Here is a 243,793-nt window from a genome sequence, read left to right as displayed (position 1 = left end):
CGATCCCATAACGCCGGGATCACACCCTGAGCCGAAGGCAGACGCTTAACCGCTGTGCCACCCAGGCGCCCCCACATACACATTTTTAAGTTAGCATATGAAGTATTTCATTGACAAGTTTAAATAGTTGCAAGCATGTAATTTCCAGTGTATTGTGAATATTGATACTTTATAAATTGCTTCATTTATATTGATTCACTTAGATCCAAGTACCATAGTGATTTGAGAGCCAACATCATTCATTTTTTTTTAAAGTAGGATCCATGCCCAATGTGGGCCTTGAACTCATAACCCTAAGATCAAGAGTCACATGTCTACCAACTGAGACAGCCAAACACCCCTAACATCATTCATTTTCTTTTTTTAAACTTATTTCATTTAAATTCAATCAGTTAACATATAGTGTATCATTAGTTTCAGATGTAGAGTTCAGTTATTCATCTGTTGCATATAATACCCAGTGCTCATTAGATCACGTGCCCTCCTTAATGCCCATCATCCAGTTACCCCATCCCCCCACCCACCTCCCCTCCAGCAATCCTGTTTGTTTCCTATAGTTAAGAGTCTTTTATGGTTTGTCTCCCTCTCTGATTTCATCTTATTTTATTTTTCGCTCCCTTCCCCTATGATCTGCTTTCTTTCTTAAATTCCATGTGTGAGTGAAACCATTTGATAATTGTTTTTCTCTGGTTGACTTATTTCGCTTACCGTAATACACTCCAGTTATATCCACGTTGTTGTAAATGGTAAGATTTCATCCTTTTTGATGGCTGAGTAATATTACATTGTGTATGTATACATATATATACGCACATACACAATGTAATATATATATATATACCACATTACAAGAATAGGGGTGCCTGGGTGGCTCAGTTGGTTAGTGGCTGCCTTCGGCTCAGGTCAGGGTCTCAGGGTCCTGGGATTCAGCCCCATGTTGGGCTCCCTGCGCAGCAGGTAATCTGTTTCTCCCTCTCCTTCTCCCTCCGCCCCTCCCCCTGCTCATGCTCTCTCTCTCTCTCTCAAATAAATAAAATCTTTAAAAAAATAAAAAATAAAAACACGAGAATAAGCTCTTCTATAACATTATTCCTTTTTCTCTTCTCGTAATTCCATTCTATTCCCACCACAGTTTATGCTACATGCAGTTTATTCCCAGATTTAAGGTCTATTATTGATAATCTGATCATAACTGTTGGCAACAAATATATATATATGTGTGTGTGTATATATGCATATATTTTTTAAATTAAATTTTTGTAACCTTACCAAGGCTTTAAGGATTACACTTATTAGTACAGAGTTGTTCAAAACAACAGAGATATGTTTCAAATTTTTGTAAATTATTATTTTTTTTAAGATTTATTTAAGTAATCTCTACACCCAACCTGGGGCTTGAACACAATGACTCCAACATCAAGAGATGGTTGCTCTACCAACTGAGCCAGCCAGGAGCCCCAAATGTATTTCAAATTTTTACAGAAATTAAAATTTTATTGGAAATGCATGTATAAAGGAGGGTATTTTCCTCTTATTAGCTCATGTGTGTGGATGAGTATCACTTTTTATTAGAACGAGACAAGGTTCAGCAGCCCTTTTATACCTATTTTTCTTTCCTTTTTAAAAAACTTAAGCAGAGAAAACATGTTCAAATAAGTAAGCAGATGGCACACGAAGGGGTTTGATATATACAGCAGTCACTTAATTCTTCCTGAGTTGTTCAACAATCCACGATACTTAAAACGGTATTTAATGATATCATCTAGCAGTTCCATTTAATTGTGTTGAAAGCAAAGCATAGGAAACCATTTAAATTATAAAGAGATGGTACCTAGATTCAGACCCTTCTCCATTTCAAACTGAGGACACAGATGTTTAGGGCTTGATTAGCTGTTTCCTTGGGCTCCGCTGCGGGGAAAGGGATGGAAAGGGATGGAATGAACGGGAACCGACAAAAATTTAGGGCCAAGCAAGTAGTGTCGCCGACTTAACTGAAAACCAACCTTGAAATTCCGAGCATTTCTAGAATGTCCAGGAAAGCGCGGGAAGGCCTGACTAAAGGTGGGTCGATCTGCAAAGGCGTGTTCTCCGCCTGCCGTTGGGGGGACTGGGAGAGCAGCTCCCCGGTATACAGGGGTGCGGGCCCCAGGAGGAAATGAAGGTGATTCCCGTTTGGCCAGGGCCAGGCTGCCAGGCCGCTGGCCCTTGGGTAAGGCAGCATGTAAATTTATACTGCACAGCGGGGAGAAGCCGCTCAGAATGGCAGCTGCAGAGAGGAAGTCAGAGCAGGTCACACAGAGGGTTCACTCTCAGAGACTTGGCCTAGAACTTGGAGGCCTGCCGCCGCAGCTAGCTAACTAGCCTCTAGGCCACCCACGCTCCCATTCACCCGCACTGCGCCGTTATCTCTCTGACTGACATCTTTGTCAGCCAATCACCTGTGAGGCTGAGAAAGTGCCTGCCCCCTGAAATTGGGCCGGGCAAGTCATTGGAATGACAAACATTTAAGCCAATAGCGAAGGGCTTCAGAAGCTACGGTTGCACTAGCCAATAAGGAGAAGGAACCTTTCGAAAGGACATGTCAGGCAGCCAACGGCCGGCGCCGCTACGGGGGTCGCGTGACTTCCGTTTCGAAAGGGCGGGGCGGGGCTTCAAACGGAAGGTGGCTGTTGTCCAAGCCGAAGCAGGTTTGAAACTGGGGGTCGGGCCCGGCAGTCGTTGTCTGTCGCCGCGGCCCCGCTTCCGGGCTAGGCCGTCCCAGCCCGCCCCCGCCCCCGCCCCGCCTCCCTTCGGACCCCTCAGTCTCAGGCCCGGCTCCCCGCCTGACTCGCGCCCGGCCCGCAGCAGCTCGCTGTCGTCCGGGCCCGCACTGCGGCCCCGCTGCCGCCACCATGTCCCTGCACGGCAAGCGGAAGGAGATCTACAAGTATGAAGCGCCTTGGACCGTCTACGCCATGAACTGGAGCGTGCGGCCCGACAAGCGCTTTCGCCTGGCGCTGGGCAGCTTCGTGGAGGAGTACAACAACAAGGTGGGCCGGGCAGGGGCTCGGAACCCAGCTGGCGGGGAGCGGGCCCCGGGAGCACCCTTTCCGGGCCGGAGCCCAGACCCCAGGACCCTGCTGCGGACTTGCCTTAGTGCCCCGAGAGCGGTTCCTCTGTGTCTGGCCGTGTGCAGGAGCTTTCGCACTCGTTGTCTCATTTAATCCTGCCATCATTCTTATGTAGTCAGGACCGTAATTACCCCCCATTTTACTCGTGGGGAAACTGAGGCACCGTGTTGTGACTTGCCCGAGTCAGACAGCTATTTCGGGGGGGGGGATGGCACTCAAATTCGACTTTACACCCCAAAGCTACGCCATTTATCGCGCCAGTCCTCTCCCTGCCGCATTGCTTCAACTGGGGGGCGGACAGGGGAAGAGAGAGGGATGGCTGTGAAGAAAGATGCTGGTGCCTCAGCTGGTGGTCATACACTCTTGGCTACACTAGATTTGTTAGGGCTTAGGGCTGTTTACTGTGCAGGCTTCGCCGCCTCCTGTTCCCACCCTCCGGGTACCATTCATAGACCCCCCCAGCCCGTCTGTCAGGAGTGTCACTGCTGTTGCTGCTTTATATCTGTCCTCTTCAAAGCGGTCTCTTTTTGGAAATTTTGGTCTGTGACCGTGATCCTCCCACTGTTTTCTGAATAGAGAAGGATGACACTTTCCTTATCTTTTCTTGGCTTCTTTGATGGTGATACAGAAGTGTAACCTTGAGTAGTTAAGTCTTTCTGGACATTGACAATTTGAGGATCTTTCGTAGAAGCACAGGCAGTAGGAGAAAGCTTTTAAGCTGACATTGCAGCATGAATTTATTTTTGAAGGTTGTTGAGTATGTCAGTGGGAAGAATTTTCTTTCCTTTATCCCTTAATCTCTCCCACTTAACTGTATTGAACACTGTGAGAGTGATCAGAGCAACGGAGAGTTTGGCTAGTGGTGTTTAAACCCTTATACTCCTGCTGGACACCACGAACACCATGACTTAAGAAGAATGAAACTGTGCGGACTTGTGATAGTGTGGTGCAGGGGGAAAAGCCAGGTGGAGTTTGGTTCTGTCTCGTCTGCTGACTAGCTGTGCGGTGTTGCACAGGTTAATCTTCCTATTTCTGACCCACAGTGTGTTGTAGGAAAAGAATTCTTTTTTACACATAAAAGTCCTGTCAGAAAACACTTGTACATTGTAAGTTTGTTTACAGTTTTCCAGAAGCATTTCTCTAGGCTTCAACTTTTCTGGACACCCCGCCCCCCCCCCCCCCCGCCTTTTTAAAAGATTTTATTTATTTATTTATTTATTTATTTGAGAGAGAGAGAGAGAGAGCGAGCTTCAGCACATGAGCTGGGGTGGAGGAGGGAGAGGAACAGGCAGACTCCCCACTGAGCAGGGAGCCAGACACGGGGCTCCATCCCAGGACCCAGGAATCATGACCTGAGTGGAAGGCAGACATGTAACCATCTGAGCTACCCAGGCACCCCTGTGGAATTCCCTTTGAGAAATTGATGAAAATGACAGACTCTTATTGCCCAGACATAACACACAACAATTTACACACGAATTCCATTGACTACACACTGACATTGAAGTCCACCCACTGTCCACAGAAAGCAGAGTCCTGAGCGAGACATAGTTTTATTTTGTATAATGGCTTGCTCTTCCTCATGCCCCATAGTCAACAGCAGAACGGAATGGAATTCAGGGTCCTGATGTGGAAACTGTGTGTTAGTAAAATTGAGACTACTAGAACTATTATTTAAGAATATATGCTTAAAAAAAAAGTAAAATATACCTTTCAAAGGGTTTGAGATTTTTTATGCAAATCGATGGCCCCTTTTTTCTTGCAAGGTCCTCCAGAGTCAATTTGGGTAAGCAGTAGCAGCCCCATTTCTAAGAAAGGTGTAACTGAGCCACAGTTAGACTGCTGGTGGAATCAGTGAAGTAATTCAGGTCAAACCTCACTTAAAGAAACTCTACTCCAATGTTTGCCCTTTTATTTAGTAACCTAATGGAACTCCTTTGTGCCAGGCACACAGGAAGTATGGGTCTTTGTAGTGAAACGTAAACTAATAATCCCAGTAATCTACCGTAAGCAGTTACCTCTATCTTAACTTGCATGATGTAGGCGACACGGTATCTTAAAACTATTTTTGTGCACCAACCTATCTAGGTCAGGGTTCTTAACATGTGTGTGTGTGTGTGTGTGTGTGTGTGTGTGTGTACATGCATGCCATGGACACTTTCTGCAATCTGAAGCCAATAGACCTCTTTTCATAATTATGTTTTCAAATGCATAAAATACATAGGATTAAGAAGGAAATTGGTTATATTGAATTACAGTTTCAAAAACATTTTTTAAAAAGTGGAGCTATAGTAATATGTATTTTTTGGGGGGGGAGGGGGCAGAGGGGGAGTGAGAGTCTCAAGCAGACTCCCTGATGAGTGCAGAGCCCATCATGGGGCTGGATCTCAAGATCCTGAGATCATGACCTGAGCCAAAACCAAGAGTCAGACACTTAACTGACTGAACCACCCAGGCACCCCTGTACTTTTAAATTAATGCATTAGGGGCTCCTGGGTGGCACAGCGGTTAAGCGTCTGCCTTCGGCTCAGGGCGTGATCGCGGCGTTATGGGATCGAGCCCCACATCGGGCTCTTCCGCTGTGAGCCTGCTTCTTCCTCTCCCACTCCCCTTGCTTGTGTTTCCTCTCTCGCTGGCTGTCTCTATCTCTGTCGAATAAATAAATAAAATCTTTAAAAAAAATAAAAATTAATTAATTAATTAATTAATGCATTAAGTTACACCATCCAGTGTAATTATTACTATAATTTTAAAGTAGTGATGAGGGTAAATAGCATTTCAAGATGTTTAATTATAGGGGTGCCTGGGTGGCTCAGTCATTAAGCGTCTGCCTTCGGCTCAGTTCATGATCCCAGCCAGGGTCCTGGGATCAGCCCCGCATTGGGCTCCCTGCTCAGCGGGAAGCCTGCTTCTCCCTCTCCCACTCCCCCTGCTTGTGTTCCCTCTCTCGCTCTCTCTCTCTGTCAAATAAATAAATAAAATCTTTTTTTAAAAAGATGTTTGATTACAGTAATGTGAATTTAAAAGTTACTGATTGGAATTTCCAGATCTTTCTTTCCTGCTTGCTGTCGATAATGATTGCCAGCAGAGGGCAAAATAAATGGACGCAGCTTTTAACATTGGTGAAAAAGTCCAGAAATGTTCATCTTTTTTACTCTGGAGACACTGCTGTAAGAATACATGATTATGAGTTCTCAAGTTTTTGTGGTAATGTAACCATGTTTTTCCTATAGTAAAATTATTTGTATTTGTAGTTAAGCAGAATTAAATTTATTTGCATTTCAAGAACAACTTGACTTTCAAGTGTTCCATCATCTGAATAAATTGGGGAATTGTTTCAGAGTAAAGAACTGAATTCTATCAACTACACCTGGAATAAGAAGTCCCATGATCAGCAATTGTGTTTCATCTTCTCTTCTCGTGGTCTCTGCTGGGGGTACAGCAGCACTGGTGTTGAAGTGGTGGTTCTCTAAATCTTAGTGTGTGTCTGAGACTCCCCTGAGGGATTTGCACATTCCTGGGCTCCACCCCTGAAGTTAACAGACACTTAGCTGATTCAGAAACAGGTAGTACAGATGGCACTCTAAGAACATTACCCTGGGATTACCTTGGCACCTGCTGACCAGAGGCAGAAATCCTATCTTTTTTGCATCTACGTGCACCTGAACATTGATTCTTCTCTTCCATCTCATGCAAAAAGCTCTATTACCAGATAGCCCCTTTGGGGTACTTTGTGTTGAGATCTCAGTCCTGCCTCTTCTCAGTGTTGTGTGGCCTTGGGTAAGTTAACGTCTGTGCCTCAGTTTCCTTATTCGTAGAATGAGGGAATAAGTATTTGTGGCAGCCCTTTAGGAATCTCTTGATTTAATTCAACAAATATGTATTGGACACATACTTATGTGTTTTGGGCACTATGATGATACTAAGTAACCTTCTGTAGCCTTTGTTAGCAGATGTGAAATTGGCAACAAGACAGTTGTTTTAGTACACCTAAGGGTTTGTGATAGATACTGAGAATTTTGCAGTGCTCCATCAATCCCTGGCAAGACTGGCAGCAGGGGGATTTAAACTATAAAACTCTTCTGGTTTTAACATCCTCCTTTCTTTTTTCTGGACAGTGAGAGGACTAATTCCTCCATGGGACCACTGGATAAAAGTGCTGGTGCTTTATTACTTTTTGTCCTAACCTGGTTCATACAGACTTACTGGAGATGCTATGATTTGAACAACGAATGAATCTGTGTTCTGTAGGTAGTCTGGCTTGCCTGAGGCCAGGATGCCAGAGCTGATTGGTTAGCCTCTGAGCCAGGAGCTGAAGGGGTACTATGCCAGAATTCATCTCAAAGTTTGACAAGGCAGGACTTCTCTGCAGACATTGATCAACAATAATCAGTCAGGAACAGGCTTGAAGGGAGGACAAATGGAAAAGATTAAGAAAAGCTCGTTTATTCTCTCAAGATTTTGCTTTGCTAATTTTGGTTATATTAACAATCATAGAAAATTTTCCGCTGACTGGAGTGGTATATTGATTTGCACAACTTGGGGACTTATAAAAAAATTACATATATACAGGGGTGCCTGGGTGGCTCAATTGGTTGAGCATCTGACTCTTGATACCAGCTCAGGTCTTGATCTGAGGGTTTTGCAATCTAGCCCCGCATTGGGCTCTATGCTGGGTGTGGAGTCTGCTTAAAAGAAAAGAAAAGAAAAGAAAAACATATATACATACACATTCACCTTCATGTTCTGGTACTAGCACTGTGTGTAATAAAGTGGAATACACAGGTTCCTCCCTCAAGGACTGTCTAATAACAAGATAGACATGGTACCTTTTAAATTTTTTTAAAATGTAAGGTGTGTGCAATGTGAATAATAACTTATATTGTTACTCATAAAAGCATTTGAAAGTGAAGATGTGGTCATGTCTTCATAAATATTTTATATTGGATATTTGCTTGTTTAAAGATTTATTTATTTATTTGAAAGAGAGAGACTGCATGCGGTGGGGGCAGGGGCATAGGGAGAGAGAATCTCAGACTCCGCACCGAGTGTGGAACCTGACTTGGGGCCCTATCCCATGACCCTGAGACCACAGCCTGAGCCGAAACCAAAGTAGGATGCTCAACTGACTGTGCCACCCAGGCGCCCTGCATATATGCATGTTAGGAGACATCTGACACAGTAACATCCACAGTTTTAAAATAAGTAAAAAATGATCTTTACAGCCTTTTCTTTTTAGGGGCATTTTTTTCCTCACATGTTGGGGTAAAAGCATTGTAAAGCAATGGTTGCAGAAAGGCAGTGGAAATGGAAGATAAAAGTTTGATAGGGCAGGGAGATATGGAGAAAAAGGGACAAGGGTAACCTAAATGTTGACACTAAGATGTTTGAAATCAGATAATTTTTCCTTATGCTCCCAATAGTAAGTGAGGAAGGACAGAAGGATAATGAAGATCCCATGGGTATAGGAAGATGCTAAGAAAGGAGATCTTTGGCCTCAGATTTCAAGCTCATACAGTTCTCCAGAATAGGATTTCGACAGGCAAAATCAACAGTCCTTTGTTTGGGACAGTGAGAAGAGAGTGCACAGGCTGGCGGCAGGTGCTTCTCCATTTGACACCTTGGATAAGAAGGGAGCTGAGCTGTACAAGGAGACACATAGATGTGCCATCTTCTCTAGAAGCAGTAGATAAGGCAGGGTGGAAGAGAGGTTGAATTGTGAGCAGCTTGACAGTTTCTCATCCCTGTTGGCTGGGGAAATGCAAAAGCTTGGTGTGTTTCTGTTAACTTGGAACATGGCCCTGGCTTCTCCCATAAGGGCCTCCTTCAGAGGACATAGGAAGAACTTGCCTCAGTCAAAAGGAACCAGCACAACAGCTGTAGAAAGATACTATAGGAGAGAGGAAAATATGGGAAACAAGTGGCAGGTAAAGTACCCACACTAGAAAAATGCTTTTTACCTCAGATGAAAATTAATGGCCAGTCCTGCCACTATTAATTCAAAGAACTTAAGAAAATAAAGAACTCCAAGCAGAGATACAGAAGATCAGGTAAAGTAAGGCACAGTGACAGGAGAAAAATGGAGTATCAGCAGGTAGAGCCCAGGAAAATAGTGGAAGAGAAAACAAAAGTTATCACAGGATTAAAAGCCACATGCACAAACTGCTGAAAACTCAGTGAAGGGTAAGAAAGACAGGTTGAGAGAATGAAATGGAAATAAGCAGTTGAATGTGTTAGATACAGAAAATGAAGAAGATATAATTTAGGTATAATTGGTGTCCCTGAAGAAGAAGAAGACCAAAGGAATGAAACAAAAAAGCTCAAATATGTAATTAAAGACTTTACGGAAATACAGGTTTGAAGTAATGCGTTTAAACCATCTTGCAAGAAAAATGGACACAAAACAATTGACACTGGTTTCTCAGTTTTAAGGGTGAAGAAAGAATCTTGGGCAGCCAGGCAAAACAGTTGAGTCCTCTTGAAGAGGAGAAATTAGGCGTACCACATTTGATGACAGAAGGTAATGGAGCAATGTCTACAAATGTGCAATTATTATAGATTGTGCCAGTATAAGTACCTGAGAGTATGCTTAGGAATATATAAGATTTATGTTGTAAAAATAATGCACTTTTTAAAAAGATAACTCAATTTACTAAAATGGACCACGTATTAAGAAAACAAATTTTTTAAGTTAAGGGAAGTCAGTTGATTAGGAGAAATTGCTACATATCATAATTTAAGGGTGGGTGAGAAAACTGAGGCCCAGATATGATAAATGACTGGCCCAAAGTGATATAGATGGTAAAGGCAGGGCCGGGATTGGAATACTGTTTGTCGCCAGAGCCTAAAAATAAATATATACAAATGTAACAAAAAATTATGAGGAGAAAGAATGTGTCAAGAAACAGAGGGGAACAATTGCCCTACCAGAATAGAATAAATATACTGGAATTGGTATAGTTCTAGCCAGAGAGATTGGTGGAACCACATAGAATGTTCCAAAGCAGATCTAAGTGTATTTTTTTCACTAGGAAAAAAAATTGTATGACATAATTGGCTGTCCATCTGGCAGAAAAATTTAGAGCCTGCTAATTCACTTAGTATATGAAAATCAATTCTAGATAAAATATTTAAATGTCAAGAAAAGTCTCACAAGCAATAATAGAAGAAAATTGACTAGGAAATTTGTACTCAGGCAGTGGGGGTGAGCAGAGGAGAAGGTAGTCTTAAAACCAATCGTTAAATCCAGAGTCAAGTAAGGAAAAGATTGACAGATTATATTACATACAAATAAAACATTCTCTGTGAAAAGATAATGCTATGGACAAAGTCAAAAGACAAATGATAGGCCAAGGGAAATATTTTCAAAACATGACAGGTTAATTTACTTAGTGTGATAGAAAAATGGATAAAGTGGGGCACCTGGGTGGCTCAGTTGGTTAAGTGTCTGCCTTCGGCTCAGGTCATGATCCCAGGGTCCTGGGATCAAGCCCCAGGTTGGGCTCTCTACTAAGCAGGGAGCCTCCTTCTCCCTCTGCCTGCCTCTGCCTATTTGTGCTTGCTTTCTCTCTCTCTCTGTCAAATAAATAAATAAAATCTTTAAAAAAGAGAAAGAAAGATGGACAAAGTATAAATAGCCAGTTCATAGTAGCGAATGAGAGTGCTCTATAAATAGGAAAAGATGCTCAACCTCATAGGTAGTTCAGGGAATGAGAATTGACCTTGTGATTTGTTTTTTTCCTTTCAAATTTATAAAAATTAAGTTAACTGCTTCTAGTGTTGTTGATGATATGAGGAAATGAACACTTAACTGCTGGTAGGAGTGTGAATTGCTACAGCCTATTTGGAAAGTAAATCAGCATCCCTTAAAATTAATGCACATACCTTGGGGTGCCTGGCTGGCTCAGTTGGTAGAGAATGTGACTCTTGATCTCAGGGTCATGAGTTCAAGTTCCACATTGGGCTTGGGCATGGAGCCTACTTAAAAATAAATAATTAATTAAAGCAAGTGTTGCTGCATTAAAATAAAATGTGCATACCTTCTAATACAGCAGTGTCATTCTTGGGATTGGCCTCCAGAAATAAAGGTGGCCGTACATAAGTGCGTATGTACAAGGCATGTAAGTAGTGGCAAAAAAGGGAAACAGTGTACATCATTAGGGGAGTTGTTGAGCCCCATAATACGGTACATTTATTCTATGAAATATGCATCAATTAAAGAATGAGTTGGATCTGTGTATTGACCTGAGGGATGTCCTTATTTTGTTAAATTAGTGAAAAGATTCATAGCATTGGCTATAGTATTCCATTTTTCTAAAAGTTGAGGGAAAACCCTACACTTGTGTATATATATATTTGAGCATAAAGAAGCAACATACACTAAATAATTGTGATATACTGGGGATGGGGTGGGGGAGAAGTTATTCACTTTTTTTTGTATACCTATACTTCGGTTTTATACAATGGTCATACATTTCATAATTCTTTTACAATCTATTAAAGTTCATTTAAAGAATAAAATAAACCCAATTGAAAGATCATTAAAAATAAATAAAAAAGAAAGATCATTTAGTTAGAACCTGTAAGTCTGAACAAGAAAATAATAGAAGATATAATGGTAAGGGTTTTAGGGTAGAATTTTGGTGTCTAAATTCTATCAGTCACCCCTTTTCACCTTGAGAGCTTCTTATCAAGGAAGTTACGTACCAATAATAATAATAGCCAAAGGAGAAATCTAGCCCCATTCTACTAATGACTGGACAAGCACCTCCAGTGTGATGCTACTCCCTGGTAAATTAAGTTGGAGAAGTACAGATTACCCTTAAAGCCTAAGTGAGACTTTCTACTTTTCCACGTCTAATTTATGGGCAGATCCAACCTGACCTCGCCTATTCAGCTGAAGGTGGAGAGAAGCTGGAGCAAAGGATGGTCAGACCCATCATGAGTAGTCTGGTTTGCCTCTCCATGTAGGGGCAGGGTGGGAAGAAGCGAGAGTGCCGTTGTGCCTGCCTACCAGAGCAGTCAGACCCCCTGTGAGACATGTTCGCGGGCCGGCTCAGGCTTTGGCCAGTTCAGCAGCTGGAGCGAGTTAAGGGTGGGGATGCGAGAGCAGAACTCCTCACCCTCGGTATTTCTTTCCATGGAGGGGCAGGGACAGAAACTCTTCCCTTTTTTTTTTTTTTTAAGATTATTTATTTATTTGAGAGAGGGAGAGCAAGAGAGAGAGAGAGCACAAGCAGGGGGAGCGGCAGAGGGAAAGGGAGAAGCAGGCTCCCCACCGAGCAGGGAGCCCGATGTAGGGCTGGATCCCAGGACCCCGGGATCATGACCTGAGGGAAAGGCAGACGCTTCATCAGCTGAGCCCTCCAGGAGTTCTAGAAACTCCCTCTCCTACCAGCATAGGTGGACATATGGAGTAGGAGGTGAGGTATAAAGATCGAGAGTGCTACTAACAGTTTTTAAGACTATGGTCAAAAGCCTAGATAAAGCATAGTTTTAAGGCAAAACAAAGTACCATATTTCAGTAGAAAATCTGAATAATTAAATTCCTAAGGAGTTTTTGAAGAACTAAAAAATCTAGTTAAAGATTTACTCCCAAAAAGGCACCACCTCAGAGTTTTATGGGCAAATTTATCAAAGGCACGGTAACCATCTATAAGAGTTCCTATATCAATAAGAAAAAGATAGACACAACTCAGTAAAGTAAACCGGACAAATGTTTTAAGTTGGTGTTTTTTAGCATGGTGGTGAAGATCTTGGGCTGTGGGATAGGATTACCTGTATTTAAAAGGCAGCTTCAGGGGGCACCTGGGTGGCTCAGTAGGTTGGGTGGCCTACTCTTGATTTTGGTCAGGTCATGGTCTCAAGGTCCTGAGATTGATCCCCAAGTGGGGGCTCTGCACTCAGCTTGGAATCTGCCTGAGATTCTCTCTCTGCCCCTCCCTCAGCACACACACATACTCTCTCTTTCTCTGTCTCTCAAATTAAATGAATAAATAAATAAAATCTTTAAAAAGGCAGCTTCATGATTGTTGGCAGGATACTGTCTTTTTTATTCATTATCTTAGAAAAGGGGGAAGAAGAACAGTATCTGGGCGGTGAAGGTGTTGAGAGGTCAGAGGTAGTGCCTGGGTGAGAGGTAGTGCCTGTGCGGCAGGAAGCCCGGGGCTGGTGCTCGACCCATCGTGAGCACACACGTAATTAACTTGCTACTGTTCATCACAAGTAGAAATAGTAAACAGGTGTGCTCAGCTTCGAGAGTAAAATGATGAAATACCATTTTTATCCATCAGATTAGCAAAAATGTAAAAGATTATTTTCAGTGTTTTAAGTTATGGAGAAATTGGCACTCATAGACTGTTCAAGAAAATGTAAATGGAAGCAACCTTTTGAAGGCTGTTGGATCTATTAACTTTTTTTTAAGCTTAAAGCAACACACGTTATCTCATAGTTTCTGTCGTACTAACATTTAAAATGTGAGGCAACGATTACACATCTAGCAATCTAGCCAGTAAAGCATTTGCACATGTGTACAAAGTATTGTTTATAAAAACAAAACGATGGGTTATAACCACAATAACTGTGAATGGTTAATAAATTATAGTGTGCTTAACATGGCCTGCTGCAGAAGAATGAGGTAAACCTGAGAAGACCTCCCAAGATAACTTGTTAAGAGCCAGTTGCAGAATACATTTTGTGGTCCAAGCCTCTTTATGTGTTGTAAAACACCCCGCCACATACATATGCATACAATGCACAGAGGAAGGACCATTTGGAAAGATACACATCCAACTGGTTTGAGAATAAGTTGAATTGGGGTTGGAGTTAATGGGAGATTTTACCCTTTGCTCTGTATCATATGAATTTTCACAGAGAACTTCCATTCTCTTTTGTCATCACATTTTAAATGTGTGAGTATCTGAACAAAAAATTGAATAGCAGTGAGAGCCAGTTGTTATTCCTCTCAGTTCTTGGTTGGCAACTTAGAGCAGAAGAGCTAAAGTCAGGTTAAGGATAAAACAGAGGTCTGTGCAAATATGTGAAGTCTTTGGGAAGATCAGGAAAAATGAAATCCCAGCCATTACCTGCTTCTTCCCTGGCTTAGGTACTGTTGTGCAGAGGTTGTGTAGACCTTGCTGAATTAATCACCCTGGGATGTTCTTAAGAATATAGATTCCTGGACACTTGTTGAGTCAGAATCTTGGGCTAGAGTTGGGGGCCCCAGGAATGTGTAGAGCACTCCAGGTAAATTTGATGGAGACCACTGCTGTCTGTAGTACAAGCCGAAGTAAGACAGGTCCTGTTTTTAAGACATTTACTAAGTGAAATAGCAGAAGACAATAATGTAAGTACTTTCATTTGGTAGAATGGGGTTGGTCACCAAATGGGTGGTACAGGTCACTACGGAAAGATCACTGTACTAGGAAGACTACAGATGGTTTATGAAGGGGGTGAGACATAGTAGTAATATTAAAAGCTCATACTCTGAGTATACACTAGCCTAAGCAATTTACATACAAAGGGTGTTTATATACAAAGAGTGTTGCAGAGAACTCTGAGATAGGTACTGTGAATGTCTTCACTTTACAGATTGGAAAGCCAGTTTAGCAAAGTTAAGTAACGTGTCCAGGGTCCTACAGCTAGTAAGTGGTAAGTAAGGGGCCCTGGATTCCTGATGCCACTGTGCTGTATTAAAATTGGGTGGGATTTAGGTTGATGGAAAGGAGGTAGGCGGGTTTTACAAGCATAGAGGGCAGTGTAAGGAAAGGAACCTGAAAAAGATGAGAAGCAGTGACTAGATAAATAAGAGCGGAATTAAGATAGGCTAGGGCCGGTGGTGAAGAGCCCTGAATGTCTGGTTAAGAGGATCCTAAGTGGCAAATGTTCACAGGATCTGATATTTCAAGGTTGTGGGGAAATCTCTGATGACTTGAAAGGTAGCTTTTAGAAGGGAGTCTAATGTTTTCTCTAGTTTAACCTCATGGTGTTATCTGCATGGTTAGGGAGATTTTGTTTCCTGCACTTGGTGCCATATCCCCAGCACTTAGAACAGTGCCTGGCACATAGTAGCCACTCATTACAATTCATTCAGTAAGTACATGAATGAAATATCTGGCTCAAAATCTGTATGAGAGGCTTATTCTTTATTCTGCCCAATGAGCCCAAAAATTTAACCTCTTTTCTGTTTTCTCCTCCCTCCCCCACCATGGTTGATGCAAATTTTCCCTGTTCCATCTAGAATCTTCCTTCTTTATGTATTATTTCTGCAAAGGTCCGAATTTTAAATTCTCAAAGAACTGTTCATTCAGTCAAAATCCCTTTTGTGGCCATCTCTGGTTGTCCCTTGCCATTCTCACTACCTGTCACCATAGGCCCTTAACCTTTTCCAGTTTTCCTGTGGGTCTCTGGGCTGAGCCCCCTGCCCAGCAGACAGTTCTGCCCAGCATTACCAGGCCTCTTACTCTTACTTCCAAGGCCTCATAGTCCTCCTGCCACCTTCTCAGACACCTTCACAGAGGAAAGCCCAACTAGGTCCTCAGTTTGCTTTCAGGGCTCTGCAGCCTGCCCCAGGCATACCTTCCCAGCCATCTGCACTGCTCTCTCAGGTATTCCCTCTCAAACAGGTTTTCTTGCTGCCACCAGCTGGGTCATTTAGTTTGCTACCTTAGTACATTGATTTGTTTCTTCTCTCCCATCTGCCTGGGGTGTGTTGCCTTTCTTCTTTGCCTACCCGGAACCTTTCCACACTTTGGAAGACTGTTCAAATTGTATCTCTGCTTTTCTTCACTTGCACCCTTTGAATTATTGCTCTTTCTTCTTCTTCTTTTTTTTTTTTTTTAAAGATTTTATTTATTTAACAGAGAGAGACAGCAAGCGAGAGAGGGAACACAAGCAGCGGGAGTGGGAGAGGAAGAAGCAGGCTCCCAGCAGAGGAGCCTGATGTGGGGCTCGATCTCATAACGCCGGGATCACGCCCTGAGCCGAAGGCAGACGCTTAACGACTGAGCCATCCGGGCGCCCCTATTGCTCTTTCTTCTAAACTGTTACCAGTTATCTGTGTTATAAATAAGCAGCTTATCATGTATTACCTGTGATATCACTTTTATTGCTGTTTTAGGGCAGTGTTACTGTGTTTTAGGATAGTAGATTTTTTCTCCTTTTACATCTTCATATATCATCTCCCCTAACACATTACATTTTTTGATTTTTGAAAGCCTGTAGGTGTTCCATAAAAATGAATATTTAGATTTAGTCATCATCAGTTTTTTAAAAGTCAGACATGGATGGCAAGATCTATAAATATACATAGAAAAATCCTTAGGAATCTACCCAAAAAGCTACTAAAACTAATAACTAATTTACCAAAGATAAGGATTCAAGATTAATGTGCAGAAGTCAGTTCTATATAGTGGCAATAAACAATTGGAAGTGGAATTTTTAAGATGCTTAGGAATAAAGTTAATGAAAAAAATGCAAGACGGGTACATTAAAAACTTCAAAACACTGCTGAGAGAAATTAAAGCCTAAATAAATGGAGAAATACGGTGTTTATGGGCTAGACAACACATTATTGTTGTTAAGAGAGCAGCTTTTCCAAACTGATTTATGGATGCAACACAATCCCAAGCCAAATCTTTTCTTTTTTTTTTTAAAGATTTTATTTATGTATTTGACAGAGAGAGACAGCCAGCGAGAGAGGGAACATAAGCAGGGGGAGTGGGAGAGGAAGAAGCAGGCTCATAGCGGAGGAGCGTGATGTGGGACTCGATCCCAGAACGCCGGGATCACGCCCTGAGCCGAAGGCAGACGCTTAATGACTGCGCCACCCAGGTGCCCCCCAAGCCAAATCTTAGCAGGCTTTTTGTAGAATTTAGCAAGCTGCTTCTAAAATTTACACAGAAGAGCAAATATATGGGATAGCTAAATCATTCTGAAAAAGAACAACGAAGGTGAAGAACTCACACCATCTGATTTCAGGACGTCACGGGAAAGCTGCCATAATCAAGACAGCATGGTTCTGGTAAATGGATAGGCATAGAGATTAATAGGACAGAATAGAGAGTCCAGAAATAGATGCGCAAATACATGGTCAATTGATTTTCAACAACGTGGCCAAAGTAATTCAAAGGAGAAAGGATTGTTTTTTTGTTTTTTAAAGATTTTATTTATTTATTCGACAGAGATAGAGACAGCCAGTGAGAGGGGAGACACAAGCAGGGGGAGCGGGAGAGGAAGAAGCAGGCTCATAGCGGAAGAGCCTGATGTGGGGCTCGATCCCATAACGCCAGGATCACGCCCTGAGCTGAAGGCAGACGCTTAATCTCTGTGCCACCCAGGCGCCCCGAGAAAGGATAGTTTTTATCAAATGATGCTGGGACAGTCAGACATTCATATATAAAAAAAGTGAACCTTGATTCATACTTCACATCGTATAAAGCAATTAACTTGAAATGGATCATAGACCTAAATGTAAAGCCTAAAACTATAAAAGTTTTAAAAGAAAACATAAGAAAAAATTTGTGGCCTGCGGTGGGGCAAAGATTTCCTAGCAAGAACACAAACCATGAGTTAAAAAAAAAAAAAAAAAAAAAAAGATAAAGTGACATCATCAAAATTTACAGTTTCTGTTCTTTGGGTCACCTGGCTGGCTCAGTCTGCAGAGCATGCATGAGTCTTAATCTCGGGGTTGTGAATTTGAGCCGTACGTTGGGTGTAGAGATTACTTAAATAAAACTTTTAAAAATAAATAAAATAAAATTTCTGTTCTTTAAAAACCACTGAAAGAAAATGATGCAACAGCTGTAGACTGTGAAAAGATAGTTGCAAAACACATAACCGGGGGCTTGTGTGCAGAATATGCAAAGAACTCTCAAAACTCAACAAATAAGAAAATAACCTGTTCAAGACTGAAGTGAAACTATTCTGTATGATTCTGTAATGGTGGATACACGTCATAATCTATAGATCGTACAACACAAAGGACGAACTCTAACATAAACTGTAGACTTTGGGTGATGATGTGTCAATGTCGGTTCATGAGTTGAACAAATGTACCACTTTGGTGAGGTGCTTTGATGGTGGCGGTGGTGAATATGTGTGGGGGCAGGAGGTATATGGGGACACTACTTTCTGCCCAATTTTTCTGAGTCTAAAAAGCAAGTCTTTTTTTTTTTTTAAAGGACAAAATATCCGAACAAGCTTCAATGGAGAATAAATAGGGATGGCAAATAGGCACATGAAAAGCTACACAGTACCATTAGTTAGTAGGGAAATGCAAATTAAAATATTGCTATACACTTGTTAGAATGATTTTTTTTTTTTTTTTGGAAGCTGGCAATACCAGTGCTAACAGGGATGTGGAGCGTGTGGACCTCTCCTGTGTTGCTAATGGGAATGCAGAAGGACACAGCCACTTTTGAAAACAGTTGGCCGTTTCTTTTTTAATCACGTTAAACCTGAATTTACAACATGACCCAGGAGTTCTACTCTTAGTTGTCTACCCAAGAGAAATGAAAGCTTGTCCAAGAAAAACTTAAGCATAAATATTCATAGCAATATTTATAATGGTCCCAAACTAGAAATAACCTAAAAGTTCATCAGCTGGTAAATGGATACATAAATTATAGTGTTTCCACATAACGTAATGTGTTCAGTGATGAAAGAGAAGACACTACTGATACACCCAGTAATGTGAATGAATCTCAGGAGCATTGTGCTAAAAGGAGGCAGTCACAAGACTCATGACCATATGATTCCATTTGTATGGTATTACAGAAAGGCCAAAACTACAGATCAGTGGCTGCCTGGGGCTAGGGGTAAGGGATTAACTGCACAGGAGCCCAAGAGAACTTTTTGGGGTAATAAAAATGTTTTATATCTTAATTATCATGAGTTTCCCAACTATATACCTTTGTGAATGTATATATTCTGAATCACTGAACTATACACTTAAAGTGAGTTTTACTGCATGCAACTGTACCTAAATTGTTTAAAAAAAAAAAGCAGGAAGATAATGGTATTTGAGACTGAAGTTAGGCAACAGTAGAAGGAATTCTGTTTTTTCTGCTGTGCGGTTGGTGCTCATCCACTTATGATGGATCTTTACTAATAATTGCCTGTTCCATCTTCCAGTTGGTGGAAGTTCATAACCAGCTGTACACTGAGTGGCATTTCTCATTGAGCCAGACTGAGTTTGACAGAAAAGAATGGAAGTTAATATTGGTCCAAATCAACTCTAAGAAAAAGTGGTTGAAAACCACGGAACTTTGCCATCAATGGCAACCACTTTTTTGCCAGTTACAGTGGGTTTGGGTTCTTTTCTGAGGGCAGAGGGGAGGGAGGGGCAGAAGGAGAGGGATAGAGAATCTTAAGCAGGCTCCAGGTCCGGCGCAGAGCCTAATGCAGGGCTAGATCTTACAACCCTGACTGAGATCGTGACCTGAGCCATCCAGAGTTGGACACTTAACCAGCTGAGCCACCCAGGTGCCCGGGTGGTTTGGTTTCTTTTTTTTTTTTTTTTTTAAAGATTTTATTTATTTATTCGACAGAGATAGAGACAGCCAGCGAGAGAGGGAACACAAGCAGGGGGAGTGGGAGAGGAAGAAGCAGGCTCATAGCGGAAGAGCCTGATGTGGGGCTCGATCCCGGATCGCCGGGATCACGCCCTGAGCCGAAGGCAGACGCTTAACTGCTGTGCCACCCAGGCGCTCCTAGGGTGGTTTGGTTTCTTGAAGGCTCGTTTGACCCATGCGTACGTGTAAGCATGTTACTAGCCAGTGCGTTGGGAGTTAGGGGGAGGAGCTGATGTAGTTGCTACTGCTCCAGAAAGACAAATGTTAACGTGGCTCAATTTGGTTGTGTTACAGGTTCAGCTTGTTGGTTTAGATGAAGAGAGTTCGGAGTTTATTTGCCGAAACACCTTTGACCATCCGTACCCCACTACAAAGCTCATGTGGATCCCCGACACAAAAGGCGTCTATCCAGACCTACTGGCGACAAGTGGCGACTATCTCCGTGTGTGGAGGGTAAGCAGGTGCTCAGTTAGTAGCCAGACCAACAGACTTTCTCTGTGGTAGTGTTACTAAGCAGTGTGGAGTCGCAGAACTGACTGGGATTGGAGGCAGTGTCCTTGGAGCCCAGGAGAAGCAAATGCTAGTGGATCTGGAATGACCTCGTTGGGCTGGGCAGATTGCCTGGTAAATCTAGCCAAGATTCCTTGAAGTCCTGCTGCGGTCAGGCTACAGTCAGCCCTGGAAACTTGAGAGGCTCAGTTAACCTGATGAAATGAAGAGCACCTTCTGGGGGGCGGGGGATAATGGGGCATGCTTGAGGCATCTTACTCTGTCTATATCCAAGATATTTTTGAGTAAATTAAAAACAAAATACCAGGCCACTGATTCTAGTAAAGTATGTGAATGGATTGTGGAGCCTCACCTCCTCTCTTAGCTGAGCCCAGCAGCAGCGGCATCTCCTCTAGCCTGGAGGAGTAGTGCCCAGCCAGGCAGGGTACAGAGGTTCTGGTCGGGCAAGGTGAGAAGAACACTCCTCTAGGAAAATTGGGGGTGAAAATGTGGAAAAACAAAGCTGGGCAGAGGAGAAAGCTTGGAAAGAAGTAGCATTCAGGGAGTTCCTCTGGATTTTATTGCTCTATGATAAAAACGTTTTTCTCCTATGTCTACTATTTAGTAATATATTGTCTGAACAGAGCTTTTAAAGGTTTTCTGTGAAGATAAGACTGGCTGATTTTTAAAAATTATTGTTCCTTCAGGTTGGTGAAACAGAAACTCGGCTGGAATGTTTGCTAAACAATAACAAGAACTCAGATTTCTGTGCTCCTCTAACCTCCTTTGACTGGAATGAGGTGGATCCTTATCTGTTAGGTAAGGGAGCGAGGGGGTGCGTATTCCAGTTTGAAGAAGCAAAGATACACTTCCTCAGCTAGAACACTGAGCCTCAGGTCCATGCATCAGCCTAAAATGGGCCAGAGGGAAAGAGGCTAAATATGGAGCTGAGCTTCCCATATGTGTATATCTTGTCTCTGGAGTCAGCAGAGTCTAAGGTCCTGGGGTAGGGATTGAATACTTGACTCTTGTTGGCTAACAAGTATCTGTGACAAGTCGCTTCCTGGGCTACACAGAGCAGTAGACACAAGGAGGGAAGCTTCACTCCTGTCGGCCACTGACGTGCACTGGTTGTTTCCAGGTACCTCCAGCATTGATACGACTTGTACCATCTGGGGGCTGGAGACAGGGCAGGTGTTGGGGCGAGTGAATCTTGTGTCTGGTCATGTGAAGACCCAACTGATCGCGCATGACAAGGAGGTAATGATGCTGTTCCTCTTTCTGCTTTCCTCAGCTGCTTTCTGTGCCTTCAGTTCGAGGTCAGACCACCTTCTCACTGTTGTGCAAAGTATGTGGAATATCATAATGCCGATGTCTTGTTGAAATTGAAAATAGTCATGCGTCAAAATAGCAAAAAACAACACTGTTGTAAACAAACATGTTTTTTTTGGCTGATGTAAACAACTTAATCCAAATGTATAGTTTTTGTGCCAGAGATTGCTGTTTTGTAATAATGAACTCTCTTATTGGACCTGATGGGATTAAAAAATAACACTTATCTTGAAATATATTTACTTTTATGGAGGGGAGGGAAAGGGGGGAAACCAGGAAGAGGGAAAATGTCTTGGAAGACAAACCTAAATCATCATTTTTTCTCTCAACTTGTTTTATGAAATTCTAGTATGTTCCTTAATACTTTTAATACAATCTGGAATGGAATATGGTTTATTTTCATGATGATGTTTCTCCTGTGTTTATTGGAAAAGCCGAGGGGAGCTATTTGTGATTGTGTTTTGATCAAAGCATTCTGAGGAGAGCTTTTGGAAACTGGTCATAAATTTTTTTCTCCCAGAGCCGCGGCATGCTCCTTGTACTCTTGATTTCCTGTGGGTTGTGTTTCCTTTTCTTTTCTCCCTTACCCTGCTCAGCGAGGAGTATTAGTACAGATAAAAAGAATGCCTTGACCTCAGGTCAGACACTTGAGGTTGTCCTCAGAATGGGAAGATGGTCACCGGGTTATCACTGTTAGTAAGGGGTTGGGTTGGTCTTTGGCTTTCTGTGCTCCTCAGGGTAAGCTCTGTTACAAGACTGTCGGCTTGGCTGCTGCTAAGCCAAGGGGCAAAGGAAGAGTTTGTCCTACAGAAAGGACCAGTAAGGAACTTCTGGAAACCTTCTTGACATCAAGTGGAACAGGTTGCTAACGTTTTAGTTCTGTGACAACCTAGTCTGCTCTTCTTTGTCAGGGTCCAACCCAGAAGACTAGAACTACTCTGAATATTTAAACTCGGGATTTAACCTAGGGCATTGCTCACACAGACAGTGGTGAAGCTGGGAAGCCACACTGGCAACAGTGAGATAATGTGGAGAATAGGAGCAGCAGGAAGCGGCTATTGCCTGTAGGCCAGAGAGGCAAAGGGAGGAGACAGGGTTCTGGAGCCTGGGGCTAGGTCTGCCTGGCAAAAGCTAAAACACGGAGGGGACACAGCCATTGCCAGAGACACTTGAGGGAACAGAGAGAGGGGATGAGAAATACCTTAGCTTCTTCCTAGGGCAAGGGCCAGGGATGGATTTTAACCAGCACCCCGGCCTTGAAGAAACAGACCTGGGAGGGTAGCTCTCAGAGAAAGAGTGATGATGCCTCCTCGACCTTTGCTTTTCCTCTGTCCGCCTCTCCGTCAAAGCGGAGACTTGTCTGGAGGCTCTTTCTTGTTGCTGCCTGCCGCAGGGCTTCGTGTGGAGGAGGGGAGTGTATATCCAGGAATTGTCACCTTCCCTTGGTTTAGGAGGAAATGTCCAGGTAGAGCAAGAGGAAGGAGCTGAGTTTGACATACTCGGCCACGTTGCCTGTGGCATCTGAGTGCTTAGCGGTGCAGCCATGGTGTCCCTGTCCCTGGGAGTTCCTGAGAGCCAGCCCATGGGGAACATATCTTGTAAACGTACCCTTGCCCTGACGTGGCTGGACAGTGCTGGTCAGAGCCGTGATCTCTTCGGCTTCCTTGTGATGACTGGCCTGGTTCTCTTTTAACCACTCTTAATTCCTACCATAGAAAGAGAAGTGTAATTTCACAGTCAGCCAGAGAAAAAGGAATTTATGAGGTCAAATAGTAGTAGATGCTCCTTTGGCAATGTCCCTTAGTAGGCAAAACGTAAAGAAGGCTAGTGAGAGATGCCACTCATGTCTCCCCAGAAGTCAGCTGTTAACCATCCTTGACCCCAGGAGATCCTTGGCATTGGTTTTTTCAGTTTTTCTCTCTCTCTGCTCTGGCTCTGGCTTTGTCTCTCTCTCTTCATCCCTTTCTTTCTCTGAAGCTCTCTGTTGCTCTCTGCCTCTGTTTTCTCATAGATATTAGGGGTGTGCAATGTTTTCAGCAAGTAATACATGCAGAAAACAATGATTCAAAACCTAAATTGATTCACTTACGAATGCAAACCAACTAGGAGAAGAAATAGAGCATGTCTTAGGATAAGAGAGTGATCCTGAGCCTCTTTGTGAAGACGAGAACACCTGAGTGTCCCATGATTCAAAACTACTCTTACTTCTTTCTTGAAAATGAGTCTCAGGGCCGGGTCCCACACCAGAACCCACTTGCCTGCTATTAAGTGGCCACAGGAGAGCTGCCTCCACCTCTCAAATCAGTGGCCTTAATGTGGTCATGGATCGGTCTCTGATCACAAACAAACGAAAGCCATCAAGGCCCAGGAAATAAATATCTCAATTCTGTAGTGTAGCCGAGGACAGCCACTGGCTGACAGCATACGGAACACTTGCTCTGCCTTGTGCTTTGCTGCTCAGCAGGGTTTGTGCTCTTTGTCTTATCACAAGGGTTGGAGGAAACAGACTCAGAAAGCAGGAATGCAGGAAGAAGCCAGCCAATTTGTGTAGCAGAAAGTCACCGAGGTTAGAGGTCTCAGGCGCCAGAACTCACAGATACCATTTGGCTTTATGGACCTCGTTCTGTGCCATGAGTGGGGGTTAGGTGAACTAGGGGTAGTAGAGTTCCCTGCTACAGGAAAAGAAGGCCACGGATCTGAGTCTGACTGAAGCTTCTTATTCACCAACAGGTCTATGATATTGCATTTAGTCGGGCTGGGGGTGGCAGGGACATGTTTGCCTCTGTGGGAGCTGATGGCTCGGTGCGGATGTTTGACCTCCGTCATCTAGAACACAGCACCATCATTTATGAAGACCCACAGCATCACCCACTGCTTCGCCTCTGCTGGAACAAGCAGGACCCTAACTACCTGGCCACCATGGCCATGGATGGAATGGAGGTGAGTACCCTGCTTTGGGCTACCGTAGGTCTGGCCAGATAGCTAGAAGAGTGGTTCTTGGCTGGTGGCAGTTTTCTCTCCAGTGGAGTTTTGGAAATATCTGGGAATATTTTGGATTGCCCCAACTTGGGGGCAGGTGGCGGTGCTACGGGTATCTCGTGGGCAGATGCTAGGGGAACTGCTAAACATCCTGCAGTGTAGACAAGAGTGCCCCCCCCCCCAAGAATGATGAGACCCAAAATGTCAATAGCGCTAAGACTGAGAAAGCTTGATCTAAAACAAGGACTGTGTGTTAAGAACTTTTAATGCTTGGAGTATTGGAGTTGGATCCAAGAAAAGCAGTGTCTTAAAAGCAAACCAAATCGTATGTGCTTATGATGCTGAGTAAAGTAACAGGCAGTTTTCCTCTTCTGTGGTCTGGACAGATTCTTCAGACATGGAAATGACAACTCTTTGTAGCCTGTTACTTAATCAAAGCAGTAAAGTGTGGGTGGAAATGATGCAGTGATTAACTTTTGGGGAAGCCGGTACCTCAAACTTCTTACATTTCAAATTCTGCTTTGGGGGTTGTAGGGAGAGGCCTCTCGTTCTGTCCAGCTGAGCATGCGCAGAATTCTTAGTGCACGCACCGAGTAGGACTTGGTGGATTATCCAAACTCCTGTTACCTACTCGTCCTCCCCTTCCTTATCAGTCTGAAGGCCCCTTGTTGCTTAAGAAACAGACTATAAACTGCCTATATCTTTGTTTTCTTTTTCCTCAGTCCTACAGCTGCTTTTGGGACCAAGACCCTCTGCCTCTAATGGTCTTTAAATCCACAAATGAACACATTATGCTTTAGAATTATTTTGTCTTGTGTAATGTCTTGTTTGTTTTCCTGTTACACCCTGAAGTTCCTGAGCCGTTCACTTGTTATTTCTGCAGGTAGTGATTCTGGATGTCCGAGTTCCCTGCACACCTGTCGCCAGGTTGAACAACCACCGAGCGTGTGTCAATGGCATTGCTTGGGCCCCACACTCATCCTGCCACATCTGTACTGCAGGTAATCATGCAGGTGGGGTGTGGGGAGGCGCCACGGGGAGGGCGAGGGGAGGAGATCTTCCTCTTGTCTCCTTAGAACTGTAATCCTTACTATTTCCTAAGGGCGGTTGGAGAGATTTAACAAAGTAACTCAATTGAGAGCCTCCCTCCACTTGTGAAGTTGAAGTAGCCCAAATTTCCAGATGATCTTGTATCCTCAGTGACAGCAGAGCTGTCTGTTTATGTATCAGTTATAGGCTGTGCCTCCCTGAAATCTAGGTTGGCCCAGAGGACTCAGATCCAGGACTGTGGAAAAGCGGGGTAATCTCTCTTAGATGGAACAGAATTTTTGGGAATGGCCAAGGTTGACACTCCCTGGGAAGACAGAATGACCTTGTAGGAGTCTCTGGATGTGTCGAAGGCCCTGCGTGGCTCGATCACTGGTGTGTTCCCACCTCACCATTTGCCAGACCAAAAAGAGTACCCCTTAAAAATATGCTGGCTGTCAGTGTGTTTTTATTCTAGGAATTATATAAGTCTGTTATTAAAAATTAAAATAATACTGAGGTATATAAAATAGGAAGGTGAAAGTCACCTTTCTCCGTCCTGTGTCTGCCTCCGTCCCCCTCTCCGTAGGTGACCTCTGACAACAGTCAGTGTGTCTCCTTCGAGACCTTTTTATGTGGGTACATGCCTACACATACCCCCCAGTACGAATGTCTACACATACCCCCCAATACAAATGTCTGCCCCTTTATTTTACACAGATGAGATTCCACTCTCACCCCATCATGTTCTGTTTCTTATCTTTTTCATTTTCGGTGCTTTAGGTTTCTTTCTAACATACTTTTTCCTCTCCTCGCTAATCAGTAGCATCCTCATTTCCTTGTTCATTATGAAGCCAAAGGAGCAGAGTAGTTTGGTGGTTTTGTACTATTTTAGTATTTATTTGAAAGGCATGAAACTTTTCCTGTTTTTGGTCCTCTGCTCATGCCTGTATGTCACTGAAGAGCAGTTAGGGGCCTTCTGCCTGTCTTTGCACCTCAGGTTGTGGTCTGACTCCTTCACGATTGCCTTCTTTTTTCCCCCAGGGGTGTAGACAGGGAAGGGGGAGAAGGGAGAAAGAATGGTGTGGTCCCTTGTTCATGGAGAACGGTACCAGCGCCTCCCAGTAGAAGCCCATCCTCGGCTCCTGACAGCTGCCTTTGCCCAGCTCGCTGCTGTGTGTGTTGTACCTGTCTCGAGTCCCTGCAGTTGAAGGAGCTGGGGTTGAATAATGTTCTTGGTTGAGAGTGGCACTGAGGAGAAGGAACTTAGTGCTCTAGACGTGCTGAGTGTTGCAGACAGCTCCCCAGAGCCCCTGACAGAGCTTGTCCCTGTCAAGCAAGATGCACCTCGCCTGAGTTATATGGCCGTGGCGGGAGGCTAGTGTTGCCCACATGAGCCTGGCCTGTTAGGCTCCTCAGATCTCTTATGTATCAGAGACAGGTTTTCACATTAGGTTGGGCTGGTAGGATCAGGGGACACTGTGGTATTGAAGGTCATTGCCTTTTTATTTTTTCCCCCTAAATCAAGAACTTATTGTTTTGATTATAAAAGTAAATGACCACATTACAGATCACTTACCAACTAGAAACAAGTAAACATAACTCACAACTTAGCCATCCTCATAGTACCACTGTTCTCGTTTTGATATATTTTCTTCCAGTCCTTTTTCGTGTGCTTATGTATTTTTTTAAGGTGATTACTTCTTTCTGATATTTCCCAGGGCAAATAAGGTAGCTTTTCTAGGGAAAATTGTTTTTAATAGCACATGTCCACTCAGCACTTCGTCTCATCTGTGTAACACCTCATCAAAGTATAAAGGTTCATAATCCCATTAAGCTGAATCATCAGAGAGGGATCTTTAATCACTCAAGTACTTTAACTGGCTGCAAATGACATGTTTGGGGATCATTTTTATATCCCATTGTCCTTTCCTGATGCCTGCCCCAGGTAAGAGGTGCCCGTCTAGGTCCCATTGTGCCGTCCTAGCTCTGCCACAGTGCCTGGGGCCCTGGGACACATAGTGGCCTCACTCTGAGTGCTCTGCCATTCACTGGCTGCATAGCTCTGTGGCTTGGGGCAAGTGCCTGAACATTTTCTGAGTCTCAGTTTCTTCATCTATAAAATGGGGGCTTGAAATAAAACCTCCCTCGCTGGGATCTTGGTGAGCAAATGCTTTGTAAACTGTGATCCCTGCACCCGCCCCAAATGCGGGAACCATTTTCCTCCTCACCTGAGTTGTGACCTTGCTGCTGGCTTTCTCTGTCACTAGCGGATGATCACCAGGCTCTCATCTGGGACATCCAGCAAATGCCCCGGGCCATCGAGGACCCTATCCTGGCCTACACAGCTGAAGGGGAGATCAACAACGTGCAGTGGGCGTCGACTCAGCCCGACTGGATTGCCATCTGCTACAACAACTGCCTGGAGATCCTCAGAGTGTAGCGTTGGCAGCGCCTTGCCCACGAGGCGGGGGCTTGTGTGTTTCCTGCCTCTGCCCCATCCCCAAAGTAAGAAGAAACGTGTTTCTGGTGGCCAGTATGTCTCTCATTGCTTTGCACCACTGTTACCAGAAGCTGCTCTAGGAGTTCTGGCCAGTCGTCCCATCGCTGCCTGTGCCAGACTCAGTGCTGTGTGGCGCCTCCTCAGCCCAGGGCTGAGTTTTAAGATTTTCTCTCCTTTTCTCTTCTCCTTTGGTTCCTCCATTAAAATTTTCTGTATATTTGTTTGTCAGCTGTTGTGTTAATGAGCATTGCAGGCACTGGCTATGTTTGTATTCATCTGCCCCAGATGTCTCTTATCTGTCTGCTGCCCAAGGCGGCGATCTGTGTCTGTGTCATGTTAGCACTTATGAGGGAACAAATACCAATTTGGAGTTGTCTTTCCTCCTATTATCAATGTCTTTAACAAATTTCAACTTTGTATATTTTTTACCTATCAGGCTAATTTTTTTACGAAAAGAATTTTACTCTTCCTGGTTTCTTCCTTTGTTTCATAGTCCACCCCATTAGCACTTCCTCTCTTCCCTCAGTGCCTGGATCTAGCACTCGGCCCTTGACCCCATGAGCAGTTTGCCTTCTTGAATCACTGCCTGAGTGCAACGTACCTGACCAGGAGTCCCAAACCGCCTCGGTGCTCTGAAGTCGGCCAGTTCTCTCACCTTTTCTCAGCCCGGCTCTTTTTGAGGGCCTTCTGGGCTCCAAACAGACATGTGAAGCCTTCTGTTACTTCCCAAAGTACCTCTGTCCAACCCCGCTGGGACCTACTGGCAATGTGTTAGAGCTGAGAGAGACAGCGTGTCTGACGTGAAGGGAATGGTTTCAGAAAAGCTGAGCTTAGAGTGAATTTCCAGTACGTAGTTTCCGAGTCAGTGTTTCCCTCCAGATGTAAGTCCCAGGCCATTTTCTTTCACGTCCTGAATGATAGGCAAGCACAATCTGTAATCTGAACTTTAGTATCTCGATTCGGTTGGTTTACTGTTGGTTGGCCACTCTGAGTGAGAGAGTCCTGCTTGAGAGGCACATAGTCTGTGTCTCTAATCCTGAACAAGAGCTCCTTTAGAGTGTGGGGGACTGTCAGCTCCTGGAAGGAGTGGACTAATAGGCTGTGATAATCCCAGGCCATCAAGTAAATATAAACAGCCTCAGGGCCAGCCAGTTAATGCGCACCTGTCAACCCTCCAAGCCACCCCCCAACCCCGCCGCCATTAGGTGCTGAGCAGTATTGGACTTGCAGGCTGCAATGTCTGTTTCCGTTACGTGATTGAGTTTCACGGAGGGGCTTGTGTGTGAATCCAGTGGTAGATGAGTCTTCGGACAGGCAGCGTTGGGGACATGCTCAGAGTCTCGGGGGACTTTGGTCTAGCGTGTTCTGTCATAGGTTTTTGAGCCCCTCTGAGTTGCGCAGCTGTTGAGTAGGAGAGTAGCAGACCTTAAGGCTGGTGGTTTTGTCCACTTGGGTTCTCACCTGCTCTTGAGAAACAAAATAGTTATGTTCTCCTGGGTCCTTAAACTCTGTGGTTGAGTCTCGTTTTCCAAAGCAGATGTGTGTTTATCTCCAAAGTCACAGCTCTTTGCTTTACTACACAGGTCCAAAGAAAAAGGCTCTTTTCTTAGCGTATTACCCCTTCTGCTTTTTTACTTTCTTATTCTGATTTTGAGGCTCTTTAGCTGGCCATCCACTTGAGGTTGACTTTCTTGCATTTACTACCAGATTTGCACTGTCATTCCGTGGTGTGAAGTGAGCAGTTCTTGGTCGGAGCCCTCCTCTGCTTGTAATTGTGTTTGCTGGTTCCAGGGTCCTTAAGGGTAGCAAGTCTAAGTTGATGGTTGCTTGCTCTAGGAGGCCATCAGGTCCTTCCCCTGGAAAACGGTCTGAGTTGGAGGTCAGAGTGGTAGGAGGGGCTGGTCCTCCTGGGGCAGGGTTTAACTGCACTGAGTTCTAAGTTAAGATTCCTTTCCTGATCTGCACTTAAATGTGGTCTGCATGGTGAGAAGATTTGTCAACTGGAAGTGGAAAACAATCAGGGGAAAAAATTAGTCTGTAGTAATTAGAATATATTTGCATAAAGTTGCTATTACTCTGTAAACCAACAACTTTTGGTGGGTTTTATTCCTTGCCCTGCGGGCTCCCAGACCTTTCACCCCTCCTTAGGTCCTGCAGTGCAGTCCTTCTCCTCCTGGCATCCACCTGGGGCCCAGATGAGACTCCCCAGTCTCCCTGAGCAAACACACACAGAGTTGCTGAGATGCCGGTATTTTGAAGTCCCAGCTCCCTTACCCTCCATTTACACCACAGGCCAGGTGGCCTCATGGCTCAGGAGTGGATTTGTGTGGTCTCAAGACTGAGAAAGCCTCTTAGCCAGGCATTCTCCGGGAAGCAGAGATCTGTTGTATTTTCAAAAGCAAGTGTCTGTTTAATTTGTTTAGGTTTTCAAATTGCCACCAGAGAAAACAGGCGGGAGGCTCTGGATCTGTTCTCCTTGTGAGTGAGAAGAGCGGTGGCCAGGACTTCCCTGGAAAGGCCACAGGGCAGCATGTCTGGGCTCTGGCTCTCCTGGCGGTGGCCCTTCTGTGTGCTCCTGCCCCGGGACTGAAGCTGACTTTGTTTTCCTTGTCTGCTCTGAGGGGACGGAGAGGTGCTGAATAAATTCGGCTTCAGGTTCCACATCAGATAGTTGGTGAATGAGTACAAGTCCTTCAGGGGCTTGAGTGTTTACCCCAAGAAGAGTGGGAACCCTCTCCTTCTAGGGAGGAATGAAGCTCAAGTCGAGGACTTGAAGAGGGAAGATATTTGATCACTGGGTGAGAATTTCTTATCAGAACCAGGATCAGCTCTCAAGAACCATTTAAGATTTTGGGGAAAAAAAAAACAAAAACAAAAAATTGAGACTCCTACAGGGTTTTGATGATAGTTTTGGCTGAAATTTTAAGAGGAGATTTGAGATGCAGGAGGAAGTCTATGGTAAGTGTTTCTTTAGATCAAGGGAGAAAAAATATTAGAGGGCATGAAAGGTCTGGGGTGGCCATGGAATGAGGCTGTGCCCGCAGCTTGTGTCAGCCTTTTTGGACCATCCGTCAGGTGTCTGTGACACTGGCTAACTGTGGGGACAGGATGCCAGCTTGGGCAGAGGAGCCCCTTCCTGCAGCACTGCAGCCGTAGGTGGTGTTTGGTGGCAATGGTCCGCAGGTGCTGGGAGTCCGTAGCCATTCCTGATCATGGCTCTTGGTTGCAGGTTTGTACGGAGCAGAGGAAGCAGAGGTTGTAAACAGCCCTGCTGATTTTCCTCCCCTCCCTTTTCTTTTCTCTTCCTCTGGCCTTGCCCCCATAGAACTTTCTCCCTGCTGCAGCCTGGGCCTCAAGTCTGAGGTGGTAAGGACAGGTGGGAGCTGTAGGGTTTACCACACATGGGAGGACCATCCCCAGTATGAGAATGTGGCAGCTTCTTTGCTTGCCTGGCTTGGAGTAAGGGAGACCATTCAAGTAGACGCCTCTCTCAAAGCAGACGCTTCCCTTTACTCTCTGCACTCCAAATGAGGAAGGAAGGTCATGCCTGGCACTTAAGTTGGGATTTCCCAGGGAGGAGAGCTGGGCTGAGCATCACTGTGAGCCCTGGGTGAGGCTCTCCGTACTGGCTGGGCCAGCTGCCCAGTGTCTCCTGTTGCAGAGCCTTGCCTGCTTCTCCCACCTGCACCCTCTTCTCCCACGATTGTCTTGCTGCTGGCTCTCAGAGTCAAAGGTGTGGCCTCACAGTGCGGGCCCGGTCCTCTCAGGCTGCTTTGTGGGTAATACTTTTTAAGTATGGAAACATGCAGGTGCCTTCCCAAAGAGGCTTGGACTGGTGTATCAAACCAGAAACAAATAAGCTAGTGAAAGTATGAACTCAAGAAGGACGATGTTGGCAGTCTGTGTAACAGCTAGAAAACTTACAAGGCCCCACCTATAGGACAACCCAGTGGCTATGGACTTGGGATGTCTGCCGTTAGAGAGCAGTGCTCTCACCTGGGATTGGTTGTGGTAAGCCAGTGTGCAGCGAGACTTGTTGAGCTAAAGCTTTGACTTGCTTGAGTTGAGTATGAATCACTTGCTTTGGTTCCTGTGTATTTTATGACCCTGTCAGTGACCCCCGCCCCCGAGTGTGAACTTGTAGCATGATTGTACAAACCTCTGTGTAGAAAACGGAGATTCCTTGTTTTCAGAGATGTTAAGCTCTAGCCAATCAATTTCTGTCCCCTCTAGCCTAGTACGTCTGAACTTCATTTCTTGTTATATACTTAAACTTTTCCTCTATACTCTAGGTTTTGTGACCTCCCATGGTCAGGTGGAGAGGAAGCTGCCCCCTTGCAGAACTGTACTATCACCCATTTTTCTTTTTAAAATATTATTATCACAGGACTGATTGTACACAGGGCTTGTAATAAAATGTTAACACTGTGCTGTGAAACCGCAATGGTAAATCTCCATTGAAGGCGACTTCAAAGGCACCTGAAAGTGGAGTGTTACATCTATGACTTTATTTCTTGCTTCCTGAGTATATTAAACCTAATTTTCACCCTTTCATTCTGTTTCAGCCTCCTGTATAAGAAGTACCGTATTTTCTGCCCATCATACTTTGTAATAAAACTTGAACATGTATAGATTGACTGAATTTCTTCTTGTGATGAATTCAGTTCTTCCCATTCTGCCACTGTGGTCATGTTCCAGAGACACCGGCTGGGGGATGAGAGTCCACCCCAGTGCATCACACTATCCTACAGCCTGAGTCATCCCTTTTAATAAAACACAGAGCACATACTCTGTGCCAGGGGCTGTGACCCTCAGGTTGCTTGCAGTCTCCCAGATAAACACTTCCTGTCAGTGTTGTACAATACGGGTGTGTTGAGGCTTACTGGTTGCCCTGAGGATGAGTTGATCCCCTGCACCTGGGTAGGAGCCTGAGGAAGTCAGGGAAAACTTCACAAGACAAGGGATGTTTGAACTGAGTTTTGAAGGCTGAGTAGGAGTTCTCTGGGAATAGGGAAAGATATTTAAAGCAGAGGGAACATTCGTGTACAACACTATAGAGGCAAGAGAAATATGGCCATATTCAGAGAATTGTAAGTGGATGTGGGGTTTTGAATGGGGAATGTGGCTAGAGAGGTAAGCAGAAGCCGGATCAGGCAGAGTCTTCTGTGCGTTGCAGAACGTTTAGACCTTAACGCCTGTATGAGACTTTGGAAAACTCGCGTAGAGGGAAGTCCTGCTCAGAACTGCACCTTAGGGGGCAGTGAAGAAAATGCCTGAGTAGGGGGTGAAACAGGGAGTCAGTTCACCGACTGTAACAGTCAGGATGAGAAAAAGTAAAAGCCTGAACTAAAGCAGGGGCAGCAGGGAAGGAGGGCACAGGGCATAACTGAAGAGATTTAAAAGACAGGGTAATCAGGATGCATTGAAGTACTGGCTCTGAAGGATGACAAGTGATAACTCCCAGACCCTGTGGGTTTGGACACCAGGTTCCGATGGCTGGCTGGGGTTTCCAAGTCCAAGCCAGTTTCCTCAGCCTACGCCCGAACATGGTAAGATGGAGGAGTGGCTGTCCCCACTGCTGTGTAAATGCTCCAAGTCCTGGTTGAATACTCCCTCCATTTATTTTTATTTTCATTCTGGGCTCACATTTAATCATTTCAAGGGAAGAGAAGAAGGGCAAATGGTGATTGATTCCATGAGCCAGTATTTGGCAAGGAACTGGCATCGTGTCAGAGGCATTGAGGTGGGGGCAGCAGTGGGTCTGGAGAATGGGGGGCGCCTGGCTGGCTCAGTCAGTAGAGCACGTGACCCTTAATCTCAGGGCTGTGAGTTCAAGCCCCATGGTGTGGAGGCTACTTAAAAAACAAACAAAAAACTACTAAGAGTTTAGACTATGTGGCAAAATGAGCACCTGCTGGCTCTGTTAGAACTGTGCTGTACAGTCTGACAACATGTATTGTATGGGAGATTCCTGCTCTTTGGTTTTTAAGGGGAGCTCCAGGAGAGTCATACCGGCAATTTTCATCTCACTAGCCTGGGCTAAGCTGCAGTAACAAACCCCCACATCGCAGAGACTGAACACAACAAAATTTTACTATTTGCTTATGTGAAGTCCTTTGGAGGTCGGTCAGCTACCTCATCCAGAACTTGTGGACTCCAAGGTTGCTTAGAAGGGGAAAATATGTTAGGAATAGTCCTGCCTGTATCTGCCAAATTCAGTCACATGATTCCAGCCTAACTGCAAGGATGTTTAAGAAAGATAGTCTGCCTGTACACCTAGGAAGAGGAAATAAAGTGGCGGATAAATAGTTCTATCTCTGCCACACCATCATATTAGCAACCAATGTTAATGATTTCTGTGATCCTGAAAACCAGGCTTTAGAGATGGCTCAGTCATCCGTGAATTTATCTTGAGTATTAGCTCAGACCGAGAAGGTAATTCTGTCCTGCCGTTCATCACAGATAAATAGATACATAAAACCAGCTGCAAAGTTAACAGGAAACAATATTTCTCCCAAGCACACCTGCAACTTAAAAGTGTCATAGTTCCCTTCTCTGAGTGACTTCTTTTTAAAAATTCACTTAGGAACTTTGTTCTGTAAAATCAGGGACTGTCAGAAAGTTTGCTGTTTGAAATTCTATCAGTGAGAATGAAGACTTACAGTCTTGCTTGGAGAATCTAAATCACTCCGACAGAGAAGCAGCCTTGATTTCCAACCCACGTATAGAATTTCAGAGCAGGTGTTTCTGAACACGGCATTCCCCATTTAGCTTTGTAGTTTCCACGGAAACTGAACTCGGACTGCCTAGCAGTGCAGAGCTGATGTTGACCCACTTCTCATACAGCTCTGTGTTCCGTTGAGCCTATCAAACTCTATTTCACTGAAGTTTCACCTAACTTCCACCTTTCCTCACAATCGTATAATAATTATCTTTTCCTCTGCTTGGTGAGACACCCCACCATCCCTCTGCTGTGGAGTTTTCCCTGTTGCACTGAGTCCGTAGCCTGACTTTGTTGAACTACAGGTTTGCCCTTGGTAGACTTAGGCTGGGCTAGGGCAATCTCAGACTTTACTTTGGCCTTCATGCTTATTTGTGATTATAAATTCCCTTAATTTGCTTTTTGCTATTCAAAGTGACATATTAAACTATATTTTTAAATGACAAAAAAGTAATACCATATATGAATGCTAGTAAGTATATGAAAAGATCTTTGACATCATTAGTCATGAGGGAAATACAAATCAAAAGCACAATAAGATATCACTTTATACCCACTAGGGTGGCAACAGCTATAGTAAAAAAGAGATGATAAATGTTGACAAGGATGTGGAGAAAAGTGGAAACCTCATACATTGCTGGTGGGAACGTAAAATAATGCAACTGTGTTGCAAAACAGTCTGGCAGTTCCTTAAAAGATTAAACCGAGTTACTACACAACCCATCAATTCCACTCCTAGGTATATACCCAAAAGAAACAAACAAATGTCTATACGAAAACTTGTATACAAATGTTCATGACAATATTATAATAGAAGATGGCAACAACCCAAATGTTCATCAACTGATGAATGGATAAATAAAATGTTGTATATTCATACAATGGAATATGATTTGGCAATAAAAAAGGAATGAAGTACTGATACGTGCTACATCAATGAACCCTGAAAACATCATGCTAAGTGAAAGAAGCCAGTCACAAAGGACCACATATGATTCTATTCATGTGAAATGTCCAGAATAGGCAAACCCATAGAGGAAGAAGTAAATTGGTGATATCCCAGGACTGAAAAAATTGGGGGAAAATGGGGAATGACTGCTAATGGATACATGGTTTCTTTCTGGGGTGACTAAAATGTAAAATTTATTATGGTGATGGTAACACAAATCTGTGAATACATATACTAAAAACCATTATACACTTTAAATTGGTGATGTATGACGTGAATTGTTTCAATAAAGCTGTTATTTAAAAAAACAAAAAACAAGAACTATGCTGGACACAGTGGTCCTGTCCTGCTCTCAAAGAATTTCATATTGTGGCGGAGACAAACATTTTTAGGTAAGTGCTAAGGTACAGGGGAATATGAAGTGTCATGTGAGCCCAAAGGAGGGCAACTGGAGAATTAGGGGATGTTTTCCTTTGGTGGAAAATTATGTCCGAACTGAATCTTGAAGGAAAAACAAAATTTAGCCAGGTGAAGTGAAGTGGAACAAGGATCAGCAAAGACCCAGGTTTGTGCTGAAGACAGGAAATGGGGAAAGTACTAGGAGCAATCTGATGTTGCTAATATGGCAAAGTACAAGGAGGACAGTGCCGAGCCCATCACAGAGTAGCTTGGATAATAAGCAACAACAATAATACATTCCTAAGTGAACTATTAGTTTAAGCTAAAAATTTCAGTTGGACTCTAAAAGTCGCCCCCATCTCGACCCCGGCTCTGCACAGGTGCGAGAAAGGAGCAAGTACCGTGCGACGGAACGGAGTTTTCGGGCGGTGGGGGCGGGTTTCTGGAACGGACCGGGGGAAAGGAAGTGTGCTACATTATCTAAGGCACCGCTCCCGGCTTCCGCGGGGATGTTATCGGGTCTTTTGTGTCGCGGCTGCGCCGGACTGGCCTGAGCAGTTGGGTTTCTGGTGACGGGTGGCGGCGGCCGCAGGCTCGGGACCTGCTCGTTTCCTCCTCGGACGCCACGGGCTGACCTTGGCCGCCGCTCATCGGCTGTTCTTGCTGACCTAGGTCCAAGGTCGAAGCTGATGGCAGCTTGGGCCGCTGTCAACCTGAGCAGGGTCGCTGCTCGGGGCTTGCGGGGGGCGCGAGGCCCCGGGGTCCGGGCGGCTCTTCCGCCCACCCTCGCGGCCTCCCAGCCTGAGCCCATGGGCTGTACTCCGGCTCCGGGCAGGACGCTGCACCTCACCGCGGCGGTTCCTGCTGGGCACAACAAGTGGTCCAAAGTCCGGCATATCAAGGGTCCCAAGGACGCCGAGAGGAGTCGCATCTTTTCCAAGCTCAGTTTGAGTATCCGCCTGGCAGTTAAAGGTAAGTCACCCGCTGCTGCGCTCTCTACGCCCACAGCTAAAGCAGGGCCCACCCCGACCCTTGGTCCTTCATATTCTTTTCTTTTCCTAATTCCCACCGTTGCCCACTTCATAAAAGCTCAGGTCACCTACCTACGTTGTATGTCTCCACTCACCTTTCCAGATGCTGAGCGTCTGCCTGCTTGGCAGGGAGTTGCTGTTAGGACAATAATGGTAAAAGTGACTTCATTCTAGTGTGTAGCTGGGTACTTCATGGAAACAGACCCTAAGAGTAAGGTCACGTGTATCTTGCCTGAAGAGACAAATCAAGCCCTCTATTCCCCTCTGGTAACACATAGGTTGTGGCAGGGGCATTGAATAAATCCATTACTTGCCCAGTCTCAGTTTGCTTCATTACAGTTTCCTAAGACATATTTTCTTGGAAGGTAAGTTTGCAACCATGTCTTTTTCAATTGTGTAGCCATGGCAAGACGGCTTTTTTGTTTTTGCATTTAGTGTAAGATACCTGTAAGAGTGGAGAAAAAAGTCCTTTAAATTCATGGACTTTGGGGTCAAGAAGACTTGGTTTCTGTCACTTACTAAATGTATGACCTTGAGTAAATGGCTTAACCTTGCTGAGTTTCAGTTTCCTTCTGTAAAACAGGGATAGTACCCACCTTCTGGTCGTTTCTGGCACATAATAGGCACTCAGTAAATACTAATTTACCCCTAGAATTCGTGCCTGATATTTCTCTTGGCTTCCTTCTAAATTCTTGATATTGAGTGAGATCAACACTCTTGAGTGTTTGTTATGTGCACTGGTGATACAGAATAATGAGGTAGAGCCCTTACCCTGAGAGACAGCATGATTACATGCTGTCATATGAGCGTTTCAATAATTATACACAAAGTAGTAGAGTCAGAGCAAGAGGAAATGTTGGTACCATTTTCATCCTTACCTCTTTGTTGCAAAGTGGTGTTTGCTGAAACCTAGCAGAAAGATATCCATCCTTAAATAGTGAATTAGAAACTTCTTTTCCAAAATGCTTCTCCATATTTCATTTAAATAGTGAATAAATGTTCTAAATTAACTGAGAGCCAAGGGGTGACTTGCTGCTCTTTTGGCTGGGGGTGGGTAGAGTGGCAGAAATCCCTTCTTTCTCCCCGGCTGTAATGAGATGTGTTCACTCACTCTTTTCTCTCTATCTCAGAAGGAGGCCCCAACCCTGAGCACAACAGCAACCTGGCCAACATCTTAGAGGTGTGTCGCAGCAAGCACATGCCCAAGTCAACGATTGAGGCATCGCTGAAAATGGGGGTGTGTCTTCAGTTTGACTTCTTGTTATTGATCACAGTCCCTCCAGGGCCCATGTCTGGAAGGCTACCAGACACTCCTTAGATTATCAGAGAGATGGGTAGCATTGTGGTTGAAACCCTCAATACAGAGCCTTCTGGTGGCTCTCTGACCTTGGACAGTAGTTATGGGAGCACAATCAGGAATAGGATAAATAGAAAATGTACAGAACCAGACGGCCTAGGACTACTCAGCCAAAGTGTGAGGAAGTGCGGTAGAAAGAAGGGGGCACAATGTAGGGAATATTAGATTGAGGAAGGGTACGTTTTTCAGATATGTATGCCCTAAAGGAGAAGAGCCAGTAGAAAGGGAGACGGGGCATTAGTGATGGTGGGAGGCGCAAGGTGTAGAGTGCAGTTATGGGGATTGTCTTTGAGCCTAGGTGAGAGGACACCTCTTCCTCTGGGACAGTAGGAAGGATTTGAGAAAGTGATAAGCATCTTAATAGCTAATAATTATTTAGTGCTTACTCTAGGCCAAGCACTTTGATAAGAACTTTGTATGCATTACCTCACTGAATCCTCAAAACAACCTTAAGTGGAAACTGAGACGCAGAAAGATTAGGTGACCAAGTCACACAGAAAACGACAGACTTGAAACCAGACAGACTGTAGAACCTGTTCTCTAACCATTATACACATGCTGTCATGTGGGCTGTGGTGCAGATAAAGTGGAAGTAGAGGATTTCCCCCCACCTGGTGGCCCTTTATTTCCTTTGTGAAAGAAGAAGGAAGAAATTGTCATTTGAGAGTTCCCGGAAAGGCAGCAAGGCAGGGTACTGGGAGAGAGTGGTGAAGGTCAGATGTGTGGGCAAGCGATGAGTGGAGGCAGCATGGGAGGTCCAATGAGATTGGTCACTAGACCTTCAATGAATTGTTTGAATTTTTTGGCCATGCTGTTTTCAGTGGTTCCTATGATAGGGCCCAGGTGTGCTATTTCCTAAAGCGACACTCAGCACCCCAGGGGTAGGAGACTTTACAGGTGGGTTTCATGCCAGATGGGTGTAGGAAGATGAGTCTTGGTGGGAGCGTGGGGTGGTGTGTGTGTTAGATGTGGGATTCAGCTGGGACAGGGAGGAAATGAAACTGGGAGATAGCTCATTGATTGTTCAGGGACCAGAGAAACACTTCCTTCCCAGTAAGGGGTTGTACTTGCAATTACCTCAGAAGTTGGTCCCAAAGGGCCACCTCTCAGAGGTGGGGGATAACAATAAAGACTTGAGACCCTAAGCTGTACCCCAGAGTGCCCATCCCATGGAGTTAGTGTCCGTGTTCTGGCTGGGATGCAAGAGGTAATTGGGAAACAGGAAAATGTGCTCATGTTGTTTATTGCAGAAAACCAAGGATGTTTATTTGCTGTATGAGGGCCGAGGCCCTGGTGGCTCTTCTCTGCTCATTGAAGCATTATCTAACAGTGGCTCCAAGTGCTATTCAGACATCAGACATATCCTGAACAAGAATGGGTAGGTGTAGGTCTGGGGAGAGTGGAAGGGTATGAAGCCTTGAGGTTCCAGTTCTTTGCAAGGAAAGTACAGTTGTTCCTGGTGGCATTTCAGGTTTTAAGCATACTTCATCCTTAGCAGAATCCAAATGGGATCATTTATTCTCCCTTAATTTGTTCTGTACTAGACAGGATACGGAAGACTTGTTCATCAGGCGGAGAAGGGGCCCTTTGTCCCATTTTTCCCATCTGTAGCCATATGATGTCCAGGTCTTAAAATGTACCACCAAGACTGGAATCTTAAATGATGAGCAATGTCTTTGCATCCACTAAACTGCAATCAGGGCAGAAAGAAGGGGATGGAGATATGTTTGGATTTTTCTCTTGCCCGGTGGTAGCTGCATATTCTCCTTCAGAATATGTATGTCTATACTCCAAAGGCTGGGTGGGAAACAGTAATTAGAATGCAGTGCTATGTGGGGGCTGAGTGTCTACAGACATTCAGTCTGGCGTGTTTCCTTTCCTTTGAGGGGAATGATGGCTGATGGAGCTCGCCACTCTTTTGATAAGAAGGGGGTGGTCGTGGTTGGAGTGGAGGACAGAGAGAAGAAAGCTGTGAACCTAGAGCGTGCCCTGGAGCTGGCAATTGAAGCAGGAGCTGAAGATGTCAAGGAAACTGAAGATGAAGAGGAAAAGAACATTTTTAAAGTGAGTATGAAGCCTTGGTGTTTGGTGGACTTTCTAGAGGGTCCTAATAGATGTGTTAAGGCGTGCTTCTCTGTTTCTTCTTTCTTGCACCCTGGGGTACAAATGACATAAAGAGTTCCCATATTGCACAAATATTTATTAAGCGAATACTAGATAGGTCTCACTTTACTGAGGACTACGAGAAGGATTCAGAACTCTGAAAACCGTATCTCCGCTAGTAGGAACTTAAACGCAGTGATTCATTATAGTAGTTCCATTCAGGTTTTGCAAAGTTCTGATTGGCTTTATCCTGTTATCTCCTGGCTCCTCACCTTTTGACTTTCTTTTGTCCCTAGTTTATCTGTGATGCTTCTTCACTGCATCAAGTGAGGAAGAAGCTGGACTCCCTGGGCTTGTGTTCGGTGTCCTGTTCACTAGAATTCATCCCCAACACAAAGGTGCAGCTGGCAGACCCCGACCTGGAGCAGGCCGCCCTTCTCATCCAGGCTCTTGGCAACCATGAGGACGTGATCCAGGTCTATGACAACATTGAGTAACCAGGCTCTGTGTGCCCCCGGGGGCCTTCCTAGGCAACTGGCAGCTCATTCTGGAGCACAGGCTTCTGCAGCGACCCTGAGACTGAAGCAGATTGGAGGCCTAGCAGGTTAGGAGGCATAAAACCAAGATCTGCAGCTTTGTGGCCAAGGGAATCACTACATCTCTGTGGGGCCTCTTTGTCAGCTCTGCTGGTGTCGCAGAGCCCTCCTGGATGCAGGGTGCAGCCAGCCAGCTAATCAGACTCTGATCTTAGGAAGTTGGCCCTTGTGGGAATGGCAGGTGCCCTGAGGGCCCTTGTACTAGAAACTGCTCTTAAATAATGTTAAGTGATCTGGATTGCTACACTCCTGTTGTGTGGCTCTTGTGTTTTCCTGGGTTTTTGTCCAGCTGGGTTTTTGCTCGACTTCCTCTGAAGTCTATAGGTTTAGTTCCACTACTCCAGTCCCAGGCCCTTTTTTTTTTTGACCCAAGAAATGTAGCTCCCTTAAGGCACCACGCTGTGCTCTAATGCTGATCTGGTGACCTAAACCTGTCATCAATCATGCAAATAGTATTTGTCAAACACCTGTGTACCAGGAACTGTACTTAACCAGGAGCAAGATCCTGCTCTAAGACGTAGGACCTCAGAGGTCAGACACAGGACTGCTGTCTGCTGGAACTGCCTGGGGCAGTGTGAGCTGCTGTGCATGCATCCTTGTTCTCTTCTTGTGGCCTCTGTGCCCTCCTTCTGCTAGAGAGCTTAAGGCTCTAACCCAGTAGGAAATCAAGTGCCAATGATAAGGGACTCCCAGGCTGTGCTTCACCCAGGCCCCCATGTGTTCTGAGATTGGTCAGAGCAGACCTGTCAGCAGATTGGACTGCTGTCAGGAAAGGCTATGCCAAGCTGGCTTTGAAAGCTGCTTGGTCCCCAGAATGTCCACCCTAGCTCTTTTTCCTCTCTGCTGCCAAATGATGGGGCACTGGGAACTGAAGAGGAAATGAGAATAGAAGGAAGGGTAAAGGACTGAGTCAGAGCCTGGCCAGCTGGGAAATACAACCCTTCGTACCTTTGGCTCCTAAGGGTCACTTTTGGGTTTAGAGAGACCAGGAGTGCCAGTCACCTGTGCAGGAGCCCATCAGACAAGTCAGGCCTGGAGTGGCTTTTTGATCCCTCTTATCACCTACTCATAAGTTGTTTAAGCCAGTTCTGAGATCAGAGTAATTTTCCTGAAGGAGATTCAGGTAAATGAGGAAAATAACAAAAACCAAATTGGCTGGCTATAAATAATAACTTCAGCTTCTAGGAAAAGCAGATTACTAATTCCATGATGACTCTAACAGTTGGAGAGCAAGGCTAAGGAAAGGAAAACCAATGAACTAACCCACGAGAGTGCCAAAGCATGTGCTCTTACACCTCATTTCACAATCATGATACCACCACCTGGACTCTTTAGTTTTTTGTTTGTTTGTTTGTTTGTTTTTAAAGATTTATTTATTTGTGACAGAGAGAGCAGGGGGAGGGGCAGAGGGAGACAGAATCCCAAGCAGGCTCCACACTCAGCACAGAGCCCAACACAGGGCTTGATCTCATGACCCTGAGATCATGACCTGAGCTAAAATCAAGAGTCGGATGCTTAACCAACTGAGCCACCCAGACGCCCTTGCATTCTTTAGTTTTTAAAGGTGATAACTTATCCAAATATCTGACGAGCACATCCTTAAAATAGTGCAATTTAAAGTGCTGCTTTGTAATTTATAAGATACTTTCAGATGTTATTTATTTGATTTTCACAGCAAACCTACAAAATAATCAGGCCAAGTATCTTATGCACAGATGGTCTCATAGCAAGCAGGTGAGACTAGGTCTGATACTACACTTACGTTGATAGACCTTGGTTTATAAAAATAGCTCTGTTTTGTAAATGTTGAATATAATTATAATTTGGAAGAATCTGGTAATTTCTGTCTGAGAAACCTGCATCAGGAGAGCCTGCTCTGGAAGGGAACTTGGCTACTCATGTGAATAGTCCTCATCTAATAGATAGGATTTGTTAATAAGGATTTTTGTGTAGCTAGTTTTCTTACAGCAAGGGTTTGAATGGCTCTGCACTGACCCCTGGTGGTGCCCTGCAGTCTTTACTGCGGCTGATATGGGAAAGGCAGAAATGCAGCCTTATTTGGACCTGTTCTGCCTCTAAGTCCGCTAAAGAGACCCTTAGCTATAGGTTAAATAGTTAAATAACTATTTAACTGAATAGTTAAGTAGAGAGGATATGAGTTATTTTGCCACTAAAAATTATTTTTTGAAGAATATTTTATGTCAGAAAATGTTTACAATTAAGTGGAAAACAAAGATGTAAAGCTATATGTATAGTATGGTCCAGATTTTAAAATATAGTCATACTTCATGAACTTTTTAAAAAAAAGACTAGAAGGAAGTATATCTAAATCTCAAAACTGGTTATCTCTGGGTGGTGATGTTATCACTGAGTTTTATTTTCTATAATCATATATTTTATCAGGGGAAACATTTTTTTAAAAAAGAAAACTAGTCACATTATTGTCCAGCTAGGGCGACAGCATGTGAGAGGGCAGGAATCAGGCATACCTTAAACTCCAGAGAATGAGATCTGGTCTTGGCTTGCCTTTGCCTTATCTTTGGTCATTGTCTTAGCAGACAAAATCATTCAGTGCCTTGCAGCTGGCTTCGGCTCACTTTCAAGTGACCTTTCTGTGGGATGGGAGTATTTGTGACAGGTTCCGTCCATAGCCTTGACTCTCACAAGAACCGCTCACGTGGTACGTAGCCACCTTCCCTCTGCCAGAGGCCTGGCTGAATCGAACAGGAACCATGTTGGCTCCAGCCAACAATGGAAATTCAGCCATGGCCTGAGTTACTCTTTTGGGTTTTTTTGGTTTTACTCTCTGAAACTTACAGCACAACAGTCAATAAAACTTCACACACGAAGAAACCCCAACTTGTAGACTTTTATTTGAATCCCTGGGGACTCCTCTGGGGCCATTCTGAAGAGGAAATAAATGAGCCAGTAGGTCTCGCAAGAGCGAGTGTAATGATAGAGACCACACGAGTCTTGACCAAAACCGCTTTCTCTCCTTATGCCCTCCCCAGACACTGAACAGGATAGTAGTTTTTGCTTTTCCTTTTTTTTGGTCTTTCTTTTGTCCATGTGAAAGAGGTAACATCTGTGGTTTTTGAATGAATAAGTGACCAAATGGGGGGATTCCCTACCCCTTCCTCCTAAGATATAACCACCATTAACAGTCTACTCTGTATTTTTCTACTCCTTGGAACCAATCTGCTGGGGAACAGATTTCAACTCTGCCAATGGCTAGCAACCTTGGACAAGAACTTAACCTCTTTGCACCTATTTCTTCGTCTATAAAATGAGGACAGCAGTACCTATCTCATAGGGCTATTTTGAGAATTAAGTAAGTTAATGTATGTTAAGCACTTAAAACAGCTCCTGGCAATAGTAAGGGCTCAATAAATGTTGGCCTTTCCCCCCCCAGTAAGTATGAATGAACATTTTTTAAAACTGAAATGTGATCACCCTCTACATTTCTGCTTTATAAGTGCTTTTTAAGTTGTTATAAGTTTTTATTCACTTCACAATGTATCCTGGATGTTGCAATGAACATTACTTACCTTTGCTCCTTACCTTTGCTTGCTTACCTTTGTTCCTTAGGATAAATTTATAGAAGTGGAATTTCTAAATGAAAAGCAATTTTTCCCTATTAGTTAATGTCAGTAATATATAAAATATCACAGTTGTAAAAATCTTCTCTGAGGTAGACATCATTCCTTAACAATGCAGATAAAATAACTGGTTGAACTAGTGATCTGAATATATTCTTTACCTCTGAATTAAAAGGATTTTCATTAGGGGCACCTGGATGGCTCAGTTGGTTGAGCGTCTGCCTTCAGTTCAGGTCATGATCTCAGGGTCCTGGGATCAAGCCCTGCATTGGACTCCCTGCCCTCTGCCCCCACCGCCCGCTCATGCTTACTTGCTCTCTTTCTTCTCTCAAATAAATAAAGTCTTTTTCAAAAAGAATTTTCATCAGATCAGGTGGTAGCTTTGTTGGTTTTTGTTTTTTGTTTTTTTTTAGAGAGCATGCATATAAGCAGGGGTGGGGGGCAGAAGGAGAGAGAGAGAGAAAGAATCTTAAGCAGGCTCCATACCCAGCTTGGAGCCTGACACAGGGCTCAATCTTGACCCTGAGATCATGACCTGAGCCAAAATCAAGAGTCTGACCCTTAACCGACTGAGCCACCCAAGCACCCCTTGCATGTGTGTGTTTCTTAAAGATTTTATTTATTTATTTTTTGAGAGAGAGCACAAGCAGACTCCCTGCTGGGCAGAGAGCCCGATGCAGGCCTTGAGCCCAGGACCCTGAGCCGAAGGCAGACACTTAACCAACTGAGCCACCCAGTTGCCCCCTTTTTTTTCTTTTTTAATACCAAATTCATTGAGCTATCCCTGAAAAGAATTCGTTTTTGTTTATTATTCCCTATCTTGTGTCCAAGTGTCTCTATGCTCTTGAAAGAAAAAAAAAGAAAGTGTTCAGCTGATATATCAGGCTGCCTGAGGCCCTGAGCGTTAGGGGCAGGTTGTGATCCTTGGGATCAGGTATGGTTCAGGTACTTACTTAACCAGGAGCATCTACTCAGTGTGAAACCAGGGGAACTGGCTTGAGAAGGCATGGCCCAAATGGGAGGCTTCATATGGGAAAATGAAGAGTAAGGAGCAAAACAATATATATAGAGAATATATAACTAAAAGGGCACACTTGTAGAGATTACAAAAAAAAATGTTTTTTGAATGTACTGTGAAAGATGCAAGGCATACCAATTTGAACGACAGCTTCTGTCTCTATGCTTACTTCCTTAAAGGCAGTTACAACAGAGTGGGGCAGGTGCTTTGATGAAGAAAGTACTAGGTGCTCTGATACGCAGAATTGTATTTGTCTGGAAGGGCTTCCTGGAAGGAATGATGTTCAGGCTTAGTTATTTCCTGAAAGAATGAGGGTGGGGGGGAAAGTGGAGGAGGAGTGTTCAAAAACAAAATAGCAGATGCAGGGGTATAGAGGCAAGATGAACTCCAGTGGTTCTGTGTGGCCAGAACATAGAATTTGAATGATGGGGTTGGCAGAGGTGGTAAATGGAAAAACTTGTGGCTGGAGAGGCATAGCCTGAGTTCTGAAGGGCTTTCTTAACTACATTCTAAGGGCTATAGGAAACTACAAAGTTTTTAAACAGAGCATGACTGGATCAGGTGTCCGTTTTAGAAAGATCACCCTGTGATGTAAGCAGACACTGTTATACTGGGTTTGAACTAGGATGGTGGAGCTGAGGATGAGAGCGAAATGGACAGATTGGTGACATAGTCAAGGTTAGCTGTGGGAGGAGGGAAATGGGGAGGAAGAGATCTCCAAGGTAGAGAATTCACAGGGCCAACCTGGGAAACTGAAGGTAGCAGAGGAAATATGGAGCTATGGAGGAAAATGATGAATTCAGTTTGGACTTGTAGAATTTGAGGTGCCTATGGGAGGCTACAGGATGATGCCGAGGGAGCTCAGAAGAAAGTCTAGTATGGTAACTTCAGCATGGGAATGTTTGAGATGGCTGTTAAGGGACAAACAATGGAAAGGAAGCCCTCAAAGAAAGCAGTTGCTATAAGGAAGGAAAGTCACAAGGCTCTTTTCAGCTAAAGACTTACGTGGTTGTACTGTGGTTCTCTCCAATGTGCGAGGCTCTATTCTAAGTGCTGGCGATAGGCTAAGGCATGAAAAGGACAGAATCCCTGCTGCCACATAGCTTATGTTCACTGTAGCTAGAGGAAAGACAAGTAAACATACAATTATAGTCACTGTGAAGAAAAATAAGGCAGAATAAAGAATGATGGAGAGGAGAGACGCTCTTTGGATGGGGTGCTTAGAAACTCAAAAGAGTTGACATTTGAGCAAAGACCTGAATGAAATGCAGGAATTAGCCACAGGAACACTTTGGGGAAGGGCATTCCAGGTGGAACAAATGGCAGGTGCAAAGGTCCTGAGCTGGGTAGGCTCAAAATGTGGTAAGAAGGCAGTGTGGCTGGAAGAGTGATCGTGGGAGAGAGGTAGAGATGAGGTAGGAGAGGATGGCAGGGCCAGCTCCTGTTGAGCCTGAAAGGCCATGACAAAGAGTTTGGGTTTTATTCTGAAGTGCAATGGGAAGCCACTGGAGGCTTAACAGCAGGGCGATGGCATGATCTGAATCACATTGTACAAAGATTGCTCTGGCTGCTGTGTAGAGAATCATTTTTCAGGTGGCCACAGAGGAAACAGGGTGATGGGTTAGGAGGCTAGGTCACTCATCCAAGAGAGGGTGCCAGCTTGGACCAGGGTGGTAGTGGTTGGATTCAGATATATTTTGAAACCAGAGGCAAGAAGACTTGGTGAAGGATTAGATATAGGGGTGTTAGGCAAAGAGCAAAACCAAGGAAGACTCCTAGGTTTGTATTTTAACAATTGCGAAAATAGAGGAGCAGGGTATTTTGGGGGGACGGGGGATAAAGAGTTCAGTGTCAAACTTGTGAAACTGGAGATGTGTTTTAGATATTCCAAGAGAAGCTGCTGAATAAACCTTCCAATACAGGCAATGGAGTGAGTACTAGATTTCCACTTGCATAGTTGTGTCTTTTTTTAATACTTAATCTCACAGGTCAATAAAATTAAGGGTCAGATATGAGCCTCAGATTGGTAGACTGGGACTTCCAGCACTGGCTTATTACACACATTCTCACCAGGATGATACCCCAGTGGAGTGAAAAATGATTCTTAAGGGGTGAAAAAAAAAAAACTTAGACAATACAATGGTATGTGGCGTTCAAAGCTCAACCCTACTTGACGAAATCTTATTCCTTAGTATTTAATTTCTCTCATTAGAATTTATATTTAATTAAGTAATTCAAAATTTTCTCCTGGGTGGGAGGAGGTGATAATGAAAAAGCAGTTGAGAAACACTGGCCTGGTAAAAGAACATGACTTTTGGGTGGCAGACAGACCTGGTATGGATCTTCGCTCTACCACTTGGACATGGTCCTTAACTTCTCTGAGCTTCAATTTCATCCTTTAAATGCCAATAGTATTACTTACCTCAGAGTTATTGGAAAGATTAAGTGAGATGATGTGCCTGGCATATAGTAAATGACTAATTATTAATTTTCTTTCCCCTTTACTCTTTCTCCCCTTCCCAGAAAGGAGATTATTATAGTGAGGGACTACAATAAACTGGGTAGGGATCTAACCAAGTGGGAGAATGACAGATTTAAAAGCTCGTTGCAGAGGGGGAAAAAAAAAACCCAAAAAACTAACAGGACAAGGGGCCTGATTAAATATTGGGGGGAGGAGGGAGTGTAAAGAAAGAGGGGAGTCCAAGGTAATTCTTGAGAGATTTGATACCCAAGGCAAAGCCACCACTAAAGATTCTTAGTTGATGGTTGAAAATGGCATTAAAGGAAGATTATTCCAGCGTCTGATTTGTATTACAGCAGAACAGGGACTAGAGGAAGGGAGCCCATATTAATTGTGATGGACTTGGCATCTGAAGACCTGGGTGTATAAAATGTTCAACAACGAGGGTTGGGGAAATTAATTATGGCCATTCTCTATTTTGAAATATCATGAAGCCAGTACAATTGTTTTGGAACAGTAGTTCAGTGGCACGGGAAAACACTTATAATAAAACGTAAGCATACTACAAAACAATATGAAGCCATTTTTGTCAAACGTTGTGTATCTTGGTAAGAAAGATAAAATGATCCCTGGGGTGGATTTTTTTTTTTTTTCAGTTTTAATTCGAAGAGCTTGTATGGCTTTCATAACCAAAGAAAAAAAGCTTTTATCCGAAAGTACCTCTCTGACTTAGCCACTTACTGGTTTCGGCCCTGGCCAGCAGCGGAACTCCCAGACTTCCGAGGACCCACATTCCAGTACTACCCCAGCCCCTCGGAGGGTGTGGCCCCGGAGGTAGGAGACCCAGGAAAAGGCGGGCAGTGGTGAGGCCGCCCCTGCCTCCCGGCAAGCGCAGCGTCCGGACGGGAGGACTTGTCGGGATCGGGCGGCAGGGGTGGCCACACGCCGGGAAGCACTCAGAGCCAGAACCCTCCCCGCTTATTGCGCGCCGGGTGCGGGCACAGGGAGGGGCGGGAGGCCGGCGGCCGCTCCAGCCGCTTTCCCAAAGGCCAGCCCCAAAGTAGCCGGAGGGGAATAGTGCCAGCCCGCGCGCCCGCCGAGCTTTCAGTGACCGACGGGAGGTGGGAATGTGGGCGGAGCCTTGCGCGCGAGCTGTGATTGGAGCAACCAACACCTCCCGGGGAGACAGGGCGGGCGAGACGGCGAGGGATGCGCAGAGGCGGGTGCTCAGAGCCGTCTGCGTGATTGGCTAGCAGAGAGTGAACCGTGTGCTGTTTCGATGATTGGCGGGCAGTAGACAGCCCTCGGAAACGGCCTTGGCTTCGCCCATTGGCATCCTGCGAGAGTAGGCGGGATTGGTTCATCGTGTGGTGCTGATGATTAGCTGGCGACTGAGAGTTAGGGTGTTGGGGAGAGAGCGGGGTTGGGGGGCGACTGGGGCAGCGACTTCCTCCCTGTTATTGGCTGGTGAAGTGAGTGGGGGTGGTACGAAGGTCCAGCGACTGCCTGGGATTGGCGGGCGCTGCGGTGAGTGACAGACAAGGGGGCGAGCTGCGCGACCAGCGGTTTGTTTTTCGGAGCGTTCCTGAGGTGGAGAACGGTGGCCGGACGGAGCGACTGCGGGACTGAGAGACTGGAGGGCGGGCGGGCCGAGCGGCGCCGCCGAGGCCGGGCTGGGCCGAGCCGAGGAGCGCCGGGGATGTAGCGGGCCACCCTGCCCATGCCACAGCGCCCGGCCGCGGGCGGAGCCGGAGCCGGAGCCTGGGGAGGCGGCGGGGGCCCAGAGCGCAGCCCGCGCCCCCCGCGCGGAGCCAGGCCCGCTGCCGTCCCCGCCGCCCGGGCCCCCGGCATGCAGCTCCGGCTGCGGAGGTGACACTCGGGCCCGAGCCGCCGCCGCCGCCATCGCCACCATGGGTGAGTGTCGCCACCGCCCCGGCCTGTGCCCGCGCTGCTTCGCGTCGCCCCGCCCCGGGCTGAAGGGAGGAGGACCCTGGGCCGCCGCCTGACAGGCATGGACAGCCCGCCCGGCCCGGGCTGCGGACCGCCGGCGACCCGCCCGCCCCGCTCGTGGCTCGGCGGCTCGGGCGGGGGTTCGGTTTTCCCGGCCCGCCAGGGCGGTCCCGACCGGCGTAGACCACTGGGCAGCCTTCTTCCGGGCCGCGCGGCGGGCGCATCCCGAGGAGGCGGCGGCAGGATCGAGGGCCCGTGCTCGGCGGGGCAGCCCGCTCCGGCCCGGGCGAGCCGGACCGCGAGCCCGAGGGCGGGGGAGCGGGAGCTCAGTGTGGGGCCCGGGCTGGAGGCTGGTGCAGGCCCAGCTGCTGTTGTGTCTTTTCCTTGATTTGCTTTTTTTTCCTGCCTGTGTCATTTCCTTCCCTTTGCTCACACAGGCCGGCCAGCGAGAGTTCCCGGGGCTTGCTCTCGAGCCCTGTGCGCGCCCCAGCGCAGGGGGGAGGGCGTGCGGGGAGATAGGCTGGGAGGTGATTAAAACAGCAATCACTGTTATCAACAGCGCAGTTGAGAAATGCGAGCCCCACGCAGATTGCTGGAGGTTAGGATTTGGTCGGGGACTGCCAGTTATAATTCGCATCCTACTTTTTGAAAAATCCATTATTTTTATTTAGCGGTATCCCTGAAAGTATGTAACTTATTTTAAAAGAAGCATTCTCTGCACAAAAGAATCTATGAAATCATTTCCTTTTTATCAATACTTGCAATTTCAGTTGTGAAGATGTAATCTAAGAAAGGCTTTTAATGTGTTCCACACGCGGCATTTGAACTGAATTATATTTCGTTGTCCTTTTTGGTAATTTAGCAAATGATTATTGGACTAGGTTAAGTAGCAGATAACATTTTAGATGTACTTTGCTTCTCTTGTTGGATCGGTTATTGTGATACTGTTGTCCACAATCACAAGTTTTGCAAAGCATTTGGTATTGTCCTAAATGAACACTTCAGTGAAACTTCAATGAAAGGATCCTTTGCAAAGGCATTCATTGTATCTGTGAAGTGCCATGCATGTGAAGAGAGAACGTTAATATTTGCTTTGCGCTATAGCAAGGTCAGGTCATTTTCATAGAAGGTTAAGTGTATGCTGTGTCACATTGAGCAGATATTGTTTTGCTGCCTGTCTCTACACTGTGCCTTTGAATGGATTGCCTTGTTCTGTTCTGCACTGCCCTTGTACAGTAAAGGATGGGCTTGTTCATTTGCTGGGTTTACTGTTTCCTTCCCATGCTTTGCTTCAAGCTTGCTCTTCTAGGGTAAGTCTCCTGTGACAGTAAGCAGAAAAGGAACCCAGTAAGGCTTGGTATTTAAATACATAATTCAACAAATACTTACCAAACATTTACTATAAATGGGGCACATGATTCTTCTTGTCCTCCCCAGGCTTCAAACATTTATCTTGTGTTTTGGAATTTGGTGATCGAACTCAATCCTTGAATTGGTTTGTGGAACCTATGTTTGTGATAGTCTTTACTCTTTGTCTTGTGAGGGCAATCTTAAGTCCCAAGAGACAGTATGTGATACTTGAGGATGGGCAGACTCCCACTCCCCACTTTCTTGACTACTGAATTAGTAAGAGTGCCCAGATTATATTTGCATGTCCAACATGAAAATAGATGTCAGCCTGTTTTCACATTCCAAGACATTTTTAAAAACTATTTTAAGTGTATGAGTTTATGGAGAGACAGTGATGGGGAGGAAAGGAGCTATATAGGTGGGGGCCAGAACCCTAAAGAAGAAAGGATCAGGAACTCTGCTTTTCATTTGTTCCCATGTCTGTTTTACATAAAGCAACTGAGGCAGTGAGAGGGGAACTAACTTACCTGGTGGCTGCCATATATTAGGCAAGCTGGTTTAAGAGCCACTGCCTCGCTTTCTTCAGCAGGTTCTCTTCATACCATTCTCTCTTTTATAGATGACCTTGATATGCAATTAGATCTAATACTGAATTCTTCCAGAGCCTGGATCTTTAATTTACTTTATAAAAGGTTCAGCAAGGATATGTGTACACACACACACACACACACACACACACACACACACAGAGTCTCTCTCTTAAATACTGTTTTCCATTTTGGTGATGTGTATGATATGATGAAAATTCATATTCCCAGGTTAGTTTGCTTTAGTTGCTGTGGTTCTAAATAAACTATGATACAGCAAGAGGTTGGTAAGAGAGACATACAGACTTACTAATATTTTCATTATACTTGTTAAATTCAGCCCAGTGAGGAAAGGACCAAAACTAATTGGAGTCCCTGCCCTGCAGGTTCTTTGGTTAACAGTCATATTTTCCTGAGCTGTTCAAAGCCCCAGACTCAAGCTTGTTTGACAACTTGGGTTGGTAATAAAAACAGGTTAGATTTTATATTGGCTGTTAGCTCTAGTAGATTTCTAATGGGAACTACACTTACCCTGTAGTACACTTATCCTGGTAAATAATAGGATATATGGAGATATGCTTCTTTTTTTGGGCTTTGATACTGTGTGGTTATTAAAAAAAATGGGATTGACTTGTCATTTTTCTTGGTCACACTAGAATTCTCTCCCAGTTTTAGTAAGTATAGTGGCAAATGCTGTTAATAACACTTGAGACTAATTCACTAGTGCATATTTGGACTTTTTATAAATGCAGTCTGAAACTTAGTGGGAAGTGTTACTGAAAAAACATGTAACAACTTGGAAATGTTACAGGAAACTATAGTGAACTGAATACAGGATTAAGGATGGGTTGGTTCTGCTTGGATAGCTTGGTTGAAAGTCAGAATCATTGTGATTTACAGAAACCTTGGATCTCTAAGGATCTGGGGCTGTTGTGAGCTCCCAGTTAGACCAGTGTCAACGCAGCTTGTCTAGAATCTGACAACCTGACAATCTAGACTCTGGTCAACATGTGTTTTAATTGAAATTGGGGTCACAATTTACTGAGTCAGCCTGGCCATATGTCAGCTAGATTTCTGATTTTTTTTAAATGACAGTTTTATTTTATTTTATTTTATTTTATTTTATTTTATTTTATTTTATTTTATTTTATTTTATTTTATTAAAGAATTTATTTATTTACTTGAGAGAGAGTAAGCAGTACTAGGGGTGGAGTGAGGGAAGGGGCAGAGGGAGAGGGAGAAGCAGACTTCCCACTGAACAGTGAGCCCCGCAGGGCTCAGTCCCAGGACCCTGGAATCATGACCTGAACCAAATGCAGATGCTTAACCTACTGAGACACCCATGCGCCCCTGACAGTTGGATTTTAAAACTGAATTTAGGCATTCATAAAAAGTAAATATCCAACTGAATATTACTTAGGGGAATACACAAAGGATAAGAAGCAGTTTTCTTGGTTCTGTCTGTATAAGCTATTCCTTTAGTCTTTGCTCATTTATTTATTGAGTGTCTCTTATGTGTCAGGAGCAGTATTAGGCCCTATATCTGCATTATCCTGCCTTAAGAAGTTACCTTAAGGGGCGCCTGGTTGGCTCAGTCGTTAAGCGTCTGCCTTTGGCTCAGGGCGTGATCCTGGCGTTCTGGAATCAAGCCCCACATCAGGCTTCTCGCTGGGAGTCTGCTTCTTCCTCTCCCACTCCCCCTGCTTGTGTTCCCTCTCTTGCTGGCTGTCTCTCTCTCTCTCTGTCAAATAAATAAATAAAATCTTAAAAAAAAAAAAAAAAGAAGTTACCTTAAGAAGGTAAGGTGAACCAGAAACATGTAAACAAGTGAGTGCAAGGAGGTGTTGTAGGTACTTTGTCAAAATGGTGTATAGGTGCATAGGAGCGAGAAATCAGTTCTGTAGTTTTGGGATTGACATACATAATCCTATAGTCTCCAGACCTTTAGGTTAATTTCATTAAACATTAAAATAAAATATAGTGATGATATGTTGATTCTTCTGAGGAAGCAACAGCTTCCTTTGTAATATGTATTTTTAAATTTTAGGGGCGCCTGGGTGGCTCAGTCAGTTAAGTGTCTGCCTTTGGCTCAGGTTATGAGCTTGGGGTCCTGGGATTGAGTCCTGAGTCAGGCTCCCTGCTCAGTGGCGAGTCTGCTTCTCCCTCTCCCTCTGCCTCTCTCCCAGCTTGTGCTCAGTCTCTCTCTCACTCTTACTCACTCTCTCTCTCAAATAAATAAATAAAATCTTTAAAAAATAAATTTTGAACCATCAGTTACTTTGGAAGCGCTCTTATATCCCAGAAACAGAAAAATAAACACCAGAATTTGACTATGAGATCTAGCAAAGGTTCAACCATGTCCATGAAGAAAAAAACGTTTCTTGTGAATTGAGGCTCAGGCCTTTTTGTTTGTACTTACTATAAAATGATGTTTGCCCAGGTATTGACAAGGTGGAGGCAGTGGGAGTATGTGAAGTGTCATGAAGATTAAGATAGTAAAATCGGGGGGTACCTGGGTGGTTCAGTTGGTTAAAGCATCTGCACTCAGCTTTGGTCATGATCCCAGGGTCCTGGGATCAAGTCCTGCATCGGGCTCCCTGTGGAGAGTCTGCTTCTCCCTCTGCCTGCTGCTCCCCCTGCTTGTGCTCACTCACACACACTCTCTCTCTCTGTCAAATAAATAAAACCTTTAAAGAAAGAAAAAAAAAAGATAGTAAAATCTGACTCAGGGACACTGGAAACAGCAGTGAGCAGTGTCATCAGACGATCCGGCAGTGGTGGGTAGAGTGCTGGCCATGTGAAGAAATAACATTAGTTAAATGAAAACAATAATTAAAACATTACTTTGGGGATTTGTATATATGGAAAAGGGAGAGTGTCTGATATAGTACACAGATGTCATACAGGACAGCAATGTTTATTAAAGGACATGGTGCTACTAGAAACTTTTCTGGGTTTTTAGCCGAGGGAATTCATAAATGGGATGCCTTAAGATCCTGCTTTTAGATAGAAGCAGTAGTTCAGTCTGCAAGATTGTCTTCATGCTGGAGCTAAGGAGAGAGGAGTGTGTTGCCTGGCAGCCTCCAGACCATAGGTCAGGGTATCTGGAGAAGAAAAAGTCTGTGCTGCTGAATAATTACGGATAGCCATCTGCTTGAGACTGCTTAAGAGCCTGAACTCTAATCCTTATTTCATAGATCCCTTCTTTTCTATTTTCTAATGAATACTCCTTCCCTTTATAGTCATAACCTCTTAATCTCTAGAATGAACTTCTTCCTCTGTGCTTCTTTCTGGTAGCTTTTAAGTGTGTCAAACCACCTCCATCCTCAGGAAATCTTTTCAAGGTTATAGCACACTAACTATTACCCCAGCCTCAAGTTGTTCATGTGTAAAGTTCACAAATGAATTGTTGATTTCTACTACTTCCAATTTCCTTTGAATCTCCAGCTTCTTGATTCCCTTTAAAATTTTGTTTCTGCCTCTACCAGTCTATTGGACCTGCCTGGCCTATGCCTGCCACTGTCCTTCTTTGGTCCTGATTGCTGTGATGTCACTCACTCTTGTTTTTGTTTTTGTTTTTTTTCCTAGTCCTCTTAAAGGTTTCTTTGCCAGCATACCTTCTTCCTAGTCTACCCAATAAGGATTACTACTGATTGAGGATCAGTTCCTGACCCACTTTTCTTCCCCTTGGTCCCCTCACTTGCTTTTAGGTCCTTTCTCATCTTCAGTTCATTTTTTAAGCTCTCCTGCATAGCTGGAACAGCTTGCTTTTCTGAAAGAATCCAGTTTATTCTGTTAATAATTTTGTGAAGTCATCTATAAAACCTCTTGCTACTCACTGTAAAAAATTTTTTTACACGTGCATGTTTATGTGCTTTGGTTTGTATATTGTCTAAGTCAGTTGCTTTATTTGTGTAACCTTGTATTTGGGTGTCATTCATTCTTTTACCCCTAGAGTTTAAACAGCTTGAAGTATCTTTCAGAACTATCTAATGTATAATACATATTGGTACTCAGTAAATGGTTTTTGTTAATGACTAATAAAAATCCAGGAATAAAATTAAGCATTAGGGTAGATTAAGTAGTGTCCAGTCTTTTCCCACCGACCTTTTCCATTGACAATGATAGCCAGCATTTTTTCTTTTTTTTAGCATTACTAAGTGTTAGTTAGGTACCATGAGGAATACTTTGTAAGTTTTTTCCTTTAGCCCTCACAGCAGCTCTGTGAGAGGATACTTTTATTATCTGCATTTTGCAGATGAGGAAACTGAGGCTTAGGGGGAATAAGTGATTTGTTCAAAGCCTCCTTAAATCCAGGTCTTTCTGACGTCACAGGGCATATAAATGACTGCTGCACTCTAAGAAAGCTGCTATTTGTTTTTAAAAGTTTTGTTTGTTTGTTTTTGTTTTTGAGGAATACCATACTGGAGTGCTGATAATTCAGTTAAAATCTCAATCCAGGAAGAAATGCCTAAAAGAGCCGCGTGATTTACTTCCTGTCTTTATCCACATCCTCAGCTTGAAGTATCAGTTTAAGAACCTGTCTGCCTCTAGCAGTGTTTTCGACTTTGACAAAAATCAGATTCTACCCTGTGTCCCTTGTGTCAGTTATCCTGAGTTTTAGGATATAGTGCCAAACCATGCCTCTAGTGTATTCTCAGTGCTGGAACTACCAAACAAGTTTATCCATGAAGTAATGCCAGGAATTGGTTAGCTTCCTGGAAACCGAATTTGTCAACCTGATAAACCAGCTCTTATAATAGCATCATCTTATACAGAATTAGAAATGATTCTGTTGTTCTACTTGTGGCTTTGACTTGAAAAGCATGTGTGTTGTGCGTCTCTGTGTGTGTATTCACATCCATCTAGGTTCAACATCTGAGTTGAGGCAACAACAGAAATTACCAATTCGCAGGATGGTTACCTTGATACTGAAAATTCCATGTATTTTCCTGTTAGGAATATCACTAGATGTGCCTCAGAAAACACCTGCCTAGTCATAATCCTCTTTATAGTGATCCTAATTTACTGCTACAGTTGGCCCCAAAATTGTATACACATATATTAAATAGTATATAAGCCAACTGAATATATAAGCCTATAGATATTATATATATAAGCAAGTCTTCCTAGCTTAGATGTTATGCTCTAATTTTTGAATCTTGGTTGGGAGGTTAAAAAACAAAACAAAACAAAACAAAATATCATCCAAGTTCCCTTTCTTTAAGGAGCCTATAGGGAAATTGCTAGAAAATATAAAATAATTTATGGGATGTATGTGTTTGTGTTTTTTTCACTGTGACAGTTTGTTTATTTTATCTTGGGTTGTATGTGTTTTCATTTTGACATGTCTTTCTGTAGATACCCACTTCCTTTACATTCACTATCCCATTTATTTATCCTTTTGGTTCTACATCAACTCTCACACACACTTTGGTATATATTTTGAAATGGAATTAGATGCGAAGCTACTGTACTGGTGTTTTTCTTGCACATTTTAAGTCTCACTTTACTTTTATGAGCAGGCAAAAACCTCCACATGGGCACCCTTCTCTTTCCTTTACTACACCTCCTCAGAGGGCATGTAGGGCCCCTGAGCACATTTGATGTAGAAAGAGGGAAGAGACAAATAACACAGATTTACTTCCTATATGTCATGCTGTTCTTTCCACAAGGTGTTAGAACATTTCCAAGGACCAATGACAAAAGACAAAAGATAGGTGCTTGTTTGGGTGGAGTCTCTTGTACTTGCTTCTTTTAAGGTGTGCTTCAGGTCTCCAAGTGACTCAGTTGTCACCAAAACATGTGTAACAATTTATCTTTCATATTCCTTTCTAGATCAACAGATTTATTTTCAACTCCCAAATGCTGTTTGAGTAGACAGGGATCTCCTGAAGGACCTATGAGAATTTTGCAAAACATGGAATTGGGCTGGTTTGGGCTCTGGGTTTTGTCCATTTGTCTTCAGTGCATGAGGATTCTAGTACTCCGTGCTATTTCAAGAAAAGGGGATTAAAAGTAATGCCAGTAAGGCGGAGACAATGCATTGCTTGGTCAGTTAGGGAAGAAAAACAATAGAACTGCCTTTTGGCTTCCCTGTGGGAAGCAGAAGGCCTATAAACTTGTAAGGAGTTGGGAGGGGGGGGCGTTCAAAGAGTAGGCTTGTAAAACAACTTCTGTTCAAAGCACCTACCTGAGGTCCTTGTTTGGTACCTTTTAAAATGTGCTCTTCTACATGGGATGCTTCAAGAATAAGTCCGTGTGTGACTCTGACCCATAATCAGCTCTCCGTGAACGCATCTTTTCACCCAGTACCCTACTACACTGTGCTGTGGTGTTGTTCACTCCAACTTTTTATCTGTTTTTCCTGGGTGAGTTTCTCTGGCACTGGAAGAATTGCCCTGTTTGAGCACCTCCCTTGCCACCAGTGAATTGGTAAATATTGCTGCCAGAAATCTTATTGGAGATTTGTTAAGAATCCATTAAAATTTAAGTGACTATAGTCTGACCTCACCTACTCTTCAGACGTCAGATGCACGTGATTATAGTTACAGGGTCTGTCATTTTACCTGGGCAGAACTCCCTGAGTATTAGTCATATAATTTGTGATAGTAATTTGCTGGTCTGTATTTTTTTTAAGTTTTTATTTAAATTCCAGTTAGTTAACATACAGTGTAATATTAGTTTCAGTTGTACAATTTAGTGATTCAACACTTACCTGTGGTCCATATTAAAGTATCTTAGCCCGTGTCCTCTCTTTCATTGCAGACGAACAGGAGGCATTGAACTCAATCATGAAGGATCTGGTGGCCCTCCAGATGAGCCGACGTCCCCGGGTGCCTGGATATGAGACCATGAAGAACAAAGACACGGGTCACCCAAATAGGCAGGTGTGTGTGGCCATGGCAGACCCAACTAAATTGCTGGGGAGGGGTTTTCAAATGGGAAATATTTGAGAAGCCAAGGATACTCTAATACCAGGCTTGAATGTTACTGGCCCCTTTCTTTCACAGTCTGTTAAATGGTAAGTGATACATGCCAGTCAGGTGTGGGTCATGATCTGGAGGCCCAAAGCCTTGTGCATCCGACCTTGTGCCTAGTGTTTCATCTGTAGAGAATAAGAATAATTCCTTCACTTGTAGAGACAGTATTCATATAACTGTTCCTTTACTGATTATTTGGCAAATGTTTAATCCAGATTCATAATCTCTAACTCAGAAGGTTTTTAACTACCTTACAGTATATGCTTAGGAAAAGTTAATTATTTTTAGTATTAGCTTATGTAAAATATAATTAGGAAGGGAAATTTATTTAATAAAATGTCATATAATATATTCTAAAGGTAACAATAAAATCTACTGTTTTTTACAGTTGTTTCCCCCTTATATTAACTCAGGTGGTTGAGAGTGCCTATTTTATTGAGAGTTGTGTGCTTCTTTAGGAAAACAATTCCTATTTTTGTTAACATTTAAACTTGTGCACTGTTGAGAACCTTCTTCCTACCTCCAGTGTCATTTACAAACTCCCTGATTCCTGGGTACTTTGGCCTGCAGAAAGGAGTGAATGATGGAGAGCTTTCCTTCCTAGTGGGTATCTAGTGCTATATCATATGGCTGTGTTTGTGGTGTGTTTGGTGAAAATTTGTCTGTGCCGTTTTCCCTTGTGGTTCTCTTCGTTATCAGCTAACCTCTTTCCTCATTTGCACCTTGTTTACCAATTCTTCAGAAGAATCCTTGGTTCCTAGAGAAAGAGTAAGGCCCTAGAACTTTTACTGTCTAAGGTCTGCTAGGTATAGCCTCTCAGAGTATTTCCTGCCTTTAGGAAATCTAGGGACCCTGAGTCCTTTTGTTTCATGATATAACCGAAGGATTAGCTTAGAAAGCTGCTTTTATTTTTATGGCTACCTTACAAAACTGGGGGAACAACAGAATAGGGCCCATTCTTGTACTATTTTCATATATTATTCTGTCTAATTGTGTGGGTTTTGCCTTGCAGTAACTCTTTTCTATTCAAAGCTGCTTTTGGAAGGAGCATTTTACCAGAAGTGAGTCCCCTCCCCCAGGCTTGAGCCTAATGACCTCACTTTCCTTCCTGTCTTCCTATGTGGAGTGTGCTGCTCCAGTCAGCTGATCTTTCTCCAAATGGGGCTATTAGCATGGATATCAGTTAGGTGAAAAGGGGAAGCTTTCTTGAGTTGGAAGACCCAAAGGGACCAGGCTGGGAAGAGGAGGGTGGCGTGGTGGTCCCTGATCATTCCTTGAAGGAAGATTACCTTTTAGAGATCCTTCTGCTTAGAACCTAAAAGCGTTTGTAAGAAACGTCCTGATCTTGTACTGTGCCTGCTGCTGTGTTATTAAAGTAAAGTCAGTGGTGTTGAAAGGAGAAGGCTGTAAAAAAAAGGATTGCCTGTTGGTTAGGAGGTAATCTTAACAAGAGGTAGTGGTTTTGAGTACCCACAATTTACTTGAATATCATCAATTTTTTCTGTTGCGTGGAGGTACAAATTATTAACCTCAGTCTTTTTGTTTTTAAAGAAAAAACACAACAGCAGCAGCTCAACCCTTCTGAACAGCCCCACAGTAACAACAAGCTCATGTGCAGGGGCCAGTGAGAAAAAGAAATTTTTGGTAAGGAACCAAATTACCCGTAAAGCTAAAATGTGCTTTCAGATTTGATCCAAGTGCTGGAAGAGTGTGGAGTTCATTTCCTAGACAAGTCATTTTAGTGGATTTAGCACTGGTTACTCATTACCTATGTTCTATGCTTTTAGTCACCATTTCACAGAACAGTATTATTCATAAGCAGCCTCTGTCAGTGCTGTCCAGTATACTTTGTGTGATGATAGACGTGTTCTATATCTGTGCTGTCCAGTGCAGTAGCCACTAGCCACACGTAGCTATTGAGCCACTGAGGAAGTGAATTTTATATTTTATTTAATTTTAATTAGTTTTAATTTAAATAGCCATATGTGGCTAGTGGCTACTGTCTTGGACAGCACACCTTTATATATTCTATAAGGGACTGTTGGCTTGCTGGGCAAGAAATTAAGTGCGTGCTTGGAGGTGTTTAGCGATTCATTGGGATATTCATTCCTCCACACAGATCACGTGTTTCTACACATTGTGATAAGCTCATCAGTGGGAATCCTATCTGCAATTCTATTTCAGGAGGCATGGGGATGTGGGGGACATGTGAAGCTGTGGAACTAACATGGCTGTTTAGAAATGGAAGCTCAAAGTTTTACCCTAGTATTGGGTAAAAGGCAGTGAAAATGTTAAGATCACCCTTTTCCCTTAATAAAGTCAAGATTGTAGAATGGTCTTTCTTGGGAATTGTAGCAGATGATCAGCTTCTGACCAGGAAGGGTATTCTTCAGCAAAATCCAAAAGCAGAAATGGGGAGAAAGTCTCAGTGAATACATTTCTAGGAAGGATGGGGTGAGATCGCGGTAGGGGAGACCTTGGAGGGAGATGTGTTTACAGCTTAGTGTAATGAAAATGAACATGGCCTAAGAGTCTGGCGATGTTAATAATCTGTTAACATAGGACTTTACAATTTACAGAGTGAATCCATATTTATTAATATTATTGTTTTTGTTTGCTTGGGCTTAGGATAGAATTAAACCATTTTCTCCATTACCAATTCTGCCAGAAGGTCCATACTTGGGAGAGAGGAATGAAAGATTAAAACCTAATTTAAATGGCTAAGAGATGCCAAATTAGCTAGGAAATGTCAAATAGGGCTAAAGATTCAAATTGCAGAGTTCCAGCTGAAAGTAACCAAGTATTTTGGCCAGCAGGAAAGGTTGCATATTCAGGGAGGGGATGGTGCCAATAGAGGCAAAGAGTGCTTACTTCAGCGTGAGAAGGGCAGTATTGGCTACAGGGCAGAGCTGAGATTGGCATCACCTCATGGGGCTCAGGCTGGACACAGCAAAGGAAAGCCAGAAGAGCTCTGGGTTCATCGACAGAAATGTTGGGGGGGCTGAGGCCTGGAAGAACTGGAAAAACCTAACTTAATATCTCTGCTTGGTAGGACTTCAGACATCCTCTTCCCTAAGTGAACAAGCTACAAAACTAATTGAAAAAGAGAATGCATTTGGCAACAACTAAGCATTCTGAGCAGCTATGGAAGTGCATGGGCAATGAGGTGCTTAGCTATGAACTGTTTGCTAGGAGGTAGGATCTGTGCTCTCTTCTTCCTTCTGTGCATTAGATCCCTGAAAGCCTATAGCCTCATTAGAGCTGGTTGAACATTCTTAGATGCATGGCCCATCCCAGGTGTGGCTGGGGCATGTGGGCAGTTTTGCAGGCCGCGGTGAGCAGCATCCCTTTACTGGTCATCAACTCACAGTGCTTTATCAGCAGGTGCAATTTCTCTGTGAGGGTGACAGCTTAGTATAGTGAATAGAGCACTGGCCTGGAAATTATTGTCACTAATCCATTAACCTAGGATTTTACAGTGTACTTTGAACAACAACAGTTAACAATAATAACAACAGCCGTAGGTACATGTATAATACTTTAAAGTTTGCAAAGTGCTTATGCAAATGTATTGAGTAGAGCCGGGAAGCAAACCCAGATCTTCTGACTCCTGGTCACAGTAATTTTACTGTGTATAAGTCTAATAATCTTTCTAAACCTCAGTTTTTCCATCTGAAATATAGACATAATAATACCCACCATGTCTACTTCTTAAAGGTGTTGTAAGATCATAGAATGTAAAGCATTTTGTACATTGTGAAACAAATGTACGGATGTAAAGTCTTAGTGATTACATCACTTCTGTTCTGGCATTGCGGAATGAGCACTAACGGAAGCTTCTAATCAGAACTCTGCATACTGTCACGGAACTGAAAGGGTTAAGGTTTTCTACCTTTATTGGATTGTTATTCCTTTCTATCAGATAGTCCTTTGCAAACTTCTGAAGCTAGCCTAATCTTTAAAAATCCCAGTGGGGGAAGACATAGAATCTTTATTTTTTTAAAAGATTTTATTTATTTATTTGAGAGAGAGGGAGAGCATGAGCAGGGGGGAGGCACAGAGGCGCAGAGGGAGAGGCAGACACCCTGCTGAGCAGGGAGCCTGACCCGGGACTCATCCCAGGACCCTGGAATCATGGCCTGAGCTGAAGGCAGATGTTGTCTGAATCACCGACATGCCCAAAATAGAATCTTTAATTCCAGTTTCTCTCAAATCTTACCAAACTGGTAAGGCTTGAACAGAACCCAGGGTCTCCTGGGTCACACCTTGCAGATGTTCACTAGTGGGTGCTTCGGAATGGAAGAGTTGCTTTCCTCATTGCAGGCACTAGCAGGACAGAGCTCTTGGCTATCATTTCTGAAGAAGGAGAATTCTAGGGGCTGTTCCTCAAGTAAGGGCAGTGATTGAGCAGACTGTCTTGCTTTTACTGTGATAGACCTGGCTCTTAGGACTTCCTTTCTCTTTCAAGGGTTGTTGATAAGGTAGTCTGGCTAGTTTGAAAATAAAACGTAAAGCAATATAGAAGCCTGATATTTTATTTTGTAAGAAGATTGCTTTACTTATATTTTATATACATATATATATTTACATTTATTTATGTGTTTGTGTACAGTGGTGGTTTATTAGGCAGCCATAGATAAATAATATACCATTTAATCATTGATTCATTCAGACACTCACTGAGTGCAATGCAGGGACTGAGGACGTAGAAAGAACTAGGGCAGAAAATGTTGCTTTATAATCATGTCTTCTGTTGATCTCTTTGGAGTTTCCAGAGTCACACAAAATTATTTTCGTTGTCCTTTTTTTCCCTTCTCATTTATTTAATATCTTTGACAAAATAAGGACTCCAGTGCCAAAGATGGGGGAGCCATCAAAGATACCTAGCAAATACAGGGAAAGGAGGTCTACAGAATCAGAACAATGGCTAGCTGAGGGCTTGTCAAGTCAAATTAGTTCACAAACCTTTGTTTAATAAACTCTGATTTTTGCAGGGATTCTTGGGAGCTCTCTTGGGTTACATGTGCAGTTGTTGAGTTTAGACTTCAAGAAGGTTATTTCTACTTAAGTTTGGTATCATTGGGACGCCTGGGTGGCTTAGTCGGTTGGGCGCCTGCCTTTGGCTCAGGTCATGATCCCGAGGTCCTGGGATCGAGTCCCGCATTGGGCTCCTTGCTCGGCAGGGAGCCTGCTTCTCCCTCTGCCTGCCGCTCCCCCTGCTTGTGTGCTCTCTCTCTCTCTGACAAATAAATAAATAAAATCTTAAAAAAAAAAAACCAAAAAACTTTGGTATCATTGTTAATTACTCCTGTCACCCTGCTAAGATCCCAAATCTGTAGTTCAACTTGCACTATTCCCCTGGCCATGGCCCTCACTGTTACTGGATGGGGCTCTGGTGGGCAGGAGACTTGAACTTGCCTCGACCTGAATTTTTGTACTGGAACTTTTCTTCTTAGCAGGGATGGCACCTCTCCCTGTTCAATGTGTGCCTATAGTCCAGCCTCTTAGATGTACAGAGAAATAATGTTCCCTGTACCCTGAGAATCATACAGTCTTATTGGGAAGTGAGGAATACATGAAAAAGAGAAACTGAGGTGGGGTGCCTGGATGGTGTAGTCGGTTAAGCATCCAACTCTTCGTTTCAGCTGGGCTTGTGGTCTCAGGGTTATGAGATCAAGCCCAGCGTCAGTCTCTGTGCTCAATGGGGAGTCTGCTTGGGATTCTTTCTCTCCCTCAGCTCCCCCACCCTGTGCTTTCTCTCTCTCTCTCTAAAATAAATTAAAAAAAAAAAAAAAGAAACTGAGGTAGGATGCAACTATGCCTAAAGATATGGTACAGATAGTGAGTGCTATAGGAGACTAGGAAAGTGAAGGGTGAACTTGAGCCGAAGGAGTTACAGAGTCATTTCTCAGGAGGTAGCACTTGCACTGTGTGAACATTTAGTTAGGTGGCAAGAAGGAAGGGTGGCACTCCAAGTCAGGAAACTGAACGGTTAAAGGCCTAGGGGAAAGAATGAACATGGCCTATTTCAGGATGATTGGGCTGGAGAGAGCATTCCTGCTGAGAACAGTGTGAGATGGCTAGGTAAATTGAGTGAGCGTAAATTCCAGAGGGCTTTGAGCGATAGCTGAGAATTTACACTTTATTCTATAGGTCAGGGGTGTGTGTCACTGATTACTTTTTGAACAAGGAAGAGACATGGTGAAAGCCGTGGTTAAGATGATTGAAACTATAGAGGAATGTAGAATGTGTTGGAAGAGAGAGCTGAGAAGTACAGAGAGGGACGAGGGGAAAGGGGCTCAGTCAGAGAAAGGACAGAGAAAATGAGAAGTGGAGTGCTATACCAGAGGCCTTTGAAAGGAGAATTAGAGGGGAGAGGAAGGAAAGAATCAAACAGAACACAGAGGTTTGAGTCTGCAGCCAAGGGAATAGTGGTACCAATGTGAGAAATGGCAGTGCTGAGAAGGAAGACCAGTTTAGAAGGGTGGTTGGTGCAGACATACATGGAGCCAGGTTGAGTTTGAGATCATAGTGAAAAAAACTCAGATTTTGTGTGTGTGTGATTTTTGCAGGTCTAGAATCCCTTATCTGTGATTCTGAAATCCAAAGAGTACTGGAAACTGAAAGGCTTTTTTTTTTTTTTTGTAAATTTGTGGCAAACTCATTTGGCAGCAAAACCTGGCTTGAGTGGTTACAGACCTATTTGTAGTCTTTATTTATTCCACTTATTGTGAGCATTCATACTTTTCACTACAAAAACTAATTTGTACTGTGTTAACAGAAAAACTCTAAATCTTAGGTGACTTAACACAATATGCCCAGTATGGGAAAGGGGAAGACAGTGTTCCCCATAGTCAGGGCCCTGGTTGAGGGCGGTCACACTGACCTGGGACATGTGGCTGCCAGGGAAGAGAGTATAGAACTCAGTGATGTTCCCAGCTCTTGGTCAGAACTAGTCATAAAGCCCCAAACTAACTTCAAGAGAGGCTAAGCAATGCAGAGGTGTGTGGGGAATACCTGTTCGTATACTGCCTCTGCCTTGGAAGTGCTGCCCCAGACCCCCTCCCCTGGTATTACATCGTAGATGGAACATGTAAACTGCCTCTCTAAGTAAATAGTACACTCTGACGCACTTTCGGCCCCACAGGTTTAGGCTAAAGGCTAATGGACCTGTGTTAGCATTTCTTGAGCACTTATCACGTGCCAGGCACTGTTCTCATATCTTTACCTAATTATTTCATTTAGTTTTTTTGATAACTCTATGAGGTAAATACTGTTACTATTTGCACTTTACAGATGAGTAAACTGAGTCATAGATAGGTTAGTCAAATTCAATATCCTATAGTTAGGAGGTTGTAGAGCCAGGATTTGAAGCCAGACGGTTTGACTCTAGTGGCTACATTCTTAACAACTTATCTGCCTTAGCTACATGGCAGACAGAGGAAGTTTTGCTTGAGAGATTGGGGCTGGTCAGAGATTTGGGGATTTTCTATTTATAAGTTGCCTATTTTTTATTCCTACTGAAGAGAAGATGTGAGGAAAGAGGGAGAAATCCAGAGGCCGAAAGTCCAAACATCAAGGAACAGTCACGTGTTGGAGGAGGGGTGGGAGAAGGCGTGAGGAAGAGGAACCAGCAAAGAAGCAGAAGTGGTTAGAGTGGTGGCAGGTTGTCTGGGCTGGGATAGAGTCACAGAAGGCAAAGGAGGAGAGAACCTCATGAAAGAGGACTTGGCCGGCCACCAGAGTGAAATGTCTCAGAGAGACAAGGAGAATGGTTGGCTTAAGAAATTGAACAAAGTTATCTTTATCTGAATTTTCCTTATCCATGGCCTATTCTGGTCGGCCTGATAGGGGGAACTCAGATTTAGGAACTTGGCAGATGTGGGCACACCATGTGGTACATGCAGGCACCCTGCTCTGAAAAGGCTGTCACCACATCAGAGAAGGGATGCAGGGTGCTTGGCATCTTTGTTTACACTGCTTACTAATCACAGGCTTGGTTAGTCTTAAGTAGGAGTGATTTATGGTTTAAGGCAAAAGTTTAATTCCCTTTCTAACTGAATACACATAGAATAGTGCTTGAATTATGGCCATCATGAAATAAATTTAGTGCCATCAGTCCCACAAAGGGACAGAGGGGATTACAGTATAAGTGCATCAAAGTGTAATGTCCCAGTTTAAGAGCTATTGCTATATGTTTTTTATTGCTATAAAAAGTTAGATAAAGATCAACAGAAGAATACAAATTTTTAATTTATTTTTTAAAATTTATTTATTTATTTTGAAGGGGAGAGAGAGAGGAGGGAGAGAATGTATGAGCAGGGGGAGGGGCAGAGTCAGAGGGAGAGAGAGAATCTCAAGCAGTGCGCTGAGCACAGAGCCCGACCTGGGACTCAATTTCATGATCCTGAGATCATGACCTGAGCCGAAATCGAGAGTTGAAAGCTCAGCTGACTGAGCCACCCAGACACCCCCTACAAATTTTTTTTTAAATTAACAGAGAGAAATAAACTCTAAGAGAATCTGAATGAACTATGGACTTTAGTTACTGTATCAGTATTGGTTAATTAATTCTAACAAAAACGAATGTGCCATACTAATGCATGATGTTAATAATAGAGGAAACTGGTGGGAAGAAGGGTCTGTGGGCTCTATCTGCTCAATTTTTCTCACGTAACTCCAGAGCTGGCTGTGGGACTAGAGCGTGTAGGGAGCTAGAAGCGGCATGTCGGTGTGCAGCAGCCTGTCGTAGGCACTGTGCTGTGGGGGGCCCTTGCCGTGCTAACTTCTCAGCATTTCAGGGAAGGAGAAAAATGTCACTTGCATAAACCTTAAATCCACACAATAACTTTCTCTGCAACGCTGGCCCACCTTTCTGCTTGTGCATGCACGCTGCACAAATACACCCACACACACGCACACGATAGCATGCGCGTGTAAGTGCAGACTGATGGGGCACCCTGCCTTCCCATTCTACCTCCTCCACCCCTGTCTACTCACAGCCTCAGCCAAGGCTCCACCACTGGTTGTCCAGGCCCTATAGCTTGCTACATGACTGGTACCTCGGTCTCCTGGTTCTGACTCCGTTATTCCACCATCTCTCTTGCATGGGTTCCAAAAAGTAAGATCGCAAAACGTCTTTCCTTTGATAGTTTCTCCCATTGAAGCCCTGCATCTGTGAGTAAAATAAACCTCCTTAAAGATTTTTTTTTAACTTATTTGACAGAGAGAGAAAGAGAGAAAGAGCACAAGCAGGGGGAGTGGCAGGCAGAAGGAGAGGAAGAAGCAGGGTCCCCGCAGAGCAGGGGGGAGCCTGATGTGGGACTTGATCCCAGGACCCCGGGATCATGACCTGAGCTGAAAGTAGTCACTTAACCAACTGAGCCACTCAGGCACCCTGCCTGTGAAACACTTAAGTTATAGCATAGCATAGCATGGTGGTTAAGAGCTGGGCTTTCCAGGGTTTGAATCCTGGCCCACTCTTTAAAGCATGGTGACCTTGAGGGAACTTATTTAACTTCATTGTAACTCAATTTCTCTTCTAAAATAGGAACAATAATAGAATCTGTTGTGAGGATTTGTTTAATTGATACATGTAACATGCTTAGAACAAGACTTAGTACATAATACGTGTTCAATAAATGCTAGCTATTTTCATATACTATTAATGGATAAAGTGGTCCATATATTAATATTAAAGGATGAGAGGGCAAGATCAGGGCTGTGTTTTGAAGAGGTTAGTTATCACATTGCAGGTCAGGGGAACTCTGCTGTCCACTATTTAGTATGTGAACTTTTCAGGGACGTGAAGCTCTTTGAGCCCCAACTCCACCTTGTCTTTAAAATAATGGGATAGAGGAGTGCATTCTTATATTTTGATTCAGTGATTCTCAAGCTACGGTCTAGGGATCCCTAGGAAGTTTCCAATAACTTTTCGGGGGGTCCATAAGGTCAAAACTATTTTCATATTAATACTAAAATGTTACTTGCCCTTTTCACCCTCATTCTCTTAAGAACGTACAGTAGAGTTTTCCAGAGGCTACATGATATGTGTTATCACAACAGATTAAAACCAGAAGCTGACATGAGAACCCAGCTGTCTCCTATTAAGCCATGCATTAAAGAGATTTGTACTGTCTCACAAAACTCTAAAAACTGTATAGTTACTTTTATAACAATGTGTTTATGTTAATGTGTAATATTTTTTTTGTTTTAAAGCGAATACAATAAATTTAAATTTTCTGTTTCAATTTCTAATAATAGCAAATATCAGTAGATATAATCTATATAAACAAAAGCTCTTTGAGGTCCTCAGTCATTTTTAGAGTGTAAATGAGAACCACCATCCAGTTCAGTGGACTGGAAGAGAATTCTAGCCTTCTAATCTCTTGGGAAAAGGAAGTCCTTTATGTACCCACCCTACCTTTGACATTCTGTCCTGTTTCTGTCCTCTTCTCTCTCTGCTCTTTGTTTCTCATCTAAAGATACTCTGGAACTTTCTTTCTTCCAAGCCACAGTCTATTAATTTCTCTTTCTCGGTATACTTTTCATTCACTGACTATGTATTCTTTCTCTCCTCCATCTCTATTATTTGTTGGTTTCCTGACAGTCTTACTTTTCTTTTTTCTCTCTACCTGTTCTTTTCTTCTATAATATCTCTTCCCTTTTCCTGCCATTTTAAACTCCTTTGAGTCATTTGTTTGCCCTTTACAATCTCTTCCTCCTTGATTTGTTTCTTAACATTCTGATGCTTCTACTTCCTCCTATTTCTGATATTTACACTCTTCACACAATTCTGTTCTTTATCCAGTTCTTAATCCGTTTGGATAAATAGTAAGCACAGATATTATATACCATTCCCCTTGCTTGTCACTGGTGATACAGAAACAAGATAGACGCGGTTCATGTCCTCCTGCAGCTTATAGGTTACCATGATGGTCATTTAGGACAAATCTGGGAACAATTCTAAAGTAACTTGTCCAGGGTCCCACTTCACCCCACTGGGAATGCGGTCTTGTAAGGGACATGGAAATCTGTAGTAGCAGCAGCAGCAACCATTTATCACATGTCCGCTCTGTATCAGGTATTTTACTTACATTATGTTGTTTAGTTCTCATAGCAGCTCTGCAAATTAGGTATGTTTAGCCCCATTGTACACATGGAAAAACAAGATTCGTAGAGGAGAAGTAACTTGCTTGTGGACGCATAGCTAGGAAGTATCCACCCCAAGATTTCTCTTTCTATTCAGTCACATCAGCCAAGAAGGAAAGGTATCCTGGCCAGGAGATGATATGGTGAGAGAAACTCCAGAGCCAGTTATGGAAATAGAGTGTAGAACTTAGAAATGACCTGTCAGAGCCTACCAGCTGAGCTGGGGCAGCCACTTGGGGATCTTGTCCCAAGAGCTTTGTTGCTCCTGAGGTTAGAACTGGAAGGCTCCCAACTCATTGGAAAGGAATGCGTATGAGGTAGAGAAGCTGGAACAGGAGCCATCAGGGATGTTTGCCTAACATTGCTAAAGGACTACCTGGAGCTTACCTGGGAATGGCAGGATAACACATGCCAGAGAACCCGCTAACCTGTCTGTCATTCCTTTGGCAGAGTGACGTCAGAATCAAGTTTGAGCACAACGGGGAGAGGCGGTAAGTCTGCCTTCTGATCAGTGGTTATGTTCATGTGTGCTGCAGTTCTCAGAAAGCGTTGAGCTTATGAAAGCTCTTTCCCTGGAGTGATCGCTGGGGGGTCACTGGCTGTGTGATGGGGTTGGTTGGGCACAAAAGGGTAATTTTCATCTTTGGTTTGGCTTACCAATTGAATTTTATTTCTGGTCTTAGAATTAGAAGCCATTTCAACTGCTGATGTTTTACTCTTGTGCTCTTACTCCTGTGGGGTCCACCATTTTGTTGGGGAGGAAGTCAGGACTCCAGCTCTATTCAGAGTTATGGTTTCCAAACACACTGACACTGTGCCATCTATGAGCATCAGAAGGAGATTGGGATTCTCCTGTGATTTACTGTTATTCCTAGCCTGGTAGAGTGGCCCTGGCTTTGTCCACATCAGGGCGGGGTTAGTGAATTGGAAGTTTCTTTATAATGTGTCTGGGTTGGGAAGCTGCATCAAGTCTGTCAGTTGTGAAAGATTTCAGATCATTTGAGGATATAGAAAGAGGGAGTTTTTCAGTCTATATTCAGTATCTTACCTTGTTAAGGAAGTGAAAGTAATGTTACGAAACCCTTCTGTCCTTTTCTCCATTGTTAGTATTTTGGTTTTTTTGTAGGAAGTCAAGGTAGAAGTTCTCAGTGGAGAAAAATAGGACTCCACCTAATTTCTCAAATTATTTAAGGAAAAACTTTTTTTTTTTAGATTTTATTTATTGTTTGACAGAGAGAGCGAGAGAGCATAAACAGGGGGAGCAGCAGAGGGAGAAAGAGAAGCAGGCTCCCCACTGAGCAGGGAACCTGATGTGGGGCTTGATCCCAGGACCCTGGGATCATGACCTGAGCCAAAGGCAGACACTTAACCATCTGAGCCACCCAGGTGCCCCGGAAAAACTTATTTTTTAGAAGATTTTACTTTTAAGTAATCTTGCTCAAACTCACAACCCGGAAATTGAGTTGCATGCTCTCCTGACTGAGCCAGCCAGGCACCCCTTGAGGAAAACTCTTTTTTTCCCCCCTAAGATTTTATTTATTTGTTTGTTTGTTTGTTTGTTTATTTATTTATTTATTTATTTATTTATTTATTTTAGAGAGTGAGAGAGAGACAGCACAAGCGGGAGGGGCAGAGGGAGAGAGAGAATCCCAAGCAGACTTCACGCCAAGTACAGAGCCTGATGCGGCGGGGCTTGATCCCAGGACCCTGAGATCGTGACCTAAGCCAAAACCAAGAGTCAGATTTTCAGCCAACTGTGCCACCCAGGCGTCCCAAGGAAAAACTTTTAAAAAAGCGTACAGAACTCCAGTCATGGGAGAATTAGAACCCTGTGTGTGCATGCATGTGGCATATATGTGCCTAAGTGCGCTTTTCAGTATCTGCTTTCTGCTATGCTGTTCTCTCCCATTGATACCCTCCTTTTTCCTTTGCTTTGAGCGTTTGGAAATGTGAAGAGCATATCCACGAGAATAAGCTTCTCCTATGTAAGTCCCACCAGAGGACCTTAGTGCCTCCAAACATCGTTCACATGGGTCCAGATATATGGCTGCTGTTCTCCCTTAAAAAGATACATTCACAAGCGTGCAAGGTTGTCAGAGGTTGCTGGGTAGAAACACTGTGACCTGCAGAGCCTTAGTCCTGCTGCCGCCATGTGGATTCTAGAGCTGTTCCAGGCCTAAACGGAGGGAAGTCTTCTGAGCTCTGTCCCCCGCTGCTCATCCTGTGTCCTCCCTGTAGCAAGGAAGTTAAATTGTCACTTCATTGTTGCTGCTTTTCACACTTCTGGTATGACTGGGTTTTGGAGAGTTTGCCAAACTCAGAGTAGCAGAGAGTTTTCAGAAGTAGATACAAAATCAAAAGCTCAGTTGTGTTGGAGCCTAATTATGCAGTTACGCTCTCCTGAATTCCTGTTCCCAAAGTGGTAGGCAGTTACAGTGAGCGGACTTACACTGAGAAAGTGTATGTGTTTAGTTTCAGAGAAGCTGCCAGATCGAAACCACAAATATTTAAGGTGGTCAGGCAGGAATGGCTGTTCAAAGCCCTGAGCAGCAGAGTGTTGGTATCAAGATTTTGAAAACTGTGCATTCTCTTTTTATAGAGCTGTTTTCAGGAGCCATGGCATTTCACTGTTTGTGTACTATGTGTGGAATTGAGGACTTTATAAAGTTGGTGCAGGGAAGCCAAGTGCAAGCTGCTCTGTGCCAGTCAGCTCTGCTTTCATGTGTCTCAAGTCTTAGGATTTTGTAGAGAATATTATTGTGAGCTTTCTCTACTTTTTGTGGGAAATATGGATAGTATCTATCTAAATGTTATGGGCCTTATAGATTTAGAGTGTACAGAAAAGAGGAAAGAAATAGTGACTTTTTCCATTCATCTATGCCAGGTATCCATTCTATTTCTCTTTACTTTGGAAGGGTACGGACCAGGTTCCTAATGCTTTTTCCTTTTAGCCCCGGGGGGCAGAAGAGGGGGACTATAGATTTGAACTCCTTCCCTTTGAAAATCTTCCTGTCAGACAATGGTTGGGGTGGTTGTCACAGGTGTTAGGTCCCTCTTTGAAGCACTAACTAAAAATGCCTATTACTCAGTGTGATGGCAGCAGCTTAGATCTTACCAAAACTGAAAGTCCTGGTTTCTGATCTTGACTTTGGGGCTGCTTTTGGAGGTTTTGAATGCCTCATCGCCAGACCAAATGCAGGAGAATTTATCTGAGCCTGATCCTTTTCTAGCAGTGTGCTAGGGACATCCAAAAGGTCTTCTTTTCTTTATTCAGAAAGACTGTTGCTGGGGTCCTGATGGAGGGGGTATGATTTGCTATCAGGAACTAATGGGAAGCCATTCTCTTAAAGACTCCAGAAAATACCTGTATCTATATAACCTATATCTAGATAGAATCTAACAGTGTCATTCCTTGGAAATGTGAGGGGGAAAAAAAATAAGGATTATAATATGGATGGATTTCCAGGTGGGATATAAACTAATATATTCAGCAATATAATTTCCAAAAATGAAAGGTGGTGATGAATGAAGGAAAAGTTATGGAGAAATTATCTTCCTGAGATGTTAGGCTTTGTGTGAAGGATAGGATAGACTATGGTTGATAGAAGTATGCTATCAATGTGTCCAAAAGAACTTTCTGCTATAATGTAAATGTTATATACCTGTGTTGTCCAGTATGGTAGCCACTGGTCAGATGTGGCTAGTGAGCATTTGCAGTGTGCTGAGTTAGACTGAGGAACCAATTTAAAATGTAATTTTAATTAATTTGAATTGAACTAGCCACACATGGCTAGTGGCTGCCATATTGAAGAGCACAGTTCTAGATGATGGAATCTTTTTTGCTGCCCACTTATTTGTGCCAGCCTGGCACAGAAGAGCATTATAAAAATGATCTGGTCAGGTTCCATTAAAATCCAGTGGCTTAGATCCTCTCTCCTGTGGCTTATTGCTTCTTCCTCTGGTTATACTACTTCCCACTCTGGGGGAGCAGAGAAGATGTGAAAGAACCACACACTGCTTAGCATCAAGGAGGGCAAGAGCTGTAGAGTCTCCAGGGCTGAGTGCTGCTATTCTACCAAGCACTAGTCAGATTTCATCCAGTCTAGGCTGCCAAGAGATGAAGGTAGTTTTGGTATGCATTTTCCCCCATCACATTAAACATAACTTCATGTGCTTATTAGCCATTCATAATTCTTTGAATTGTGTCATCATATCCTTTGCCTATGTTTCTGTTGGGTTGTTTGTCTTTTTCTTATTGATTTTGCAATGGTTTTTTTCCGAGTTTGATATTTGTTTTTCAACTTTGTTGGTGGCTCATTTTGCTATCAGAAGTTGAAACTTTTGTTCTCAGGGGCCACTTGGGTGGCTCAGTCAGTTGAGTGTCCCACTCTTGATTTTGGCTCAGGTCATGATCTCAGGCTCCTGGGGTGGAGCCCTCTGTGTTGGGCTTTGTGCTCAGCGGGGAGTCTGCCTCAGGATTCTCTCCCTCTCCCTCTGCCCGTCCCCCTGCTCAAAATTGCATGCTCTCTCTTTCTCTCCCTCTCTAAAATAAATAAGTAAATCTATGAATTTTTGTTGTCAAATCTGTCTTCTTCTTGTCTTCTGTATTTTATGTAATGTTTAGGAAGAACTTCCCCACTCCAATGTTTTTTAATCCTGTACTTTCTTCTGTATACGTATGGAATATATATATGAGTTTCTTTCTGATACTCACTTGTTTCTTCTATCTCTTTGCTTATTTTTGTCTTAAGGATTTAAGTTTTCGAGTATTGGGTTGGACCCATATGAAATTGCCGCTGTTGTATATCAAAAATTGTTGACTACCAGCAATATCTTATAGTTCAACCTAATATATTCATTAAAAATTTTTATTACGAAAATTTCAAATACACACAAAAGTAGAGAGAATATCATACTGAACCCTTCTGAACTTTTAATGCAGCTTCAACATTATCAACATTTTGCCAATTTTTTGTATATTTCATTCTTCTGTGTTTCATTCATTTTGTATATTTCATCTAGCCCCACTTTTAAATTTTGCTCTGATGTCTAATTGACAAATCATTTTAACATCTCTTTGAACAGGTTCTTACTCTACTCTCTATTTATAGAAATTGTTCTTTGAACTGATCTAATGAGTCTGTCTAGAAAATTGTCAATATCACACTACTTATATGGTCACACGTGTCACTAGTTAAGAAAACTTGGGCATATAACCAACTCAAGGGGAATTCCTTTGACTCTGAAGTAGGAAATCTCAATTCTGAGGATAATTAGCATTGAGATTCCTCTGGCATCAGCAATGGAAAAGACCTTTCAAGTCCTGGAGGTGAGTTATTTAGGAGTTAAGACCATCTTTTCAGGAGTGCTGCTCCAGTTTCCAGGTTTTCTTCCTAACAGGAGTGTTTGGAACCTAGTTTTTAAATCCAGGTGTCCTGCTTCGATACTGCACTGTCATTGACAAATCTGAGCTGAAGTGATAGAACAGTGGTTGGGATTGAGCAATGCTTATGATGCTCAGAAGAAGGGTGAAAAAAATAAGGTAGATAGGAGAAGAAAAGAAACAGAGAGAAAGGCAAGCTGTGCGAAAGAGAAAAAGAGAATCCTATGTTTAAAAGAACAGGAAGATGTCACTCAGAAGTCCTAGCTTTCCAAATCCAACTTTTAAAATACACAATTAACCACACTTCCTATTCCTTTTCAGAATTATAGCGTTCAGCCGGCCTGTGAGATATGAAGATGTGGAACACAAGGTGACAACAGTGTTTGGGCAGCCTCTTGATTTACATTACATGAACAATGAGGTAAGAAACTAGATGGATGGTGTGGGGACAAGGAGGGGTGACAGCTGACTACCTTTTTCTTCCTGCTTCACTGAGGATTTTTGAGTTTGTTCCTCTAATACCATCTGCAGGTTTTCATTTTCTGGAGCCTCTTTTCTTTTCTTTTTTTTTTTTTTTTTTTTAAGATTTTATTTATTTATTTGACAGAGAGAGACAGCCAGTGAGAGAGGGAACACAAGCAGGGGGAGTGGGAGAGGAAGAAGCAGGCTCCCAGCGGAGGAGCCTGATGTGGGGCTCGATCCCACAAAGCCGGGATCACGCCCTGAGCCGAAGGCAGGCGCTTAACCGCTGTGCCACCCAGGCGCCCCTGGAGCCTCTTTTCTTAATTCCAATCATTCTGGGATTTGTAGTTTTTACTACATGGGAGATTACGTAGCCATTTACATTCCCCTGCTCATTCTGTGCTGGTAGCTCTAATACTCTATGGTGGAATCAGCTATGGTACCACGGGCAGGGCTTATATCATCTCCTTTACGTTTTGTGGCTTATCTTTTTCTTTCCAGCACAGCCTTAACAAGAAGCAGAGGTTTAGGAGGGGCTGGAGGGGTGTGGAAAACTGGTGGGTAGTTCCTTTATTGACAGTCATAACTGATGGATTCTTCTCTCAGAGTTTAACTACCAACTGTAGCTTGTTTCTAAAGTTAGCACCTACCTAAGTGATTTCTTTAACTCTTCCTTCTCCTGTCCCCACCCCTCTAGTTCTTATTTTTTCATACTTTGAATATCACCCAGGAAGGGATTCTTTTGAATGTCAGTTACTTGGCTGCTTTCCCAGCTCAAAGAAGCGTTCGAGAGGCTACAATCTGCTTGGGCTGGTGCTTTGCATTAGTGTGAGAGGCAGTGTGTTGGTGCCTAGTAAAGAGCGTACATTTGAGGGAACTGAGTTGGAGGGCAAGACAGGAAAGCCAGGCAATATCCTGGCTCTTTGAGAAACTGGTTCTTACTGTGTAGTTTTGTTTTATTGGTTGAAGAGTTAAGAATCTCCTCCATAAAGCAACCCAAATGTCCATCAGTAGATGAATGGATAAATAAGATGTGGTATACACACACACACACACACACACACACACACACACACACACACACACACTGGAATATTACTCAGCCATAAAAAAGATTTGCTATTTGCAACAACATAGATAGACCTAGAGGGTATTATGCTAAGTGAAATAACTCTGGCAGAGAAAGACAAATGCCATATGATTTCAATTATATGTAGAATTTAAAACACAAACAAAAGAATAAATAAACAAAAAGCAGAAACAGACCCATAAATACAGAGAACAAACTGATGGCTAACAGAGGGGTGGGGTGGGGGGTCAGGGGACAGGGATAGGCAAAATGGGTGAAGTGGGGAGGGAGAGACAGGCTTCCAGTTATGGAGTGAGTAAGTCATGGGGATAAAAGGTACAGCATAGGGGGGCACCTGGGTGGCGCAGTTGTTGAGTGTCTGCCTTCAGCTCAGGGCGTGATCCCGGCGTTCTGGGATCGAGCCCCACGTTGGGCTCCTCTGCTGGGAGCCTGCTTCTTCCTCTCCCACTCCCCCTGCTTGTGTTCCCTCTCTCACTGGCTGTCTCTCTCTCGGTCAAATAAATAAATAAAATCTTTAAAAAAAAGAAAAAGGTACAGCATAGGGAATATCATCAGTGGTACTGTATGGCAACAGATGGTGGCTACACTTGTGGTCAGCCCAGCATAACTTATGGACTTGTTGAGTCACTGTGTTGTACACCTGATATTAATGTAACATTATGTGTCAGCTGTATTTAACAAAATAAGCAAAACCCTTCATCTCAAGGGGGATTTAAAAAGGCACTTCTTCCATAGTTTTGGGGGCTGAAATCTATAGAAGCTGAGATTTGTTGGCTAAAAACTCCCTGGTCCCCTTTACACAAAATGTACAACTACAATTGGATATATTGCTAAATAGCTAACAAAAATAAGACCATCTGGTCTTTTGTGTTTTGGACAAATTTTAGAAATACAGCAAATTTGGAAAATAAGCCACTAACTCTATAGTTAATAAGTAATGCTGATATAAGTATTTTAAAGTATGTAAACTAGAACATTTGAAATATGGGATATGAGGGGCACCTGGTGGCTCAATGGGTTAAGTGTTCGACTCTTGATTTTGGCTCAGGTCATGATCTCAGGGTTGTGAGATTGAGCCCTGCGTCAGTCTCCATGCTGGGAGTGGAGCCTGCTTAAAATTCTCGCTCTTTCTCCCCCACCTCACATGTGCGTGCTCGCTCTCTCTCAAAAAAAAAAAAAATACAGGATGTGAGAACCCAAAAGATATAAATGTCAAATGTATAGAACTTTAAAAAATTGCGGCTCAAGCTTCAGTCACTGAATAAGAAAGCGAGGCTAGAGTAAGCAGCTAATCAGCATTAAAGAAGGTGTTGCTCAGTTAGTAAAGACTTTTCTGAATGACTTAGTACTCATTTCTGTTTCCATTAAGAATTCCACATGTCCCAAAATCCATCTTCAAACTCTTTTGCCAATAAAGTGACTGCCCAGAATGTTAGTCATTCATTTTTTCAAATATTTATGCAGATATTAATTCTAAAGCCAAGCATAAATAATTGTCATTAATTATTTTAGATTACAGATGTCTTTCCATACTCTGCTAACGTCAGTGACCAAGAGTTGACTATTTACATTTTATTAATTTAAAATCCCTCAACCTCTTTTTCTTTCCTTTGCCCCCGAACCTTGCCATGTCAGGGTTTGGGAGCCACAAATGAGAAATCTGTTGAGATTTTACCTTATGTTTATCTTTTTGTAATAGCTTTACTGAGGTATAATTCACCTACCATAAGATTTACCCTTTTAAGTGGACAATTCAAAGGTTTTTAGTATATTTACAGAGTTGTATGACCAACACTACTATCTAATTCCAGTTACCCCAAAGAAAAGGCCTACATGTACCCATTAGCAGTAACTTCCTATCCTTTTCTCTTCCCAGCCCCTGGCAGGCAAACACAAATTTACTTTCCGTCTCTCTGGATTTGCCTATTCTGAACATTTCATATACATGGAGTCATGCAGTACATGGCCTTTTGTGTTTGGCTTCTTTCACTTAGCATTATGTTTTCAAGATAATAATATTCTATTATTTGGCTAAACCACATTTTGTGCATCCATCTGTCTGTTGGTAGATACTTGAATTCGCCTTTTGGCTATTATGAATAATGCTGCTATAAACATTTGTGGACAGATTTTCATATGCACTAAGTCATATGCTATAAACATTTGTGGACATATTTTCATTGCACATGTGTTTTCAGTTCTCCGGAGTAGATACCTAGGAGCGGAACTGTTGTCTTATGGTAACTCTATGTATATTTTACATTCCTACCAGCGATGTAGGAAAGTTGTAATTTTTCTACGTCCTCACCAACACTTGTTATTTTCTGGGTTTTTGTTTGTTTTTTAAATTATAGCCATCCTAGTAGGTGTGAAGTGGTATCTCATTGTGGTTTTGATTTGCATTTCCCTAATGCCTATGACATGGAGCATCTTCTCAGGGCTTATTAGCCGTTTGTCTATCTTTTTTGGATAATGTCTGTTCAAATCCTTTTCCCGTTAAAAGAACGGGATTATTTGTCTTCTTACTGTTGAGTTGTAAGAGTTCTTTATATATTCTGAATATCTAGACTCATACCATACATTTACAAAATTGTAGTTTAAGTTAAAGCCTACTTCTTTTATTTTAAAGAAATAGATTCCTTAAAAGATAATTAAGAAAAATAAGTAAAGATTTTATGTATTTATTTGAGACAGAGAGGGAGAGAGAGACAGAGAGCATGAGCAGTGGGGAGGGGGAAAGGGAGAGGGAGAAGCAAACTCCCTGTTGAGCAGGGAGCCCAATGCGGGACTCGATCCCAGGACTCTGAGATCATGACCTGAGCCAAAGGCAGACACTTAACCTACTGAGCCACCTCGGTGCCCCCAAAAGAGGCAAATCTATAGAGACAGAAAATACATTAGTGATTGCCTGGGGCTACAGAGGGGAAGAGGGAATGACTACAAATGGGCACAAGATCTTTTTGGAAAAATGGAAATGTTTTAAAATTGAATTATGGTGATAGTTGCACTTAAGGAAAAGAAAAAGAAAATATCTATGTGGTTTCAATTAGTTTTAAGACCCCATAGTATCCAATGAGATTGTTTTCCTTCAGTCTTTTATTTTTGTTGTGTATTTTGCTTATTTTTTAGAAACTAATGACTTTTCTTTTATATGATTCTCTTTTTCTGTGTCCTGTGTCACAGCTCTCCATCCTGCTGAAGAACCAAGATGATCTTGATAAAGCAATTGACATATTAGACAGAAGCTCCAGCATGAAAAGCCTTAGGATATTGCTGCTGTCCCAGGACAGAAACCATGTAAGTAGCACCTGTGATGACCTGGCAGCTGAAGACAAAACTTGCTGTCTTTCAGGAGTTTACCTGGCTTACTTGACTGAATTTTGTGCTGCTATTAAAGCAAGCACGTAAGGGGGCGCCTGGGTGGCTCAGTCAGTTGGACGTCTGACTCTTGATTTCAGTTCAGGTCATGATCTCGGGGCCCTGGGGCAACGGACTCCCTGCTTAGCAGGGAGTCTGCTTGGGATTCTGTCTCTCCCTCTGCCCCCCATTTCTCTCTTTCTAAAAATAAATAAATAAAATTTTAAAAAATGAAGCAAGCACATAAGTGCAGCCCAGCCCATTATGTCATTGGCCAGGTAGCATTTTGCATGTGATTTCGCTGCGAAGTCAAATCATCCATGTTAAAGTTGCAGCTAAAGGTTACTTGGTTTGTGGCATGGAAGGAAGGAAAACATATATGATAAAAGAGAAAGTTTTTTTTCTCTATATTTATGTTATTTCAATTTGATTTGGACCCCAACAAGAGAGATTTGATTAGGGTGGAGATGCTGATTAGCAAAGGCTGCCAAGGTTTTGAGACTATCATGTAAACCTCTCACAACTCCTCAGCAACCAGGCCTGTGTCTTGTGACACATGTAGGAAACAAACTTTTCCTTCTGTTCAATGGAAAAGAGGCCATGGAATGGAGGACCTCTTGTAATTTACCAGCTGCTGCCTTACCAAATTGTGGGCAATCGACAGGAGCCATCAGAAGTGAGGAATTATCCCTTATGTAGCTGCTTCTCCTAAAAGGTCTCTGAAGATCTACATTTCACAAGAATGATTGCAATCTGGATCTGTCTTCTTCTTCTTTTTTTTTTTTTTTAAGATTTTACTTATTTGAGAGAGAGAGCATGAGTGAGGGGCAGAGGCAGAGAGAGAGGGAGAAGCAGACTCCCCACTGAGCAGGGAGCCCAGTGTAGGGCTCAATCCTAGGACCCCGAGATCATGACCTGAGCTGAAAGCAGATGCTTAACCGACTGAGCCACCCAGGCACCCCCGGGGTCTATGTTCTAATCACCAGTTCCTGCACCAGTTTTCTTGAGATTCATGTTCTTAAAGGTTCCTTGGCACTCTTTCCTGTCCTTATGCTTGAATACAGCCAGCTGTGGAGAGCTGACATTGCTGCATGAGGACAGTGAACGCACCATACCAGGACAGAGTTTAGATGGAATGGTGCTCATATTGACCATTTATTTATTTAACTATTTAAAGATATTTTTTGTTATTATTTGAGAGAGAGAAGAGAGAGCACGAGTGGGGGAGAAGCAGATAGAGAGGGAGAAGCAGACTCCCCACTGAGCAGGGAGCCCGATGCAGGGCTCGATCCCAGGACCCTAAGACCATGACCTGAGACAAAAGCAATGCTTAACCGACTGAGCCACCCAGGCACCTCCTGACCATTTATTTTTAAAGAGACGTATTGGGATCAGGCTGTCCTACTGATTAGATGGAGGCACGGGCGAATGCAGTTAGGAGGCCTTATAATAAAGAAGACATTTTCTAATATTACAGAAATGTCCTTTGATTGAGGACTGGTCTTCTCTGTCCCAGATGTGTCTTTTTTCTGAATATGTTTTGGGAAGTATTCTGAAATACAATACATATTTTATTATTTTATTTCTCTGTTCAAGTTACTCACCTGCTCCTTATAGTCGTTCTTTATTTCCTATTGTAGAGGATCTAAATGTAGCCTAGCATTCAGGGTTTATCACCAACTGCCCTTCTTTCCAACTCCCCAGTCTCATCTTTCCACATACTCCCCCCATTCTGCAGTTCTTCCCTATTGCTCTTTGCCATGGCTATCACCTTGTTTTTAGGATCTAGCTTGATTTACCTGCTACAGTGTCATCAGTGTCTTTACTGAGGCCATCTTGATTATTCCCTGTTCCTTTAGTCATTGGATATAATGTGCACGCTAGTTGATAGGTTGCTTAGTAATGGCCCACTAGTTGTTGCATTTGGAAGTTTTACCCCACTTCAGGCTTCTTAATAAGCTACAAGTATCGTGATCCAGACTTACTGTGTGCTCAGGAATCCCACCCCCAGAATAGTGCTTCTCTAACCCTCTGTGATGAAATATCAGTTTTATTCTTCCAATTTCTAGTCTGCTATGGACCAATTCTTTTTAAAACACAAAAACTGAAAAATGAAATGGAAAAATAAATGAGGGATGTACAAAATATAAGACTACAGTTCTTATTGTTAGAGTTGGTAGACAGAAAGTCACTCTACCAAATTGCTGTAAAAGTCTGTAAAGAGTTATTTTCCGTTGCTGTATTATCTTGTTGAGGATTATGACGCCATTGGTTGTTGCTGGGTACCCGCCACACATAGCATACTTGAGTGCACTGCTCCAGGATACCGTAGCGCCCTGCTTCATCTCCAGCTGGTAACTGGCAGCCCCTTAGTTTCTCTACTGAGTTTCTTCCATTTTTTGCTAAAAAAATGTTGCCTCATCCACCTTTTGTTACTACTCACACCTTCACTTCCTTTCTTATTCCTGTTTTTAAATGTGCGATCTTTTTCTTCTCTCTGAATTCCTTTTCTCCTGATCCTTCTATGACAGCTTCTAATCTTTCCTGTGTCTTTACCCCTCACCAAGGGTTATGTCATACTGCTCCTACCTCTCCTGGCCAACGCCATGTCTTAGGCTTCAATATTGTTCTTACCTGAGAACTCCTGGAGTTTGGTCATCACAGAGCCCTTTAATCTGAAGACCCTCTTTCTAGCCTTGCTTACTCCTGCCATTTTATTTTATTTTATTTATTTTATTTTTTTTTATTTTTATTTTTTTAAAGATTTTATTTATTTATTCGACAGGAAAGAGCCAGTGAGAGAGGGAACACAAGCAGGGGGAGTGGGAGAGGACGAAGCAGGCTCATAGTGGAGGAGCCTGATGTGGGGCTCGATCCCATAACGCCGGGATCACGCCCTGAGCCGAAGGCAGACGCTTAACCGCTGCGCCACCCAGGCGCCCCTGCTCCTGCCATTTTAAAGATGCTTCATCATCTTCTTCAGTAGTTCTTACTGCCTTAGGCTGTGCATTGGGCCGTGAACTTTTAGTTTATTCCTATTACAGACTTCTCCAAGCATGTGTGCATTTAACTCTTAGTTTATCTTTCTGCTCTTGACCTTCTTATAACTTTCTAGACCCAGATTTTCCACTATCTTAAAATAATCTCAAGCTTACATTCTTTTGTCACTTATATCTGAATATGATAAAAACTGAATACCCAGCCACCTTAAATTGAATATGACATTTTGTTTTGTTACCTCAGTTTCTCCCTTACAAAAGTAAACTTCTAATCTTCTCATCTAAATGTTGCCCACTTCCTAAATATCCCATTAAAGCAGTTTGATGCTGTCTTGTCTATTATTTAAGTTCAAAACATCAAGGATAATTTAAAGAATAATTAATTCTTTTTGGTCTTACTCAAATAATGGGACAAGTGCAGGAAGGTAGGACCAAAATCATTGAATACAATAGCTTCAGTCTGGCCCCTGTTTAAACATAACACCTTACGTGTATAAGTGCTTTTGTCTCTCATGTGTTTCTTGCAACTTTGAGAGGTCCAGGGCAGGCATCTGTTCTCGCCAGTCTATACCTGAGGAAACCGAGACTTAGGGTCACTTGCCCGCGGCGAAGTGGTCAGTGGTGACAGAGCTGGTCTAGAATCCAGATGTTCTGACTTGTAGTTCAGTACCTATGAGTTACCCTCCCAGAAAGGGGTCTTAGAATTATTGTAGTCCTTGGAAGACCTCTCCCGGGTTCCTCCACAGTTTATCAGAAGCAGAACAGAAAGTATAACGTTGCCTGCCCATGGGGAGAAGTTGTGAGATGTTGTGTCATTCTCTTTCCCACAGTTCAAAGGGTAACTGAGCTAGAAAACGTCCAAGGGAAGATGACATTTTCAAGGGGTTGGGGTCACTTTTATATGTGAATAGCCAAAAAAGCCTGGAATTCTTTCGTCCAGAAAGGCACTCTGAGCTGTATATATGCAATCAAAGTCTAGGAGGCACTGAAGAGTACAGATAATGAAAATACAGATTTAGTTGCCTTATCTCAATCTGGATGAACTCTTTAAATATTGGGGGTTATCTTAAAAGAAGAAAACACAACTGTCATAACTATTGTAGTCTTCTGTGCAAAGTCTCTTGGTGTCATCCTTGAAGCAGAGGACTGGTGAGATCCAGGGGACCGTTTCTCACCTTACATTCCCGTGAACCAAACTGAAGCAAACACACACACACACACACACACACACACACACACACACCCCTCTACCCCCTGCAGAGTTGAATCCACTTGTTCATTTCGTCTCATACCAGCAAATCTTTCATCAAGATAATTTGTGAGTCCACTCTTGTGACCGCTTTTTCTGCTGATCTCCTAGCTTCCAGTCACTTCGATCTTTATGGACGTGGTTCCCTGGTAATTTTTCATGTTGTTTGTGTCAGCCACACACACTGCTACCTGTGGAGTCCTTCAGTGAGGTTTACATTGAGTAGTCAAATGCCACCTTCTGTTTGCTATCTTTAGAACAGTTGGCCACACTTTATACTTGCGGGCTCTCTTTACTCCACTACAGTCCCCTTTTGTTTTTCCTAGCCCCACCTTCCTCCTTCCTCTCTTTCCCACGTCTTTTTTTTTTTTTTTAAAGATTCTATTTATTTATTTGCCAGAGAGAGCGAGAGAGGGAGTACAAGCAGGGGGAGCGGCAGGCAGAGGGAGAAGCAGGCTCCCTGCTGAGTAAAGAGCGATCCCAGGATCCTGGGATCATGACCTGAGCTGAAGGCAGATGCTTAATCAGCTGAGCCATCTAGGTGTCCCCTCTCTTTCCCACTTCTAAGTCGTGTTCAAAGTTCCCTGAATCCTTGGGTGAACCTCATTTTTGTTTACCGTGCCATTCTCTTTTATCCCCTTGAATCAAGGTTTTCAGACTTGACTGAATATTACAAACACTTGGGGAGATTTAAAAAATACCAGTCCTTGGGCCCCGTCCCCAGAGATTCTGTTATAGGTGGTGTGAGGTGTCTGAAGCCCCATAGGCAGCTCTAATGGGGTTGAGAACCGTGACCTTAAATTGAAGAATGACTCTCCTGCTAAGACCTTGCCGCTCAAAGTGTGGTCCATGGACCAGCAGCATCAGCACACCTGGAAGCTTGTTAGAAATACAGATTCTCAGGGCGCCTGGCTGACTTGCTCAGTCGGTAGAGCATGCAACTCTTGGTCTTGGGGTTGTAGGTTCAAGCCCCATATTGGGTGTAGAGATTACCTTAAAAATAAAATCTTAGGGCTGCCTGGGTGGCTCAGTTGGTTAAGTGTCTGCCTTCGGCTTAGGCCATGATCCTGGGGTCCTGGGATCGAGCCCTGTATCAGGCTTCCTGCTCAGTGGGTAGTCTGCTTCTCCCTCTCCCTCTGCTGCTCCCGTTGTTGGTGCTTTCCCTCACTCTCTCTCCCGCTCTCTGTCAAGTAAATAAATAAAATCTTAAGAAAAGAAATGCAGATTCTCAACCCCATCCCAGACCTACTGAGTCAGAATCTGTGTTTTAACAAGGCCCCAGGTAATTTTTGCACATTAAGGTATAAGAAGCCCTGCTTTGAAACCTCCACTGATTCCCTTCTTCTGTTTTCCAACCTGTTGCCATAACTAAAGCCTTTTCTTCTACAAACCAATGCCTGTGCGGGCTGTGGAACCTACTTTCTTGTCTCAGGTCTTAGAGTTTAAAATTGAGTTTATAGCGTATGTTCTTTGGTACATTTCAAATTCACATTGCCAAGACTTATGGAATTCTCACTATGTGAAAAAAGAATTGTGCAAGCAGGTGTCCTCAGGGGGCTCATCATGTGGCTCTTCTCTTTCCGACTGCAGGGCTATGGCCTTTCTGTGCCCTTCACTGGCCTGCTTCCCCAGAATGTGGCTTTGACTGTTTTTTCCTTTCTGACTCTCAGCAGAGAGCTATTGCACATCGGAGGCTTCAGCAAGAACATTCCACTTCCCCTTGGTTCTGACTTCCCGTTAGAGCAAGACAGTTTGTAAAGACAGCCCTGCATGTGATAAAGTCTGGCGTGGAGAGGCCAGAGGAGGCTGCTTGGCAGCTGAGTTCAACCCTGAGAGTGGGAAGCCTTTTTCCTGGAGGACAGGATATAGTTTGTTTAGGTCGGACTTTTTTTCTTATATGAGGTAGAAGAGCTAGAGAAGCAAGTTGAAACTTGGCCCCAAGTTATTTAGCACTCCTGACCTCCCATTCCCACTCTCTGTAGTGCTCCACGTGCTTATGATCGCATCCCGACATCACTTGCTCACCGCTCACCTTCGGTCTTCAGCTTTCTCAGTGCAAGTGCCCCCTTTGTTGCTTTGATTTTTTTCTAGGCTCACTTGGTGGTTTGACTAGAACAGTGCAAAAGTGAGGGTACATGTGGTAAAGTTGCTGACCTCATTCTGAGGTCCTTAACCTCTGGCAGAATGGTACCTATGGTAGCCTTTCCCAGATCAATACAACCTTGAGGTGATTTTGCATGTAAACCCTGGTGATACTAAGCAACTGAGATTTTGCCTTAATCTGGGGGGAGTGATTGTGGTTGGGGTAGAAGCAGCACATCAAGCTGCTTTTAGAAATACATGTTTATCAACCAGAGTTCTGCTGGTCAGGGAGGTTGCTGTCATTCTCTATTCTGACCCCCCACTCGGCAGGTGATCTCGCTGCCGAAATAATTTCCTGCTATTTTCCCCAAGCTCTCTGGAGAATTTTATGAGAGGGTATTTACAACTCACTTCTCTGTTTGGCATATTATTATAGGAAAACCTGTTATTCCTCCATGCCTGGGTCAGCACCTGTTAAACTGGGGCAGTGGGTCTCAGTGCTCAGGTATCACTGAAGCTGTAAAACTACCATGAGGAAATAGTGGTTTGCCAAGACAGATGGAGGAGTGAGATTGGGAGGAAGGCTGGGTACCTCGAGTACTGAAAGTGTGAAGGCATGGGCGCCTAGGTGGCTTCAGTTGGCTAAGCCTTTGCCTTCAGTTCAGCTCATGATCCCAGGGAGCTGGGATCAAGCCCCGCGTTGGGCTCCCTGCTCAGCAGCGGGTCTGCTTCTCCCCCTTCATCTGCCCCTCCTCCCTGCTTGTGTTCTCTCTCTCTCAAATAAATAAATAAATAAATACATCTAAAAAAAGAAAAGTGTCAAGGCAGCTAAGAGCACAAAGAATCTTAGGGAAGGGCAAGCGGCCTTTCTTGACCTGCCTGCCTAAAGTTAGCTCAGCCTTTTTCCTCTTCTCTTACAGACCAGTCCCTCTCCCCATTCCGGGGTGTCCAGGCAGGTGCGGATCAAAGCTTCCCAGTCTGCAGGAGATATCAATACCATCTACCAGCCCCCTGAGCCCAGAAGCAGGCATCTCTCTGTCAGTGAGTATTTCACCCCTTTTTTCCCCTCTCATCTAATTTATCTGCCCACGTTTTTTAAAAATCAAGTATTTATTAATTAAAAAGTCATCATCAAACATTTAGAAACTATTACTCTGTGCAAAATAATCCTCTATGCCTTTATTTGGGGGGGAAGGGGTAGATAAATGACTGGGATGGTGTCCTGACTCTTAGGGAGCTTACAGTATAACAACGTGATGGCGTGACCAAGTTCCTTTTTAAACTTGTCTGAAAAAGTGATCTCCTCAAACATCTGCTTGAAGACGTCCAGCAGCAAACAGTCCACTCTCATTTTTGACCATTGTTTCGCCAAAGAACTGGGGACTTATGAGGTTAGGAGTAAGGTCGAGGTTTGAGTTTTGACCTCAGACCTCTTGCTTATGATTCCTGAGGAGTCCTTATGCTTTGAGGAAGATGTTGACCAATGAAAATCTTGGAGACTCAAACTTAAGTTGTCTGGGAAGGACAGGAGACTGTTGCCATAGTATATATGATTGGTTAACTAGGAAGAAAACTACGTAGCTGCCCCCAGGCCTCCCCAGGAAAGAAATCGAAGTCAGGTCTGTGCGTTATACCAGATAACCCAGAATTGGTCTGGATCCCATTTCCCAGAGTCTGAGGGGAAGCCCACGTCCTTAATTGTGGAATTTGTATCAAGCAGGAAACCTGGCTTTATCAAACATTTGTGTTGAACCTACTGCCCTAACGTTGCTGAGACTCCTGCTGCTGCTAGGAAGAGAAGTTCTATCCACACAGGTAGAGTTGCATCAAACTGAACTGCTCTCTGAACATCTTGAGCTGAGCATGGGGAGTTCTGAATGTCAGTCCTGCCGCTGAGCCTGTCTGTGAGTGACAAGCCTTCTGAGAAGGTAGCAGGAAGAATGTGTTACTGAGGCACTGACTTTGCCTTACTGAGTAATTTTTGGAACTTGAGCAAACACTGGTAGTAAGTGTTGCCAAGCTGAAGATCTGTATTTGAGTTTCATATTTCTCTAACATTGTGGATAATTGGTGGCTGTGTTTTCAATAAGCTGGTAGAGGAGAGAGAGCCAACACCCCAGCAAGGAGGCCCTATCCGGAACATCTCTGGCCCTGGAATCCAGGTGCCCTGAAGCCTAGGAAGCTCTGCCAGCTCGGCCTCTGTTCCAGAGCCCTCAGAGAGATTGAGGGGCTGGAGGAGGGCAGCATTGTTCATTTGTACAGTAAGCAATGAGGATTGACATGGGGCCGTGACTGGGCCTGCTCCTAAGCAAGAGCCTGTGATTTGTGTGTAGAGGCGGGGGCCAAATGCTGGGCCATTGTTGGGAGGAGCCATAGATGGAATTTCCTTGTCTGAGAATGCTGAGGAATAGGATTTCTGTGAAGTAGATCCTGTGTATCTAGAGAATGGCCAGCGCAGCCTCCTAGCACACGTAGATCCTGGGTTCCTTTGTTCAGCAAGCAGTATGTACCAGCCATTGAGCTGGGATGGGGGCAACAGTAGAGGGCAGGGTGGGGTGGGAGGAGGCAATAACTAACTCGGCCCAGGACTTTGGAGAAGTGCTTCCACAGAAGAGGAAACATCAGAGCTACCACAGGAAGGAAAGATTTACCGAGCATAGAGATATTCCAGGCACAGGAAGGGGCACCTGCCAGACACCATCACAAAAGGTGGTGGGTTCGGAGAACCCCGAGTGGTGTGGAGTGTGGTGGACATGACGGAAGAGGTGGGCGGAGCCTGCCAGCCTTTCCATAGAGCTGAGAAATGGCAGAGGTTATTTCTAACTGGAATGACTTGGGACATACATTCCGTGGAGGAGCTATTTGAACTAGATCTTTAGAGATTGTAGGGGATTTCCATAGGTAAGGATGACGGGAGAGGACTTTTTGACTGTTTACCTGTGGAGATCTCCCTTGTCCTTCAGACTGGCTGATACATTTGGAGGAGAATAAAGAAAGCTGAGAAAGGATGCCTGGGCCATCCCTAAAGAGCCTGGACTGCCCTTGGGCTTGTTTGGTGGGCAGTGGGAAGCCACTGAAAATGTTGGTCCCTAATGCCCATCTCTGTTACAATGCTTATCACATTATCTTATTGTCTTTTTTCTCTCCCTATCAAACTGCATTTTTGTTCATTCATTTATTCACTTAAGATTTAATTGGCCACGTATCAGCTGTGTGCCAGAAACATGGAAAGCAAAAAAGACCTTGCTCCTGCCCCTGTGGCTCTTACAGCTGCATGGGAAGACAAACACTTGTCCTGATGAGATTAATGTATAATTTATAGGCTGTGACTGAAGGGTGTATGGTGCTGTGAGCATGTGTAATGGAGGGATGCATCCTAGTTTCGGGGCCAGGAGAGCCTTAGCCTATGATCCAGAGCGTGAATGATGCAAAGGGGAAGCAGGGAAGAGAGTGCTGGGTAGAGAGAGCTACATGTGTGAAGGCCTGATGGCTGAGGGGAGTATGGTGTGATTGAGACAGAAAGAAGCCCTGAGGCTGGAGAGACGGGAGCAGTGGGCCCGAGGCCAGGGAGGGAGGCGGAGCCTTGTGGTCCGTGATGAAGGTTTTGATCCTTAATGTTGAAAGCAGTGAAAATCCACTTTCTGGCTTTTAAGGTGAATAGGAATAGGTGGTATGACATACTCAGATTTGTGTTTTGAAAAGATTGCTGTAGCTACAGTGTGGAGAACAGATTGCTGGGGAGCAAGAACGGACCAAAGGGGGAACCATGTTAGGCTAATGTAGTTTGGTCCAGGTGAAGAACACAGAAGTTTGGATTAGGCTAGTGGAGTAGTGGAGAGAGGAAAGCACAGGTGGATTTGAGACATTTAGAAGGTAAAACCAACAAAACACGGTGTTGCTTAGTTCTCAAAGTGTAGTCTGGGGACTTGAGGCGGGGGTGGGGAGGTCCCTGAGATCCCTTCAGGAGGTCTATGATTTGCCTTTTTACTCTATTCTCTCATGAGTCTGAGTGGAGTTTGCCAGAGGTTACCTGACTGAGGTGATGTCATTGCTCTGATGGCTAATGGAATGTGTGCTTGTGTATTATTGTGTTTTCAAAATTTTTGAGCTTTAATTTCTAATACAGTGAATATCAATTGATATAACCCGCTTAATAAAAACTCTTCAGTGTTCTTGATTTTTAAAGTGTAAAAGGGTTCTAAGAAGTTTAAGAACTACTGTGGTATTCGATTCACTTTGTGAGTGTTGGAAGGGCAGGGGATAAGTTACTGGTTTATGGATCTGGATAAATGGCATTGCCTTTCACTAAAACAGGAATGAGAGATGAGAGCCTGGTTTCCCGTGCTGAGAAGAGGCAGACCTGATGTTTTTAGACAGGTTGAATTGGAGGTGCCTTTGAGACAGCTAAGAGGACCTATCAAATGGACAGGTAGATAGATATACAGGTCTTCAGCTCAAAGGGGAGGAAATCAGGACTAGAAAAAAAATTAGAAATTGTCCAGTTGAAGCCTCAGGTCCAGATGAGAGGCCCTAGGCAGAGACTGCAGAGTAAGAAGAGGCCGAGGGCTGAGCCTTGGGAACCCAGACATTTCGTGGCCAATTAGAGGAGGATGAACCTGCAGAGGACACAGGAAAGGAGTGACTAGAAAAACAGGAGAGGGTGGGAGGGGGCCTTACATGGTACCAGCCAGGTTGGAAAGGGTAAGAGACACAACTTGTCGTTTTCATCCACAAATGTCTTGAGTGGCTGCTGTGACGGTACAGTGTAAGGCCTTCTGGAAGTAGAAGAAAGCAGGAAGAAGGGAGAGTCAGGGTTTAAGTATCAGGCACGAGGAGAAGTCCTTGCAGTAGAATCGGGGTCAAAAGAGAGGCCTTAGTGATTCAACTCCCAAGCAGCAGGAGCAAGGGTCGGGGGTTGCCCTCCTCCCCCACCAACATGAAGGAACCGGTGAGTATTTAGTGAGAGATGGCAACATGCGGGTCATTCAGCCCCCCATGGCACTATTTTCAGTGATGGGGAAGTGCAAGGTAGCTCAATCCATGCTGTTTCTTTGAACTTCTTCCTTATATTGAATTGAAAATCTGCCTTCCCTCACTTTACCCAGTGAGTCTGGTACTGCTGTCTTGACCAACACAGATACATAGATAACATCTTTCATATGATAGGTTTCCAACTGTTTGAAACCACCTGTCCTGTTTGCTTTTTGTTTTCCCCATCATAATATACATACCTTGAATTTTAATTTTTTTCAAGCCAATTAGTCTGTTAAACTAGTTCATGCTAAAAAAGAAAACAAGCAACAAGCAAAAACAACAACTAGGTAATAAGTTAACCCAAAAGAAAGACCCCATGGGGAGATCTTCAGACAAGGCAGATGGAATTTCCCTACGTGACGATGCCCTTCCTTATATCTTTGCCTGTAGAAATTCTGTCCACCTTTGAAGCCGAGCTCAAGCACCATTTTTCCCATAATATGTAGGGTGGTGCCCTTAAGCCACCCAGCCAAGCCTCAAATGCAGGACTTGTCCCTGCCACATTCTGACTCCTGTTGGGTCTAATGCATCTCATTAAGTGCCTTTGCCTCTGTTCCTACTCCATCTCGCTCCTTGTCTTGCCACTGCAGTCCCACAGTGAGGCAAGCCAGATTACAGCCCCTAAGGAATAGGTGGTGGGGGAGCTGAGGCAGTCAGTTCTTTCAAGGAGTTTGGCTGTGAAAGAAAAACAGAGGTCGGTTAGTGGCTTACAGGAAAGGCAAAAAGTAAGGTCAAGACTGTAAGCTAGAGATCTGAGCATGCTCATGAAGAAGGGAGGTGCAAAGTCAGCTGAAAAGGGGATTGAAGGAGGTGCCAAGGGGATGTGGGGAAGCCAACTCCTGTTGCAGATGACATGGGTAGTGCAGATAGAGGGTGCCTAATGCCTTGGCAAGGGGAGGGGAGCCCTATTCCTCGGAGAGGAGAGGGGTTCGAGAGAGTGTTGAAAGGACGAGGTGACTTGCAGGGAGTCCCTGGCAGCAGCTGGTGAGAGAGCTGTGTGCAGTGCAGACCTCCCCTCCTGGTGCAGTAGAAGGGCAGAGCCCGCCATCACATAGGTCAGTTTCCTTCACTTCCACGGGGTTTTTCTTTTGTGATGCTGGATGAGACCAGAAACTATTTAGTAGTGATGGCAACTTCAAAATCAAATGGGAATTTTGGAAATTGAAACATCTAGGATGTTCTCAGGGTCTTGTGGGATGAAATGTTAAGAAGCACTGTTCTGCACAGCCTGGTCCAGTGTGAGCACTGAAAAATACTGATTAAGATTTCCCATTGAGGAAGGAAAAAAAGAGTCGATTCCTCCCCCAATCTCATCTGCCCAGCAAGAGACAGCAGGGTTTAGAGAAAATAGTTGATGGCCAAAAGAGCTATCTCTTTGTACTTGGAATGACCTGCACATTAACACTGACCCCAAACCCTAGAACTCCCTGCGGAGGGAACTTCCTGACTGCATCAGCTTCCTGACCGGAGTCTCCTATGAGAAGGGCTAGAATCTGAGAGCCAGTCTTTCAGCTTTGGGTGAGAGTTTTGCTCAGACTTTGCACTATGGGTTAAGGAGCTGGCAGAGAGCTGGCATGCCCTGGGAGGAGCACAGCCAGTCAGCAGCTAAAGCCCTGGCTTTCTCCTCCTGTGTAGAACACCTTCGCGCAGAGCTGTGGGCCGCTCTGAACACAGGACGACTACTCTGCTTTGTTGCTTCAGCTGCTGCTGACGGGGCCCTTTGGCGCAAACGGCCCCATAAGAATAGAGCAAAATCTGGCTGGAATGCCAGGGAAGGGCATCCCAGAGAGCTTGCCATCCCTACCATGCCTGCCTTCTAAGGCTCAGAATGAGTTGTCTTGCATAGTACTGTGGTTTGTGCTGTCTGGCTCACTGCTGTCTCTGTTGGTAAATAGTGGGCACAGCAGTGAGTCTTGCAGTCCAGTATCCTGTCCTGTTAAGGTCCCTGTCTCATTTGTTCTCGATTGCTGGTGTGTGTCTCACTAGCCCCCAATTTCTGAATTGAAGATAAAAACAAAACTGAAAATGCTCTGGAGCAGTTCTGCCAACTCCTGGTTTTTCCATTTGCTTCCTCTGATAGCCATTGGTTTGGGGAGACTTCCCTTTCCTGCCCCAAGCTGTGGGCCTGTGCACAATAGCCCCTGGCCCACTGCCCATCAGATAACAGGGCTGGCTCTCTGCAGGCAGCAATGTGTATTGGAAAAAGTGAAAGTCTCTGGCTGGAAATAAAAGCTCAGAAAACCTTTGCTATTTTCCCCCAGCCCCTCCTGGGTCTGTAGTGCTGGCCTCATGTGAGCAAGTCCCATGCTACCTGTAAAACCAGGGGAGAGTTCAGTAGCTGGTAAAGGAGAGAATGGGTGTCTAGGGCCTTGGATATTTTATCCCAGGGAGACTTCACCTAGATACTCCATGTAACAGACTGGGGGCAGTTCATCCTGTCTGGAGATAGTTTGGACCACTGTCTGGGACTTCATCAATAAATAAGTTTTTCTTTCTCTCTAATCAGTCCCTTACAAGAGACATTTTTGGTTCATTCTAGGTCAAGTGTGTAATACCTTTTCATTCCAAAGTATATTGGTCACGGTTCAGGTGCACAGAGTAGAATCCACTCTAACTAGTTTTGGGGAGAAGAGATTTAGTGCACATCCGGGCATATAAAGTGATTGGAGAGAAAGAAATAGATTCTAGGTTAAGACACCACAGAGCTCCTACCCTTTCTGTAACCAGGAAATTACCAGATTCAGAAGCACATTCCCCCAGTGCTCTGGTCCACACCATGTGCATAGGGAGGACTGCATCTGCGTCTTGACTTCAGGAAAACTGGAGGCCAGGTGTGGGACCTCTGCTCATGCTGCATCAGAAAAACCAGGGCTTCCATGACTATGCCCAGGAGCAGTAGGAGCAGCAGGAAGCCATCTAAATCTCACACAAGTGCATCTGATTGGCCGGACCTTAGAGGGTCTTAGGAATAATAGCTTTTAGCTGATTAACTTCTGAAGTATAGGAAGGCATACTAGAAGGGTAGAATGGATCTTGAGTCTAACCCATTGTATCTGCCTCATAGAGTGAAGGAAACGAATGGAATTCTGCTGAGTTCCTACCTGGTACCCTATATGCTGCTCTCAGCCACACATTCTGGGCTCTGTTGTAAAAGGTCTTGTTTCTGTGCTCTAGGCTCCCAGAACCCTGGCCGAAGCTCACCTCCCCCTGGCTACGTGCCTGAGCGGCAGCAACGCATTGCCCGTCAGGGGTCCTACACCAGCATCAACAGCGAGGGGGAGTTCATCCCAGAGACCAGCGAGCAGTGTGTGAGTACAGGGCTTGGGATGTGCCTTGGAGTGTGTAAGACCAAGGTTATAATGGGGCTTCTCAGTGGGCATGGTGCAGAGCTGAGGGATTTGAACCCCATCCAGTAGCTCCTTTGTAAACCAAGCCTGCCCAAATACGGATTATTCCTTTTTAGGGGCCAAGTATTAATTCCTGCCATGGACAGTGTGTAAACTACCCAGCTTCCTTGGTGTTGGATAAGCATTTGACAAATTTGACAAGCTATGCTCCTCTCACTGGTCTCCCCGCAGAACATCACTATGCTATTTGAATACTTCCTTACAACCACCTGTGATATCAGCAGAGTTTAACATATGACCAATCCTAAACTGACAGATTTTGTTTTTTATCAGCCATATTTTAGTTTTGCTATTTCTTGATGAAAGGTAGGGGGGTGCCATATCCAAATTGCACTGTAGAAATGGTTATTTTGGGTGAGCTTTTATGGTGGTAGACAGCTATATTAGTTTATCTGTTGCTACACAACAAATTACCACAAACTTAGCAGTTTAAAAACAGCATACATTTATTATTTTACAGTTTCCCTGGGTAAGGAACCTAGGCATGATTTAATGGGATCCTCCATTCAGGGTTACACAAGACTACAGTCAAGTGTCAGCCAGGCTGCATTCTTTTCTGGAACTTGGGGTTCCCCTCTGAGCTTACATGTTTGTTGGCAGTTGTTATTAGCACTGTGGTCCCCGTTTTCTTGCTGTCTGTTGGCCAGGGGCCACTCTGAGCTCCTAGAAGCCACTTTCAGTTCCTTGCAACATGGCTCTCTCACAACATGGCAGCTTCTTCAAGGCAGAAGGAGAATCTCTTGCTTCAGTCTGTAAAGATGGAGTCGTAAAATGTAACATAACCATGGAAATGAATATGCCACCCTCTTTGCCATAGTCTGTTGACTAGAAACAAGTTACAAGTTCTACCCATACTTTAGGGGAGGTGTTTATACAAGACTGTGACTCATTGTGGGGCCACCTTAGATAGGTATGCCCACCACAATGGCTAACCCATTTTAATGGCTAACTTTTTAACTAGTGGCTTACTTGATGAAAATGGCATTTTGGCTCAGTGAACTCAGCAAGAGTGAGATCTCTGGCTTCATCCTGGTCTTTTCAATGAGCTTACTTTGATTTCATAAGAGAAAGATCCACTCTTATAAATTTTTAAGATTTGGTCTGGGAAGGGGAAATTTCTTAAGAGCAATAGCATCACAGAAGGACCAGCACCACCACATAAGGGATTTTACAGGAAACTGATCTTTGTCACTTTTCTTTCCCCTAAAACTGATTCTTAAAACTTTTCTTTCCTGGTGATAGCTAATCTCTATAAAGCATTATCCAAACTACATAGACTGAGAAGGAAGCCGTTTACACTGCTGCTTTTCTTTTCTGTAACTCCTGCTTCCAGATAAATTTATGTTTAGAACAGTGACCTGGAGTGCTTTTAGTTAAGGATTCCCTCCTTGGGTATTTTACTGACCATCCTTTCTGTTTTCTCTAACTAGAGCACTTCTGGCCATCAGCTCTGTCAGAGGTGACGTGGGTATAAAATCTCAGAGATGCAAATGAGTTCATTGCCTTTGGTCTCTATCCTTCCCCATGGCCCTATATCCTGGTCCTTTTACATCTTTGCTTTACCTGCCTATCCCTGGAAGGTGTGGGAGTATCGGACTCCTAGCGAGGACAGTTTTTTAGAAAGAGGCCAAAGAAGGAATGCCTAGGTCCTTCCCCTTAGCTAAAGTGAATTGTTCCTGGGGCGCCTGGGTGGCACAGCGGTTAAGCGCCTGCCTTCGGCTCAGGGCGTGATCCCAGCGTTATGGGATCGAGCCCCACATCAGGCTCCTCTGCTATGAGCCTGCTTCTTCCTCTCCCACTCCCCCTGCTTGTGTTCCCTCTCTCGCTGGCTGTCTCTCTCTGTCAAATAAATAAATAAAATCTTTAAAAAAAAAAAAAAAGTGAATTGTTCCTGGTAACCAGCCATTCAAGATAAATCCACTTAAAAGAGACCAAAACAGTGTAGTATATAGTGAAAGAATATTCAACTGGGACTTTCTTGAAAAGTGAAACTAAGATAGGTTTTTTTTTTTTTTTTTCCCATCAGATAATGGTAATAGTTGCATCTCTTTGCTAAGTTTTAGAATGAACAAAAGCATGATTCATGTTAATTTTTTTGGCTTAATTTTTCTAACAAAACTTTTGCTGACACAACATAACCTCCTTTACTTCCCCTTTGCTGCGATAATTTGGGATAATTTGAGGAAGGGATAATTTGAGTTGGAAACTAATTTTATGAAAGTTGTTAGTGAATTTTCATAATTTTGATTTCTGCTTCCCTACGTAATGTTTAACTTTGGATCTCAGACAATGAATACTCTGATAGAGAATACCCCCATAAGCAAAATGAAGGGAGATTAGTTGGAGAAAAAGCTAATCTGAAGGCTTTTTGTTACTGCATTGACCAAGGGCTAGAGAAACATTTTAACTTACATAGATACTTATTGCCTCCATATGGGAACCGGGAAGTAGGACTTTTTTCATCAGTATTAACTGCATAATACTAGTTTCATAACTTGAAACAATTCTCCTAACCTTCCTAGACCTGCAGTGACTTGTCTGTGGAATGAGGGCAATACTTGTCTCTGTAAATTTTAAATTATGGAGTGTAAACAGAAGCATTACGGTCCCACCCATATGCCATGGAAGCCTCTGCGGGGTAGTACCAGCTTCAGTGCCAGGCTCCCAGTGTTCATGAGCCAACAAAATGCCAACAAGAGAAGTAGCGTCTCTGCTTTGCTCTCCTGGCAGAGCTCCTTGGGATGCCGGCCAGACATTTTTCTCCCTCCTGGAAAGTTGCCTTTCAAACTACGGGGGAGAATGGTACCTTCCTAACCATTCTTCCCACTGTACAGGCAGAGAAAGGGCACTTTCATATTTTGACAAAAAGGACTATTTGTTGGCCTTGGCTGGGCCATAAAGCCCTGAGTCACCTGGCTGGGACTGGGGCTGCGGCTGGGGTTTTATTGTATGACTTGCCTTGCAGATGTTGGATCCCCTGAGCAGTGCTGAGAATTCCTTGTCAGGAAGCTGCCAATCCTTGGACAGGTCGGCAGACAGGTATGGGACTGTGGCTGCTTTGGGGGCTAGTACATAGGCATGTTTGGGACTGATGGGCTGAGGAAACAGAGTTAGCTAGTATGTCTGATCTAGACGCTGGCCTGCAGGTCCGTGGTTAAAACATCATGCTTCTGGGAAAGAAACCTCTTTCTGGGATTCCTAGCCCTTTCCTTAATTTTTCAAATACCATAAGAATGTTATGTTTGTATAATTAGGTGAATGTAATAGTAGCTCATAATAGCAATCATATGTATTAAATGCTTGCTCTGTTATCCCAAGTGCTTTACATGTTTTGAGTTTCTGTATAATACACGCTGCTCTTGTGCTCTTGGCCTCATCTGTGATCTGGCCTGAGAGGTAGTGAACCTTCAGTGTTTTGGGGGAAAATTTGAACTATCACCTGTGGGTTTACTTTCCTTTTTTTTTTTTCTCCAAGTGTTTCTGATGGAGTTAGAAACTGGGTTAGAAAACCAGAAAACAAAATACCCAGACTGCCTAGCTTACTGCACTATCTGCTTGGTGTGTAATCTTTCCTCACACTTTAGGAGGGAACAAGTGCTGTCTTACATACCAAATGGTTCTGTAGAGCTGGTTCACCCATCAGCAGAGGTATGTTTAGAGTTGGCTTTGGCACTGATCCAGCCAGTCTCTCATCTTGACCTTGTTATGCCCAATAGCGCATTTGATCATGTCTGGCTGGGCTTAGGGTTGTAGTCAGAGGCTATGGAGCAGGTTTAGGAATTTTTTTCCCCCCTTTGTTTAACTGATTAATTGTTCACATGGGTACTGGCCAAATTCGTACTGTGTCTTTCCTAACAGATCTGAAAACTGAGGAGCACTGTCTTCCCTCTAGACGTCATAGAATACAGTCATAGTTACTTGTTGGTGTCCAATTCGTAGCATTGCTTGGGGCTTGCTCTTCAACCAGGGGAGCAAGAAGGCCCAGGTAAAAGTGCCAGGAGTTGCTGCCACAAACTGAAGACTCTGCCTGGACAGGGACTGACTCTGGCTTTGGATTATCTCCTAAGCTTTGTGGCCAAGCAGGGGTGGGGAGTGGGGCGGGCAGTAGGACAAGACCATGGAAGGTCTAGTAGTTGTGAAGTAGGGGACGGCCCCCATGTCATTACCTTGACCGTTTCTGACCCGTGGCCCTCTCAAAAGGCACTCTCACGTGTAAGGTAGAAGACCATTCTGGTGAATTCTAGGAAAGATAGCTGAGCGTACCCACTTGATCCTTGGGTTTTGCCTCTGTCCCTCCAATGCTTTGTTTTCATTTCCTTGGGAGTAACACCCAGAGACCTGGACTTACTCGCTTGAGGCCCAGCCTAACTTGAGCATAGTGCTTTCCTCTCCTCCTTATGGGATCTGTAGCCACATAGATCCCATCTCCATCCAGTATAAGTCAAGTAGCTTCCCTTAACCTCTCTGTTCCTCAGTTTCCCTGTCTCTAAAGTGGGATGGTGGTGCTTAGTCTGAAAGGAAGATGCTTGGTGTTGTTGCTATTTTTATTACCGCTGTGGACAAGGGATGTTTTGCAACTCTTCGCCTGTTACCAAGGTGGGAGGAAAGGGCAAGAAGAGAAAGTGGTGTGCCAAACTCCGAGCTGGAGTTTGTGAGGGCTGGAGGAGTTGATTCTTCCAGGTTCTGTCAGATTTGGACCTCAGACTGCTAAAGAGAAAGTAGGAGGCCAAACTCAGAAGAGGGCTGTTTCTCTCAAATTCTGCTTCCCTCCCAAACTGTGAGGAAAGATTACATGCCAAGCAGGCACTGTGGTAAGCTAGGCAGTCTGGATATTTTGTTTTCTGGTTTTTCTATTCTATGTAATGATGCAGAGGGAGTTAGAAAAGAGAATCCATCTGGATATCCTGCCTTCTGCCCTGGTGGGCAGCTTTTCCAAGTAGGCTGATGCCTACGTTGTGATTTCATTTTGTTTTTTTCCAGCCCATCCTTCCGGAAATCGAGAATGTCCCGAGCCCAGAGCTTCCCAGACAACAGACAGGAATTCTCGGGTGAGTTTCCCAGAGCCTGAAGAGCACTGCAGGGTGTCTGGATGGGACTGGGGCATTCTGCTTTTGCTAGCTGAGTTGGGAAGCCAGGACTGTATTTTAATTCTCCTCGGGCCTGCGGCTCTGACGTCTCAGGTGACAGAGGGGCTTAAATGGTTCACACACATTGACCTACCCCGAAACCAGCGATTCCTCTGTCTCCTCTGTCTAACTCAGATCGGGAAACTCAGCTGTACGACAAAGGGGTCAAAGGTGGAACCTACCCCCGGCGCTACCATGTGTCTGTGCACCACAAGGACTACAATGAGGGTGAGTACACCTCTACCCTGCCCCCTGCTGGCTGCCTCAGAACGGACATGGGTAGAGCTTTGCCACCCAAAAGCCCTGCCAGGGGCTAGGCCCAGGCCCTCCAGACCGCATGTTTTCTTTATTCCTGAGGAGCTGTGCCAAGACTTGAGGCACTAGAGACTGAGGGGAGATGGGCGGAAGGACAGTGTTTGGAAACCAAGATGCTGCCACTGGGAACACTGTCCTTGATCTGAATCCCTAGCATGCCCCATGGTGCCAGCTCTCCAGCGCCCTCTTCTGCCCCATGGCAGCAGACAGAATGGAGCTTCCACAAAGGTTTAGGATTAGGATGCCAGGGAAGACAGACTTTAGCAGTGGATTAGCCCTGCAAGTGATGTGGTGCCCGAGGTGCCTTACCTTTGGCCAGGGCTTCCTGAACCATCCCTGGCTGCTCCCTAATTCCTGCCTCTGTCCTGATTCTCAAGGTGCTTGGGACATTAGCCATTCTGGCAAGGATTAGGTAAAAGGGTGGATGGGATGATGTGGTTCGCACATTTAGCCTCGTGGCCAGGGGTCTGACTTGCTTTACTCTGGCTCTTGCACCCTTCAGGCAGAAGAACGTTTCCACGAATACGGCGTCATCAAGGCAACCTCTTTACCCTGGTGCCGTCCAGCCGGTCTCTGAGCACAAATGGCGAGAACATGGGTCTGGCGGTGCAATACCTGGACCCCAGAGGGCGCCTGCGGAGTGCGGACAGCGAGAATGCCCTCTCTGTGCAAGAGAGGAATGTGCCAACCAAGTGTGAGGAGTGGGCCCTGGCCAGAAGGAGACTGCCCAGGGGGGTGCTCAGACAGGCGGCAGGGCAGGTAGCCAGAGGTCCCCTGGGCTGTTCAGCTCAGTGGTAGGCTGCTCTGGCCCATCCTCATCACACTGGAAGAGCTTGTGGGTCAGCAGCAGATCCCCTGGACCTTAAGCCTCGTTCCACTGTTGTGTGACAAGCCACTTCCCCTCTCTGGTGTTTAGTCTCTGTGTTTAAATGGAAGAACAATCTCCTCAGTCCTTGCCATATTCAGATGTTTAGGGACTTAGGTAGTAAAGATATTTGGTCAGTTCAGAGGAGTGTTTAACCATGACGGTAGCCAGTCATCTGCCTCTCAGGACCTAATGGTCCCACTGATCAGGGCACCGAGCCTGCTCCAGATGGGGTGGAGATGCTGGGCTGAGAGGCCGGACGGTGCTGAGTGAGGGGGTCTTGAGCTGGAGGTCCCATCACAGAGCCTCTGGAAACCAAGGCAAGATCTCAGTAAATAATGTGCCTGAGCTAATGTTCTTTCCATCTGTTCTCCTGTAGCTCCTAGTGCCCCCATCAATTGGCGCCGTGGGAAGCTCCTGGGCCAGGGTGCCTTCGGCAGGGTCTATCTGTGCTATGACGTGGACACAGGACGTGAACTTGCTTCCAAGCAAGTCCAATTTGACCCAGACAGCCCTGAGACAAGCAAGGTACTGCCTTCCCCATGGTCTGGCTTCCACTTTCCCCCCTTAACAGGAATTCCTGTCTCACTGCATAGATCAACTGCTCAAGAAGCTACAGCTTGTTTCCCCCATCATTCTTCCTTCCAAGTTCCCTTGTTCTCCTCCCTGGCCATGGCCATGGGGCAGAGGGACTGTGGTCCAAAGAAGCATTAGACCCCCTAGGTGAGGGATTAGGTATGAAGAACTGAGTTGATGCCAAAGTACCAAACCACCCGAACTGAGAGGCAGTGGCCAGTGCCACAAAGAGCAGTACCTGCCCACCCTCACCAAACAGATGCCTCTTAGCCCTCGGTCCAGGAAGGAGTTTGTTTATCTTTGGAGTTCAACTTTGGGTATGGCCTACACTCCACTCTGAGTGGACAAATGCAGCAGTTACCTTAACTAAGCACCTACACCCATTCTCCCACCCCACTGTCTGCCTTCTTCCAGCATGGGAGTGCCACTGTCCCATGGGTCGCCCAACATTGTGTCCAAGGGCCAGACGGTTAAGAGAGTACCCCTTTGCTCCAGCTGAGGTTCCCAAGGCAGACAGACTCTTCTGAGGTCACTTATTAGGGCAAGCTGAGCTGATCCCAGGTGGGCAGAAGTGGGGCCCTGCAAGCCAAGGTGACCACTGGGCCCCTCCCCTAGGAGGTGAGTGCTCTGGAATGTGAGATCCAGTTGCTGAAGAACTTGCAGCATGAGCGCATAGTGCAATACTATGGCTGTCTGCGGGATCGTGCCGAGAAGACTCTGACCATCTTCATGGAGTACATGCCCGGGGTACGTGCTCCTCAGTGCATGTGGGACACATACAAAAGAGGCCCACACCTGGGCTGCGGGCTCTGGAGGAGGGGTCCCTTGGACATGCTTCTGATCACTTGAGATGCCAGAGGTTCAGGGGGAAAATGAGAGGTGATGGTCAAAGTCAGGAGAGCTCTGCGTCTGGCCGTGGTGACGGTGTGGGATGTGAAGCGTCCCAGGCCACCCTGACCTGAGGCTTAGAGGGAGGCTGCACTCTCCAGTAAGGACCACCTGTTCCTGGAGCAGAGGGGCCTCCCTTCTGGATTTAGCTCATACGTGGCTTAAGGGAACTGTTCTCTAAGCTGCCCGGTACCCCCCAGCAAAGCCTGGTGCATCGCTCACTGGGGTTGGCTGTCCCCTCTCTGCCCTTTCCTGAGCTGACTCCCTCTGACTCCTGTGGCTGTAGGGCTCAGTGAAAGACCAGTTGAAGGCCTACGGAGCTCTGACAGAGAGTGTGACCCGCAAGTATACCCGGCAGATCCTGGAGGGCATGTCCTACCTGCATAGCAACATGATCGTTCACCGAGACATCAAGGGTGAGCAGGCATAGGCTGTGGGGTCCCCAAGACCTGGTCACGTAACCATTCTGAATTTTCTGAAAAGTGAGACCCTAATTGCTTCCTTAGGGGATTGGTATAGATTGGTTGAGCAATTTGGGAAACTACTTGTAGGGTATTGTGCAGATGTTGGCCATGGTGATGATCATTTCATGCTGTAGGGCGGAGCCAGTAGTGCTTTGTGCACGTCATGTCTGATGCATGGTAGTCTCCATCCTCCCCAGCAACCCCGTGACCTGGGAGGGAGGGGAAGAGGGTGGATGGTAGAAAATGCCCGGAGGGTCAAGGGTTGCAGCCTCTGCCCTTTCATGCCTTAGGAGCCAACATCCTCCGAGACTCTGCCGGGAACGTGAAGCTGGGGGACTTCGGAGCCAGCAAGCGCCTGCAGACCATCTGCATGTCAGGCACAGGCATGCGCTCAGTCACTGGCACACCCTACTGGATGAGCCCTGAGGTGATCAGCGGTGAGGGCTATGGAAGGAAGGCAGACGTGTGGTGAGTGCTGGGGACATGCTGGGATGGCATCTCCATGTCTGGGCTGTCGTGACTCTAACTTAGAAATGAGCTGTGGGGGCTTCGCGGTGTGGTGGGAAGAAGAGGAGACTCACCTCTTGGCAGCCAGGCCAGGAGCCAGGCCAGGATGTCGGTGCCTGCCCCAGCACATACAGCAAATGCATTGCGTTTTAACCCCAAATAGCACCTTATCTGCTGTTGATGAGAACTTGGGCCATGAAAAACATCCCTAGAGTTTGCTAAATTCCTAACAGAAGTAGCACCAGTCTGAAGGCCTGGGTCAGTCTCTGAATCGTAGCAGGCTTCTTCCTCTCCTAGCGTTCAGATGGCTTGTGTTTACTCTACCTCACTTCCTGTGCGTCCTCTGAAAGGGCCTGGAAGTTGTGAGAGTGTCTTTTCCCCTCAGAACTGTATTGTGGTGGGCTGAGTGATGGTTCCTCAAAGATGCCCACATAACTCCACGCCCTGTTGATGTTTCCTTACGTGGCAGCAGGGCCTTTGCAGATATGCTTAATTGAAGGATTTTGAATTGGGGAGTTTATCCTGGATCATCCAGGTGGGCTCAGTGTAATTGCCAGTGTCCTTACAAAAGGGAGGCAGCTGGTGAGAGTGGGTAGCAAGAGATGGAACAGTGAAAGCAAGAGACTGGAGTGGTGTAAGGAGGGGCCGTGAACCAAGGAGTGCTGGCAGCCTCTAGAAGCAGACCCTCCAGAAGGAACCATCCCTGCTGACCCATTGACTTTAGCCCATTGAGACTGGTTCTAGACTTCTGACCTCCAGAAGAAATTTTTGTTATATCTTATGCTCATGGTAATTTGTTGCAGCAGCAATAAGAAACTAACATGGTTCTCTCAGAGCTCTTTCTGTCCATGCTAAGGGGTCTCTTCCCCAATCTCAAGACTCACCTGAGTGGGTGTAGGTTGATGAAGCCCTCATTGATGAGGCCTTGGGGACCCTCTACAGAGGTGTCAACCCTCAGCTTGCCCCATCCTGCCTCAGGGTGTTCGGAGAAAGGCACCTCCTTTCATGATGGTGGGCAGGTCAGGGAGCCTGGGGTGACAAGTGATTCTCTCTCCCAGGAGCCTGGGCTGCACTGTGGTAGAGATGCTGACGGAGAAACCACCTTGGGCAGAGTATGAAGCCATGGCCGCCATTTTCAAGATTGCAACCCAGCCCACCAATCCTCAGCTGCCCTCCCACATCTCTGAGCACGGCCGGGACTTCCTGAGGCGCATTTTTGTGGAGGCCCGCCAGAGACCTTCGGCCGAGGAGCTGCTCACACACCACTTTGCACAGCTCGTGTACTGAGCTCTCAAGGCACACTGCTGCCAGCTGCCCCTGCTGCACGGGCAAGGGCTGCCATGGGGCTCTGCAAAGTTGCTGCTTCTCCCAGGCAACGCTGTGGACCGTGGAGCTCCAGTCCAACCAGCGTTCGTCTGTGCCCCTTCTACCACTGGGGCTCAGAGCCAGGGCAGAGTAGCTGCAGCCTCAAGGACTGGGAGCCCCCAGCCTGCCAGACCCGAGAGCTCCAGCATCCTAAGCTCAGCGTGGAGGGGAAGGGGCTAGGGACAGTGTGTAAAGCGCTGAGGGCCTTACCCTCAGGGCTGTGTCCTGACACTGCAATCAGCACCAAAGCCTCACAGGTCTGGGGGCACAGAACGGACACGAGGGTCTGAATAGTGTTACTTTCATTCAGAGTGTTATTTTGTCTCTCCTCCCATGTCTGGAGACCACCAGGGCATCTCTGGGCTGGATGAGCCCACCCAAGCCTGAGGTAAAGCCCAGCATCCCACAGCCAATGGAAGGCAGAGGCTGGGGCTGCGCTCTCCCCAGAGCCCCCAGGTCAGTTTTGCCAGTCCCTGTCCTTTACCAAAGATGAATGAAGCAAATGTTATGCTGCCTTATTCAGGGAAGGAGGAGCCCATCCTGCCTGCCCCCATGACCCTGCGCCCCCCCTCCCCCCAGCAGGGGCCTGAGATGTGGAACTGCCCCCACTTAGGCGGGGAGACCCAGTTTTGTCAATGCAATTGTCTCTGTTTTACAAGTTGGAGTCACTCTTATGCTGTACCCAGTTTCTAAACTGGAGACTGTGTACCCTTGGGCTCTGAGTATCCCTGTTGTGGGCTTGGGCCTTGGGCTGGATTGGAAAGAGCTAAAGGTAATGGCCTTTGTGTTCCTGACCTGGCACCTTTTCCCCCACTGGATCAGAAAGGAAGATGGACAGCGTGGTGAGGGCATCTGACCCAGCTGGCTTCCCTGAGCCCTTGGGCAGGCTCTTGTAGATAGCCAGGGAGGTTGGATCAGGCTGTTTGTGAGTCGTGACCCTGCTAAGCCAGAGCCCTCTCCACCTGGTAGAAGGGAGAGTCCATATGATGTCACCAACTGTGTCCCAAACTACCATCTCTGTTCCTCCTTGGCCAGCCTTGCCCATCCCCATGAGGTCTCAGCCTCTTTCCCTCCTTAGAGGAGGAGTGGTAGCAGGGGTCAGGGAGCCAGTATCTCCAAGCAGCTTAGAGTTGGCCTTATTTACCTCAGCCTGGGCGCTGGTCCTTTCTTCCGGCCCCTCCCCTCCAAAATGTGCCTATTGCTAGAGCTCCTCCCTCCCAACACCCAGTTTCCTTGGGAGTTGTCATTAAAGGAACAACAACAACAACAACAACAACAACAACGCCAGTGCCCAGGGATGGGCCTCTCCGGGGAGCTGGGGATTAGCGCCAGGCAGCTCATTGCCAGCCATGCCCACTTTCCCACGGGCACCAGAACAAGCCAAAGCCTTCGTTGTTTGTTGACGATGCACTTTTATGAATGTAGTTTCTATCGCTGTTTTTAGCCTTTTCACATCATGTAATGTGAGGCCTTGTACTTGTTAATTTATATCTCAGATCATATTTGATGGTTTTTATATATATCAATTCTAGATTGTTACAGGTGATGGACGCCTCAAGAGAGAGAAGAGAAAATGAAAGCAGCTGGTTTTGCAGGAATGTGTGTTGCACGGTGCCAGTTGGGCCTGGGCCCCTCTGTTTCCATCCTTTTCCCCCAGGGGCCTCTGTCAGGCACCCCCAGCTCAGCCCTCTGAAGACAGTGAGCATGTGCTCCTGTCTCCACCTCGGCCCTAGCCCAGGGTGGAGACTGGCCCTTCAACTTGACCAAAGCCGCCATGTGGCAGCTCAGCCTCTCCACGACCCTGTCCTGATGGCTGTAGCACTCTTCTTGGGCCCATACCCCTGTCCCTAGTCCCTGTTCCCCAAGAGGAAACAGAGCACGGTGCCAGTGCCGAGAAGACGACTCTTTGTGTCCCAGCTTCAGGCTCTCACAGAGCCCCACCTCCTGGGGTCTTACCTCACAGGGAATGGGTTTTAAAAGTGAATTTGCAAACAGGCCAACAAACGTACTCCAAAAAAAACCAAAAGACCCTGATTTTTTTGTGTGCCAAAAACTGTGGACATGCTGGCTCAGCATCCTCAGGATCAAGCTGTTGCTTAATTTTAATTTATTGTCTTTATATTAAATAACCCAGATGACAAGTTGTGGGCCTAGGACAGCCTGGGCCCGAAGATTCTGAAAGGCAGTCCCCTAGCAGCCCCAGGCTTGCTGTGGGAAGGGCCATGCTGCCATTTGCTCATCATTCCGTGGGCTGTCAGCCTTGGCCAAACCTACGTGGAAAGGCCAGGGCTGGGGACAGTCTACACTCCGCCGCCCTCCTGTCCCTCCTGCCCACCTCAGCTCTGTGTCTGTGTCTGAATTGTGGATCGTGCAGAAGAACCTGCAGCCATAGTTATTTGACTATATCTCGACCGAGGGCTTGCAGTGCAAAGCCAGGCCAGTGTCGCGCATTACTTACAATAAAAGGGATCATTTATACCCAAGGGGTCCTGTGGCAATGCTTTTGGTTGGGTAGTGGAGAGAGTAGGTGTTTGCCCAGGAGGAGCCAGGTATCGTGCCTGGTAACCAGTGTGGATCCCTCAGCAGAGAACTTGAAAGGACTCTAAGAGGGGTCCTAGGATGGGATGACTTGGTTGATACCACTGCTGGCTCAGAGGTGGCTCCCCACTCTCCCCACTTCCAGGAGCTCTGCTGAGGGGGCTTCTATCAGGGCTGATTATCAAGGTGGTATGTCAGCCCCCCCCCGGCCCCAGTGTCACCAGTGTCCGGGGTCCGAGAACTTCATGGCATCTAGTAGTCTTCCCGGTGCAGGGCTCAGGCATCTCCAGGAGCCACCTCTCTGTTCTCTCCTCCTGGTCTATCTGCTGCTGGTGCTAAGCTCAGAGCAGGGAGAGACCCATCCTTGTCCCCATCTGAGGCCTCTAGTGCAGAATTTGGGCCTGCTTTGAATGAGGCTCTCAGCTCTCCTCATGCTGACGACCCAATGCCATATCTGCTGAGTGTTAGCTCTGCTGCTTCAAGGGGCATTGTCTACCTCAACACAGCCCAGTGGCCCATCTGCCACCAGAGTTGAAAACCCGCCCCCTACCCTGTCCTATGGGCATGGCGTCACTTAGGAACTTAAGGAATTGTATGGGGTGCAGTAGCAGCAAATCCCCCAGGAGTCAGCCCTCTTGCTCCACCAGTTCATGTAGCCCATGGGCAGTTTGGGGAAATCAGGACAGTTGGTTCTGGAACAGACAACCCAGACTGCCTGCCTATAATCTTCTGGGGGTGGGGGTGGGGGTGGAGGTGTCTCAGGTCCTCCAAGTTGGCCGTGTTTGCCCTGCTGTAAACTTGTCTCTCAGAGGAGAAGATAAGCTGTTTCTCCTTGGACTACCTGGGACGGTGACCATGGCTGCCCCACTCCCCAGAGTTTGAAAAAGCAAGGGGAAGATGACAGATGGGGAAGGACACAACGAACTAGAGAACCTTCAGCAGCACTTGCTGAATCTGCTGGTTTCCACCATCCTTTGCCGATTTCCAGGGCAAGAGTGGTCCAGACAAGGACTCAGCAGAAGGGTCCTGCCTTCCAATATACTGAAGTGAAGTGAGGCTAGGCTCCATCATCTACTGATGGCCTGACCCTCTCTCTCTTTTTTTTTTCTAAAGTAGGTTCCACACTGAAAGTGGGCTTTGAACTCACAACCCTGTGATCAAGACTTGCATCCTCTACTGACTGAGCCAGCCAGGCTCCCCATCCTGACCCTCCTAACCGACACAAAGCTGAGGGGCAAAGTGGAGTTTCAGTTCTAAAACCACTCTGGGTATGACAGCATCGAGGCCTGACTGTTGAAAAAGGAGTGCTCCCTCTTTTTCTCAGGTTGGTGTCATTTCCCTGACACCCATCACCAGCCCCACCCCCACCCTAATCAAGGCCAGGAGTGCTCTGGGCTGACCATGTCCCCTGTCACCTCTGCATGAGAAGTCTGCATCCTTCCTGCCACAAAGGACCCCCCTTTGCCCCCCGCCCCATCAGGCCACATAATACAGAGTCAGAATCTGTTAAAACATGTTTAAAACAGGGTTGATCACAACAGTCAGAAACCGGCAGCAACAGGGGAGGAGAGGAGTGTGGCCCACGCCAGCCCCCAGCCAGTCTCTGTGGCTCTCAGCCTGGCGGGTGCTTTAGCTTCCGCTTCTTGAGTCCGGTGGTGCAAGATGGGTCCCAAGCCCCACCGGGCATGCCCTGCCTCGCCTTTCAGGGGAGGGCAGGGCTAATACACTTCCCCCTCCCTTCCTCCCCAGGGCCTTGGTGGGCATTCTGAGCCCCAGCGAGGGCACACGGGCTCTCCTTCCTCCGGTCTCCATGGCTCAGGACCACGCTAAGGGCAGAGGTAGATGGGGAGACATGGGGGCCACAGAGGGCCCCAGGTGGCAGTGAGGGAGCTTGGGACCCTGAGGGGGCGTGGTGACTCCTTGCTGGAGAAAAGGCACCTAGATAGGGAAGCTGGGCTTGGGGGCCTCCCAGGGGGCCAGGGTGGTGAGGTGGGGTAGGCTGAAAGAAGTAGGAAGCAGGGTGGTGAGCAAACCCCAATCCTGATTCCCAAACCACCCCCCCCCCCAGGGAGAATGAAGGTATCCTGGAGCACAGCCCTGTCCCCCTAACCCTCTGCCTGAGCAAGATGGCCTTATCCCCCTCCCACCCTGCCCCCCAACCTGAGCCCGGGTCCAATCTCTTTCCCACCCTTCCCACTGCCCCTCTGCAGGCCCTCTTCTACAGAGACAGTGGACGGTAGAGAGGCCTCAGGCCGTCTTGGTGCCAGAGTCCACCTCCTTGTGGGCCCAGAGCTCCTTATGCTGCTTCCGGCCGAAGCCCTCATCGTAGTTGCCTTTGCTCTTAAACAGCTGCTGAAAGTGGGGTTTGCAGTAAAATTCCCCGTGCAGTGCTGCATAGCTGCCCAGGCTGCAGAAGCAGAACAACTGTGGTCAGGTCAGGTCAGGGCTGGCAGGCAAGGGCAGGGTTAGGGCAAGGGCGCACCTCAGCTTGGTGTGACAGTGCTTGCAACAGAAGCAAGAGTTGTGGAAAATGAGCTTGTCGGCCACCAGCCGCTCCATGGGGTACACAGTCTTCTGGCAGGCGGCACAGCTCTCCTTCACCTGGGCCCGAAGGCTGAAGGACTGTCCAGGGAAGAGAGTCAGCCAGGGGCCTGACCCATGCCCATCCCTTCTTCCCCCCAACACTCCACTTTCAGGGCCCTACCTTGGAGCGCTGGACAGTGCTGCTGCCACCGCTGCCTTTGGCTTCCTAAGGGAGAGGGCCAGTCAGGGCCAGGTCAGAGGGATGCCCCAGACCATTGCAGCGGTCACCAGCCCAGATCCCAGGAGCGTGGGGGGGTGGGGCAAAGGGTGGCAAACCTGCCGCCCCTCACCCCCTCACCCTCAGGCCAGACACCTGCGGAAGAGGAGCCCTCCCGCCCCGCTGATCACCTACATGAGAGGGGGTGGCCTGGGCGGCTTCTGCAGCCTGGAACATGGCTCGGTGGGGGTGATGGAGGCCCCAGGTGGAGACGCGGCACCCGCTGGGTTCTGCAAGGGGAAGTCGGTCGGTCGGGCCCCACAAGCCCTTCCCTAGCCTGCAGGGTGGGGTGGGAGTGTTTACAGGCAGGGGGCTGGGGGGCTGCGGTTGGGACTTTCCCTAAGTCATTTCCTGTTGCTCTGGGTCTTGCCACTTCCGCCCCTCACCCACCTCCCCCTTCGTTCGCCCGCCCGCCCCCCACGCTGCTCCCCAAGGGACAGGGGTCCCTGAGTGGAACCATGTGTCGGGGGGACAGAGTTAGCCGGGAGCGGCCGGGGGAGGGGGCGCCGCGCAGCCGCCGTGAGCGCCCCGCGGCCCAGGACCCCGCCTGGATGAGGGGAGGTCAGGGGAGGTCAGGGGCGGGCGGGCCGGGCGGGGCGTGGGTGAGAATCCGCTGGCCCGGCATGACCCCTGCCCGACGCTGCCGAGGCCGCGGGCACTCCCGGCTCGGCCGGCCCAGCCCTTGGACAGCGCTCCCCGGCTGCGCCGCCCGCCCCGCCCGGCCGAGCCGCCGCCCGCGCGCCCCGCTCCTCGGCCCCGGGGCCCGCGAGGACGGGACCCCAGACCCGGGACCCCGCCAGGGGGATTCGGCTCCGTCACTGCTCGGAGGCCCACCCGGGAGGGCGGCCGAGGGCCTCGGAGCCCCGGAGCCCCGTAGCGAGAGCTACCGGGGGAGGCGCTGGGCGTCGGGACCCCGCGGGGGGCGGCCCTCGCGCCGGCACCCCCACCTCAGCGCCCGGGTTTGTGAGGCGGATGCAGGCCCCCTCCCCGGCCCGCCCGCGGGTCTCACCGGGGCCCCGGCCTGGGCCGCGGGGCGGGGGGTCGGTCTCCTGGGGGCGCCTCGGGTGCGAGGAGGGCGCGGGCGCGAGCTGCCGCCGCTTGCCAGTGGTCCCCGAGCGGCCGCCGCCGCCACCGCCTTATCGCGGCGCCGCCCCCGCCGGCCCCCGCCCCGCGCCCGCCCATTGGCTCCGCAGCGCCCGGAGCCGCCTCCGGGGCCCCGGCGCCGCCGCCGACCCCCTCTGCGCTTTGTCTTTCCCTCGCTCTGCGTCCCCTGCCTTTGTCTGTCCCCCGCCCCGACCCCGCGCTACGGGCACTAGCACCATCTCCGCGGGCCCCGCGCTCGCCCGCCTCGGGAAGCCGGCAGCCCCGCCGGCCCGCTCCGGACCGAAAGGGACCGGAGCCGGAGGGTACCGCGCGCCTCAGGGCGAGGACGAGTTCAGGTTGTGACGCCTGGGGTCCCGGGACAAATAGCCCTCCCGGCGACGCCCCTGCGGCGGGAAAGGATCACTGGGGTGCTTCTGGGCCTTTCGCTGCCTCAGTTTCCCCAGTTGGCCCTCGTTTTCGCCCGGAGCTCCGCGGGCCCCGAGGTTTGACAGACCCCGCGGGGGCGGCCCCGTCCGGAATCCCACGCCCCCTCCGGCCGCGGAGTCCTCCCGCCGCCAGAGGCCGCTCCCGCTCGGCAGCCAGAGAAAGATGGCAGCGGCGACCCGCACGCGGTCACGCCACGCGAGGCTGCGAAGCCCGGCGTCCCCGTGTTCTGTCACCTTGGGCCGCCGGCTCACCGCGCGCTGGTCTGCACGACGGGTCCGACAGGACCACCTCCCCTCAGCGCCTTCTCCTGCGGCCCCACAGACAGGGGCCCCAGGGAGGCTCCAAGGCCCACCGTCCTAAAGCGTTTCTGTGGCCGGTTTTTGTGGCCTTAGTCACCCCCTCCCCCCAGTTCCTGCGGGCGGGCACGGTTGCCTGCGAGAAATCGAGGGCACTCCCTTCGGGGAAAGAGATTTCCATCCTTCAAACAAGCAAAACTCTACGCACCCTAACACCCTTTAACACAAGGGAGAGAGGCCTGAAGATCCGAAGTGCCTAGTTCCAAGTAACAAAGCTAGAGAGGCAGGGCTGGCGCCAGAAGCCAGGCCCCCTGCCGCTGGCTCCTTACTTCCTGCCCCTCTGGCCCAGCGGCTGCCATGGCTCCGGCACACCGCACTACAGGAGGCAGGTGACCGTCACCCACTGGTGGGGGAGAGCCTCAGCTGTGCTGCGCACCTGGGGCAGCGGCTTCCTGGAGGGACCTGTGCTGGGAGACCCGGGTCTCGTTAGCTCCAGGGACTGCTAGGCTCTGCCTGACGTCCGGCTGGAAGCTGTTCCACCAAACACAGCCCTAAACATGGCTCGTTCCCACACTGTGGCAGGAATAGAGCTAGTGGCTCCAGAGCGCGGCCCCCACGCGTGTCAGGGAACAGAACAACTCAGCGCCTCTGTGCCTGGCAGGGGAGGGCCAGAGGAAGGCAGCAGGCTTCCCCAGCCCCCAGCTGTTCCTTTGGCTCCCTCAGGGCTCGCAGCTGCGCTTGGCTTTTTCTCCCCAGCCTCCTGCCCCTCTCTAGAGGAAGACTTATGTTTGGGTGGAGCTGCAGGCCCAGGACGCCGGGGCTGGGGTGTGTGTGCGGCACTTCTAACATTGTGTTTCTGTGCCTCTTTCCCGGCAGTGTGCACAGCGGTCACCAGATTCTCAAAGGTGGCTGCAGTGGGGCAGGACTGTGTGGCCCTCACCGGCACCAGGAGCACTAGGCGCAGCCAGCAGCTCGCACTGTCTCGCCACCTGTGCCCGGAGAGCGCCTCCCCTGCCCAGGATGGGTCTGCAGGGGCAACTGCGGGCAGCCACCTCAGAAGCAGCAGCTTGGGTGCCGAGGAGGAACGGACAACAAGGTGAAGAAAGCAGTTCAGAAGGAAAGAAAACGGGCTGATAAGGGTGTTGAGAAAAGGGAACTTGAGGTTTAAAGAAATGATGAGCTGGGCAGGGGTAAGGAGGAGGGTTGGAAACAAAGGTGACCTGGCCTCCCTACTCCGCCTCATAGCGCGTGTCCATTCTCTTCACCTCAACCCCTGTAACTGCCCAAAGGAAGAGGGTTTTTACTTTTCGTTTTTAAGCTGATGTTAAATTTTCTGAGGGAAGGGAAAGTGAGAGCATTTGAGGGTTCAACGCAGCTTCAGGGAAGAGGGAGGGGCACTTCCTTAATCTGACATTTTTAGTGCCTGAGCGAGAGAAGGGCACCTTGCCTCTTGAGGGAACCGCAGGGGTGAAGGTGCCAGGCTGGTGCCCATGTAGGCTGAGAAGCACCATGGAGACCCAGGTCAGAATCACCCCCTTGCCCAGCCTCGCTGGCCGCCAGCCAGGATGACAGAGGGGACAGGTCTGGTTCTTGGGTTACCTGCTCTTTGGGTATTAGTTCCAGGGGTAAGGAGACACTGCAAGTCATGTTACAGAACAAAACCCTTCACCTCCTTTCCTGCCAAAGATGAGCCTCTTATGCCTGGACTCCTAGTGGCCCAGAAGTGGTCTTGCGGAAGGGCTAGTCTTAAGCACCTAGACCTTTCCACCCCCAAAGTGGTTTGATTGATGGCCGCAGGCTAAATTGAATAGTCTCACATTTTTGGATGGTGAGGAAACAAATCTATTACATGTGTTGTGAGGCTCTCTAATGAAAGTGGTCACGGCTGTGCTTCTGCATGCACTCGTGGGACCACTCTGGGTCGGCAGAACATGGGGCTGGGTGACTCCTGTCTGAGCCTGTATGGCCAGCACACAGCAATGCCACTCTGCAATGGATTCTCCAAAACTTTTAATTTGTTCTGGCGATGAAACTAAAGCAGCATAAGGACTTAAGTCCTCAGGCTAGGCAAGACATTGTGACCTTGGAGAAAGCCTCAAGGCGGCAGGCCGGAGGCAGTAAGATGGACTCTTGGTGGGAAAGGGATGAACCACACGGAGGAGCTATGGGAGGTTTTAGGTGTTGTGGCCCAAGCAATGAGAGGGATAAGGAGGGGCTGCCCAGCCTTAACCTGGTGCTTCCCTTCAATTATTAGGGCGAGGTCTGGAGACTAGGGTGGAGGGCAGGTTGCTTATTGCTTGCCCCTCCATGGACCTATAGGATCTGAGAGCAGAGGAAGAGAATGGAACAGCCTGGCAGGACAGCAAGAGTGAGAAAAGGAAGTCACACAGTCCCCTGGGTTGAAGAGTCAAACCCTGGGCTTGGCCTTCAGCCATCCGGGGCCAGAACAGCATCTCTTCCTTCTGAAGAGGTCGCCTGTGCTCCCAGGATGGAATGTCAGCTTCCTGGCCTCTGCTCACTGGTTGCTGGGATTCCCCTGTGTCTCAGAAGTCCTGGAGCGGTAAAGAAGGTTTCTCTCCAGGAATTTCTCTCCCAGTGAGTAAGTGGCCAACTCTCCTGGCAGAAATGTCCTTTCTACCCAGTCTGCACCCCGGAGGGTGGGAATGTGGCCAGCCCTCAGGAGGGGCCCCCGGGGCTCACGTGTCCCAGGATGGAGGATGTACACATCCTTCAGGGGCTCAGAACTCCCAGTCGTCCACCTCTAGCTCTTCCAGGTTTGTTACCAGGCCAAAGATTCCACTGTGATCCTGAGGCTGGCTGCCATCGAAATTGGTGATGGGGGTGACAGGGCGAAGTAACTCAGGCAAAGCCTCTGAGGCACGTCGCTTGATCTGAGAGAGGAGAGACAGTTGGGGGTGGAGCCTGTTGCTCTGGGTCCCAGGACACCGTGGGGCAAGTGGCCTCCTGACAGGTGGCCTGTTAGAGCCAAAAATCTCTATGAGAGGAAGGAGCAGCGCCTTTAAGGGGCTTCAGACACATGGCCATTTCTCTGATTCTAAGGGAGGAGGAGAATATACCTAAGGACCCCGAAGCCAAGGGGGTGCAGGGTAGTTAGAAGCACAGGCAAGGGAAAAAAAAAACAACAACCAACCAACCAACCCAGGGAGCCTCGGGAAAGTGCTATTGTACCTGCTTGAAGAAAGAATGGTTCAGGAGGGTGCTGGCACTTGGTCTGTAGAGAAAGGGGAAGAGAGACCCGCATCACCCCTGTGCCCCAGACTTCCAGAACCCTGCTGCTTACACCTTATCCTCAAGCATCCTCAACTTCTTCCCTCAGCCCGCCCAAAAAACGACAGCCAGAGCTACCCCGGCTGGCTGCTTAGCAAATCCTTGTGCTGATCCCTCTGGCCACAAGGGCTCAGGACTCCTCCAGGAATCCAGCCCTTTACAGGACAGAGGCATCCTCTCAAACTCGGCTTTTGACCCCCCCCAACCCCCCGTGTTCCCCTGAAAGCCCACTCCCAGCCCAGAGGAAATACCTTACGTCTGGGTTGCGCTGAAGGCACTGCTCCACAAAGTGGTGGAAGTGAGGGGAAAAGGTGCGGTGATAGGGGTGGGATGGCGAGTCACCATTGGAGGTCCTGGGGGTGCTGGTGGCCAGGCTCTCACTGAGGCCAGAGTTGGCTGCTGAGCGTGATGTGCTCATGGTCAGCTCCTCAGCGGGGATAGTGCTGGTGTCCAGCAAGCAGGGCACTGTGCCGTTCAGCTTCTCCAGCAGCATCTGGGGAGGACAGAGCCACTACCTGGGCTGGAGGGGGGTGCCCCTGGGAGGTCTATAGAGTTTCTTTACAAATACAGTTTTCCCAAAATACTGAAGGGGAGTAGAGAAAAGAGAAGCAGGATAAGTCTAATTTTTCCAGAGCAACGCAGGCCTCTGGCTCAGCAGCCATACCCTAGCTAGGCCAAAGTGCAGAGGAGAGGGCCTACAAAAACAAAGCCCCCAACTATGGCTGCAAGGAAGGGGCTCCCAGTTTCCTCTCCTGTTTATAAGACATCATCACCTCCTTTTAACCGTAGAGCCCTCACCCTAGGGTGAAGGCGGCCATCAGGTCATTTTCTTTGGAGCCCGGGCCCAGATGGGTCCAAACAGGTGCATTACGTGGCACCTGCCCTGGGCTGTGGCAGGGTGCACAGGAGCAATGCCCCCGGGGTGGGGGCGGGGGGGGGCAGGCTCAGCTGGGGCAGCTGTGCCAAAGTCCTCAGACTCCACACGTGCAGAACTAGCCCCACCTTGAGGATTGCTGTCCTTAGGGTTGTCCTCTTGAACTTCCAAGCCAGAAACCTCAAAGGCTCTCTAGAGTTGTGCTGCCTAATATGGCAGCCACCAGTCACATGTAGCTGTTTATACTTAAGTGAATTTAAATTTGGCTTACAATTCAGTTCCTTGGTCTCGCTGGCCACACTGTAAGTGCTCGACAGCCGCAGGTGGCCAGTGGCCACCATACTGGGCAGCACAGATAAGGAATTCCCGTGATCCCAGAAAGTGCTACTGGACCGTGCTGTTTCTAGATCTGTACCTCTCGTTCACCTCATGTAGCCTTTCACTTTTCCTGAGCTCCTTTCTTTGATGGTCTTAGATTTTTCTAGATTCTTTATGTAGGTTTCCATACCCTCCTAACTAGTCTACTAGGTCTAATCCACCTGCTGTAGTGATCATTCTAACATAATTTATCTGAGGCTATCACTCCTGGACTCAAAGCCGTCGGCAGTTCTCCACATGCTTTGGGCCCTGGCGTGGCACACAAAGTCCTTCAGGATCTGCCGTGGCTTCCTTCTCTAGCCACATCACCCAGCAGCCCCCTGGAAGCACCTGTACTTCAGCTATTTATAACTATTGCCATTCCCCAGATCCTATCCTTTCTTGACTCTGGGTCTCTGCTGTTCCCTCTGCCTAAGAGCTTCCTTCCACTTCCCTTTCTTCACACATTTGCTTTCAAGGCTCAAATGTCACCGCCCCCTGCTCTACAGAGTTCCCCTCTGGCCATTCTGTAGTTGCCCCTTTTCCCACAGGGCAATCTGTGGGTTCAAGGGAGAGGCTCGCTCAGAGCCTCTCCCCCCACCCCCGCCCGCCCAGTTCTAGATCATGCTCCAGGTACTTAGGACTCAGGTAATCCTTGCCCAAATGTCTGAAGTCTGCTTCCTGAATTTGATAAGGCCTGGATAAGCCTCTCCCCTGGTCTGTCTCCCAAAGGTACAATATGCCACAGGCTGTGTGTGCCAAGGAGTGACCAAAGGGCAGTTGTGGTAAGGGGCACGAAAAGAAATTGAACTTGTAGGCCAGAGGTTCAAAGGTATTGGCCAGAATGTGGTAGCACAGAATCTGGGAAGTCTGAGAACTATAAATTAGAAACAGGCCTTCCAGGTATATTTATCAAGGTAGGAGGATAGAATATATTTTATAAATTTATAAAAATGTGTTAGCTTGATTTATACATCTAAACAGACACATGGCATGTGGGCCTCCATTTGCACTCCTGCTCCAGGCCCTACAGTGGTGAGCAGTGGGCCTGCTCCTGGGCTCTCCTCCCATTGGGTTCCCTCCCACAGCAGGGGAAGACATGCAGTGGGCAGGCAAGAAGGAAACCAGGCTGAAGGCTCACCTGGGTGGCAGGCATATCCTTAAAGGGGACATGGCCATTGGCCAGCTCACACGCTGTGATTCCCACACTGTAGATGTCAGACTTGGCATCGTAACCCTGAAGATTCTGAGTCAGGAGAAAAAAAGCCACACATCACTCCATTTGTAGCCTTGGTTGTTCTTAGAAGAGAAAGGCATGGGACGACATCCAAGGAAAGGAAAAGAATGCCTGTCTCCAATCCCGCCCACTTTTCTTGCCTGTACTACCAAAGAGTAGCTGATATTTTAAAGGAAGGAGTGTTTGGTGCTGTGTAACAAGCAAGAGGAAGCGTGGGGCCCCGTGCTCCTGCTTAGTGGAGGGATGTGGAGAGCACCAAGTATTTCCAGAATGCTCACTCTTCCTGTAAAATGGGAAGGTCTCTAAAGGGAATTGAAATAGCATTAGGTCCAGTTTGGGACCCCACAGAGGGGAAACAACACCATCTGCAATGGGCACATAATGCCCATGCTGAGAGGCCTCCAGGTCCACCTGCCAAGAGGGAACCCCTCCCTCTGGAATCCCTTACTCCATTCAGAAGCGAAGCACCCCCATTCCAGGAAATTCCTGAAGTCTCCCTTGGGAAACTGAGTTGGCGAGGGGCTCCTCAGGACTCAGTCCACCGACCTGCTGGAGGACCTCCGGGCTGAGCCAAGGCAGAACCTTGACACTGTACTTAGGAAAGTCGTGGACCACACGCTGCCGCTGCCCGTGGCTGATCATGCTGAGGTTGCTACGTAAACCGGACAGGTAGACCTTCCCATCGGAGGAGATCAGAATGTGGCTGGCTTTGACACTCCTGGGAGGGTGGGGAAGAGAGAGGGTGTCATGGGGCAGCGGGAGCCCCTCATGCCACAAACCTTTGATCTTCACATACCAGCTCCAGTCGGCTCACTCCCTGGCAGTGTTTGGGTATATATTTTACACATGTATATATTCATGCCACTTATACATAAACACATATTTTTATATAGCACGTGTATGAAAAAACAGCAAACAGCATGACCCAATTTACGTATCACCAGATTTTAAAACTTATATTCTCTTCAAGTTCTCTTTTATGCCCACAGACCACTGCTTCCCCCACCATCTACTGCTTTTAATCTGTACTTTTTGTTTGTAGGTATCTTATAAAGCGTGGCATGGTTTTGTATGCATATCTTTTCGATTTACCTGACGGTGCTGTGCTCGCATCCCTTTCTTCCTTTACCTCTCAGTGCTGTTTACAAAGTCCATCTGTGTTGCCACCTGCATACAACTCACCTTTGGTCCTAACTGCCACCTGTACTCTGGGATGGGCTCTAACACTTTTACTCGCCGCTGTCCCAGGGGGGAACACGACACTGCCTCTAACCACCACGCGTGGGAACGATGACACCACATATAACCCCTGAGGGCTCTGTGTGAGGGTTTCTCTGGGGTGTCCGCCCGCAGCAGCATTGATGGTCCCAGTCCTGAGGGACCCTGGCCATGTCAGGCCATCTTCCACTCTGCGGCCAGGAGACCCCACCTCCTCACCACACTGGGCCTCATCCAGCCTCCACATTACACCCGTCTCAGGTGTACAGGGTGACATCCTCCTGTTTTAATTTGCTTTCCTGATTATTGTTGGCTTTGAGCATCTGTTCATACGACAGTTAGTCCCTTGGATTTCCTTTTTTACAAACTTCAAACCCTTTGCTCTTTTTTCTATTGCTTTGCTATCCTTTTCTTGATTCACAGGATTTCCTTGTTACAAATCTCCTGTCTGTTTTAGACAAACCTTACATCTCGCACGCTGTCACCCATTTCTTAATTTTGTTCATGGTGTCCTTCACTGGAGAGAGATCTTTAATTCTGATATAGTTAAAAACATCAATTTTTTTGTTTTAAGATGTTTTGTGCTTCTAAAATATCTAGACAGTCTTTGATGCCTCAGGCCACAAAATCATTTCCTTCTATCGCAGTTTCTAGTTTTATATCAGACATTGAGGCCACATCTGAAGTGCTCCTTTGTATGTGGAGTTAGGTAGGGTCCAGTTTCTTTATCCTCCCTACTGTGAGCTGCTTTTCCTGATACCATTTACTAAGCAACCTGCTTTCCCCCCAGCCTCTCTGCATAGGGCTGACTTTGGGGCACATATACCAGTTTGGGTGCTCTAAGGAAGGCGGGGGATGGAGGGTGTCCATGTCAGATGTTCTTCTCACACAGTACTCAGGACCAAGCCGCTCAGTAAAAAAAAAGTTAGCACTGACAGACTAAATGCTCTACCAAGTCAGAGCAAAGACAGAATCCCAAGCCTTGGTTTAAACTCTGACTTCACTAACTTCAGTCAACCTTCAACTGTTTGCTCAAGGGCTCAGGCCCAGATCCCTGCTCTTGGAAAGGGCGATTATTCCTAAGAATGCACCTGTGTACATATCCCATGTGGTGGATGTAGTCCAGGGCCTTGAGCACCCCCTGCAGGATGTAAGCAATCGCCAGTTCATTCATGCCATCCATGAAGTGCGTGCAGATGAGATCCTTTGCAGAACCTGAAGAAAACAATTGTGGGGGCAGGGGGAAGGGGAACAGAGAAGGGAAACCGCACGTGAGCCGGCTGACAACAGTGGTCTCAGAACACCTCTCTGCCAGGACCCCTGTCCCACTCACCATAGGCCATGAATGATGTGACAACCCACAGCTCATTGTCTGCAATAAAGGTGGCTCGATATGGCAGGATGTTGGGATGGCTGAAGAGTTTAGAGACATGAAGCTCTCCCTGAAAGCAATGGTAAGTGGAAGTCAGAATCAAGGGGCGCTGGCGAAGGACGCTCGTGATGGTGGCAGCATGAATAACATGGGGACCTACTACTTCTGGAGCTCTACTCCTGGGAGCAGCCTGTGGGCCACCCATAGGAGAGAAGCCAGGCTCTGCAGTCTCCACAGGGAGACCTGCACTGCTCTGCCAGCTTCTGCCTGAGTTTGGCTCCACCAGCTGATCTTAAAGGGCCTCAAGAAAAATTCCCCACCCACAGGGAAACCACGAACAACACAATAGAGGGTCCCAGCTCGCCACCTCGGAAACGATGAGAACCAACTGCTGACTGAAGACTGAGGAAGTAATAAGCTTAGAGCTTAGCTTGACTTCAAGGCCCAAGGCACGGAACTCCTCTTTAAGATAAGAAAACAAAAACTGTTTTTCTATTATAAAGGAAAATGTTGTAATCGATAGAACAAGGAAACAAAGCAGCAGAGAGCAAATGATAACTACTAGATATTCGAAGGTACTTCTCCAGCAACCTGGGATTGAGAGAGCAGCTACGAAAAGTGTCAGACCTATGGGATTTTAAAATAAATTTGGACAAAAGAACTACAGAAACTCTGGGGTCCTGGCCTCTGGGACATGAGCTAAGGCCAAATAGGCAATACCTTCTACCTGTCCACTGCTCCAAAAAATTAAGAATCCTAAAGTCCAACATGCTCTAGAATAAACTCAGGTATCTTTCTTCCCAAATAACTAAGCTGGGACTGACTGCTGGTTCCATTCTCAGACCCACAAAACTACTCTGACCACATGAATGGGTGTTAGGGGACCAGCAGATAAGCATGAATTCAGAGACACGTTATGAATGAAGTAGGGGGAGAGGCTGCACGTCCACCGCTGAAAATACACTGACCCAGGCCCTGAATCTCTGGGGTTCCCAGTGCAAGCCTGCGTCAGTGAAGGAGAGTCCAGTCCCCGGCCAGCTACTAGATCTGTGGTCTCTCCGTGTTTAACAAGAGGGCAGCTACTTGCTTCTGGAACAGAAAGGAACCTTGGGCCAACAGGACGACGAGAGCTGGAAGATGGCTGTCGTGGCTGAGCAGGTTGCCCTGAATCTGGAACAAGACTGCCTGGGTGTGAATCCCATCTCAACCACTTGCTAGTGTGTGTGACTACTGGCAAGTGACTTAGCCTCTCTGAATAATAAATGAATAAATGAGCCACAAAGCAGTCTTTGGAGAAGAAGACGGGACTATAAATTGGCCTGAGCAGCATTATAGAATCCTCAGTGCCAAACGCCCAGGATTCTTCATTAAGAGCTTCTGTAACATCTTGGTTTGGTCCACCTTCGTTTTCTGCCAGCTACTTTCGGAAGACAGATGTAAGAGACGCCTGGTGATCACTGTTAGAACGAAGAGCCCACCCTTCAAGTGGGCTTCACGTTTTATTTCACATTTTATTCACATTTTATTACCTGCAAGAACGTCACCATCTCATTGGAACAAGCTTCCAGGTTAATCCTTCGTACCGTCACGTACTCTCCTGTTGGTTTGTACCTTGCTAGATTCACGGTCATCAGGTCCTCAAATCCTTTCCCTAAAAGAGAAGGGGAATGCCATAAACAAGGACAATAGTCACAAAGGTTGCCTTAAAGAGACTTGATCTAAAAAGAAGATTCAAGTTAAAACTGTCACTACTGTTACCCTTGTGGCTGACATTTCTTAATTTGTCTCCTATCAGTTCCTTCTCAGCCAACCATTCAAACTGACTATGGCCCAGGACATCAGAAGCATACAAGCCAAAAAGAAAAAACTACAAAAGAGCTTTTCCTGGTAACATGATCTCTTTCCCCATACTTGGAAGATGAAAGCAAAGGAGACGCCCCCAAAGGCTGTTTTGTCACCCTGACTCCTGTTAACTAGCTGACAGCCTCTGGCACACATTCATCGAGGGTGTAGAGGAGATCGTGGCAGCGCCCTGGAGCCTGAGAATGGCAGTCCCTGGACTTTACCTATGACGGTGAGTAGCTCATAGCGCCCTCCCTCTGGCAGGAAGCTACTCATGATCTCCTGTTTAGAGATGGATGCTATCGACTCTGAGCTTGCCTCATTGGTCTAAAGAAAAAGAAAAATAGGTTAGTAAGAGAAAATGGGGTGTGGGATGGGAGTGGGAGGTGGTGATTCACACCCATGAGGAGACTGGCATCTAAACATATGAAGTCTGACTCTGGGTCAAAGAAATTGTCCAGGGGCGCCTGGGTGGCACAGCGCTTAAGCATCTGCCTTCGGCTCAGGGCGTGATCCCGGTGTTGTGGGATCGAGCCCCACATCAGGCTCCTCCGCTATGAGCCTGCTTCTTCCTCTCCCACTCCCCCTGCTTGTGTTCCCTCTCTCGCTGGCTGTCTCTATCTCTGTCGAATAAATAAATAAAATCTTTAAAAAAAAAAAAAAAGGAAAAAAAAAGAAAACAGTTCTTGTGAAGTACATAGAAATTGGTATTAAAAATGTTACAAGATCTGGGGCGCCTGGGTGGCACAGCGGTTAAGCGTCTGCCTTCGGCTCAGGGCGTGATCCCGGTGTAATGGGATCGAGCCCCACATCAGGCTCCTCTGCTAGGAGCCTGCTTCTTCCTCTCTCACTCCCCCTGCTTGTGTTCCCTCTCTCGCTGGTTGTCTCTATCTCTGTCGAATAAATAAATAAAATATTAAAAAAAAAAAAAGAAATTGTCCAGCACTATTCGATGAGAAATGTAAAACACCAGGTGTTCAATGTCGTCACCAGCTCTAATATCAGAGCCAGTAAATGTGAGCACCATCTAGGAATGGGGGTGGGGGACAGGCCCAGTTTCAGTTGACTGTTGATTTGCTTGTCCTTTCCAACAACTTGCTAAAAACTATGAAATTCTTTTTTTTTTTTAAGATTTTATTTATTTATTTGACAGAGATAGAGACAGCCAGCGAGAGAGGGAACACAAGCAGGGGGAGTGGGAGAGGAAGAAGCAGGCTCATAGCAGAGGAGCCTGATGTGGGGCTCGAACCCATAACGCCAGGATCATGCCCTGAGCCGAAGGCAGACGCTTAACCGCTGTGCCACCCAGGCGCCCCAAAAACTATGAAATTCTTAACTGGGGAAAGAATGTCTGGAGAAGGCCATGTTTAGAAAAGAGAAGGGGGATAGAGAGATGCGGGGGTCCTATATAAGGTCCTGACCACAAGATCCTAAAAGTCACAGGCTGAATCTTGCTATAGGGAAAGTGTGGCCATAAGAAGTCCTCTCTTTAGCAAACCAAGAGCCCAGGCCAATTATTCTCTGATATTTCCAACTGAAGCAAAAAACAAAACAAAACAAAATAAAAAAACAGAAAACCGAGCCAACACATAGGGCTGCAGGCAAGGAACAGAGCTGTCAGGTCTCAGCCATCATCCCAGGCGGCGGAAGTGACTTGCTTCCTTGTTCCTGCTGCAAATGAAGCTGGACTCCAGCCAGTTAGGATGTGGGCATCACACCTCTGGCCTTTGAGGTCCAGAAGAAGAGTGCCCAGCAAAATCGATGGCAGACCAACAGCTCAAAAGGCTGTTTCCTTCTTCTAGACCTAAATTTATTTGCATGATTTTGGGGCTATGTTTTTCTTTCTTTTGGATCCTCTTTCTTCAGATGTGTGTCCTACTGAAATGGAGAACCTTAGGCCAGCTCATATTTCATATGCTATATTCCTAAACCTGATGTTTCAAGCACATCTGGTTTCAAGAGTTCATGCTGCCAATGGGGAAAGAAACCACATGGGTTCTTCCTCTTGCACCTCTTACTATGACAGTAGGAGGAATCTCGTCAAGCAAATGAGAGCCCTGTCAGCAAATTTCTAATTCAATCAATTTTTCTATTTCTAAGATTCATCCATATTGTTGTATTTAGCCATGCTATACACCCATGTTGTGTAATAGTCATCTTGTGACTATATCTCAGTTTATCCATTCCAGTGTTGATGGGCTTTTTGGGTTGTTTTCAGTTCTGCTCTACTGAACTGTGCTATTAGAAACTCATTTGAAAGTGTCTCCTGATGTGTATATGCCAGAACTACTCTAAAGCTTATGCCCAGAAATTGAATTGCTAGGTTACAGAGTAAATGAACAATCAACTTTACAAACTAATACAAAATTGTTTTCCAAAATGGTGATACCAATCTACACTCCCCCCAGCATTATATGTATGTTCTCATTGATCCACTTTCCTCCATCACTTAATCAGACTTAATTTTTGCCAATGTCATTGTGGGTTTGATTTACATTTCCTTGGTTACTAATAAGGTTGAACATCTTTTCATGTATTTATTGGCCATGTAGGTTTCTCCCAGGTGAAACTGCCTCTTTGCGTCTCTTGTCCATTTTTCTACTGGGCTGTTCTAATGCAGGATTTCCCCAAAGTAGGCCCCCCGGAACACGGATCTTGGCAGTTAACACATAGGAACAGTTTACACGTTCAGTTAAATGAGAAAATGCAGCATTTTCAAAGCATATAAAGGCTTTGAGAAGTATTATAGTAAAGAAACTTGTTTAACTTCGTCTAACCTAGCATTTCCCAAATCTACTCATCCAGAGAATCTTTTGTTAAATTTTGGAAAAGATAATTTGGGAAAGGCTATTTTAAGTAAGACAAATGGTATAATACAAAGAGTGTAGGCTGAGGGGCCAGAGAGAGGCAGAACTTGAACTCAGGTCTATCACTTGCTCTGTGACCCTGGGCAAGTCACTCTAAACTCTTAGGATCTCTGTTATCTCATTAGTGGATTAATTCCCCGTTCATAGGGTTGTTGTGGCAATTAAACGAGATGAAATATGGAAAGAGCTTAGTGCTACCTGGTGTCTCGTAGATACTCAATTAATATGAGTTCTGTTCTTCTCCTCCCTCTTTTGCTGCCTACTGTTTGGTCACTCTCCTGTTCAACACGTAAGACGGAACAGAGAAAACGAAGAAAACAGAGAATCCTAAGAAGAGCTCGATAAATAGTTAAGGTTGGTTTGATTTTGGTTTTTACAGTTATCTGTGTTTTCAAATGCTCTGAAAACAAATTCTAGGCTCATTGATAGCCAGTATAGCTTCTTGACACTGTCCAGTCTTCAGAATAATCCTAAGATACTGGATAGTGCATTCCAAGTGCCTCAGACAGGTGAGAGATACACAGCCGAGGGACAAAGTGTGAGCCAAAAGCCCAAACCAGGAGCTCTGAAATGGCAGCTCACCATTTGTTTAGGACTGACAGGCTGCAAGCTGAGTTAGTCTTCAGTCCCATCTTCTTAACCTCCTCCCTCTCACCATCTGCACCTATTCTTGTTCTTCTGCGGATCCTGTTTTCTCAGGTATCAATCTACTCCTCGGTCAAATCGGTGTCATGAGTTAACACAAAACCCAGGGGGTGGCTTGCAGACCCTAAGTCCCTACTTTGGCCTGTGAGGATCCACGTGACTCGGACCCTGCGTACTTCTAACGACTGCATCCCTTACCACATCCCCGACTCACTATACTTGACCCATGTGAACAGGCACACTTCGGTCTTAAGAAGCTCACACCAGCAGTCCCTTTGTCTGGAACACTCCTGCCCTACTCCTTCCTTGCCCCTGCCCATTTTCTCGTAGCCACTTCTTCCTTATGACTAAGGTCTCGACTTAAACGTCCGTCATCTGCGCACCGAAGGCTCTGTGCAGAAAGTAAAGTAGGCTCCCAGTCACTTTATTCTACCATCTTGCTTGACTTTCCTCAGGGAACGTTATCACGGCCTCCTCTACTAGAATGCAAGCTCCCTGAGGGCATGGACCTTGTCTGTCTTGCCACCGAGGTGTTCCCCAATGCCTACAATGAGGCTGCCACATACAAAGTTCATTTAAGCAAAGTTTGAACTGAGAAGGTCTCCTGCCCATGCCCTTGTCATTGCTGAAGAGGAGAGTAGGGGGCATGTACCAGCCAGTTCCACCGGAGACAGAGTTCAACATATCGACCTAGACTGGAAACACCTGCCCTCATGCGACACACTCATTAAATCCCTTGTAATTGGGGGCGCTTTATAGATCAGAATCTGGTACCTGCCTCTGAGAAAGTACTGCATTTTTTAGCAGGTAGCAATATAGTCCCAAAGAGAACAAATCTAGAACTACTATATATTTGAAGGTCTTCTCTCCTTTGATTTCCAGGCAAACTCCTTAATATTTCTTTAATTTGAAAAAGAGACTATGAAGGACAGCTGGAGTTGTGAGATGAAAGTACTTATTAAATGCATTTTAAATAACTCCCTTGGGAAAAACTACTGATAGATACTTTTTTATGACCTATGTCCCTCCTCCTTGCTACGAGTGCATACAAGACATACTGTCTAGTAGGCTACACACTAAAGGCACACTCTTGTTGAGCCTAGGTAGGAAACGATGTAGTAAACTACTGGTATGATTAGGTAGTAACTTGGCAAATATTTCTACTATCTTTGTTGACTACAGAAAATGACTCAAAAATGTTAGTTTTAGGAACTAAAATTCTTAAGGTAATTGGGAATGTGAGTTCTTGGCAGTCGGGAATTGCCTGAGATGAACTAGTCTAGTGGTTGCTGTCCCCATCTCACTGCAATGATCCTAAAATGGGCAAGTTCTAGTTTGTGGATGTTCTGTAGGTCTGAACTCAGACAGAAACCAACCTTTATTTAGGAAAACAAACAAACAAAGACAGTATTTTGAAAGGAAGAGGTCGGGTCTGATATTGCCACAAGAGAGGCGGGTTAGGGGAGTGTACTGTTTCAGAGTTAGAAAAGGCCAAAATTCAGATGCAAAGGATGAAATGTTTAGTCCATTCTCTTTAAACACAGCATGACATAGTTGTATTAGTGTGATGTATAATCTCAAATTGTCTAGAGAAACTAATTCTAGCAAAGCTTCTTAGTTTCCCCTGCCATGAAAAGCATTTTATTCATTTTGAATCATTTGGAAAATACATAAGCTTCTGATAGCCAGAAATGACCATTAAATAACTTTGTTTAAAGAGTTTAAGACGAAGCACAACAGAGCACACAAAGACAATATTTGTGAAATGCTATGCCCACCCCCCAGCACCAGGTTTCACACAGGATAACTCTTGGCATCATGCCGGCAGCTGTGAAAATATAAAATTACATTTAATAGGTTTCTATTCTGGAAAAATATCTAACTGATGGTACAGGGAATGTTTTTTGGTCTCCCGAATGGAACATATTTGGATCTGATGGAGAGGTGCTCCTGACTAGCAGACTACATAAGCACAACCAAAGCTTCACTCAGAGAGAAATTCCTAGTCAACGTCACTGTCCTTCCACTGTGGAGCTGCCTGCAAACGGGGCAGATGCCTGTCATCTGAAAAGACTAAGAAGTCTACTTAGAAAAGGGTTCTTATCCCCTCTCTTTATAAGACACTGATTCACATTATCAAAAATAGCTTGGTACACTGTGCACATCTGTTGTTACTTACTTTGGTAAAATAAACGACAAGACTAGGAAGCAGGGCAAGAGTCTTTGAACTTTTGCCAATAAAAAAAAAGCACCTCCCTTTTGTACTTTTTAATGTGGGGTTTTGTTTTAAAGGTAGGAGATTTGAGGTACTGCCTATAATCTAGATAGAGCTCTGTATGATCTCTGTGGACTGAAATCGATTAGCAATAGACCAAGGATGGAAAATTTAGTACCACTAGCTACTAAAAGATAACCACATCTTAGATTGTTGAAACGTTTTTTTGGAGGAGGTGGTGGGGGACTGGTAGGGTCGGGAAGGGGAGGAGACCTTAATCCCCAAGGGAGAGAAAAAAGTGCCTGAGAGCGTTTCAGCTTCCAGAGTACACATCTAAATCTTTCCAGGGTGAAACCTGAATTTCCACAAGTAAAAGAATTACAAATAAAACTCACTGAGATAAGCAGAAACATAAAATGATAAGCCAACCAAAACCACAAATTTCCACAAGAAGTCATCCCCATGCAACAGCCATAGTGCTAGAGCCTAGAAAGTCACTTACTTTTCTCCGAGTGCCACCCGGAGGCTGCTCTGGAGTAGAGAAACTGATTGTTGGCATTTTGTTTTTTAGCAGAAGACAGATCCACATTCACAGCAGCAATTATTGCACTTAGGACAACATTTATTTATAGAAACCACTTAAGAGTCATTATGGTAAAAAGTGCCTGCAGTGCCATGTATGAACACATACACATGTACATACACAGAGAGAGACCCACAGTCAAAACACTACACATAGATGGGGTTTTAAACATGAATCTCTGGCTCTTCACAACATGGCAAGGCTACTATTCTCTGGGCATTCTTTGGCAAGTGTAACTCAACTGCTGTAATTCTAGTCTTAAATTTACTTTCCATCAGCACACAATGTTACTTTCAATAGGCTGGTTTCAGAGTCTTATACTGTGAACAAAACATTCATTATAAAGTTATAGAGATGGTTGGCTATTTCCCAGAAAGTGCAGGGACTAGAAAACAGGCTTTCAAAAAAAAAAAGGCAAAAAAGGTTTTAGTACAGCAACATGTATACGTGGGACCATTACCCAGTTAAGATTCTCCAGTCACATGCATTCTATTCTGAATACAAATAAAGGAAGGGCTTTTTGGCCCTTTGCTACTCTAGGTGAAAACAGATAAAGCAAAGGACAACTGAAATAACTTTCTGCCCTTAAATCAGACAAATTCTCTATCCGTATTTTTTATTTTCATCATTCTATGAAAGTGAGAAAAACCGTCAAAGTCGATTTTTAACTGGGAAGTATCAGAATGATCACACATTTCCAAATATCTTAAATTAGAAATCAGAGCACCCAACTGTATTGTTAGAGGAGACTGGCTACAGAGTAAATTAGCCTCAATTTGTCAAAATAAGATTATTTATTTATTTATTTTTTCTGGTACACAAATGACAGGTGCATTTACTTAAGACAGTCTGTTAAAGGTAAGAAGCCAAGTGAACAGATTAATTCAAATGAAGTCCAATCTTGTAGAGTAGAAGGCAAATTCCAAGTTATATAAAATTTGATAAAATATACATCATCAAGCTGTAAACAACAGACAGAACAATCCCTTCACTCTCCTCAAATTAGAGACTAGGAAATTGTCAAAAGACTGCCAGAGATCCTACACTCAAGACGCTGAAACCAAAATCCTTAATTCAATTCACATATACTGGAATATTTTTAACTAATTAATTGTAAACTGGACTTCCAACTCAACTGTCATCAATGCCAATGTTTACTTTTAAACCAATGGTATTCCCATTAAAGATGAGAAGAAAATGAGGACAGGACCAGAATATAGTATTTTTTTTCCCACTAGCTTTTCCTTTACTGTGCAGCTAATTTTTATTCTTCAGAACTAAAACAAAAATAACTCATTATTTTTCTAAACTCTCATTTGTCTAAAACATAACAAATAATACTTCTCTGAAGGTCTTTGAGTGGCATTAAGGAAAATAAATTAACAGGTATCACCTAGTAACTAACAGGTTTCAGTTCTCAATGACTTAAGTCTATCTGAGGGTATTTTGTTTGATCAGTCAATCAATGCACTTATCTGATAACTTGTTTCTTTAGCTGAAGACAGTGTCTTGGTATTCAGACACCAAGAATGGGGCTCTACTACTGTTATTTGTATAGAAAAGAATTTTCTTTGCCTTAAATTAAGATCCCAGTTCTCAAAAAGGCTCAATTCCAAAAGAATCATAGGCGAATGCCTGGCCCTGTTAAACTTCAAAATTGCAAGGTTACGACTTCCGAAATCAGCATGTGGATTTTACAACAGGAAGTCAGTTAATATTTTTGTCCTGGCAGATTTATTTTTCCCTTAGTTCTCTGAAGTCTCATAATTTCTACCATGAAAAGATGAGTCAACTAGATTGATCAGTAAACCAGAACTTTTGTATCATTTGTACTTTTGTCCTAATAATTTTATTTTTAAAGTCTTCAAGGTTAGAAGATTTTAAACACTTAAGTTTTCTTCCTTTAAGAATATGTCTTTCAACTGGATGAATACTTAGAAGAAATAAATATGCCTTTAAGTAAATACTGACTTTCTAACAATCAAGACAGGCCAAGGTCAACTGCCAGATGAGCCCTCAAATCTTTGGGATACCATGGATTCAAAATGGAGCCAAACAACAGAACTATCCTTTACACTTGCCCTTCCAATTGCTAATTTCTAGAAATTGATTTAGTCAACAAGAGTAGTGACATTTATCCTGAAGTGATGGCTAAATGCCATACTGTACTTACCTCCAAATAGCTCCAAATCTCTTAAGCCCTCAACAATGAACTTTTCCGAGACCCACCGCTAAAGAGGAAAACCCCAAAGAGAATTAGTATTTCTTCCAAGTCACAAAAAATTAGCTATCAGCCATTAGACAAACAAATAAACTACAAAAACAGAATCATGCGGTACAGTTAAGATGCATTTCTATGGAACAATTTTGAAAAGAATCCTGGATTTAAATCAACTGAAAACAACAGGTTAATTCCTTTCTCTATTCTTCTTCGCCTAATTTGATAAATAATCCTTAAATCTGACAGACAGATGAGAAACATGTGGTACTGGCCCTAATAATGAAGAAGGTTTTTTGTCCCTCCTAGACATAAAACTACCTTCTGGTTCCATCTGACTCACTCAATGGCTGTCTATTACAGATGCTTTGGATCATGAATGACAATGTGAAAAATGCTACTGGAATTCATAATATGGAAAACAGAGATGAAACAGTTTTGCACAAGCCTCTGTTAGTCTGTAAAAGAAAATAGTAAGCTGCATATTCTTTCATCCACTAGGATTTCTAAGGACATCACTACTATATTTTCTACCAGGTTTACAAGGACCACACTAACTTTACCAATCATGGTTCACTTTACTATCCTATTTCAAATGAGTATTGGATTCCTTAATACTGATAAAGTGCTCTGGTTTCACATGAATCAGGTGAGGGTGACACAGAAAAGAAGCTCGTATGTAAAAGTAATGGAATCACGATTGAATTTCACTTAGGGACTAGTGTTCAAGTTTGGCTTGGGGGCATTCTTTCCACCAGGCAGAGTTCAGGCTAAGGAGAGATTCTGTTTTTCCTCTTACTTAACAGTGAAGTTTACTCTTCCCAGTATAAATTATTCTTATATACACAAACACCAGAAAAAAGAAGATTAAGTAACATTCAGAAATAAGTTGTATAATATGGGTTATGAATTGGAACTACAACATCACTCTCCGTCCTTTTCTTTCTAAATTAAAAAAAGAACACCCAAAATAAAAAACTTTATAAAAAATAATATGTACTGTATCACAAAATATGACATATACTTTAATATTTAAAGGAAGTGGTATGTTCATGTGTCACATAGCACTTCCTCCTTGTTATAGAATTTTAAAATAATTACTACTGCATTTAGAAATTAAATACTTGATAATAAACAAAATACAATGCTCTTTTATGAAGTCATGGAAGCTTATAAAGAAGCTAAATCCAGTATTTGTTCTTGAGGTCATTTTAGCTGGTGAAGTTTTCAGGTGTAATAACATTTTTCACGTTCAAAGAGTCTTCAGTTAAAACTTATGATTAAACTTAGAAAAAGTGTTCAAATAATGACAATTTGATACTGATTTTTAAAACACACAAACTCATTGAAAATACATAGGAAATAGGCAGCTTATTAGCGATTACATATCTATAGTGAAAAGGGACATTGATTCATTTAATTTTGTATGAGTGATATTCTTGAAATAAGCCACCATTTCTACTCTATCAGACAAGCTGGTGGGTGTATTTGTCTCTAGTCAGCCTCTGCCTGCAAGCTCTTTTCTTAGGAGTGGAGGCTGCAATATCTGCTTTACTTCCCACATGCCTCACATCCATAGGATTCTGAGCATCACATAAAAACCACCTACAGTATCTGCCAAAACACACTGCTTTACAGAAAATAAAAATAGTAAAGCCAGAAGAATAGAAACACTCACCCTAATTCGCTCTGGTTTACTTACAAGAAAAGACATGAGTTCCTAATGTGTAGACCTACTTCAATTTCAAAAATTTAAACCTAAAAGGAAAATAGAAACAGGTTAGTCAAATCTCCTTTTATAGAAATGCCTTTTGATTAACAAAAACTTACTATGAGTCTACCACTCAAAGCACTGTACCAGACCTATAAATTTCTAGATTCTAAAGATTGGTTTAGAGAATCTTTGAGTGACAATAAAACTGGATGTACTCTAGCCAAGTACATTCGGAAATACTGCAATCTCTGTAAGAAAAGACAGGTTTGTTATTGTATGGTTTTCTTCTTTAATTTTTAAATTTCTCTTGACCCAATTCCCCACTGATCCTTTCCCAGAAGCAATTACATTTGCTTTTTTTGGCTGTTTATCCTGCTTTTTATTATCATTCTTAAATAATGTTTATATGGCCATGACTTATCCGTTTTAGACACTTCTCTACTAACTTTCTACTGTGGTAGATGAAGACTAAGCTCTCCTACATCACCTTCCTGCACCCTACTTTCTTGCCTTCATTCTCTCCACACAATTCTGGCATAATGTTTGATTAAATAAAAAATCCACATTTACATTGTTATGACTGTGGAAACACGGTTCAGAGCCGAGGCAAACAAAGATGACCATGTCTGTTTTCTTGTACACCATTAGTTTTCCTGGAGTTAATAATGGACTCATATTTTTTTTACTTGTTTGGTTTCCCACATAGCTGTTACTTTTTCCAAGTACATCTCTGCTATTTGTCTTATCAATATATTTTACCATACATTTGAACTTATCCATTCCAATTTGTCCCTGGAGATTGCCTTTCCAAGGCCCTCCATCCCCCTGCTACAACCCAGACTAGTTGTTTCCTAGGCCAGCTGCACTTAGCTGTTTGGGTTTGTTTTTTTTTTTAACATTTTATTTATTTGACAGAGAGACAGGGTACACAGCAGGGTGAGTGGGAGAGGGAGAAGCAGGCTTCCTGCTAAGCAGGGAGCCCTATGTGGTACTCGATCCCAGGACCCTGGGATCACGACCCGAGCCAAAGGCAGATGTTTAACGACTGAGCCACCCAGGTTCCCCTATGTATAGAATTCCTAATAAAGACATACTTCTAGAATTATCTAGAATTAATTTATACTTGTTTCACTCCTATTTTACAACTCTACTTTCCAAGAGATTTCTTCAATGTTATTTTTTAACCCTTCTACTAATTTTTAAATTTTGGTTACACATTTCCAAGAGCTTTTGCCATTTCTCAAATGTTATCTTCTTTTATATCATCCTGATCTTGTTTTATGTTTGCTTAATTTATAGTTAAAAATTATATCTAGAGAGGCGCCTGGGTGGCTTTGTCGGTTCAGCGTCTGTCTTCAGCTCATCGGGCTCTCTGCTCTGTAGCAAGTCTGCTTCTCCCTCTCCCTTTGCCTCTGTGATCTTGCTCTCTCTCAAGTAAATAAATAAAATCTTTTAAAAAAATTATATCTAGAATGACTAAAAGCATAATGCATCATGACCAAGTGGGGTTTATCTCAGGAACTAAAGACTTTCTTAACACTAAAAAATGAATCAATGTATACCAAACTGTTTTTGTCTGAGGTTGTTTGAAATAAAAAACAACCAATTTTAAGGAGTTAAAAAAATGGTGGGGTGGGCAGGAAAAAAAATGAACTCAGTCAGTAGAGCATGAGAATCTTCATCTCCTGGTCATGAGTTCAAACCCCACACTGGGCATTAGAACTTACTTAAAAAAAAAAAAATCAGTGTAACTTTACCAGAGTAACTGAGTAAACAAGAAAAAAAAAAAAATACAATCATCTCAGTAGAGAAAATCATCTGAAAAAATTCAGTATCAATTCATGATTTTAAGAAAACCTCTCAGTCAACTAGGAATAGTTATATAGGAATAGGATAGAAATAGAATTTACCAAGTCAACTCGGTAAAAGATATGTATGAAGGGGACGCCTGGGTGGCTCAGTTGGTTGGACATCAGACTCTTGATTTTGGCTCAGGTCATGATCTCAGGGTTGGGATCAAGCCCTGCCATCGGGCTCTGCACTCAGTGTGGAGTCTGCTTATCACTCTCCCTCTGCTCCTCCCCCCCACTTGCACTCACTCTCTCTCTCTCTCTCTCTCTCTCAAATAAATAAATAAATAAAATCTTTAAAAATAATAATAAAATAAAGTATGTATGAAAAATGTATAGCTAACATCATATTTAGTAGTAAAAAGAATTAGTGAGTTTCCTCTAAAAACAGAGCAAAACAAGAATGTTTGCTTTTATCACTTGTTCATCATTGTACTAGTGGTCTTGGCCAATGCAAAAAGGAAAAAGAAGAAACAAAAGGCATACAGATTGGAAAAGAAGGTGTAAAACTCTTTATTCATAGACAACATGATTGTATATATAGAAAATTCTAAGTATTCTACAGAAAAAAATCATTAGACCTAAAAAAATGAATTTAGAAAGAAGGCCAATTACAAAACCCAACTGTATTTTTATGTACTAGCAATGAACAATTAGAAAATGAAATTTAAGAAAACAAAACTAACTATAATACCAACAAAAACATAAAATAATTAGGAATAATTTCTTTAAAATTATAAGAACTTGTATGTTTAAAAATTATAAAACATTGCTAAGAGGTATTAAAGATAAACTAAATAAGAGATATGCTATGTTCATAGATTGGAAGACTCAATACTGTGAAGATATAAACTCCCTCCAAATTGATCTATAGATTCAGTGCAATCCCAATCAAAATCCCAGCAGACTTTTAGGAAGGAAATGATAAGCTGATCTTAAAATTTATATGGAAATACAAGGGACCTAAAATAGTGAAAATGATTTTGAAAAAGAACAAAGTTAGAAGACTTACATTATTTCCAGACTTACTTTAATGCTACAGTAATCAAGACAGTGTACTTTGGTCTAGGACAGACAAATGGATTAATGAAACAAAACAGAGAATGCAGAAATAGATCCGTGCATGTATGGTCAATTAATTTTCAAGAGAAGGGCCAGAGTAATTCCATGGGGGAAAAATAACCTAGATACAACTTAATATCTACTTAGAAAAAATGAACTTTCACCCTTACCTTATAGGATACACAAAAATTAACTTGAAGTGGATCATAGAACTAAAGAAAAAGTTAAAACTACTAAATAAAACAGAGGAGAGAATCTTCATCATGTTGGGATAAGTAAAAATTAAAAAAAGAACATCAAGGGGCGCCTGGGTGGCACAGCGGTTGGGCGTCTGCCTTCGGCTCAGGGCGTGATCCCGGTGTTATGGGATTGAGCCCCACATCAGGCTCCTCCGCTGTGAGCCTGCTTCTTCCTCTCCCGCTCCCCCTGCTTGTGTTCCCTCTCTTGCTGGCTGTCTCTATCTCTGTCGAATAAATAAATAAAATCTTTAAAAAAAAAATAACATCAAGAGCATGAAATGAAAAAGAAAAATATGATAAACTTTATGAAAATTAAAAACTTCTACCTTCGAAAGACAGCACTAAGAAAATATACAAGTTGGGAGAGAACAGTCTGTGTGTCTACAAAACATTTTGTATACAGAATATTTAAAGAACTTCTACAACTCAGTAAGACAACTCAACTTAAAAAATGGGCAACAGATTTGAACAGAAGAGGTGGAATGGCCACTAAGCTCATGAAATGATGCTCAGCATCACTTGCCATCAGGGAAATGTATATAAAGCCACAATGAGATACCACTACATACCTACTGAAATGGCTAAAAATAAAGACTGCCAATACCAAGTGTTGGCAAGAATAGTGACCAATAGAAACTCTCATTCATTGCTGATGGGGATGCAAACTACTATAATAGCCACTTTGGAAAATAGTTTAGTAGCTTCCTATGACCCAGTAAGTCTGCTCTAGGTAGTCTACTCAAGAGAAATGAAAACATATGTTCACATGGACTTGTACATGAATGTTCATAACAGCATTATTCACAATGGCCCCAAATTGGAAACAATCCAAATGTCTATCAACTGGTAAGTGAAAAAACAAAATGTGGTATATATACCAGTGGAATATTACACAGCAATGAAAAGGAACAAACTACTGATACATACAACAATGTCATATTAAGTGAAAGTCAGACATAAATCTATATATTGTTTCCATATACATGAAATTCTGGAAAAAGTAAAAATATTATGACAGAAAGCAGGTCTTTGGTTGCCTGGGACCAAGGGTAAGAGGAGGGACCAAATTCAAAGAGACACGCGAGAACTTTTTGGGTGGTGGAAATGTTCTGTATTTTGATTGCATGGTAGTTACACAAGTGTATCTGTCGAAACTCAACAAACCATACATACTTAATGTAGGTATATTTTACTGTAGGTAAATTATATCTCAACAAAAATGACTTTAAAAGTAAAATGACTAAAATAAATAATCAGAAACACTTTTGAAGAATCTAGAAAAAAATCCCTGCCACATTTCCCTTCTTTTTTTTTTTTTTTTTTTTTTTGAGGTAGGTTGGGGTTTTGAGGGATTGTGGTAGTATATAGTATAGCAATGGGAGTGGGAACTTAATCAGATACATAGAGTTCTTGGAATCCTTAGAACTGCTTCAGAGAAATCAAAGCAATGGATTTCAATCCAGGGAAGAGAGGAGGCCTTTTAAAATCATCTATATATTTTTATCAAATTGCATTTATCTTCACCCCTATCTAATCTTCTTATAGAAGATCATCACCATGTTGAGAATCATTTATCCTGGCATGAAATAGAAAAATATGGACTGGATTTTTTTAAAAAAAGATTATTAGAGTGCACATTATTTAATAACATTAAACACAAAGCATCATGCAAAAGAAATTTAAGAGGAAGCAGGGTCCATATCCAAATATAGTCTACAACAGAAAGAACATAGAATATTAATGTAGATAAAAAGATGATTTTTATCTGCAGAAGGAACTACCTATGCTCTGGGAAAATATTGGAAACAGAAAATAAAGTCAATCCCCAAACACCGTATAAATTAATATAACAAACCTAAGAACTGGTCCTAGACTACCACACCAACAGCTTCATTAATTATTTGAACATGGGTTCTCAAACCAGGATGTGTTTCAAATTAACTCATGTAGTTATAAAAACCGATGAATGCTCAAACTCCCACCTTCAAAATTTTTTAATTCAGCAGGTCTGGGGAACGCACAGGTAGAAATGGGCAAGTCCTTATGGTGTTCAGCAAAGGGAAAGACAGTTACTATAAGCTGGGATGGACCTGGATAGCTTTATTGCAGGGGTGGGGCTTCAGTGTCAAATAGGACCTAAAGAAAATGGGAATTCCAAGCATAATAGTATTAGCTGCTCATTTTTAGTGCTTACTTTGTTTTGTCCACAATTGTATCTCCCAGTTTCTAGAACAGTGCCTATCACATAGCAGGTACTCAGTAATGTTGACTGACTGACTGACCAAATATACCGAGAAGTATGTTAGCACTTTGCATAACAAGTTATAGAAGCACAACTCCAGATATATGAGAACAATGAAGAAGCCTTACGTGCATGCTAGAGTATGGATTTTCTTCACCAGGCAGTAGGAAGCCACTGCAGATTTTAAACAGAAAGGTGACAAACACAAAACAGTGGTCTAAGATAGTGTCTCTCAAACTTTATTGCGCATTCAAATAATTTGAGGATCTTGTTAAAAGTGCAGATTTTGATTTAGAAGGTCTGGAGTGAGGCCTGGTACTTCTAACAAACTCCCAGATGATGGTAACACTGCTGGTCTGTGGACCATCGTACTGACTAATGTTTGAGAAGCCTTGTTCTAAGAAACATTCTAAGGAATATTAATCTGCCAACGGATGTGAGAAGGGGAGGTGAAAAATCCCCAGAGAAAGGAATACCATTAGAACACAATTATAGTGAACCATATTTGGGGTGATAAGAGCTTGTAGCAGAGGGAGTGTTAAGAAATAGATGGCTAGGGGATGAAGGAAAAATAAATTCTATTTAGTTAGTAAGGACACCATAAGTCATCTAGCCTACCCTCCACCCTTCGGGGGAACAGCTTTTACAAACTCCTGGATGTAAGGTTATTTAGCCTCTGCATGAAAACTTCCCCTGCCAGAGACTCACTACCTTATCATGGAACCCATTCTACTTGTGGACAACTCTGATGACTCTTGATTTTTTTTGTGCCCAAGTAACTGGGAAAGAGTAGTGTGTCAGCGACAAAACAGGAAACTCAGAGGTGGAAGTGGTTCTGGTGGGAAAATGAGTTCAAGTTTTTAAATCATGTTGAGGTTGAGAAAAGAGTTCTATATTCCAAGTGAGAAGATATAGCAGTCAGTTAGAAAAGTAAGACTGATGCTTAAGAGAGATGTTAGAGATGGCTATGTGGACCTGGGAGTTAGCAGCCAAAGCTATACAAGTGACAAAAGCACTGAAGGAGAAAATGGGGAGAAAAAAGCAGAAGGCTGGGAAGCAAGCCTTGGGATAGGTCCATATTTAGGACATCATGCTTGAAGGCAGGTAGGAGAAAATGGAATCCAAAGGAAAAACTTTAAAGACTCTGCTTCCCCTCCTGGACCACTTTCGCTCCCCCAACCTGGTTAACTTTGACCTATCATTCCTTACTACTCATCTCAGGTACCCTGTGCTACGGAAATCCTCCCTGACCGCCATTCCCCCCCACCTCTGTTAGGTGTTCAGCCTCTGTATTCAACCCTTACACCTACCACAATGTTAACTGCCAATGCATCTTATTCACTCACTATTGCATTCCCACGGGCTGCTGTGCCCAACACATAAGATGGGCACTCCCATATCTGTTAAATTGTTAATAGCAAAAATAATAAAAGCAGCAAGCACTTATGGTGAACTTACTATGTGCAAGGATCTGTGCTAAATGCATCACAGAGATCAGCTCACCATAAGTATCATCTTCCTCATTTTACAGACCAGGAACTTAAAAGCTCAGAGAGGCTAAATGCCCAGAATGATACAGGCAACTGGTAGAGCACCCATTAGATCTGTTCCAAAGCCTATGCTCTAGAAACCAGAGTGATTACAGAGAAGTCTAGGGAGAAGTATCAAGACTGTGTCTGCAAAGATACAATGATGACTGACTGAGAAGACATCGTCTGATTTGACAATGCTGCTGACCGGATGCCAAATAGAATAGAAAAGAATTCGTTTACCTTGCTTTATTTTTTCCCTTTTCCCTGTTTTTGTCACTGTTTTCTAAACTTCTTCCATGTCTGGGGTTACAACTACAAACACTGCATTTGAGTCACAATACTCTAAGAAACCTGGTTGAAAGGTGGGGGAACAGACCTAACAAGTTCAGCACTGTAACTAATAGCTGAATAGGTTCCTGGCCTAAGGCAAGTAACCAGATGAGACTTGGTTTCTTCAACTCTCAGGAACAAGAAACAGTCTTGGGTGTCTTTAGACAGTATGAATCAGTCAATGAAGAACTGTCCTAATGCCTCAGATACATACTGGAATACGGTTCTACTTTAACAGGTATTATACAGTAAGAAAAGGACCAGTTCGAACGGCTTTTCCTCTTCGGGAAAGTCGAGTTGGAATATGCTAGGTTATCTTAACAGAAGGCTGGGCAGAAAAAGTAGTACCCCATTTCCTGGAAACTTGAACAATTTTATTTAACCACTCCCCTTCCCTCGCGCTCACTTCCCTACCCCCACCGCCCATCTCCACCCCAAATCTGCGGGCACTGAAACATTCTTGGAAAACAACAAGGCAATTAGAAGCGTTTTGTTTTTGCTGATTCAGGGAGTCACCTAAATCTCTCTCCTTAAGGGGGTTTTGATTCGCTGTCCAGCCTGGGATAGATGGGAATTGGGATTGTGGGATGGGGGTAGGGGGGTCAGCACAAGATCGGCCGCCTCTTTGGGCAGGGCAAGCTGACACCTGGGCCCCAGGCTCCCCACCTAGGAGTCAGGGGAAAAGATGGGTACGGAAAGCAGGCGCTCGCCTCTCTCGCCCGGCAACTCCGCTCGGCCGTCTCCCGGGCAGGCCCAAGCCTATTCTGTTCTCGAGCTGGAGCCCCTAATTGCGGGAATCGAAGAGGACGGGGTGAAAGGGGGCCCGTGGAGGGTGAGGGGGGGCCAGGATGGCCGATCTGACGAAGGCCCGCCCCTGAGGAGATGGAATCGGCGTCAGGGCGAGGAGGGACTGGTCCCTGGAGCGCACCAGGCGGCCCCGCCAGCCCGGTACCTGGTCCTGGAGTTAGCGAGCAGTCCCGACCCCGTCTCAGCTCCGCCTCCTTAGTTTAGGGCCGCGCCGCCAGGCCAGTTGCTGGGGGTAGGGGGAGGTACGCAACGTGCCATGCGCAGTAGCGGGACCGGGGTAGGGCTGGTGGAGGAGAGCTCCGCCTCGCCCCGCCCCGGCTCCTCCGCGGCGCGGGTAAGGAAGCTCCGTTCCCCGCCCCCCCTCCCCCAGCTCCCAGGGCGGGGCGGGGCGGCTCCCCAGCGCGTCCCGCGTGGTGTCGGGTGCGCGGGGCCCCCGCGGCAGTCTCCAGGCAACGCCGCGCGGAGAGCGCTTCCTCGGTTCAGAGTTAGCGCGGCCCGCGCAGCGCGTTCCTGAGGGAGGGCATGCAGGCTCTAACAGAAGGGGTCCTTTTCCCTGAGTGTGTGGAAGCCGAAGGCTTAGCCTGTCGTCGGTGGGGCCTGCGGGGTCCGACAAGGGCTCCCCGGAGCCTCCCCGCCCCTGCAGCAGGAAGGAAGTAGGATGATTTCAATAATGAAGAGTCAGGGGGCACTAGAGGAAGGCAAACAAACACTGGCTGATGACTTGGCTACTTCAAAAAAAAATTTTTTTTTCATTTCGTGTGGTAGGAAGCTGTCTCGCAGTTCCCAAACTACCCTCTAGCACCAGACTGACAAGCTGCGAAGGGAAAACCCACTCTCTCTGTGCCTCAGGTTCCTTATTTGTGAAAGGAGGAAAACAGCTAGTTAACGGGAACTTTTTTCCCCACTTCTGGATCTTTCCTTCCTCGTGCACAAGTCGGAGAGGCATGTTCTGCAGACACCCGTCAGGTGTGCCTTGAGCGGGAAGCAAGCCTAAGCTGAGCCGTGCTGGGCTCTCCCGAGAGGAGGACGCAATCAAGAGAGGCTCCCTTCTGGGGGGCTGCGTCTTCCAGCGACTTCTTACTCTCGAGGTGGGGCTTGTGTCCAAAGTTGAATAGATCCCATCAAGTATCACACACTGGCTCTGACCCATGACACAGTTTTATACTGGCCCAACTTCCAAGATGGGAGAGAAGTTCAGCTACGTCCGAACTGACGGACATATGTGATGTGAACGTAAACTTTGCCAGTGACTCAGGACCTCCTTCAGTTTCACGTACATCACTTTGGTCTTACCTAGTGCTTTAACTTTCCAAAGCAGGACCCACACTTTTCTCTCATTTTCAAAATAAGAGGCCTCTCTCCGCAGCAAACGGTAAACTGACAAAGCAAGATGGTAAAAATTGAAGTAAAATTCTTGGCGATGTTCTTTAGAAAAGACCTTCACATGTGGTCTTTGGAATTAAGGGTGCCAAAAAGGTCAGTGCCTGAAAAAATGCCAAATGATGGAGCCACCGCTATGGGGAATTTTTTTTTTTTTTTAAGATTTTATTTATTTGACAGAGATAGAGACAGCCAGCGAGAGAGGGAACACAAGCAGGGGGAGTGGGAGAGGAAGAAGCAGGCTCCCAGCGGAAGAACCTGACGTGGGGCTCGATCCCAGAACGCCGGGATCACGCCCTGAGCCGAAGGCAGACGCTCAACGACTGAGCCACCCAGGCGCCCCGCTATGCGGAATTTAAACATGGAGGTTCTTCCCAGCCCATCTGGCCCAGCAGCCATGTCATTCTTTAACTGGATGTTAATCTGCCAAGGTGGCTAAAAGGCCTCACCATCTTCATGACTGCCCACAAAAGCGAGTTAGAGAAATTTTGGGCTTCTGTTATGACTGTTTCAAGGAGCAAATTTCTATTCACTTTAGTTTTCCTTGCAAATGGACCTCCTAAATCTAGGTAACTTAGAAAACCAGTGTAATGAAAGGTCAACTTTCAGAGTTTACAAAGACTTCCGTTTTGCTTTTGACTTGTGATGAGCAAGTTCTGCTTTGAACTCTAAGCATCCAGTTTAAACTAAATGCACTGGCCTCTTCAAGATACCATATAAATTGTCAGAAAGGTAAGGTAAAACTAATCACCTAGAATACTCAAGTGAAGGAAATGCTTATGCTGTTTGGTTTAATAAACTGAGCAGGATTATTTAATTTGTGGAACGTTTTATATGTCAAAGCACGTTACACATGTTCTGAACAGTCATTTCAGAAGGGAGAGGAGTAGAGACTGCCCACTCATAGAGGAGGAAACAGACTTGTTCAAGCACTAGGACAGCACCAGGGTCCCTGCTACAAACTTTCTAAGTGATAGATACCAAAAAAAAAAACCAAAAAACAAAAAAAAACCCAGAAGACAGCGATTTAAGCATTTACGTTCAAAATGTGATAGGAACTAATTACTTAAAAAGGCCTGGGTGTCTTCAATAAATAAAAGACACTATTTTGATAAAACCGAAGAGGTGAAATTTTAAAAGGCAGTTAATTTTATTTATTTATTTGGCAGTTAATTTTAAAAGATGAAAATAAAAACAAAATATCCATTAAAAGTGGTACAGCAGGTGCACATTTCTGCCTTTCAGGGGGAAAAATGTCTGTTTTCTTCTGAAATTGGTATTACTTCTCAGTTAATGGAGCTGAGAAGATGGCATTCAACTTGTCTAAGGATTAAAACATTACACTTTCTTCTAAATACAAATCTTTTGCTGATCACCAAACTCCAGAAACTGAGAAAAGTAATACTTTTCACTATTGTTTTAGCAGTGTGTCGTAGAAGCTGCTCCTATTGGGTATAACTGCCTTCTCCCTTTTACAGCCTTTCAAATTATTTCATCTTTTCAAATCATTCAAAATGAGTAGAAACAGGAACAGTAAGGAAAGAAAATCTGGGATGATAAAGTTCAGTATTTCACCCACTCCACCAAAACTAACAGATCCTTTGTATAACACTGCTCTAAATAATTTTCATGTGCCTATTCCTATTGGACGGGGGAATGAGAATACCAATCAATGTTCTTCTTTGGTCTAAGTCTCATCTAAGAAAAGAGTTTCAAATTCTAGCACGTGACAGGAAACAGAAAGGTATTACTACCCCGCAGCCCCCATTCCAAAATGTCCTGTCAGATTTTGCAGATAGAGTTAGAGAACTCTGAAAGGATCTGCTTGGTTTCCATTGGGAGAAAGGAAAGAGAAAGGGAATAAAGCAAAAACGTACCACTTGGAGAACAGTCCTAAATGATACCTCACATTTTTAAAGTACCGTAGTTTATAAGAGAACTTCACACATATTATCTCTTGGTGTTTACCTACCTGTGAGGTAGGGAAGAATATAGTTACTATCCTTACTTTGTAGGAAGAACAGAACAGACACTCAAAGAGGTTAGTGACTTGCCCAAAGTCAAGGGCTTAGTATTGACTTTGCTGGCACTACAGCCAGGTCTTCTTCTTCCAGTCTGGTGCCTGTTTTGTCCTTGCTAAGTGCTAATGCAATGCAGAAAAAGGAGGGCTTAGTGGTTTTCCAGTGTGTGACAGTCAACAATATTCTCTCATTCATACGAGAGAGAATGGTGTGTCTTAACTAAAAAGGCAGACTTTGGGGAGAAGCCCATTAATAATATATACACCTCTAAAAATATAAAACATTCTAAAAATTACTAGTAACAAACTAAGGGATTATTATCAAGGCCAACTCCTTTGAAGGAAAAGCACTGCAGCACTGACTTCTGTTAACAGAAGAGAACATTCCTATGGGCTTATACTCTTGTAGGGCAACCCCAGAAAAGTAAAGGCAGCACTCTGAGATTTTTGTCAATTAGTTTAATATATGTCCATAGGTAGTTCATATGAATGCTTAAATTACAAAATTAGCTGCCGTGGTCCAAATGTGTGGGACTTTAAGAAAGCTTTTATTAATCAAAAGATAGCTAAGCATATCAACTTTGATTTCTAAAATGTATTTTAAACTTTGTAAAACAAGGCTAATTCTAGAATTATACAGCATTAAGATAATTAAATCTTATGTAATTTTTGTTATTTTAATAACTTAATTTCATGAACTGTTAAAAAAAATATTACATTTGCATCTCCCAGTTTACACATTTGTGCATTAACTTAAGAGAAAAAAAAATCCATGTGAAGAGTTTCCATGCAGTTACAAAGGCAGCAGCACATACTGCTTTCACAGCAACTTGTTATTGCCTCAGAACACACCTGCACATAAAGCATCAACAAAAAAATATCCACCCACCCCTCTCCCACCAAAAACCCAACCTTTTCCCATCCCCAGCAAAAATTACCTGGTACAAGCAGTGACTTAAAAAATGCTTTCTTAGTAGGAAGCATTTATAAAATGCAGAGATCTGAACAAGCTAAATGCTCGTGCAGATAGATGGGCCTCTCCCCCAAGAGTCTCTTCCTCAAGAGGCAGAAAGAACTCTCAATAGTTTAGGAAAGCTCATTTTTAAAAGTGTATTTATGCATATTCATGGCTATTTCTTTGAAAGAATATACCCAGCCTCAACTGTGGAAGAAATAAAAGCAGAAGGAAAAGCAAAGGGACAAAGCCATAACACAGAGGATAGAGCTTCTCTACGAACATCCAATAGTTTGCAACAACCAAGAAGGAAAACCATGTAACCTCACATAGACCACTGATGTGATCCAGGTGAAGCAGTTAATTTTTCATGCATTTGTTACTCAAGGAAAACATACAAACACTTAAATACAGCATTCACATTGTCATTAGCTCGTGGTATCAGCTCAGGAAAACACTGTGCTCCTGTACTACCTATCCTTAGAATTTTCCATGTACATGTAAGTATCCTAAACCCTACAGATCGAACACTGTCATCAGCACCTCCCACCTACAAAACATACACTGAACTACATTATGCTTTGAGTCCCTGAAATTTCAATACCACATATAGTGTTCTAAATTTTACTTTTTTACAAGGTTAATGTACACACAGAAGAAAACACCAAGCAATGTTTATTGTGCAATTCCAATAGTTATTTGTGGAATCTTGGTTTAGAATCAGTCTTTAGAGCCTTTGCAACTACCCAGTTTAAACAAAAAGCAACATTATGTATCTATAAATTTCATGATATTTCTTTAAACATCAAAGCACTAAAAGCACTGATGATTCATGTTATAATTTTAAAAATATTTTAAAACTACACAGATCTCATATATTCCTTTTATAAAGTAATCAAAATAATTTGGTTATCTGGAAGAGAATTACTGAAACAGAGTCCTTCCATTGCACCTATAACCTCTGTAAAACTCCGAACCAAAAACAGAACAGATGATGAAATAAGGACTTCTTAGTCACTTGGAAGTGTTTGAACTTTAAGATGAGAAATAGACCAATATTTTTTATGTTTCTCGTGAATTCAGAGCTTACAGGTGGCATCAGGACTCCGGTCTCTGGGATGATTTTACATGGCTTTCACTTTGATTTGTTTCATTTTCATTTGCTTCTTCTCTAATTTCTTTTGCTCACGCCTCAAGGCAGCTTCCTAGAGAAAGAAAGGGAATCCAAACTAAGCTCTAAGCACAGACAAAAAGTCAAAACTAGAATACTGTCTATATTATTATAATTCAAAAACCTAGTCTGGTACCATAAATAACTTTCTAAAAGACAGTTATAAAAATTGCTAATATCTACATTGGTTAATGAAAATTAGCTTAAAATGAAGTAAAGGTAACAAACCTCAACTTAGAAACTCAATACTACATTTAAGCAACTTTATTATTCTGATTTTTCCTATACGCAGGAAACACTAACCCAACTTTCATCATAACATTTACATATATCTGCCAAGGATTTGTACTTCAGTTCAGAAAAGCTTAAGATCTTGTTTGTTTAGGCTATTAATTGTGCATCTCTTCTTATAAGCATAGATGTTAAACCTGAGCACAATACTTCAATGCATAATGTTAAAATTGGGAATTTTTATCATATTTTTATTTAGGAATTAGGAGGTTATGTTGAAAGAGAAAAAGAAGCTCCAAACACATTATTTTAGTGGCAAAAGTCACCGCTTATTATTACCTGTACCGAGGGAAGCCTTAGAGGCCAAGTCAAAGTATGACTTCGCTGTTGGTTATTAGTGGTCACATCTGATTAAAGATTATTTCAGCTGCAATCTCAAACTTAGTTTTTTTAGAGGTTTAGGGCAGAAACGTCCTGAGAAATATACTCCTCCACCAGAGGATGAAGAAGATACGGAATAGGAAAAACAGAAGCATGTAGTATATACAGTTATTGATAGCATAACAAATTATGTTTCAAAGGGTGATTTGTATATAGGTGGTTTGGGAACTATTGACTGTGTTAGGTTTCAACACTAGATAAGAAAAAAGTACCTATACAGCATGGAAGCCTGAATGTTTATCCATCCATAGCTGTGCTCTGTATAAGTACTCTGAAGAACTGAACCTTCATTAACACTGCTTTTATGGGAAAACAAACAAAATCAGATGACAAATGGTGAGAAAGGATAAACAGGAGGAGGCCTGCAGTGTCCTGGGCACTTCCCTCAAGGGCATTAGTGACACTCCTGCACCTGTGGTGCCATGCAGCAGGCTCACTGCTTCTTGGCAGCAGGTCTCCTCCACTTCTAAGGATTTTCTTCAGTTCTCGAGATTATTCTCGTTAGAATTCACATCTCCCAGAACTTTGTTCTCTTCTTTTTTTGACCAGCATTTACAAGGTTTAAAACTGTAGAGCTGGACTGTGGCATCTTACTTCACAAAAATGTGAGAACATGCTGGTGTTTCAAACATAACATACTATCGCCTAAAAAGCTCTTGAGTTTGAGATTCTGGTTATGTACAAAATAGAAAAATACAAACAAAAAATATTAGGATTCTCTAATTCTATAATCAAATTAAACATTTTATGAAACAAGATGCATTGGACCATGGGGCACATGTGCTGGCTTCTATTAAAATTCCTAATTTCTTTCTACTTCAGTTAAGTGTTTGGCTTGAAAGATGATAGTGGAACTTTCAAAATGGGATTGTGCTAGGGAAAGGATAATTTGTATCATTCTCCAGGATCACAGACTCAATCTAACCTGGTTTGAAAAGGATGGATTATTTATTCTTCTTAATGGTGCTATCAACTAAGTAATAATGTCCCAAGTGCAGAGAAAATGCTAAACTTTTAAGGCTGTACATTCCTACACCAAATTACCTTTACAGTCAATATGACATAATAGGCACCCTTCTAAATCCTAGTTTTACCATTAAGCAGGGTAAGAAAAGTCCGTCTTACCTCCAGCCTGCGCTGTTTCTCAGGATCTTCCTCGTTCATGATTCGCTCCTTCTCTGCCCTTTTCTTCTCCTCACGCCGAGACTGTGCAGCTTCCTGTCTTTGCACATGTGTCAGCTTCAAGAAGTTTTCTTCTACCCGAGCTCGGTTTTTATCTGCTTTCTGTTTGCCCTTTTCCCCAAGAAACAAGGCGTTTCAAAAGAAATCCATTTCAATCCAATAGAACCAAGTCCCTAGTATTCTCTTATAAAACTATTCCCATTTAGCACTTTCAGGTCAACTAGCAAACTAGCAAAGATAAAATCGCTGAAATCATTGCTCTCTGACTCCCCCGAGGGAAAAACAACAATAAAAAGTGCCAACTTATAATAAAGGCTGTGGGTCTTACTTCTCTGTTGAGTCGGAACTTTTTGGCTTTATCAATAGAATAAATCACCATGTTCATCAGGGGTAGCAAAGCCTCCATATCCTTTGGGTAAGTGTTACCTGAGCCAGGCACTGGAAAACAAAGCCATTTTCCTATTGAGTTAATGGCAGCATTAATACTTCTGGGTCACCCAATTCTTTTTATTTATGTGTTTATTTACTTATTTCTTCCTTTCTTTTTTTTTTTTGTATTAATAGACTCCCTTCTCCAAGTGTCCTAGGCAGCTAAAATGCAGCAGAAAATGTAAATTAAAATAAATAAAAGGATCTCCAATTGAAAAAACCCCCAAAGCAATAAGCAGGCAGGCATGGGGTTGGTTTTAATGTAGTTTTTTTATGGCTATCATTTAGGAAGGAATAATATACTCTCCTTAAGATCCTCTCACAGAAAATGAAAAACCCAGGCAAGACCACAGAACACTTACCATTAAATGTAAACAGTAGTGTCCTCTTAGTGTCAGGTAGCTTTAAAGGCTGACCTTCCCTGTCATAAAAGAAAGGCTATTTAGAAAGAACACAAGAAAGATACTTTCCATTCACGTATGTCACCCAATTCACTTAGATGAACAGATTCCTGCAGATAATCAGCACAACATCAGTTTGGCATCCCCAAGTTAAATATAATCTCAGAGCCTAAAGGAGTTTTACAGGTCCCCTGGTCCACTTGTCTTATCTGATAGATGCATTCCCAAGTGATCTTTATCCTATACTTGAACACCTCTGGTATGTTCCCTAGGCAGGATATATTCCTCCCACTTGGGGAGCCAGAAATGAGCCTGTATTTAAGTATGAGTCCCATATTTTAAGTAATATTTTTGCTTATTTTGATGGATTTTTATGTTTTATTTTCAACTCCTTACTCTATCTTCCTATAATGAAGCATCTTTATTTTTGAGTCAGGCTCAGAATAAATTTAGAATGATCTACTATAGCATATATAATTTAGTTCTGACTCACCAAAGACTCCTTTGTAATCTTTAACTATCAACCCTCCTCTCCTCCCCTCACACATAAAAGGCTCCATGAATGTTATAACGTGATACTTTGCCTATAATGTTGTTATTGAGTTGAGCAAGGCAAGGATGATGCAACACTATCCACAGGTAGAGGGACCTGAATCCTGAATAATTTTGACATAAAACTAAAATCCAGATTGGTTTTTAACTGTTCTTAACTCCACAGATTATGAGAGAGAAGCCCTTAACCAAAAATTTAGGTCAGAACCAATTCTACACCAAGGGTAAACTTAAGTATGCGCTCCTGAGATAGGATGTGATTTCAAACAACAAATTTAAGCTCTGAATATGAACATTCAAATAATATTACTCTAAAGCCAGAAACTCTGCACACTGAGAGCATCTGATAATATACTAGATAAGAATATAATCACCCAACTATTCAAAGAAGGAAGCCAGAAAAGGCCACGAAATAAAATGCAGAGATCTGCAATCAAACATAAATCAAAATCAATTAGTATCATAAATTAAAAAGGGGGGAAAAAGCTTTGACTACAAAGGACAAAGAGATTAGCAACTGCATTTTCTTAGTATCTGCCATTCTGTAGAAGTCTCATCTACCTCACTGAGTGGCTGGTGCATACATGCGGCGATCCACTGCAAACTGGGGGGCTTATTTGTTTGTTTCCTGTAGGTTTTCAATATCTTCATGACACATGCAGTCAAAGCAAAGGAAAACTCAGAATGCCTGTCATCAACTTCCCTCACTCATTTGGTAAGAAAAATTGCAGAAGCACCTTGCAGGTGCTTCAACACAGAAAGCTAGTGGGGACAGTTAATTTCAATATTTTTATCTCATACGTACTCTTGCATAATTTTTGGACCAGAGAACTGGTCTGAAAAATGAACGGATTCAATCTTGTCAGCATAGTGTGTAAGAAAGTGAACCATCTGAAATAAAGAAAAAAAAATTTTTTTAAAGTAGGGTTTGATGCATTTCCCTTTTTTCCATAAAGATATTCACTCCTTAATCCTCCTTGATTTTTCACAACAGCATTAAAATTAAAGCTTTTAAAAAATGAAATTTAAATAAGACAAGGGATCTCTCTATGATGAAACTAGCACCTTTCTTTAGTCACACCAACAATCAAATTTCTTCTTATTGAGCAGATGAAAATATATCTCAAAATAATGTTCTGAACAAGAATGAATGAAAACCTAAAATTATTTCAGGGGATTCTTCATAAACACATCACCTTTAACTTACATTAGAACTGTCTTTGAGCTACTCTATATTTTTATGATGCTAAGATGTGCTTGCTGTTACCACTCCATAACCAACAGAAAAAAATGGTTCTCTCTACGTTTCTCTTCTTCTACACTAACTGAAGCTGGGAAAAAATGGACTAAATGACATGGTGATAAGGATTAATGCTGTGGTCCTTTCACAAAAACTTGAAAGCCATAAGCAATCCTAGGAATAATTTGCTCTTGATTCAGAGAGAATTACTTGACTAATCAAACTGTCTCTTTTGACAAGTTAATCTGCTTAAAGAAGATATTTTAATGTTTATGTGGGAAAGGAATAGAGCAGTGTCATAAAATGAAGAACTTGTGCAGTGTGACTTTTAGGGGAAGTGCCCTGTAAGCTCTACAGTCTGCAAATGTATGTCTTCTATTGCATTTACCTTTGTATCCATCATTCCCTCTGTGACTTCTCCCATCTCTGACAGGATGGCCAAGGAGTCTGGCAGTCCATACTTTGCTCCAGACTTAGGTTTGTCACTACAAAACTCACTCTAGAGGAAGAAGTAATTGAAGGTAAGACATGATATTTTATTAGCACGAACTTATTTTTTCCTCAAGAGAGTATGTTCTGACCTATTTCAAAGTGGTGCTTAACAATTCAAGTGATACAGTTAATTATCCTATGCTATAAAGTTGAATGCCTATGTAATAAAGAGGAACAGTTCTACATGTATTTGAGTTGGAACAGTGAGACATACCAGGTCCTGCATCTCTTTCTGGAGTCGCACCAAGGCTTTCCGAGTGCCAACAGCAAATACATAGGTATCCATGTCTTCATCATTCATGGTTACTTTTATTTGCTTCAAAAACAACAACAACAACAAAACTCACCTGTTAGGTTCTGTGATAGGCAGAGTTCTATGATCACCCCCAAGAGTCCCACCCTCTGGTGTCTACATCCTCCCCTTGAATGTGAGAGGAATCTTTGAGTATGATGACTATCACTCCATGATTATTTTGTGTCATGTGGCAGAAGGCTGCTGATCAGATGACACTGAGTTAGTCAAAAGGGACTTTATCATTGTATGACCTAATCAAGTGAGCCCTCAAAAGGGACTGGGCCCTAGCTGAAGGAAAGAGTTGAACGGGGAATGGACTTATTCCAGAACGGGGCGGGGGGGGGGGGGAGGGACTATGTGGCTAAGACTTCAGAATGGCCCTTAGGAGCTGAATGGTTTCCAGTTGGCAACAATAAGAAAATGCGGACTTAAAACCATGGGGACCTGACTTCTGTCAATAACCTGAATGACCTTGAAAAGAGGAGCTCTCAAAATTCAAGTTGCTGAACACTTGGACTTGCTGGGAGGACAATGTACCCAGAGAGGGACTGGAAGCCCTCTGCATACCACCCCCACTCCCATACCTTGCCTCTCTTCCATTTGGCTATTTCTGAATTGTATCCTTTATAATAAGCCAGGAAATGTAAGTAAAATGTTTTCCTGAGTTCTAGAAGCCATTCTAGCAAATTACTGAACCCGAAAGAAGGGCCATGGGAACTCTTGATTTACAGCCAAGTAGTCTCAGAAGCACAAGACTTGCCTGGGACTTGCAAGTGGCATCTGAAGTGTGAGCAGTCTTATGGAACTGAGACCTTTAACTTGTGGAATCTGGCACTAACTACAAGTCAGATGTGAACTGAACTGAACTGTTGGGACACACAGCTGGTATCTCAACAACCAGAGAACTGGCTGTTCATGTTGGAAAACACCACAGATAAACAGTTTTTAATACACTGCATTGGACCAGGGAGATAAAGCTATAAAACTCAAGACTCTGGTAAGATAAAACATAGCACTATTTGTCATATTAACTATATCTTTAGATGTCTGGGTCAAAAATTATCAGTACGTAGAGGGAAGTGTTAAAGTAGGGAAATGTAGCAAAGACCCAGCAAGATGGCAGCTCGAAAAGGAAGGTTTTCTGCTCTTCCATCATTGAGCAGAAATTATATAAAACACCCTAAATAAAACCAAGAAGGGCTAAAAAATACAGAGAATCGTGTTTGTTGAGGCTGTTTGTCTTTGTAGAAAAAATAAGAGCTAAAACAATGGCTGACTCCAGAAAAGATACCAAATCTACCTCAAAAAGAATTGAAAATGATTAAAACAACACTCTAAAGAGTAATTTCCACCAAAGGATAGCTGAAGATGCATCAAAATTTCCTCCTTCCTACCTAATAAAATAGTATCTAGTAGGAGAAAGAATGACTTAACTGATGAGGCTTTAAAAATTAGTGGATTAAACCATCAGGGGCCATATTAAAAAAATTAAAATGAATAAAAGATATAGATTTACAACTAAAAATGAGACCTTTAAAATAATAACAATGAGTTTCAATCCAATGACATTTCAAAGTATCTAATCATATTTAATACAGTACTTTTTAACCAAATACTACTTTGTATTTTGACATATATGCAAACATCTCTTGTTCTTCTAGTTTATATAGAAGAGACTGTATATTTTTGTATATTTTGGTTTCTTGTAGCAGTGGGAGCCAGCACAATTATTTGTTGATTTGGCATTTCTAACAAAGGATACAATCTGCAGATTAACATGTTGATTTAAATAAAGGGAAGAAGGTATACCAGACAATAAGGTCCCCAGATCATGATCTGAACTCATTCAGCCCAAGACGTATTATTTGAAGCAAAAAATATTGAAGAAACCACACTATTGTCAAAGATAAAAGCATTCACAAGGCAGAGAGTAAGATGTGAGAGCAAACTGTGAGGACTGTTTTTCCCTCCATCATCCAGGCTGATTCAGCGAATTTACCTAGTGATAGAGTATTATCTCCTTCCCTACAAAAAGCACATGTTCCCTACTCTCTATGGTTGGTACACTAAGTAGAAGATAATCCATCAAAACAGAAAAGGGTCCATTTTTGACAAGGGACACAGTTGCTTGAAATTCAAACAGAATCCAGGCAAGGAACAGAATAAGCTCTAAGAAGATAAAAATTTAATATGTACAGAGAAAACCAGCAGGAAGAATACATACCACTTGATCACTCACTGGTCTCATCATCCGGGCCAGGACGTTCAGTAAGTCTTGTCTCTTGAGGAACTGAAAAAACAAGAGAATAGTTGCAACTTTTATTACTATAAAGAAAAGACCCTGAAGGGGGAATCGAATGTTTCAAGAAATACACTCTACATTTGCCAATTAGTAGAAAGATGATTTTTACATCTTATTTTTAGCCAAAAAAGAAAGGATGAGACAGTGAATTTGGATTTGGAATCATACTGGAAAACAATTAAGGAAGATATACATTGTACCGGAAATCCTGTACTTGCCCTCAGCTGGATAAGCATCCCTTCACAGCACACTCGACCAGAACACCACAGGTTGTAGATGTGCTCATTCTCCTGGTTCAACTTTCCTGTGCTTGTGGCTTCTTTGTTAGTTCCATCATCCCCTAGGGGTAAAACCACTTAATGTGATTTGCTGAAAATGTTGGCGCCTAATCACCACACTTCCTCCACTCTGACCCCCAAGTGATCATAGCTTTAAGGAAGCAATACTTTACTATCTTACAGACCTCTCCTTTGGACATACATTACAGTAGATGGTCATCATTCCTTTTAATACTCTTTACTGTTTCCATCAAAAAATTATGGACTCTAGGGGCGCCTGGCTAGTTTAGTTGGTAGAGCATGTAACTTGTGATCTCCGGGTTGTGAGTTCAAGCCCCACGTTGGGTGTAGTGATTACTTAAAAATGTAATCTTAAAAAAAAAAAAAAAAAAAAAATCACAGACTTATATTGATGATTAGCTTGGAATACAAGTTTCTCAAGTAGATACAAAATGGAGCAAAGTCAGTTTAAATGTCTCTGTCAAAGGTTAAAAAAAAAAATCCTATGCAGTGAATTAAAAATACCATTAATACAAAGTGTTCACCACTCCCTCCTGTGTCTCCTATGGATTAACTTTAACCAAGTTTGGTTTTCCAACAGCAACATGGTAATAGTGCTATTAAGAGTTGTATTTTAGATCTAGAAAGAGCTCAAATTCCAATAATTTCCTACCTTCATTTAATTCATTAAGTGTACAAAAGAAATTGTTCAACGTCACAAGGTAAAGGAGACCAATACACCAAATGAAAATACATAAGGAGAAGCAAAGGGCATTAAAGGCTGTTTATTTTTTTTCCTAATTTCCAAGTCAAAAAGTACTCTGAAATACTATGGTGCAGTGGAAAAAGCGAGCATGGACACTGAAAGCACGCCGACTAGGTTCTAATATCATGGTTGCAATTTAACAGCTTAGACAAATTTTAACATTTCTGGACTTTAGTTCCTCCTTAAGAAAACAGACACTATATCCAACTGACAGTGTTGTTACAAAGATTAAATAACAATGTATGCAAAGTACCTAACATAACATATAAACAGTCTGCTAAAGAGCTGAGCAGATGGACACTTGCTTACTAAAAGGAAACAGTGTGAAAGGCCAAACTGAAGTGAAGGTGAGGTGAATTCACCTTACTCCCTACAATGTACAAGTACAGGGCTTCCTCTAAGGTACTTTAGTGTATACCTTTTCAACGGATCTGAAACTAAAGTTCCCAGAACGTGAGGAAATTCTAAGCGATTTCTAATTTCTTAAGATGAAATGAAAGCATTTATCAAGCTACCTAAAATATTAAAATTCGTTGTTTTCAGCCAGACTTCTATCAACTTGTTTTAACAGCACTGATTATCTCATTCCAATCAGAAGAGATTAATCAATAACTGCTAACTAGCAATTATTGACTAATGAACAATTAGAAAATTATTTCATAAATGCAATTAATTCGGTACTTAAGATCTAATAAAAATGGGATCCTTCTTGAAAGAAAAAAAGCATCCTCTTCAGCAATCCATGAAAGCAGTTAGATGCTTATACTCAGGGGAATAAACAGCTCTTACCAGGTGGTGTTCAAGCATGCAGCTGGACTTGTATTAGCTTAACTTACCTACTAAGGTAAAGTTGCTCTCCAGAAGCTCTCTATGAGTGGTAAACCAGGCTTGAGCAAGGCGGCTGTTTTTATTCTTCCCAATGATATAATTCATGATGTAGGCGAGCAGACCAGTCACCATCAAAATTTCTAGATAATAACTCTCCCAACTGTTCTGGAGGTGTGCAGGAACCTAAAGATGAACAATCATTCCCTTTAATGTTGGCTGAGGTTGAAAGATAGAGACTAACTCATAGGATAAAGGAGAGTAAGAGAAGTGGATAATTTAGATAACTGTCACTGAATATGGTTATACTTTGAAAAATATGCCCATTTTGGTTTTCTAGGTCAGCTTTTGAAAAGATTCTTTAAGGAAATGTGAGGACAATCAATGGAATTGAAAGTTGGAAAGCCCTTTGTATTAAACTTGATTCTGAGTCCTACCCTCAAATAAACCCAGTTTCTAGTCTCTACATCATTCCTTGATAAATAAAACTAGGAGGGCTAGAATAAAAACATAGGGGTTGCTTCTCTAGGTGTGGAGTTTTATCAGAAGAATCGATGTCAAATTCTTGCTATTACTTCAACACCAGCTATATGTCATTAATTATATTTCTGGGATTAATAACAGCGAGATATTTTGTTGGTTAGTTTGGAATTCAGAATCCTGTATACCTACATCAACAATTGTTATTGGGTCTTTATTTTTGCTAGAAGAAGTATCTGGTTTGTCTTCATAACCTTCAAATTCTTCATCATCATATGGCTCACTCTCCGTATCTCCCTCCTACAAAAACAAGGAACAATCTGTTTTCCCCTACAAATGTGCCCAGCAATTTCATCTCATTTTTGTAGGCAATATTTGTAGAGGGAAACAGAACATATAAGCAGCAGCACAGAACACAGAAATATTCCACGTTTGTAACAAATGATAACTTTCCATGCATTTGAACTCTGATACAATTCCCACCCACACACAGTACCTATTCTCCAACCCTTCCAGCCAGGCTCTCCACAGAGAAGAAAAATACAATTCATTCTTCCATCAACATAAAAGATGGAACATACCACAAAACATCTAGTAGAGCTCCACCTACTGAACAAAAATGAAGACAGCAGAGAGTAAATATCTCCTTAGATCAGGGTGTTACTTTTAATGTCCAGGGAAAGTGCCAGTTACAGATCTTCCCATCCTTCCACTTTCCCAAGAAATCAAGAAAAAGAACCTCACCTGGGTATCTGCATCTTCAAAATCTCCTTCTTGGTTTTCATCCTGCCCTTCTAACTCCACAGTGGTCTCATCTTCATCATCTTCAGTTGTTATCACCCGTTGAGGAGATTCAGTAACAGAATCTTCTGTGACATCCTCAAATTCAGCAAAGTCATTATCATCATATTCTACTATGTCTTCCTCATCCTCAAAATCATCAAACTTGGCTTCAGAGACACTCCCAAACACCAAAAGGACAACACAGAAAGCAAGGAAAGCTTTCATTGCACCTAAAAATGAGTTAAAAAAAATAAACCAAAACCCTAAATGGACAGCCATTCTTCTATACATACCAATCAAATTTTATAGATAGTTAAAAAATAAATCTGTAACTCTCTCCTGCTTTTTAAAAATTTAATACAATTCATTTCAGATAGCATTTATATATAAAGAGCAATAGGTGTGAGGGTGAAGAGGTCTGGGATCTAGTCTGGACTCTGTCATTAGTTATCTGTGAAATCCTGGACAAGTCATTTAATTTCTTTAGCTTGGTTTCTTTTTTTATTATTGTTATTATTTTTTGTGGATCCTTTTTTTTTTTTTTAAGATTTTATTTATTTGTCAGAGAGCGCGTGCACAAGCAGGGGGAGCAGCAGGCAGAGGGAGAAGTAAGTTCCCCACTGAACACAGAGCCCCACGTGGGACTCAGTCCCAGGACCCTGGGATCATGACCCAAGCCGAAGGCAGACACTTAACCAACTGAGCCACCCAGGTGTCCCTTTAGGTTGGTTTCCATTAACACTGTTTATTCAATAAACATTTAGGAACTGGGAAGCAGTACAATGAAATAAGAACGAAATGCCAACTATTTATCTGTCAGCAGTGATACGTGAATAGAAAAGCTATTCGTCCTTAGATCATCTTTGTGTGTGGATAAGTGAACATCATCATCATCAAAGCAATGTTTAAGATACAAAAGTTCTAGGCCCTGTCCTAAAGGCTTTACAAAAAGCCACTAACTTAATCCTCGTAACAACCCTTTGAGAAAAGTAGCATTCACATCTCTGTTTCGCAGATAAGTAAAACGAAGCACAGAGATGTCAAGTAATACAAATACCAAGTGGCACAGAGCTATGATTTGATCCCAGTTATGCCTCCAGAATTCCTACTGTGAACCACTTCTCAAGCTGCTTCTCAAATGTAGGCCAGGGGCTGTGATTTCACATCACTTACTTAAAGTGATATTAGATATCAAAAGAACAGAATTGTTCCTAGTGTACCTGATGGAATTAAACACATCAGCATTTCACAGCTTTCTGAAAAGAACACTAGGTATTCCACCATCTCAACAAGTTTCTGAACCAACAAATACAACGAAATCAGATCTGTGACAAAAATGTGCCAACTGATATGAAAACATAGAAGACAATGAAATCATCTTACTAAACAGGAAAGGCTTTACCAAAAAAAGGAGACTATATGATCTAGAGTTTGAAGAGTAGTTAGATTTAAACCATCAAATCTATTTAGGCTGTATTTCTAGTCTTCCCCTCTCATCTAAACGCCAGCCCTATAGAACCAATTGTGTAACAGACATGTCCATTTTCATGCCCTACACACTTTTTCTGTGTAGGGTCAAATAATAAATATTTTAGGCTTTGTGTACAACATATTGTTCTCCATTACACGTTATTTTTTTTTTTTTAAAGATTTTATTTATTTATTTGACAGAAATAGAGACAGCCAGCGAGAGAGGGAACACAAGCAGGGGGAGTGGGAGAGGAAGAAGCAGGCTCATAGCAGAGGAGCCTGATGTGGGGCTCGATCCCATAACGCCAGGATCACGCCCTGAGCTGAAGGCAGACGCCCAACCGCTGTGCCACCCAGGCGCCCCACACGTTCTTCTTTTTTAAAACAACCCTTTAAAAATGTAAAAACCATTCTTAGTTCATAAGCTATACAAAGACAGTCTGTCTCTCAGGCTACAGTCCACTGACGACTGCCCTACAATCATCTCAAAATCAATAGGTACCTGAATTTCTCTATCTCTATGTTAATATCAATCCCATTTTACCAGTCTTACTTCTTGAGAAGAGCAAGATATCTAATTTCTCATTTTCTTTTACCTTTGATATCTAATCAGACATCAAATCCTGTTTCCTTCTTTGGTTCCCAAAGCCACCATGATAATCCAAGTTATCATGACCTGCTGAAGAATCACAGTGTTATCCTAAATGGTCTCCCCATCTCACCTCACTCCCTACTTCTCTTCCCAATAAACTATGTCGTCTTCCTAAAACATACCTTTTGTTACATAATTCAATAACCACGGAAGGCTAACCAATTCCTACAGAATATTACAAATTCTTCTGGCTTTTACTACTTTCCATAAGATGATCCTACCATCTCTAATCAAAGGTACCCTCACTGAACATATCACATCAAATACTATGCCAAGAGAAGGAAAATATATCATAAATTTGCATGATTCTTTAGCTTTAAGGATATGTGTTACTAATAGTATTACTTGTGATAGTAAAAATTTTGAAACAGTTGGGTTAAACTACGGGTACATAGAAAAAACAAATTTATTTTCTGTCCATTAAAAATTGTTACAAATGAAGTAAGAACCCCTGTTGTTTTAGAAGCAAATACACAAAAACGAAAAGGTTTAGAAGGATGTATATCTATATATAAGTAGTTATTTTGTATGGTAAGATAATGGTCATTTTGCCTTTACTTTTTAATTTTCCTATGATGTACTTTTGTAATAAGTTCTTTAAAAAAATAAAATAAGGGATGCTGGGGTGACTCAGTCGGTTAAGTATCTGCCTTCGGCTCAGGTCATGATCCCAGGGTCCTTGGATTGAGTCCCACATGGGGCTCCCTGCTCAGCGGGGAGCTTGCTTCCCCCTCTGCCTGGTGCTCCCCCTGCTTGTGCACGCGCATGCTCTCTGACAAATAAAATCTTTAAAAAAATAATTTAAAAATTAAATAAAAGCATGGTTTCTGTCCTCAAGAAGAGGTGCTGCTGACTATGGGATAGCACAGAGCCCTGAAATAACATATTTTAGAAGTTTGGTATAATGGAGCATTGGGTTTATAGACCCAGGAAATTAGGCTAGGAAGGCCAGCAGGAGCCAGATCATGATGATCCTTATTTAAATACCACACTAAGAGGCTGGATCAACTAAAGGGTTTAGGTAGGAGAATGGCACTATCAGATTTGCAATTTAACCCTGATTGCTCATACATAAGGGTGAATTGGGCTTCAGGTGAAATAGGGCATCTGAGGCAGGAAAAATGAAAAGTGGCTGAGATAGTCAGAAGAGATAAAACAAGATTGAACTGGCGTGCTATTGGGGATGAACTGGAAAACAACCTGACAGATATTAAGTATTATACTTGTCAGCATAAACTGACTAGATATAGGAATGTGGGAAAGGAAGATCTGGGTGATTCCAAGTTTTGGCTTGACTCATAGCTGAACAAAGTCATCCTTGAGATAAAGAATAAAGGAGGAAAAATGGGCGGGGAGAGGCAATAAATTAAATTTAGTACCTGTTGAAAAGTTTGGAGTGTTTTTAAGTAGTATGTTAGATGATTAACATTTATCTCTTGATTTCAAAAAATCCCTATAAAAAGGAATTATCACCTATTTTACAGAGGGGGAAAAGGAAGTAGTTTGAAATATAAGTCTGGAGTTCAGGACAGAAGCCGAAGATGGAAACAGAGATGGTGCTGGAACAGATGAGATCCCCAGGGAGTATTAAGAAGTAGGTTAAAAAAAACAAACACCAAAACTCTTGAAACAAATCATAACAGCTAAGAGGTGGGCATAATAGAAAGAACTGGAATCAGACACTAAGAAGGAATGATTAGAAAAAAAGAAGAGGGGTGCTTGGGTGGCTCAGTCAGTTAAGCGTCAGGTTCTCTGCTCAACGGGGAGCCTGCTTCTCCCTCTCCCTCTGCCTGCTTGTGCTGTCAAATAAATAAATAAAATCTTTTAAAAAATTTTTAAAAAGAGTAGATGTTAAAAAGTTCTCATCACAAGAAAAAAAATTAAAAAAAAAGAAGAGACTCTGGTCGAAGTGGTATCATAGAAGTCAAAGGAGAAGCATATTTCTAAGAGGGGAACAGAACTCAGTTTCAATTGCTGCAGAAAGTTCAAGCAAGATATGGGCCAGAAATTTCCAAATGCTTGTAATCATTATTGGCAACTGCAAGGAAGTGGTCAGGACGGAAGCGAGAATGCAGGAAGTTGAGAACTAACAGAGGTGAGTGGGTGGCAGAGGGAGTATGCACTATTCTTTCAAGGTGCTCTGGGATAGTGAATATTCTGTATCTCGTATTTACAACACTGTAAATTCTTAAAGGAATCAGTTCAATATCAAAGTTTATTGCCCAATACCTTGCAATCCATGGCTGCTCAAGAAATATACTTAAAATTAGGGGCACCTGGGTGGCTCAGTCGGTTAAGGGTCTGCCTTCTGCTCAGGTCATGGTCTCAGGGTCCTGGGCTCCCTGCTCAGCGGGGAGTCTGCTTCTCCCTCTGCCCCACCCCCTGCTTGTGCTCTCTCTCTAATAAATAAATAAATCTTAAAAAAAAAAAAGAAATATACTTACAATTGAACAAAATTCATAAAATTTGAAAGGCACAAATCACTTGAGAAATGCCATAAAGGACAGGCCAATCGCATATCCTTTCCAATATCTGATATTTGAGGTTAGCACTAGGGGACATTTTATGGAAGAACATAGCTGCCTTCTCAACACTAACCTTAAAGAGGTTTGTGATATGTCTTGAAACATCTCTAGTTCCTTTAATAATCTTTTATTATAGTTAAAAGTGGAAGAAATATGAAAAAGAGTAAGTACTTTGGTAGAGTTACATTTGGTTTAAAACATTAGCTCTACTATTTATGAGCTATATGATCTTGGACTAATTACTTAAAATTCCCTGTTCCCCACATGCAAAAAAGGGATACCTATTCCTATTTGCCTCATTAGGCTGTACTTGGTATTACAGGAGATATGTGCCTGGCATATAGAATTCAAGCCCTGTGCCTACGAACACCCTTTAGGATTTAAAAAAAAAAAAAATAACTTTCAGTGCTTCCCTTTCCAGATCTCAGTTTTACACTTTTTCAAATAGAAGCAAATAAGAATTAACATTGGCACAGGCAACTTGATCAACTGCCAAAAAGTCTGATCATTTCAAATTGAACTTCCACTTAGAATGTTCACACCACAGAAACATTTCTAAGATAACTCAGCACTGTAACAGGGCTTCTTCAAGGTTATTTAGGTTAGAATTATCCAAGCCACTTATATCTTGGCCTTCCTTCTAAGAAGTTTCTCTGCTGCACCTGTTATCTCATTTTTCTAAGGCACAACTCCCTGCCAGGCCACCCAGTCCTGAGAGTCCTGGGGCAGGAAATACAAACACTACCAAGTCTAGCTTGATTATCTCCTGCTAGCTCACTCGGTAGTCTCTGAGTAACTGGGTCTGGACTTAAAAACCTGAAGAGGAGTAAGTGGGGAAATCATTCCTTGTTGTCATTTTAGATTAGGCCTTTCTGACAACTTCCAGACTACCAGACTTCTGGAAAACATGTAGACATTCCCCTGTCTCCTTACACCCGTTGGATAAAAAACCGTCTTATGTCAGAAAACTTCAGAGAAGACTGACCACAGAGGTTGCTGTTTCTGTTAAGCCACTGGAGTCTAGTCTTTCCCACCATGGAGAATCAATTCATCCTAACGGTTATACTCCATTCTTCCTGTTGCACACTGTAAGCTTCCTGTAACTTTGCCCTTCTAGTTGGCATTTGCCCATAGTTCTGCGGGCAAGTTCTCAAAAAGCGTTCAAATCACCCCAACCCCGAAGACCAAGAGAAAATGGGCCTTGGGGTGGACGAAGTTTGTTTTCTGTTTTTAAGAAGGTCAGGAGAGGTGAGAAGGCGCTATCCATGTCACCCCGGGCGTGACTTAGGGGGGCTGGGTGTTAAACAGGACCCGTCTAGGCCACGCAACTTAAAGTCACCGCTCGGCCTGGCCCGGCCCCACCGACTAACGCGTCATGGCCCGTTTCGTACCTGTACTGCGGCTAGAACCCAGCCCAGCGCTCCTGCAGCCGCCGCTTCTCGGCCTGGCTGCCACCTAAGCGGTCACCGCGATTTTACTGCTTCCGATCCCTCTAGAACACAGCCGGACCAGGTAGCTCAGTCACGCTGAGCTACTCTTCACGTAGTCTCCGCCATCCGTTACGTAGAATGCGTGCGGACTGTCCGCGCCTGCGCGCGGGGGGGGGGGGGGGAGGAGGGGGCGGGATGCGCCCTCGGGAACCGCGCGAGACCTCCTCCTCCCCCGCCCAGCCGAGGCGAGGTGGGGCTGCTGGGAAAATTACATAATCCCGGCCCCTCGGCCGGAACTGTCCACGCCGATCCCAGCCCTCTCCACTAGGGTTCAGTCAAGTTGTCATCATTCTAAGCTGGTGCTCCGGAAGCTAAAGGTGGCCATGCTCTATGAGACCACGTGGCCAGAGGCGTGCGGAGAAATGTTGCTTAGGTCTTATTTGCAAAGGACCAGAGTTTAGGGAGTATACAATTTTATGTATATGTGGTTTCCGCCCAATAACTTTTCTTGGAATTTCTAGGCGGCTGTCATTGCTACACTTTCTTCACCCCTAGGACCACCTCCTGGGCTTACGAGCACAATCCCCCAAGCAGCAGTGTCCGGTGAGCGAGAAGTCTGTGAGGCGTTCTGGAGCTTTAAGGTCCGGAGCCCGCGGCGCCTTCCGGGAGCCGTAGCCCCAGGCCCCGCCCTTCGGCCCGCGCTCTCTGCACTGCGCATGTCAGCTTTGCGTTCCCCTCCCCCCGGTCAGCAACGGGCCGAGAAGCGGCGGCGGCAGCGGCGAAGGGGGCGGAGAGGAAGGAGCGCGGCGGCCGCGGCCTGAACCGCGCGTACTCTGGCGGTGGGATTCTCTCCGCGTCGGCGGTAGTATCAGCTGCCGCTGCAGCCACAGCAGCAGGTCTGTGCGAGGTGGGCTTGGACTCGGGGTCGCTACCTCTTGGGGCCACTGGAAGCAACTGCGGGGCCTAGCGAGGGACCAGGGAACCGCGGCCTCGCTTAACAAAAGAGTCTGCGGAGCCTCGGGGCACCGGAGGCCCAGGGGGCCGGGAGGGGTGGGAGTGCGAAGCAGAGGCCTCCAGGGGTCCTTCCCAACCTCGTCGCTTTCCCACGACTCCCGCTTCTCCCATAACTCTCATTGTGGCCCAGTTGGCGGCTTTCCGGAGGCGGCGCCCGCCCGCCCTACTAAGAAAGGGATTTGCAGGGTGCCGGGCTCCGGGTAGGGATAGCCACAAGGAGCGTTCTGACCGAAGTCGAGAGCAGTTGGCAGATGCAGGCCTCCAAATCGGGGGACCCGGTAGGTAAAAGTTGCCAAATCGGAAGACAGTAAAAATGTAGTCGGTGATCTTTGTGCATCCTTGAGTACATCACTATTGTCACACAAACTTTCTTGTGGCCTGTTTAAGAGCCCATCTCATGCGGGTAAATAATTTATATGTAGTTGTGAGCATACGCACCAATAATATAAGAAGGAACGATCTTGCTAGTTGAGAGCTTTGGGGAGTCACAGCTTTCCTCATCACCTTAATGAAGCATTCTTCCTTTGCTGCTCACTCTTTTAAGTGGTCATTCAATTTCCTTTGGTTGTATATTGTGTTTTATAAATGACGTTTCCATGTCGATTCTCCATTTGCCCACCCTACAGCTCCTAAAGGGCAGAGATGATGTCTTAATCCACTTTAACTTTCCAGAGTCAAGCGCAGTTCTGGCACATAGGAGGTGAACAATATGTATTTTATACAAAAATTAACTTTTAGATTTTCAACGGTGGAAAAAAAAATGTATGTTGTATTTTCTTTTACCTAGAAGGGGCATTATATGGGTGATCTGCAATTCATTCAAGGAATATTTTTTATTGACATCTGCTGTGCGCCTGTTCCCTAGCAGTGTTCTTTGTCTGTGACGCCTGCCCTCCGGAAACTTACTTTCTAGTTGGGGAAAGAGAGAGAATAAATTATACTGTATGTTAAAAAATGATTACTGACTTGGATTAAAAAAAAAAAACCTAGAAAGAGGGATGGGGAGGTATGGCATTTTGAAATAGGGCAGGCAGGGAGATATTTACAGACCAGCTGATATTTAAGCAGCCTAGAGAGAGGTTGAGGGAGTGAGCCCAGCCACTATCAGGGGAAAGGAACATTCCAGGCAGAGGGAACAGCAAGTGTAAAGACCTTGAAGAGGACAATGCTGGCCTGTTAGGAGGAATAGTTAGAAGACCAGTGTGCTTTAGAACATTGTGAGCAAAGGAGGAGTAGTAGGAGATAAGGTGGGGGAAGACCTGGGGGAGGGACCACCGGAACAACCAAGAACTTTTAGGCTATTGGGAGGATTTTACTTTATCTCTGCCTGAGATAGGAATCGTCTGAGGCTTTTGAGCAGAGAAATGGTAAGATCCAACTAGGTTGTAATGATTTAGTGTAATTCATGGAGGAGTGTATTTCTTTTTATTTTAGTATTATGAAATTCATATAATCATCTTAGTTTCTTTAAGCTAACAGAGAGGAGAGATGCTTCCAAAATAAGTGTAACCAGAATTTACTTGGTTTTAGGAGAAAATGAAGTAATTCTCAGGTTTTGTACGGATTCTCATTAAAGAACTCCCCAGTTTATAGTGTGTGAGATGTTCTCAAGGCAGATTATTAGATAGAGTAGATGCTAATCAACTGTCACCAGAACTTTCTCCTATTCCAGAAACACAAGTGATAAAGTAACATGATTTTATAATTAGTTGTTTTATAGTCCACTATTTTTAAAGGCATTTAGATTATATCTTACTTTCCACCATTGCCCAAAACATAAAGTCCAGACAAATTATCTTCCTTATGTTCCACGCTTATTCTGCCTTTGCTTATTCTTCCTAGACTTTGCTATTTCTGGCTTTCTTCCTTAAAATATCTTCTTCCTTCATACTTCTCTAATCACCTTGCGTCTTCTGTGCCTGGCCGGGGGGTCTAGCTCTCTTACAAAGCCATCCCCACTTGTCATTTCTTTGTGATCTCTGACATCTTCAGGGTCATGTGGCACGTATGTGTGGGACCCTGAGTTGAAAGAGATAAGTCTAGCTTGATATTCTCCATTTACCAGTGGAGAAATTGATTTCTAGAGAACTAATAATGCTAAATACGACAGCTAGTATATATTGTGCATTTCTTTTTTTTAGAAAGGTTTTTTTTTTTTCTTTTTTTTTTTAAGATTTTATTTATTTATTTGACAGAGATAGACAGCCAGCGAGAGAGGGAACACAAGCAGGCGGAGTGGGAGAGGAAGAAGCAGGCTCCCAGCGGAGGAGCCTGATGTGGGGCTCGATCCCATAACACTGGGATCACGCCCTGAGCCGAAGGCAGACGCTTAACCGCTGTGCCACCCAGGCGCCCCTATATTGTGCATTTCTTTGTGCACAATATATATTGTGCATTTGTTCTAAGTGTAATTTTGTGTATGAACTCAATTCTTCACACTGACCCTGTCAGGTAGGTGATATTCTCACCATCTTACAGGCCCAGAGAAGCCAAATAACTTCCTTGAGGTTCACATCAAGTTGGTGGCAAAGCTAGAGTTTGAACATAGCCTGGCTCCATAGTCTGTGATACTTTACTATGCTGTTATGATTTTCTACTAAATCACAGCATTTTAGTACCTAGAACCATACCAAGTGGGACTTTATGCTATCCCCTTGGCCAAGTTACAAATCTCCTTGGGACTCTTACATATTGAATAAACAATGAGTACATACTGTGGAAAAGAAAAGACATAAAAAATGAGTAAGTCTGCTTCTTCACCTGCAAAACCTATAACTTAGAGTTGGAGAGAGAAAATTAGAGCACAAATAGTTATGATTAAATGTTGGGTGTTTTAAGACTAGAAAGGGAGTTTGAGGAATGAGCTAACACTTCTCTGGAGGAGTCATTCACGTCATAGCTCTAGGAGTTGGGCTTTGAAGGATAGGACTTTGGTAGATAGGTATAGAGAGAGATTTGGTGGGGAAGAAATTCAGGTTAAGGGAAGAGCATTACCAGAGTGCTTGGTTTCCTTGGAACACCAATGCATGTGGGGAAACCCTGGGAGATATGAATGGTGAAGTGTGTAGTTTGTTGCCACAGTGGAGAGTCTCATTCCAGCTTGCCTGACTAACTGGAGAGCTAATGAATTGAAGGGAATGACAGAATGAGAAATGTGCTGCAGGAAGGTTTGGGGCCAGAATCTGAAAGAACCTGGAAGAAGGTTGTTGCTGAGAATATGAATGTTCACCGCCCTTGGGTGTGACTTTCCCTAGTTCCCCAGTATTAACAAACCAAAGGAGGTGGAAATGCATTTTCTCTTTTGCTATTTATGTCTGGCTCACTATTACTTCATTTTTTATACTTTACCACATAGAGTCACTTCTCGTAGGTGATGGAATATTTGCTGGGTGTAGATGCAGCCTCTAGATGTACATCACCATGACTTTTCCGATAAAACAAACATTCTTGGGGGCAACTGGGTGGCTCAGTTAGTTAAGCACCTGCCTTCGGCTCAGATCATGATCTCAGGGTCCAGTGGGGAGTCTGCTTCTCCCTCTGCCCCTCTCCCCTGCTTGTGCACATGCACGCTCTCTCTCTCTCAAATAAATAAATAAAATCTTTAAAAAAAGAGAGACGCAGACTCCCCACTGAGCAGGGAGCCTGAAGCGGGGCTCAATCCGGGGCTCCAGGATCATGAGCTGAGCCGAAGGCAGACACTTAACCAACTGAGCCATCCAGGTGCCCTGATAAATAAATCTTTGAAAAAAACAAAAAAACGGGCATTCTTAAAACAGTAGAGTTGAGGGGGTGGAGAGTTACTTGTCAAATGTCAAATATCAAATATTAGTCACCTCAGAGAGCCCTTACCTGATTTCTTTCACTCTGTAATAGCTTACCTCTTCTTGCTTGCCTTTTTCCTTTTTTGTTTTTGTTTCTGTTCTGGTAGCACTTTAGTACCTGAAATTATGATTTGGTTTTTCCTTCTCCTGGACCAGACTGAACTCCCTGAGGGTTGGGGCTGTGTCTGATTGTGTTACTATATCCAAAGCACCTAGAACAGTGCCTGGCAGAATAGGCACTCAGTATATTTTTAATTATTGGTCACTCTGGTAATGGTATAGCAGCTGGATAACGGACTTGCTAGGAAATTATTGCTGTAGCGGAGGTGGAAGTGGGAAGGAGAGGTGTTGCTCATAGTAGTGACACATAACAAAGTAGTTCGTGGTCAGTATAAAACAATGTTAGTCATTACTGAGACCAAACTTGGTTGTTCTCTTTAAACTAGAGGCTCATAAAATTTTGTTTATGCTTCTGTTACACAGCTAATTCTTTTCAAATGAAAAATTTTTAAGTGCAATCTTTTAAAGAAAAAAGGTAGTTGAATTTTCACAAATATGTTTGCATCTCAGAGTAGAGACTGAGGTCTAGATAGCATCATTCCTCACTCATAAACTGGATAAAATAGCAATGTAAAAACACGTGCTAATGGAATTCTAATCATTTTAATTTTCATAATTCTTTGTTTTTAAAATACACATAAAAAGGGGCGCCTGGGTGGCACAGCAGTTAAGCGTCTGCCTTCGGCTCAGGGCTTGATCCCGGCGTTCTGGGATCGAGCCCCACATCAGGCTCCTCCACTATGAGCCTGCTTCTTCCTCTCCCACTCCCCCTGCTTGTGTTCCCTCTCTCGCTGGCTGTCTCTGTCTCTGTCAAATAAATAAATAAAATCTTTAAAAAATAAATAAAATAAAATACACATAAAAAATCTTAGCCATTTTAAGTGTATTTTAAGTTCAGTGACATTGATTTTTGTCCACATAGTTGTGCTGCCATAACCACCATAGTGTTCACAGAACTCTTTTTATCTTGTAAAACTGAAACTGTGTACGCATTAAACAATAACTCCCCATTCCTCTGTACGCCCAGGCCTTGGAACCCATTCTACTTTCTATCTCTGAGTTTGACTGTTACACCTCATGTAAGTGGAATCATAGGCTATTTGTCCTTTTTAACTGGCTTATTTCCTTCACATGACGCCCTCAAGTTTCATTCATGTTGTAGCATGTGTCAGAATTTCCTTTTTAAGGCTGAATAACATGTGTTTGTGTGTGTGTGTGTGTGTATCTCATAGTTTACTCATCCATCAAAGGACACTTAGGTTGCTTCCATCTTTTAGCTATTGTAAATAGTACTGCTGAGATCATGGGTCAGATATCCCTGCTTTCAGTTCTTGTGGGTATATACCCACATGTGGAATTGCTGGATCGTATGGTAGTTCTAAGATTAATTTTTTTTAAGATCTTTTTATTTATTTGACAGAGACAACCAGCAGCGGGGAATGGCAGGGAGAGGGAGAAGCAGGCTTCTGCTGAGCAAGGAGCCCGACGCGGGGCTCAGTCCCAGCACCCTAGGATCATGACCTAGGCTGAAGGCAGCCGATTAACTGAGCCACCCAGGCGTCCTATGATTAATTTTTTGAAGAACCACCGTACTATATTGTTTTCCATAGTGGCTGAACCATCTTACATTCCCACCAGCGTTATGCAGGGTTCCAGGTTCTACACATCCTTGACAACACTTGTTTTTTTCTGGTGTGTGTGTGTTTCAAGATTTTTATTTATTTGTCAGAGAGACACTGAGAGTGTACAAGCAGGGAGAGCGGCAGAGAAAGCAGGCCGAGGGAGAGCAAGGAGCCCGATGAGGGACTCAGTCCTAGGATCCCAGGATCACGACCCGAGCCGAAGGCAGATGCCTAACAGACCGAGCCACCCAGGTGTCCCTGTTTTTGTTTTTGTTATTAGTCATTCTAATGAGTGAGGAGGTATGGTTTTCATTCACATTTCCCTAATGATTAGTGATGTTTAGCATCTGTTATGTGCTTATTAGCCATTTATATATCTTTGGAGAAATGTCTGTTTGGGTACTTTGCCTGTTTTTAAATTGGATCATTTGGGATTTTTTGGTTGGTGGTGGTTTTTCCGGAAGTCTTGTGAACTTCACCTGGGTGTGGAAGCCATGCGGTGATTTTACATGGGCTGAAGCTAGTGGGTGTTTTCACCTTTTCTTGTCAATGTGAGAAGTGTTTATGGAGGCAGAGGTGAAGTTTCAGAGCTGTTTGATAGGAGTTTGCCAGCTTGGTAGGAAGGGTGTAGCAGGCATATTATTATTATCATCTGAGAGAAGGCTTAGAAGCACACACGTGTGTTAAGACCAAATAAAGAGAGCTTTGAGAAGACCCACAAATAGCAGGAATATAGTTAATTTTTTAATATTCTCACTATATTTATTTCTTGATAAACTGCTTACTAGACGTCTCTTCAAACAATGTTTGCTTAGGCAAATTAATTTTAATAGCCTAAACAGGAGGCAGGGTGGCATCTTTTTTTTTTTTTTTTTTTTTTTTAAACATACAACCATAGAGATTAGGTTGGTTCTCTTTTGCTTGTTATATCAGTTACAATCCCTCAAACCTCTGGTGGTCAAGGGTCTGTAGTCACACAACTATACTGTATAGCCTACATAGTCTAATAGGAAGGATCATTGTCAAGAGTAAGGAATTAGTGGTGCATTGAGGATGATTGGCTTGGATTCCATCAGGAAGGCTGGATGGCAAGGTTTGTAATAATGAAAGATGATGGTTTTCACAAATACTGGGGCAAATTTTGAAGAGCCTGAATGCATGATATTTATTCATCCAACAAAAAAGTTGAGTACTACCACACATTAGGCTCTAAGGACACAGTGCTGGACGGAACACACAACGTCCTTGCCCTCGTAGAGCTAACCTTCTAGTCAGCGCGGTATTATAGGAAGTGCAATTGTTTGGCCTTGCTAGAAGCAGTAAATTAGGGAAAATGGGCAGTGTATTCTAGAGCAACCAGTGAAAGGCTTGAGGGTTCTGAAGTGCTCACTCTTTCGGTTGACCCATTTCTCAGAAGAGCAAAGGAAAAGATACTGTGTATTTTGCATCTTGTTCCATCCGAAAGCCATTGACTCTTACCTGCCTGAAGGCACACTACCTGCCTGTTTATAGCAGAAGTTGAATTTTTTTTTTAAAGATTTTATTTATTTATGTGACAGAGAGACAGCCAGGGAACACAAGCAGGGGGAGCGGGAGAGGAAGAAGCAGGCTCCCAGCGGAGGAGCCCGACGTGGGACTCGATCCTGGAGCGCCAGGATCACGCCCTGAGCCGAAGGCAGACGCTTAACGACTGCGCTACCCAGGCGCCCCCAGAAGTTGAATTTTTAACACCAAGGATATGATTTGCTGCTTTTGTAATTTGAGCCCTTTAATAGGACTAATTTACGTCTGTACCCGTCCTTTTCTCCTATCCAGTATCTTGTTTCTTCAGTCTCTTTCTGAGGACCTCATTCTTAGGATTTTCCTTTCATCCTACATCTTCAGTTTTTAGATCTCTGTTGGTTTTTCCTCTTTAGCATATAAACATGCTTATGTTTCCTTTTTTTTTTTTTTTAAGATTTTATTTACTTATTTGACAGACAGAGGGAGAGAGAAAGAGTACAAGTAGGGGGAGCGGCAGAGGGAGAGGGAGAAGCAGACTTCCTGCTGAGCAGGGAGCCTGATATGGGGCTCGATCCCAGGACCCTGAGATCATGACCTGAACCGAAGGCAGACCCTTAACTGACTGAGCCGCCCAGGCGCCCGACTTATGTTTCTTTCTTAAACAGAATCCCTCTAGTTAGCACCTCACTCTTCCTATCGTTGGTATAAACTTAGGACGTAATCTTTACTCCGCTTGACCTAGTCTTACTGTCTACTACTTCCCAGTCACTCCTCAACCCTGCCCCTACTGTTCCGTTGAAACTCTTGACCTGATGACTCCTGCTTGCACATCCAACAGAGGCCTTTTAAGTTCTGTTCTTCTGGCTTCTCTTTAGTTTTTAACATTGGACATTTCTTTCTGCCTGTAAAACTTCTCTCACCATCTGTGCCACTATTCTCCACTGTCCTTCCTCCCTCCTCTCCTCAGGTCATCATGTGAACTTCTCTTCCCCTGCCCATTCCTAACTATTGATCTGCCCTAACATTTGTCTTGCTCCTGTGCCCTCTCTCTGCTAGCTTATCTACCCCAGTAACCTCAAATGCAGGTGTGTTCTGTCAGATCTGTAGCACCATCACAGACCCTCCTCTGCACTTACAGACCCGACGTGGCGTCTTTCCTTAGCTCTTCTATCTCTTGTTCTAACCTGCTCATCTGGGCCCTGCCTGCCTTTCTGAACGTGTGTTCTGCAACTTTCCTAGATGTCCTACTGAACTCTCGCTGCATGGCACTATTTCCAGTTGTCTCTGGTGGTGCTTAGAGTTTCTTCAATTGAAAATGCCCTCCTTTCACACTTCTGCCCTGGTCCAGTGCCTCTTCAGATTTTAGAACTGAACACTGTGTTGTCTCGGAAAAACTGCGTCTTCTCCCCTGCTCATCCTGCGCTGGGTACCCCTTTCCTCAGCCACCAGTGAGCATGCTTTGTGCAGTAGCTCTGCTGCAGCATATCAGGGTGGCTTTTTAGCTGGTTAAAACCACACCGTGAACCCCTTGAGGATGGAGCTGTATTTTTCACATACAAATGCCCAGCTCTCACACACTCTCACATTCTTCAGCAAGCTTTCAGCAAACCATTGAAAGTTTTCCTGCTAGGAGATTGTTCATGTGATTCTTAAAATCTACCCAAACTTAAAGGGTGTTTTTCCATCGTTCCTCTGTCTACCTTCTGATTTCTATGGCTTATTTATTAGCCCCTTGTTATATTTTATATACACTAGGAAAAATTAGGTTAAAATTCACATTCATCATTTTTATTGTTTAGGGGTAGTTCTTGTAAAGCCAGGTTCATATATTGGTTAAGCAATATTATCAGATGCTAAAATTTTCTTGCTTGTAAATATTCTTACTAAATCTTACCTCATTAGAATCATGTTGATTCTTCTTAAGGTTGAAGAAAGCAGAAGATGGTCTTAGTTAAATTCAAGCAAACTAGTACTCATTAAGTACTTATTTTAGCCACGTGTAACTTTTATGGAAGGTCCAAAATGATTAAAGACGTCCCCGTCCGGCCCCCTAAAGACATTCCCTACCTGAAACTAAGGGTGGAGATTAACACAACATAAATCAGATTTAATACTAAGTAGACTAAACTAAATGCTGTATAATAACAGTTCAAACAAAAACCTATAAGGTATGTATGGGGGGGGGCATAGAACCAGAAAAGTAGAGCATGTTGCTCATGGTCTTTTCGACATTGTCGTAATATAAAAAGCAGCTTTGGGAACTGTTTTCCCCTTTGGCTTCAGAGTCCATTATAACATTTTAACTTTTCTTTTTAATGGTAAACCTTAATACAAAGAAGAAAGTAAAAATGAAATAACTGCTATTAACGTTTTGATAAACAGCCCTCCAGCTCTCTCTGTGTATGTAACTATGCTTTTATATTGAATTACATTGAATCATGCCACCCACCTTGTTTTATGCCCTTCTTTTATTCGATGTGTATCGGGCACTTTTCCATAAATATAAATAGTAGTTAAAATTTTAAAAACTTAGAATACATATTCCTTTGGTTAAGCAATCACATTTTGAAAATTGATCCTATCTAGCCCCACATCCAGCTCTCTGCAGGGAGCCTGCTTCTCCCTGTCTCTCTGCTTCTCCACCCTGCTCCTGTGCTGGCGCACGCGCTCGCTCGCTCTCTCTCTCTCTCTCTCTCAAATAAATAAAACCTTTAAAAGAAAGGAAAAGAAAATTGATCCTAAAGAAATAACTATAGGTATGCACAAAGATTCGGCTATGTGATATGTTTCACAACATTATAAAACAGTAGTGGAGAGGGGTGCCTGGGCAGCTCGGTCGGTTGAGCATCTGACTTTGGATTTCGGCTCAGTCGTGATCTCAGGGCCCTGAGATCAAGCCCCGTGTAGCGCTCCGCACTCAGCATGGAGTCTGCTTGAGACTCTCTCCCTCTCCCTTTGCCCCTTCTCCACGCTCGTGCTCTCTCTGGCTCTCTCAAATCTTTTTTTTTTTTTTTAACCCTTTAAAAAAATAAAAATAAAACGGTAGTGGAGAAATGTATTTATTGACATTTAAAGATGTTCATAGTATATCATTAGGTGAAGAAGTTGGTAACTAAAACAATACATATAGTATAGTTTCAGTTTTGTTTTTAAATTTGTGCATATACACATAGTGTAGAAAAAATAGCAAAAGATATCACAATTATATACCTAGAAGAGGAAATTTCAGGTAGTTTTAAATTTTGTTCTTTTTGCTTTCTGGTCTTTTTGCTTTTCTATGAAACTTAGGTAGCTTGTGTCATTAAGAAAGGTTTTTTGGAGCCAAGACTAGTAAATTAGTACAGTTTTGTTTTTAAACTGATTTGATCAATGCTCAGGAAATTTCTTTACGATTCTTAACCATAGTCTGACTGACTACTTCAGGCAACATATCAGTGAATCATTTTTTCTTACTGGCTAGTGTTCTAGTGGGCATTGCCCAATAAACACATGGTTCATGAGTACCCTTCAGAGACAATTACATAGATACTTTCTACAAATAACTGATCTTATCTTTCAAGTTTTGATTCTTTCATTCTTCCAGATATTACCAAAAGATAATCTTTCATTTTGGGACAGTTTTGCTGATAGCACCTCAGTCTCTGTGACAGCAAGCACTACATTATATTGTAATTGTAGGTTGTTTTTGTTTTTTGGGTGGTTTTTTTGGTCATCTATTTTCCTGGCAGACTATAATATAAACTCCTTGGTAATAAATATTAAGAGATTAAGTCTTTTCATCTTGGTATCTTTAGTTGCCTAACAAGCCTAGCACGTATCAGATCCTCAAAATATTTGTTGTATTTTTGGCAGCTTAAAGATGTTAAATTAGCAGTCAGATCCTTTTGAAGGGGATAATGTTAAATACCACACTCCTGTTTAGATTGTGATCCCCAAAAATGAATAACATTTTCTTTAATGTTTTTAGAAAATGTAACTGTTCTGTTGGGGTTGACATACCACATAGCTGAAGTACAAAGTTAAGTAGTTTTTTGTTCTTGGTTTTTGTGGGTTTTTTTAAGATTTATTATTTCAAAGAGAGCTGCATGCAAGCATGGGGAGGGCAGAGGAAGAGGGAGAGAGAATCGTCAAGCACACCCTGCACTGAGCGCAGAGCCTGATGTGGGGCTCAGTCCCAGGACCCTGAGATCATCAAACTAAGAGATGGATGCTCAACCACGGGAGCCACCCAGGCGCCCCCAAACTTAAATAGTTTTAATTGAGAGGCAGAAATTTGAGATGAAGTGTAGGTAGAAGTTGGAAAAGACAGGGGCGCCTGGGTGGCTCAGTCATTAAGCGTCTGCCTTCGGCTCAGGGCGTGATCCCAGCGTTCTGGGATCGAGCCCCACATCAGGCTCCTCTGCTAGGAGCCTGCTTCTTCCTCTCCCACTCCCCCTGCTTGTGTTCCCTCTCTCGCTGGCTGTCTCTATCTCTGTCAAATAAATAAATAAAATCTTAAAAAAAAAAAAAAAAGTTGGAAGAGACGTAAAAATCGGTGGGCTATTTATAAAGTTAAATTTATTATCAGTGTATTTTTTTCCTTACAGATCAGTCATTGACACCATGAACTGGAATAAAGGTGGCCCTGGCACCAAGAGGGGATTTGGCTTTGGAGGTTTTGCTATTAGTGCTGGAAAGAAGGAGGAACCCAAACTCCCACAACAGTCCCACAGTGCCTTTGGGGCAACCAGCTCTTCTTCCGGATTTGGAAAATCCGCTCCACCACAGCTCCCTTCTTTCTACAAAATTGGATCCAAACGGGCCAACTTTGATGAAGAAAATGCGTAAGTGGTAATCCTCGTAGTTTAGCAAAGGTAATCCTGGTAGTTTAGCTTTTGAGATATTCATTCTATCAACAGAAATTGAGGTAGGGAAACCATTTGTTTCCTGAATAATAATATGACTTCTTTAATTGCCTATCTCACTAAATTGCATTGTTCCTAATAAGTTAAATTGTTGAGTTTACTCATTTGTAAGGAACATGCTTGTGTGCTCACTTCTATCTTTCCCTGTTCCAAAAAAGATTTGAGACTCTTAAAACCTAAATATGGCTGAAGAGTTTTAAATAATTCATGTGGTTTTGATGGCTTTTGCCAAAGTCTTTTATTGACCCCACGTAAGTTGTTTTGTGAAAAGACAGTAGTCGCAACTGGTAGAGACTCAGGTTTTTGCCCAAGTTCTCAGGAAACATACTTACCAATTACCTTTTTTAACTTAATTATCTGATAGGGTAGGGTGGTGGTTATAAAAAGCTAGGGTTTGAGGGTTTGAGCTCTTAATTCCTATCGATGATAATTTCTTTCTTAGCTGAATGTGTAGAAATCTCTTACTGCTGCTATTTCCAACCCAGTTGTAGGAAGTTGAGTTGTTTTGCTTGTTTGTTTCAATTAACTCAAGATGGAACACACAGCGGCATTTTTAAAGGCTTGTATACTGCAAGGATGAAATACAGAAGTAGATGTTTAAGGTTTAGCAAAGTCGAGGATCATTATTCTAGAGAGCAATTTACCAATACAGGGATACTTTTTTATTAGTTAAATGAAACCTATATAAATGAGTGTGTATGTGTGTGTAGCACATAACAGTTACTAGAGCTTTTAAAATAATTCCGGTGAAGACCTGAAGTACTTCAAAATTTTAAGCTGCAGTTGTTACTTATTTAGTATTTGGTTGTATTACTATTTTATTTAATTTTGAGATAAGGTCTAAACAGTGTTTTTGTTTTCAGTTTTTAAAGAGCTATGAAGTTGTCTTTTCTGAATATTTAAGAAGTATGGGGAATGATTTTGGATTGAGCATTTATTTTTAATCCTTGAAGTTTTCTGTCAGTCCTCAGAAATTAGTCCAGAACTTCTGAGGAAAGTCCCTAGCCTTATGAATATATTTCCAAAATTCTTTTTAAGGATCATAAAGAAAAAACTAGGTTTTTAATATTTATACATATATACACAAGTAATTTTTTCCATAGCATACATTCTTTAATATTTCCTATATCTGTTCAACAGTGCTATACTAAATTTTTACTGAAAACTCATCCCTTCTAACAGAACTGGAAATGTGATTTGAATAGACACTTATTGAAATGAGAGAATCTGCTGTGACTGGGTTTTTTTTGCAATATTAGAATTTTGCATGTATTAAACAATAATAGGTCATTTGCCAAAGCCTGGAGGTCTCCAACATGTATAGTTCAGATCTTTTAATAGTTATATATATATATATATATATATATATATCCCATAATAAATATTGTGTTAAATGAAGGATTCATAAACCCCAAATTAAACATTCACTTTACCAATCATGCATCTTAATTTTCAGATATATGTATTTTTAAATTTCCAGGTATTTTGAAGATGAAGAAGAAGACTCAAGCAATGTTGATTTACCTTACATTCCTGCTGAAAATTCACCTACCCGCCAGCAGTTCCATTCCAAGCTGGCAGATTCTGACAGCGATGATGATCCCTTGGAGGCATTCATGGCCGAAGTGGAGGCAAGTATCAAGGCTGTTTTGTTAAGTTGCAGCAATTAGAAATAGACCAAATTAACCTAGTTCTTCAGTCTTCAGAATTTGTTTTCTGGCCCTTTCTTGGGAGAATTTTGCTCTTATACTGTATAGTTTCTTAAACATTCGTCCACATGCCCTGTAGCATTTTCAGAGATGATGGGTGCCTAGAAATTTGAACTGTGACCTTTGAACAAGGGTAGCTCAAGATTCGTATGTATGTGTTTTAATATTTCTTTGTCTGTTCTTAAGTGGAATGAATATTACCTCCTTCAGTCTAGCATTAAAGGCAATTAAACTTTTAAGGAGCTTGCTAAAATTATGAATTCTGTATTCTCTACTTTTAATGTTTGTTTCTTATTATCAGCATTATCAGTATCCTAACCTTCCTGTAGAAATTGAGACTTGTAACCACTTTGTTCTTAAAACTCTTCTCACCAGGCTTTTGTGATTTTTGCATTTTGTCCTTTTTCTCCCATCTCTCTGATGTTCGTATCTATTTACCTTTTATTATGAAAAATTTCAGATACATAAAAAATTAGAATAATAAAATGGGCTCCCATGTAGCCTTCATCCTGCTTTATCAGTTAACAATTTTTGGCCAAACTTGTGTTCTCTAACCCCTCTTCTTTCTTTTAAATTATTTTAAAATAAATCCCAGGCATATAATTTCATCCATTAGTATTTCTGTATTTCTATAAGATAACATTTAAAAGACATAACTACCATATCATTGTACCAAAAAAAAAATTTCATTACATATTCGTGTTACTGTTACTTTTATGATCCCCTTCCAATTTCTCAGTATGTTGATTCCTACAGTTCACTATATTGATTTGCTGTTTTCACTCTTTACACATTTCTAATGACCTCATCCACTTCTAAAATGTAACTTCTATATTAATAATTCATGTCTTTAGTTTCACAGTCTCTCTTTGGTTTCAGCTCTGCTTTTCTAAATCACACTGGCCATTTTTACATGGATGGTGTTCCCCTGGCATCTTTTCTTCCTCGGCCAGGTCTTTCTTTTGTCTTACATATTCTTCTTAATACCAGGAGATCACGCATGTTCATGACTTACTTCATTTAATCCTCAGAACAACAATGGGGGATTGGCAGAAAAAAATACATAGAAATACAATTTTTTAACTAATAAGAAAACTGAACCCTATGGTAATTCATATCTCTTGCCCCAATCCCATTGGTACCCTGTGGCAGAGCTGGGATCCTGATTTTTCTGGCTTAGTAGTCCTCGGAACCTAGCTCTTTCTAGTACGTCATGCTACCTTTCCTCTTATTTGGCAAGTTCTGTCGATCTTTATAGTATCTTTTGCATCTGTTCCATCCTCTCTGTTTCCACTATAGTCAGCCTGCTTTCCACTTTAACTCTTGCCTGGTGTAAATTTTCTCTCTGCCTTCGGTACTCTGCTCTCCCATTTATGTGGTATACAGAAACAGAGTAATTGGACTAAAGCATGTTGTTTATCATGTTATTCCTCTTGCTCAAAAACTGTCACTCCTTTACTTAACGAAATAAAGTGCTTCCAGATTCCTCAGGTACTTGTAACCTAAGGTCTTCAGCCACATCTCATCTCTAAGAAAGGAGGGAGGGGCGCCTGGGTGGCTCAGTCGTTAAGTGTCTACAGGAAGCCTGCTTATCCTTCTGCCACTTCCCCTGCTTGTGTTCCCTCTTTCGCTCTCTCTATCAAATAAATAAATAAAATCTTTAAAAAAAGAAGGGAAAGAAAGAATCCCGTATAGATGTTTTTGTTTGGCATAGATACTGCTTTTTAAACATGTGGGTCAAAATTTTTAAGATTAGAAGATTTTATCTAGAAGTTCAGACTCTCCAAAAGTGGACACTCCGGCAAGATTAAGCCTGTGTTCTTATTCTTGCAAAGACAAAACCAGTTTTGTGCTGAGCAAAAGGCTGTGTGCTTTAGATAGCTAGGGCTTTCTTTCTCTGGTTCACCTTAGTTCTGTCAGTCCCTTTTATCTTGTTGACATTGAGGCTACCATTTACAGCCATTTATCATGACACTTGTGTTTAGTTTTCTTACAGTGGAGAAATATTTTTCTGTGCTTAGGTGTCTTATCAAATACCAGAAAATAAAAGACTCAGGACCATGTGATACAGGAAAAATTGTAGCATGCTTTAGAATATTCCTACTAAATAAAGTGCAAGCAAAGCACATCTGTATCAAAAGAAAACAACTTTTCGTATCCTGGTTTACTTCTTTCATTGCCAGATTGGTACCCATTACTCTGTTTAACCCCATCTTGATATAGAATAACTCAGATTACCTGCCTCTTAGAGAGTATGCAGTTTATAGGTAGCAAAGCGAGAATTCAACTCCAAATCCCATATTCTTTCTGCTGTGTCATTCCATATCTTAAGTTCTTATAGCACTGTATTTTGGGGATAACACCAGAACTGTTCAGAACTTTCATGTGCTTTGCCACGTGGTAGTGATTTAGTTAAGTGTGTTACATGATTCTCTCTGCAAGTAAAGGCAATAAATGTTTTGTCATGTTTGAGGTGTCTGACATATATCTTTTTTCCCCTCTTGAGATACATTTCCCAAAGGGCTGTTTTTCATATCTTGCAATCTCTAGTGATGAATAAGAAAAATCATTTCTTGATTTTTCTCAGTTTAAATTCAGATTTAATTTTTGGTAATGCAACTTGGTGTAACCCTTTTTGAGTGGGAGTATCCAAGAATGGCCCAGATTCTCCTGCCTGGCATTTCAAGTAGTTGAAACTGTAGGAGGGTAAATCTTTTTGATACAGTGTCATTCTTCGGGGTGTTTTTTGGTATAATATCCAAAGGGGTTTTGCTGATTTTAGGACAGAGAAATTGGATATTGTCTGATCTTGGAGAGAGTGTTGTTGTTGCCACAGTATTGCATTAATCCTTGATCTCAAGTATATTCTTCACTAGAAAATGTAAACTTCTCTAGTGTTTGAACTCAAGATAAAGACTTATTTTTAGCCAGCGTTTCAAAAGATTTATGTCGTTTTAAAGAAAAGACGTTCTGTAAGTGTTTGTGACCCATCCCTTATGTTACATTGTTTATGTCATCTTCATTTTAGTTGTAGTCTTGAGTATATCATCTGTTTGGCTCCATTTCTTGAAAAGTAAATTGGTTTATATGCAGTGTTTCGTTTTAAAGTAACTCCACTTTATCAGGAACATTTAATTAGATAGAACACCTGACCATGCCAGGTTATAGTTGGTGACATTTTTTTAAATCAGAGAAATCAGAAAATCTCATTGCAGGATGTATTTTACCTTGGAAAAATTACTTAATTCTTCTGACCTTGATTTTCACATGTATAAAACAAAGAGATCAGTGATTATTAATTTGCTGTGTATAACAGTTACCTTTGCAAAATGGATGATACATGCATTTAACTCCACCCCCAAGAATTCTTTTTTTTTTTTTTTTTAAAGATTTTTTATTTATTTATGTGACAGAGAGACAACCAGCGAGAGAGGGAACAGAGCAGGGGAGTGGGAGAGGAAGAAGCAGGCTCCCAGCAGAGGAGCCCGATGTGGGACTCGATCCCGAAACGCCGGGATCACGCCCTGAGCCGAAGGCAGACGCTTTAACGACTGCGCCCCCCAGGCGCCCCTACCCCCAAGAATTCTGATTTGGTAGATTTAGAGCAGTGTTTTTCAGCCTCAGGACTTTTGACATTTGGGGTTCGATAATTTGTTGTGGGGGCTGTCCTGTGCATATTGGGATGTTTAGCACCATCTATGGCTTTTACACACTAATTGGTAACAACTCCCCTCCCCCCCCCCCCCCCCCCCCAGTCTCCTCAGAGGCAACCAGAAACATCTCCAGACATTGCCAAATGTCCACTGGGGACAAAATCACCCCAGGTTGAGCACAAACAGTCTTTCCAAAGTCAGATCCAGAAATCTGCCATTTTTTACTAGCCCCATTGGTAGTTTGATGTTAATGGTCTTAAGCTATGCTTTGAGAAAGGCTAGTTAGCCAGAATTTAAGGCCTTTTACAGCCATAATTTTTTTTTAAAGTGACCAGCTAAGCATTTTTTTCCAATTTTTCCATGTATGGTAAATATTGTAGCTAAAAATCATGGAGTCCACGTAGAGCCAAGTTTTTAGAACATTTAGGTATTTCTCTTTGAAAAAATAAGTGTCAAAATACAATTTGATTGCATCAAGATGTAAATGTCAAAATGCATAGCTAAAAGTGCTAAGGCACTTGTTTGAATCTAAAAATTCTTCACAAAGAAATTCCCCTTTTAATGTGTTTAGTGGATATGATTCCATATGGCCTTTTGTTTCATTAGGATCAGGCGGCTAGAGACATGAAGAGGCTTGAAGAAAAGGACAAGGAAAGAAAAAACGTAAAGTAAGTTGTTTTCTTCTCCCTCACAAAGGTTACATGAAAAATGCTAAAGTATTGCAAAGTTTATTCCCCCAAAGTTTATAGAGAAAAATTAAAATACACAAGTGTCTTGACTTGAAGTTACCCCGTATCTTAAAATAGAGATGACAAAAGTCTTTGCATTTGCAATAAAGAACATTTTTATTAGTAGAGTAGTATTTAGTGTTTCATTATAGTTTTTTAGTAGACACAAAAGTGAGTTACAGTGGGAGTTAAAAGAGCATAATCACTGAAGTTTGGGCTCATTGTTCTGAGTTTTGTCCCATAATTAATACAAAATAAGTTAATGCCTATGTCATTGATTATGAGGAATAATGGTATCATAAAGTACGTTGTTAATAAATAACGTAACCTGGTTTATTTAAGGAGCGATATGCTTTAGCAGCAAGTCAGAACCTGAAATACCTTATTTTCTGGGAAAGCAAATCTTCTCTTTCCCTTGCTGAATACACCCGTCTTCAGGCTTTTGCTTACCAGGCACAGGCGGGCATGGGTGGACTTCCCCTGTGCTTGTCAGTCGGTGCCTCAGGCTCTCCCCAAGGTTCCTGCGCCATTTGGAGGTTCAGCCCTCTCTTCGGTGCTTACTGTGTATTGTATCCTCTTCCAGCTGCCCCGCACCGATGCTTGCCTGGAGAACAGCAGGTGCTCTAGGTTAGGCAGCAAGTCTGTTTAGAAACAGGTGGTTGTGGGAACTACACAGCCATACTTCCTGTAGCTCCTGAGAGGTGCTGCACGTGGCGATGGCCCCCTTCTCCACGAGAACGGCTTAGGAGTTTTAGTACCAAACTTAAAAAAGAGTTGAGGTAGTTTTTCTCTGTTCCCAAGGATTTTGGCTGAATCCAGTTACTCCAGAACTAGAAACTCTGGGGGACATTAAGAAAATTGTGACATTCTTCTTAGTATATACCAAATAGAGGTGTTTTTTTTTTAATATAAAATGCAGTTTCTTTTTAAAATGCCTTTCACAACTGCATTGTGTTTGTCTTACGGGGTTGACAAGGCTAGGATCCTTGGGTATCTATCTTCAAAGGTTTTTACTCCTTATATCCTCATTAGTAATTGATGTTTCTAGGGGTACTATATCATCCCATTCAAAAGAATGCAAAGCGCAGCTTACAGAGTGAAGCCACACATGTATGATGGATGGATAGTGTACAGTGTGCTTATTGCTGCTTTGTTATTGTTAGTGTTGAGAGTTCCTGTGCTGTATGGAATTCAACACTAATCTGCTATAAGTATGGAGCTGGGTATGTGGAACATTTGCAGGGAAGTTTGTTTCTCCGCTTGTTTTTCCAGGGGTATTCGAGATGACATTGAAGAGGAAGATGACCAAGTGAGTTCCTATGCAGTATTTCTATCTTTTATTTTTACCCCACAAAGTCTGTACTGGGGACAAGCTAGAGCTTGCCTTCACTGAAATGGCCATTCCTGACAGTGAGCAGGGAATGTCATGTGACTTGCTCCTTTTCTACATGTATGACCAATTGGTAATACAGAAATTCACATAGCTTTCCCCCATGTTGAAGATGGAATTTTTGATCAACTATGACATCAAAAACAAATATGAGCTTTATTCAGCTTGATTTTTTTTTTTCCAAAATTAATGTTTATGCTTCTAAGTCAAGAAGTAGTATGGGATCTACTGATGGCCTCTAGCAGCATCTAACCTCTACCTCTTTCTAAGGGTTCTATTTCAAGATGGAACATTAATTTGATGACTGTCCTTCAGTATTTTTTTTCCCATTGTTCAGTTGTGGGATGTTGAGAAGGGAACCAGAGTGAGCAGTAGCCCTTTCCATGTTTGTGACCCTTCTAATCAGTGTCAACTTCCAAACTTGGATTGGTCAATCCACAGCATGTGTTCCACAGCTCTGGGCAGGGTAGACACCCCACCCCAGGAAGGCCGTGTGATAGACAGCTTTGTAAGTCTTCTTGTTAAACAAGTTAAGTCATTGTGTAGTACTAACTGTCTCATTCATTTCTTTTGATTGTCCCTCTGAATACTGCTATTGCTAAAGGAGTCATTGCTAGTATAAGCCTTGCCTTACTTGGTAGGTATTTAAACTGTGCAGTCATCTGGTACACTGTGTGCACTAATTACAGGAGCAGAGATGTTCTTAGTTGTATTTGGGTATGATTATGTTCTTGTGCTTTCCTGCAGGAAGCTTATTTTCGGTACATGGCAGAGAACCCAACTGCTGGTGTGGTTCAAGAGGAAGAAGAAGATAATTTGGAATATGATAGTGATGGAAATCCAATTGCACCTTCCAAAAAAATCATTGATCCTCTTCCTCCCATTGATCATTCAGAGGTATGGTGTTTCTTGCTGAATTTGATTCTGATTTCAAAAGCTGATAGTTCTCTTCAGCTTTAATATTTAGGTTTTCTCAATATGTGAGTAATCCTGATTCATACTCCTTATGTCATGAAAATATTTGTTCTCTGGGATCTTCCCATCTCTGCTAAGTGGTTGAGTCAGTAAGTGAAGCTCTATAGCTTACGTGTTAAAGGCGCAGCTGAACCGCTCACTCCCGTTCGATCGTAGGCTAAGAATATTTTTTTAAGCAGTTGTACTTGTTTTCCAGACCATCATTTATCTTTCAAAGTGGGCCCTTGGGCCTGCATTTGTTTTTTAATCACCGTAAATCTTTATTGTTTCTCTCAGATGTGGGGCAGATGAGAGGCTGTTCCTTCAAAGTGGAGCCAGGAATTACAGTTCCCTTATTAAGTCAGGAAAAAGAGAATGAGGATATCAGTATACTCACTTGGAAAAAAAAAAAGTGTTTCATTCAGGTTAAGTATCAGACTAGATCTTGCATGTATAGATCTAGAATAGTGGTTCTCAAGGTGTGGTCCAAGGACTCCTACAGGGAAGGATCTTTTCAGGAAGTCTGCAAAGTCAAAAAAATTTTCATAATAATGCCAGCATAATTTGCCTTTTCTAACACATCGATAGCTGAAAGCACGGGTAGGTAGCACTCCTGAAACCTTAGCACTGATGAGTCAAGGCAGTGTTACCAGCTCTTCTGGTGGCGGTTGTAGTCTTCCCTGCCACGCCCTCACAGTTAAAAAAAAAAAAAGCTAGCTTCACATAAGAATATCCTCGATGAAACAGTAAAAATTATGATTTGTTAAATCTTGACCCTTGTGTGAGTTTCTTTTTCTTCCGTGTGACAAAGTGAGAAGTATGAATAAAGCATTTCTGTTGCATGTCAGAATAGGATAGTTGTCTCTAGGAAAAGCACTCAGGTGTTTGAGTTGTAAGCCGAACTAGCTGCTTTTTTTCACGGAACAGCATTTTCATTTGGGAAAATGAATGACTTTTCAAGGGAAACAATTGAAAATGTTTATTGCCAATGATAGGAATTCAAGCTTTCAAGTGAAAATTAGAATTTGGGAAACTTCAATTCACCAGATGGAGCTGAACAGCTTTCCAGTACTTAAAGTCTGTTGTAATGAAATTGATGGTGATAAACAAGTATGTTTTTTAATTGTATCCTGAAATGTTTCACTGTGTGGATGATATGCATCCTACCTCAGTGAACCAGTGTTTTCAAGTAGCCAATGCATGATTTTACAAAATTGTGCGTGAATAAAGTCTTCATTCAAAGTGCGCAGTAGACTTATGGATTGTAATATAACAATGTGAGAAGATCATTTATATGGTATCAGATTATACAGTAAAAATACCTTTTAAGAAGTGACCACTTGTCAATGCTCAGTGTACTATCAAAGGAGTAAAAATTCACAAGAATTAGAAGACTAAAGGAAGACTTCTTCCTTTTCTAATTAAATACCTTTGTGAGACCAGATTTTCTTCATAGGCTTCAGTCAAAGCAAAATATCACAACAATTTGAATACAGTAGGGACCAATTTCTTTTAAGTCAGACATTAAAGGGATTTGTAAAAATATAAAACAAGGTTATAACTTTTTTTAAATTAAAGCTTTTTTGGTAAAATATAATGGTTATTTTTAAATGAATAAATCTTAAAGAATTTTCTCAATTTTAATTTTAATATGGTACATATCAGTGGATAAAACCCACACAAGCAAAAGCTCATTGTGTTTTTGTTAAGTATAAAGGGCACCTGAGCCTAAAATGTTTGAGAACTATTGGTCTAGACTAGAGTATGGGTTATATTCAATGTTTTAAATGTTTCCTTTTGTACAGATGCTACCAAATAATGCCTTGGTATTTTACATGTGGCAAATGAAACTAAATATGTGAAACTGATGTGGGAGGAAGCATCCATGACAAAGGATGAAAATCTAATAAGGAAAAACATACAAGTACTTGAAATAATCATCTAATAAGATGTTTGAGATACTTGACGAAGCTCTCAAACCTCATCATCATGCTGGGGTAGCCCACAGTTGTCCTCATGTAGTGTGGGCAGTCTGCCAGGAAAGACCGGAAGTAAGGAAAGGATAGCCGTTCTGCCTCCAAGTAGCTTTCTTCACGTTCATTTCATGTATTTATTCATATACTTATTTTATTCATTTCATACCTATATATAACAAAATTACATATTTGTACATACAGTTTGTGGACAGAGACAGTTCTGCCCTCATGGACCTTCCATTCTGAAAACGAGAAGAGAACTGAGGAAGATCCTGTTACAGCTTAGTGCAGCATGGTGGGGAACATAACAAAAGGTTCTGCCTATTCGTAGTGCTAAAGAAGAACTTTTAAAACTTTATTTCTTACTTTTTTGTTGATAATACCATAGATATATAATTTTAGGCTATACCCAGAATTAATGTAATTTTACTGTAGACCACTTACATGGTTAAAGAGAATCATTTAGCCAAATTCATAAGTTGGTGATTTGCTTATTTTTATAGTCTCAGTACAGTAAGTTATGAAAAGAGTAGCAGGAATGACTTTTTCCCTCTTTGGAATTGGAAATGCTTAGCCATACATTTTTTTAAAGTTCTGTAAAGAGTTTCATGGTTTTAAAAGAATAGAACTCCCTCTAAAGGCAGAGCTCCCCTCAAAGGAAATATTAGAAATGTTTTTAAATGCTAGAGCTAGGTGAACAGCTTATTCCAAAGCATATTTAAATAAGGTGGAGGAATGTCTTTAAAACACTTGTCCTCTAAAATGAAACAAGACAAAATCAGAGAGGGAGGCAAATCATAAGAGACTCTCAATCATTGGAAACAAACTGAGGGTTGCTGGAGGGGAGGGGGGCGGGGATGGGGTAATTGGGTGATGGACGTTAAGGAGGGCACGTGATGTAATGAGCACTGGGTGTTATATAAGACTGATGAGTCGCTGAATTCTACCTCTGAAACTAATAATACACTGTATGTTAATTAATTGAATTTGATTTTAAAAATGAATAAAACAAAAAAATACTTGTCTTCTGAGGCCTTTGGCTTTGTAGAGATTCCTTAGCCTGCATCAAGATGGTTCGAATCTGAGGTGTGCTTTAAGAGTCTCTTTAGGAAGTAGGTTGGTGTTTATAATGAAAATGGAAATAGGAAAAGATACTGGCTGTACATTTGGGATGTGTGACATGAATAAGTGAGTTCCTTTGTTCTCTCTTGCCCGTTAAGACTTTACTTATGTAATATGTGTAAAAGATTATTTTGTATTAAAATCAAACTTACAGGATTGACTCTTGAATTCTAGACTAACTTTGAATAATTGGACCTGCAGATTGACTATCCACCATTTGAAAAAAATTTTTACAACGAACATGAAGAGATAACCAACCTCACCCCTCAGCAGCTAATAGATCTCCGTCATAAGCTCAATCTTCGGGTAAGTCATCATTAAGCCAAATACTCTTTTTTTTTTTTTTTAAGATTTTTATTTATTTGAGAGAGAGAGAGCGCGCGCGCGCGAGCGCGTGCACAAGCAGGGGGCGCTGCAGAGGAAGAGGGAGATGCAAATTCCCCTGCTGAGCAGGGAGCCCGGTGCAGGGCTTGATCCCGGGACCCTAGGGTCATGACCTGAGCCAAAGGCAGACACTTCACCAACTGAGCCACGGAGGCGCCCCTAAGCCATATATTCTTATATTAATGTTATAATATTGTTAGTCCAGGGTTAGTATTATTGCTTATCCACACTAAAATAACCTTTCTAATGGTCCTTGGACTGTCTTCGATAGAGTAATAACTATATGCTTTTAGGTTCCTATGTCTTGATTTTACTGTTTTAGTCTTCCAGCTATTTTAGGATGGGATTGTTTTTTCTTTAATGCAACACATGTGAATGCTGTACGTGTTCAGTCAGTTTTGTGTCTTGTGTTGGAATAAGAAGTCATTGTGACCTTAAAATTTAACCAGTAGGTGTTTCTGCAGTGAGTACTGTGTGCTAGGAACCGTGTTGGGTGGGCTGGAAATGAAGGGTAGGAGTCCCCATCATCAGAAAGAGGAGATAGGATTGATAGATTTAAACAATGTGTGAAGTCTTAGAATGTTTTAAAATTAAGACATCTCAAATTATGTGTAGCACACTTTTTAAAAAAAGAAGAAGAAATTAACACCTTAAAATATGCGCTAATTTCAGAATAATAGTTTTTAATTATCTGCCAAAAAGTTTTGGACTATACATCAGCCACATTGTTTAGGGTACTGCTAGATGTTAGTTAAGTGAAACACAGATAATATAGTAATATCTACTCTAGTGTGGACAGCTTTCTGGCCTATGTCTGCCTTGGCAATTTCTGTGATGTTTGAACCTGTGTTCTGAGAGAGGATGTGTACATATGCATGCATTGTCTATTTTCCAAGGGTAACACCCCCCCCCAAAAAAAAAAAACCTTTTAAGTGAAATCCTGATGGGACATAATCAGTATTTAGAAGCATTATAGGGTTACTACTGTTGCAATCAACATGAAGGGTTATAAGCCCCATTCTTCACCTGGTTACAGTCTGAACAATGTTAGACGGTGGCTGGACCATCATTAAGTGGGATACTAACTCTTTAGGCCGAATTGAAAATGTAGACAGTAGATTATAACCAGTGGGTATAGACATGTCTGGTTTGGTGTTCATTTGCACTTTCCATTTTGTTTCAAAAGCTTTTTTTTTTTTTTTTCCCTACCATCTGGTAAATAGTTATGCAAAATGGTAAAAAAAAAAAAATAGTATTCATGACTTTCCAATTCGTTGAGCAATATTTTAATTTCTTATAAGAAAATTCTGATTTAAGAGATTCCTAGGCATTTAATCATTTTAAATCATATGACAATTATCTCAGGAATATTTATCATGGAGTTTTTATGTAAGGCTTTAGATCCATCATTACTTGAGTTCTACCTTTTCAAACAGCGTGTGCTTTTGATCACAGACTTCTGTTTTCCCTTCTGTATACTCAAGCGAAGTACAAGATACAGGTAAACACTGTTGAACAACTTCGGATGCTGCTCATTTTGCTGAAGTACGAATCACTCCTGGGAGTTGTCTTTATTTCTAGGTCTCTGGTGCTGCACCTCCTAGACCGGGAAGTAGTTTTGCTCATTTTGGGTTTGATGAACAACTTATGCACCAGATTCGGAAGTCTGAGTACACACAGCCCACTCCAATACAGTGCCAGGTCAGTAAAACGTAATGAAAGAAAAACAAAGTAGGAGGATATTCAGTGACCATACTTATTTTACAAACAAGTAGAAGCAGTAAAACAGCATGTAGTCCAAAATTATGTCGGCATAGAAGGTATATAAGTGTTTCCTCTGTGGCTCAGTCTCCAACTTTTGCTTTAATGAAGGGGGAAAAGAACATAAATGAAATCCAAGAGTATTTTTGAAACCTTTAAAAATGAAAGAGCAAAAAAAAAGTTAAAGAACAAAAGTGAATTATTGACCATTTTAAGATTTTGCTAAAGGGGCTGGGAAATACTCTTTTATATCTGCTAAATATCTTGAAAATATGACCTGAAGGAAGCAGTTTTTTAGGCCTACACTAACGAAAAAGATTTGCGTGTAGACCAAGCACTATCAGTGACTAGGATTCCTTTGTGACCTGAAAATTCTATTAACTGGAACTAATAACTTTTGTTTTCCATTTATATATGGGGTTTATTCATTCCTACACAGAATATGAGAATTTTCTGTATGTGCATGGATGAGCTAGTCTGTACCTTCTCAAGGGGAAAATTTTTTTGATTTTAGCAACCCACTTACATTATAAATGGCAATTTTTCATTTCTGCGTCTCAAAATGGAGTCATTCATATTTTATAAACAGTGGCTGACCCACATGTACAGAATGATAATATTATTTCCTATAAATCAAGAAGGTTATGGAAATGCCAGGTATTCCTTGTTATCTTATAGCCAGTATGCATAACCCATCAGGATATTTTTGTTTCATTGGAAATGAATGTCATTAATTTCCCCAGGATTTCCTTCAGTATATCTTTAAAATCAAAAGTTTAGAGTGGATGTACTTTATTTTTTCTCTAGGGTGTGCCTGTGGCATTAAGTGGTAGAGACATGATTGGTATTGCCAAAACAGGCAGTGGAAAAACTGCAGCCTTTATCTGGCCCATGTTGATTCATATAATGGACCAGAAGGAATTGGAACCAGGTGATGGACCAATTGCAGTGATCGTGTGTCCTACCAGGGAGCTTTGCCAGCAGGTATGTACTTTGTGTAGAATGTTCACTTTTGTATGTGAACTAGCAAGGGACTAGCCAGTCAAGATGGTAGAATTAACTGGGAAACTTTTTAAAAATGTGGTGAAATGCACATAAAATTTACTATTTTAATCATTTTTTATTAAATGATTAATACGTTCCACAGCATGAAGAGCATTCACGTTGTTGTGCTACCAGGAAACTTTTGGAAAATATTATGTTACATGTTTTCTATGCAACCAAACATATATCTTTCCCTAAACATGTTTTAAGAGAAAAAATGTATGAGAATTACTTATATTTTAAGTTCCCAATGTTTTCTTCCTGGGTTAATTCATTTTGCTTGGGGCAGAAAGGCAACGACAAGGTCAGGAAGAAAAGTTAAAAACAACAACAACAAAAAAGAATAATCAAGACAAGGTTGCCTGTTGGGGTGTGACAGTGCTGCTCTGTTCATTTACTTTATGAATAAAAATGTGATTTTAAAGCATTTTCTAGCTTTTTGACTTTCTGTGACTTCACATTCTCTGGGTTTTTAGAACTCCCTTTTGGGTATCGGTCAGTGGCCTGGTTTGCTCATGTGGGTATGTCAACAACTTTGCAGATCCATGCAGAATGTAAGCGGTTTGGGAAAGCATATAATCTTCGATCAGTCGCCGTGTATGGAGGAGGAAGCATGTGGGAGCAGGCCAAGGCCCTTCAGGAGGGGGCAGAGATTGTTGTGTGTACCCCAGTAAGTATGTCTTGGGTTCAAATGGCTTCTTAGCCACTCGTGGTATGGAAAAAGGGTTAGTTGTTGAATGGAATGCCCCCTAAAATGTGGTAAAGCAGGGTCGAGCGTACTCTGGTAAATCACAGCCAGTGGCTTTGGTTTCATTTTGATTGGTTGACCAGAATAGCAGTCCATTAAGATTCTCTGACATGTATGTTAGTAGCTACAGATTTCCCTCTGTTTCAGATTTTTTTAATGCTTTTCTAGAAAATGGATCTATGGTTACTTGAGAGCATCAAGAATCAGAAGATGGTCTTTGGACTGTACAGTATGGAGTTTGGTCATAGTTCCTAAAAGAGTATAGTCTAAACATTGAAACCCATCAATAAGGTTTTAAATTAGGTCGTTTTAGAATGCCCCACAAAATCGTTCTGGTCATGTTCCCACGACTAAGTTTTCAAATTTTCTGTTCTTTCATGCTCTGTAGTGCATAAAGTCCAAGTCTGTCAGACCCAGCGTCTGTTACAGTCTGCTGCTGGAGTATTAGGACTTCTGCCGGGAGTACAATTCTAGAAGTTCTTGTAAATGCCTTTAATTATACTTACTATTCACTTTTTGGATCTCATAGGGTCGACTAATTGATCATGTGAAGAAGAAAGCTACCAATCTTCAAAGAGTCTCTTACCTCGTGTTTGATGAAGCAGATCGCATGTTTGACATGGGATTTGGTACGCCTTTAATACCAGTCTCTTCTGTCCCCATCCTCAGGATACTCGGTTTTTTCTTGTCTTTCTAGACTTAGCATTTTTTTCTGTATGAGAGACGCTAAAAATACTCCTGTATAGGATTAGACCAGAGATATAGTTGAGCCATTAACTATTTTTAGGCATTCTCTCAGGGGGTATGTTAGGCTTGACTGGGTAGACATTTTGAAAGCGCCTTTGTATGTAGGGGGAATATTTTCTCTATGCTTTATTTTTATTCATATGCCTTTGATTGTGGAGGTCAAGGTCTGTGTTCTTAGGTAGTAGTTGTCATATCATTCATTCAAGGCCCTCCGCTTTCCTATCCTCCCAACTTAGCCAGCTGTGTAGAAATTCTGAATAACCCATCTTTATTGATTGAAACACCACTGGGCCCAGCTTAGCTGGGTGGAGGGGAAAGGATTTCTGGGTTTCATACTGAATGATAGGCCTAGGAGGTTCACATTTTCCTTAATAGTTATAACTTCTCATATGAAGATTTTTACTAAAATGACTTTTTCCCAGGCATCCCAAACCATACTGTGGAGTTATATGTTAATTTTACTGTTTTACTTCTTTCAGAGTACCAGGTGCGATCCATAGCAAGTCATGTCCGTCCTGACAGACAGAGTATGTATGAAGCAGTTTTCTTACATCACATTTGTATTCAGAATAAACACCCATGTATTTTATAAGCACTCACAGTATGGCAGCAAAAACGACCATGTGTGTGCTGCTGCGAATCACAGAGGAGGAGATAAAAAGTTGGAGGTGCATAGAACCTTAGAGATCATCGGACATAACTCACTCGTGTTTGTAGATGATAATCCAAGCCTGAGAATTAAACGACGTGTCCCAAGTTACACGGTTTTATCAATATGTGGAGTTAAAGCACAGTGCAGGGCTTCTGATTGGAAGTTAGGAGCCTTTTTGAACCGTACTGACAGTCCCTGTCTTAACTGAAAATGTATAAAAATAGAAAAAGGAAAATGCTTTTCTCCTTAGTGAATCAAGTTTGAAACTAAAGTTCAAGTGGGTTTATTTTATAAAACTGAATAATTCTGAGTGTCAGTAGGAGGCTTAGTGGGTATTCGAAAACGAAGTCACACTGTTTCTTTAACAGAATATACTTTACCTTTTAGCTCTTTTATTCAGTGCAACTTTTCGGAAAAAGATTGAAAAACTGGCCAGAGACATCCTGATCGACCCGATCCGTGTGGTGCAGGGAGACATTGGAGAGGTAACCCTAATAGCAGGGCTAGATGGGACTCCAGTGGGCTGTTTCTCATACTTTGGAGACATGGAATTAGTTTCTCATTATTGAGAGGAAAAACACGTTACTGTTACTATGTATTTACAGATAAGGCAGTGTAACTCAGATTTGTTTCTAAAAATACAAGGTTAGGGTAGACGAGACAACCGGATTGTCAAAATACGGGTAATTGTTGAAGCTGGGTGATGGGTACATAGGTGATTACGTTCATTTTTGTGGAATGTTTAAAATTTTACATAAAAAAAACTTTTGGCGGGGGGAAAGCAGGCTTTGCCTGGAAGACAAGATGGAACAGACATTTTAAATGATTGCAGGAAGAGTGGGATGACTTGAAAGGCCTGGTGAAATTATTTACTTTTGCATATGTCCTATGTGGAAAATTTGGCTACCTTGGGAATTCCTGAAGTTGCTCACCATGTTTATTGTTAAAGAAAGTTCTGTGCAGTTAGTTGGTGTCCTGACATTGCCTGCTTTTCAGTTTCGAGTGCCTTTTATGTGTGTATGAATTGTACTAGGAGCAGTGAGTGGGAAGGACAGAAAAGGAGTTTAATTTATTAGGAATAAACTGCAGAGTATTGGGGCTTATGAATAGTTAGGTAGAGCACGGTGATTTGAGAAAGGATGTAGGTTTCAAGCTGTGCTTGACTTGCTGAAAGAAGGCCCGAGGAGAAGAGGGACTGTTTAAGGTTCTTCTCTATGCGAGTAGAGAGTGTAATGTCTGGTCCTTGTTCAGGTGCCTTTTGGCACAGATGTCACAGTCATCTGTTTCTTCCTTTTCAGGCAAATGAGGATGTGACACAGATTGTGGAAATTCTCCATTCTGGGCCTAGTAAATGGAACTGGCTTACCCGGCGTCTGGTGGAATTTACCTCTTCAGGAAGTGTCCTCCTGTTCGTTACTAAAAAAGCCAATGCTGAAGAGCTAGCCAATAACCTTAAGCAGGAGGGTCATAATCTTGGGCTGCTTCATGGGGATATGGATCAGAGTGAAAGAAACAAGGTCATTTCAGACTTTAAGAAAAAGGACATCCCAGTCCTGGTGGCCACAGATGTTGCAGGTAGAGTATGATTTTCCCTGGTGACCTCACGGCCCTGCGCTGTAAGGGTGCTCTGGATTGCCCTGTAAGAGTAGAGCACTGAGCAGGCTGACCAGAGGTGCTCTGCTGGCCTGGCCGGCCACCCCGAATGGAGCAAGCAGCTCAGACCGTAGTGAACACAACCTGGAGCTCTGGGTACCACTTTCACTTAATGTTTCTCTTTGAAAAAAAGAATCCCTGCAGTTAGAAGGTGCTCAGGGGACAAAATTGAGCCAGTTCCATTATAGGCCATGTCTCGTGTGTCTTACATTGATTGGTCATACTTCACTCAAGATCGAAAAGTTTTTTGAAGTATGATTTTTGGCTTTATTCTCAGTTTTAATAGTGACCCTTAAAAACTGGTATTTTCTCCCCAAAAAGGAGATAATTTCTAAGCTTCAAGCCAATTTGATGCTGGCTTTCGTTATTTTACATATTCCTGGTACAAGAGAGAGGCCGTGGCGGGTTATTGATGGCAGAAGGCCTGTGTCCCTGACGCTAGACATCCTAGCAATCAGAATGACAATAGTGGCATTTGCTCTAGAGGGGTAACTTCAGTGCTTGTATCTCATTAGCTCACCAAACCATGCACTTTGCCTAGGTAAGAGGAATGCGGGTTCTTAGAGGGCTAGCATTTTGGGTTACTTTGGTTTTTTGACTCCTGCTGAAGGATAAAAGAATTTGGTTGTTTTTATTTCAGCTCGTGGTCTGGACATTCCTTCAATTAAGACCGTCATTAACTATGATGTGGCACGAGACATTGATACTCATACTCACAGGATTGGCCGCACAGGACGAGCGGGTGAGAAAGGCGTGGCCTATACCTTACTGACCCCCAAGGACAGCAATTTTGCTGGTGACCTTGTCCGGAACTTGGAAGGAGCCAATCAGCATGTTTCCAAGGAACTCCTAGATCTGGCGATGCAGGTGAGGGGCTGAGTGCGCTTCAGATGGCTCCAGGTTCTAAAACTAAGTAATAAAAACCAGCATTCTGAGGAGCTAACATAGACACATGACAGAAAAGTCGCGGCCATGGGTGGGGGCAGTGCTGAGGAGGTACAGACCCGTACTGCAGGACGTTAAAATTGATCTGGTCTGTCTTCTTACCCTCTCCTTTCATCGACATCGCTTTGAAAACCTTATTCCTTTCTTTGTGCTAAAATCTGTCTCTCTGAAATGTCCGCGTGCTTGCCCCATGGGACACATGCAAGTTTAATCTCAAAGATGGCTATTTTCCCCTTACGGCGCTTTCGCCCAGTCGTCTCCTTGAGGGGCTAAAACTGTGTGGTGTCTTAAGAAAACATGATGTGTTTAACTGTTTCTCATAGACCTAGGTCTCAGACCACTAACCACGTTGATTACCTATCTAAAACTGAGCTAGACGTTCTACTGAGGTAAATCCTGAGTCATCTTAATATACGTAGTCCCCAGGTGACACACAGGCTCGGTATACACATTCCGATAGTAGAGAGTTACGTCTGGTTTAGATTCGGAAGGCAGCGCACAGCATAGTCACCCCGTACCGCGCTTAGTGTCGTATTACTGCCCGTGCTCTGGGTTCTAGGAGTAGAAGACCTGTCTTGCAGGAAGGAGTAGCATGTTTCCTTCTGTTTCCTGGGTAAGAGAGCCCATCGTAAACTACATTTCGAACAGGATAGGTCTTGTCTTCGGCTTTTTCCTACGACTCTTTTTGTGACTTAGGCTTCCTGTGCTCTCAGACTGTGTGATCAGCTCCCCTGTTCAGTACCTTTCTGAAACCAGCCCTAGCTCTCAAGTACTCCACTTAGATTGTAGCGTGTGATTGTTAAAGGGCTACCTCTCCCATTGATGTTTGCATTCTGAAAAGAACGTAAATAAATCTGATTCATAGTGGCAGTGATCAGGTTCAAGGAACACTTCAGGCTATGAGTAAATAAAACGTTCAGTTATGTGGCTCGTGGTCCTGGACCTCTGTCCCTAGAGCCAGTTCTGGTGAACCTCACTTCCCATGGTCTTTTTCCTTCACTTCTGAGCCCTCTTACAAGCTCCAAACTGTATGTCCAGTAGTAGGTCGAGATTAAGAAATGGAAAGTCAGTTCCTTTTCCTCTAGGAAGTTAGAAGTGGCCTGAGTAAGTGCTCTGCACCCGAGGCTTACCTGCTCCCCTTCCTGGAGCCCCTGAGAAACAGCAGTAACAGAAGCCTCGGGTAAGGAGCCGGGCCTTTGGACAAATTCGGTAGACCGAGCAGTAGACTCCACCGCAGCAGCTCATCTGTGGTTCCTGTGAGTAGTTGCCAGAAATACTTCGGCTAAGGATGAAGCACTACATTCTTCCTCCCACTTCGTTTGTGATGATGTCCTCCTTCTTGGGCTCCTCTTCCTTCCGTGGCCTAACTTTGAATTGTGTTCAATGCAGAATGCCTGGTTTCGGAAATCCCGCTTTAAAGGAGGAAAAGGCAAAAAGCTGAACATTGGCGGAGGCGGCCTAGGCTACAGGGAGCGGCCCGGCCTCGGCTCGGAGAACACGGTGAGTCCAGACTGCAGTAGGGCCCTCAGGGCTGCTCCCGAGTCCCGGAGGATGTTACAACTGTCCGCCTCTACCTGAGAAAGCCTCAGTGAGCTCAGAACCCCATCTAGAAGGGAATGTTGTGACTTTCTCTTGAAAAAGCACCTGTGTACTTGGTGACTGGATATGCTCAGGAAGTCCGTCTAGATTAGCATTCGTTCACAAATTGTGGTCCCTGGACCAGCCGTAAATGCAAATTTGTGCCCCACCCCTGTCTGGTGACGCAGAAAGCAAAACCCTCCAGCACTGGCCTAGTGTCTGCTGCCAGGACAGCACTGGCGTAGGGTCCCTGCGTAAACGGAAGGAGGTACAAATCCCTTGTACCTAAACTCTGGACTGCTTCCTGCGCTCTGGGGGAAGTTGCATCAGAGAGGGGAGCTAGCTTTTCTCACAGAACAGGTAGCACAAGCGCCCCCTTACTGGCTCGCTTAGCTGCCTGTCTCCTGTCACTTGGATTCCTAAACCGAAGCAGCAAGCTGCCAGGCTGTGTGTCTGCAGCGTTACCATTAACTTGGCGTCTTTGATCGAGAATCTGCGTCCGCGTGTCTCTCACGGTGGCGCACGGGACACAGATGGCAGCAGCGCTCGTGCTGAGCGCTTACTCTGTGCCGGGCGAGTCAGGCAGGCACTCGCGCGAGTGGCCGCCGTCTTCAGCTGCACCACCCCAGCGTGCGCTCCGGAGCCGGAGCTGGAGCCGGGCAGCGGCTACACACATGGGCTATGTAGATCCTGCCCCGTGGCCTCTTCACAGTGAGCAGAGCCTTCCAGAATTATGTAAACATTATGTCTGTGTGTGTAAATAAAACCCTGTGATCGGCTTTGGGCATCATCTGACTTTGGGGTTAGGGTTCATTCGTAAAAACAGAATTACTGGGTTAAAGTCATATTCATTTTTAAATAATTATTACTGTACCTTCTCCTACAAAATATAAATACCCTGCTCCCACTGCAGTGCCCACCTCTGTTTGCAGTATATGAGGCCAGTTCTGGCAGTGAGCTTTCCCGCTCATTCTGTCCTCATGGGTGTGTTTTTGTTTTTTAAAGGACCGAGGAAACAACAACAACGTGATGAGCAATTATGAGGCCTACAAGCCCTCCACGGGAGCCATGGGAGATCGGCTGACGGCAATGAAAGCAGCTTTCCAGGTCTGAAATTTAGCAGTTAGCTAAGAGAGCTTCGGGCAGTGATGAGGGGCCTAGTCTTTCAGGGAGGGTAGCTGAACTTGTAGGCTTGATGCTAGATTTAGGGCCTTCTCACTGCTTTCAGTTTTGGATGTCGGCTTCATGATGGCTTACCTAGAGTTGCAGGTGTAGAAGCTAGGGATCTGCTGGTCAGGGATGTCCCTCATCCCAGAGTCTGGGACTGTCCTACAGCAGCAGGCCTGGTGTGTGTGTCCTCCCCACCCTCCCTCCCCCCGCCTCAACACCCAACAGTGTTGCCCACTTCTAAGGCTCTTGTAATCTGATTGAGAGTAATTGCCACTTTTTTTAAGCTAAGACAAGTTTGATTCTGGAGCTCGTGTGAACTCTGAACCCATCTTTACTTACTCCTCCAGTTAGCTAGCAAACCAGCTGAGCCTTAATTTATGCATTTTATCTGCCTTCAGCTAGGTCCCTAGATCTATTTTCTCATTAATAGAGGAGCATAGAAACCACAGGGTTGTGGGGCCGTCAGGATGCTCATAGTGCCAGGATAGCATCGAATTCCTACGCATCTTCTCATTACGCTTCACATATCCAAATTTCTTGAACCTGTCTTAGGTCTTGTTGTCTCTCTCTCTTAGTCACAGTACAAGAGTCACTTTGTTGCTGCCAGCCTAAGCAACCAGAAGGCGGGAAGCTCTGCTGCTGGGGCAAGTGGATGGACTAGTGCAGGGAGCTTGAATTCCGTTCCAACCAGTTCAGCCCAACAGGGCCACAGCAGTCCAGACAGCCCCATTGCCAGTGCCACCAAGGGCATCCCAAGCTTTGGCAATACTGGGAACCTCAGCAGTGCTCCAGTGACCTACCCTTCTGCTGGAGCGCAGGGAGTCAACAATACAGCTTCAGGGAGTAACAGCCGAGAAGGGCCTGGGGGAGGCAATGGGAAGAGAGAGAGATACACAGAGAACCGGGGCGGCAGCCGTCATGGTCACGGAGAGAGTAGCAGTCGGCATGGTGACAGTCCACGTCATGGAGATGGTGGTCGCCATGGAGATGGATACCGCTACCCAGAAAGCAGCGGCAGCCGTCATGCTGATAGTCACCGTCATGGGGAGAATAGGCACGGAGGAAGTGGCAGCCGACATGGAGAGAGCCGAGGTGCAAATGATGGTCGGAATGGTGAAAGCAGGAAAGAAGGTTGTAATCGTGAGAGCAAAGTGGACCCCAAAGTGGACAGCAAGATGGACAAGGTGGACAGCAAGACAGATAAGACAGCTGATGGTTTCGCTGTCCCCGAGCCACCCAAGCGCAAGAAGAGTCGATGGGACAGTTAAGAGGGTATGTGCTACAGCGTGAAATCAGTTGTCTTTAATTTTATTTTTAGAAAGATTTTTGGTAACTAGGTGTCTCAGGGCTGGGTTGGGGCCCCAGGTGTAAGGACCCCCTGTCCGTAGTGGATAGCTGGAGCTTGGGAGACATTACCCCTTCATCTGGATCAATTTTCGGATGTCTTCTCGGGAAGCTGCTTTGGTCTTTGGAAGCAGTGAGAGAGCTGGGAACCTTCTGTTGGGCTCTGGGTGAGTTGTGAAGGTCAGCTGAGGATACCTTGAAAGTAAGGGGCCGTCTAGGGCACAAAACTCACTCTAAGTTTATATTCTATGTAGTGTTATGTTTTTTACTAAAATGTCACCTTATAAACACCTACAAGTAAAATTTCTTTTCATAGCTGTGTGGCCAGGCAATCCCCTTTTTAGGAGTTGGCTTTTTGCAGACCCACCCCACTGAAGCGTTTGTTAAGAGATTTGGGGAAGCGTTTTAAAGGTGCTTCTAGACTGCAGGGAAGGGGGATGTCTAATTCTAGGGGGGAGTCCATGCTCAGGTTCCCCAGCCAGGCTTGTACCCAGTCCTGAGACAGGAAGCAGCAGCCTGCCAGACCCAGCGAGCCTCTACCCTCGCAGAGGAAGATGGTCCTGGAAGAGAGACTGCTCCAGGTCTGAAGTGTTGCTAAATTGAAAAACATCAAAAACTCGACAGCTTTTAAAGTGTCTTCTATTTCATTGTATTTTTTTTTTAACTTGCCACAATGGTAGAAAAATCTTTTGCTGAAATGATTTTGATGATTTTTGTTCTATCTTGTTTATAAAAGGAAAAGAAATACACATACTTCGAATTTTGTGACTTTGTGAAGGTTTCTTTAAGATGTGCATTCCTTTCTGCTTGCTCTAGTAAATGTTTTACTACTGGGACCTGTGGATTGTCTGTCATTTCTACTTCACAGTGAGTACACACTGTGGTTTTTAACATGCAGCACGTGGTGCGAATGAACACCCAGATGTTCGAGTTAGCGCTTAATGGGAACTGAATGTCAGAAAAGCGATTACCCTGGTTTTATTCAGATAATAGAAGAGGGATGGGGAAAACTGAGAGGTGGGCTTGCCCAGAAATAGAGTGAACGCCATCTAACACTGACCTTCCCCTTAGGAGACCGTTCCTCTAGGGCTCCACCTTCCTAACGGAGGAGCTGGGGGTCCGCTACCGCATCACCAGGACAGGTCCAAGACCTTCGTTCAGGCAGGAGGATGTCTTCCCTCACACTCAGGACCACCGGAGAGTTCTAGGCATCCCACCTGTCTTTCCAGCAGACTATGATGCGAGCAGGCCTGTAGCTGGCACCGGGGGGGGGGGGGGGGGGGTGTGTGGCTGGAATCACACCTCCGTGTCCTCACGCGGTCTTCTCGGAGGCCCTGGTGGCTCTGCTCACTTCCGTCTATGTTTTTTCTTCTGCTCTTTCCTTTGCTGTGCTCGTTGGTCCTTCTTCATCCTTGAGTCCACCACCTTGAAATGGCCTCTGACTCCAGCTGGCCGGCGCACTTTGCGGCCCACGCCTTTTTTGGCTACCACGTAGGTGACTTGGCGTTTCTCCTTGCCAAGTCCAGCCTTCTTGTAGAGACTGTAAAGGGAAGGCACAGATTAGAGGCTTCCAGCCAGTCTCTTCAACCCCGTGTACCTTTGTGGGTGACCCCTCTCGCCTTTACCTCCGAAGCTGAGCCACTTTCTCTCGTTCTGAGATGTCCACGGTGTTCACCACGGCCTCTGCCTTCTTCTTGGTTTGCTCCAGCTTCTTCAGCATCTGGGGGGGGGGGGGGGCCTCAGTCAGGCAGACCTCGTCCCCACTCCCACCCCTGCACTCAGGCAGCCCCCTTTTTTTTTTTTTTTTTTTTAAGATTTTATTTATTTATTTGACAGAGACAGAGACAGCCAGCCAGAGAGGGAACACAAGCAGGGGGAGTGGGAGAGGAAGAAGCAGGCTCATAGCAGAGGAGCCTGATGTGGGGCTCGATCCCAGAACTCCGGGATCACGCCCTGAGCCGAAGGCAGACGCTTAACCGCTGTGCCACCCAGGCGCCCCAGGCAGCCCCTCTCTTTACCCTCCGTTTCTTTCTGGCCTTCGCCTCAGCTACTTTCTTGATGGGCCGCGCATTGATCTCCCGCCAGCGTCTGCGGTAGTATTCCACCTCCTTCTTGTCAACAGGCAGCTGGCGCGCCCTGTGCTGCTTCTCCTCTTGCACAAACCACTCCGGAAGCTCCCCCTCCTCCTCATTAAATGTATACCTAGAGCGAGGACAGCAGCCGTCACGCCCTGACGCCCCCAGCTCCAGCGCCACTTCTCACGATCCCCTGGCCCCCTTACCGGCTGAAGGAGTCGTCTATGAGATCTCTCTTAGCCTTTTTGGAAGAGGCAATGATAGCACCCAGGGCAAGGCCTTCAGGGTCTAGTATCCGATGTTTCACTAGAGAGAAAAGGGAAAAGTCAAAGCTCCATTCCAGCCCAAACCTTCACTGCCGCCTCCCGTTTCACAAGGTGCTGAGCTCACCTGGGTCCTCGATAGGCACGACCTCAAACCCGTCATCCTCGGACTTAAGCCCACGACTTCGCTTCTTCCCACGCTTTGGTTCCCAACTGCAGAAGAGGGTGACCGTGTCACTGTTCCACCATTCCTGAGACCCACTCCTGCCTCACCTCAACCCCGCTTCCTATTGAAAACTGGAGAGACTTCCCGAAAGGCCCCCCAGGCTGTACTACGGACCACTTAATTCAGAATCACTTTCTTTTTAAACTCACACTTTACAGCCAAGGGTGGAAACCTCCGACCGCGGAGAAATGGGCACAACAGCCCAGCCACTCACCTCTCTTCGTCGCTGCTGCTGCTGTCGCTGTCCGAGCTGCCATCTCCTTTCTCGCCAGGCCCAGGGCCAGTCTTGGCTTCTGCTGGAGCCTCTGGACCCTTAGGGTCCTCCTGGCGCTGGGGAGGTTTCTTCTCACCCTTCAAGCTGGAAGGTGGTGGTGGCAGCTGCTGTCGCCCCTTCCGGCGGCTGGCATACAGCAGCTGGGCCTGACTGATCTCCAGGGCCGCATCGGCATCGTCCTCAATCCCGCGGAAGCCATCCTGTGCGAGGGGCGAGTCAGCCACCCGTCTCCCAGGGGCTCATTCCCTGTCTGGGCCCCCAACCTCTTCTTACCTTAGAGAACCACAGACTGGCCTGTTCTTCCTGAAGTACTGTCTTTTCCTCCAATGGTACCAGCAGTGGATTCTCTTCTTCTTCCTCTTTTTTTTTATCATCCTCTACTTCAGCAAATCGTACACTGTGGGCCCAAGGAAAATGGGTGGGGGCTCGGGGGACTTGCTCTCCGACTCCCTCTGGCGACCCCTGTGCCCAGCTCTGCTTCAGTTCACACTGAGGGTGTCAACACCCCCGCCTGCACGAGCCCCCTCCCACTTACCGCTTTTGGTCCTTTAGATGCTGAGATCCTCCAACTCCTGCCAGCTCCTCTGGGTCACTCTCCAGAGACGCATCGTCGTCATCTTCCTCAGCATCGGACACGTAGATGTCATCTCTTGGCAGGTCAGACAGAAATGTGTCCGCAGCGCTCATATCCCCTTGTGTTACCTCCTCTAACAACTGGAGTTTGACACAGGAACAAAGAGGTCAGGGGTTCTTAAGAGGCACATAACACGGGGAAAAAGTATTTTAGCAACGTTTGAAAATACACTGTGGTAAATACAGACAGGGAAGTGATGGGGCTAAGCGTTTAAAAACATCCATTCAGGACACCGGGGTGGCTTAGTCGGTTTAAGTGTCTGCCTTCGGCTCAGGTCACGGATCCCAGGGCCCCGGGATTGAATCCCTCTACCTGCTGCTCCCCCTGCTTGTTCTCTGACAATATCTTTAAAAAAAAATAATAAAACACCCCATTCTAGGAGCACCTGGGTGGCTCAGTCGGCTGGGCATCTGACTCTTGTCTTTGGCTCAGGTCATGATCTCAGGGATCATGAGACCAGGCCCCACACTGGGCTCCATGGTCAGAGGGGAGTCTGCCTGAGATTCTCTCTCTGCCCTCCCCCCAGTCATGGGGTACACATGCACTCAAAAAAAAATTTTGTTTTAATCTTATTTTTCTAAAGATTTCATTTATTTGAAAGTGAGCACACATGGGCACAAGCAGGGGGAGCGGCAGGCAGAGGGAGAAACGGGCTCCCCACAGAGCAGGGAGCCCAATACAGGGCTCAATCCCAGGAACCTGGGAGCATGATCTAAGCTGAAGGCAGACGCTTAACTGAGCCATGCAGGTGCCCCTGAAATAAAAAATCCCATTCTAAGCCAGGTCACTGATCTATCCCACTTGGCTGTCTCTTCTTCAGTGGTAGTAGGATGCGTTTATAGAAAAACACCCCGAACACCCAATGTTAAGATATTCCAAAACCCTGGTTTTTCTTTAAAAATCGCTCTCAGAAAACATCACAAAAAAAAAAAAAAGCACATCAGCTGAGACTAGTACAACCTACAAGCTGTTTCCACTGAATATCAGCGGAGCCCAGGCAACACACATCTTTTATGTCACTTAAAAACTGTCCACCTCAAAATTTACTTTCCTCCTAACAAAGCTGTTAGTTCTTGAGAGTTCACCACAGCACCAGGGATTACACCTAAACCCTTAAAACTTCCTCCCCAAAACCCTAGCCGGTAGGTTCTGTCACTCTCTGACGCATGAGAAAACTAAAGCAAAGAACAACTAAGCGGCAGTCGCCGCAGACCCGCTATGCTCTCCTGTTCTCCTAACAGGACCCGGTTTTCCGTTCCCACAGCAGCCGCCAAAGCTCATTTTGCTTGGTGATGCTGCTGTCATCGGGAAAAGCGGACTACGGCAACAAGGCGCCACCTGCGTCTCGGCGAACTGAAGAACGCTGCCCGGCAGCCCAGGGCCCCCGGGGCCCGCATGTAAGAGCGCCCCTCGTTCTCGCGGTCTAGCCCAGGCGGTAAACCCGCAGCGCGCCACAAATGTCCCTGAGCTCATCGTTTCACGCGTATGTTTCTTCCTGGCCTTTCAGGCACAAAACTCTGGGTTCCCCCCAGTCTCCTCTCACGGAGCGTCACCTCGCACAGGTGACCACAGCAACCGTGAAGCGCACTTAGCCACCTCCAGTGCGACACCCCCGTGTCCAGATACCCAAGCAGCAGGTGGACCTGTCTCTTCCACCCGCCCGAACCCCACCTCACCTGGTGGCCCCGGATGGTGCGCAGGGAGAACATGCCCGTCTCCCCCTCGTCGGCAATAGAAACCCCAGGAAGATCCATCTTCAGCTCCACACGCTCCCGCTGTTTTCTCTGCTCACGCAGCAGCTTCTTTTTCTTCCTGGGCGGACAATTTGAGTTCAACCTGCCCCAGCTCTGAAGACTCCCCAACCGTGCCCTCATCCTCTTCCCCCATCTTCGCACGCCGAGGGCCTCTGCGCGGGGTTCCATTCCCCAAGCTCCTCCCCACTCCGCTCACCTCTTCAATTCTGCCACCTCCTGGGCCTTCATCTCCGCCAGGGTCTGGTTTAATCGTTCCTCCTCTTCCTCCTCCTCAGAGGGCTGCTGCCCGGTCCCAGCTTGAGACTCCTCCTCACCCTCCTCCTCTCCTGAACTGAGGCTGACGACAGTGCGAGCAGCGTGGTTATTTCCTCATACACCCCGCGACCCCCGCCAACGCCTGCCCTGGTTTGAGTCCCACCTCACCTGATGTCCAGGGCCTTTGCCTGCTCTTTCAGCTTCTTGGCCACGTATCGCCGGAGCTTTGTTCTCCAGTTCAGGAGGGACCTGCCCAGAGAGGCCATGACTGACCCCGACGTTTCCCTCTTTGTCCCTGTCCCCTTTGTAGGCACCCCTCCCAAATCTCTAGCACAGCAGTATCCTGTTCCCCAAGATCCAATGCTGGGTGAATTCCTCAAATTGTCCCCTCAGGAAGGAAAGTGCTGCTGCGTCTTCAAAGGCCACTCCCCGCGTTGGGGGCTCCTGGCGCCTGAGCCCGCCCCCGCTGCGTACCTCAGCTCCTTGCGCCCCAGCACTTTGATATCCTGACAGCACGCCCGGATGTCCCCAGTGGTCGCTGGATGCTGTGCCAACTCGTCGTCGTCCAGTGAGATCTGTTTGGAAGAAAGGAAAGGAGTCAGGGGAGATTTCGGGGACGTGTTTCTGGAGCTTCCTTGCACCCCTCAAATTGGACGACTCACTTCGCTGGCTTTGGAGAGGAAGTCAACAGGGTTGGCAGCTCGGAGGAAGTCAGTGACTGAAGTACGGTGATAGAGGGTGAGGTCGCCCTCAGCATAGCCTTCGGCCTTAGGGAGGGAAAGAAGGAAGGTTGAGAAGTCCTTTCTAAGGTGTGTGTAGGACCCACCAGGCCCAGGTTCCCCCAAGCTCTAGGACCTGAGAGTGGCCCCATTCCCCAAACACACCTTTGGCTTCTTCTTAGTCACCAATTCAGTAACAGTCTTGGCCTGAACTTCAATCTCCTTGAAGGCAAATTTGGGGTCAAAGAATTTACTGTCAACCTTGTCAGGAGCCAGGAATCCTAAGATGACAGAACATATGAGAAAGCATGCTTTGGTAGCTAAAAAACCAACGCATGAGGAAAAAAAAAAGTGATGCCCACCCTGGCAAACGACAAAGATCTCTGCGGATTCATAGCGAGAGGCTTGGGGCTTAGTGGCCTGGACACGGCGGAAGAGCTGCTGGAAGATCCACAGCAGGGGCTGATAGTCACGGGAACGAAAAACCTTCGTGATGAAGCAGCCTCCACGGGCCAGAAAATCACAAGCCAGACGCAGAGCCATCAGTGTCAAATGGGCTGTGGGAGAGAGACAGTTAGCTGAGGGTCCCTGCAGCCTGAGCGGGCAAGCCCACCCCCACCCTCATATCTCCATGCCCCCCACTCCCAGCACCTTGTGAGTAAGCATCATGGACCCAGCTAGCCCCAACGTTGGGGGCCCCATCATTGAGCACAACATCAACTTTCCAGGTCTTCAGTTCCTTTCTCAGGGCCTACATAGAAGAAAAGAAATCATAGCACCAGAAACACAAAAAGGCTATGAATGCAGTCATTCGTTCAGTCATTTGTCCACCCGCTCGTTTGCTGAACGCCCACAATGGGCCAAATCCCGTGCCAGGCACAGGAGATACGACGACTGAAAAACAACAAAAACACATCTATCTTCACGCAGCTCACAGTCTACTAGTGAGCCCATTGGAAAAGATTTCAGCAATCTCTCTGCACTTCTTCCAATTCCAAACACCTCGCTCCTGATTAAATAAAGCCTGGAGTGGAGACGAAGGCTGTCACGGGCCTTGTCATACAGACTACGCAGGCACTGTGCAAGGCGCGTTAAACTGAAAAAGCTTGCCTCGGGAGGATTCGGGTGGTGAGAGGGAGAGACACGGGTGTCTGCATATAAAACAGAAAAAAAAGTTCCTATTACCTGCCTACAGCGTTCTGTTGTGATGTCCTCCTGGAGGGTCACCACATTGGGAAGAGGCTTGATTGGAACCAGGTCCACTCCTGGAAGAAATCAGGTCAGAGAGCTCCAAAAGGTTGCCTCAAGCAAGGAGAAAAGAAATGTAGAACGCAGTTAGTACCTCACTCTCCCGTCCCTTTAACAGTCACGGAGGCCCACCTGTTACTCACCTACAATAAGGCTGGATACAGGCATAAACTTGGCAGCCACCTGCAGCCTATAGGAGAGTAACGCGGATTAAAATAACCCAGGACCGTTCCTTTCCCTCCGTTGGCAAGATACTCTCTCACCACGCGTGTTAAGAGCGGCTACCAAGCGCACTGGCCAGAGCATATAACGTACACGTCTCACACCTGTTTTCTGCGACCTTGGTCTAGGGAGAAGTTTGAGACTGGTTTTACGGTATCTCTCTCTCCCTCCCCCAGTGCAACTCTCAGTCATCCAAGGCCAGAACCCAGAAAGCAGCCCTGAAGAGCCACAGGTGCCGCGTGTTACCCACCATCCCCCTGGCGCAGCACACAGGTCCAGCAAGGCTCGCGCTTTCTGCAGGAACTGAAACCGGCGATTCAACTGAATCAGCTTGAAAGCAGAGCGGGAGCGGTAACCTGGGGGCACCGACAAAATGTTATGCTCGGCGGGGCGCTTTCCCAGGGGGATTTCCGCGGCTTCACAACCCACCACCCCTTCTGGGGAACAGGAACTCATTCGAATATTCGAAAAGTCACTCGTTCGCTCGCAGACTGCGCGGACCCTGACTCACCAGTCTCCTTCGCCAGGTGATAGAACTTGTCCCGCCGGCTCTTCCCGACTTTGCCCTTCTTGCCCATGGTGAAACGGGGACAGTGTCAATCTGGGGACAGAGTAAAAGTTTGAACGTCTCTTCCTGGACCACTAAAATTCTCTTTCCGTGCCCCACCTGCCTCTGCAAACACCGGGATTCAGCGCCTTTTTCACCACTCTGGGAGAGGCACGTGTGGGCAGCGCACGTACTTCCGCTTCCGCTTGCGACGCTTGCGTCCTCGGCTCCAAATGTCCGCCATTTTGAGTGTGGCCGCAAAGGTTCTTCATGTTTTCAAGTATTATAAGCTGGAAGTTGGGACCAGGTGAGCAGATTACCTGAACTAAAATCGAGTTCCTAGAGAGCAACATTTAGGAGTTCTGTGGCCTCTTCATCCCTTTCCAAGCTCCGGACCTCGCGTAGCCACCTTCCCATCATGGCCTCTGTTTTTGTAATTGTCTCGATGCACACCCCGCCCACTGACCCGGAATTCTTTTCTGCTAGGGTCGCTGGACCCCAAGCCCCTGGTTTTGCGCCTGCGCGCCAAGGCCGCTCAGATGCCGGCGGTCTCTGAGAGAGAGGAAAAATGGCGCTTGACGGACCGGAGCAGGTATGGCGGCTGCAGCGGCCGGGCGGGGACGGGGGCTCGATGCGAAGCAGGCGTGATCGGAGGTGGGCCGCCGGCCGGGGCAAGAGGATCGGGTGGGTTGGGTGGGTCGAGGGTGGATGGACCAATCCGGACTGGGCCCTGCCTGGGACTGCATCTGCTGTGTCAGCGCCGCGCCCGGCGGGTCAGAGCAGGGCCGGGAGAGGAAGACACCGTGAAGTGGAGTGAGTGAGAGGAACGACGGGAACGGGAAGCGCCCCGTCCGCGAGTCGCATGAGGTAGGGCCCGGTCCTCCTGGTGGCTCCGCCTGTAGTAATGATACCTCGGGTTTTTATAACGCTTGACTCGCTGCATAGCGTTCTGTGTGTGTTGTCTCTTGATCCTCCTGGAGGTCTTATGAGGTAGGCAGCATTCTCATTCTGCTTTTCGTCTCGGGGAAGTAGAGGGTTCTAAAGAGATGGACTGAGGCATTCGAACCCAAATCTTATTCCTCCAAAGTCCAAGCTGGAAGTGGGTTTTTCCCTTGCATTTTTTTGGCCTGTTTAATAATTACAGTGTGTTTTCAGATGGAGCTGGAAGAGGGGAAGACTGGCAGTGGACTCCGCCAGTATTACCTGTCCAAGATTGAAGAACTCCAGGTGAGGACGGGCTCCAGAGGTCCAAAGGCAGCTAGAAGGGGGATGAAGGATTGATGGAATAAGCTTCTATAAACCCATATAATCCACTGGGGGCGCAGAAGTAGTAACTGGTCAACTTAGAAAGTATATGAACTTAAGTCTCTTGTTTCTCTCAACTCCCACCCTTTTGAAGGTAATCGGTATTCAGAGTTTATTACACATCGTGAAGAGTCAAATTTTAATCTAAGAGGTACTCTTAGCCAAATGCCATTCTGTCTAGAAGTCGTCTGAATGTGAGGCTTGGTTTCATAAGGGCACACGAAGGTTCAGATGAGATTAGCACACAGGCTGGGGCACGGTGAGAGTGGAAGGGCATACGGAATTCCCTGGTCTGTATAATGCCAATTTCATGGGACTGAATGAAAAGGAATTGGTCAACCCAAAAGGAATTGGGCAACCCAGTGCTCTAGCCCAAAGAGGGAGCAGGGACCCTAGCATTAAGGAAGATACAAATTTGGATGAAGGAAAGTCACAAGGGCGATCTCTATACTCCCACTATATTTGCAGCTGTCATATTAGATTTATCATTTTTGAAGTGCTCTTATATGTGATGTCCTTTGTTCTTCCTAATAGTCCAGAAAAGAGGCAGGGTAGGTGATGCTGTATCTACTTACGATTTGGTAACAGATCTTGACCTTTTAAATTGTTTTCCTTAGTTTTACCTACCTGTTAATTGGCAGCAGTGGGGTTAGAACTTAGGCTTCTGACTCCGTGATCTTCCCACTCTACCATGTCGTTGTCTCGCAAGAAATTGACTATGTGGGGCAGCTGTAACTTTTCTCCATTAGGGCTTGTTATTCCTGGACCAGTGTGTTAGGACAATTAGCCTTTTTTGGTGGCTGCCCTAGGCCCCAGAGGGACTCTTGGAAGAAAGGACAGGGTCTTTAGGATCCTGTTGGACAATCTGGAACGTGCAGGTGCCCTGTGCTCTTCTGTCACTCAGCTCATACCAGCCTGTGAGGATCTTGGCCAAGAGCTTAACCTCCTAGTGTTTTCTGCTCTGTTTCTTGTCCTCCATAGCTGATTGTAAATGATAAGAGCCAAAATCTCCGGAGGCTGCAGGCACAGAGGAATGAGCTTAATGCAAAAGGTGAGGAGGGAAGATGGGAAGGCTGCACTTGGACAGTCTGTGCGAGGTCTGACTGTTTGAATCTCCCTAAATTGAGACTTCACGTTTGGTGCTTATTTCTCATGGAGTCTGAGGTTACGCTTTGCACTGTTACATTGTTCTTCACATGCATGCCTCGCCTGAGCTGCATTGTAATCCCGTTAGAGACCTAAATTTTGACTTTCTTTTTGTGGTCTTCTAAAACTTCAGAATGGTGCTTCATTCATGCCTATTGAATTGGGTCGTAGGAAGGGGGACACCAAAGAAGCCGGGTGACCATTATGTCTGTTTCCCATCCAGTTCGCCTGCTGCGGGAAGAACTACAGCTGCTGCAGGAACAGGGCTCCTACGTGGGGGAAGTAGTCCGGGCCATGGATAAGAAAAAAGTGTTGGTTAAGGTAAAGGCACCATGACCCCCAGGGAGCAGCCCAATGCCCAGTGCATTCCCATCCCTCTGTGTGTAGTCTTGCCAGGACACTGTTCTGTTATTTTGGGGCACATGGGTCTTCCTGGGAGAGGTGGGTGGTTCGGTGGTTGTCAGGAAAGGTCATGAACCCTCGTTTCTTTAGGTGCATCCCGAAGGCAAGTTTGTCGTAGATGTGGACAAGAACATCGATATCAACGACGTGAGTGCAGCAGGTGAGGTGGGAGGTTGGGCTCAGCTCTTACCATCCCACTTCCTGAAACTCTCCCCTTGCCCAGGTGACACCCAATTGCCGGGTGGCTCTAAGAAACGACAGCTACACACTGCACAAGATCTTGCCCAACAAGGTAGACCCACTGGTGTCACTGATGATGGTGGAGAAGGTGCCAGATTCAACCTATGAGATGATCGGTGGACTGGACAAGCAGATTAAGGAGATCAAAGAAGTGATCGAGCTTCCTGTCAAGCATCCTGAGCTCTTTGAAGCGCTGGGCATTGCGCAGCCCAAGGTGAGAACCAAGGTTTCTGAGGAAGGGTCATGCTGTTATTGGCACATCCTGTTCCAGCCAAAGTGAGTACAGGGCTCGGGAGGTGTAAGGACATACTACACCCCACTTACACTGGCCTTCCCCACGGGAAAGGGGCCAGGGGGGGTGGTGCCAGGGTACTGAGATGGCTCAGAGAAGAGCACTAGGAAGGACCCCGATGTTCATTATTTAAACCCCTAGCATCTAGGACGGGGCCTACTCCAGAGTGAGCACTTGGTAAATGTTTCCTAGTGTAATGTTGGGACTGGCTTCTGCCCTGAGTCCTGCTATTTCTCTCTAGGGGGTGCTGCTGTATGGACCCCCAGGCACTGGGAAGACATTGTTGGCTCGGGCTGTGGCTCATCATACAGACTGCACCTTTATTCGTGTCTCCGGCTCTGAATTGGTACAGAAATTCATTGGGGAAGGTAACTATGGCTAGAAACACGAAAACCAAGCAGAAGTGAGGGAGTGGAGGTGAGGGTAGGGAGCTCATTGCCTCCTTAATGCCAGCTTGGCCTCTGCACAGGGGCAAGAATGGTGAGGGAGCTGTTTGTCATGGCACGAGAACACGCTCCATCTATCATCTTCATGGACGAAATTGACTCCATTGGCTCCTCGCGGTTGGAGGGGGGTTCTGGAGGGGACAGTGAGGTGCAGCGGACAATGCTAGAGCTGCTCAACCAGCTGGATGGCTTTGAGGCCACCAAGAACATAAAGGTGAGGTGGTGTCCAAGGGAAGGCCCTGGGTGAGCTGCAGCCCGAGGAAGGGCTTGGCTGATGCTGCCGCCACTGCCTTTCTCCACTCAGGTTATCATGGCTACTAATAGGATTGACATCCTGGACTCCGCACTGCTTCGCCCCGGGCGCATCGACAGAAAAATTGAATTCCCACCCCCCAATGAGGAGGTTTGTGAGTGGCAGAGCTGGGAGTGGCTCTGGCTGTGGGGGGAGGCCACAGGGCTTAGACTTTCCCTCTCTCTCCCCTCTGTAGGCCCGCCTGGACATCTTAAAGATTCATTCTCGGAAAATGAACCTGACCCGGGGGATCAACCTGCGGAAAATTGCTGAGCTCATGCCTGGAGCATCAGGGGCTGAAGTGAAGGTAATTAGAGAGCCCAAGGAAAAGGAGACAGAAAGCTGTGGGTTCCAGGGCACAGCAACAGTGCCTGGCTTCCTTTCTCTTCAGGGCGTGTGCACCGAAGCCGGCATGTACGCCCTGCGGGAGCGGCGAGTCCACGTCACCCAGGAGGACTTCGAGATGGCTGTAGCCAAGGTAGAGGCCTCTGTCTTTCTGACCTTGCTGATGGGGTCTCGAGCGGGGGTGGGGTAGAGCATGTGTTCGCTGTCCCGTTTATGACATAATGCTTTCTCTCTCCAGGTCATGCAGAAGGATAGTGAGAAAAATATGTCTATCAAGAAGCTCTGGAAGTGAGGTGCTTGTCTTTCGTGTGGGTCCCTCCAATAAAGCTCTGCGGGACAAGCCCTTAAGGACTTCAGTCTGTTACTGAGTGGCCACCTGTGCAATGACCAGGTCCGGGTACCGCCAATAAACAAGGATTTATTTGGAAATTTCCAAACCTGCCAGAAGTGGCACTTGCCAAGCCCTGGGGTCCACCCTCCTACCAAGCTCCAAAGGGCAACAATGGTCCTCCCCACCACCCCCCTCACGTTCCCCTGCCCTCCACCAAGCACGCACACCCGTACCTCAGGCCATGCCAGAGAACTGGAGTCCCCCTCTGAGGAGGCTCTACCACCCTGAGCTCAAGAGCTGGGGTGGCAGCCCTCTGGCATCTGAGGAGATGATGGCGGCCAAAGCCGCTTGCATAGATTGAGGAAAGAAAAAATGGAAGGAGGCACCAAACAGGGCTCCCTGAAAACCCCAACTTACCCCTGTACAAAAAAAGTGGCTCCCGCATAGAAAAACCTGCTTCCCACATAGTGCAAATACCCAAAGAAAAGGAAAAACCAGCAGCAAGGCTGGGCTGGTAGGAATGGCAAAGAACTTTGGTTTTAAAAGGCTAGGAAGAGCATGAGCTGTGCTCCTCTTCCTCACCCAGCTCCCCAGAGGGAGCTCAGACACTGGCCCCAAGGGGGTCTGTAAACAAGCAAAGCCAGCGGGCCTGGTTCTGAACTGTCTCCGTGACAATGTCAAAGCACAGCCTCCAGCGGACCTACTTGGGCCTGCCTGCCTGCAGGGAGCAAGGAGGCATCTCCTGTGAACCCATTTAAAGCCAAAGTAGAAAGTAAGTATAAGGCTTTGGGGACCAAGCAACAAGGAATCCTATCACTACATTTATGAAACTACAGCTGGGGAGCAGAGGGTGACAGGAGACACCCCTCACCCTGTCCTTAGCCTATGTGTCTGTGGCCCCAGAGGGTGGTCCCCTTCCAGGCAGAGGAGGGGGTCCCTGAGCAGTTAGGTCAAGCGGATTCCCAGCACCTGTTCCAGTTCTTGCCTTCGCTGCTGCACCTGGAGAGAGAGGAGAGAGGAGTGGCTCGGGCCTCTGCCACTCACAAGCTCAACAGGGCACACAGCGCAGGGCCTCACCTTGGCAAAAATGTGCCTCCCCACTGCTTCCTGGGCCCAGGGCTGGTGGTAGAAAGCAGCTCGTCTCTCCTCCTCAGGATTCCCAATCACATCGGTGATGATCTGCAGAGAGCCAGGAGGAGAGCTGTATGCAGCGCAATTCCCACCCCTGTGCAAGTCTGCCCCAGGAAGTAGAAGTAGTGATGGCAGCAAAAATCCCCTAGGGCCTAGCATGGGATCAACCTCAGAATGAGGACCACACCTTGAGGTCTCGGCGCTGGGAACGGAGCCATTCCTGGATGAAGTCCTGAGGGTCGGTGCTAAAGCTGAGCATGAAATCCCTCTGAGTCTTCAGCTGATTGATGGACTCAATGGTCTCGTGGATCTGGAGAAGGGAGTCCATGTGTCAGACTGGACCCCACTCTTGGGGAGTCCTGTTTCCAAGCCCAACCCCAAAGGACTCTCAGATCCCATCCCAAGGTACTATCCGTATAGAAGTGCCCAAGAGAGCCTGCCCACCCCCATCCTGGGTCTCAGAGAAGGCTGGAGAGGCAGAGGGCCCACCTTGACATCAAGGGAGGCAATCTCCTGCTGATTGGTCGTAGAGGCCAGAAAATTGCTCATCTGGGCCTTGAGTGGGTCGTCTACCTCCACATCAATGTCATAACATGCTGTCTTCTTCTGGTCGTTTGGGTCTACACTGTAGGCAGGTCACAGGAGGGGAAGGGTAAGCACACAGCTATGTTCACCCCATCCACCTGGGCCAAACCTGCACCTGCTCAGGGAGCAAGAAACCGAACTTGCTACCGCTCTTCGGCTTTTAGATCAAACCAATGGTAAATGGCTCTGAAGTGGAAAGAGGGGGATGGGAAGGCTCTTTTACCTAATGACATGGTTGATGACAATGGGGTCTGGATGCTGCAGCAACCCAGCCAGCTTCATGGGAATCTCGGAGAAACGAAGTCGGCCACAACTGAAGATCTAGAGAGTACCAAAGGCTCAGTGATGCCTTTGAGAGCACAGAGGGAAGTGGACCATCCCAGGGTCAGTGTGGAAAATGAGGCCAAGAACTAGCCCCACAGGGCTGTGGAGCAGTGGGCAGGGCAGGGGCAGCGAGACTAGTGCGGAGGACAGAGGCCAGCTCACCTGGCGGAAGTACCGGTTGCAGTTGATATACTCGCGCTCGTGCCCGTCCTGCAGTTGGTTGTGTTTGATATAAAGCCACAGGGCCTGCATGATGGCCGCCCTGGTCTGTGTGTGCACCCCCAGCAGCCTTGCCAGTCGGGGGTCCAATTTGTACTGGGGAGGCTGGAGATGAACAAGGGGGAGTCAGGGGGTGGGGTTGTGTTCTTGTGAGAAACCAAAGTGGAAGGACAGGGCAGGACAGGAAGGGTTTACAACAGGAAGCTGCCCACCTCCCCCCAGAGGACTCCCTATGGCTCCAGACACGTGTCACCTGATGATCCAGCATGAGCAGGAGGGTGCACTTGACGTTGAGGTCTCCAGGCCGTTTCACCTGGAAGCCATCAGTCTCCTGGGTGGTGGGCATCCGGTGCCACTGGCAGGGAGGGAAGCAGACCTCGTCACCAAGGGAGTAGGCATGAGCATACACGCCTGGCCCTCCAAGGCCGCTTCTCTGCCCCCCCCGCCCCGCCCCCGCAGCATGTCAGCCTGCGCTCCCCGTGCCCCAGGGCCTCTCACCTCCACCAGGTGGTTGTCAGGCCCGTACAGTTCCTTGTCCAGCTCAATGACAAGGCTCTTGAAGAACGAAGAAAACTTCCTCTTCTGTTTGCTAGGCTGGGGAACGGTAATGGTTGTGAGCTAAATGTGCTGCTGGGCCCTCAAACCTAACCCAGGCTAAGCCCCCGACAAGAGGATTATTTCAACTCCGAAGCTCGGGGTACTGAAGACTCGGGGGCCCTGAGGGAAGCAATGAGACTGGGCAAAGAGAGACTGGAGGCCAGGAAAGGGCTCTGTGTGCAGCCCCGCTGGTAGCCAATAGGGATTGAATTAGAAAGGGGTACCCCTTCCTCAAGACGCTTCACTGCCACCTGCAGGATAACTACTGTAACAACCAAACAAATCTTCAACCTCCCACCTCTACCTGGCTTGGAGCTGTGACCCCAAGCAGAGCCCTCTCTCAGGCAGGACTTCTCTGGAAGCGCTCCAGTGTTTGGCCCCAGTCTCAACCCCACACAGGCCACCTCCCCTCCAGACACCACCTTTCCCAACTCACATCATCCAGCAGTTTTCCCTCCACTCGGAGTTCCCAGGAAGCCACCTTGTCCCCTGCAGGGGCTCCCCCGGGAGGCCCTGCAGTCCCCGCAGTATCGCCTTCTGCCTTGCTGGGACTGAACGTATTGGAAATATAGATTCGCAGCTTTCGTTTTTGCTAAAGAGAGACAGACGGCCAGCTAGAGGTGGGCCAACATGTTGGAAAACAATGCTACCCAATCTTCCAGTCTGAACTCATTTCAACATCAATACTGAGTGTAGACAAGGGGCCAGGCACCTCGTTAGGCACCGGAAATCAGGAGTCAGACATCCTGGTCCCACACTTCAAGGAACTCACAGGGGAGACAGATGGACTACTGACAATTCCAACACAGCGGGATTGGTGATGTGACAGGACAGACAGGGTGCTGTATGTGAAGCTGTGAAGCCTCCAGCTAACACTTAAATGCAACTTGGACACCCATCATGGCCCCAAAGTATCCTTGTCTCTGGAAGCTTTCATCGCTCAGGGGACTGTTCTAGATTATTATTTTTAAAAAGGAGTGGGGTGTGGGGGGAGACAGGAACTACCCGATCTACTCTCTAGTCTTGTCCTTACAAACCTCTGACCATGATCTAGAACGATCTATAATGTTTACATTTTAAATCACGACCCACAATCCACATATATATATAAACATCTGAAACAAAATGTCATTAAATGATACTTTTACTACTATGGTAAATACTACACTACTGTGAAGTGTTATAACTTCTATTTTATATTTTGTTAAAAACATGCTGGCCCCACCACATTAAATTGAGTTCATGCTCCACTAATGGGCTACATCCTGCAGTGTGAGAAATCGCAGCCCCGTGCTTGGCCCCCGGAAAACAAGGCCAAGAAGAGGCAGAGAAGTTTGGGAAGGCCCAGGGCTGGCCAGGGCTGCACACACACCGTCAGAGGCTTTTTGATGGCCTCTTGGATCTCCATCCGCTTTCGGGCAATGGTCTGGTCCAGCTTCCGCTCAAAAGCCAAGAGATCCATGTACGCCTGAGACTCTGGGACAAGCTCCCGAATCTGGAGAAAGGGAGGAATTCGGATTGTTTCTGCTGCAGCTCTGGCTCCTTGCTCCCCCATCCCAGGACGGGGGAGCCTGATTGCACCCACAGTCCACCAGCCACTGGGCAGGCCTCCTTCACCCCCACCCAACATACTCACTCGCTGAGGTAGAACCTTATCTGCCATCTTCCTCCTCTTTAACCTAGGGAGGACGAAAACTCATTCAAGACGTCAGTGGTCCAAACACACCTTCCCCCACCCACCCCTCCAGCCCCTAGAACCCTCTCTCAGAAGAACCAGGAGTCTCCCTCAGTCATCAGAGCTCTTAGGACAGAAGGAACTATTCTGTTACCATCAGAGCTTAGCTGGGTGGAGGGAGGAGAAACAGGATGGTCTTACCCCCGGCGCTGGGCAGGCATTGGGGGCTGGGCCTGGGGCACAAGCAGGCGTTTGCGGAATGGGTCCATCATGGTGGGTGGCATGCCAGGTCGAAGAGGAGCAGCTGCACCAAATGGGGAGCCGGCAGGGGGTCCCACCTGCAAGCCAGCCATGGGCATCCGGCTCCCTGGTGACATACCAGGCCGCTGGGGGAAGCAAGCAAATGGGGGTGCATAGGTCAGTGGCAGGGCCCCATGGGGCCCACAGCCCATTCTCTCCATCCTTCTCCTGGGCTGGGTTGGGCCCGAAGTAGCACACCGCCCAGCCCAGGTTGGAGGGCCAGGAACAAAGGGGAGCAGGTGCTGGAGAGGAGAAATGTAAACCACGCCTGCCCTGCCCCCTTCACCCGCCCTGGCATCGGTGCCAGCAAATGAGGCCTGCCAGAACCTGGGGGTGGGAGGAGGGCCTGTGGGAGTGTTCCAGGGCCTGTCACCACCTTCCAGCCCCCGCACGCGATGCCCAGCTCCCTGGGACCAGCCAGCTATGAGGCACTCCTGACGGTCTCACATGGCCCCACCAAGCCCTCCTACCCAACCTGAGAGAAAAGCATGGCATGGGAGCAGTGTCACAGCTGGGTGGAGGGGTGCAGTGTGATAGGAGTAGGCAAAACCCCAACATACATCTCCTGGCACCCGCCCAGCGGTGTGACCAAGGGGAGGAAGTCAGTCCGAGGGGCTGGCATGCCCATCAGGCAGCAGCCCCCTAGGTGAGCAAGTTCCAACAGGATGGCTTGGAGCATGTCCCAACTGGTGGGGATGGCCTCAGGCAGAGTCCAGAGACCATCTGGTCACCATATGGCTCCTACTTACAACCCAGACCTGGACCCTTCTCTCCTCCTCCCTGCAGCCCTGTTCCCCACCCCGATGCCAGAAGACCCCAAGAGGAAAGCCGTGGCTCTCGGGTGGCCTCTGGGAGAGCAGCCGGCACCTGGCCTCTGTCTGTGGTCCATGCACCACCTGGCCTCTGGAGCCGACGGAGCCTTAACTCAGCCCGCACAGTCTCAAATTGGAGAAAAGAAATAAGATTATCCTGGGATACAAGATCAGTCATAGGATCACCAGGAATCTGGGTGACAGAAACGGCTTCTGTAGAAGCCTGCAGAAGGATTTCCCACAGAGGTCCAGCTCCCCAACATTTCTGGGAGTCACCCTGGTCCCATGCCCCCCTCCCCACAGCTGCTCCCTGCAAGGCCTGTTTGGCAGCTCTGCCTCGCACACACTGTCCCTGGCAGCTTCACAGGGCTGGCCCCAGGGCCCAGATTATGCAACCTGCACAACTACCCAACCAAGCCAGGCTGGGTGGGGACTTGCACCAAATCAGAGAACCCCAACCCCTGGCCCAGTATCATGGAGATGAATTGCTTCTCCTACTTTTTCATCTAGCACTGAACTCATGTTCTCAGCACAGAGGGTCAGACTCCTGACCAAAGGCAGAGATGGAGAAAAATGACCCAGAGATGTAGGGAAAGGCAAAGGAGGAGGTGGCGGGAGCATTTGGGAGAATGGTGTAGTTAACATAGGCGGCTCTGGGGCCTCAGGAGTCCTGCCACAATTTTTCCTCATCAGGAAAAGATTCAGCTGAGCTGTTGAAAGGTGAAAAACAGCCTGTTTCTTAGCATTAGTGAGCCATGGCCAGAGATTACAGGAAAAAACTCAAGTGTGGCCACAGCTGTAAGCCCAGGCTCCAGACATCCTAGACGTATTTTCCCCACCCTGAGCCTGAGCTGGAGGGAAGGAACAACCGAAGCAGCGGGGTCTGCAGAGAACGAGCCAGGGCCCTGTGGTCCCAGGGAAGCTACTCACTCAAGCATTCACAAAACCTCCTGGGCACCACCCATCCCTCCTAGGCAGGTGCTCCTGTAGCAGGAAGTCCCAAGTCAAGGCAGCACAGGCAGGGCCTAGAATAGGCTCCTCCCAGACATCTGCTCCTCACTTCCCAGGCACAGAGCCCCCGGCTCGCCTAGGGCTCCAGGCTTCTCCCAAGAGAGAGAAGGGGCCCAGGGGAAGGTTGCTTACAGCTCAAGAAGTCCCAGCTTGGTCCTGCCAAGCTCCACACCTGCTCTTTGAAGCACCAGAAACTCCTCTTCAAAATAAAAAACCCAAGAGGAAAACACACACACACAAACCCCCAGGTCAGGTCTCTCGCCGCCTGCAGTAGAGGTAGGTAGGCCTGGCTCATTGCCCTGAATGAACCTCGGAAGTGTGTGACTACATCCTCTCCCCAGCCCACGTCCTAAATGGGCCTCTACCCTCCACCACACAGGACAGCAGGGGCACGTGGCCAGGCCTGATGCTGCTGCCTCCAGAGAGCACGCAACACCCTGCCTCAGAGCCGTCGGCCGGGCCTGAGAGAAGAAAACATACCCCTCCGTAAGTAGAACGTATTTTGAACTCTGGAGTGAACCCAACAATCTGTGTTTCTTTGGGTTTTGTTTTTTTTCATTTCTCATTTTCCTTAAGCTCCTCTGTTAAGTATGATCCACAGCTAGAACCACGGTGTGGAGGGAGGTGGGTCATCACTTCCCTTCTTTCCATGGGCTCCTCTACTTGCCCAGCTTGGGCCCTGAAACCCTCGCTCTTCTAGCTCACCTCATGTGCCCTAACAGACAGGAACCCCTTTGCTCCTCAGATCTCAAGTCCCATCTCCTGGAAGTCCCACAACTGGACTTGCAAAGAGGCCAAGCAGGATCTTCCTCGAACTCGGCCAGAGTGAACTGGGTCCTCCCTCTCCCCTTCGACCTCCACTGCCCCCCCTCCCTGGAAGAGGGGGAGGAGGTGATGAAGAGCTGGTGGGATAGGAAGCCTGCGGAAGCAGAGGCTCAGTGCCTTCCCCTTGGTCCCCAATCCTAGCAGCCTGGGGCTACCAGCCAGCCAGCTGGACCTTGCCACTGGCCTAAGAGCACTCCCTACACACGTTCTCTCAGAGAGAACCCGTTCTCTCTGGGGGTTCTCCCCAGGCCACACAGCACACAGGTTTCAAGCAGAGGACACTGGACAGGCTCCTATCTCTTCCTTAGAGCCTTCTCAGTCCAAAGGCCCACAGGGAGACTCCAAGGCCAGTCCTCAGCTAGCCAGCCTAGGGGCTAGAACGACTCATGCACCCCTCAGCATCACCTTGGGCCCGTGAATCCCCAAGTGGGAAAGCAAGATGGGAGAGATGGAGTCGTTGGGGCCAGGTCTATCTCTGTCAATACCCAGATGCTTTGTTTTTGTTTTTTATAGGGAGGGAGAATGAGGAGTAAGAGGGAAAAATCACTGTCCCCAGTTAAGCATCTCTTTAGAAAGTGAGGGACCAGGGCTGGGGGCAGGGGGGCAGATATGCATACCCTATTCTATGAGGATCCATTTGTGGAGTCTCTACCTGGAGACAGGAGGAGGGAACAGAGTAAGCCCCAGCTTCCCTGGGAGATGAGCAAGGAAGCCAGTGACGAATGCTGGGGCACAGGGGTTGGGTGGAATATGGCACTGTTAGAACCTAAAGGCTACATAAAAGTGGAGAGGGAGTGGGAAAAAGGATGGGGACCATTCCCAAGCATTCTGGGGCAACCAGAAACAATGGACTGGGGGGGGGGGCAAATGATGAGCCCCACCAGCAGGGTCAGGCCCTAAGAATGGAGTCTCTGCCTCTCCATGGCCTTTGAAGCTGCAACCTGAGAAGCTCTCTCCTTGAAGCCAAACTCCAAAGGGGTCAGGACAGAACTCTTTGAAGCAACTCTTGCAGGCTGCTCCAGCCCCAGACCAGCAGGGCTCAGTGGAGCGTCTCTGCTCCTGCAGACTAATCAACTCCTGGACACTAGGACACCAGGCGGAAAGCCAAAAAGAAAGTCTGCCCAGAGTGGGCTGGGCTTTCCGCCTCCCTCAGGCCTGGCCACCACCACCTCTGGTCGAACCCAGAGCCATCCCATGCGAGGGCTCCGGGGCCTGACCTGAAGTAGACCCTGCCTGGCACAGGCTGAGATCCCCTTGCTCTATGCTCGACCTCCCATGCTGTGGGAAGCCAGGCCCTTCTTCCTCCTCATCGGCAGCTGGGAGCCATCTCAGACACGCTAGAGCTCTGCCAGTTCCCAACGAGAAAAAAAAACAGCGCAGACTTGGAGTGGGACCAAGGCCAATGCAGGGTAATCCTGGTTCCTCAGTGAGGGCCTTTTGCAAAACTTTCTCAGCACTTCCCTGAACCCCCTACCCTCAGATATACACTAGACTTCTCAACCCACTCGCTCCGACTCCTCCATCTCTCACTCAGAATCCCTGTTCCAAGAAAGCCTCCAAACCCTCCCAACCGCTTCAAACCCTCCACCCCAGAGTCGCTCTCACCCTCTCCCCCCAACTGCCCCACCACCCGGCCTTGCCCTCCACCGTGTCCCGCGCACTCCGCATGCAGCGCCCCTTGTGCCCAGTGTCCAGGCGGCTGCCCCGGGGCCCTCACTCGAGGCCCCCATCGCCCCCAGCCCCGGGCGTGCTCGTGGGGCCACCCGCCCATCCGCGCTGCTCACCTGGTACTGCGCCGCGGGGCCCGCGGGGCCCATGGGGCGGAAGGCGGCGGCCCCGGGGCCCCCCACGCCTCCAGCCGGCCCTGGCCCCCTGAGCGCCGGTCCGGGCAGCATGCCGGGTCCCGCTGGCGGAGGCGGCGCTCCCAGGGCCGCGGCAACGGCGCCGCCACCAGGACTCAGCGGAGGCAGCGGGAACCCGCCCGCGCCACGGCCAGACATCGCTCCGTCCCGTCCGGCGCTGTCGCGATCCGGGCTCCGGACTCCGTGTCGAGTCCGCTCCGCGATCCGTGCTCCGGGACTTTCCGATCTAAATTCCGGGTTCTGGGGTTTGTTGATCCGGGTTCCGGGATTTCCCAATCCAAGTTCTCGAGTTCCTCGCAGACCCGGTTGGGGGGAGGGCCGATCCTGATTCCGGTCCTGCCCGGGGAATTCCGGATCCGGGATCTGCTGCAGGCCCGCCTGTCGCCCGCGGCCTCGGGAGGTTTGGCCGCCGGAGTCCAGTTACCCGGAGGCGGCAACTAACTCCCTGCTCCGCCCAAACAAGCCCAGCGCTAGGCCCCGCCTAGAACCAGCAGCCCAATGCCAGGATGCCTCCTCAAATCCCGCCCCACGCGAGACCCGCCCCTAACAGGCACTGCCCCTAACCGCCAGCCCCAGAGCCACGCCCACACCCCTTGGGCCAGCCCTTGGCCGGAGGGGCGGGGACGAAAAGCTCCGCAGGAAGCGCTGTGCAAGGCGCGGGGTCAGAGGTTGAAGGTTACTTAGGGCTTCAACAGTGAATGGGTAGTTGCTGATCTCGCCCGGTTGTAGCCAACTCTTGGAGGGTCCCAGCTACGCTCCCTGAAAATAGTTTAAGTCTCCTTTCTACATTTTTCAGCACTGAAGACAACATAGAGTTGTCCCCTGAGGCAGAAGAGCCGCCAACTTCACTTTGTTTAAAAGCGCATCCTGGTGGCTCAGAGCTGCCAAGGGACATCGGCTGCCCCAGACCCGATCCAGCTGTGTGAAGGGCTGACTTGGCCAAGCGCCGAGTTCTTATCGCATATTTTCAAAGTGTCTCTGCCTCACTTTAAGGAAGCCTAGTACTTGACTCCACAGGAAATGATTCTAGGGGGAGGAATTTTGCATTATAAGAAAACTCCCTGCAGTAGGGAGTAAATAAGGTCTTTCTCCAGGATTTATACTACTTAATTGAAAAAAATTTTTCAATACCTTTTCAGAAACCACTGCCCTGCATCATAAGGTATTCAAAATAAAGTGCTTCAGCTGTGTCACAGAGCCTACATTGTGGTCATCCGGGGTTTTCTCCCCATCATATAGACCAGTGCTTAAACTTTAATAAGCATAAGAAACATCTGGGGCTCTTATTTAAAACGCAGATTATGATTCAGTAGGTCTGGGGTCTGGGGCAGGGCTCAAGTTTCTGCATTTCTTTTATTTATTTATTTATTTATTTATTTATTTAAATAATTTGTTAACATATACTGTATTATTAGGTTCAGGGTAGAGTTTTGTGATTCATCAGTTGCATATAACACCCAGTGCTCATTATATCAAGTGCCTTCCCTAATGCCCATCACCCAGTTACCCCATCCCCCCACACCTCCCCTCCAGCAGCCCTCAGTTTGTTCCCTAGAGTTAGGAGTCTCTTATGGTTTGCCTCTCTCTGTTTCCATCTTATTTTTCATCTGTTTTGTTTCTTAAATTTCACATGAGTGAAATCATGTGGTATGTCTTTCTCTGACTTATTTCGCTTAGCATAATACACTCTAGTGCCATCCACATCGTTGGAAATGGCAAGATTTCATTCTTTTGATGGCTGAGTAATATTCCATTTGAGATCTATATATCTATTGATCTATATATAATTTCTTCTTTATCCATTCATCCCTCGATGGACATCTGGGCTCTTTCCATATTTTGGCAGTTGTGGACATAAACATTGGTGCATGTGCTCCTTCCAATCACTATTTTTGTATCCCTTTGGAAAAATACCTAGTAGTGCAATTGCTTCTAGAGCTCCAAAGCAATGCTGTTGCTACTCAGACAACAATTTTGAGTATCTAAGATTGATTTGCACTACATAATTTCTCTGCTTTGTTTTCATCTCTAACCAAGTCTTGCATCATAGCACCCCAGATGCTGTTTATAGTACAGTCCTCCAGCCCTTTTTAGAAATCAGTTCTGCTCACCTGTACTTCCTGGTATCCTTCCTCCAGTGATGAACCCTGCTCTGCTGCTGCTTTCTTGCCTCTTGGTCTTCACAGAGCTCACTCTCCTCTTTCTGCCTAAAAGTGGGTTACCTGCCAGTCTTGAGAGCCGGCCATTGGAATTGTTGCAGTCATTGAACCAGGGCCCCTTCCCACCCTGTAAAGTGGGTAAAAAATTCATGATAATGCATTAATGTCCATTTTAAGACTTTCAAGCTCCTAGAGCAACTTTAGAGTTCTAGAGGAAGTAGTAAGGGCAAATCCCCTGGGGAGCTATTTCAAAATATCCCTGCCAGCCACCCCCCTACACAACACACACACACACATACACACACACACACACACACACACACACAAATACAATGGCTTCCAGTGTTATATTTTAAGAATAAGCCTCCCAGTATTGTACACCTGAAACTAATATAACACTGTATATTAATTATACTAGAATTAAAATTTAAAAACATAACAGAAAAAGCCCCCCAGGTAATTCTGATACAACCTGCCTTGTAGAGAAACTTTCCTCTAGAAAACAGACAAGCTAATAAGTGTATTTTAAAAAAAGACAAAACAGTTAAATGTAATTCAGGTCCTCTTTATCCCTTGTTTAAATCCCTCCCCAGCTTCCCATTGCTCTTAGATTGAATGTCATACTCCCTCTCATGACATGTAAGTTTCTGCAGGACCTGACTCCTGCTTATCTCCTTGGGCTCATTTTAAAATTGCTGCCTTTGGTTCTCTAAGAGTCAGTCCAGAGGTTCTCCTGGCAATTTCTCAAACTGCTAAGCCCCTTCCAACCTCAGAGCCTCTCTACTTCCAGCTTTCTTAGCTTTTCCACCCTCTCCCTTGACTTTATTTCCCACCAAGTGATTATCACAATATATAATTGCTTGTTTATATGAACTGGTTTACTCTCTGATCTGGCTCCTTCACTAAAATACAAATTCTATTAAGGCAGGAACTCTTTCTCTTTTTATTTTTTTTAATTGGGGTGAGATTCACATAGTGTAAAATTAACCATTTTATTTATTTTTTTAAAAAGATTTTATTTATTTGACAGAGAGAGAGACAGCCAGTGAGAGAGGGAACACAAGCAGGGGGAGTGGGAGAGGAAGAAGCAGGCTCCCAGCGGAAGAGCCTGATGTGGGGCTCGATCCCAGAACGCCGGGATCACGCCCTGAGCCGAAGGCAGATGCTCAGCGACTGTGCCACCCAGGCGCCCCTAAAATTAACCATTTTAAAGCAAACAATTCATTGGCATTTAGTACATTCACAGTGTTGTACGACGACCACCTCTACCTAGTTCTAAAACATTTTCACCACTCCAAAAGAAAATTCCAGACCTGTTAAGCAGTTGCTTCTCATTCACCCCTTTTCCTACCCCCTGGTACCCACCAATCTTCATTCTGTCTCTCTGGGTTTACCTATTCTGATTATTTTGTATAAATGGAATCATATAACATGTAACTTCTGTGTCTGGCTTTTTTCAATTACCATGATGTTTTCAAGGTTTATGTGTATTGTTTCATGCACCACTACTTCGTTTCTTTTTATGACTGAATAATATTTCATTGTGTGTATATGCCATAATTTGCTTACCCATTTATCTGTTGATGGACATTTAGGTTGTTTTCGTCTCTTAGTTATTATAAGGAGTGCTGCTGTGAATGTGCGTGTATGTGTGTTTGTTTGAGTACCTGTTTTCAATTATTTAGGGTATATATTGTGTCACTCAATCATTGTCATAACCTACTCAATAAATGTGCTTAAATAAGTGAATGATCTTTAAGTGTAGTGAGAGAGAATTATAAATAAAATATCAATAATGAGTTAATTGCTATGATAAAATATCCTCAAGGTGTTAGGGGGGAAATAGAGCTATCTAAGGGATAGATTTTCTATACAGTAGGCAGAGAATAGCTAACACTTATTAAGTATTTACACACGTATTATCTCTTTCATCCCTCACAATGCAAATGAGGTAAATACTAATTTTACTTCTATTTTAGAAATCAAGACAAAGAGATTCAGTTACTTCCCCTGCTCTCACTGTGATAGTGCTAGGATTCAAACCTGGTTCTGAGCTGGTTCTGGAATCCACAATCCAGGCACTTAACTACAATATATGACTTCTTGTTCATTGCTGTTATTTCTCTGTTATTACCTCTGGTCTGTTATTACTTGCAAAGAACGCTTTCAAACTGAAAAGCAAGTTCTGTGGGGACTCAGAGAAAAGGAAGTTAATTGGCAGAACCTGATTAATTAGGAAGGTTTCCTAGAGGGGCACCTGGGTGGCTCAGTTGGTTGAGCCTCTGACTCTTGGTTTCTGCTCAGGTCACAATCTCAGAGTCATGGGATTGAGCTCTGCCGCACTGGGCTCCACACTCAGCAGGGAGTCTGCTTGAGATTCTCTCTGTCCCTCTGCCTCTGCCCCTCCCCGCCAAATAAAATAAATAAAATCTTTAAAAAAAATAAAGGTTTTCTGGAGCATTATGATTTGAAGGAGATACCACTGGTGGTCACCCAATAGGCAAATGGGATTTGATATATCACTAGGGGTGATTCAAGACCTTGTGAAAGAGAACACTGAGTTAATGCTCAAGAATCACAAGAGATGGGGGGAGGGGAGGCCATTCCCACTGCCACCCTCATAGGACCTAATGCTGTGGTCAATTACAGGACTTGCGGTCATGGAGGCAGCATTCCCATACCTTTATTCCCTTGACTTGGAATGTCTTTTTCTCTTCCTCTCTTCTTCCCTTGATATTTACTCTACTCACTGACCACTTTTCAGAATTTCATTCTGAAACATTCTATGGTCTCAGAAGAGGGACTTCCCTATAATCTCTGATGCTTTTGCATGTACAGACACTCAGAGACTTAATGAAACTAAAGTATTTAATTTATCAAAGTATTTAATAAACCTGAGCCAAAGGAACAATCCCAGTGTGGGCGCTATGCTTCCTCACCCAGCTGTTTGGTGGGCAAGATAGCTCCCAAAGAGTTCCTAGGAGAAAGGCCCAGGAGCAAGATGGCAGGCCAGCAAAGGATCACTCCTCAGTATGATGGCCCTCATGAGGTTGGAATTTAAGAAGCAATGTGGATAATCAGGTCATGGTGGGAAACATTTACCACAATGGCAGCACTGCTGGGGCAGTACCAGGAGCCTGTCCTAGGTAGAATCCCAAGCAGCTGACGCATCCACCTTCCACACAGATGTGGTGGTGAGGCAGGCCTGGGGCACTGTCCAGTCAGAGCAGAAGGGCTGGTCGGCCAACCAGCCGCTGCTATATTCACCATTTGAGAAGCACTTATTGAGCAGTTTCTATGTGCCAGTCCCTGACGTCTAGGAAAGATAAATGCAGAAACAGATAATTTCTCCATGTGACAAGGTACCGTGGGGAAACAGAGGAGGGGCCTTTAACGAAGGAAAGGGATTAGTGAAGACTTCCTGGAGGATGTTATGCAAAAAAAAGCTATGCATGAGTTAGGCAAGAAAACAGAATAAGGCTCAAAGGCATGAAACAGTACAGGGTGAAGAGATCAGAATCAATTCTGGAGGTTAAACTTAGCAGGTTAAACTTAAGAACAGTGTCTTCCAGTGGTGGGAGTAGAGGAATCAAGAGGTGAGTTTCAGGTCTACAGCCCAGGGGACATACCTGAAATCTCTGGAGCCAAGGTCTAGGGCATGATGCTACCAGTTGTTCTCTACCCATGCAAGTAGAGGGTTATAGCACATTCAGAGACCTGGATGGTACTGTGATCTGAGTCTTTGTCCTGGTCACTTCTCAGACCCTCTCAGAGGTGACCTCCTGGCTCCTGAATTTGGACTCAGATCCACCAGTGTAACTGAAAAACAGACCACTAAGACAGAGGACAGATAACACAAGGGTCTCCACCCAGTCCCTAAATATGCTTGCCCTCTGGGGTTCTATCTTTAGCTCTTTTCTGTATACATGACCTACCCAGACATACTCATCTATTCCCATCCCATCAATTACTGTCTACTTTCTGATGAGCCTAAATCTCTAACTCCAATTACCACCTCTCTCCTAAGGTTCAGATCCATATTTCCAATTCACTGCTGAATGGCTCCCATAGGTCATTGAAACCCATCTGTCCAAAATCAAGGTCTCATTGTCCTCCCTCCCAGTATCCTCTCCTGTATCTATCCTGATTTAGGGCATGAGGACATGGTGAAGGGCCAACCCTACCTTGCTGAAACATTTCAAACTGGTCTTGTAAGCAGATGAAAGCCAAAGATGGAGTGACCCAACCAGATGCCAGGACACCTGCAATCAAAGAGGTGAATAGAACAGAGAAAGCCTTGAGGACCTCCAGTGTGTGGTCTTGAAATCATCTTTCACTCCTCCAACTCTTGTTCCCCTTCAGTCTGTCTTCAAGTTCTGTTGGTTTTACCTCCTAAATCTTTTTTTGGATCTATCCTACCCACCATAGGTCAGGTCGTCAGCATCTCTTCCATAATCCACCCAACTAGTTTCTCTGCTAATAAGCCATCCTACCCCATCCTCCCTGGCAATTTTATCCCAAGGCAGCGAATCTGATCACATCTCTCCATTTTCATATATTTGTGTGCCCTCCATTCATTCAGCAGTGGGCTTTAAACCCACTGTGGTCCTTTGGGTTTCTCAGAGCTGTTGTGACGACTTCACAGTGAGAAGGGAGGGCAGCACTGAAAGATCCTCTCCCACCCTCCCCCATCTCTCATCCCTGCTTCAATAAGGAATTCTGCTTTTATTGTTTTATACATTAAGTGGCCTTGCAAGATTCTTTGATGGAAAGGTTTCCACAGCTCTAAAACTTTGAAAAGGCAAGGGCTTGCCCAAGAGTCTCTACCTAAACTTTTTAGCGTGGCATAATTGGCTCTTACTCTGTCTTCCTCCTACCTCTCTAGCTTTATTTTCCACCAACATCCCAACTGACTTCACCCTTCCCTGAAAACACCAAGCTCTTTCATGCTGCGATTCTTCTGCCTATGACATCCACTAGAATGTAAGCTCCTCCAAGGCTGGAGCTTTATTTGCTGCTGTGTCCCCACTACCTAGAACAATAGTTCTGGCACAAAGTTAAGTACTCAACTCATATTGATTAAAAGAGTTGTGTTTCTCCCCAGTTCTCTGCTAAGCAAGTGTCTGTTTATTCTTCAAGGCCAACTCAAATGTCACTCCCTCTGGAATCTTCCATGACTTTCTATCCCCACCCTCCAACTGCCATCATCAATTTGTTGTTTTCTGTTTTCCATAATACTCAGTCTAAATTTCTGTAAGAGTAATCATCATATTGTGCTGTAGCTTTTGTTTAGGGCTCTGTCTCTATTCACACATCCCTCCAGTGTGAACTCTAGGAGGACAAGGACAGTGCAGAAACAATGCCTGCTCAGGAAATAGCTCTGATAAAAGTTACCTCTGCTTCCCCACCCCAGAACTCTGTTCCAAGTCAGTCCTGATTAGGACTTAACCCATCAGGGCAGAAGGTTAAAATCAGCTTAGCTGTAACAGTTAACTTTGGCACCTAAATCTTTCTCAAGCTTTATGCTCTTGCTTTCTTAAACTTCATTGTTTTGTGACCTTCCACCTGGATTCTTGGATTTTTCTTTGTTTACTCCTTAGCCCAGATCTTATCCTCACCTTGACTCTGATGGGCTGGTCAAGGCTGATTCACTTAATACTAACTCCTGATTTTAACCCTTAATTTTCTGTTCTTCTAATTCTGGTGAAGACTGTACTGACCCTAACCAACCATGTAGCTTCTATAAACAATGTGTCTATGAGCCAGGCATTGACAGCCCCAGGAATAAAAAACTGGTAAGGGAGAAAAGAGTCTTGAGGGATCAAGGAAGCAGCAGATTTGGGGAGCCCAGAAACAAAGAAAAGTAGTCAAAAGGGAAATGCCACTTCAGAAGAGGACATCTCTCTAGCTGTGGTTTCCCCCACTTTTGTCAGGTTCAAACCTACTGCTTCTATAACCCATTCCCACAACCATGACTACCTGGGCCAAAGCAATTATCCATTTGAAGGAATGTTTTCTGTACTTCCCCAGAAAAGTACCATTCATATAAAGAAATGGGACAACTGAAGCAAGACCACTTGCCAAAATTCAATTCACTATGGACCAACTTATAAAAGTACCATAACTTTTTAAGAACTATCTTTATATGATACACCTATTTTTATTAGATGGGATTATATTAAATGTTAATTTATAAATAAAATGTTAAAATTTAAGATTTTAATTGAAGAAATGAAAGTTAAGGATGATAATGCCACTGTGGAATTGGGGAAAGGACGATAAAAATGTAAGCATACAACAAAATAGAATACAACATTCAAAAGTACCTTATAAAAATAAGCAGCTGAAAAAAAAAATCCTGCTAAGTGTAAGTGCAGTGACTGTGGTTTCTAGAAAGGGATTATTACCCTGGTACAACTAGGGTACAGGAAAGGCAGCTGCCCTTCTTCGACAAGAAGCCGCTCACTCATCATCTCAAAGAAATGAGCCTTCATTCATAAATGGAGTTAATAGTAGTGCCTCCCTCAAAGGACTTACAGTAAATAAGACGGAATGCACGTAGTAATTGGTCCCGGGAAAACAAACTCCCAAATCCTCAACGTTCACTGCACCAAGGAACTCATCCTATGGCTCAAGGTCAGACAAGGACTGAGGGAGAGGGAAGGACACCGCAGGGTGCCCCTGAAAATGGCCCAATTTGGACGTGGGAGAGCATTCTTGAGAAATGAGCCTCTTAAGACGTTTGACATAAAAGCGGAGGAAAGGGGTCTCGGGTGGAGAGAAGCAACAGAGGATTTACTCACCCCCATTTTTATGGCTATTGATAGCTCCTGGGCCGGGGAGCAAGAGCGCAGGCATGTTTGGTAGTAAATGAGGAAGGGAATGTTCCTTCACTCAAGAGTATTATTTGTATGTGAAGAAACCGGGGGGGGGGGGGTGTACAAAAAGGTCTTTTCGGATACCGGCAAAAAGTTCCCTGGAGCCCATTTCCCAGGGAACCCAGGAAGAGCCCGCAGTGTCGCCAGCTAGATTCTTAACCGAGCGAGGCACCGAGCTCCAACTCCAAAGAAGCAGCACGGCCTGAGGCGGGAACGCAGCTGCGCGCGCAGCCCTTTCCCGCGCGCGGCGCCTCACGTGTTCAGGTCATACCACATGACGAAGAGGCACAGGGGCGCACAACCCTTTGTTTTTCTTATAGTGCCGTTATTTGCTACAACAACCCTTTGGTTTTCACTTTGTTTCACTGAGTAGCTATTATCTTGAGTCAAACATGCGCTCTCTACCAAGAAGGTACAGGCTTCTCTATCCCTATCTTCCCCGCAAACTCCTCCTGTGGTTTTAGCTTCCTGGCCCGCCCCACTTGTCTCGGCCAACCCTTGCCAAGCTTCTCCGTAGACGTCACGAGTTTCTAGGCAGATCAGGAAATCCTCCCGCCAGGCACTCCCTCGCGCGCCCCCTTCTGGCTGTGCCTGCCAAACGGTCTGAGCGCGTGGCGGGTTTCCGAGAGCCGCGCGGGCGAGGTAGCGGAAACAGCGAGGCGGTCGAGCCATCCGAGGAGTGACCGGAGCATTGAGAGGCGGACCTCAGTAAGGATTTAGGTCTTGCTTTGTGTGCTTCGGTTCCTGCCGGTGTCTCCTCTGGCTTTTCTGTCAAGTCTGCGGAGATCTGACCTCGTGTGGCGGGCTTCGCCTTCTCACACGGTAGCGGGCCGGAAACCGCCGAGGAGCACTCGCTTAAGTATTTTTTTTCCCCACGTCTTTAATGTTTAAATATCATCTTCCTTTAAAGGCCTTCCGGGCCTGTCGGGCTGAGAGCGTGAGAGCCACACTGTGTGCACGTGAGACAGGAGGCTCCTTCCGAGCAGGAGAGGGCCTCGCGCGCAGGGCTCCGGCCCTCGCTTCAATACTCGTAACCACTGTATCCGCTTGGTCCTTCCGTCCCTTGCAGCTGGCGATGCCGCTGCCCTCCCGGGGCTAACGGCCCGGCGGCGGACGTAGACTAGCAGGCCTGAGAGAGGAGTGAGAGAGGCCCAAGGTGGGGCGGCCTGCGGGACGAAAAAGCCGGAGCGCGGGCTGCGGCCTGGGCACCGAGGGTAGGAAGCAGGGTGATGGTGTTAGGCCCCCCTCGCGAAGGCATCCTGAACTGGGGGGGGGGGGGCGGGTGTCCCTAGAGCAGGAAGCGAATTCCAGGGAATTCAAGAGAAAAGACAGCGCAGAGGATGGGGTGGGACTCACGTCTGCATAAGATACTGCAAGAAAGGCTGCAAGAGCCCCAGACTTGGACTGGAAGTCCAGGTTGGCTACAGCGCCAGAGCAATCCCAGCAGATCAGTGTTTGTGGCCCTCCCCTCAGGGGCCTGCGCTCTCCCTGCAACCCTTTTGTGGCTGGATTATAGGTCTAGGATTTCAGACACTTTAAACCTTGAATTTTGGGATATTATCTACAAAAGCAAGTAAGCCAAAGGAATTTTTAAGAAGTTTAAAAAATCACTTCCCCTTAGGGATGCCGCTTTCTTTCTTAAGAAAACCAACGAATGTAAAACTGCACGTTTCAGTACCTGATCATGACTGCCACATGAAAACAAGGATGAAATGGTAGAGCTGTGGGGATAGTTGGGGGGGGGAGGGGCACCTGGGCCCTTGAAACAACACAGAACACAATACGGTCAGTGTAGGAATATTAAAACAAAAGAATCGGCTCCCCTCACCCACCCGCCCTATTTTCTTATATCTACGTGGCATATGCTAGTGGCAACCACAAGGGAAAACCAATTAGCTTGGCTTGTATACATCAAAGATGGGAAGTCTTTTTAGCTAAGGCTCTAGGAGCACAATATACTCGGTGAGATTCATTCACAGCAAGATTAGGCTTGCAGAAAAAGGTAACATCAGCAAGCAAAGGAGAGATGACTAGAAGGAGCTCTTAGATTAACCTCTATGCAGAATTATGCATAATTGTTTGTTGCACTGTGATCCCATCAAAGCACAGATAATCCAGATTCACTGAATAGAAAAAAGCAGTGAAATAGTAAGCATTGCCCTGTAGTCGGGATGCCTGGGTTTGAATCCTGGCTTTACCTCTGAATTAGGTGTGTGACTTGGGGTAAGTTAGTTTACCTCTCTTAGCCTCCATCTCTTCATCTATGAAACTGGCAATAATCATAGGATTGCTATGAGATAACTAAAGTAAACCACTCAGCATAGTGCCTAGAACATAGTATATGGTTACTAATGTTAAAAACTATCAGACAAGATGTGATTGAGAAAGAGTCATCGAAGTGAGATACAGATCAGTAGTGAGTGCCTACCTGGAGTGGGTGTTAGGAAGAGAGCACTTTACCTCAAGAAATTCAGGAGTAAATGGGAATTCTACAGTGTCCAAGTTAACGTGACTGGTATTTTTAAAAAATTATAGCTGAATGAATGTTATATATGCCCTTCAAATAGTGGGAATGCAATTTTTCTCCACCCTTTCCATGCCACTTTCAAAATACTAGATATGAATAATTGGTATTTTTTAAATATGTGAAAAAATACTTAGAACGTTATTTTTATTGATCTGTAAGATACACTTTAAGTAAAACCAGTATGTGTACTATGTAAACACAACCTCTAGCCTCTATTTCCAACCACAGTGAGACCCCCTGAACATCTTCTGTACAGAAATTTTGCAGCCACCACTGCCTTCAGGTCCCCTCATGTCTCCCTTGGATTACTGCAGTAGCCTTCTACCAGATCTCATGGCCATCAGTCTTCTCTTCTTTTTTCCACACACTGCCAGTGTCGTCCTCTTGAAAAACAAAGCGGATCATCTCACCCCCCCCCATGCTTTAACAGCTCTGTAAATTCCTACTTGCCTACTCAATTGTATCCCTACTTCTCTAACTTTATCCCACAATTCTTTTCCTGTAAGCTACCCTCTACCCATACTGAACTTCTTGAATTTTCTCAAGTAAGTCTGGCCTGACCTCTTCTCCATATCATTTCATTCCTTAGTAAACTTCCAGTCATAATAGAAAACCCAGTTCAAAGGAGGTGTCTCTGAGAAACCTTCTCAACTCCTTCAGACAGAAGTAATGATTTCCTCCCCAACGCTCCCTGATCAATTTGTTTATCATTATTGGCAGCATCACCAGCTTATTGAAATCTTAGCAGAAATTGGGCTAACCACTTGGCTTGAATTAAGTCATTTAATTCTCACTTTATCCCCCCCCACATTTTTATAGTAACACTTGACATAATATTGTTGTTATTATTTATATTTGTCTTTCCTAGTAACTTCCAGGAATTCCTATTGTCAGTGGATAAATCTTGGTAACTTCACCTCACTAAAAGCCTGGAATGCAATAGATGCTCAATAATTGTTTGCTGAAATAATGTATGAATATAACCAATTCCACTGAGGGATTTTATACTTTTTCAAACAGAGCTGTCATTACTTAAAACTCTTAAAACTTCAGAGTCTGGGGTAACTTTAGAATATCTTCAATGATAGGAGATCCTCCTTGGAAAGAGACTCAGAGCTAAGTCTGGTGAATAAGGTGTCTGAGTCATATAATTTTTGCTCAAAGAATAATAAAATAGCTTAAGAAGGAGACTGATATTTCTTGTGTAGCTTAAAAGCCAGTTCTAAATCACTTCCAAAAAAAGTTTTGAATAATGGTGTCATTACTGGAATAAATGTATGGCTTTCCCAAAGTATTTGAAGAGTAACATTCACTTGGGATTATAAATTTTGATATGCCTATTATCTTATGCATGTATAAAAAAGACACCCCCCCAAGAAAACAACCTCTCTCAGACCAGGATATAAGTAAAGGTACACCTGTGTAAAACCCAATGCATGAAAATTCAAATACATAAGTAGAGGGTAACCGTTCATTTAATGGAATACCCATAACATGCTAAGCACTGTGCTAGGTGCTGGAGATGCAAGATAAATAAATTATAGTCTCTTGTCCTCAGGGCATTCCTAGCATAGTAATAATTTCATCATTGAAAATAATTCACTAAAGCGAATTGATCTTGATATACATAGCTTCAGAAATCATATTTGGCATAAAGTGAGGTACAATATGTAGTAAGTAAGGATTGTGAAGTGGGACAGGATTAGTCAAGGAACTTTCTTAGAAGAAATTAGCTTGAATTGGGTTTTGAAAGAAAACAACCTGGTATGGATTGGTGGAGAAAAGAGAAGTAAACACTTTACATTTAGCCAAAGTAAAATAATCCAAAGGTTGCTTGGTGGACATGGAGGCAGATGAGAAAGAGACAGGTTATCTTGAGGGTTATTTCATAGAGGTCATGAGGAGAGAGCCGTGATGAAACATTTCTCCCTTACATCAGAGAACGGGACTCCAGTGACCATGTTTTCTAGATTCAGGGTCACTTTCCATTGGATAGTGCTAGATATATATTGGCTGATCTCATTTCTCTAAACTTCATTCTTTATGTTTTCATGCTAACAGCCTTCTATTGACTCAAATAGATGGAGGCAAATACGTAAACAGATAAATGCATATAAGCTTATACAGGAGTCTTACTTAATCTAATATCCTCTATTTTCCTATGTCCTTTTAGTACACCTGCACCACACCATTGTTACTCTTGCTGTAATTTCTCCACACTATGCAAGGTTTTAGGAAAGGGGCTGACCTTTAACAATATCCAAGAAATAATTTTCTATATCCTTTTTCTTTTCTTTGGTCATTTTCTCCAGCATTGTTTTCTTCTTTCTCTCCAGCTTTTGGCCCTTCTCACAAGGATGGAAATGCTACTCTTTCACGTCTGGGCCCTCCTAGCCTTGATCCCTTTCCCAGGTGAGGCTATTTGGGTCAGTTTCTTTAGTCAGTATAGACGGCTGGCCAATGAGAAAGAGGATAAGAAGTACTGAGTGCGGGGGGGGGGGGTCGGGCGCCTGGGTGGCTCAGTCATTAAGCGTCTGCCTTCAGCTCAGGGCGTGATCCTGGAGTCCTGTGATCGAGCCCCACATCGGACTCCTCCGCTGGGAGCCTGCTTCTTCCTCTCCCACTCCCCCTGCCTGTGTTCCCTCTCTCGCTGGCTGTCTCTCTGTCAAATAAATAAATAAAATGTTAAAAAAAAAAAAAAAAAAAAAAGAAGAAGAAGAAAGTACTGAGTGTGGCAAAAATCAAGTATTCACTTGTCTGGACCATAGGAGAGATTCCTATTTTGGGATCCTTAGGACACAGAATCTGTAGGTGTCTCTGGCTTATAATTGGGGAACCTGAATTGAGGGACAGGATAATAGAGAGAACTCTCCTTAAGAAATATGCCTTCTCTCCTTGGCTTCCTGCTGCCTCCTGTCCTATTTTTCCACTCTTGAAAATATTTTTACTTCATTGTTGCCACCTTTTGTGTCATGAAAAGCTACAATAGGGTCTTGATAGGAGAGGGCCCATAGCTCAGTTATGAGGAGCGAGTTCTCTGGATGGGAAGAAAGGAACTGGAGCCTTAGTGGGTAACACTGCTACGTGAGCTGTGTATTCCTAGAAGGGACTGGTATTTGGGAGACGAAGCAGATGGTGGACACAGAGTAGCTAAAGGGGACCTGCAGTGAAGCTTTCAGGAGACTGCCTCTCACCTATGTCAGGCTTCGAAAATCTACCTGATGTCTCTCTCATTGCGCCTGAGATTTCCCTAACACACTAAATTCTTAAGCATCCAAAATGTCTGTTGCCTTAGTACCACAGCAAAAAGGAATAGTCTCATTTTGAGAAGAGATGGAAAGTTCCATGGGAAATGAATGACCCTAGGGGTCACCTTTAGGCTAGTGGTTCTCCTGATTCAGTGTGCATATGGGTTATCGGGAATGCTTGTTCTGTTTACTTGCGTTACTTCCAGGTCCCACTTTCACAAGTTCTTAATCATTCAGTCTGAGGTGGAGCTAGAATCTGCAGTTTTACAAGCATCCCAGGTGATTCTGGTGAAGGCAGTCCTTAGACCATAAGTTCAAAGAAACACTGCTTTGAGATATAAGTAACAAAGCTCTTTTCTCCAGGGCCTGATAACCCCATGAGAGCTCTTCAGCAGCCAATCCTGGGAGCTTCCAAGACATATGGAAGCTCAGGAAGAGAATGATTTCCTGGGCGTGAGTTTTAAGAACTCCATAGTTTCCAAGGGGACACTAATGGAGAAAACAAGATCCCTAGGAGGATGATGAGTGGAGGGAAAGGTGGTGGAGTCAGGGTTCCAACTTGTTCATTAAGGGTCTTTTTCTTGTCCGGTTCCTTATAAATTTTTCTTCAGGGTAGGTTTCCTATTTATTTATCTTTTTAAAAGATTTTATTTATTTGTTTGACAGAGAAAGAGAGTGAGAGAGGGAACACAAGCTGGGGGAGTGGGAGCAGGAGAAGCAGGCTTCCTGCTGAGCGGGAAGCCTGATGTGGGGCTCAATCCCAGGACCCTGGGATCATGACCTGAGCCGAAGGCAGATGCTTAACAACTGAGCCACCCAGGCACCCCAGGGTTTCCTATTTCTAACCAACAAATAGAATTGGCTTTGTATTTTATTTGGGTCATGTAGTCCTCACCAAAGTCTTTGGCCTATGTGGTTGATCATTTCAGGGGCGACTGAAGAGATATTTGAGGTTTCTGTTTGGCCAGATCAGGCCCTGGTAAAGCTTGGACAGTCCCTAACGGTCAACTGCAGCACTACCTGTCCAGACCCCGGACCCAGTGGAATTGAGACTTTCTTAAAGAAAACCCAGGTGGACAGAGGACCTCAGTGGAAGGAGTTTCTCCTGGAGGATGTCACAGAGAATTCTATTCTGCAGTGCTTCTTCTCTTGTGCAGGGATCCAGAAGGACACAAGCCTTGACATCACTGTGTATCGTGAGTAGGGCTGAGGAGGAAGAGAAGAGTGGGAGAACAGGACTAGGTCTTATTTAGGGAAAAATTAGGGATTTCTTTTAGGGGAGAGAATTAGGGACCTTCATAGAGATTTCTGTTATACTGTAGGAATTCTAGGGCCAACTACTTCTGTTTCCCTCTGGTGTAGGATTTTAAATTAGGAGCAGACCATAGAGGGCATCCAGACATTGTGCTCGAGTGTATGTTCAGGTTCAGGAGGATATACCAATAATGCTACCTTATAAATGATCGAAAAAGTATACAATTAGTACTAAATTATTTGACACACATTCTTAGAATAAATAGGGACTGGAGAAGGGAGGGGCTTTGTGGGCTGGGGTAGTTGGAGAAGTCTCCGCGGAAAAGGAGGCTCCTGAGCTTCACTCCTGCATAACGGTAAGGAGTCGAAGTGATGGGGATGGGTGAGGAGGGCCTCCAGGTGGGCAAACAGCACTGGCAAAGACACGGCCATAAGAATAAGTGCGATCTCTGGGGTAAAAGCTTGGCGGACTAGGGTGTAGTTTTTGTGTGACACTAAGGAGCTCCTCAGAGGCTGCTCAGGCCCCTGCAGCACCTCTGCTTAAGAGGCAGAAGCTCTCCAGAATGGCAGCAACAGTCAACACGAGGGACTTCCCCTCCACAGTCCAATTTCTTGGCTATGACTTCAGCCACCTTTGATGGGCAGAAGAGTCAGAAGACGGCCTCGTTCCCTGTAGGGCGGGGTTGGCAAAAAGCGGACACTGTTGGGGTAACAGGCTGCCTGTCCTGTATCATTTCATTTCTGTCTGGAGACGTGAGTAGCTCTCTTATCAAGCCCACCTTTTTGTCTTAAAGAGCCACCAGAGCAGGTGATCCTGGAGCTGCAGCCTGCATGGGTAGCCATGGATGAAGCCTTTACAGTGAAGTGCCATGTGCCCAGTGTGGCACCCCTGGAGAACCTCACCCTTACCCTTCTCCAGGGTAACCAGGAACTACACAGAAAGAACTTTATGAGCTTGGCTGTGGCCTCCCAAAGAGCTGAGGTCACCATCCATGTCAAAGCCCAAAGGGAAGATGACAGGTGTAATTTCTCATGCCGTGCAGAACTGGACTTGAGTTCACATGGTGGAGGGCTCTTTCACAGTAGTTCAGCCACCAAGGTACTCCGGATCTTTGGTGAGTCAGAGCCCAGCTGTGGAAGGATCCTGAGGCTCATTTTCCTTGTCTTACCTGGGCCTTTGGGATTAAGTTCCCACAAAGTTTAAAATGAGGGTGTGAGGGTAATTGAGCTTTACCTCTACTTGGGCCTTAAACTTACCCCGGGGGACAGAGCACTTTTAGCTGCACTCCCTTCCTACACTGTGGAGTCCTACATAGCAAATGATTTATCATGGCTTTTCTCCTTTCTTTCCTTTTCTTCATTTCTTGGCAGAATTCTCTCAGAGCCCCCAAATCTGGGTCTCCCCACTTTTGGAGATTGGGATGGCAGAGGCTGTGAGCTGTGAGTTGTCTAGGGTGTTCCCAGCCAGAGAGGTCATGTTCCACATGTTCCTGGGAGACCAGGAGCTGAGCCCCTTTGTCTCCTGGAAAGGAGACACAGCATGGGCCAACGCCACCGTTCGGGCCATGGAGACTGGTGATCAGGAGCTGTCTTGCCTTGTATCTCTGGGTCCAATGGAACAGAAAAGAAGAGAGCCAGTGCACGTCTATAGTAAGTAACCTGCCTCTTCCCTTCTTCACGGGGGTTCTCTGCCACTGAATCTTCCACAATAAAGTCTTGATGATTTGACAGTAAATATCCCTCCTAACCTTTCCTAGGTATACTCGAGTGAGTTTTCTCTGATGAGTGCAGAGAGGCTGCAGACACACACTGAGATAGTAGTTCTACTCAGCCTTCACCCTGTTTCCCTAGGCCATTCTGCTTACAGAGTGATTGTGGGTACTTCAGCTAGTTTCTAGAGCAACTTTTTGAGGTAAAGAGGCAAAATCTGTAAGATGAAAAGCCATCTTGCTGTCCTTGCCACAGAGGCATAGCCAAATGTATGCACATTGCATTTGTTGTAAGAGCTCTCAAATCCCCAAATCTCACTGCTCCTGCCATTCAGCACAGAGGCAGGAGGCCACCTAGAGTCTTTCCCATCTTGTCTGTCTAGACACCACACCTTCAGCAGCAAGAGTACAGAAGTGGCTGTGAGTTTTGAGGAATATGTTTGGTTCTGTTTTTCCTTTTCTTATAGGCTTCCCTCCACCAATTCTGGAGATAGAAGAATTATACCCATTGGCAGGGACAGACATTAATGTGACCTGTTCAGGGCACGTATTAACATCACCCAGCCCTACTCTTCGGCTAAAGGGAGCCCCAGACCTCCCTGCCCCTGGGGAGGCTGCCTGGCTTTTACTTACCACCAGGGAGGAAGATAATGGCCGAAATTTCTCCTGTGAGGCCTCTCTGGAGGTTCAAGGTCAACGGCTGATCAAAACCACTGCAATGCAGCTCCATGTCTTATGTGAGTAGAAGCCTGGTCTTTCTGGTCAAAAGGAGGATTATTATTCGTCTCTCATTTCCAGAGGTCTTGGCCAGCAACTTCATTATTAGAGTTACTACATTTTTCTCATTAAAATAAAAAAAGAATCAAAGGAGGAAATAAAATTAAAGCTCCCCAAGCTTACCTTAGCCCCAGGAAAGTGAGCTGGGAGAAACGTGAAAGGGAACTGGGAATGGAAAACAGAATACAAGGTGATCAGGTGGTATTAACTGAGGGTTGATGGCTGAGGACACAGGAAGTGATAGTTGGGAGTTTATGCTGAGGAGGGAAATTTCCACATAAAAATCTGTATTTTATCTCTGGGGTCACCCCTACCCATCTCCTCACTCACTGAGAAGCAAAGATGGGAAGCAGGGATGCCACTATTGATAGGACAGCCCGGATCATTTAGTCTGAATCCATTAGAATGCCTTTGCTGCATCTCAGACTCCATGCCCCTAGGGAAGGGAAGACAAGAGTGGTCCAAAGCAGGGAATAGTGTCCTTCCTCGGGTGGAAGGGACACAGTAGTTGGATTAGGGGAAGAGGGGAAGCTGAGCATCTCGGTGAGGAAGGAATGTGGCACACTGAGCTCAGTTCCCTGGGGGACTGTCTTTTCCAGACAAGCCTCGGTTAGAGGAATCTGATTGCCCTGGCAACCAGACGTGGGTGAAAGGGACAGAGCAGATGCTTGCGTGTGTCCCAAAGGGAAACCCAACTCCAACCTTGGTGTGTACCTGGAATGGAATGATCTTCAACCTTGACCTGCCACAGAAGGCAACCCAGAACCACACGGGAACCTACTGCTGCACAGCCACTAACCAACTGGGCTCTGTCAGCAAAGACATTGCTGTCATTGTTCAAGGTGACCATGGCTCCCCTGCTGCCAGGCCCAGCATGGAAATCCCCCAGGGGTTTGAGATTCTTATCCAAACCTGGAAAGAAGAAAAATTCCAGTGGGCGGAGGGAGGGTGAGGCAGAGGTGGGTGTGGTCGGCTGGGGGAGGCGGGGATTCTCTTTGCCCTATAACCCTCCTCAACTCTGTCTTCTGTGCTTGGGCAGGACTGGATGAAGGAATCAGCTCCATCATCTTCATCATCATTATTGTCGCCCTTGGAGTGGGTGTAATCACCATAGCACTGTATCTGAACTACCGGCCTTGCAGAATACAGAGGCGGAAATTGCCCTATAGGCAGAAAGAGAAGAACAAAGAGGAGGAAAGCCAGTTTGCTGTTCAGCGAGCAGAAAAGTGCAATGCACATAATTGTTAAGTGGAAACAGCTATTTGGTTGAAGGCAACCTCTACTACTGGGGTTTCCTAAGGGAGGAAAGGGGGGGAGGAGAAAGGAGGAGACATTACCCTTTGTGTTCTGTAGTCCCACAAAACAGGTGTTTCAGACCCCCATGTTCTTGTACCTCATCCATCCGCAAGCTCAGTTCCTCTGAGGTCATTCTGGTCACTAGGAATGTCACTCTCAGTGTCCAGCTAATGAGAGGGCCTCTTGCTCCTTACTGTGTGCTTAATCAGTCCACTCGCTCTTAGACTCAAAAAAGAAGATCCTTACCTTTGCTCCCAAACATCGAACCAAAGAGATAGGCAGAAATATCTCAGAAATGCAACTCATTTCTCTTGGTTTCCTCATGACTAGGTGGGAACCAGTTTCTTAGTCTGCAGACAGGACTTCAAAAGGAGTGAATACCAAAGAGATAGGAATCAGAAGCTTATTCCTGCCTACACATTCCCCTGCTCCCCTAACCTGGGGTTCTGGAGTGCTGGCTCCCAGAGCTGAATTTGGGTAACACCATTAAGGGTCAGTGGGTGGTTAGGCTTCAACTCACTAACCATCCACTGTGTGCCTTGGAGGAGCGTAAAAGTCATAAATTCCACATTGGGTCAGACCAGCAGCTTACCTACCCCCATGTTCTGTCCCTGAAGTAGAAATTAGAGTTCTTGCATTAAATTGGCCTCATAGGCTATGGGCTTCAAACATCTCTGAATCCTTTTCATAATCCACTATAAAGTAATCATCTGTGAGTTCACATTTGACATATTAATTTTTTAATCTATACAGGCTCTTAGGATAGAGTTCCAGTGTTTATTCTCCCTTTCTATAAAGAAGTATATATTTTCATATGTCTGCAAACTATTTCCTTTAAGCTTCAGAACAACTCCTCCTGTGACAATGTTTACCATATGATCTTATGATTCAGCTTCCTTCTGTGTTCTTTGGAAAATATATATTCACCCGTACAGAAGACATGAGGAATCATAAAACCAGATCTTTTCTCCCAAATCAGTCATGTATGGGTCACTGAAATGTTGTATATGATAAAAAATAAAAGTGATTTCATGATATCTGAAAGTATTTCTCTTCTGTGTCATTTTGGAAAACTTAAGCCACATGGTTGCATTCTGAGTACAGTTTCTAAGAAAAGAATGTTAAGTCGGTAGCACGAACAACTAGCCCAGGGCAGGTGGTGCATTAGCTCAGGGCAGCAGCCTGTGTGACCTGCCCTTAAGACTAAAGTTGAGACCTCCAGACCGAGGTCTGCAGCCCTCCAAATTGTAGACTCTATGAGAAAGAATACAGCATGAGGCATCAAAGGGAAAAAAGTTCATTCTTCCCAGACCTTACCTGAGTCTGGGTTATGGATTAGGTATAAAAATAACCCTCTGATTTCAACACATACAAGGCAGTGGGGATACAATGGTGAACCAAACAGTGTCCCTGCCTTCTACAAGCTTCTAGTCAATGAGGGAACGAGAGCAAGTCAAGAGGAAATCAATTGCACCTTAACTCCCATAAGGGAAAGCACAGGTCCTTACGAAAACTCCTAACTCAGGATCATGGGAAGGCTCCTGGGAGGAGATTGGAAATACCTTGTTTGATTTTTAAACAGCATCACCCCTGCCTCCCATCAAATGACTTCAGCCTCAATTTTCCCACAGTAGCCATTGCTCTCTCATCATGTGAGAAATTTACTCGCTTTTCTGAATTGAGCACTTAGGGAAAAAAGTGGGTTTAAAAGAAAAG

General features: G+C 44.8%; 11 protein-coding genes and 1 long non-coding RNA gene across 34 annotated transcripts; 7 read left to right on the top strand and 5 right to left on the bottom strand.

Moving 5' to 3' along the window:
• The first annotated feature begins 2,653 nt into the window (after nt 1-2,653).
• On the top strand, nt 2,654-32,639 carry DCAF7 (DDB1 and CUL4 associated factor 7). 2 transcript variants are annotated; one of them, XR_003319981.4, is made up of 8 exons: nt 2,654-3,029; nt 19,976-20,134; nt 20,878-20,989; nt 21,312-21,430; nt 24,233-24,442; nt 25,365-25,482; nt 27,778-28,015; nt 32,576-32,639. XR_003319981.4 is itself a non-coding variant. In XM_026512505.4 (7 exons), the coding sequence occupies exons 1-7, from the start codon at nt 2,892-2,894 to the stop codon at nt 27,948-27,950; spliced, it is 1,029 nt and encodes a 342-aa protein (XP_026368290.1). In that variant the 5' UTR covers nt 2,654-2,891; the 3' UTR covers nt 27,951-32,639. The 2 variants fall into 2 exon arrangements, 1 of the variants encoding a protein (XP_026368290.1); XM_026512505.4 differs by having other exon boundaries at nt 27,778-32,639.
• A 3,884-nt stretch (nt 32,640-36,523) lies between these two features.
• LOC113265291 (translational activator of cytochrome c oxidase 1) lies at nt 36,524-44,019 on the top strand. Of its 2 annotated transcripts, none has more exons than XM_026512504.4 (5): nt 36,524-37,051; nt 38,241-38,347; nt 39,718-39,845; nt 40,354-40,531; nt 40,867-44,019. In XM_026512504.4, the coding sequence occupies exons 1-5, from the start codon at nt 36,769-36,771 to the stop codon at nt 41,065-41,067; spliced, it is 897 nt and encodes a 298-aa protein (XP_026368289.1). In that variant the 5' UTR covers nt 36,524-36,768; the 3' UTR covers nt 41,068-44,019. The 2 variants fall into 2 exon arrangements, with proteins under 2 accessions (XP_026368289.1, XP_044245081.1); XM_044389146.3 differs by having other exon boundaries at nt 36,552-37,051; nt 38,244-38,347.
• Nucleotides 44,020-49,770: 5,751 nt separating this feature from the next.
• MAP3K3 (mitogen-activated protein kinase kinase kinase 3) lies at nt 49,771-107,912 on the top strand. 2 transcript variants are annotated; one of them, XM_026512501.4, is made up of 17 exons: nt 49,771-50,158; nt 58,900-59,021; nt 60,666-60,758; nt 70,716-70,756; nt 75,970-76,069; nt 80,384-80,497; nt 87,808-87,928; nt 95,096-95,229; nt 98,294-98,367; nt 100,309-100,376; nt 100,590-100,682; nt 101,272-101,463; nt 102,014-102,162; nt 102,826-102,957; nt 103,385-103,514; nt 103,853-104,030; nt 105,128-107,912. In XM_026512501.4, the coding sequence occupies exons 1-17, from the start codon at nt 50,155-50,157 to the stop codon at nt 105,354-105,356; spliced, it is 1,974 nt and encodes a 657-aa protein (XP_026368286.1). In that variant the 5' UTR covers nt 49,771-50,154; the 3' UTR covers nt 105,357-107,912. The 2 variants fall into 2 exon arrangements, with proteins under 2 accessions (XP_026368286.1, XP_026368287.1); XM_026512502.4 differs by lacking the exon at nt 60,666-60,758 and having other exon boundaries at nt 49,773-50,158.
• A 1,559-nt stretch (nt 107,913-109,471) lies between these two features.
• On the bottom strand, nt 109,472-111,910 carry LIMD2 (LIM domain containing 2). Its single transcript, XM_026512503.4, has 5 exons — nt 111,782-111,910; nt 110,908-111,002; nt 110,677-110,721; nt 110,455-110,594; nt 109,472-110,379 (listed from the first exon to the last, which is right to left on the bottom strand). Exons 2-5 carry the CDS (start codon nt 110,947-110,949, stop codon nt 110,220-110,222), a joined length of 387 nt encoding a protein of 128 aa, XP_026368288.1. The 5' UTR covers nt 110,950-111,002; nt 111,782-111,910; the 3' UTR covers nt 109,472-110,219.
• A 1,106-nt stretch (nt 111,911-113,016) lies between these two features.
• On the top strand, nt 113,017-123,112 carry LOC130544726 (uncharacterized). Its single transcript, XR_008961253.1, has 2 exons — nt 113,017-113,694; nt 122,740-123,112. It is a non-coding gene; the product is annotated as an uncharacterized LOC130544726 (long non-coding RNA).
• Nucleotides 114,417-141,377, bottom strand: STRADA (STE20 related adaptor alpha). 15 transcript variants are annotated; one of them, XM_057318076.1, is made up of 15 exons: nt 141,236-141,366; nt 138,550-138,595; nt 136,111-136,403; nt 133,017-133,072; nt 131,270-131,327; nt 129,016-129,044; nt 123,011-123,113; nt 122,474-122,595; nt 120,906-121,014; nt 120,664-120,787; nt 118,901-119,072; nt 118,259-118,363; nt 116,138-116,379; nt 115,788-115,830; nt 114,417-115,489 (listed from the first exon to the last, which is right to left on the bottom strand). In XM_057318076.1, exons 4-15 carry the CDS (start codon nt 133,026-133,028, stop codon nt 115,337-115,339), a joined length of 1,272 nt encoding a protein of 423 aa, XP_057174059.1. In that variant the 5' UTR covers nt 133,029-133,072; nt 136,111-136,403; nt 138,550-138,595; nt 141,236-141,366; the 3' UTR covers nt 114,417-115,336. The 15 variants fall into 15 exon arrangements, with proteins under 15 accessions (XP_057174059.1, XP_044245077.1, XP_057174060.1 ...); XM_044389142.3 differs by lacking the exon at nt 136,111-136,403 and having other exon boundaries at nt 132,993-133,072; XM_057318077.1 differs by lacking the exon at nt 136,111-136,403.
• A 3,557-nt stretch (nt 141,378-144,934) lies between these two features.
• On the bottom strand, nt 144,935-163,737 carry CCDC47 (coiled-coil domain containing 47). Of its 2 annotated transcripts, none has more exons than XM_026512491.4 (13): nt 163,352-163,737; nt 157,275-157,543; nt 156,723-156,830; nt 156,062-156,236; nt 154,400-154,521; nt 154,104-154,169; nt 151,799-151,900; nt 151,481-151,591; nt 150,658-150,743; nt 149,262-149,320; nt 148,799-148,908; nt 148,414-148,581; nt 144,935-146,650 (listed from the first exon to the last, which is right to left on the bottom strand). In XM_026512491.4, exons 2-13 carry the CDS (start codon nt 157,536-157,538, stop codon nt 146,570-146,572), a joined length of 1,452 nt encoding a protein of 483 aa, XP_026368276.1. In that variant the 5' UTR covers nt 157,539-157,543; nt 163,352-163,737; the 3' UTR covers nt 144,935-146,569. The 2 variants fall into 2 exon arrangements, with proteins under 2 accessions (XP_026368276.1, XP_026368275.1); XM_026512490.4 differs by having other exon boundaries at nt 154,382-154,521; nt 163,352-163,552.
• A 6-nt stretch (nt 163,738-163,743) lies between these two features.
• On the top strand, nt 163,744-200,708 carry DDX42 (DEAD-box helicase 42). Of its 2 annotated transcripts, none has more exons than XM_026512486.4 (18): nt 163,744-164,286; nt 175,997-176,233; nt 177,795-177,945; nt 182,283-182,344; nt 183,677-183,713; nt 184,542-184,691; nt 188,048-188,152; nt 189,812-189,931; nt 190,799-190,975; nt 191,577-191,705; nt 192,313-192,412; nt 193,010-193,057; nt 193,570-193,667; nt 194,481-194,757; nt 195,476-195,702; nt 197,170-197,280; nt 198,364-198,465; nt 199,104-200,708. In XM_026512486.4, the coding sequence occupies exons 2-18, from the start codon at nt 176,013-176,015 to the stop codon at nt 199,794-199,796; spliced, it is 2,808 nt and encodes a 935-aa protein (XP_026368271.1). In that variant the 5' UTR covers nt 163,744-164,286; nt 175,997-176,012; the 3' UTR covers nt 199,797-200,708. The 2 variants fall into 2 exon arrangements, with proteins under 2 accessions (XP_026368271.1, XP_026368270.1); XM_026512485.4 differs by having other exon boundaries at nt 164,034-164,297.
• Nucleotides 200,709-200,834: 126 nt separating this feature from the next.
• FTSJ3 (FtsJ RNA 2'-O-methyltransferase 3) lies at nt 200,835-208,852 on the bottom strand. Of its 2 annotated transcripts, none has more exons than XM_026512487.4 (21): nt 208,410-208,852; nt 208,054-208,143; nt 207,793-207,898; nt 207,464-207,510; nt 207,258-207,337; nt 206,724-206,823; nt 206,435-206,629; nt 206,238-206,353; nt 206,016-206,120; nt 205,828-205,928; nt 205,522-205,602; nt 205,295-205,435; nt 205,021-205,156; nt 203,246-203,424; nt 202,984-203,107; nt 202,651-202,910; nt 202,338-202,423; nt 202,154-202,253; nt 201,891-202,074; nt 201,498-201,592; nt 200,835-201,412 (listed from the first exon to the last, which is right to left on the bottom strand). In XM_026512487.4, the coding sequence occupies exons 2-21, from the start codon at nt 208,118-208,120 to the stop codon at nt 201,220-201,222; spliced, it is 2,496 nt and encodes an 831-aa protein (XP_026368272.1). In that variant the 5' UTR covers nt 208,121-208,143; nt 208,410-208,852; the 3' UTR covers nt 200,835-201,219. The 2 variants fall into 2 exon arrangements, with proteins under 2 accessions (XP_026368272.1, XP_044245074.1); XM_044389139.3 differs by having other exon boundaries at nt 208,284-208,826.
• Nucleotides 208,561-212,905, top strand: PSMC5 (proteasome 26S subunit, ATPase 5). Of its 3 annotated transcripts, none has more exons than XM_026512492.4 (12): nt 208,561-208,681; nt 209,245-209,316; nt 210,376-210,445; nt 210,764-210,861; nt 211,033-211,089; nt 211,166-211,396; nt 211,716-211,842; nt 211,944-212,134; nt 212,225-212,323; nt 212,409-212,519; nt 212,604-212,690; nt 212,796-212,905. In XM_026512492.4, the coding sequence occupies exons 1-12, from the start codon at nt 208,658-208,660 to the stop codon at nt 212,847-212,849; spliced, it is 1,221 nt and encodes a 406-aa protein (XP_026368277.1). In that variant the 5' UTR covers nt 208,561-208,657; the 3' UTR covers nt 212,850-212,905. The 3 variants fall into 3 exon arrangements, with proteins under 3 accessions (XP_026368277.1, XP_026368278.1, XP_044245076.1); XM_026512493.4 differs by lacking the exon at nt 208,561-208,681 and adding an exon at nt 208,840-208,956; XM_044389141.3 differs by lacking the exon at nt 208,561-208,681 and adding an exon at nt 208,942-209,079.
• A 50-nt stretch (nt 212,906-212,955) lies between these two features.
• Nucleotides 212,956-222,646, bottom strand: SMARCD2 (SWI/SNF related, matrix associated, actin dependent regulator of chromatin, subfamily d, member 2). Its single transcript, XM_026512488.4, has 13 exons — nt 222,152-222,646; nt 217,621-217,805; nt 217,381-217,423; nt 217,117-217,239; nt 216,181-216,336; nt 215,646-215,741; nt 215,401-215,502; nt 215,091-215,252; nt 214,828-214,925; nt 214,509-214,644; nt 214,207-214,329; nt 213,966-214,067; nt 212,956-213,887 (listed from the first exon to the last, which is right to left on the bottom strand). Exons 1-13 carry the CDS (start codon nt 222,365-222,367, stop codon nt 213,834-213,836), a joined length of 1,596 nt encoding a protein of 531 aa, XP_026368273.1. The 5' UTR covers nt 222,368-222,646; the 3' UTR covers nt 212,956-213,833.
• A 13,504-nt stretch (nt 222,647-236,150) lies between these two features.
• Nucleotides 236,151-242,029, top strand: LOC113265157 (intercellular adhesion molecule 5). Its single transcript, XM_026512262.4, has 7 exons — nt 236,151-236,205; nt 237,971-238,237; nt 239,090-239,410; nt 239,667-239,945; nt 240,472-240,741; nt 241,381-241,623; nt 241,821-242,029. Exons 1-7 carry the CDS (start codon nt 236,151-236,153, stop codon nt 242,027-242,029), a joined length of 1,644 nt encoding a protein of 547 aa, XP_026368047.3.
• Nucleotides 242,030-243,793: the final 1,764 nt, after the last annotated feature.

The sequence above is a fragment of the Ursus arctos genome, unplaced genomic scaffold (genome assembly GCF_023065955.2).
Source record: "Ursus arctos isolate Adak ecotype North America unplaced genomic scaffold, UrsArc2.0 scaffold_24, whole genome shotgun sequence".
Classification (NCBI taxonomy): Eukaryota; Metazoa; Chordata; class Mammalia; order Carnivora; family Ursidae; genus Ursus; species Ursus arctos.
The sequence above is the reverse complement of the archived record's forward strand: the minus strand, read 5'-3'. Positions and strand labels throughout refer to the sequence as shown.

What these genes read in the sequence shown, in the direction of transcription:
- STRADA (XM_057318074.1), bottom strand. Translation starts at nt 133,028, where the DNA reads ATGTCTTTTCTTGTAAGTAAACCAGAGCGAATTAGG. An exon ending in AGATTTGGAGCTATTTGGAG is followed by an intron (nt 129,045 to 131,269) that starts GTAAGTACAGTA and finishes TCTCTACTCCAG; the next exon opens with AGCAGCCTCCGGGTGGCACT. An exon ending in CAGCGCAACCCAGACGTAAG is followed by an intron (nt 115,831 to 116,137) that starts GTATTTCCTCTG and finishes CTTTCTCTACAG; the next exon opens with ACCAAGTGCCAGCACCCTCC.
- SMARCD2 (XM_026512488.4), bottom strand. Translation starts at nt 222,367, where the DNA reads ATGTCTGGCCGTGGCGCGGGCGGGTTCCCGCTGCCTCCGCTGAGTCCT. An exon ending in GCCCCGCGGCGCAGTACCAG is followed by an intron (nt 217,806 to 222,151) that starts GTGAGCAGCGCG and finishes TGCTTCCCCCAG; the next exon opens with CGGCCTGGTATGTCACCAGG. An exon ending in AGGGAAAACTGCTGGATGAT is followed by an intron (nt 215,742 to 216,180) that starts GTGAGTTGGGAA and finishes ACCGTTCCCCAG; the next exon opens with CCTAGCAAACAGAAGAGGAA.
- LOC113265157 (XM_026512262.4), top strand. Translation starts at nt 236,151, where the DNA reads ATGGAAATGCTACTCTTTCACGTCTGGGCCCTCCTAGCCTTGATCCCT. An exon ending in CAAGGTACTCCGGATCTTTG is followed by an intron (nt 239,411 to 239,666) that starts GTGAGTCAGAGC and finishes ATTTCTTGGCAG; the next exon opens with AATTCTCTCAGAGCCCCCAA. An exon ending in AATGCAGCTCCATGTCTTAT is followed by an intron (nt 240,742 to 241,380) that starts GTGAGTAGAAGC and finishes TGTCTTTTCCAG; the next exon opens with ACAAGCCTCGGTTAGAGGAA.
- CCDC47 (XM_026512490.4), bottom strand. Translation starts at nt 157,538, where the DNA reads ATGAAAGCTTTCCTTGCTTTCTGTGTTGTCCTTTTGGTGTTTGGGAGT. An exon ending in GGGCAAGTACAGGATTTCCG is followed by an intron (nt 154,170 to 154,381) that starts GTACAATGTATA and finishes TTGTTTTTTCAG; the next exon opens with TTCCTCAAGAGACAAGACTT. An exon ending in AGAAACAGCGCAGGCTGGAG is followed by an intron (nt 146,651 to 148,413) that starts GTAAGACGGACT and finishes TTCTTTCTCTAG; the next exon opens with GAAGCTGCCTTGAGGCGTGA.
- PSMC5 (XM_026512492.4), top strand. Translation starts at nt 208,658, where the DNA reads ATGGCGCTTGACGGACCGGAGCAG. An exon ending in CATCAGGGGCTGAAGTGAAG is followed by an intron (nt 212,520 to 212,603) that starts GTAATTAGAGAG and finishes CTTTCTCTTCAG; the next exon opens with GGCGTGTGCACCGAAGCCGG. An exon ending in TCGAGATGGCTGTAGCCAAG is followed by an intron (nt 212,691 to 212,795) that starts GTAGAGGCCTCT and finishes TTCTCTCTCCAG; the next exon opens with GTCATGCAGAAGGATAGTGA.
- FTSJ3 (XM_026512487.4), bottom strand. Translation starts at nt 208,120, where the DNA reads ATGGGCAAGAAGGGCAAAGTCGGGAAGAGCCGGCGGGACAAGTTCTAT. An exon ending in CCATGATGCTTACTCACAAG is followed by an intron (nt 206,630 to 206,723) that starts GTGCTGGGAGTG and finishes TCTCTCCCACAG; the next exon opens with CCCATTTGACACTGATGGCT. An exon ending in TGACTAAGAAGAAGCCAAAG is followed by an intron (nt 206,121 to 206,237) that starts GTGTGTTTGGGG and finishes TCCCTCCCTAAG; the next exon opens with GCCGAAGGCTATGCTGAGGG.
- LIMD2 (XM_026512503.4), bottom strand. Translation starts at nt 110,949, where the DNA reads ATGTTCCAGGCTGCAGAAGCCGCCCAGGCCACCCCCTCTCAT. An exon ending in CCCAGGCCACCCCCTCTCAT is followed by an intron (nt 110,722 to 110,907) that starts GTAGGTGATCAG and finishes CCTCTCCCTTAG; the next exon opens with GAAGCCAAAGGCAGCGGTGG. An exon ending in GCACTGTCCAGCGCTCCAAG is followed by an intron (nt 110,595 to 110,676) that starts GTAGGGCCCTGA and finishes TTCCCTGGACAG; the next exon opens with TCCTTCAGCCTTCGGGCCCA.
- DCAF7 (XM_026512505.4), top strand. Translation starts at nt 2,892, where the DNA reads ATGTCCCTGCACGGCAAGCGGAAGGAGATCTACAAGTATGAAGCGCCT. An exon ending in TGATCGCGCATGACAAGGAG is followed by an intron (nt 21,431 to 24,232) that starts GTAATGATGCTG and finishes ATTCACCAACAG; the next exon opens with GTCTATGATATTGCATTTAG. An exon ending in CTGCCACATCTGTACTGCAG is followed by an intron (nt 25,483 to 27,777) that starts GTAATCATGCAG and finishes CTCTGTCACTAG; the next exon opens with CGGATGATCACCAGGCTCTC.
- LOC113265291 (XM_026512504.4), top strand. Translation starts at nt 36,769, where the DNA reads ATGGCAGCTTGGGCCGCTGTCAACCTGAGCAGGGTCGCTGCTCGGGGC. An exon ending in AGGCATCGCTGAAAATGGGG is followed by an intron (nt 38,348 to 39,717) that starts GTGTGTCTTCAG and finishes TGTTTATTGCAG; the next exon opens with AAAACCAAGGATGTTTATTT. An exon ending in CATATCCTGAACAAGAATGG is followed by an intron (nt 39,846 to 40,353) that starts GTAGGTGTAGGT and finishes CTTTCCTTTGAG; the next exon opens with GGGAATGATGGCTGATGGAG.
- DDX42 (XM_026512486.4), top strand. Translation starts at nt 176,013, where the DNA reads ATGAACTGGAATAAAGGTGGCCCTGGCACCAAGAGGGGATTTGGCTTT. An exon ending in AGATTGTTGTGTGTACCCCA is followed by an intron (nt 191,706 to 192,312) that starts GTAAGTATGTCT and finishes TGGATCTCATAG; the next exon opens with GGTCGACTAATTGATCATGT. An exon ending in TGTCCGTCCTGACAGACAGA is followed by an intron (nt 193,058 to 193,569) that starts GTATGTATGAAG and finishes TTTACCTTTTAG; the next exon opens with CTCTTTTATTCAGTGCAACT.
- MAP3K3 (XM_026512501.4), top strand. An exon ending in TCATGGAGTACATGCCCGGG is followed by an intron (nt 102,958 to 103,384) that starts GTACGTGCTCCT and finishes CTGTGGCTGTAG; the next exon opens with GGCTCAGTGAAAGACCAGTT. An exon ending in GGAAGGAAGGCAGACGTGTG is followed by an intron (nt 104,031 to 105,127) that starts GTGAGTGCTGGG and finishes TCTCTCTCCCAG; the next exon opens with GAGCCTGGGCTGCACTGTGG.